The 288,358-nt window shown below is 39.7% G+C and overlaps 1 pseudogene; it reads right to left on the reverse strand.

Annotated features, from left to right (window-relative positions):
• Positions 1 to 33,124: 33,124 nt before the first annotated feature.
• On the reverse strand, positions 33,125 to 211,288 carry LOC149255186 (uncharacterized; annotated as a pseudogene).
• Positions 211,289 to 288,358: the final 77,070 nt, after the last annotated feature.

Here is a 288,358-nt window from a genome sequence, read left to right on the forward strand (position 1 = left end):
AGCCTACGTACTGGTAAAGGACTGCACCAGTACAAAATCATTGTAAAAGGAGTTTCTAATTGAAAGAAGATAGAGACATATTGCAGCAAGTGGTTTTCACCCACATTAGGTTTCCACCTTCTATCTGGTGTTCTTTGGTGTGACTGTCTGTTTTTCTTGTTCATGCTCATTATTTTATGGTACTAACATATAATAATTCAAAGTATAAATATATTGAAAAAGAATTAGATAATACTGATTCACCCCCCCCCTCTCAGTATTATTTCCAACAGGCACCTCGTATGTCTCGGGACATCTTTGTACCTAGAACATCTTGCCATGAGTAGGATGCCCAAGCACATGTTGGCATGCCCTAGAACACCTTGGCAAAATATTGCATTGAGAAACATTAGAACTTGGCACACATTGGCACTTGGCATGTATTGGAACATATTATAAGTGTGCCCAGCATGCTCGTTTTGAAAAAGATAAATTCCTGACTTATTAACCCTCTTATGTGTTCATTTCCTTGCATTTTAGCTTGTTTTTTCCTTTTGTTGCCTTGAAACTCCTTGAAGCAAATTAGCATACTATGGCACCATGCACATCCTAGCATGTCATAGCACCCGGAATGCCTTGGCACTATTTGGCACATTTTAGCACACCCCAAAAATACCTAGCACACTCTAGCACTTCTTGACATTCCCTGATATTACCTGGCATGCCTTACCTGTACTTAGCATACCATGTCACTCCCTCCTTGGCATGATATCTAGCACTCATTAACACTCCTCGATGCACCCTTATATTCATTCACTTCCATGCATTTTCACCTAGTGCTCCCTTGTGTTGTCCTAGTACTCCCTAACACTCCTCAGCATGCATTGGCACTCTCTAGCACACCTTAGCACTCTTCAATATCCTCTTCCACTTCATAGCATGCATCACACTCCCTGATGCACATTGGCACTTGGCACATGTTGGTACTTGGCAAGTATTAGCATGTTTGGTATACGTTGAGATGTTTTGGTATGATTTGGCATGGTTTAATATTAAAGTTATTTGAGATCAATTATTGGAAACTAGATGAGAAGAAATGGAGGAATATTTGGCACTTAAAATGCATTGACACTTGGCACTTAGCACCTAGTGGCACCTAGTGTTGGTTTTCCTAGCATGGACCTCATGGAAAATGTAAATTGATGACTTATTAACGCTATTATGTGCTCATTTACTTGTAGTTTAACTTGTTCCTCCCTTTTGTTCCCTTGACAGTCCCTGGCATGCATTGTCACACCCTTGTACATCTTGGCATGCCTTTGCACTTGGCACGTCTTATCTTGTTTAACATGCCTTCGTATTATCTGGCACATGTTAGCATGCCCTAACATTCCCTAACACATATTGGTAGTCATGACCTTACAACTAGCATTACATTTTTCCATGACTTGGGAACATTACATTCACTACAACACCTTGGCACTCCCTATTTTTCATGCCCTCTTTTATCCTCCATAATGTTCTAGTCTGATGAGGAGATCGATGGAGGTAATCAAAGACCAAGATTTTAGTTTGGTAGCTAGCCCTACCAAACCATAGAGCTCTCTCTCTCTAAGAAATCACAACAAAGAGATGACTGGAATGTAAAGGATTTTAGGCTAGATAGCTACGCTCAAGTGGGTTTTGGAAAATTTAGGGTTTTGTTGCTAGATAAGGGAGAAAAACCAGGGAGCTAGGTCAGAGGATCAAAGGGTTACAACAAAAAATACAAAAAGGAAAAATGTAGCATTACTTTTGTGATGGATCTTAGTGCTTTTTGGTGTAGTGTAGTGTTTAGAAGAAACGAAAGGTATTAATGAGCATGAAACATGAATTCATTAAGCAAGAAATAAAGTAACACATAATGATTTTTCCATCAAAACAGAGCTTTATGCAAAGATTTTTTTTTATAAAATGTAAGGAAAACCATTGAATAGTTAATGAATGGAAATATAAGATTAATATATTTCATATAAAGCTATAATAGAGAAAAAATAACATCACAAACTTACTGCACATGAATTCCTAGATAATAGTTGCAAATTGTGTCCTTTGATTTCCAGAAAATGTCCAAGTACAAGCTACAATAATTCTCTCCTCTGAAATCGAACCCATTCTATCACTGAGAAATTGATACATAAAGACAAAAACAACATCTCCCCACTCTTAGGGGTTGAATCAATGACTCTAGGAATTGTTCCATGAGGTGCTCTAACCAAACCCTAATGTCTAGGGAAGTTAAAAATGACTTCTACAATTAAATTTTACTCCAACCTCTCTCATAAATGAGGTCAAATTTACATCAAAAAAACTTATAAATACTAACCACCCATTATTTACATTTACTTTTACCCCTTACATTCATCTACTTCACCGTTTCGAATTTTACCAGAGTCAAACTAGGAATTACAAAAAGTTCCACAATGAAAATTTTACAAAATCTCAGAAATTTCTAGGTGTACAATGAGCTGTTGGAGGCCATTTTTGAGTGCCTTTCTAAAGTCCAAATCCAGATCAGAATTCTTTTCTGGAAGTCTAGGAGAGTTTGGATGTATTTAGAGTATTGTTCGCTCAAAATGACCAATTTTTACCTGAGATATGGACATTCTCCCAAGGTGTCTCCAGGTGCGCAACGAAATGGAAAGGGAGGGGCAGAAAGGTGATTTTTGGCCTCTTTTTTGAAAATTTCTCAAAACCTGAGCCCCAGACCAAGAAATTCGGAAAATGGGGTTTGAGATGGGGTCATAAGCTTTCAAGAAATTCTGATTTTACATCATTTGGAGCCCTGAGGAAGAAGCAAAGCATGAGCTCATTGTGCTGCTAGACAAAAAATTGCAAGTCTATACCAAAACACAAAATTTTCTCCAAACCCTCCCAAATTTTGTCCAGAGATGCCTCTTTAGCACACTAATAACTTGCTAACACTCCCTATCATACACTATTATTCATTCATTTCCATGCAATTGAAACTAGTCCTTCCTTGTGTTTCCCTGACACTACCTAACATACCTTGTCAATGCCTCCTTATCACATCCAAAACTTAATAACACTCCCTATCACACACTCTTATTCATTCATTTACATGCAATTGAAACTAGTCCTCCCTTGTGTTTCCTTGGCACTCCCTAGCCTGTGTTGGTGCCACACCCTAGCACCTGACACCTCTTGGTATGCCTTAGCACTTGGCATGTCTTGGAATGAGTAACATGCCTTGGAAATTTTTAGCATGTGTGATCACTTCCTGGCATTCCTTGCACACCTTGGCACTCTGTAGTTGTCATGCCCTTCTAGATAGCCTTACTTTTTTTGTGGCTTTGGTACCCAACCAAGTCATTGAAAAAATAGTGTTGTCCCTAGACAAATGTCTCCCTTTGTCTAAAATTTCTTTTTTCATCCCCTTATCGTAATTGTAGGCTTACCAATTATAAGTCCTATTATGAAATTATCATAATACACTTCTTCCTTGGGACACCTGGAAGACACTCGTTTTCATTTGTTTTCGTGCACTTTGACCTAGTTCTCCCTTGTGATGCCCTCACACTCTCCAACACTCCTTGACATGCATTAACATTGTCTGGAATGTGTTATCATGCCTTTCCATTCCTTGGCATGCCCTGACACTCCTTAGCTATCATGCCCTCATAACTACCCTTATTGGTTTTAAGACTTGGGAACCAACCAATTCCTACTTGGACTATAATATCTTGACCAAGTTACAGTTACTACAACTATATTATCCCTTGTTCACCTAAGAATGGCTTGTAACTCATCTTGGGCTACTCATTCCCAATCTTAGCTCATCTCACTTAATAATTTACCAAGTCAAGGCTCACATCTAACCATAGCCATAAAACAACTAAGAAACATAGTTTACATCTTGACATGGCATAGCACCTAGCATGTCTAACAATCCCTTGGCACTATGTGGCACATGGTAGCATTCCTTACATGCCATGGCATGCTTTGGCACTCCCTATCATATTGTACCACTCCTTGACATGTCATGGCACTCTTGCATGGCTTGGAACTACCTAGCATATAACTTTGTCACTCCCCCCTGAGCACACTTGGAATTCACTGACACTCCCTATCATACACTCTTATTCATTCATTTCCATGCATTTTGAATTTTTTTTCCTTTGTGTTTATGTCGCACTCCCTAACACTCCCTGAGATGCATTGGCACACCCTGACACGAATTGACACACCTTGACACGCATTGGCATAGCTTGGCATGTCAGCATAACACTCTAGAATTTCTTGGAACCACATAACATACCTTGTTGTCTCCTCCTTAGCAACCTAGAACTCATTGACACTCCTTGTCACATAGTCTTAGTCATTCATTTCCATGCATTTGAAACTAGTGCTCCCATATGTTTCCCTGGCACTCCATAACACTCCATGGCATGCATTGACACACCCTAGCACCTGACACATCTTGGCATGTTTCCTTGGCTTCTAATATGCGTTAACACTGCCTAGAATACCTTATCACTACCCCCTTAGCACACCTAGAACTCACTAACACTTCCTGTCACAAAATCTTAGTCATTCATTTGCATGCATTATTTTTACCTATTTCTCTCGTGTGTTCCGCTAGACTCCTTAACACTTCCTAGCATGTGTTTTTGATGGAAAAAACACTATATATAGGGCAGTTCATCCTCCATTTGTGGACAAGAAAATTTGGTTAAGTAAGTCTATAATAAGAAGTGCGAAGATAACCAACCAAGAGAAAGAAACAAACAAAGAATATCTTAGTGTACTTTATGGGTCTATTTTAGGGCTAATAGATCCACATGTGCAAAGGAAGGAAGAACTATCTACTACAAAAAAGGTCGAAGATCTTGTTGTTGCCCAAGAAGTCGAATCAAGGAAGAAGATAAGAAATGTTACATGCCGAATTATTAAAATATTTCATACCATCCAAGCGAAGAAGATCAAGGTTCAAAAGGTTGGTAAACCACACATTCCAGGGTTTATGCAAGAGGGCTAAGAACTACAGATCTGATCCATGGAACTGGAATTTGAAGGATAGTCAAGTTATTGAATGAAGAAACCTGATCATCGTTGACTCGAGGAGAAACAAAGAAGTTGAATCAAGGAGGCTTGTGACTTGGTTTTGGAGAGGTCATTGAGTCAAGGGTCTAAGCCATGGTCTTGGTATTTTTCAATTCAAGTCTATATAAGAAGAAGATCTCGTTTTGGTTTTCCACTCATGTTGGAGAGGGTTTGGCCCTATTTGATCACATATTCTATGTGTCTCTTGTCTCCTCATTGTTTATTCATTGGTAGATGTTTGATGAAGAATATTGTTTTGAGTATTGTTTGTTATTGTGGATTAGTCTTGAATGTTTTTATGTATGAAAAATTGGTTGGGTTTGTAAACTATGAGTAGAGTAGTGTTTGATTGATGCATGCTTCCTACAATAAAATGTGTCTCTTACTTAAATAATTAATTTAGTGGAAACATGGGTATTTGGACAATTATTTTGGAATTTATGCACCTTACAAGTACATCAACTCATATAATGCATAAATATAATGGAAAGTTGTAACGTGTTGCATCATAGAAAGGATGTTGATAAAATATGATAGCTTAAATGTACATGATAGTTTGGAAAGGTGGGGAATAACTCTTATTTAGTCATAGGTAGCCTAATAAATTCCTTTTTTAATATTTAAATGTCCATGATGATTTTGAAATTAGGTGGGTAGCAATTCTTATGCATGTCATAGATAGCCTAACGAGTACTTTTCTGTATCTAGAATGATACTAGATACAAAACTATTTTGTATTGTGTGCTTCTTCAAGTTTTTATTATAATATATCACATTATAATAACTTTAAAATAAGCTTCTCACTTTGGTTCTTGCATTTGTGGTAAAATCTGAACCCAACTTCTAAAAGTAGTGTTATTCTAGAGGATAACAACGATATTTTTCACTCCATAAAGGTTTTAACCTATCTTTAGTCTTTGATTAGTTTTTTCGGATGATTGTACTTTAAAAATAAAGATGCATCTGCAGTTTTCTCACTTGCTAATTTAGAATCAATGAAAAGAATCAAAATAATTACTCACATTTATTTGTAAAGTTTACCTGAAATTGATGGAACATGGTGATTACATCAAATGAGTGTGAAATTGAATTTTGAAATTATATTAATGTCCTCAATGCTTGGAAAATCTAATGGGATCAAATGATAATTTAACATGTAAGGTATTTAGTGAGACATTTCTTATCTTCTAAGAAAAGTATATCTAAACCAAGTGCAATACCAGGGAGAGAGGATTCTGTAGTGTGCAAAGCTCAGTTCTGTAGGTTTGGGGCTAAGGCATAGTTGCTCCATTTAACTGAAGTAAAATGAGAGGAAATGAGGCAATGTATACTTTGTAAATCTTAGCTATGAGGATTCAAGGTCAAGGCTTAGCCACTTCACAATTGAAATAAAATGGGATAAAATGAGACAAGGACTTGCAAATTATTAGTTATATGTAAGACATTAAAGTGAGTAAACACCAAGTATCAAAATTCGAAGTAGAATCAACTCTTGTGTATGAAAATTTAGTAAATCATTTTTTTATGGCTGGATTTCCCTTCAAATATATATTTGATTAATGAAAAATCTTAGAAAACAACATCTATGCAATCTTCGTATCCCTCTTAGATGCATAAACCTTTCGCCTTGGCTTCCCATTGAATTTGAGGTTGTGTTCCCCTACACTCCTATATGCTTACTAGGGGTACTACACTCCAACAGGACGGATTCTAAGATATATTGTGATAGGGGGGATGATGGTTTCGGAAATTCTTGCCATGTTTAGTTCAACAATATGGAAGCAAAATGCTCATGTAGAAGGATTTATGGTGCTTTTTCAATTGTGGGAAATATAAATGCCATACCAATGTGTGGGTGGGACCAGGCTCATGAGATTCATTTTTTACTACCATCACAATGAACTACAACCAAATTGACTCATGAGATTCATTTTTTACTGGCATAACAATTAACTACATCCAAATTGGTTATTATATTGCATTGTTAAAAGTTAATTTTTAGCTTTAAAGTTTGACATAATAATTATAAAACCAAATCTCATTTGTTTAAATAACATGGAAACCCATAATATTAGTATTAGATAAGTAAACATTAATAAAAAATATTTATATTTTTTTTGTTTAATTATATAAAATCCAAATTTAAATTTGTTTAAAATTACAACTTACAACATGGTTAATTATTTTGTAATTTTGAAAAATAAAAAATATAATTTTTTAAAATGAGTATACAATATGATAAGAAAATACATATTCCATAAATTTTGATATATTCATAAAATATATCTTTTTAAAATTTATAAAAAAATAAATAATTATAATTAAAAAATTTAACGATCATCCAAATTAAAAATGTAATTTATGTCGCATTTTCTTTCCTGCCTTAGTGTATTCGAATGAATGTTGAGTAGTTGAAAAGAAAGGAAATACCATTTTTCAGTGTTTTCTTCCCCACCTTAGTGTATTTGAATGAATGTTGAATAGTTGAAAAAAGAGGAAAGACCATTATGTCGCGTTTTCTTTCCCACCTTAGTGTATTCAAATGAATATTAAGTAGTTGAAAAAAAAGAAGGAAAGACCAGAACAAGTTTTCTTCCTCGCCTTAGTGTATTCAAATGAATGTTGAGTAGTTGAAATAAAAAAGGAAAGACCATGGGCACAATACAATCTGATTTATGGCTATATGGAAACAAGTATAGGTCCCTGGATCAATCTTTAGGGTTTCTAGATTGATGACTATTCTTAGAATTTATTTGCAATTTTTTTTTTTTTATATTTTCACATGAAATGTATGTTGAGTAGTTGAAAAAAAAAAAGAAATATCATGGGCACAACAATATGATCTGTGGCTATATGGAAACAGGTATAGGTCATTGGATCAATTTTTAGGGTTTCTAGATCGATGGCCATTCTTAGAATTGATTTGCAAATTTGTTTTATATTTTCACATGAAATGTTGTAGTAATTAGCTGGCAGTTATTGTTTCATGGTTGAATTTGGATGGGTTAAGAAATAAGATTGAGGAGGATCTCTTCAATGGATTTGTCACAAAACATGGATCTATTTTAGCTGGGAAAATTTGGAACACGATGGAAGGATCAGAATCCTTGGTCTTCTTTCAAGAGCCCAAGAAAATACTTGCAAAGATACCCTTTCTCTCCTTTAATTCCTTCCTCGATTTCAATTGTTTCAAACAATCTACCAACTTTTTCATCTGAAATTAGGTTATTTGGGTTTTGTTTTTAAAAAATTAGCTTCAAATGTGTTATCACTCAGGTTGTTCCCTGCCTCCAGAAGGGAATACAACCGAGGTAACCACTAACCAATCTTTTAGCTGCAGATTCTAGCCAATCTGCAACTCGAGAGGGCTCTCTCTTTATAATTTAGATTTGTTTTGTTATGTGTTAGGCTAGTTATGAAGCACAAGCTTTGTTTGGTGTTTGGAAGATGACATTCAGTAGAGCAAGGCTGTAATGTGAGAGAAGTTCAGACCATTGGGTTGATGGAGTCTAATGGAAATAAACCTCTGGATATGGTGTATTTGGAAATAGGAGAATTACAGAGCAAGATAATCAATCATAGAAACAATTTTCAAGATGGAATAAGGTGAAGTGGAGTTAGGGAAGAAAGGCGTTTAAGAATCTTTCATTATGCTAACAAAGGGTGTTACACAAAAATATCGTCACCATGACTATTTGCAGTCAGTATGGGTCTATCATCACTTGTACTGTCCTCCTAAGCAAGTCTCAGACCTCAGCTCTTCAAGTCAAGCTTTGAAAATGAGAGAAAGACATTGAAAATCAACAAAGTTCTGGTTCCGCACTTTCTCTCACTGTTGCCTGCAGTCCCACACCCCCTGTTCACATTACCTATGGACCTGCCCGCTCTGTCCCTAAAGGAGTGGGTGTGTACCCCTGTGAAAGTCAAAAATGCGCAAGTTTATTCTAAAAACTCACTTTGGATTAATTCTAGATGATTCTAGAAGGAATTTTGACGTGGATTGTTCGCTCTTAGGTGGTTCATGCATCCCAAAAGAGAAGGAGCTAATCCCTTGATGAGAGGACCTATCGCTTTGAAGGAGGGCTTTATCCCTTTGAAGGAGGACCTAGTAACTTCCCTCCATTGCACTATAAATTAAGGCATTGGGCTGGTTACTAGAGAAGTTAAAAGTTGAACATTTTTTAGGGTAAATGCTGGTGGAATTGAGACTTCCTAGTTAAGCTTGAGAGGAGAGATCACATACCTTTTTGGCTTCATTGGGAAGAGAGTGAAACTTGTCAAAGTAGAGGAGACTTATTGTTGGACCCTGGGATGAGCTTGTACAGCATCAAGGCATAGGTTGTAAAGTTCTTCTTTGATTTGAATTAATACAATCAGATTCATTTTTCTCAACAAATTGTCTTATGTCATTTGTTTCATTAATTCCTTGATCATCATGTTAAGTATGCTTTATGATATTGGCTTTTCAGGTGCTATTTAATTTGTTTTCTTGTTTGTGTTTGTAGATTCACAACAAGGGAGCTCATTTGGATCAAAGGAGCGAGGCTTCCACAAACTTGCATTGGACCCAAGGTAGGCCTAAAGCACTTGTTTGCCTTTGTTTATAATTGCATATTTAGAGAAAGATAGTTTTTGATTGGCTTGATTGTCACTAGATATCGTTAGATTCTAGGAAGGTCTATCTTGTCCGCAAGATCGACTCATTCTGTGTGACAAAATGGTGAGTCCACTAGGGACTTGATTTTTTCCTTGTTTTTACTTTGACCTGAGAAACTGTGTTTTTGTTTCTGTTTTTGGCTTATTGTGTGTGGAATTGGGTAGATTTAGTAGATCTAGGATTATTTTTTGTTTTTCATAACTTTGGGAGAGGACTACATCCTCGGCTTGGAACACAGTGCGGACTTATCTGCACTTTTGCTTTTAGCACAGAGCGGTACCGCACCTATGTGAACGGTGGGCCTGCGGACCCTGCTAAAATTTTGAAAAACTTAAGATTTTCTCTTTCAGTCAGTTTAGTTTTTTTTTAGATGTTATTATACCCTACCTAGACATGCATGTAACCTTTCAAAAGCTTTTCTTAGGTTAATTCCATTGGTTTTAGGGTTTTAGGTGAAATTCCTAGAAGTTTTGGTTGTCGGGCTTGGTTTTCATTTTGGTCTTGTAGTAGCTTTGAGCTTAGAAGCTGTAGAAGCCTCAGATCACCTTGGTTTTCACTGGCCTTCTTATGATTCTGACCATTTTCAAAATCTACCTTTATTGAGGAATCCACTTTGTGTTTTCTCTTTGCGAAACTTCAAAAGGCTTGTGTTAAAAGTTTGGATTTCATTTTTAGAAAAGAAAACAAAAATTGGTTGTTTTTTGACTAATTTGTGATTCTGGACAAATTAGTCCTTAGTTTGTTTATAGCTAAGTAAAACATCCTTGAAGAAGACATCTTGTAAGCTTTGACTTCAAATAGTTCTTTATAGTTTATAGATCTCAAGATTAGTTATTTCCATAGTTTTGAGTGTTTTATAAAAAAATAAAAATATCTTTTGGAAAAAGTTTGTTTTTGTAGTATTTGAGTGTTTTGAAAGAAAAGGGAAATTTTTGTGAAAATAAATAGTTGTCTCATTTTGAGTGCATTGGAAAAGACAAAAATCTCTTCTTTTAATTTGTTTGTTAAGAAATATTTGTGTTTACAAGCATTTTCATTCTCAAACTCTTTCCTAGCTAGAAGTTCATTGAAGGGAAAAGATTGATTAATCATCTTAAGTGCATTTTTTTTAGTGATTTCGAGTCGAGTCTTCACACCACGAGTTTCATCTCCGCACCTCTTGACTTAAACAAAAACCAATAAAAATAACGCTTAAAGTAAAATCTATCTAGTAATATTTTTACTTCTAAGGCTCTATTACACCAACATAGCTTAGGCTAGTGTCTTGAAGTATGGAGTAATTAACTCTCCAAGACAGTAAAATAAACAAGTCGTTGTATCTTGCGGTAGGAGAAAAATCCAATTGTTGCATCTATGCTCTGGGAAAGCTCCTCTTAAAGGAGAAGCACGAGATCATGTTCGAACCAGTGTGGGAATCAATCCTTCCTCATTGGGAACGACGTCAGATATTCACGTATTAAAAATGGTAAACCTCGGATTAACCATTGTCGAGGAGCCTAGGTCACTTGTTGGTAAACCTTGGATTATGTCAAGGAGCCTTCAAGGGGATTGAGCTTGTTACTCTGCCCTTGCGTGCATATCGGATCGTAGACTGTTCCCCCAGGTATATTTGTTTCTGTTGGTAACCATAGTGACCATATTCTATAGGATTCTTCCTAAGGTGACAGTGGTGGGAAGATCCCACTGTACCTGGAGCAGACATCACCTAGAGTCACTTGGATTTTCTGGGGGGTTCTCTTCACTCGAGACGGTTTAGTAGAGGAAATTGTGCCAGTCTATTCATTAAGTAGGTTGCCGGGGTAACTGTTCCAACCGCCATTTCTGTATCGAACTCTGCGACGTTGGGTTTCATCACCAACTAGTGTTTTCAGTACGGAAAGTTATTGTTTGTGTGTGGTTTGATCTCCTAGATTCTTTAGGCATGTGATTCAAATTTTTTTCGTTCTTTAGAGGCTTTAGGTGGTTTTCATTGAGGTTTTACCTTGTTTGCGTGTGAAGTAGTTAAAATTTTTAATCGTGGCTGAATTACCGAGGAAGTCCCGTAGACTTCGGGGCCAACCTCCTAAGTCTTCACCGAGCCAGCCTGAAGGGTTGAGAGCCCTCGTAACTCCTAGAGATAGTAGAGTTGGGTCACCTAAAGAAGGAGAGTCTTCTTTGGTGGTACATCCTGATTTTCAAGCTTTAGTAGCAGATTATAATCCATAGTCTGTGTCTGTGTCCGAAATTACTGGTAGCTTTTCATCTACTAGTGATATAGGTGAGAAACCTGAAATATCTAAACCTGAAAGTGAATTTGCTGCTACTCCAACATCGGGATTTACCTCTCCAACTTCTAGTGGTCCTGGTTCACCCAGGGTAGAAAGAATAATTACCCAAAATCTTCCTTCTGGACTTATAGCTATTGAAGAAATTGCTACTCTGTTAGAAGAAGTAGGCATCCCTATCCCTGAAAATCAACCTGTTATCGAACTTAGCGAGCGTGAATCAATCTTTTACAGTCCACCTAGGAGCAATGCTTGGTATCTTTCATTCACTAACTTTTTGGAAAACACAGGACTAAGTCTTTCACCACCTCGTATTCCTTATCACCCAACACCTAGAGGTTACTATCCTCCGTTAAATATGTCAAGACAGTCCTCCATGTTTTCTCAATCTCCAGAATCCTTTTTGTACGGTAGTCCTTCTGTTCCCTCTGGGTATCAGTCACTTTCTGTTATATACCTAGGGGGGGTAATATGGGGTACCAAGGGAGGTACCCAAGGTAATAATGTAATAATGGTATGGGCCATAGTAATAAATAAGGTGGTTGACCCATGTCATGTAAGGGACCACAAGTAGTTAATAATAATGTAATGGGCCCATGGTATTAGTTGATGGTATGAGGAAACCATGGTAATGATGCATGGTATTGTATGTATGAGGCCTATATAGAGGCTAGAGACTCCACATGGAGAGATATGAAGAGGAAGATGAAGAGAAGTATTATTGTATGAACAAGAACATGGCTTGTGGAGTGTTCTCCTTCCTTAAGGAGTGAATGTATGGTGTTGCCCTACCTTAAGGGTTTGATCAATAAAGAAGCATTCTATCTATTTCTATCTTGTTCTGGGTATATTTGTATTCTCATATATCTTTTGGATTAGATTTAGAACAAGAGGACGGGGTGATGTGGGTGATGATATGTTGAAGTTTTAACCCACGATGGCTTTTGCTTGACTTCACCCTGCTGTGGTGCCTGTTGTGGTGTCTTATTTTTCAATATGACTTCAACCACTGAGCCCTCCTTTGATGTATCATCACCTGTAACCTTTTCTTCTACAGCCTCTGTTTGTGTTTGATTGTCGATCATCAAAGGCTCATCATCTGATATGTCAGTCCCTTGAACATCTTCTGCTTCAGCCTCCATGTGCTCTACCTGTTTATGGATGGAAATATCCTGTAATGTAATTTTTTTATTTTTATACCATAGCTTCAGGAATTTCTTCTGCACATTAATATTGATAGTACCCACGGATTCCATCCAAGGATATCCCAAAACAACATCCATATTATCCATCTCTGAAGCATAAAAATCACCATGCAACACATATTTATCCATAGAAATCTTCAAATCATTGTACACTTGAACATCCTCATTATCAACCTGTGTATGTTCAATTTGTTTTGTTGGGACTTGCAATTTTTTTGCCAAATTAACACTGATAAAATTATGTTTACAACTAGGATTGATAGAAACAATGATCTTCTCTTTCTGAAGCAATCCATGAATCTGCAATAAGGATATACCAGTAGGAATTAACCCCTTATGTGTCTCATTCTCCTTTTTCCTAGCCCGAGACCATTTGTCCAAAAAGACTTTTTCAAATTCGGCATCTGAAATTTTGTTCAACCAGTCGTAGTTAAGTAATAAATTCCATTTTTGAGCCTCACCTCTCATATTAGACAGCATTTGAAACTTCCAAAATGTCCCACATGTTGTCCCATATGTGGACTTGTATCTTTGTATGAATTCTTCAATAGTAGGACCATCATCTTTTCCTGTAAAATATAGAACCTTGCTAGAAGCCATGAATGGTTTGGAAAAAAATTCACTTACTTGGCGAAAATTTGAAAATGTCACAGTTTCGTCAATATTGCTCAAAATCTTTATTATAAGCTGTTTTTGGAAATGGAACAACCATTCTGCATCTGCCCATGTGATAGAAATCCTGATTCAGACACTGGAATTTCAGATCTGTGCTGCTACTCTCCCGCCGTCACCCAAAATTTCTTTAAAAAAGAGCTGATTTTAAATCAGCGATATCTCCCTCATCCGGACACCGATTCAACTGATTTTTTTTTTTTAAATTAGGTGTTTTTTCACAAAGATTCCAGATCTACAATTAGATTTTGCAGATCTGGTGCCAAGAGGTCTAGATCTACGCTGCAATTCGCTGCCCCGAAAAATTGTCTGCAACCCTATTGATTTTTAAATCAGCGATATCTTCTTCATCCAGACTCCGATTCAACCAATTTTTTTTTTGAAATCAGCTATTTTTTCACCAGGAATACAGATCAGCAATTAGATTTTGTAGATCTTGCACCAAAATGTACATATCTGATCTGCAATTTCTCCACCCAAAAATCCCTGCAACAATAAAAAAAAAATCTCCACGGTTTGCCCAAGAAAGTGCTCCGATACCAATTGTTGTAGCTCTGATATCAATTGTTGTAGATCTAACCCAAAGATATTATGATAATAGAAATAACCCAAGAATAACAAGATAGCAATAGATAGAAATGATTCACTTTATTGATCAAACCCTTAAGGTAGGGCAACACCATACATTCACTCCTTAAGGAAGGAGAGCACTCCACAAGCCATATGCCTGTTCATACAATAATACTTCTCTTCATCTTCATCTTCATATCTCTCCATGTGGAGTCTCTAGCCTCTATATAGGCCTCATACATACAATACCATGCATCCTTACCATGGTTTCCTCATACCATCAACTAATACCATGGGCCCATTACATTATTATTAACTACTTGTGGTCCCTTACATGACATGGGTTAACCACCTTATTTATTACTATGGCCCATACCATTATTACATTATTACCTTGGGTACCTCCCTTGGTACCCCATATTACCCCCCCTAGGTATATAACACTTTCTGGTACTTTTGCGAGAGGGTCTCCTCAACCCATTGAACAAGGGTTATTAACTAGAAATAATGGTACTAAGCCGTTGAGTGTAGAAGATATTCTCATGATGTCAGGCACTATTCCTAATCCTCAACATCAAGGTGGCCAGTTACCGCCTGGGGGGCAACCTCAAAATCCTCAAGTATTGCCTAGGGGGCAACCTCAAGGTACCCAATTTGCGCCTGTGGGAAACCTCAAGGACAATACATACCTACGGGACAGTACGTTCCTCAAGGTCAACCCCAGACTCAATATGTACCTCAAGGTCAACCCCAGTATCAATATGTACCTCAAGGTCAACCCCAGTATCAGTACGTGCCTCAGGGTTATCAACCCCAAGGTCAGTACTCGAACCAAGGTTTCCAACCACCCTCCGATCAATCATATGTTCAAGGAACTGGAAATGTACCTCTGAATTATCAACCCTACCTTCAAACTGGTTATGGTCCTTAATATTCTCAACCTGTTATGGGTCCATACCCTGGAATGAACTTAGTGTGGGATCCATCTCAAACTCAACACGTCTTGCAACCAAATGTGCAGTTGTCATCTCAAACTCGACAACCCTTAGTTTCTGGTTCACCCCAGCAACCTATCCAGTCTACTATTCAAACTTTTGTACCTTTGGTAGTTTCTCAGCCTGGGCCTAGTACACCTTCCTACTCCGCCTCAAACGGCTGTTGCAACGTCTGTTCAATCTACCCCACCTACTTCTGGAGTATCGGCAACTCCGGTTTCTACTGTTCCTGTATCTACTCCTCAAACATCTTTACCTCAGTCTGGATCCACAATTCAAACTTCGGTTCAGATGCCTGTAGGACAACCTGGTTCAAGTACGGTTGTCACAAGTCAACCTCAATTTACTTATCAACTGTACCAGGGATAGTACCAATTTGGTCCTGATGTGCAGCAGCCAGTCTATCAGTATCAACCGTACCCTGGGTATACATATCAACAACCTCAACAACCACAGTACGGTCCGGTTAATCCTGGTTTTCCGGGAGGATACAATATCCCAAATGCAATCCCAATTCCTAGTTATCCTAGATATCCTCCTCCTGGGGCTGGTCTCATGACCCATAGTTTTAGGGACCCTAATCGTTAGTTACCATTTATCGCAAATTTGGATTTTCCATACTTGTCGTGCCTAACGAACGATCCCATTAACTATCTTCTGTTTTGGCCGCCAATGCCGAATAAGTTGCCTAGTGATATTCCTAAGTTTGAAGGCAAATCAGGAGAGGACCCGTCAAACCATGTGATGACTTATCACCTCTGGTGTGCATCTAATTCCATTTCAGATGATTTAATCCATTTGAGGCTTTTCCAGCGCACTCTAATTGGTCTTGCAGCCAAGTGGTATATTGAGTTACCGCGAGCCACTTTTTATAACTTTAGTCAGTTAGCTACTTCATTTTTAACTCATTTTTAGTTGCTAGTCAGATATGACAATGGCATGGAATTATTGACTTCATTAAAACAGTCAACGTCCACTTACATTTCAGATCACATTCATGAATGGAGACGTCAACGGCGTTTAGTGAAGGTTTTTATTCCGGATCAGATCTTAACTGAATGGTTTGTAAAATATTTATTGCCAAAGAACACTAAGGATGTAGCTAATACCGGAGTCGTTACTGAGGAGCAAGTGATTGCTCAAGCGCAATACCTTGAATTAGTTTATACTCAGTCAGGTACGTTACATGAGAAAATCCCCGATCTTCCTAAGAAAAATCAAATCGCTGTAGCTCCTTCAGGGTCTCATGCAGCTGACAGTATGATTGGTATGGTTAATACCAAAAGTAAGAAGAAGTCTTCCAAGAATTCTTCTCCTACCATAACCTTTCCAGATTCCCCGACAGGAGATTCTTCCGTGGAGATTTCCACCGATATTCATGTTGTAGAGTCATCTACAGCCAAATCAAAATCCGGTGGTAAGAAGAAAGGGAAGAAGAAAAATAAAACATATAACAATTTGAAAGAGAAACCATAAAAAGTGGAATCAAATGATGAGAAACACAAACCTCGTTATCCTTGTCTCATTTGTGACGAAGACCATTTTACAAGAGACTTCCCTCATCGTGCAGAGGTTGCGAAAATTGTCAAAGGTTCCCAAAAGCCTGTTGTTTTGAAGGATCCTTTTCCAAAGACAATAAGATGATAGGTTCTTCCTCAAATGTTAATGAAGAACCCATAATGATGATGTCCCATGTTAGGATTGCGACTTGATCACATGATTATGGTAGTAAAAGTCCTGTTGATGGCAAAGAAGCAGAATCTTCTCATTCTAACCCATCAACCTCATCTCCTGGTTCCGATCTGCTACAGATCGAGAAACCTAATCCAGACTTAGTAATCAAACCGCCCGCCAAGGGTATATTTCGAAAGTCAGCTTTCAATCCACATGCGAGAGCGACTCAGAACTATAACATTGTTGAAGATTTAGCTGTTTCACCTTCAACAATGTCGGCTTTGGAAGTGCTGCAATCATGTCCAGCACAGCGTAAATTACTTTTGTCGGCTATAGGAGTTGTTGATGTTCAGGACTCGAACCTTATAATTTTCAATCTAGAAAATAGTAAACCACGCTTACCTCATCAAATGGCTTTCCATATCCCAGTGTTAGTAAAAAACAAACCTATTCATAGGACTGTGATTGATGAGGGAGCCTCAACGTGTATTATGTCGATACAGTGTTGGAGGTCGCTTGGTTCTCCTTCGCTAAATCAATCCCCGACGATTCTAAAGGCCTTTGATGGCCGTGTGTTTCATCCTTTTGGCACTCTACAGGATTTACCTATAGGGGTTGAAGGTAAAATTGTTAATCTAGATGTGGAGGTGGTTGATGCCCCTCTAGATTACAACCTTCTCTTGGGTCGTAGTTGGTCTTACGCTATATGACAACGGTTGTTTCATCAGTCTTTCGAGTTGTAAAGTTTCCTCATAATGGAAAGATCGTAACAATAGATCAGCTGGCTTACTTTTCATCTGAACCAGCCTCTTCTGAAAGCATTCAACATGTCGGCAAAATGACTATCCCGTATAAGGATGTTGGAGTAGGACTAGTTAAAGATGCCGGTTTACTGGGAACTTTTCCTTTTCCTCCTATCAACGCATCGTCTTCTTTTGCAACCATGCATATGATTTTGTCAGACACCATTATTTATGATGATCCTTGGATCGTACCTTCTGAATCTGAGATAGACTCATTTGGTGATGTTATGCCTTTGAGTCCATATGAAATTGCGTATCAAGCCGTGCAATTGTTTTCCGACCCATCTTCAACCAGAATTGACTTAATGAATGTGGTCCATGAGGAATCACTTTTCACATCAAACTCAGATTCAACAACATTTTCTAAACTTGTTCACACTGATGAGCAAATTCGTGAAATACTATGTGTCGATGATTTACCATGGGAAGATCTCCATCACAGATCTTCGTTTTTACCCGAGAATGATCATTTTGAAAATGATTTCTCATTAATTTGTATGACTGAATATGTCAAGGAACCTTAGAATCCAATGAAAAATCTTGATTCAGAGTTAAATTTGGGAAACATTTCTCGAACTATTCCTATTGATATTTTGGTTAAGCCTGGAATTGTTGAAAACATTCATATAGGTGCCTCGTGTACGGAAAATGAAATTCAAATATATAAGGCCCTATTTCAAGAATTTTGCGACGTGTTTTCCTGGTCATATGAGGAAATGCCAGGAATTGACCCCGTAATTGTGTTCTTGAAATAAAAACTTACCCGGATGCTAAACCCGTTCGGCAACATTTGCGTCAGAGTCACCCGAGAAAGGCTACTGCTATTAAAGCAGAAGTTGAAAAATTACTCAAAGCAGGTTTCATTTATCCGATTCCGTTAACGGATTGGGTATCGAATATTGTACCTATTAACAAAAAGAAATGGACAATAAGAATATGTATCGATTATAGGGACATTAATCGAACCTGTCCAAAGGACAATTACCCAACTCCCTATATCAATCAAATCATTGATGATTGTACTAGCAGCGAAATATTCTCCTTCATGGATGGCTTTTCTGGATACAATCAAATCAATATTCTACTTGCCGATCAACCAAAAATGGCTTTCATTTGTCCATGGGGGACATTTTCTTATTGCAAATAACCTTTTGGGCTCAAGAATGCCAGGGAATCTTTTCAAAGGGCCATGTCTTATGCATTTCATGACATCAAGCACATTGTGCAGCCCTATCTCGATGATTTTCCTGCTCATTCATTACATCGAGCTGATCATCTCATCCATTTACGAGCAATCTTTATGAGGTGTAGGCATTATCGGATTAGGTTGAATCCACACAAGTGTGTTTTCTATATAGAAATGGGTCAACTGCTGGGGTTTGTTGTTTCGAAAGCCGGCATTTGCGTTGATCCCTCGAAGGTTGAAGCTATTGTCAAATTGCCTCCTCCTTCGAGTCTTCGCCAACTCCAAATTTTGCAAGGGAAAGCAAACTTTTTACGACGATTCATTCCTAACTACACCGAGGTTACAAAGGGTTTTACCCGGTTGTTGAAATAGAATACTCCATTCTATTGGGATGGGATAGCTCAGAAATATTTTGATGCACTAAAACACGTGTTGACCCATGCACCATTATTGCATCCTCCCAACTACAACCAGGACTACTTCTTGTATCTCACCACCTCCCATTCCACCATTGGAATGGTGTTAGTTCAGGAAGATGAATTCGGTACTGAACATGTGATATATTACCTTAGTCAAACTTTAAATCCAACTGAGCTAAAATACTCACATGTGGAGAAATTGGCATTGGCAGCTGTTCAAGCTGTCCAATGTTTTCGTCATTACATTTTACTACGTAAAACTACAGTAATTTCTGCAACCCTATGATCTATATTTTGACCAAGCAATTACTAGGGGGCAAGTACTCTAAATGGATTTTCATCCTACAAGAGTTCGACTTCGAATTTCAAAAGTCTAAGTTGAATAAATCTTTAGTTTTTGCGGAGTTAATGTGTGACTTCCCGCGTACTGACACGGAAACTGTGGTGAAGGAGCCCATTGCGGACGAATCCTTGTTTCTAATCAGCACTTTAGATCCATGGTATGGGGATATCATCGTTTATCTCTAGACCCAATCCTTTCAGCCAGAAATTTCAAGGTCAGAACGTCGAAAAATACGATTCCAGTCCCAACAATTCAGAATTATTGGAGATACTCTTTATTGCCATGGGGTGGACTCTGTTTTTCGACGTTGTTTCAATCACGAGCAAGGGTTCTAAATGACTGTCACTCTGGAGCATGTGGCGGTCATATGTCTGGGTATGCCACAGCCCAAAAGATATTGTGCACTGGCTACTTCTTACTGTCTTTGTTTAAAGATTGTGTTAATGCAGTCTGAAAATGCCACAACTGGCAAATTTTTGATCGAAAGATGCGCGCTCCACCTGCTCCTCTCCACCCTATAATTGTCGTTGCTCCTTTTTCCAAATGGGGTATCAATTTTATTACATGTAACCCTCACTCGGCCGGGGGGCATGCGTATATCATCCTTGCGGTAGATTATTTTACCAAGTGGGCCGAGGCGATGCCTACATTTGAGGCAAATGACAAAACAGCTGCAATTTTCGTGTTCAATCATATAATTGCTAGGTTTGGTGTTCCACAAGCGATTATCACTGATCATGGGCATCATTTTTGAAATGTTATGATGACTGAACTTACAGGCCAGCTTGGCTTGCGTCACGATAGTTCAACTCCTTATTATCCACAAGCTAATGGTCTAGTTGAATCCATCAACAAAGTTTTAGTCATCATGATTCGACGAATCATTGGGATTCATCGGTCAAATTGGCATAACATGCTATTTTCAATGCTTTAGGCGTTTCGAACCTCAATAAAAACATCAATAGGGTTCACTCCTTTCCAACTAGTTTACAGTCTGGAAGCTATGTTACCCATTGAATGTGAAATCCCATCATTGCAAATGGCCATCAAGTTACTTCCAACCACTTCTGAAGAGGAAAAAAGTTTGTTATACTTGGCTCAATTAGATGAGAATTGACGTATTTCTACATTGGCGATTGAAACTCATGCAAAACGTATTAAAGCTCAGTATGATCGAAATGTGACCCCTCGAAATTTTTCGAAAGGAGACCTAGCCTTATTGTACGATCAAGCTAATGATAAATTAGGCGCTAGAAAATTCATTTCTATGTGGCATGGTCCCTATGTTGTCAAGCGAAAGCTAGAAAAAGGGACCTATGAATTGGTAGACTTTGACGGGGACTCTTTAGGTAAACCCAGAAATGGTCTTTCCCTGAAGAGGTATTATGATTAAAGAATGGGTGTCGAGATTTTTAGTTAGGTTAGTTTTCTTTCTAGTTGGTGTGTTTTAGTTTAAAAAGTGTGCTTAGCTTAGAGAGTGTTTTCTGTCATTATTCCTGCTTATCTTGGTTTTACTCTTGATATTGCAGATGTCGATGCCTCTCCATACATACATTGGTTTTCCTGATGGTGCTTGTCGTAATACACGGAACATTTCTTCCATGGCTTGGGTTATCTATTCGCCCTCTGACGAGTTGGTATCTATGCATGGGGTAAGCTTCGGTCAAACAACGAACAACATTGCAGAGTATAGTGAAGTGATTGAGTTATTATCTGAATCTATTTCATTTGGGATTCGGAGTTTGATAATGAGGTTAGATTCTGAACTCATAGTATTATAACTTAATAGAGTATATGCCATTATAAATCCAGTGTTATTGAGATTATTTTTGAGAGTGCGTCTCTTGGAACGTGAACTTGATTATATTGAATATCAGCATATTCCAAGATCTTTAAATACATTAGTAGATGCAATTGATTCACAAATGTTAAGTAGACATTTGCAATAATCATACATGTAAATTTAAAAGCATTCCATAACGTGTTTTACAAGATAAGCCGGTAATAGTGATATAGTATAATATAGGAGTGTGTCAAAATATACATCGTCCACGATCATAGGTTGAAAAATACCTTATGATCGGCAAAAATGATAAGTACAAAAAGCAAAAAATGTCATATGTGTCTACAATAGGTGATCATCCTATCACTGGTGATAATCTCGATAAGAAACCACTGTACGGGCCACCTTACAAAGGAACCTCCTAAAAGGTCTTGGGACCCCAATCACATAATGTTGTAGTCGACAAGGAATGTCATCTATGCCGGTCTCTAGAATGTCTCCTGTCAAATGCTCTAGATGGCTCTCCAATTCGGCCAAGGTCTCTGTTGATTCGTCCTGTGGGGCTGGTGCTGCTGCAGCTAGTTGTTTCCTCTTGTAAGACCAGAGAGCGGCTGGTCGCTATGGACCCACATTTGCATTTGAAACTTTTACTATCAGTTTTGGGACGAGATAAAAACAAAAAAAAATTAAAATAGGAAAATGTTGAAAATGATTTTACCTGAGTCATCCCATTGCTCTCCTGGTGGAAGAGCCATGTCTAGGTCACCGCGAAAATCTACCCCAGCGTAAGGGAAGTCCTGAATAGAAAAAACCTGGTTTTCCAACCAATGGAAATACTCAGGTTTGAATCAAACAACCTCTGTCCCCTCGTCAGAATGACGAGCTAAAACTGCAACCCATCGCATCAGTTGGGGCTCTCGAGGAAGTCCAGCTCCAACAGTGAGGTGTTGCGGGACCAACATTGGGACCCTCTCCATGCTCGCAACTAAAGCACCATATCCAAAGGTCTTCAGTTGTCCATTCTTGGCTCTGGTCAGTTGGCCTTTTACATTAGCCAACACAGCATCGCACCAGTTGAAGATGGTGCCTCGAAAGTAGTCAACTGCCATCCGCATCTGGGATCCGGTGGCTATATGTAGTGCGGCACTCCCACAAAGCCTGGTAACAGTAAACGTGATCACCATGAGTTCAAGACGGGATATGGTTTTGATGTCTATCCCTTTGTCTCTAGTCTAGTTGTTGCAGAACTCTAGCCAGAGGCTATCGATAGACTGGCCACCTGGCCTAGTCCCAAATAGAGTCAAGTCTTCGCCCCTCTTAGGCGAACCAGTAAAAAAGTATATGTCTGCTGGATCCATTTCAAGCTGGTGACCACCAATGAAGAAGCACTGGTCCTGTATGCTCCACCTGTCTACCAGCCACTGCAAGAAGTCCACCTGGGCGCTCATGCCAAGTATGGCCCAAAATTTGTACAAGCCGCATGCCTTCAATGCATCGATCGAAGGTTGGTGATTTAACGTGGCAAGATATATGTCCTCATGCTCCTGTTCTCTCCAATCAAGCATGATGTATACTCTACATCCAACAAAAAGGCAAGTTAGAATGCAAAAAATTGAATTGTTTGGGTAAATTTTGAGAAATTTAGGGTTAAAAACCCTTGGTGTGGGGACTGCACCCTCTTTGTTAGAGATAGTGTGTGGGTCCGCACCTTGCCTTCATGGTAGGTGCGGACCCCTGACTTTTTCCCCACTGAGAGAAAGTCAGGGTCTTCAGGTTACCTGTGTTGTGCCTGCGGGCCCCCGCGCGCGGGTTTCTAGCTTAAAAACCCTCTAAAAAATGAAATAAAACCCTAAAAAAAGATTTGAAATGGATAAAATTGAAGAGTAGGATGATGTGGATTACCTGGAGGAGACAGCACTAGATTCTGATGGATAGATTTTCCGCAATCTTCACGGGAAGTTTCTGACCAAAAGCACTATTTTCTCACCCAAATCTCAAACGGTAAAAATCAATTGACGAAAGCCCTTTTTATAAGTTTTTTGAATAAATGAATTGTAAGTTTGTTTATGTTTCACTTTATAAAGGTAACTTTTGTAGCATTTTTATCTATTTTAAATAGGTATGAGTAATGTTTGTGTTTTTGTTCAGGATAACGGATTTTTTAGGCGAAATCGGTCATTTTCGACGAAAAAACATTAGAGTCACCTTTAAGCTCTTTTTCTGACTCCTAAAACATGAAAAGATCGCCAAGTTTTTCTTTTTAAATTTGTTAAAATGGAACTAAAAATACGGTCCACTTACAGCTCTTTTTCTGACTGTAAAAACATGAAAATATTGCCGGATTTTGTCATTTTAAATTCGATATTGGTTATAAAACGACGTGTCATTGATCATTTTTTACTTTTTGGATCAGAGGCACTAATTATGAAAAGTACTCCTTTGTTGTAAAGATCAAGCGGTTCTCTCAAGTATTATTTTACACTTTTTCGGGCTTGGGAGACACAAATTTACGAAAAATGTCAACCCTGGAGTCTTCTTAAGTTTTTTCAGACTCTCTAAAATTGAAAAACACCGAGTTTCTCCTATATTGGACTTGTTAAAATTTAAACAGTGAAGGACCTGTTCAATTACAAACAGGAACGGACCACTCCTTCTTAGGGTTTGAATTTAAACTAAGTTGGACTCATTTGAAGGATGAGCTTATAATCAAGCAAATGTTATCCTCCTCAAGCTTGTCAAAAATAAAGAGGTGCTTGCCAGAAATGGTGGGGGAAGAGAGAAAAATGAGCCTGTTTGTCATACTTTGTAACCACTCTTGAACATGACACTTTTTCACCTGGGTTGGGAAATCCTTTGCCTAACAGTTGATCAAACCACATTGAAAGTCTTCAGCCGGTTTCTGGGTATTAACTTTGGGTCAATTGTCACCAAACCATCTGTTGTGTTGTTATGTGTTTGATCCAGGTGGATATTGGTGGCCACCTGCCAAGTCCACCTAGAACCCCACCATTGTTTGTCTCAGCATTTTCAGTTTCTTAATTGTAGCACAACTTACTATTTTTAGCATTTTTTCGGGTCCTGAACTTCTGGAGCTGTTTTGAGGCCCTAAACGACGTTTTTTGGGAAATCTGGGGGCAACATGGGTCGATGGACCGATGTTGCCCTTCCCAAAGTGGTAGTGCTCGGACAAATCTTTCTAATGAGCTATTGTACGCGTCAAATGGAGATCATATGCCAAATTTACGACCCCGGGAAGTTGATGTACCAATTTACTCAAACGGGGCCCACAGATTGGCGTTTCATCTCCTAGGGTTAGGTTTTGGAATGTTAAGGATTTTCCATTGTTTCTCAACAATAAATAGGCCTTCAAGCCTCATTGTAACACAGTTCAGAGGCATGTAGCCACCACATCTCTTCTCAGAGATAAGCTACCATCGCCCTAGCTGGTTTATTTCCATTTCTGGTTGTAAGCATATTTCAGTATTTTCCATTAATGAAATGAAGTATTATTTCTGCTGCATCTTTGTGTATATGGTTATCTCTGTAATTTGTTGTGTTCCTATTTAAATATGGATCAGTGGTATCAGAGCGGTCTGCTTTTTCTTTGTTTTTCTTTGCATGTCCCCAACAAGGTCGGCATATAAGGAGTTAGGGCTTGAACTGGTCGAACCTTTGCAAGACTAGGCTCGCAAATCCCGACGGCCTCCCATGGTGGATGAGAAGAAAGATGAGGGGGCAAGAGATCCCATCAAAATCTTGCTCGAAGAAGCCCTCGAGCAACAACGGAACGCGATGATGGACAGCTTTGCCCAGATCCTTCAGCGGCTACCCAGAAGCGACGCATTGGCTTCTAGCAGCTACTCTAGAAACGCCACGCCCTTTAAGGTACAAGTTAATTTTGAAATACCCATATTCGAGGGTCAGATAGATGTAGATTCCGTAGATAAATGGTTAAATCTTCTAGAGGGTTATTTTTCTGTTCATGAATTTTCGAGTCGGGAAAAGACTGTTTTCGCTCTTCTCAAAGAAGCCCCCCACGTCAAGGACTAGTGGGAAACCTACTGCAAGCAGAAGGATGAAAGTACTGGCTCACTATTTTCAGTCGCACCCACCTGGAATTCATTCTGGGATGCCATCAAGGAGCAGTACTACCTTGTCGGAAGCTATGAGGATGAATACATAAAGTGGACCACGCTGCGGCAGGGAAGGGACCAAGACGTGCTGGAGTTCACCAATCTTTTCCATACACTTCGCACAAAGTTGGGTATCAAGGATTCGGAGCAACATTTGATACTCAAATACCGTGGCTGCCTACACAAGTACATCCAGGAAGAAATAAAATTCCTGAACATCTTCTCGCTCAGCGCAACATACCGATATGCCGTCAAGGTCGAGCAGAAGTTTAAACAAAAGAAGCGAGACTTTGGATCTGTGAATCCAAAGCAGGGGAAAGGTGCCCCTAAACCACAGAACAAAGGACAAAGCCAAGGCGGGGCAGCCCAAGACAACCCGCCGAAGCTGCAAGTAAAGAACAGTTCCACGAAGCTGAAAAAGGAAACTGGAAAATGGTGTGAGTTCCATAAGAGCTCAACTCACAACACAAGTGAGTGTCGGGCCAAGCAGTCACTCGTGGCTGAGCTAAAGGTTTCAAAATTAGATGCATGTTCTGACTCTGAGTCAGAACCTGATAAGGGGAATGACAAAGGGAAGCAGATCATTGATGCGGATCCCAACGCCACTGTTGCTACCGCTAAGATCCAGAAAAATGAACCTGAAGATCCAGAGGAGGAGGAGCATCTCTTCCACTCCCAGATGTGGGTAAAGGGCTCCCCGATATAGTTCATTGTTGATAGCGGGAGTCAAAAGAACCTCATTTCGGCAGAGGTCGTGAAGCGGTTGGGCTTACTGACCATAGTACATCCACAACCATACACAATTGGGTGGCTTCACCAAGGACGAGATCTTCGCGTGAGCCAGCAGTGTCGCCTTCCATACAACATCAAGCCCTTCACGGATGAGGTATTGTGTGACATTGCTCCCCTTGAAGTTTTTGATGTATTATTAGGACATCCATACTTGTGGAAGTGACATGCTGTGTATGAATCAAGGCCCCGTGCTATTATTATTACATTGGGAAATAAGTTGTACAGGATACCAGAGGTAGCACCACCTACCGCCATCTCTTTGATTACTGCAAAACAATGCAGTAAGATCATTTCCAAAACTAGGAAATTTGTTTTCCTGATGATATGCCCTCAAGGAAAGAAGAAGATGGTGGCCGCGGCCTCCAGACGGGGTCCCTCTGCACGACAACTACAGATGTACAAGGTTGTGGAGGAGTACGAGGACATATTCACCTCCCCTGCAGGGGTTCCTCTGCACTGTCAGGTCAAGCACTCCATCAATCTGACCCCAGGTGCGCCGCTACCCAATGGACCAATTTATCGGCACTCCGTTCTGGAGAACAATGAAATCAAGACGCAGATTCAGGAGCTCCTGCAGAAAGGTCACATCCGTCCAAGTTCATCGCCTTGTGGGAGCTCAATTGTGTTGGTACAAAACAAGGATGGGACGTGGAGACTCTGTATTGACTATCAGGCGCTGAACAAGATCACTGTCCGTAATAGGTACCCGATCCTGCGGATTGATGACCTCCTGGACCAACTAAAGGGGGCAAAATATTTCAGCAAGATCGATCTGAAGTCAGGATATCACCAGGTACCAATCAAATCCTCTGATGTGTGGAAGACTACCTTAAAATCCAAGGAGGGCCTTTTCGAATGGTTGGTTATGCCTTTCGGATTGACGAATGTTCCTACAACCTTCATGAGGCTAATGGATGACATCTTGTGACCATTCACCAACTCATTTGTAGTAGTATACTTGGATGACATTCTGATCTTTAGCCAGAGCTGGGAAGAGCACCTCCACCACATCTGACAGGTTCTCCAAACACTGCGGCAACACAAGCTATGTGCCAATTTGGAGAAATGCACTTTGTGGCATGACCCACTGACCCCTGCAGTTCATACAGACCTAAGGTAACTTGCAGAATGATCGCCATCAGAAGTGGTCTACATACCTGCAACAGTTCCACTTGAATATCAAGTATAAGAAGGGCAGCACCAATAATGTTGCATATTGCCTCAGTTGACCACCGATCATGGCGTTAACCACCATGCTCAACTCTTGTGGGCACGAGACTTCTGATTGGCCACTTCTCTACAAAAGCAGAATTCGGCCACACATACCAGACACTCTTGGAGGGTCGGCATGTTCCAAATTTCCACCTCCAGGATGCCCTGTTATGCCACCTGGGTCACCTTTTTGTTCCTTCAAGCGAGCGTGCCAAGATGATTTCGGATGCACACTACAGTCGGGTTGTTGGGCATTTCGCGGTCAAGAAAATAGTGGCAGTACTGCAAAATTATTTCTATTGGCTAAATCTTCGATAGGATGTTGGGAAGTACATCAGATCATGTACTGCCTGTGCCATTGCCAAACCGACCATTAAGAAGCACGACCTCTATACCCCGTTTCCTACCCCTAGTCGACCTTGGGAATCCATCTCCATGGATTACATGTCAGGCCTTCCTTCCACTAAGCATGGAAATGACTGTGTTTTTGTGGTCGTCGACAGGTTCTCGAAGATGGCCATTATGGCGGCTTGCAAGAAGAATATCACAGCAGAAGCCACTGCTAAACTCTTCTTTGAACGCGTGTGGATGCACTTTGGGATCCCACAGTCTATCATCTCAGATCGGGACAGTCGGTTTCTCAGCACATTTTGGTCCAGTCTCAGGTCAATGATGGACACCAAACTCATGAAGTCCACAGCATTCCATCCTCAAACTGATGGCCAGACAGAGGTTGTCAATAGGATGATTGTGCACATTCTGCGCATGTATAACTCAAAGAATCCACGCACATGGGACGAGAGCCTCCCCTATGTTCAGCACAGCTACAATCGAGCTCTTCATAGCTCCACTGGCCATAGCCCTTTTCACGTGGGTTTGGGATTCCAGCCACTATGCCCCATTGATGTGGCCATGCCACTTGCAGCTACTCACATGAATTCAGCTCATGTCTAGTCCGAAACAGATAAGGCCACCAGCTTCATTGAGCGCATCCAACATATTTTCCAGCAGGTTCATGACATTCTGGAGAAATCAAATGCCAAGTACAAGCATCGACATGATCAACATCGGGTGCCACACAAGTTTCAAGTGGGTGACAAAGTCTGGTTGCATTTGCAAAAGGAACGCCTTACTGGAGCCTATCGGAAACTGAGACCACTCCGATATGGTCCTTACACCATTACTAAGGCTATGGGAGACAATTCATTTGAGCTCAGCATTCCCCCATTCCTTGGCCTGCACCCAGTGTTCAATGTGGACTGCCTTTGGCCATACTTTCCACCATTGCTAGACACATCCGACATTGCAGAATAACTCACACCCACAGAATTAAATCCAGATTGCATGGAACAAGCTACAATTGATCGGATCATGGACACACAGATCAAGAACACTCACCAACGGAATATCCAACTGTATCGAGTTGTCAAAGCAGGCCAACTCCTTCAGCAGGGCAAGTGGCTCACCAGGGAACAAGTTCAGTAAAAGTTTCCTCATCTCATGGAGGAACTCAACGCAATGGGGACCATTGCTTCCTAAGGGGGGAGGAATAATCCAGGTGGATATTACTGGCCACCTGCCAAGTCCACCTGGACCCCCACTATTGTTTCTCTCAACATTTTCAGTTTCCTTAATTGTAGCACAACTTACTATTTTTAGCAGTTTTTCGGGTCCTGAACTTCTGGAGCCATTTTGAGGCCCTAAATGACATTTTTTGGGAAATCTGGGGGCAATATGGGTCCATGGACCCATGTTGCCCTTCCCAAAGTGGTAGCGCTCGGATAGATATTTCTAATGAGCTATTGTACGCATCAAATGGAGATTGTATGCCAAAGTTACGACCCCGGGAAGTTGATGTACCAATTTACCCAAACGGGGCCCACAGTTTGGCATTTCATCTCCTAAGGTTAGGTTTTGGAATGTTAAGGGGTTTCCATTGTTTCTCAACAATAAATAGGCCTTCGAGCCTCATTGTAACACAGTTCAGAGACATGTAGCCACCACATCTCTTCTCAGTGATAAGCTACCATCGCCCTAGCTGGTTTATTTCCATTTCTGGTTGTAAGCATATTTCAGTATTTTCCATTAATGAAATGAAGTATTATTTCCGGTGCATCTTTGTGTATATGGTTATCTCTGTAATTTGTTGTGTTCCCGTTTAAATCCAGATCAGTGTTCAAGAGGTCAGTGCCAAGAAGCCATTCATTTGCAAAATATCTATCATCCATCTTGACCATCCCTGAGTCAGTCCTTGCAACTAAATTTCTTCAACTTGATCTATGATTTCATGTTATGGGCTTGCCTACGACGGATCGCTTTCTATCGAATTCAGCTCATTACCTAGAAAGATGATCTAGAAATTGTCAGTACCTTGGGATCTGCATGCCTCAATGGCAGGTTTCTCGCCTTCGACGATAGGTTGCTTCATTGGCCTTCGATCAAAGGACTCCGTGACATGTTCGACATCAACACATCTATTCACATTTCATGGATTGTACTGAGTACTTTGAGAGCCATTGACATTACTGGTGGTTTCTCTCACACTTGTTAACAGTTTACATCATTGACTGGTAATCAAGTGGTTTCTACCATGTTCAACTCCAACACATTCATTCGCATGGATAGAATCGTACTGTTTCGGGAAGTAGAAATGAAGACCCTGGATCTAGTTTCTGCAATCCAGGCTACGAGGAATTTTGTATTCATTATATTATGGACTATTCATAAATAGATGGCTGTGTCCATATGTGTCTATACTTGTGATGTATTACAAGATCATTCCTATATCAGAGCAGTAGTTAGTTTTCTAGTCAGTTTTGATCTGAGTATGGGAATGCCTTCCTCAGTGATGATATGATCTCATATATATATATTTTTCATTGAATGTTTTACAGGTTCCGACCACGCTGTCCACAAGATGATCCTCGAAATGATAAAGTAATTCACTCTTCCTAAATGATAAATGAAATCCTCATATACTACAGACTTCGCAATTTAGGGGGCAATCTGTTACACAAAAATATCGTCACCATGACTATTTGCAGTCAGTATGGGTCTATCATCACTTGTACTGTCCTCCTAAGCAAGTCTCAGACCTCAGCTCTTCAAGTCAAGCTTTAAAAATGAGAGAAAGACATTGAAAATCAACAAAGTTCTGGTTTCGCACTTTCTCTCACTGTTGCCTGCAGTCCCGCACCCCCTGTTCACATTACCTGTGGACCTGCCCGCTCTGTCCCTAAAGGAGTGGGTGCGGACCCCTGTGAAAGTCAAAAAGGTGTAAGTTTATTGTAAAAAAACTCACTTTGGGTTAATTCTAGATGATTGTAGAAGGAACTTTGACGTGGATTGTTCGCTCTTAGGTGGTTCATGCATCCCAAAAGAGAAGGAGCTAATCCCTTGATGAGAGGAGCTATCCCTTTGAATGAGGGCTTTATCCCTTTGAAGGAGGACCTAGTAACTTCCCTCCATTACACTATAAGTTAAGGCATTGGGCTGGTTGCTAGAGAAGTTAAAAGCTAAACATTTTTGAGGGTAAATGCTGGTGGAATTGAGACTTCCTAGTTAAGCTTGAGAGGAGAGATCACATACCTTTTTGGCTTCATTGGGAAGAGAGTGAAACTTGTCAAAATAAAGGAGACTTCTTGTTGGACCCTGGGAGGAGCTTGTACATCATCAAGGCACAGGTTGTAAAGTTCTTCTTTGACTTGAATTAATACAATCAGATTCATTTTTCTCAACAAATTGTCTTATGTCATTTGTTTCATGAATTCCTTGATCATCATGTTAAGTGTGCTTTATGATATTTTCTTTTCAGGTGCTATTTAATTTGTTTGCTTGTTTGTGTTTGCATATTCGTACCAAGGGAGCTCATTTGGATCAAAGGAGTGATGCTTCCACAAACTTACATTGGACCCAAGGTAGGCCTAAAACACTTGCTTGCCTTTGTTTATAATTACATATTTAGAGAAAGATAGTTTTTGATTGGCTTGCTTGTCACTAGATATCGTTAGATTCTAGGAAGGTCTATCTTGTCCGCAAGATCGACTCGTTCCATGTGACAATCAATAGAGCAGGGTTGTAATGTGAGAGAAGTTCAGACCATTGGGTTGATGGAGTCTAATGGAAATAAACCTCTGGGTATGGTGTATTTGGCAATAGGAGAATTACAGACCAAGATAATCAATCATAGAAACAATTTTCAAGCTGGAATAAGGTGAAGTGGAGTTAGGGAATGAAAGGCGTTTAAGAATCTTTGATTATGCTAAAAGAGGGAAATTGTATAAACATAATCAGGGAGAAATTAAGAATTCCTTAATTATATTCAAAATGAAAGAACCAGGGAGACAAGGGCAATGAAGAGTTCTTGCCTATGCTAGTCCTGTAGAAAACATAAGAAATTACAGGAATTGAACACGGAGTACAGCAAAGTAAATTCAGTGTTATCCTTCTTTCCTATAACTTAGATCATGATATGTAGATGGAAAATAAAACACAGGCATAGCAACACGAGATTAAATAATACTTATTGATCCATGCATTAACACGAGAGTTCTGCAATATATCCTTCTGCCATTGATTCCATAACCAGCAAATTCACCAGCAAAGCATTCCAACAATCTTTTATTTCAGAAGAGCTCTCAAAATATACAACACAGGTCCAGAATGATATACACCAGCCAACAATAATACATATCTTGGGGAAGTAATTATAAAAGAGTTTACAAAATATCCCTTAGGAACAAATATCAGGTAATAAATTCATGCATCTACTCTGGCAAAGGCAATAACTGATGTGGAAAAAACCACGCAAAAATAAATGAAGGAGTAATTATGCTTGTACATGCCGCTTTAGGTGTTCCACTATTGTTGACTTTTGGCTTAAGTAGTCGGCTGATAGCCATTTCTTTGATTTGTGTCCCTGATGTGCTATCATTTGCCACCTGTGCCTGAGTTTGTCTCAGCGTCTTTAGCACGAATTCCTTACTTTACCAATTTGATTTTCTGGTAGGTGACTTCTGTATTTAAATTTGCTATTATGTAGCAGATCAAAAAGAGTATTTGAATTACCTTGGCAAAACCTCAAGCATGCTCTCCCACCATTGATCTGTAGGAAGCTAGTGTCTCTGTAGCTTAACCAATGTTTCATCAGCTTTAGTGTATGTGTAGTAATTTGGCTGGACCTCAAAAAGATGGTTTATTTCATGTTCAATATAAAACAAATGCTCCAATTTTTCATATAAAACATGTCCTGAGGGAGGTGATGTCTCTTCTGTGTTGCTTGATGATGCTGTGATTTGATTTGTGATATAGGTATTTACCCTTCGAGCATATTGTTCATGTGTTAACAGTCTTCCACTGCTGGTCAGTAAGTTGGGCAACCCCTTTCTCTGCAACACTACAAAATTTTGTCTGAAGATACTTATTTCTGCTTGCATCTCCTAGCACTTTCTCTCCAAAGTCTGCACAAAATTCCTCATGGTTAGCACCTTTTTTACTAACAAAATTGTGTCTATTCTGTTCCTGATGTCCAGAGCTGCTAACTGTTCTCTAGTGTGAGTGTTCAATAAATGGATCATTTTCTTGGCTTCCTCGGGCTTGTTTGCCAATAATGTTCTAGCCTTTTGAGTCTCAAATTGAGCTATCCCAATCAACTCAATCTGATCGTGAATGGTCTAGATTGTTGTCCATTGATCAGTGATGGACTGGCCAATTTTACTCCACAAAATTGTTTTGATTTCTGTTAAAGTCTTGTGAAGAGTAAGCTCTTTCTCCAGCTCCTTTATTCTTTTCTCTAAGGCCTTTACTTCCCTTGTCTTCTTAGCCACAACTATTTTTGATTTGTCATAATTCATCTCAATCTTGGCTAATTTTTCTTTGGCTTCTTTTAATTCTGCCACTTGCAGTTCCAGAGCATTTATTTCTTTCATCATCTCCTCCATACTTAGGCTAGCTTCTTGTTCTGTTGCTGATGTAGTTGTTGTTGTAACTGTTGCTGAAGTTGAGGCTGGAGCTGAGGTACCTGCTGTTGATGTTGAATCAGTAGGAGGGATTGCTGTGGTGACTGTAGGAGGAGCAGTCCCAAGAGTTAGAGCTGTTTGAGTTGGCTGAGAGGCCAACTCTCCCTGTTTTCCTTGCAGTGATGCCTCCAAGGCTTTCTCTGTTTCTATCAGTCTTTCATGCATCCTCATAAGCAAACTTACTACATCCTCCTCTTCTTTCTGTTGTGCTACTTCTGTGGTTTGAGGATGTATTGTAGCTGGCAACCTGAGTTGTTTTCTAAGGGCTGCTATATCTTCTTCTTTCTTCTTAATTAAAGCCTGTACGCCCTTGGGATCATTGGGATCATGTCCCAATTCCATAATGATCTCCTCCAATGATTTGATTCTATTGTCCTTGGCTTGTGATGAAGCTTTCTCCAATTCCAATTGGGCAAAAGTGTTGTGAAGTGAATTTTGTAATCTGTGGGCCAATATTGCTTTATCTGCCAAGGTGGAGTACACCATTTCTCCAGTTTGTTTGTGTAACTCAATCTGGTCCATTGGGTGGATGTCTTTAGCAAGGACTTCCAGATTGGTTTTGATGTAATCAGTAGCTGACTGGGGCTGTTTTACTATAGGTCTGAAATGACTGAGGGTCATTTTGCCTTCATGGATATCATAGGCTGCCATTAGCCTCTGTTGATTGGTGGGAGCCATTCTTAGTAATTGGTTATAGAGCTAGAACCTTACCGACTCATTTTGGGCCTTGATTTCATTGAAGGCCTTCTTGATGTCAGAGTCTTGCTTGCTCTACTGCTTGGTGGATGTAACCTCCACACCTTGTTGTCTATCTTGCTCCTGCTGAAAGGAGCTAGCTGATGTTTCCATCCTTGGAGAAATCCACTGTTCAGTTGTTTCCTCCCCTATTTGATTGCCTGCTGTCTCCTCTGTAAATTCTTCCTTAGAGTAGGGGTTCAAACTTTCCCTTTTCTCTCCTTGTTGTTTTGTGGAGGCCCCTGTGGGTGTCTCTTCTTGCTTGTCCCTTCTCTTAGCTCTTTCCACATTGAGAGGAGTTTGTAAGACAGGGACTCCAGGTGCTTTTTCTTGTGTTGAAGGGGATTTCCCCTGACTTTGTTCTTTTGTTGTATCTGGCTGGTCTGCCATTGTCTCCTACTGCTCTGAATGTTGCACCTCCTTGCCTTCAAATGTCCCTGCAGATGGAGCACTTTCTTGGCCAGGTTGTTGGGAAGTTGTGGCAGATGATGTGCCCACTCCAAGGTGTCAAGGCAATGTGAAAAACACCTGTCCAACAGAGTCTAGGTCAGGTGTCTTTTCAAACTCTTTCATTTCTTTTTCTAATCTCTCTTCTTCAGTAAGTTCTTCAACTAGTGTGCCTTCTATCCACTCCTGTTCATTAGCATATTGTTCAATTTGAAGGATACTATAGTGCACATATCCTGTAAGCTTGTGTTTGAGTCTCCTAAAGCTTATGAAATGTTCAGGGTCATATGGTGACCAAAGAAAACTTTGTTTCAGCTTAAGTTTGTCTCTCAGAATAGTGTCAGCCTCCTTCCATGCTTCTTCCCTTTTATTAAAGATAAAAGGGCCCAACTGGTGCCTTATCTCGAGATGTGCCTTTTTCCTAGCACCATAGAAATGAGTCAAATCTGAACTATTGAATTCTCGGTAGTATTCCAGGGCGAAGAGTCTCATAGGGAGATACCTTGGGAGTTTGTAGGGAGCCAATTGACAACCATAGATCCTGATCACTGTATGGTTTTGGTAAAAATACCAATCACCAATGTTGTATTCCTTTGGGAAGTGTAAGATCTTCTGCATTTCATCAGAGAGCTTGGCAAGAGGAGTTATTGACAACAAGCAGGTGGCTAGATATATGAAAACGTCAATAAACTCACAATATGTATATGGGGAGCTACTAACATGATGGAATACTAAGGGCCAGAATATTACAAACCTTCGCTCCCCCTTAGCATCCAATTTTTTAAGGGGAACTAGGAAACTCTCAGGTTGATAGTACATCATAAAATGGTATATATATGCAGTGTATTTGAACACTCTCTCTCTCTCTCTTTAAGTTCATGAACTGCTCATGAATTTTGTTAGCTATATAGGTGGCATAATCGTACTTGACAGTAGCGGGATGTCCTGGAGCAAACATGGACATCAAAGCAAAGACAGTCTCATCCACAATCTCACTTGTTCTGAATCCCAGGATGTAGGAAATCATGTCTATGAGCATTTTTCTAGCCTCACTAAACCAGGCATGGTGATAGAGAATTTTGTATCTGGAGTAGCAATTTGGTGACATAAACAGCTTGGAAATTCGGTCAACTTTTGCAGAGGACAACTTGGAGGCTTGGTCCAGCAAAATTTTTCATGGTGAGAGGGACCAAAGGCTGAGTTGGCTCGAAGTGCAGCATCTCATTTATAGACTGAGGGGTGATATAAAAGAGGAAATTTCTAGAAGGGTCCATCACTGCCCTTTGAGAAGGCTCATAGTTAGCACAACATTGATGGATGAGGTTAGGGAAGACATTGACTGAAGGTAGGCAGTATATAGGCATATTGGACTCCCAGATTCTAAATATGTCAGTTTTGTTCTTATGACTATTCCTTATTTCACAAAAAGCTTGCAAGTGAGGCTTTTGACCCTCCATGTCATCAATATGAAAATCCCTATAAGCAAGAGGTAACCACTCCAACTGCTTATGAGGTGCATTCAAGGGTGCAATGTTTAGGGCCACTGGAGCCTCCATGATTAACTATGTTTATAATTAGATTTTGAGTCTGTGCCTCAACAGGAAACAGAGTACTAATAGTGGCCTTTTAACAGGAATTCTGCAATTTGAGTTCTATGTGAAAATGGCCTTACTAAGCAAAACTCAAAGGGAGGACTGAGTCTACAGAGTTTTTTATGAGGAGGCTAAAAATAGTGGAAAAGCATGGCTTCTACAGATGTTTTCAATGATTTTGTAGGTGGACATGAGCTTGAGTTTAAGTTCAATGGACAATTTATCAAAGGGCCACAGAATTGGCAGGTTTTGCCCGAAAACATGGTTAAACAGTGAGTTAGAGAGCAGAGGTTTGCAGGCAACAGTGTATTTTAGTCGAATTCAGCTCTCTCAGTGATCTTAACAGAGAAATCACATAAAAAACAGGGTTTATGGGTGACTGACGGGTAAATACCTATTTTACGAGAGTTTGGTGTGAAATGCAGTTGCAGACGAAGCTGAGGAGGTCAGGTTTGCAGCATGAAGACGCCTGGGTGGCGGACTGGGACGTTGATGGTGGATTCAACGTAATTCACATGCACAGTCTCCACGGTTCGACGTATAAAAAATAAACAAAAAACATCACTTTCATGACTTTTTGAACAAATTTGGGATTTTTCGGGATTTTTTGGTGCTTTTTGTGCTGATGTCATCATGATGTAACTTTGTCCTGTAGCAGGGCACGAAAGGCGACATGGTGGATGACATGGATGGGTGACAGGGTAGACACGATGGATGAAATAGTGGCGGGGGTGCTGACGCAGGCGCAGGCGTGGTGGGTGACGTGCCCAGTGGGGACAGAGGTCAGTAAATGGTTTCCATCGGACCGCTTTTGGTACAGAGGAGGTTTATGTCAGAGCGGGCCCAATGCAATGGGAATGAGACACGTGTCCCAAGGTACGGCGGGAAAACTGCTTTCCATCGGGCGCTAACTCTCGTACACCGGGGCGGCTCTGATATCAATGCGGGCCATTGGATCTACAGCACCGGATCGGATGGTTGACAGGAGGGGTAGGTGATGGGGCTTTACGACTGGGGACCCGCGCATTATTTTAATGCTTAATAAAGTTTGGCGGGGTTATAAACTTTGGGTTAAGAGTTTTAATAATTGTGGTTATTTGATTAATCAAATATTAATCAAATTCCAATGTTTGCGCGACGACTATGGTTATTCGTTTGACCGGAGGTCAACAAATCCTAGGGCGATAAGTGGCGGGTTGTTATAGCCATATTAGGTCGAGGCGGGGTATTTACAATATTTTTAGGTTTTTGTGGGTTTTTATATATAATAGGGGAGGGGAAATATAAGGGGGATTTATATAATAAAGTTAGAATATTAATATGAATATGAGGGGAGGCGCTAGGTGCATGAAATTGAATCACCTAGGCTTTAGGGTGTTAGGAGAAATAGAACTTTACACAAGAAATGTGGCTTTTAGCTCTTAAGTAAACCTGAAGTTTTACTTAAGTTTTCTGAAAATGGAGTGAAGTTAAGAGTTTGGGCAGATCCCAATCTCTTTAATGGATGTTAGTGAATATTTGTTGTGAGGGAGGAGAGGGGAAGTTAGACATGCAACGTCTGATCTGTCATCAAACCTTTTCCATGGTACTTGAGACATGCATGAAGTAGATCATATTGAAAAAAATGACACTTTTGATAGACTTGTTTCTGCAACTTCAATCTACTTACCCATTCTATAATTCCTAACATTTTTTCTTCATTTTGATTGAGTGCACTTGAACTTGCAAACTTTGATTTTTCTCTTTTCTTTTGACTGCCCTCCTATCTAGATCTACCCTTATTTCCTCCAAGGGCTCAGATTAAGCAGTTGAGACCCTTTGCTTCTCTACTTAGCTAGTGATCTGCCAAGATTGAATTGTTTGGACAGACCTTCATTCTCTATTCTACAATAGGAAATTTAAATATGGGCTGGCCCAGATTGAACTATTGGGCCATCCATCAAGTGTGTCAGAAAACAGTGTTTGCACTTTGTGAACTTGCTTTACACAAATGAGATAGAAGTGACATTTTGACTGGCCACTTTCCTGGTCTTTCTTTGGGGTTCATTTTCCTTTTCTTTTGTCGACCAATTCGTTCTTCTTGCCCTTTGATTTTTCTTTTAGGGCATACCCTCTTTACATTTTTTAATTCTCTTTATCTATATACAAAATATGGAACCCTTGCAGCATGGAAAGGATGATCATATTTGGCACTTCCGTAGTCAATTATGAGAAATGATACCTATTGGTATAGGAACCTAACAAAATGAACTAGCCCCACAATTTCTATATTGGCAATGAAATTTATATTAAATATACGTTGAACTCTTATAGTAGTTTGGTAGTATACCACACCAGGAATTACAAAAATAGTAGTTTGGTAGTATACAACACTAGGAAAATAGCAGAAAAAACAACAACGTAGACTTCTTAGGGTAACTCCCAGCCCTCCCTCATTTCAATGCAACACGGAAAGATTTTCTTGCTCTCTTTTCATTTCAAGGCTGTAATCTCAATTTCAAGCTCTATGACGAGAAACTGAACGAAAGTATTCGTTTCTGAAAAAAAAACTGTATAAAAAATGGAACGGTATGGAAAATGGTGTTTTATATAGTAGTTTTCGTTTTTTAATGCAAGAAACCGGGTTTTCTAAAAACAGTTCGTTTCTTGAAACTATTTCATGGAAAACATTAATTTGGTTCATTTGCAATGTGGATCTCTTCCTGATTGGACGTCAACATGAATCATAAAAAGCATTGGTTTTGTGGATAGTTTTTGAAGGAATTTTCATAGTCTGTGGTTAGAAGTCAACCATATATAGGTTAGGTGCTAATGGAACGGTTTGTTGCAAATAGGTTGGGTGTTCTCCCTAGTGAAAACACCTTGCAATAGTGCTTAATATATCTTTAACAATGTTGACTATTTAGGGATTTTATTAGTTAAAGTTATGTTATTTTTTTAATTGTAGCCATTGATGTGTAGCAGCCTATGGTCAAGTTTTTACAATTTTTTTTTTGTTATTTTTGTGTTGCTTTTATTTAAAAGTGGATTTAGTGATTGTATCTAATATTTAAAATGTGTATTTTTATATAAAATTATAAATTTAAATGTAAAAGGTTTTTTATATATATTTTTATAAATTAGTAATGTATATAGATATTCTATATATATATTTATAAATTAGTAGTTAAATAATTTAGTTAATTTTTGTAGTTAATTAATTATTTTATATAAAAATTGGAAACAATAATTTTTTTTCCATTGGTCTAGTTTATAACCTCTCAAATGATTGGGAAAGGATTTTTATAAAACCATCCTATAGAAACTTTTATCAACTATTAGACTATCTATAATATTAAATATCATCAACCAAAGACATTAATTTAATATATAATCAATTATTTTATCTATTATCCATCCCATTAATAGTTTATTCCATAAATACTTTTTTCATGGGTGATAAGAGAGATTATGTTAGGTAATTTGCAATAAAAAGCTTAAGAGAAACAAGCTATTGATTAATATGTCTATAATACAGACATAATTTCAACTATGATAAATATGGAAAGTTTCATAATTACATAAAAATAGTGATAGAAATAATTGTAAATTTATAAAAATAAACAAGTCTCAAAAATCAAAATAAAAAATATAACAAATAGGAGTACTACTACAAGAAAATACTCCTCTTCATTTATAAATAACTAGCGTAGATCTATCTCTCTAGAGCATCAAGAGACATCAAATCTCTCTCTCTCTCTCTCTCTCTCTCTCCAAACCTCTTTAAGTGAAGATATTTGATCATCTCAATGCTTGATCCATAGTTAAAATGGATCTAGGTTGCTTTAGTTATTAGCCTTTGAACAGGAAACATCGCAGAAAAAATACCATGGACAAAAACCATGGGTTAGGAGTACCATGGGAAAAAACCATGGGCAAGAAAAAACTATGCACTAGAGAATTTTATGTTTTTTATTTTTTTATTTCATTTGATTTTGTTTTATTTTGACTGAGTTAAAATGCCAAATACTATAACATATTCCCCAGGTGGAAAGGGTCTATTGACACAAAAATCTAACAACCAAAAATATATTAAGAGGGGCCAGAATAAAATACCTAGATTATGACATTTCTTTTCAAGACTTCAAGGTCTCTCTCGCTTGTTTTAATTTATGAAAGAAAATTGATGAGAAAAAACTAATAAATTAAATAAATATTAAATACAGAACCATGGAATCTAACAAAACCATGTGCAAAAACCAGCAAATTAAATGAATATAAAGTACAAAACCATAGAATATAACAAAACTATTGGTCATAACATTTTTTCAAAAGTTATTTTAACATAAACAAATCTAGGGACTAAAAAGAATGGTTTGGTAAGTTCTAGCCATGGCTGATAACATTTTTTTAAAGTTATTTTAACATAATCATATTTAACAACTAAAAATGAATGGTTTGGTATGTTATAACCACAAGTGATATTTATATATAATATTTAACTAAGTAGAAATTAACAAAAAATCACAATTTAATAATTTATTTCACTTATTTATATTGATCAACCCCACTTGTTAATTGGAAACATTGACTCACATAACAAATTTTAATGGATCCAACTAAATAAAATTAAAACTAATAAAAAATAACTAATATCAAGAAATAATATCTAAATTTAACTATTAAAATTTAACATAAAAATAAATTTACTATACAAAACCATATATATGATGCATTAAAATAATTGATATAAAATATGACTACATATAATAATCTTTTAATCAATGCAAATACAAATATGAGATAGTCATTATACATTTTAACAATAATTATGGTAAATAATATATACTAGCCTAGATCCATCTTAATTTTGGATATACCAATGCCCTAAAGGGATCAAATATCTTTTATAAATTAGTAATGTGTATAGATATTTTATATATATTTTTATAAATTAGTAGTTAAATAATTTAGTTATTTTTTTTCTCACAAAATAGCAACTTAATATCTAGTTCAACTATACTTTTAAAATATATTATTTTTATTATTATAAAGATTATTTTTCTATTATAATGGATTAAAGATAAATTTGTGAAAGTTTTCTCTTTAGATTTTGTCTTCAAACACATGTTTTCGTATTTATGGTTCTACAAGTGTCAATAGTTTGAGACAACCCTCTATTTTTGGCTCTATATCCCATGGAGATCAACTCAATCTCCACTATCTTGTTACCCAACCATGAAAACAATAACCCAATAACTGTGTCGAAAATGATACAATAGATCCAAAATTTGAGGTCCACTCATGTCACATCCAAGAATATATACAATGTATGTGGGATCATGTGCTCATCCGGAAAATGCAAAGGCTAAATCAAACTTGAATTTGGTGCCAAGTGTTTCTTCACTATTGTATTTTGTAGCCTAGAGGATCAAACATGGATATTCAAGAATGGCTTATGTGAGAAATGGAAGCTTTGTTGATGACTATAATTATTAAGGAATGGCCAATGTGAGCAGCTAAAGCCTATGAGAAACTACCAATGAACCATAGTATTCGAGAATGTTAATGATGAATGCCTGGTTTTATGTTTCATATGTTTCTTGTTTTTTCTCTCTACTCAAAGGCAAAAACTATTTTTCCTGTACAACCACATTGAGAGTAATTTAAGCAATCTGGTATATAAACAATGCTATCTTGTTCTCATAATTAGTTATAATTAAGTTTACCAGTAGTGAAAACCCTCGGTCATGTAGTACACTCCTTTAGGCATGGTTACAAGGCCTAGGCAAAAGACTAGCATCACCTAAAAGGAAATTGTTAATTTAAGATGTCAAATTTGATCTGTTAAACCATGATTAGTCTCCTTGTGACAGTATGTTGTAATTCTATGTCTGAAAAATATTTTGAGATACCATACAAGAACAAAGTTTCTGATTGTGTAGTTGGTTTAATTTGAGAATACATAGAGATGAGAGTAGGGTAAGGCCAGGTGAAAATAGATGTAAATACAAAGGTTCAAAAAACTAGCTAGCAACACTTACCATACCCAAACCATTTTACTCGTGCTACAGGGATAGAGAGATCCACCCAGAGGCGCAACTAGTAGATGGCAAGATATTGTGAATATATATCTATTAAGTATGTGTATATGAAATTCATTATGTCCCCTTTCAATTTTCAAGATGGGAGGAATGCAATGGAGAAAGGGAGATCATATTTTTCCTCTATATCCCACCTATCGGGACACTAGGATAAGTCCCGATAATAAGAGTTGGGTTCGGTCATAAGTATATGATTGTAAAAGGCCATTATGTCTTATAGATCCTTCTTGTAGTGGCTAGGGCCTCCCTTTGACTACGTCTAGGGCCTCTTCGAGTGCTGATTTAGACCTTCCTTGATTGCGGCTATATGCTTCTTCTTGATGGCCGATAAGGACCTCCATCTTGCTACGGATTAAGGCCTCCTTTGCTGTGGATAATAGCCTTCCTTTTTCTATGTATCTCACCTCTCTTGACTGTGTCTTTATGCCTCTCTTGACTAGATCTTAGGCCTCTCTCTAAACTGTGTCTTGGGCCTCTCTCTCGTTGTGGCTAAGCCTCCTTTTAACTGCGGTTAGGGATACCTTTTATCGTAGCTAGGTCTTCCTTTTCGACTATGGATAGAGCTCCTTCAAGACTACGTCTAGGTCTCCCTTCATGACTACAGCTAGGGCTCCTTTGTGACAACAACAAGGTCTTGCACTATTGCAGCCTGCTAGCCTCGTGCTGCTCGGGAACTCCTACACTATAGCACTCTCTGCTACTTCATCCGCATTCGTCTCTACCCACATCCACCAGTCCTGTTACTCTCTCTTCGGGGTTCCCATAGCAAGGTATAATCCAAGAGTTTGGGTACCTCAAGTATCTGCCCCTCATCTCTTGTAGTCCTCCTAACTATAGCTCGATGTCTCCCCACCTCTTCTCTAGATGTACATGATCACTCCCTGTAGTCCCTAGCATGCCCTGGGACACTACAACATGAGCACTAGTGCATTAACTATGCTAAAAGGTCACTTTATTGTTAATTTGACCATGAATATCTCTTCTACAAAGCAATATTTCTTAGCTTTGTTTATGTTAGTGGTTTGATAAGAACATTTCTACAGTCTCTTCGTTGAATTTCTTAAAGTTTTTACATTTATGCTTTTTGACGAAAAAGGGCTAACATTTTACCCTAGCTAAGCAAGGATTCTTTAAATAACCTTCTAGGTTGGTTCCTTTTTGTTCCATCTAAGCTTGGAAAAGTGTCACAAATTTACATCGAACAATGTAAGAATCTAGTCTTCTCCAGAAACAATCAAGCCAACTCTTTCATTTTGCAAATTACCTACCAATTCTGGACATATTCTTTGAAATTTCTATGCTGAAGGTGTTGGATTTAGGCAAGTGATACAGAATACACACCTACAGTTCTATTTTTCACCTATCAGACCAATGAAAATTATAGGAAAAATTGGAAGGGTTGGACATGAATGTTCCAACCATACTCTTATTGGCCTAAAATACATATATTCATAACACATACCTACAATACTATTGTTCACCTATTCTGCTAGTGCATATTGTAGGCAAAATGTTAATGTTAGACTTTGTTGTCTCAAGTTCACACACCAGTGCTAAAGATGCCACATATTGTGTGCATACTTAGATATGTTTGACATTGCAATCTATATGTTTAAATAAATGAATGTATATAATTTCTATATTAGCAAAAACCATCAATATATTTTTCTAGCATTTTGGGATGAATTCACAATAGTATGCTAAAAAGTGTCATTTCAATGTTTGGAAATTAGGATATATTAATGTGAGATATATACTCTACATATTTTGGTTGTCTCCTTTTCAAATCTGAGTTTTTTTAGGCTACATGTTAATTGTTTTAACTTTGAACTTTGAATAAATTCCTAAATGGAATTCGTAAATACTCGAATGAATGGACTTTGTAAGGTAGTGGTACCATAAATTGTGTTATTTCAAATATTTGACTTCCATATTTTCACAAAATAAAGTGTCCTCAATAAATACTTATATGTATAGATACTTATGTTTAGGATTGTGTATGTGTTGGAGTGATTCCTTTATGTTTTACTATAATCCTGATGCTAAAAAGCTTTAGCTGACTTTTTTCATCAAGTGTTCATAGAATATGCAAAAGATTTCATTGTCAAAATGTGGCAAAAATTACATTTCTCCTGATTTATTTCTGTATTGTTCATGACAAGATAATCATGTTGCAGGAATGAGGTATCCTACAGTCAGTTTCAATTTGTGGATTTTTTTTTCCTCCCATTTTTTTACAAGGATGTAGATTTGATTTTCACGTTGATGGTTTTTGCATGTTTCTTATCTAGCCCCAAATGTTGGTAATGGAGCGGATCTTGAGAAGTAGTCGTGGAAACAAACTATCAGAGGTTAATGTTACAATACCACTTCCACCTAGTATCAAAAAAAGTTTAATGGTAAGTGACAGAAAGAAGAGTTATTTAACGACAGGGTTGAAAGGGCAACCTCATGGCTTAGATCTAAGTCATTTATTTGTGTTTCCTAGCTCTAAGGCATCTATTTTTTAGCTTTACGAGATCAATTATTTCACTAATCCAATATGCATGGATTGTATTTCTCACCCGATGTTAGTTACTTGACATGGTTGATATAACATTCAATTATAGGCCACTTTTATTTTAAGTCAAAGATTTTATTGATTAAAAGGATGTTCATATTTTGATTGGTTTACTTGGAGCTTTATTTATTTATTTTTTATAAATTCCACGTGGATGTTATTTTTTCAGGGTGAGCTCTTTGCACCAATAAGGTCAGATGAGTCCTAGAACATAGGTATACAACAAGAACATCTTTGGCCTTTGTTCTGTATCTATTATTCTTTATATCATTGATGGATGGTTAATGATTATATAAAACAGATGGTTAATGATTATATAAAACAGAGGATGGGAAGGTCCTGCCAATTCTCTTGACAAAATAAAATAAACTGGAGTTGTAGAATTTTGTTTTAAAGGGTGATCCAGAAATCAATACTTGAAAAGTAGAACTTCAGAATGGCAAGCTATATGATCTAGATCTAGAGACACAATAGACCGTGGAAAAAAATGATGGTATTAATGAGTCTTTCCTGAAAATAAGCTCTAATTGTTAGACCACTACCCAAATTTCAATTATCTGCAATGGAAATAGTGACTCTAGCTTTATTTGTATGAATAATGACATTGACCATTGTCCTATTCGTTTCCTATGAATGATTTTGATTTTCAAATTCCAACTAGTTTGTTCTTAAATTAAGTAAAGATTTGATGAAAAACTTATAGTCTTCAAATCTCTTTTCTAAATCTATTTTCTTGAGCAAGTTTGTCTTTTTACTTTAGGTATTGTAGATTGCTACTTTGTGACATATGCTATGATATAATTGCCTGGATGAATAGACAGAAGCATTGTACAACATAGTATTTTTTAAATCTAAAGAAACATTATTTCCAAATACAAAGTTTATTAATTAAGAACATCTTTTAGACTTATTTTCTAAGTTATGCTTATATTTCAGTAGGGGATTTTGTGTACGCTGATATTGTGTTGTCTCTTTGGTTTTTGTCAGGTAACAATGGTTAATAAGGAAGGTGTTCTTAAGTAGCATGCACACATCTTATTCTACTATCAACATAAAACTCCATGGTTTTCAAGCATGGCAACAAAAATGTAGATGTTAGTCGGATATCCAAAGTCCGTGTTGGATGAATTTAATACTAGTGATGATTTTGGTTCCTTCTCAAACAAAGAATTTCATGAGTCAAATTCAAATAAACAGAAGCACCTCAAGAATGAAGGTGAAGCTATTGGTTTCTATCCAAGTCAATTTCTTTTATTTTTTGGTTGGTGTCATGTTTTGAGTGTGGAATTGTGAAATTCCAAATTGCATGTTGGTTTATGTAAAAGGGATATATATATATATATATATATATATATATATATATATATATATATATAGATATATAATTTTTTTTTTACATTATGTCATTCATGGTTTCCAGAGATCCGTGTTACATTTGCACAGAAGTTTAGATATCATTCAGATATCTAAACACCAAACAACAACAACATTGAGATTTTTATTTCACTCAACCTATAACATATTGCATCTGTCTTCATCACTGTTCTTCTTCAAAATGTTATCAACTTATGACATTTGCTTTGCAATATTTGGTGCATTTTCTAGTTATAGGTCATTTCTAGATTGTAAATGTCTTCAGACTTTCACTTCTAATTCAATATTCTAATGAACATATTGATTCTCTTTACATAATTATTTTTCCCTCCACCCACTTTTCATAACTTCCATAACCATGAGGTAGGAACCTACAACTTCGATGTTTCTTTGCTTTTTTAGTAAAATATTGTCGAGAATTTAATTTATTGAAAGTTGTAGAATTTACAATTTATGAAGTTTTAAGGTCTAATTTTAAAAGCCTAATTCTTTAAAGGGTGCTAGCTCAATGGAAGAGCACCTAACTTACAAGCAGGAGTTGGTGGTTCGATTCCATCGTGCCCTAACATGATCCATATGGAATGAGCTTTTGACCATCACCAATGAGCTTTGGTGACATTTTTCAACCATCATCAAAATATGAAATGGTGACAGTCAATGAACACCACCATATATATGCATCAATAGTGATGAACCTCAAAGGTTTGTAATCATAAATCGTTGTTGTTGATATGAAATGGTGACAGTCGATGTCCATCATTATAGTCATTATTTGTGACGGACCTTGAATGTCAGCACAACACCTATACTTATGGCAATTCGGCTTTTGGTCAGGGTCAATGAACGTCACCATATATATGCACCAATATTGACGACCATGAAAGATCCATCACAATAAATCGTTGTTGTTCATATGAAATGGTGACGATCACTATCCGTCATTATAATCAATATTCGTGATGGACCTTTAATGTCACCATAACACCTATATTTTTGGTGATGTTCAGTTTTTTGTGATGTAGGCTATGGTCCATCACCATTGCTCATATGAAATGGTGACAGTCGCTATCTATCATTATAAATAATTACTGGTGACGGACTTTGAATGTCACTACAACACCTATACTTTTGGCAACACCACCTTTAGTGATGTTTAGTTTTTGGTGATGGAGGCTCTGGTCTGTCACCATTGCTCATATGGAATGGTGACGGTCACTATCCGGCATTATAAATCATTATTGGTGACAGACTTTGAATTTCACTACAACACCTATACTTTTGGCGACGCCAATTTTGGTGACGTTCAGTTTTTGGTGACGAAGGCTCTTTTTACCATCACTAATGAGCTTATGGTGAAATTTTTCTCCCCTCACCAATGTCCTTTTTTCTTGTAGTGACATGTGCATATGACTACACTAATCAAGTAGCATCTATCATGTATGTAAGCATAACTTTAATAAACATGTACATAAACCTAATGTATATAAACATAATGCATATAAAATTCCATTACTAACATACTTACATGCCCAACATCCAAACATGTATGACGACATGCTATTGCCTCAAGATCTAATGCTGCAACTTCACTTTAACAATTTGCATCTCCTGCTCTATCTCAACCAACACATCAACATCATAACATACCAATAGCATCATGATGACCTAATTGCATACAATTACCTCATGCACAACAACCCTCACCATGACAAGGCAGGCATAACAACATATAGACACTAACGTGCATAACAAATGCATATACAACCATACCCTCACGATGACACATTCCATAACAACACCATCAACCTTCACTTGGTGACATCTCTACAACCATCATCAACACCATGAAAATGCAACAAGAACATGGACTAAAAGCATAAGGAACACATATGAAACCAATGAAAACACATGACCAACCCACATCCCATCCAATCCGAGGGGTCAACCATGCTATAATACCACTATGTGGTATCAGATATGACCCAAAAAGAATGCAACCCACTCTGATACCACTCTGTAACACCCTCCTCCCATGTCTACCTAAGTAACTAGCTAGTTAGTGTAAACATGTGATGAGAGGTTAGTATGATATGATTCAACCTCCTAGGTGACCTTAGGAAGTGGAATCGATGGAGACACATCAAACATACCTTTGACATCAGCAACAACACTCCTAAGAGCCATCCCAACCACACCGATACCATTCCCATAGGTCCCAATGATTTTTTAAGCTATTAAACCTCTGTATGCTCCCATGTTATGGGCATGCCAGTGTCCAGAGAGCTCTGGATGCTCCAGTATGCCTTCATGCCTACATCCAAGGACTATTTCCAGTGTACCTATGCCAGAGTCCATGGAATTTAAGGCACTTTTCAAGCCCATAATTCCAACCACTTCCCATAACTTGTTGTAGCTTATGAAAACCATTAAACACATGATGACAATAATAATAAACCGAAAACTAACTCTAGTACTACGCCTGACAATCCCCAATCGAGACTGACATTCTATCAAACACTTGGCATCAATGAAATCTACAAGTTTAGGATACAAGACATAGCATGAATGACTGAAAACTCTTATGAGACATGTCAAGAAGGATCACCACCTTCTCCCTTGAACTGTTATGACATCAAGTAGGTCTTCCATCCATTATCCTTTCAGTTACAAGTAAATAGATGAAATAACCATGACAATAACTAGTCATATAACCATGCTTATAACCAGCATTAAACCATGAAAAGAACAATCAGATAACAACCATTAAATCCACATATAAACAATTACAAAATAAAGAGAACTTAGATTTTACTAAACATAGGCAAATCTAACTAGGTTCAGGACTTCTATGTACCACCTGACCATAGACATGGGTGAAACAAATCTTTCTTTCAACTAGTCACCCCTGTGCCATATTACAAGCATGAATGTAGGATCTCTTGGATAACCCAATCCAAAAAAAACCAAGAGAATAGAGAGGTTAAACCACCTTGAACCTCACGAAACTATGATCACACTAAAGCTGGTGCTTCGATCATAAAACCAAAATGAAGTTGAAATTCCATTCAGAATCATTCACTATCCTTGAGGAATTTTTTGTCTCCTTGTCTCTCAGGCTTTACCACAATCCAATCATGGATCACTAAGCCCTAAACCGATACATCAATCTCTTAGGATTCACTGTAATCCACACCAAATAACTAGGCCCTAAAACTATGCTCCTCCCTAAAGATTTATTATGTATCTAGCCAAAATAGGTCAAGTGATTCCTAGGCCTTTGGGAGTGAACCTTGACACCACCTCCACACTAGATTGCAAAATCCATCCAAAAATTACAAAGATCAAAACTGAGGTCAACGACCTAGCACACCATGGAATCTGAAAAAAGGCAACGCTAGGCTAAAAACCACTTTCATAGCCTGACAAAACCATGCCATTGACACCAAGAGAACCATACACTAACATGCAAATCCATTCATGTCAAAACCATCTATGAAATCACACATGCAATATGTTACCTGCATGTATTCCTACTGAAACATCTTTATCTTGATCTTCCTTGTTTGATCCTTGTTTTCCTTCCTTTCCCTTTTCTTTCCTTCCCTTCCTTTCCCTTTTCTTTCCTTTCCTTCCTTTCCTTTTTCTTGCTTTTCCTTCCTTACTCCAAGGCAAAAGTGCTCCAAGAAAATTCTAAATGTGCAAGAGAGAGAGAGAGAGAGATATAACAATGAGAGAGCTCCAAAACTGAACTGACCAAGCTTACACTGATGAGGCCTACACTGACCAAGCTTGAAAAATGATCCTTAGAGGCCATTTTATCAATGAGGCCTCTATTTTCTTAAATTTCCATTATTTTCCTTCATTTTCCTCCTCACGTGCAACCTGTGCCCTTTCATCTTACTTTTATCCTAATTTCCCTTTATTTTCATAAATAAGTGTGCCAAAAATGCCTTTTTTCCTTTTTAATGCCTTTTCCTTTGCCAATTTCCTTTAGCCATAACCACATCCAATGATGCCCACTAGGATATCCTTGCCAACATTCAGCTTGGAATAAGTGTGCCTTGACCATGGTTTTAAATTTTGCCTTTATTAACTTTTGTTACATGGAATTTTCACCAGGTTGTTACAAAATGTTTCTTCAATTCATACTAACTCAACTCCTTTGTCTTTATGTCTCTAAACTACTTCACATATTCCAACTAAATGTTTGATTTCCCTTTCAGGCTAAAGATAGCTATTCTAGCCTTCATGTTCTCTGTGTAATCATGCAACTCAAAGAACTTCTTCATCCCAGGTTACCATGCCTTTGCATCTTCTAAGTTCTTCAAATCCCCACCAAAAGGTATGTGGCTTGGATTTCTTGAACTCATCAAGAAAATATCCCTTCTCACTCCTCCTTAAAGGATGATAATGATGATTACCATGGTACCTATCAGAACTATAACTACAATAGAACTTGTATCCATCACCTCTCCTATCTGGAATATCCAAGAACCTGCCATATTTGATCGTGTCATCCCTATTCTACTTGTTCCTACCATGATATCTACTCCCATATGACACATTAGTCTTATCCTCCTCCCCATGGTTCATCCTAAGAAGTCCCTATTTCTGCAAGTCTCACAAACTCTGAAGGATTACAACATTAACCTTTACATGTTTCGCCTATGCCTGAATGATTCTATCATTATCTCCTTTGTAACCTCTTATTTATTCCTGCAAACTTCTCAATGTGTCTTCTATGCTATGAGAGTTCTCATCACCATGTTGCTTATCTAATCTATAGGGGGGGTCTCATAAAATAAATTCTACCATCTTGCTAGTCGTCTTTGACCTACTTCCTACAAGTATACCATGTTTTCTTAAACCAAAACATAACATATTCAACATACACGAATTCAAGCTTTTGTGATCCATATCATAATGTATAAAGAATTTTTTGGAAGAAATCACATTGAAGATTTTGGATATGAAAGGTGTTTATATCATCCCTTGTTCCTGTGGAACCTCATACATCGGTGAAATTGATCGTTCTATTAACCAGAGGATGAAGGAACATGTTTCTAATATCGAGCACAAGAGGACCAAATCTTTAGCTTTGGTCGAACATGCAGAGAAGACCAAGCATCATATATGCATTTAGGAGGCTAGGGTTATCTCTAAGATTCCTCAAATTTTCCATCATCGTAAGTTTAGGGAAGCCATTGAAATTGAGATGTCTTCCAGTAATATTAATAGGGACGACGGTTGGAAAATTAGTAGTTGTTGGATTCCTGCCCTCTCTTCTTAGTTTTCTCCATCTTTGTCTGGCGCTTTGTTTCCTCTTTTTTTTTTTTTTAAGGATTAATATTATTATTATCAATATTTTTATTATTAATAATATAAATATTAGTATTATTAATATTAATACTAGTTCTCAGTAATATTAGAATCACTTTATTATTAGTTTTTAATCTTTGGTTATATCGAAATATATATAAATAAAATAAAGAGAATCAAATATCATTAAAACCCTTATAAAATATAGTCGTTAATAAGTTGATATATATATATCTATATATATATATATATATATATATATATATATATATATATATATATATATATATATATATATATATATATATATTAATGAAATAGAAATATAATAAACAATTAATAAATTAATAAAATTTATCTAAATATTATTAAACATTTCCCCTTTCCCTTCCCGAGTCAAATATAATTGTTTTCTTCTAGCTGTTAGGTTGACCTGTCTCCCTATTTAACCTTCTTCCTAGATCTGTTTCTTCATCATGTCTTGAAGATGAACCACTCTTTTTGGTTCAAAACTTGTTGACCAAAATCTTCAATGTGATTTCTTCCGAAAAATTATTTATACATTATATTCAACATACCTCAGTGTAGTTAATGGGAGGATATCTTGTCTGCAAGGTCAACCATATTAGCGCAATACATGTGTAAACATAATCACAACATTATATAAACATCATCTCAACCATCAACCAGTTACCATGCATGACTATACCAACCACATACTATGACCTCATGGACAACAACTATAACAATGTCAATGTATAAATAATGATGTATAAACACTAACATGCATAAAAAGTGCATAATCAACATGCACTCATGATAAATACAGCCAAAAAAAACCACCATCTACTTTCACATTGTGACACAATTGCAACCATGCCTACCAAACAAGTACATAGACCACAAGCGTAAAGAACACATATGAAACTAACATGTTTGAATGACCAACACATTCGGCATGTCCAGTCCAAAGGGTGAACCATGCTCAAATACCAGTTTGTAACACCCCCCCCCTACATTTACCAAAGCTAACCTATCCACTAGGGTAAACATGTCACAAAGATTTACTATGATGTGATTCAAATCCCCATGTACATTTACGGAAGTGGAACTGACAAAAAACCAATATGACCTTTCTCAGGAGCTACAGAACCTTCAGGAGACAGCTAACCCTTCCAGGTGCCCAACCCCTGAGACAAATTGTCATTTTGTTGAGCTATACCTCTAGTCGCTCCCATGACAAGCCATGCATGTGACTGAGACCCTCTAGTCACTCCCACAACAATTCATGCATGCGATTATGGCCTTCTTCAGGCAATTTTGAGCTAATGGCCTAATATTTTGTGCCACTTTTTTGGGCTAGGTCTCAAGCCTATGCCCAAAGCTTCATGAAACTTATAGAAATTATAAATAACAATGAATTTAATCTACTAAAGCAAACATTGGTACAAGTAATTGACCTGACCCCTACTAGCCATGATAGGAATTTCATCAAACATATCACAAACATGTAATCTACATGTCATAACAACAAATCTGAGCATAGGGGTCTCATACTTATCAAAGAATCATCAAGAAGAATTGATGCCTTGTCACAATAGTTGTGTTATTATCTATTAGGTCATATATTCATTCACATTATATGCACTAATCAAATCATGATGAGATCCATAACCAAAGTTTGTCATGAACCATGCTTATAACCAACATATAACCATTAAAATAACAAGAGTAGAAAATCCATAAAAACCACATATTAACAAGTACATTTACACATGAAATACCAAAAGAAAATGTTTTCTTATTAATGTATGCATAAGCCAACCATGTTAGGGACTTCCATGAACCACCTGACCATATATTGTGTTGAACCAAGTATTTCTTTTAGCCAACCACCCTCGTGCCATATTCCAAGCATGAATCTGGGAATCACAACAAAACCATCCAGGGCTTCCTCAGGCTTTGTCATATATCCAAACAAGGGATTCCTAGGCCCAAAATGCTCATCAATACAACTAAGATTTATCACAATCCCACCAAATCACTAGGCCCTAAACAAGCATAGATGCCTCCAAATCTCTCCACCTAAACCATGAAGAATTTCTTTGTCTCCACCTTTTGGCTTTATCGTATATCCCACCATTCACCAGTTGAATATTACTAGACCCAACAAGGCTTTGCCCTCCAGAATTTACTGTATATCCCTCCATTCACCAGTAGAGGATTCCTAGGCCTAACGAGGGCATACATAATTAGGCTTTACCTCAATGCCACCTTCACTAGTCAATGGATTCCTAGGCCTTGTGTTTCTCCCCTGATACCACTATACTCAATTTCGAAACCATCTGACAATCTAGATAAACCAAAACAATATAACCCCATCACAACATGGCTATCTAGAAATGGAAAGGAAAGGCAAAAAAAACTATCATACTTGAAAAAACCCATGCCAAACACAACAAGATAACCAAAACACACATGCATGTACCATGCATGCCAAAACTAGCAAGGAAATCGAACATCCAACTCGATACCTACAAGTAATCCCAATGTAGTCACTTGAATCCCACTCTTCCTTGCTTGATCCTTTCTTCCTTTTTTTTCTTTTCCTTCCTTTATCCTCCTTCCCCAATGATAGAATGTTCTAAGAATACTCTAAGTGTCCAAGAGTATGAGAGAAAGAGAGAAATCGAAAGTTGAACTGACAAAAGGTTAAACTGACAAAGGTTGTGAACTAATCCTTAGAAGCCTTTTTATCAATGAGTCCTCTATTTTCTTCATTTTCCATTATTTTGCTTCATTTTACTATTCATGTGCACCCTGTGACCTTTCACTTTCCTTTTCTCCTAATTTCCATTATTGTCATAAATAAAATGCCAATTAATGCCACTTTTCTTTCCCAAAGATTTTTCCATTGCCTTTGACAATTTTCCTTAGCCATAATAAACAAAATGAACATCCACACTAGGATGTTTTTCCCAACATTTATATTGGAATACATGTCCCATGACCTTGGTTATTATTTTTTTTATTAACATTATTACATGGAAGTTTTGATGAGGGTTGTTACAGGGACTTGATCTCTCTGAAGCATAAAAGCAAGGAATGTCACAACTAAATGAATTAGATGAAATTTGATAAGATTCCACACAAAGAATAAGCATAATTAAGTAACAAAGAACCAGGTGGCATGAAAAAATCATCGAAGTCAAGAATTTCAAGCTAAGTGTTTGATATCTTCTCTTTCATTCTAAGTTTAAATATTTTCAAGGAACGTTTCAAACACATTGGGTTGTTTCTTATGAAATTGAAATTATTTTTAATAATTTAGTATTTAGAATCAAGACTAATGATGAACAAATAATCACTTTTGTTGTGAATGGACATAGATTAAAGTGATATCATTGGCCTTTGACAAAGGAAGAGTTTGTTAGACATCTGCAAGAGAATTCTAATTTGAATTTGGTAGAAAAGGAATATCTTTCTCCCCTAGTAATAAAAGAAATGTAATTTATTTCTTTCAATTTAAAAAAGAAAAATAAAAATAAAAATAAAAGCATAGACATGAAAATCATCATTGTTGACATTTCTATGCAAAAAATATTACTTGAAAACCAAGGGATCCTTGGCAGCTTGGATTTTCACATTCCCCTTTCTTTTTGAAATTTTATTTTGTCCCCTTATTTCTTTATGGAATAATATTTTCAAGCTCAAATAACTTCTTTGAAGAATTTGTTTCTCTTTTAAAATAGAAACTCTAACATTCATCAACATCATCAAGAATTATCAACATCTAAGAACAATAAGTTTTGAAACAACAATAAAGTTGAAGACAAAACTGCAGAATTTGCAACATTTTGTAGTTGATTTCACATTTCATAGCTAGTTTCTTCCAAGAATACATTGTGAACATGCAAGTAAAGTAACAAAGTAATGCACCAAGAAGTATTCATTATAAGGTGACTACAAAATGTTGAATCAATTTTCATTGAAGGAAATGGTAGATTAATGAGTTGATAGATTTATTGAATATTATTTATACACATTTTGAAATAATGGCCTATAATTATGACCTTATTCATATTTTTTAACCATATCTTATTGCTCATACTTCATATGCCATTCAATCATATAAAAGATATCCCTCATCACAAGTGAATAAAATGAATCTTGCAAATTACAACGGTCCTATAAGATTGGATCTATAAAATCGTGGGAAATTATAAGTTCAAGGGGGAGAGTTATATTACAATTTTTTCACTATACTAAAACATGCATGTCATTTTAACCTTTCCACATCCGTGTTCTAACCATTTCACCCATTTCATTACGATTTCACTATCAGAACCCTATCCAAAGAGATAATTTAGAGGCAAAACTTATTTGTCATGAGGATGGGTGTGATCCGGATCTTGGTGGGAGGCCCCCAAGATCTAAAAAATTGAAATGAATCTTGGAGGGGAAACCCGCAAGATCTAAAAAAATTGAAATGCCAAAAGAAAAGAGGATAATACACAATAACAAAACTGCAAATATTTTTTTTTATTAAAATAGATAATAATTGTAAAGGCTACATTATGGTGGATAATTTGTCCTTTTACAAAATGTGACTTGTTACTTATAAACATTTTTTGTTACAATACCACAGGTAAAGTCCATGGGTGGGTAAATACCATGGATGACTAAATACCATGGGTTAATTTCACATACAATACTATGTGAAAATACCATGGGTTAATGAATACCATGGGTAAATTCCATTGGTGGATGAATACCATGGGTAGATTCCATTTTCCATTCAGATAATTCCTCCCTCATTAGGAAGAAATGGTCCCCATTGTGTGTAGAGCCTCCCTAAGGTGAGGAAATTTATATTGAACCTCATCCCTGGTGAGCCACTTGCCCTGGTGTAGGATTTGGTCAGCTTTGACAACCCAATATAGTTTAATCTTCTGCTGGCAATTGTTCTTGACCTGTGCGTCCATAATCTGATCAATTGTGGCATGTTACATGTAGTCTAGGTTTAACTCTATTGGTGCGAGTTGTTTTTCAATGTCTGATGTGTCCAGTAATGGTGGGAAGTATGGTTGAAGGTGATCCACAATGAACATTGGGTGCATGCACAGGATTGAGGGAATGCTAAGCTCAAAATAATTATCTCTCATAGCCTTGGTAATGGTGTAAGGACCATATTAGAGTGGTCTAAGCTTTTGATGGGCTCCAGTAAGGAATTATTTCTAAAACTACAACCAAATATTGTTTCCCACCTGAAACTTGTGTGGCAACTAATGTTGATCATGTCGCTACTTGTACTTGGCATTTGACTTCTCCAAGATGTTGTGAACCTGCTGGTAGATGTGTTGGATGCATTCAATAAATTTCGTCGCTTTATTAACCTCAGACAATACATATGTGGATTAAGTCTGTGTAGTCACATGAGGCATGGGAACATCAATCAGACATAATGGTTTAAATCGTAGACCCACTTGAAAGCGATTTCCACTAGTCGAGCTATGGAGATCTATGTTATAATTGTGTTGCACATATAGAAGACTCTCATCCTAGGTTCAAGGATGTTGGATGGAAGGTAGTCAACTTGGTGAACTTGGTGTCCAATAGTGTCTAGAGGCTTGACCAGAATGTAGCTGAGTTCGAACCTTTCATCATAATCTTCCAAAGATTCATCATGTCCCAAGGACATTCTAAATATTTCCTCTTTGGTTTCTTTGGACTTAAAATAATACATGTACTTGTCATTGAAGGCTTGTTGCATTTTATCCTAGGTTGTGATGTTTTCCATAGGGAAACCCATGAAACAACACAAGGCTACATCCTTGAGCGTGTATGGGAACAATTTCAACTTCTGATTGTTAGAGGTATAATCATAAGTTCTGTAGATGACAAAAAACTCAAACAAAAAGGTATTAGGGTCCTCTGAGGTTAACCCATGGAAGTGAGGAAGCGAAGAGGGGCTTATGTTTTTCATCCTAGAATCTCTATTAGTTTCTCTAATGGGAAAATCATCCTCAGTTCTATTTTTAGCTCCATCTTTGTTTTCAATCCCATTTCTATATTCATCCATGGTGTAGGTTGGTTGAATCGTTTCTTCTTATTCCTCCCCAATAGGTTCTTCAAAGATCTCTAGTTTTTCGCCTAACGAGTCCTCTAGGTCACATCCATCGTAGGATAGGGAAGGTTGGATATTTGATGATGTGGGGGTATTTGGAAGAAATTTCCCTAAGTTGTCTCTACTCCTATGATGCATGAAAGAAATTTGATTTTTCCTTTCAGGTTTTTTTTCAGAACTACTTGCAAAATGGAAAGAAAGCAAAAATTCCAATAATTTGTTGACTGGAAATACTTGTAGAATGGAAAGAAAGAAGAAATTACAACTATCTATTGAATGTAAAACAAAAGGAAAAAATGAATTGCATCTATTTACTATATTTCAAATAGAAAGGCAAGCAAAAACTATATCTACCTAGACACCTCCCTAGCAACAGTGCCAAAAAGTGATGAGCCCCAGTATTGCAACAAGGATGTTACAACTCTGAGGGAGACCAAATTTACTTTTTCAACCTGGGGTTCATACAAAATTGGAGGTGACAGTGTTATATTCACAACAGATGCAACATTCTACTCTTGTCACCTCTCAACTGGGGTGATAGACCATTAGGGTTTCTCAACCAGTCTTCTATTGACTAGAAGGAGGCTAGCTATTGACAATGAATGTAAATCTATATTTGAAGCAAAAAGTAAATGCTTGCCTATTTTAAGGAAATGAAAATACAGAAAAGAAAATTTTATGGAATGACATGAAATTACCTAGCTAATACTTAACACACATTACTTTGCAGAAGAGACCTAATTTAACCTTGCATTCTATCATCTAGCAATGTGGAGTAATTAGACATGGAAATTATCATAACATTGCTATGAATGATGTATGCATGCACTAGCTAAATATTGTATACGATATTTTTTTGTTTTTCAATTTAAAAATGTAAATGCTAAGCTAAACAAGTTGATCTTTTGCAAGGGAGAAACGTATGGGAAAACTGGTCCAAAATGGAATTGAGGGTTATGGAGGTCAAGTTGAAGGCCTACCCTAGGCTATGATCATCATTTCTTCCCAAAACCGTCTAAAACAAATTGCCACAGGTTTATTTTAGTTGCTACAGGATTTCCTATGGTTACTACAGGATGTCCTCATTTACTACAGGAAACTTAGTTGAAAGTTGTAGGAAGGTAGGGAAGGTGAAGAAAGTTCTAGGAAGATGTATGATGACGGAATAAGGTATGGGGACAGTGCCCATTACCCAAGGATGAACCCAATTCTTTAGGATAGTTGGATTTTCTCAAGGTGCATGTCCACATTGGCTACAAAATAGAAATATGAATTAGTGGTTGGTAGGATTGGGCGAGAGGTGGAGAAGACTTAGATGAGGATGGTGGAATGAGTTCCTCCCTGCAAATTAACAACTCCTGCAACAACACATATTATTTTCTTAATTCATGCACAACTTTATGTAAATGTGGAAATGATGAGTTGAATTTGTAGAAACTAATTTATTGATGGCTAATGGCTTAAATCTATGGAATGAAATTCTTTCTAATCTACAACAAAATCAAGAAACCAAAATGAAAATTGCAGGTGCTTCTAATAAATCATCAACAATGATCTACTCAACAAGAAATCCTAAGCTATGTAATAATAAAAATATAATTATGTTTTTCTAGCTATGTGAGTGGGGCCCTCAAACCGCGATCCCATGAGGGAGATGAGTAGGGAAAATTTTAGGGACTAATATTTGCAAATGGGCTAATTTTCCATGATTTTTCCTAAAAAATGATTCATTAATTTCCATTTTTTCTAGAATTTATTCACCCAAATCTTATAGTATAAAATTGTTTTACCTTGAAAATCACAAAAGTCTATATAGAGACTATAGAAAATTATTAGAAATTTGAATACTTTTACAAAAAAATTTCCAAACATTTTACAAAGTGCATATTATGTACTACTGAGATTAGATAAGGTTTCTAAACCTTAAAATAAATCCTCATCCTTAAAATTTCCCTGGAGATGAGGATGAGAACACTGTCACAAGTTTTTCTAAAGTATTTTATTTCACTACTGCAACATTGATCTACTACTCCAATTAATGGAAGAAAAACTAACCAACCATTAAAAGACATGTAAATTAAAGAAAGCATAGATACATTCAGGAGATAATTTATGATTCTAATGTAATAATACCTATATAAAAAGAGGAACCTCTATTGCTAGGGTTGGGCCTTCACCCAAGAGCTTAAGCCCTCTGAGTCAACTCAGTGCTCGATCAAAGAAACCCTTTTCATTATCATCAAAATGTCAAAAATAACATGAGAATAATACTCACAATATCTTAGCTCGAAATTGCCTCTTGGCTACCACAATAAGTTGAATCCTAATGAGGCCCTTGGCCTTCTTACTTATACAACTGAAGCTACCAGCAACTTCCTTAAAATTATGGAGGCTTGTCTCCCAAACTCAAGATTGACTTGTCTTTAACTATCATTGGCTTGCCTGCCAATGAACTCAGTGGGCTTGGCTGCTTCTAACTACGAGCTGATGAGATCTAGTGGAGGAATCTTCAAGTGATTGAGGAATTAAGGAGGGAGAACCAATCTCTTAAAATCCCTATTGCTTGTATACCTTGATTTCCTGGACTTAAATTAGCCCATAAATGCTCCAAATCCTCTAGTTAATGCAAATTAGGCCACATGACATAACATATCACCTTTACCCTTCTCACTAAGAAAAATATTATCAAATATGTAAATAAATGTGAGAAAAGTTGATTTTAATAAGCTAGATAGTGGCGCTAAATCCCATAAAATGTACCGATTGATGAGCCTCATCATCACCCCCTACTCAAAGTGTTTCTCATCCTATGAGAAACTTAGTCTATGTCCATATATTTCATAGCTCTTGTGGCCTCTATAACATCCAAGGCCTCGGTTGATGGAGTTTCCTCTAATGGATAAAACCCTACATGTTTCTCTATTTCCTCCCACCGATTTCTTTCCTCTTCCTCCTTTCTACCTTCTAGCATACCCAATAGTAAGGGTGGATTGAGTTTCAAACCAATCCAATTGATTTTGAGTCTTTGCAGTGCATTCTTGTAAGTTGGGGTCCTTTCTAGTGCATCTCTCATCCTCTCTGGGGAATGATGCTCCCTGATCCTTAGGTTGTATGGTAGGGTCCTCCATCTCCTTTGGCATGCTTGATGCCTTTCATTCCCTAGCAATCTCAAGGTGTTCTCAAAATGTGTGACTGCTTGTTCTTCTATAGCTAGGTATCTTGGTGCAAGTTGGGGATCATTGGTGATGATGTTGTGGGTGTTGATGACATCCATTGAATTTACTTGTTATTATTTGATGTAAAGAGGCTCCCTTTCTTCTCTTTCAAACACCCTCTTCACCTCCTTAGCCCTAGCCTCCTCATGACTCATCCATGATGCAAGGGCCATTAGTTGTAAGTCCCTCAAATTTGCTTTGGGGTCCCACACATTCAAGTCTATTAAGGCCGAGTTGTGCAAGTAGAATTCAGATATCTGTTAGATGATCCAAAATAATTTATTATCATAGGTTATAAAATTGAAATAAAATAATTATTAATTTAAGAAATTAAATTAATAATTATTCTAGAATGATTAATTATTTTAGAGACAATTAGAATTAGTATGTTGTTGTAACAATATATGACTCTCCAAATGTGTCGTATCTTAGGCTCTATTATAGGAGATTAGTTAGCTAGTCGGTTTGAATAGAATTTATTGTAAATGGACACTTGTTTTTTAATAAGTGATCCATAATTAGAGGTAGTTAGGACATGGAGCTTATAAATAGCTCATTGCAAGAGTGTTTGGTTGTTCGGGTGTAAACTCTTGCAAAATCAATTATGTAATTATTTTTTTCTGATTAATAAAATTATGTGTCTGAGGACACTTCTGCCATTATTGTGGTATCAGAGCTCCAGTAATGTTGCAGTTGATTTGAGGAAGAGATTCCAGCAGTTGATTTGAGGAGGAGATTCCAGCTCTATCAGATCGTGGAAAAACTCAACTCCGTTGAAGTGATCAGCAAAAGATTGGTATGAAATTTGCAACAAATTTTTTTTATTGATTTTAGATCTGCCAATTCTAAAATCATTTTTAAAAAAAAAGCTGCAAATGCAAATCTGTATGATTTTTTTTAAATTGGTTGAGTGAATAAAACCATAAAAAAAAGGACAGCGCTGTATTATTCCATTCCCCACTAGTATTCCTTTTAAATTAATGAAGGACGCCTGCGACTTCTTTTTCTGGTTTAAAATAGTGGTAGCCAACTCTGGAACGTAATTCCCTGCATAACTTTTGCCTGCTATATAGAAGTCTCGGAATTTGTACTTTGGAAATCTTCTGAACCAATTTACGAGGAATACATACGCATCTACAAGATTGTCTTCCAATTCCTTAATTTTCTTATCTTTCTCCTCAGCGGCATTCTTTAAAGGAGTGAATTATTCGTGTATTGCCGGATCAAGGAGCAACCTCCTTGCCTTAAGTGATGGAGGCTTTAACTGTGACTTCAAATCTCGAACAGCTGTCTTTAATTCTGCAATTTCCTGCTCCTTTTTTGCAAAGTTTACGATAAATGCAGCCTCCCTTTTTTAGCTTTCTTCAACTGTTCTCTCAATGACTCGTCAGAAGATCTTAGGTTCTGAATCGCATTTAAAACAAGACTTGGTTCAGGATTTGTGCCTGCTAAAATAAATGACTCATTCCGAAAAGCTGAATGCCACTTCTCTAGCTCATCTTCAGCATGTTTACATTTATCCTGGTAAGATTTACACTCTTCCTCACATTTTTTAGACTGTCTCTTAGAATCAAAACAATTCCAGTAGCTGCGCCTGGTGCATGGTCTTCCTCTACATGATCCTTGAAATTCTGATCATCATCTTCAAAAATCTGTTAGTTTTCTACATTATCCAGAATGGAAGGCCTGTAAATAATCACTGTTCGCTCACCCTGTTCAAGTTCTAGACAAGGCTGCAGAATAAAAGTTGCGCCTGTTAATGAATCGGTTGTCACATTCATTGACCAGGGCACCGCAGATTAAACATCATGGAAGAGGAACAACTAGCTGAAAGTTCAGGAATATTTTAATTTCGACAGCATCAAGATATAAACAAAGCCTGTAAGCCGCTAGATTGTCAGCTCCAATGCAATTGTAACATACCCAGTGAGCAAGGTGCACTCACAATTGAAGGTTATGGCCTTATTGATTGTCCCAATAAAGATGATTTTATAGATCTGAATTCTGTCGAGAGAGTGGAGAAAATGTCACTGACAGAGTCAAATCAGCTGCTGATTGGATTGGGAATGAAAAGCCGAGACCAACCAGCGTTGCCAGCTTGCCAATTAGTGAAGCCAGCGTGAGCCAACTTGCCAACAAGAAGCCTGTCAGCTTGGATCATAAATATTTTTTTTGTAATCTTAATGCATATTGTATTTTGGAGAGATCTAATGATTTGTAATTTTTGGAATTTATTGTTAGTGGAGAAATAAGGTGATTGTAATTTTTTGGAGCAATAAGGAGTTTTTTTTTTTTTGTTTTTTTAAGGAGATAAATGTAACTCAAAGTAATTTTACTTTGAGGGGGGGTAAATTTTTTTTTTTTTACTAGATTGTGCAAAAGCACCATTGTAAAAGGTCAAATTTTGAAAGTTGCCCTGTAAAAATTTGAGAAATTGACTAGAGCCAAGCGCAAAGCTCAGTCAATATTCTCCTGTTTTGACGACTATTCGAGGGTCAAGGCCAAGCCCCGATAGATCGTGTTTTTTGTGTGGTGTATTGTGCTGACTATCTTGTCCTTTCTGTTCTGCTTCTTGGTGCATCTCTTCAATGCTAAAAATGTCTAAGTTGATTAATTTATTTTCTGACTCAGACAAACTTGAAGGCACCAAATCTTATAAAATGTGGCATCGTCTTATTGAAAGCACACTCATTTACAATGAATTATGGCAAGGAATATGTGATGGAGATGTTAAGCCTAATAAACCCACAGATGCAGATCCACTGGCAAAATGGGAAATCAAGAATGCTAAAGCCTTAGCTCTTATTAAATCGTCTGTGAATGATGAAATGTATGTACATATAGAGAATGCCACAGATGCATGGACTGCCTTGAAAACTTTTAAAGACCTCTTTGATACTCAGCCAGAATCAAAGAAGGTTGATCTACAGTTAAAATTGTTGCAACAAAAATTAACTGAAGATGGTGATATTCTTGAATATCTCTCCAGACTTAAGAATATTAAGCAAGAAATTATTAATGTTGGTTTTCCCGCAATTGATGATAGCTTTATGGTCACAATTGTAATTGCTGGGCTTCCTTCTTCCTATACGCCTTTTTTAGAGACTTTACAAGTAACTGGGAAATTAGAAAAACTAAAGTTTGATGAACTTTGTGAAATGTTAAGTCAACATGATAAAACTTTTGGGAAGAAGAAGAAAGTTGGTGAAGATGTTTTTCTCACAGAAGCCAGCACAAGTAAGTCATCAGTAGATAATTCTCGAGGAAGAGGCAGATGGAATCAGAATCAAGCAACACATAATTGAGGTCGAAGCCAAAGCAGAGGCAACGATTTTAACAGAGGAGGAAGAAATAATTTTCAAGGTAGAGGAAACAACCAAGGAAGAGGCAATTTTCAAGGACAAGGGTATAATAGTCAAGGTAGAGGACAATCTCCAAATATGGGTCAAAGCAGAGGCAGAGGACAATCTTCAGGACGAGGAAGAGACTTAAGTCAAATTGTGTGTTGAAGATGTAACAAAGTTGGCCATTATGCTGAAGATTGTCGAACTTCACTTAATAAAATTCCCAAGTTTCAGCAGCATTCAGCACAATTTGCAAATGATCAAGATGAAGAAAGCTCAGAATACGTTTTTACTTCCTCACCAGCATCACAAATTTCATCTCATCTTAGAAGTGACTATGAAGATGCCTGGATTTTGGATTCCAGGGCAACTCAGCACATGACATGTCGACGTGATTTTTTCTAGAATTTTCAAGAATGCCAACTTAATTCAATTTTTCTTGCTGATGATACAAAACATACTCATGGAAAAGGAGTCGTAAAAGTTTTTCTCCCTGACATTGGAGAAAAATTGATTTCCAATGTATGGTATGTACCTAGTTTCAAGAAAAAATTGCTCTCTTTAGTCACAATTCGACAAGCAGGACATCAGGTGATTATGGAAGAAGTTTTAGTGAAGATTAATTCAGTGAAACAGAACTTGAAAATAGTTATGACAGGTTATGAAGATGGAAAACTGTTACGGATGAAAGGGACAGTTATTCCAAGGCATTCTGATTTTGCAGGGGCAGTGACTACAGGTATTTCACCTATCAGACTATGGCATGTAAGATATGGACATTTGAATTTTGAGAGTCTTGCTCAATTGCAGAAACAAGGAATGGTTAAAGGACTTCCCACATTCAAAACGGAAAATGCAAAATGTGAAGCTTGCATTTATGGGAAAAAAAATCGCGAAAGTTTTCCAACAAGTTCATGGCGTGAAAACAGGCGGCTACAACTAGTTCATAGTGATGTTTTTGGTCCACTACAAACTTCATTTGGTGGTTGCAAATATTTCTTACTATTCATTGATGATTTCAGCAATATGACTTGGGTTTACTTCTTGAAGAACAAGTCAGAAGCATTTGATAAGTTTAAAATTTTTCGCCAACTTGTTGAAAATGAAGTCAAAGAAAAGATAGGTACTCTCAAGACGGATAATGGGGGAGAATTCACTTCAAATGAATTCAAAACTTATTGCAGTGAAAATGGCATAAGATGACATCTCACTAATGTTTACACTCCACAGCAAAATGGAGTAGTCGAAAGAATGAATCACACTTTGTTAGGAATGGCGAGATCCATGTTAACCTTCAAGAGGTTAAGTCCAACATATTGGGCGGAAGCAATTCATACAGCTGTCTACTTAAGAAACAGATCTCCAACTGCTTCTTTAGATGGAATCACACCTTATGAAGCTTGGTTTGGTTTCAAACCTCGAGTTAAACATCTTAGACTTTTTGGGTCAGTGTGTTATGCCCTGGTTCCGAAAGAAAAACGAACTAAGCTTGACTCAAGAAGTTTAAAATGCACAATGATTGGCTATTCTGATGAGAAGAAAGGATATCGTCTTTTGACCAATGGAAAATTCATTGTGAGCAGGGATGTCATTTTTGATGAAACAAAGAGTAAGAGTGCTGAAGAAATTGAAAATCTTCTTCACAAATTAGAAACTAAGGGAAGTAAAAGAAATGGAAAAATGCAAAGTCAACCAACTTCACCAAATTGGTATGAACTTGATTTTCCTTCCTCTGAAGATGAGTCATCCAGTCCATCTACATCAACAACATCATCTGGGTCTTCTAGCAGTTCATCCGCAACTCCAAGCAGTAGCAGTTCTTTAGACAGTGAGTCTCCACATTCTTCACCTGAACGACGAACATCAGTTTATATTAATCCTCTTTACAATGATGGGGACTTTACAGAAGCGCAAACAAGTGAGCACCAACTTTCGAAATGGGCAGTTCAACTTTTAAAATATGTAAAGCCTGATGAACAGAATAAAACTGGCACCAGAAGGGCACATAGAAGTGAAGGCAATTTTGCCTTGATCGCCAATGAATTTACTGAACCTTCCACATACAAAGAGGCAGTAAAACATAAAGAATGGCAACAGGCTATGGTTGAAGAATATAAATCAGTAATTGATAACAACACTTGGAAACTTGTTGATTGTCCAGCAAATGTTAAACCCATAGGATGCAAATGGGTTTACAGAATTAAGTATAATCAGAAGGGTGAACTTGACAAGTATAAAGCACGACTTGTCGCAAAAGGTTTTGCGCAGTAGGAAGGCATTGATTATGAAGAAACCTTTGCTCCAACAGCTAAATGGAACACCATCCGATTACCACTTGCATTGGCCGCTCAAAAAGGATGGAAAGTTCGTCAAATGGATGTGAAAAGTGCTTTTCTCAACGAGGATTTACAGGAGGACGTGTATATGACCCAACCACCAGGTTTTGAAGTGGAAGGACAAGAACATAAAGTCTGCAAATTGATCAAGGCTTATATGGGTTGAAACAAGCTCCCCGAGCCTGGTATGTAAAGATGGATGATTACCTTAAGAAAGTTAGTTTTCAACGAAGTGAATCTAATGATACTTTGTATGTGCAAAAACAAGGCAAATATCTGGTAATTCTTGTTATGTATGTAGATGATTTGATCATCACTGGCAATCATGATGATCATATTGCCCAGGTAAAAAAGGAGTTACATGTAGGTTTTAAGATGACAGATTTGGGATTACTTCACTACTATTTTGGAGTTGAAGTCTTCCAACATCCACATCATATTTTCATTTCTCAGAGTAAGTATGCCGCAAAGGTTCTTCAGCGATTTGGCATGCAAGATTGCAAGCCCGTTCTCACCCCCATGGAGCAAAACTTGAAACTTTCAAAATTTGAAGGGGGGAAAAGGTGGACAGTACAACTTACAGACAGTTGATTGGCAGCTTGATTTATTTGACAAATACTCGTCCTGATCTATCTTATGCAGTCAGTATTCTTTCACGTTTTATGCAGGAACCACGAGACCGCCACTGGAATGCAGCCAAAAGAGTTCTTCGATATATCCAAGGAACAAAAGATTTTGGTCTTCTTTACACAAAGACTAAAAATTTTGTACTTGGTGGATATTCTGATGCCGACTTTGCTGGGAGTATTGATGATCGAGCATCAACATCAGGTTATTTAATGAATATGGGATCAGCAGCAGTATCTTGGAGTTGTAAAAAACAAGCTACAGCGGCCACTTCTTCAGCAGAAGCAGAGTACATTTCAGCATGGGAAGCAGCATGTGAAATTGTTTGGTTGCGCCGAATTTTGCAGGACTTGGGCATTTCTCAGGGAGAAGCTACATCATTGTTCATTGACAGCCAGTTAGCCATCAAACTTGCCAAGAACCCAGTTTTTCATTCAAAGACAAAGCATGTGGACACCAAGTATCATCATATCAGGTCTCTCATTGCCAAAGATGTCCTCAAACCAGTTTATTGTCCTTCCGAAGATCAGATCTCCGACATTTTCACCAAACCGCTTGGCAGAATAAAATTTACTAAGTTCAGGGATGAACTTGGTATTTGTTGTAATGTATCTTTGGATCATAGGGGGGAATGTTAGATGATCCAAAATACTTTATTATCATAGGTTATAAAATTGAAATAAAATAATTATTAATTTAAGAAATTAAATTAATAATTATTCTAGAATGATTAATTATTTTAGAGACAATTAGAATTGGTATATTGTTGTAACAAGATATGACTCTCCAAATGTGTCGTATCTTAGGCTCTATTATAGGAGATTAGTTAGCTAGTTGGTTTGAATAGCATTTATTGTAAATGGACACTTGTTTTTTAATAAGTGATCCATAATTAGAGGTAGTTAGGACATGGAGCTTATAAATAGCTCATTGCAAGAGTGTTTGGTTGTTCGGGTGTAAACTCTTGCAAAATCAATTATGTAATTATTTTTTTCTGATTAATAAAATTATGTGTCTGAGGACACTTCTGCCATTAATATCTTGGCCTTATCCTCTAGGGTGCTCTTGTCACATAGTTCAATGAACTTCCTATAGTCTTGGAAAGGCATATTTTCCTATTGTGCTAGTTTCTTTATCTGAAATTGCAACCATTGATCTTTTAGGTACAAGGCATATGATTATGGTGGCACCATTCACCAGAGATCGTCCATGGAGAGGCTTTCCATGGTGGCCAGTTGGCTCTGTTTTTCTTGTAACTACATCTTTAATCATGTTTTTTATACCTCTAGTTGATATCTCATAATTTATTCCTAGTCCCTCATCTTACTCAATTCTCTGCCCATCTCTAGAAGTTTCTCTTCCAGATGGCCTACATCCTCTACCTTCTTTGATTTGGCAATTTTCATCCAGCAATGTGTCCTTCCTTTCTATTTCTCAAGCTCAAAGAAGAGAGGAATGGAAAATTTCTGTGATATTACTCTACCTCCCTCAATGAATCTGTAATAAGAGCTTAGCCTGGGTTGTGGGCTAGGATCCTATAGCTCTTGGAACTCTCCCTCAGATGTCATTGGAGAGGCTACCCCCTCCTGCACTTGTGTTTCTGCTTCCTTTCATTCCCTATGTGCATGTTGTGCTGCCTATATCTTTTCTATGTTTCATGTATTGCTAATAGAGTTTCCTATAGGACTGTATGAGGGTCCTATAGAAGGATTTTTCCTTTCTGAAATGGGAACAAAAGTTCCTTATCTTGCTTTGTTGATTCTGACCTAGTGACAGGCCTCCTAACATAGGTAATGGAATACTTTGGGGAATCTTGTTTTGATGTGCCCTCTTCACCTTTTCTTTTAAGGGAAACTAACCTTTCTTTCTCGTTTGGTGAGTCCTCAATTATGATTAGAGTCCTGGTGGGTGTTTGTGTGTAATATTCCTAACCTAGAATATTCCTCAAACCCCAGAAAAACTCCAACCAAATATGTGCAAATGATATAATAACCCATAAGTGATAAAGTAACAGTGGAACAACATATAATAATGTAAACTGGAAATATAAGAAGATACACAAGAAATGCAGCGAGAAATGCTAAGCCATTTTATTATACTAAGAAATAAAATGAGTACAGGAGGTGATTAGACAGATGGAACCTCCACTTGCACAAGGAAAGTGAAGAAATACACTTAGAGTGACAAGAATGGCCTCTCTGCATGGATGTTACTACTGCTGCTAGGAAACAAATGATGATTTGAGGCTACTCCCCTCCTCAGAAAAAGCTGAAACTCTCGATTCAGGCTCTACTCAAGAAACCCAGAAAAACCCAGAAATATTTCCTATAATGGCTGACCCCCAATAAACATCCTCTTGGGGTTCTACGAGTTTCCTCAATGCCCTACACTGCCAGTAAAGAAAACCCCTCTAAACTCTGCCTGAAACACTTCCTGAAACCCTGCCAAAAATCCTCCAATGAGACAAGAGCTGGACCCCTGCTCAATCTCCTAGCATAACTCCACATGCAAAACCCCAATCTAGCACTACAACCAGAAAGAACTGCTTCCCTCTCCAAGTGTTGCGTAGTCCTCCAAAATTCTGATGAAACTGTTGCTGAATGTTGATAAAACTACTACTGACATACTGATGGAAATACCTTGTCCAAGCAGGAACTCGAAGTCCCTTGGAAGTCCCTTGGGGCTAAGGGTGAGATCTCCGAACGGAGACACTCAATGCACTAAACAATGCTGCAGACCAGATAAATAGCCAGCGTGCTCAGAAGTCGAAACGACTAGCTCAAAATGCACATAACTGAATGATCCAAAAAGAGGGGGCTCCTCTCTATTTTATAGCCTCTACCTCTCGCAATCCCTAGGCTCACCTCCTCCTACGTGATTCCTCTCTTGCCATGTGTTCTTCCCTCCTACGTAGTCCCTCTATGTATCTGTGTGGGCCCCATTTCTACGCCCTCCTTTGGCCCCCTTGGCTCCTCGTTGTGCTACTAGGAAGTGACTTTTTATTCTTAAAGGGAGTTATGTCCCCCGTCCTCACTTTTTTTATTTATAAATAACTATAAAAGGCAAATATTGGGCAAAATCGAACATTCCAATTAACCATGGCTAATTAGGAATATTACAGTCTCCCCCGGCAAAATGTTGCTTGTCCTCAAGCAACTGAAGTGATGGATGCTGCAAAATATTCTCACTCTCCCAAGTGGCATCCTAATTTGGAAAATTCTTCCACCTCACCAAAAATTCCCAGACCGTCCTACTTCGCAGCTACCTCTCCCTGGTATCAATGATGGCCTCCCGCTGCAATACCAAATTCCCCTTGTCATCCATAGGTGGTAGCTCATCTGTCACTGTCACCTACTTCCCCAATGCCTTTTTCAGGCATGATACATGTAAAACATTATGAATCTTGCTGCCTTGGGGCAGCTCCAACTCATATGCAACTTGTCCAACCTTGCGTATCACCCTGTATGGCCCATAAAAGTGGGGCTTATTCTTCTCATTTCCCTTCTGTTTAGTGACGACTGTCGGTATGGCTGTAACCATAGGTAGACCATGTCCCCTACCTCAAATTATCTCTCCACCTGACCCCTGTTGGCATACATCTTCTGCTGGTTCTGTGTTGTAGCCATGTTATCCTTGAGCACTCAGAGAATATCCTGACTCTCTTAGATCCATATCTTAGGTCTAGGAGCCTTTCTATCACCAAACAACATGTCAGCAAAAGATAAAGGATGATACCCATATAAAGCATAAAATGGTGACATACAATGGACATGTGATGTGAAGTATTATAGCAGTACTCCCCTAGATGCACCCACCTCAACCATGCTCGTTGCTGCCCACTGACATAGTTATGCAGGTAGCCCTCCAGCCACTTGTTAACTATCTCTGTCTACCCATCCGTCTGTGGGTGATCACTGGTACTCGGTGTCAACTCCATCTCCACCAACCAGAAAAGCTCCTGCCAAAACCTGCCCATGAAATGGTTGTCCCTATCACTGACGATGGTCTTAGGAAAACCATGTAGCCTGAAGATATTTCTAAAGAACAGCTCGGCCACCTGCACTGCTGTATAGTGTGCAGATATGGAAAAAACGTGTGCGTACTTTGTCAGTCAATCAACGATGACAAAGATGCAATCCTTTCCCTGTACCATGGGCAACCCTGTGAAGAAGTCCATCAAAATACTCTCCCATTTCCCCTCTAGAATGGGAAGAGGCAGCAATAATCCGCGTGATGGCTCATCTCTCCCTTGTTCCTCTGGCAAACATCGCACTCCCGAATGTGCCGGAGTACATCCTCCTTGAGGCCCTTCCATGAGAACCTCTCCCTAATGGCCCTATAGGTTTTGGTAAACCCCTAATGTCCTGCCAATGGTGAATCATGTGATGCCTGGATTATCTTCTTCTTGAGCTAAGACCCCTCAGTCAAGAAGATCTGGTCCCTGTAATAGATGATCTCATCGACCACCCTATACCTGTCATCTGCCACCTACCCATCCAAAACCTCATATGCAAACATGTCCTTGGAGCACTCTACTAAGAGTCGAGCCCTCCATTCTGTATCCAAGCTCATAAGAGACAACGTGGCTAGTCTACGTGAAAGGGCATATGCTACCACGTCGTTCTTACCCTTAACATACTCAATTTCAAAGTCATATGCTTGGATCTTGCTGATCCACTTCACTGCCTCTCCTGTAGCTACTTCTGCTCCAAAAAGAACTTGAGGCTGTTGTGATCAGTCCTCACCCTAAACCTGTTACCCACCAGATACTTTCGTTACTTAGCCAATGCATGCATGATGGCCAGCATCTCCTTGTTGTATATAGAGTACAACCTCTCATACGGAAGGAGCTTCTAGCTCTCAAAGGCTATAGGGTGACCTCCCTACATCAACACTACACCAATCCCCTCTCCCAATGCATCACACTCCAAAACAAAAGGCTACGTAAAATCTGGCAACACAAGCAGTGGGTAGCAGTTCATAACCTCCTTGAGCCTGTCAAACGCTCGCTGTGTTGTATCTGACCAACTGAAATCCCCCTTCCTCGTCAAATCTATCAGGGGTGTAGCAAGCTATAAGAAACATTTGACGAACTTCTGGTAGTAAGTACAAATGCCAATGAATCCTCAAAGTTCTGTCACATTTCTCGGCTTCGGCCATTCCCTGATGGCCCTGATCTTCTCCCCATGGACTCTCACTCCGTCCAGTCCTATGATGTGTCCTAGATACAACATCTCCGTCAACCCAAATTCACACTTGGAGAGTTTGGCATAGAACTGTTGCTCCTGTAAGATATCCACTACTATCTCAATGTGCTCGAGATGCTCCTCCCAAGTCCTGTTGTAAATAAGAATATCATCGAAGAACACCAACACAAAATTCCTCAAGTGACTATGGAAGATGTGATTCATGCAGGGCTAAAATTTAGCTGGGGCGTTGGTTAGCCCAAAAAACATAACCAAGAACTCAAAGTGCCCATAGTGACACTTGAAGGCGGTCTTGGGAATGTCCTGCTCCCTCACACGAATCTGATGATACCCCAATCTCAAATCAATCTTTGAGAAGAAATGTGCCCCTCTCAACTCGTCCATCAACTCATCGATCCTAGGTATGGGGTACCTGTTCTTCAGGGTCTTCTTGTTCAAGGCCCTGTAGTCAATGCACATCCTCAGTGTACCATCCTTCTTCTTCACCAACACCGCAGAAGAAGCAAAAGGACTCGTGCTCGATTGAATGTGCCCAAGAGCCAGCAACTCCGGGATAGCCCGCTCAATCTCATCCCGATAGGCCTTGGGGTGCCTATAGGGAGTGGTGATCACTACCTGGATGCCCTGCTCAAGCTTGATAGTGTGCTCAAACCCCTGATCTAGTGGCTGTCCAGGTGGAATCTCTCCAAACACTATGGCATACCAATCGAGGATGGACTAGATCTCTGGATGTACCATCTGCCCTGTAGTCCCTGCCTCTAATGCACGCAGCTCCACTACCCACTCTATGTCTCCCTTCCAAAAGACTGCCTCCATCCGATGAGCTGACACAGTCTGAGGTAGATATGTGTGTTATCCCCGTATCTTCTCATGCCTCCCTATCTTCTCATCATCCCACTCCATCTCTAGGATCTTCCAATCCGTCGTGACCTTCCCTAGAGTAATAAGCCACCGAACACCCAGTATCATGTTGGTGTCCAGAATATTGACCAAGAAAAAGTGGTCAGTCAATGTGTAGGTGCCCATCGTCACTGAAAGATCTAGGACATAATGAGCACATGTCATGGTCTGATCTCTTGGGATCAATACTGAAAACCCATCGAAGATCTCTGTCTGAATACCTCTTCGCTCAACCATCTGTGCATCGATGAAGTTGTGGGTTGCCCCACTGTCAACCAAAACTGATACGTGCTGGCCACGTACTGTCCCTTGTATGCGTAGCTTTAGATACTTGGGAACTCCTCACAACGCTACAAGGGCCCGTCCAGAGGGTGAAAAAGATGCACCACCTACTACTGGTGGTGGAGGTGGCAAAGGCCCCTGTATGTCATGGCTATCTCTTACCTCCACATCCTCCTCGTCATGCTCTTCTCCATTACTCTCGAAGAAGACCTCAATAAAATGTGCTTTGCTAGCAGCACATCTATGTCCTTGTGCCCATGGCTCTTGATAGGTGAAGTACAACCGCTTCTTCTTCAGCTCTCTCCTAGCATCATCATCAAGCTGTATTCGTCTTGGGTTCCCCTTTAGAGGAGGAATCCTCACATCCTTCCCCTTAGACTAAAATGTCTACCTCTGGGGGTAAGGTGTCCGGGTCCTGGGTAAGACATCCTGTAAGTCTCGGGTCCTGCTGATAGCATCCTGGAGTGTGGCTGGTTTAGTGGATCGGACTAAACCCTAAAGTGGTTATGCTAACCCCTCAACATATGTATAGACCCTCTGTGCCATGGATAGGTCTGGCACCATCATGGAGCCCCTCAAGAAATCTACAATGTAGGTCTTTGGGCTCCTTGTTTGTTTGAGCCTTGTCAGCTCAACAAAATGCTGCTCTGGATCCCTCTAGTCAAATTTCTCCATCAATCTCCTGGTAAAATCAGCATATGTCATCACTATAGAGTGCCCGAGTGTAACCATCCCATGAAACCACCAATCCCAAGCCTCGCCAAATGTTGCCACCTTGATGGCCTCTGCCTCCAACATCTAGTTAAGCTGGAAATAAATGTCCAACTTCTCCACCCAAGACTTTGCCAAATTGTTTGATGAGCCATCAAATGTAGGTAAGTAGAATCTACTCATTTCACGGTGGGTGTCGCCATCATGGTAATGCCAGTACCCCTTGTGATGGTCGCGAGGTATGCTATCCCGCTGGAGTTGAACAAAATCTCTAAATGAGAGGGCTTCCTTGAACTCCTACCCATAGGCCTAGTACTTTGCAAAATAATCGTCCATATTTCAGGCTCTACACCCTACTGTGTTAGCATTATGACTCAGGTTTGGCACTATGGCATAGGTGTTGTCCTTGATGGCAACTCTCTCAAGTGGAAAATATCTGTTCAAGCTCTCAAAATAATAGAAAATGAGAGATCCGCAGGTTCCTGTACACAAAGATGCAGTCCTCGGCTAGACCGGCAAGTTCCCTGAACAAGAAGTGCGGGCATACCCGCAAGTTCTCCGAACAAAAGGTATGGTCGTCAAATTCACTCACTCCAATGCAAAAAAACGCTCACATGTGGTAATTTCTATGATTGATCCATGGTATTTAGTCCGACATGTCTGATCCTATTGTCATGCAGAAAGAGTCAATTTTTCGGACAAAACCAACCTCCCTAGAAAGCAAGGCTTTTCTAGTGACAAACAAAACAATCAAGCACTATCTTTTCCTAAATATGCATTTAAAATAAAAGCAACCAGGTGTTTAAGGCTTACCTCTAGTCCAACGCTGTTTGTAGCAGCCAAGCCTCTCCGATCCAGATGAGCTCCTTCTCCTTGAAGCCTGCATTCACTAACAAGAAAATGATTACATAGCACCTGAATAACTCATATAATATAACATATTCATCATAAAGACCAAGGAGTTTATGAAACAAATTATATATAACAACTTGTTGAGAAAAATGAACTTAATTGTATTAATTGGAAACAAAAGAAACCATTACAACTAGTGCCTTGGTGTTGTGCAGGTCCCTCCCAGGGTCCAGCAAGAGTTCTCCTTTACTTTGATCAGCTCACCCACTCCCAAATGAAGCTAAGAAAGGATTGGAATCTCTCCTCTCAAGCTCTATAAGGGAGTCCTAATTTCAGCAACATCTACCCTTAGGAATGTTCAGCTTTCAAACTCCCCTCCCTCTGGCCCAATGCCTGTATTTATAATGATTTGGAGGAAGTTAATCAAGTCCACCATCAATGGGATAAGTCCCTCTTTCAAAGGGATAGCTCCCCTCTTCATGGGATAAGTTCCTCTTTCATTGGTATGCATGAACCATCTGGAGGCACTCAATCCACATCAAACCATCTTCTAGAATGCTCTAGAATCGACCACAAGTAAGTTTTTTAAAGTAAAACTTGCGCCTTTTGACCTTTACAGGAGTACGCACCCACCCGTTTATAGACAGAGCGTACAAGTACGTAGGTATTATGAACTTGAGGTGTGTACACGTAGGTAAGAGTAAGAGAAACTGCGTAACCAGAGTTATATTGACTTTTAAAGGCTTTCTCTCTTTTTTGGAGTTTGACATGAGGAGCAGAGGTATAAGACTTGCCAAGGAGGACAGTATGGTTATTGATGGAGCCATACTGACTGCAAATAGTCATGGTGACAAATTTTAGTGTAACAGATTGCCCCCTAAAGTGCGAGGTCTGTAGTAGATTAGGGTTTCATATCATCTAGGAAGGGTGAAGCACTTTATCATTTCAACGATTATCTTGTGGAGAGCCCAGTTGGAACCTGCAAATATTCAACACAAAATACATATATGAGATCATATCATCGCTGAGGTAGGCATTCCCATACTCAGATCAAAAACTTAACTAACAAACTAACTACTGCTCTGATACATGAATGATTTCGCAGTACATCATAATCATAGACTCATGTAGACACATTATGGATGCAACCATCTGTTTATAATTAGTCTACTATATAATGAATACAAAACTCCTTGCAGCTTGGATGATGGAAACTAGATCCAGGGTCTTCATTTCTATTTCCCGAAATAGTACGATTCTATCCATGCGAATAAATGAGTTGATGTCCAACATGGTAGAAACCACTTGATTACCAGTCAATGATGTAAACTGTTAACAAGTGTGAGAGAAACCACCAGTGATGTCAATGGTTCTCAAAGTACCCAATATAATCCATGAGATGTGAATGAATGTGTTGATGTCGAACATGTCACGGAATCCTTCGATCGAAAGTCAATGATGTAAACTGTCGTCAAAGGCGAGAAACCTGCCATTGAGGCATGCAGATTTCAAGGTATTGATGATTCCTAGATCATCTTTCTAGATAATGTGCTGATTTCGATAGAAAGTGATCCGTCGTAGGCAAGCCTACAACACGAAATCATAGATCAAGTTGAAGAAATGTAGCTGTAAGGACTGACTCAGGAATGGTCAAGATGGATGACAGGTATTTTGCAGATGAATGGTTTATTTGCAGTGACCTCTTGAACACATAACGACACAACAGATGGCTTGGTGACAATTGACCCAAAGTTAATACCCAGAAACCGGTTGAAGACTTTCAATGTGGTTTGATCAACTCTTAGGCAAAGGATTTCCCAACCCAGGTGAATAAAAAGTGTCGTGTTCAAGAGTGGTGATAAGGTTTTTCTGAGACAAAGGATAACAAATAGGCTCATTTTTCTCTCTTTTACCCCACCATTTCTGGCAAGTACCTCTTTATTTTTTTACAAGCTTGAGGAGGATAACATTTGCTTGATTATAAGCTCATCCTTCGGATGAGTCCAACTTAGTTTAGATTCAAACCCTAAGAAGGAGTGGTCCATTCCTGTTTGTAATCGAACAGGTCCTTTACTATGGAATTTTAACGAGTCCAATATAGGAGAAACTCGGTGTTCTTCAATTTTAGAGAGTCTGAAAAACTTAAGAAGACTCCAGGGTTGACCTTTTTCGTAAATTTGTGTCTCCCAAGCCCGAAAAAGTATAAAATAATACTTGAGAGAACCACTTGATCTTTACGACCAAGGACTACTTTCATGATTAGTGTCTCTGATCTGAAAAGTAAAAAGCGATCAAAGACACGTCATTTTATTTCCAATATCGAATTTGAAACGACAAAAATCCGGCAATCTTTTCATGTTTTTACGGTCAGAAAAGGGCTGTAAGAGGACCGTCTTTTAATTCCATTTTAACGAGTGTAAAAGGAACGCTCGGCAATCTTTTCATGTTTTAGGAGTCAGAAAAGGGCTTAAAGATGACTTTGATGTTTTTGTTTGTAAAAAATGACAATTTTTTCTGAAAATCCTTTATCCTGCACAAAAACCAACACATTACTCATACCTGTTGAAGATAGATAAAAATACTTTGAAAACTACCTTTTCATGGTGAAAAATAAACAAATTTACCATTCATTTACCCAAAAAAACCTATAAAAAGGGCTTTTACCAATTCATTTTTACCATTTTACTGTTGAGGAGAGAAAAAGGGCTTTTGGCAAGAAACTTCCCGTGGAAATTGCGGAGAATCCAACCGTCGAAACCGAACACCGTCTCTTCCAGGTAATTTTCAACATCCTCCTCTTCAATTTCATCTGTTTAGAATTCTTTTTTATGCCCTAGATTTTATTTTTTGGAGGCTTTGGGGTTTCAAAGACCACCTCTCGGGGTACGCAGGCACCACACTAGGGACCCGCGTACCCCGACATTTTTGCAGTTGGAAAAATGTCGGTAGTATGCACCTTGTCTTCAGGGAACCTGTGTACCCACGCTCTGTTCCTAAAGGCGGGGTGCGTACTCCGCGCAACAAGTTTTTAAACCCCAAATTCTCCAAAATGGACCAAAATGTTTTGATTTCATGGAATCTAATGGATGTTTTTTGGCATGTAGATTGTTCACCATGCTTGATTGGCATGAGAGAGAGCACGAAGATGTTGATTTGGCCGCCATTAATCATCAACCATCAATTTATGCTTTAAAGGCATGCAGCCTTTATAAATACTGGGCCATACCTAGCTTGAGGGCCCAAGTGAGATTTCTAGAGTGGCTGGTAGAAAGATGGAACGTTCAGGACCAGTGTTTTTATATTGGAGGGCACCAGCTCGAGATGGAGCCCGCAGATATCTACTTTCTCACTGGTTTGCCCAAGAGAGGTGAACACTTGACTCTGTTCGGGACTAGGCCGGGTGGCCAGTCCATCGCTAGTCTCCGACTAGAGTGGTGTAAAACTCAGACTCAGGAGAAGGGAATAGAGATCAAAACTATATCCCGTCTTGAACTTATGGTGATTTCCTTTACAGTTACCAGACTTTGCGGGGCTGTCGCTTTACACATTGCCACTGGATCCCAAATGCTGATGTCGATTGATTGCTATCGAGGTACCATTTTCAACTGGTGTGATGCTGTGTTGGCCAATATAAAAGGGCAGCTGACTAGAGCCAAAAATGGACAACTAAAGACTTTTGGTTATGGGCCTTTAGTTGTGAGTTTTGGCTTAGAGAGGGTTCCGATGCTGATCCCACGGCAACTCACCATTGGTGTTGGGCTTCCTCGAGAGCCCAAATTGATGCGATGGGTTGTGGTTATGGCCCGTCATCATGATGAGGGAACAGAGGTTGTCCAATTTACTTCGGAGTACTTTCACTGGTTAGAAGACCAGGTATTTTCTATACAGGATTTTCCTTATGCCGGAGTTGATTTTCGTGGAGATCCGGACATGGTTCTTCCACCGGGAGAACAATAGGATGATACAGGTAACTTCATTTTCCACAAGTTTTTTAAACTATCTATTTTTTTGTTTGTTTTTATATCATCTCAAAACTGATAGTAATAATTTTCAAAATGCAGATGTAGGCCCACGTCGTCCAGCCAATCTCTGGCCTTACGAGAGGAAACTACCAGTTGCAGCGGCACCGGCCCCACAGGACGAGGCCAGAGAGACTTTAGCTGAGTTGGAAAGTGACCTAGAGCATCTTACCGCAGACATACCGGAGACTACCATAGATGATATTCCAATCAGGCTTCAGCGCTATGTAGTTGGGGTCCCAGGACCTTTTAGGAGGTTCTTGTGTAGGGTGGCCCATGCAGTGGTGTCATATAGAGATCATCACCAGTGATTGGATGGTCGTTTTTGTAGACACATGTGACATTTTGGTTTTTTGTACTTATCATTTTTGCCGATCATAAGGTGTTTTTCAACCTATGATCGAAGACGATGTATTTTTTGACACACTCCTATATATATATATCATTATTACCGGCTTACCTTGTAAATCATGTTATGGAATGGTTTTAAATTTACATGTATGATTATTGCAAATGTCTATTTAACATTCGAGAAGCAATTGCGTCTGCTAATGTATTTAAAGACCTTGGAATATGTTGATATTCAATGTAATCAAATTCACGTTCCAAGAGACGCACTCTCAAAAATAACCTTAATAACACTGGATTTCTAATGGCATACACTCTATTAAGTTGTAATACAACGAGTTCAGAATCTAACCTCACTATCAAACTCTGAATCCCAAATGAAATAGATTCAGACAATAACTCAATCACTGCATTGTATTCAGCAATGTTGTTTGTTGTTTGACCGAGGCTCACCCCATGCATAGATACTAACTCGTCAGAGGGCGAATAGATAACCCAATCTGCGGAAGAGATATTCCGTGTACTACGACAAGCACCTTCAGCGAAACCAATGTATGTTTGGAGAGGCATCAACATCTGCATCATCAAAAGTAAAACCAAGATAAGCCAGAATAACGACGAAAACACACTTTCTACAGTGTCTAAACTAACAAACACACCAACTAGAAAGAAAAACTAACCTAACTAAGAATCTCCATACCCATGTTTTAAGCATAATACCTCTTTAGGTAAAGTCCATTTCTGGGTTTACCCAAAGAGTCCCCGTCAAAGTCTACCAGCTCATAGGCCCCTTTTGCTAGCTTTCGCTTGACAATATAGGGCCCATGCCACATAGGAACGAATTTTCCAGCACCTAATTTATCATTATCTTGATCATATAATAACACTAGGTCTCCTTCCGAAAAATTTCGAAGGGTCACATTTCGATCATACTGAGCTTTCATACGTTTTGCGTGAGTCTCGATCACTAATGCAGCATCACGTCGATTCTCATCTAATTGAGCTAAGTATAATAAACGCTTTTCCTCTTCGGAAGTAGTTGGAAGTAACTCGATGGCCATTTGCAGTGACGAGATTTCGCATTCAATGGGTAGCACAGCTTCCAAACCATAAACTAGTTGGAAAGGAGTGAACCCTGTTGATGTTTTCACTGAGGTTCGATACGCCCAAAGTGCTGAAAATAACATGTTGTGCCAATTCGACCGATGAATACCAATGATTCGTCAGATCATGATAACTAAAACTTTGTTGATGGACTCAACCAGACCATTCGCTTGTGGATAATAAGGAGTTGAACTATCGTGACACAAACCAAGCTGGCCTGTAAGTTCTGTCATCATAACGTTTCGAAAATGGCACCCATGGTCAGTGATTATCGCTTGTGGGACACCAAACCTAGCAATTATATGATTGAACACGAAAATTGCAGCTGTCTTGCCGTCTGCCACGAATGTAGGCATCGCCTCGGCCCACTTAGTAAAATAATCTACCGCAAGGATGATATACGCATGCCCCTCGGCCGAGTGAGGGTTACATGTAATAAAATAGATACCCCATTTGGAAAAAGGACCAACGGAAATTATAGGGTGGAGAGGAGCAGGTGGAGCGCGCATCTTTCGATCAAACACTTGACAGTTGTGGCATTTTCGGACCGCAGTAATACAATCTTTAAACAAGGACGGCCAGAAGTAGCCAACGCGCAATATCTTTTGGGCTGTGGAATACCCAGACATATGACCGCCACACGCTCCAGAGTGACAGTCATTTAGAACCCTTTTAGCCTCTTCGTGAGTTAAGCAACGTTGAAAAATAGAGTCCGCCCCACGGCGATAAAGAGTATCTCCAATAATTTTGTATTGTTGGGACTGGAATCGAATTTTCCGACGTTCCGAATTTGAAGCTTCGGGCCGAAAGGATTGGGTCTGGAGATAGATGATGATATCCCCATACCATGGATCTAAAGTGCTGATTAGAAACAAAGATTCGTCCGCAATGGGCTCCTCTGCCACAGTTTCCGTGTCAGCACGCAGGAAGTCACACATTAACTCTGCAAAAACTAAAGATTTCTTAGACTTAGATTTCTCAAACTCCAAGTCGAACTCCTACAGGATAAAAATCCATTTAGAGTACTTTCCCCCTAGCAATTGTTTAGTCAAAATGTAGATCATAGGGTTGCAATCCGAAATGACTGTAGTTTTACGGAGTAAAATGTAGTGACGAAAATGTTGGACAGCTTGAACGGCTATCAATGCCAATTTCTCCACATGTGAGTATTTTAGCTCAGTTGGATTTAACGTCCGACTAAGGTAATATATCACATGTTTCGTTCTGAATTCATCTTCCTGAACTAAGACCATCCCAATGGTGGAATGAGTGGTGGCGAGGTACAAAAAGTAATCCTGGTTGTAGTTGGGAGGATGCAACAACAGTGCATGGGTCAACGCGTGTTTGAGTGCATCAAAAGATTTATGATCTATCTCATCCCAAGAGAATTGAGTGTTCTGTTTCAACAATCATGTAAAACCTTTTGTAACCTCAGCATAGTCAGGAATGAATCGTCGTAAAAAGTTTGCTTTCCCCTACAAACTTTGGAGTTGGCAAAGACTCGAAGGAGGAGGCAATTTGATGATAGCTTCTACCTTCGAGGGATCGACGCAAATGTCGGCTTTCGAAACTACAAATCCTAGAAATCGTCCCACTTCTATATAGAAGACACATTTGTGTGGGTTCAACCGAATACGATAATGCCTACACCTCATGCAGATTGCTCGTAAATGGACAAGGTGGTTAGCTCGATGTAATCAATGAGCAGGCAAATCATCGAGATACGGTTGCACAATGTGTTTGATGTTATGAAACGAATAATACATCGCACTTTGAAAAGTTGCTCCAGCGTTCTTAAGCCCAAAAGGTAATTTGAAATAGGCAAATGTCCCCCATGGACAAATGAAAGCCGTTTTCGGTTGATCGGCAGGTAGAATATTGATTTGATTGTATCCGGAAAAACCGTCCATAAAGGAAAATATTTCGCTGCCAGCACAATCATCAATGATTTGATCGATATAGGGAGTTGGATAGTTGTCCTTTGGACAAGCGCGATTAATGTCCCTATAATCGATGCATATTCTTATTGTTCCCTATTTTTTGTTAACCGGAACAATATTCGATACCCAATCCGTTAATGGGATCGGATAAATGAAACCTACTTTCAACAGTTTTTCAACTTCTGCTTTAATTGCAGCAGCTTTTCGTGGGTGAATCTGACGCAAACGTTGCCGGACGGGTTTAGCATCCAGGTAAGTCTTGATCTCATGAACAACAATCGCGAGATCAATTCCTGGCATTTCCTCATAGGACCAGGCAAACACGTCGCGGAATTCTTGAAATAGGGCCTTGTATGTCTGAATTTCGTCATCTATACATGAGGAACCTATATGAATGTTTTCAACAATTCCGGGCTTAACCGAAATGTCAATGCGAATAGTTCGAGAGATATTTCCCAAATTCAGCTCTAAATCAGGATGTTTCATGGGATTCTGAGCTTCCTTGACATATTCAGCTATAAAAATTGATGAGAAATCATTTTCAAAACGATCATCCTCGGGTAAAAACGAAGATCTATGATGGAGATGGTCCCATGGTAAATCATCTATACACAGGACTTCACGAAGTTGCTCATCAGATGATACAACTTCGGGAAATGCTATTAACTCTGAAGTTGATGTGAAAAGTGATTCCTCACGGACCACATTCATTAGGTCGATTTTGGTTGAACACAGGTCGGTAAAAGATTGCACGGCTTCATAGGCAATTTCATATGGACTCAAAGGCATAAAATTACCAAATGAGTCTATTTCAGATTCAGAAGGAACGATCCAAGGATTGCCATAATAAATAGTGTCTGATGTAATCATATGAATGGTTGCAAATGAAGATGATGCGTTGAGTGGAGGAAAAGGAAAAGTTCCCAGTAAACCGACATCTTTAACTAATCCTACTCCAACATCCTTATATGGGATAGTCGTTTTACCGACATGCTGAATACTCTCTGAAGAGGATGGGTCAGATGAAAAGTAAGTCAGCTGGTCTATTGTTACGATCTTTCCATTATGTGGGAAATTTATTACTCGGAAGACCGATGAAACGACCGCTGTCATAGCGTAAGTCCAACTTTGACCCAAGAGAAGGTTGTAGTCTAGAGGGGCATCAACCACCTCCACATCTAGACTAACAGTTTTTCCTTCAACCTCTATAGGCAAATCCTGTAGAATGCCAAAAGGATGAAACCCACGACCATCAAAGGCCTTAAGAATTGTCGGGGATTGATTAAGTGAAGGAGAACCAAGCGATCTCCAACACTGTATCGACATAATACACGTTGAAGCTCCCTCATCAATTATAGTCCGATGAATAGGCCTGTTTTTTACTATCACTGGGATCTGGAAAGCCATTTGATGAGGCAAACGCGGTGTACTATTTTCTAGATCAAAGATTATTAGGTTCGGGTCTTGAACATCAACAGCTCCTATAGCCGACAAAAGTAATTTACGCTGTGCTGGGCATGATTGCAGCACTTCCAAAGCCGACATTGCTGAGGGTGAAACAGCTAAGTCCTCAACAATGTTATAATTCTGGGCCGCTCTCGCATGTGGATTGAAAGCAGACCTTCAAAGTACACCCTTGGTGGGCGGCTTGATTACTAAGTCTGGGTTAGGCTTCTCGATCTGTAGTGGATCGGAACCGGGAGCTGAGGTTGATGGATTAGAACAAGAAGATTCTGCTTCTTTGCCATCAACGGGACTTTTACTACCATAATCTTGCGATCGAGTCGCAATCCTTACATGGGACATCATCAAAATGGGTTCTTCATTGGCACTCGAGGAAGAACCTATCATTTTGCTATCTTTTGGAAATGGATCTTTCAAGACAGCGGGAATTTGGGAACCTTTGACGATTTTCGCAACCTCTGCTCGATGAGGGCAGTCTCTTGTAAAGTGTTCCTCTTCACAAATGAGACATGGATAACGAGGTTTGCGCTTTCCATCATTGGATTCCACCTTTTGAGTTTTCTCCTTCGGAGTTTTGTCTACTTTATTCTTCTTCTTCCCTTTCTTCTTCCCACCGGATTTTGATTTAGTCGTAGATGACTCTACAGCGTGAATATCGGCGGAGAGTTCAGCGGAAGAATCTCCCGTCGGGGAGTCTAGTAAGGTTATAATAGGAGAAGAATTCTTTGAGGATTTCTTCTTGCTTTTAGTGTTCACCGTACCAATCATGCCATCAGCAGCATGAGACCCTGACGGAGCAGCAGCGATTTGATTTGACTTAGGAAGATCTGGGATCTTCTCGTGTAACGTACCTGACTGAGTATAAACTAAGTCAAGGTATTGTGCTTGAGCAATGACTTGCTCCTCAGTAACTACTAAGGCCTTAGCTACGTCTTTAGTAATCTTCGGTAACAATGATTTAACAAACCATTCAGCTAAGATGTGGTCCGGGATAAAAACTTTCACTAACCGCCTTCGACGTCTCCATTCATGGATATGATCGGAAATATAAGTGGACGTCGATTGCTTTAATGAAGTTAGTAACTCCGTGCCATTATCATATCTGACCAGCAACTGAAAATGAGTTAAAAATGAAGTAGCTAACTGGCTAAAATTATAAAAAGAGGCCCGTGGTAACTCAATGTACCACTTGGCCGCAAGACCAATGAGAGTGCGCTGGAAAAGAAGTAAGCGGATAGAATCATCCAAGATGGAATTAGAGGCACACTAGAGGTGGTAAGTCATCACATGATTCGATGGGTCCTCTCCAGACTTACCCTCGAACTTGGGAATGTCACTGGGCAACTTATTTGGCATTGGTGGCCAAAACGGAAGATAATTAATTGGATCGTTTGTTAGGCGCAACAAGTCTGGTAAATCCAAAGTTGCGATAAACGGTAGCTGCCGATTAGGATCCCTAAAACTTTGGGTCACTATACCAGCCCCAGGAGGAGGATATCCAGGATAACTAGGAATAGGAATCGCGTTCGGGATATTGTATCCTCCTGGAAAACCAGGATTAACCGGACCATACTGGGGTTGTTGTGGTTGTTGATAAGTGTACCCAGGATACGGTTGATACTGGTAAACTGGCTACTGGACAGCAGGACCGAATTGGTACTGTCCTTGGTACGGTTGATAAGTGAATTGTGGTTGACTTGTGACAACCGTACTTAAACCAGGTTGTCCTACAGGCATCTGAACCGTAGTTTGAATCGTGGATCCAGACGATGGTAAAGATGTCTGAGGAGTAGATACAGGGACAGTAGAAACCGGAGCTGTCGATACTCCAGAAGTAAGTGGGGTAGATTGAACAGATGTTGCGGTAGTTGCAGCAGTCGTTTGAGATGGAGTACGAGGCGAAATAGGCCCAGACTGAGAAACTACCAAAGGTACAGAAGTTTGAATATTAGAATGGACTGGTTGCTGGGGTGAACCAGAAACTAAGGGTTGTCCAGTTTGAGATGACAACTGTACATTTGGCTACAACACCTGTTGAACTTGCGATAGATCCCACACTATGTTCATTCTGGGGTATTGACCCATAACAGGTTGAGGATATTGAGATCCATAACCGGGTTGAGGGTAGGATTGATAATTGAAAGGTACATTTCCCTGAACATAAGATTGACCTTGGGGTGGTTGGAAACCTTGGTTCGAGTACTGACCTTGGGGCAGATACCCTTGAGGCATGTATTGATACTGGGGTTGACCTTGAGGTATAAATTGATACTGGGGTTGACCTTGGGGTACATATTGAGTCTGGGGTTAACCTTGAGGAATGTAATGTACCGTAGGCACATACTGTCCTTGAGGTTGCCCCCCAGATGCAAATTGTGTACCTTGAGGTTGCCCCCCAGGCATTAATTGGCCACCTTGAGGTTGAGAATTGGGAATAGAACTTGACATCATAAGAATGTCTTCTACGCTCAGCGGCTTTGCACCATTGCTTCCAGTGAATATCCTTTGTTCAATGGGTTGAGGAGATGCTCCCGAAAAAGTACCAGAAAGTGACTGATACCCAGTGGGAACAGAAGGACCGCCGTACAAAAAAGATTCAGGCGATTGAGTAAACATGGACGACTGACCTGACATATTTACGGGAGTATAAATACCCCTAGGTGGATAAGAAACACGAGGTGGTGAAAAACTCGACACTGAGTTGTCCAAATAATTAGTTAAAGAAAGATACCAAGTAGTACTTCTAGGTGGACTGTAAAAAATGGATTCACGCTCCCTTAGATCAATAGTAGGTTGATTTTCAGGGATAGGGACACCTATTTCTTCTTCCGGAGCAAGTTCTTCAATAGCTATCAAACCAGAAGGAAGATTTTCAGTGATTACTCTTTCTACCCTAGGTGAATTAGGAACACTAGAAGTTGGAGAGACGAACCCCGATGTTGGAGTAACAGGTTTAGATATCTCAGGTTCTTCACCTATATCACTAGTAGATGAAAAGCTACCAGCAAGTTCGGAAACCGAAATAGCTTCAGGATTATAACCTGTTTCTAGAGTTTGGTAATCAGGATGAACAACCAACGAAGACTCTCCTTCTTCAGGTGACCCTACTTTACTGCCACTAGGAGTTACGAGGACTTTCAAACCTTCGTAATGGCCCGGGACTTCTTCAGGAGGTTGGCCCCGAAGTCTATGGGACTTCCTCAACAAATCAACCACGGTTACAACCTCAGGAGACTAGCCCCAATGTCTACGGGACTGTCTTGGTAATTCAGCCATAGCTAAAAACTTTTAACTACTGCACATGCAAACAAAGTAAAATCTCAAAGAAAACTGCCTAAAGTCTCTAAAGAACCAAACAAATTCAAATCACACGCCTAAAGAATCTAGGGCGTCAAACACACACAAACCGTAACTTTCCAGACCGAAAACACTAGTTGGTGATGAAATCCAACATCGCAGAATTTAGTACAGAAATGGCAGGTGGAACAGTTACCTCGGCAACCTGCTTAATGAATAGACTGGACCAAGTTCCTCCACTTTAACTGTCTCGAGTGCAGTGAACCCCCTAGAAAATCCAAGTGAGTCTAGCCGACGTCTGCTCTAGGTACAGTGGGATCTTCCCTCCACCGTCACCTTAGGAAGAGTCCTAAAGATAATAGTCACTAAGGTCACCAACAACAACAAATATACCTGGGGGAACAATCTACGATCTGATACACACGCAAGGGCAGAGTAACAAGCTCAATCCCCTTGCCAGCTCCTTGACAATAATCCAAGGTTTACCGAAAAGTGACCCCAGGCTCCTCGACAATGGTTAATCCGAGGTTTACCGTTTGTAGTACGTGCATATCTGGCGTCATTCCCAATGAAGGAGGATTGATTCCCTCACTGGTTCGGACACGATCTCGTGCTTCTCCTTTAAGAGGAGCTTTCCCAGAGCATAAATGCAACAGTTGGATTTATCCTACCGCAAGATGAGCTACTTGTTTGTTTTTACTGTCTTGGAGAGTTAATTACTCTCCTACTCCAAGACACTAGCCTGATCTATGTGGGTGTATCAGAGCCCTAGTAAATAAAAAGCTACTAAGTTAATTTTACTTTAAGCATTAATTTTTATGGCTTTTCTTTAGGACAAAAGGTAGCGGAGATGAAACTAATGGTGTGTAGACTCGACTCAAATCCACTAAAAAGATGCACCTAGGATGAAACAAAACAATCTTTTCTTTTCAATGAATTCCCTAGCTAAGAGAGTTGGAGAATGCAAAATTTATAAAGACAACTTTCTTGGCAATGAAAATCAAAGAAAAAATATCTTTATCTTTTCCAAAGCACACAACACAAGACCACTAATTATTTCACGAAAACTTCCTTTCTCTTTTCAAAGACTTCAAACGCTACTAAAACAAACTTTCCTCAAAAGAGATTTTGTATTTTTTCCTATTTTAGCGAAGCATGTAAAACTACTTAACAAAAATCAATTTTAAGATCTATGAAAATCTAAGAGAAATTTACCTAAAAGCAAATCTAAGAGAAATTTACCTAAAAGAAAATCTAATGAGGTAAAAACCTACAAAATATAATTCCAGGTTGTTTTACTCAGTTACAATTCAACCAAGGACTAATTCATGCAGAATCATAAATCAGTCAAAAACAAAAATAAAAGCTTTTGTTCTTTTTCTTAAGAATGAAATTCACAGCTTAACAGACAAGCTTTCTCGAAATTTCGCAAAGAGATAACACAACGGTAGGTTTCTCACAAAGGTGGATTTTACGAAAGGTCTGACTCCTAAGAAGACTGAAAAGACCAGGGATATCCAAGGTTTTTACAACTTCTAAAGCCAGAGTTACTACAAGACCAATACAAAAATCAAACCTAGGGCTAGAATTTCTATGAACTTCACTAAAACCCTTGACACTAATGAAACAAGTCTAGATGAAAGCTTCTGACAGGTAACCAGTGGATCTGGGTAGCAAAAAACAAGCTATAAACAAAATCTAATGGGTAAAAAGGAAAAAATGGAAATTTTCTAAACTTTTGACAGGGTACGCAGGTAGCCTGTTTGCATAGGTGCGGCCACGCTCTGTGTACAAAGCAGAAGTGCGTACAGGTACGCACTGTGCTTAACGCAGAGGGTGCGTACCACTCTCAAAAACAAGAAAAATAAAAAACTAACTTAATCCTAAGCTATTCCTCCCAAATTCACAGTCAATCAGTCAAAAACTAGAAAGAAATCAGATTTTCTCAAATCAATGTATCAATCAAAAGAGAAATCAATCAAATCCATGGATTCCCCAGCGGAGTCGCCATTTTGTCATGCGGAAAGAGTCAATTTTGCGGACAAAACCGACCTCCATAGAAAGCAAGGCTTTTTTAGTGACAAACAAAACAATCAAGCACTATCTTTCCCTAAATATGCATTTAAAATAAAAGAAACCAGGTGTTTAAGGCTTACCTCTAGTCCAACGCTGTTTGTAGCAGCCAAGCCTCTCCGATCTAGATGAGCTCCTTCTCCTTGAAGCCTGCATTCACTAACAAGCAAATGATTACATAGCACCTGAATAACTCATATAATAAAACATATTCATCATAAAGACCATGGAGTTTATGAAACAAATTATATATAACAACTTGTTGAGAAAAATGAACTTAATTGTATTAATTGGAAACAAAAGAAACCATTACAACCAGTGCCTTGGTGTTGTGCAGGTCCCTCCCAGGGTCCACCAACAGTTCTCCTTTACTTTGATCAGCTCACCCACTTCCAAATGAAGCTAAGAAAGGATTGGAATCTCTCCTCTCAAGCTCTATAAGGGAGTCCTAATTTCAGCAGCATCTACCCTTAGGAATGTTCAGCTTTCAACCTCCCCTCCCTAATGCCTGTATTTATAATGCTTTGGAGGAAGTTAATCAGGTCCACCATCAATGGGATAAGCCCCTCTTTCAAAGGGATAGCTCCCCTCTTCATGGAGTAAGTTCCTCTTTCATTGGGATGCATGAACCATCTGGAGGCGCTCAATCCACGTCAAACCATCTTCTAGAATGCTCTAGAATCGACCACAAGTAAGTTTTTTAAAGTAAAACTTGTGCCTTTTGACCTTTACAGGAGTACGCACCCACCCCTTTACAGACAGAGTGTACAAGTACACAGGTATTATGAACTTGAGGTGCGTACACGCAGGTAAGAGTAAGAGAAACTGCGTAACCAGAGTTATATTGACTTTTAAAGGCTTTCTCTCTTTTTTGGAGTTTGTCATGAGGAGCAGAGGTATAAGACTTGCCAAGGAGGATAGTATGGTTATTGATGGAGCCATACTAACTGCAAATAGTCATGATGACAAATTTTAGTGTAACACCTATGGTTTTGGTCTGTGGTATAGCATATAAAATATTGAACCCCGGTTTTGGGTCCCTTGTATTGGCTTTCCATGGTTTTCATCCATTGTTTGTGTAAGGGCTTGCCTATAAAAAGGAAAGGAGATCATTTGGCTAGACACTTGTGAATGTTGAATATCTTAAGAGGAAATAGATCTGAAATACTTGTAATTGGGTGATGAAATAAAATTAAACCTGAGCATAAGAAGACTGATCAATTGAGGGGTCATGATCTCTTTGGTGCATGATCAAATTTGTGGATCTGACAGTCTGGGGTACAATTGAGGACTGATAAAGTGTTTATATCTGGAGGTCCGCAGGTGAGATATGGTGCAGGTGCGGAGGTCCACAGCCAGTAGAAGGAGAAGGTGCGGAGGTCCACAGCCCGGTAGAAGGCGCAGGTGTGGAGGTTCGCAGCTCAGTAGAAGGTGCAGGTGCGGAGGTTTGCAATCCAGTAGAAGGCGCAGGTGTGGAGGTCCACAATCCAGTAGAAGACGAAGGTGCAGAGGTGTGCAGTCCAGGAAGCAAATTAGGTGCGGAGGTACGCTGTCGAGAAGACAGATCAGGTGCGGAGCTGCGCAGGCTAGACACAACAGAAGTGCGGATATTCACAGGTTTATATTGGTGAAGTTGCGGACTTTTATTGAAATATTTGTTGGCTGCCTTTTGTCTATTGCTGTAGAATTCTGGGTTTAGATTACTGGTATTTCTTGTCTGGTTACTGCATTCTAAGAGACTATTGGTTGATTCATTAGTTGATTGTAAAAGGAGATTGGTTGATTCACATGTACTTGATGATTATTTGATGTTCATGGATCCAATCTCAAAATTAATGAAACGTGGTCCTTGGAAGAAAAGAAGTAGGTTAGCACCTACATACTAGTAGCTCAACTAGTACAAGAGCTAAGGGGGTTGTTGCTCCCTTCCAAGAGAGACTGAAAAATGAGAGAGGGTTGTAGCTCTCTACAGGTTGCAACCTGCGTACTGGTAAAGGACTACACCAGTACAAAATCATTGTAAAAGAAGTTTCTAATTGAGAGAAGATAGAGACACATTGCAGCAGGTGGTTTTCACCCACATTGGGTTTCCACCTTATATCTGGTGTTCTTTGGTGTGACTGTATGTTTTTCTTATTCCTGTTCATTATTATATGGTACTGACATTCAAATTAATGGTAAACATCTGAAGAATAAATTAAATTATAAATCTAGAGGGAATATTGAAAAGAATTTGATAATACTGATTCACTCCCCCTCTCAGTATTATTTTCAACAATTGGTATCAGAGTAGGTCCTTCAGAAGAAGCTTGATCACTTGAAGGAAGATCTATCATCATGAGCAACTACGAGAGAGAAGCATCGATCAGGCCACCAATTTTTGATGGGAAAAACTTTGTATATTGGAAGGTAAGAGTCACTGCCTATCTTCAATATCTTGGTACAGAAGTCTGGGATATCATAGATACTGGGTACACTTTTCCGTCAGCAACACCTACAAGTCCGGATGGTAAGAAGAAATATGAAAAAAATGCAAAATCTGTCAAGACTTTATTAGAATGTCTATCTCAATCAGAATTCGTCAAGGTTATGCAGTATAAATCTGCAGAGGAAATATGGGACAAGATTGTTCTGAGCTATGAAGGAGATGAACAGGTAAAACGAGCAAAACTTCAAACCCTCAGAATTTAGTATGAAAATCTCAGAATGCACAATGATGAAAGTGTGGCTAACTATTTCCTTCATGTAGATGAGATTGTTAATTGTATGAAAAACTTGGGTGAAGAAGTAAAAGAGGTTGTTGTGGTTGAAAAGGTTCTAAGATCCTTATCCCCTAAACTTGAATCTAAAGTTTCTGCAATAGAAGAAAAAGAGAATCTATGAAACCTCACTATGTCACAGCTACACGGAATTCTGACCGCTTACGAAATGAGGAAAGGAGGACCATCAGATAGAAGAGAAGCTGCATTCAAGGCTTTAGGCAAAGGAGATTACTATGAGTTATGACATCTATCAAAAGAAGATGTAGAATCAAATTTTGTCAAGAACCTTCAACGGGGTGCTAGAAGATTCAAAGGTAAGTTACCTTTCAAATGATTTGCTTGTGGAAGAGTCGGTCACTATGCTACAAAGTGTTCTCATAAAGATAAGCTTCATGAAGGTAAGGAACCTGTCAGATGGAACAAGAAACAGAATGTAAACAAGAAAAGTTATTACAGTCATGAATACAGTGATGGACTTTCAAATAGTGACAAATATGAACAAGGTAACAATTATAGACTCTTAATGGCTTTTCAGGATGATGATTTCATGGATACTATTGATGAAGAAGGTCTGTATGAAGAGATTTCTAAACTAAAAATTTGTTTAGAAGAGAAAAATATGATTATTGGTACTCTGCAATTCCAACTGGCTGAAAAAGAAAAATTTCATGAAAAGTTAGAATGTGAAATTGTTGGTCTTAGAAAAGAGATTGAGAAAACAAAAGCTCTTAACCTTAAATTTGTTAAAGGATCTGAAACTCTGGATGAGATTATCAATGTGCAACATTCTCCACTAATCAAGACAGGTCTGGGATATAATGAAGAAGCATCTCAAGCATCCACCTCCAAAACTTATCTTGATGCAGCAAGGAGGAGCGAGCAAACGCCTAATAGAAATCATCAGGTAAATCAGGGACAGTTTACCTCAAGAATGAGCAAAGACTATTAGGTAAATCGGGGGCAATCTACTTAAGGACAAACAGAAGCTACAACCAACCTCAAGTAAAACCTTCTCAATTTGCCTCAAGAATGGATGTCAATAGAAACTACAATCGTTTGGCTGGTAGATTTGATAATCATAGGAGTTTCTTCAATGGCCAATGTTTCTGTTGTGATAACTTTGGCCACAAAGTAGCTCAATGTGTTGCCTATAAGACAATCATGACTAGAGAAGCTCAAAAACAAAGGAGCATGGTTGGGATCGTGAAAAGAACCTACAATAACTTTTTTGCTCTTGAAAATGAAATAGAATGCTCTATTTGTAACAACTTCGGTCATGAAGATTCTGAATGCAGGAGCAGGTTTCGGCAGACAACTCAGAAGGAGCAAGCCTCAAGTGTCAAAACATGGAGAATGAAGGAACCACAACCAGAGAGATGTGGTATAGCTTTATATGCAGAAGGGTAAGAAAATCAATGGTACATTGATAGTGGCTGTTCTAAACACATGACGGATGATAAGGAAAATCTCCAGTCATATAGTGCCTTAGAGAAGGAGAAGAAGGTCTCTTTTGGAAATGACACCCCTACACTCATAAAAGGTAAAGGTTCTGTTCAGTTGAAAGAAAAGGTCAAAGCTGGAAATTTTATGTATGTTTATGGGTTAAAGCATAATTTATTGAGTGCCAGTCAAATGTGTGGTCAAGGAACGGAGGTAATATTTCGATCAAATGGATGTAGTGTTCGTGATCTTGATATAGGAAAAACAGTGATCAAAGGCATAAGGACTCCAAATAATTTATACATATTCAAAGAAGGACAACATCAATGCTATCTAAGCAAGAACGATGAACACTGGTTATGGCACAAAAGATTGGGGCATCTTAGCTTCTCACAGATAAGGAAAGCATGTAAATACCAGGCAGTTCATGGTCTTCCAGACATCAGAATTCCAAACAATACGATTTGCAAATCATGTCAATTTGGTAAGCAAACCAGAACTAACTTCCCTAAGAAGGAAGGATCAGCTAGCAGGCCACTTGAACTTGTCCATACTGATGTATGTGGCCCATCTAGGAAAAGGTCACCTCGAGGGGAAGAATATTTCATATTATTCATTGAAGAATTTTCCAGGATGTGTTGGATAGGACTTATGAAGCACAAAAACAAAGCCTTTGAAAAGTTCAAATCATTCAAAGCCTTGGTGGAGAATGAATCAGATCACAAAATCAAATGCCTCAGGTCTGATAGAGGTGGGGAGTTTACCTCGAATGAATTTTTTGACTTTTGTGAAGAACATGGAATAAGAAGGGAATTCTCTACAGCTAGGACTCCTCAGCAAAATGGAGTGGTGGAAAGGATGAACAGAATGGTTCAACAAATGGCTTGCGCTATGCTTGATGAGTCTAGAACTCCCACAACCTTCTGGGGTGAAGCCACATTTGCTGCAGTTGTTATTCTCAACAAGACAAATATTCAGGTGAACAACACTCAAACTCATCATGAGCTCTGGTATGGTGAGACTCCTTCGGTAAAACATTTCAAAATTTTTGGAAGAAAATGCTATATTAAAAATAATGATGAAAATCTTGGCAAGTTTGAACCTAGAGCAGATGAAGACATTCTCCTTGGTTATTCTCCTCACAGCAAACCATACAAATGTTACAATAAAAGGCTTGGAAGAATTGTCGACAACATTGATGTAGTGGTGGATGAAAAAGAAAACACTCCTAGGCAGGTAAGATCTGAAGACTTCGAAGATGATGAGGACTATCCATCAACATCAAATCAGATTCATGATGAAGAAGAAACCCATGAGGCACCAGAGGAATAGATAAGGATAGAAGAAAAGACTCCATCTAGGTATGTTCAAAAGAATCATCCAGAATCTCAAATTTTGGGGCAAAAGGAGGCAGGCATACAAACAAGAAGAACAATTGCAGAAGCTTCAAGCTATTTGGCATTACTTTCCTCCACTGAACCACAAAATGTAAGAGAGGCATGCAAAGATGAATGTTGGGTCAAGGAAATGGATGAAGAACTTGAACAGATTGAAAGGAATAACACTTGGGAATTGGTTCCTAGACCAAAAGATAAGAAGGTCATAGGGACAAAGTGGATTTTCAATAATAAACTAAATGAAAATGGAGATGTGGTTAGAAACAAGGCAAGACATGTTTGTAAAGGATATGCGCAATAAGAGGGCATAGACTTTGAAGAAACCTTTGCACCAGTTGCTAGACTTGAGGCTATAAGAATGTTTCTTGCTCTCTCTAGCTTTCAAAAGTTCAAAGTATTTCAGATGGATGTAAAATTTGCCTTTTTGAATGGAGACTTGAATGAAGAAGTGTACATTGAACAACCAGATGGGTTCATCCTTGGAAATGATCCAAATCTTGTATGCAGGCTCAAAAAGGCTCTCTATGGTCTTAAACAGGCACCTAGGGCATTGTATTATTGGTTGGATAAATATCGCCATCAACAAGGTTTTATAAAAGGATCAACTGACATCAATCTATATATAAAGGTTGATAATGAAAAGTTGCTAATACTTGTTGTGTATGTAGATGATATCATCTTTGGTAGCAATGAAGAAGACATGAGTCAAAAGTTTTCCTTGGTGATGCAAACGGAGTTTGAAATGTCCATGCTTGGTGAGCTCACATATTTCCTTGGTTTGCAAGTCCAAGAAAACAAAGACGGTATTTTTCTATCACAAACCAAGTATCTCAAGCAGATCTTGAAGAAATATGGGATGGAGGATTCGAAACCAGTATGTACCCCTATGGTGATAGGATGCAGCCTCAGCGCGAATGATGGGTCGGTAGCAGTACATCAACCAACCTATAGATCCATGATTGGAAGTCTGCTTTATTTGACAGGTACCCGATCAAACATCATGCATGCAGTGGGAATTGTTGGAAGATTTCAGGCAAATCCAAAGGAAACTCATCTTTAGGCAATTAAGAGAATCTTCAAGTACCTTCAAGGAACTCAAAACTATGGCTTATGGTATCCTAGAGATACAGATCTCACACTTCATGCTTATATAGATGTAGATTGGGCTGGAAGCGTGGATGAGAGGAAAAGCACTAGTGGTGGTGCATTCTTCATGGGTCCTAGATTAGTATCTTGGTTCAGCAAGAAACAAAGCTCTATTGCATTATCTACAGCTGAAGCAGAATATGTAGTTGCTGCATCTTTCTGCACACAACTCCTTTGGGTGATGAAAACATTGCAAGACATGCAAATCAATTGTACTCCACCTATCTCCATCTTCTGTGATAATACAAGTGCAATCAATATTTCAAAGAATCCTGTCATGCATTCAAAGACCAGGCACATACCAATCAAGTATCATTTTCTTCGGGAACAAGTGCTTGAACAAAAGGTCAAGTTGGAGTATGTTCCCTCTAAGGAACAAGTTGCTGATATACTCACCAAATCGTTGCTCGGGGAGACCTTTGAATAACTCAGGCAAAAGCTATGGGTAGTTGATGCATCATCTTGCTGTTGAATCTTGTCTGTTTCAGAGATTGTTGGTTGTACACGAGTTTCATATGGGGTATACGCGTACATTCACTGGGTTATGGATTGGTCAAAAACCAAAAGGCACAGGTTCAGGGGGAGCATACATTCTTCTAATAATGCATTGTTGACATTATTGTAGAAGATCTTGGAGGAGCAAGTACAGAAGGAGAATATGGATGCTGATCTGCATATTGCTGCTAATGTTTTGTCTCTATTTCTTTTGTCAAGGTCATGCAATGGGCTATGTCTAGGATGAATGATATATGTACTTGTTTGTCATATGTAAATTTCTCATGTATCCCCACTTCGTTGGGAGGATGATCCCCACTTGGTTGGGTGATGAATGTATGTATCGAGTCTCTTGGTGATAGGAAGGTCATTTATGGTGTATGATGGATTATGGTTCTTCTTGAAGAAAATTTCTTTTGCAGATCTGGCCTATAGTCAGGGGGAGCACGATCAGCACAGCAGAGCATAAACCTTTGTCCTTGATTACAAAGGGGGAGAATGACTTGAGAATCTTGGGGTTGCCATCAAGTCCAAAGGGGGAGATTGTTGGCATTATGACTCAGGTTTGGCGCTATGGCACAAGTGTTGTCCTTGATGGCAACTCTCTCAAGTGGAAAATCTCTGTTCAGGCTGTCAAAATAATAGAAAATCAGAGATCCACAGGTTCTTGTACATAAAGATGCGGTCCTCGGCTGGACCCGTAGGTTCCCTGAACAAGAAGTGCGGGCATACCCGCAGGTTCACCGAACAAAAGGTGCAGTCGTCAAATTCACTCACTCCAATGCAGAAAAGCGCGTACACGTGGGAATTATTATGATTGATCCATGGTATTTAGTCCGACGTGTATGATCCTATGGTTTTGGTCTGTGGTATAGCATCTAAAATATTAAACCCCGGTTTTGGGTCCCTTGTATTGGCTTTTTATGGTTTTGATCCATGGTTTGTGTAAGGGATTGCCTATAAAAAGGAAAGGAGATCATTTGGCTAGACACTTGTGAATGTTGAATATCTTAAGAGGAACTAGATATGAAATACTTGTAATCGGGTGATGAAATAGAATTAAACCTGAGCATAAGAATACTGATCAATTCAGGGGTCGTGATCTCTTTGGCACATGATTAGATCTGTGGATCTAACAGTTTGGGGTACAATTAAGGACTGATAAAGTGTTTATATCTGGAGCTCCGCATGCGAGATATGGCGCAGGTGCAGAGGTCTGCAACCAGTAGAAGGAGAAGGTGCGGAGGTCCGCAGCCCAGTAGAAGGCGCAGGTGCGGAGGTTCGCAGCTCAGTAGAAGGCGCAGGTGTGGAGGTCTGCAGTCCAGTAGAAGGCGCAGGTGCAGAGGTCCGAAGTCCAGTAGAAGATGAAGGTGCAGAGGTGTGCAGTCCAGGAAGCAGATCAGGTGCGTAGGTACGCTGTTGAGACGACAGATCAGGTGTAGAGCTGCGCAGGCTAGACACAACAGAAGTTCAGATATTTGCAGATTTATATTGGTGAAGTTGCAGACTTTTATTGAAATATTTGTTGGCTTCCTTTTGTCTGTTGCTGCAAAATTCTGGGTTTAGATTACTGGTTTTGCTTGTGTGGTTACTGCATTCTAAGAGACTATTGGTTGATTCATTAGTTGATTGTGAAAGGAGATTGGTTGATTCACATGTAGTTGATGATTATTTGATGTTCACGGATCCAGTCTAAAAATTAATGAAACGTGGTCCTTGGAAGAAAAGAAGTAGGTCATCACTTATGTACTAGTAGCTCAGCTAGTACAAGAGCTAAGGGGGTTGTTTCTCCCTTCCAGGAGAGACTGGAAAACGAGAGAGGGTTGTAGCTCTCTGCAGGTTGCAGCCTGTGTACTAGTAAAGGACTCCACCAGTACAGAATCATTGTAAAAGAAGTTTCTAATTGAGAGAAGATAGAGACACATTGCAGCAGGTGTTTTTCACCCACATTGGGTTTCCACCTTATGTCTGGTGTTCTTTGGTGTGACTATCTTTTTTTCTTGTTCCTGTTCCTTATTATATGTTACTGACATTCAAATTAATTGTCAACATCTGAAGAATAAATTAAATTATAAATCTAGATGGAATATTGAAAAAAATTTGATAATACTGATTCACCCCCCCTCTCAGTATTATTGTCAACATGCTGGGCTACGGCCCCCGTGTCTGCTCCTAAGAAAGTGGGCACGGTAGAGCGTGTAGGGGCATGTGAGGCTACCTGCTACTCTTGAAAGTGATGGGATGGACCTGATCCCTCACAAATCTAAAAAATTCATGGGCTATCATGCTGTCTAGCATCTACTTCCATGAATCTCTGCCCCATCACCTCAATCTGCCTCGACAGATCCTGCACTGATTTGAAGAGCATATCTACAAATCTCTTCCCGTCCTCATCAGCCATCTGTTCTATGTCCACGACTGGTTCTCTCTGTTCCGCGCCTACCACAGGATCCACCTATTTTACGTCCACCACAGGAACACAGTCTCCCTCCCCATAGGTATTCTCCAACTTACGTCCAGTGTCTCTGTACCTCCTGCCTCTGTAACAGATGTAGGGTTCTTCCCCTGGTGTCATAGATTGCTAGCTCCACAGGCTAAGCCAGATCTATGCTCTGATACCACTGTAATATTCCTAACCTAGAATATTCTCAAACCCTAGCAAAACTCCAACCAAATATGCGCAAATGATATAATAACCTAGAAGTGATAAAATAACAGTGGAATAGCATATAATAATGCAAATTGGAAATATAAGCAGATACATAAGAAATGCAGCGAGAAATGCTAAGCCATTTTATTATACTGAGCAATAAAATGAGTACAAGAGGTGATTAGATAGATGCCACCTCGACTTGCATAGGGCAAGTGAAGAAATACCCTCAAAATGACAAGAATGGCCTCTTTGCGTGGATGTTGTTGCTGTACTACTATTGCTGCTAGGAAACAAATGATGATTTTGGGCTGCTCCCCTCCTCGGAAAAAGCTGAAACTTTGGATTCAAGCTCTACTCAAGAAACCAAGAAAAACGCAGAATTATTCCCTGGAATGGCCGACCCCAAAACAACACCCTCTTGGGGTTTTGCGCAGTTCCTCAATGCCCTACGCTGCCATTGAAGAAAACCCCTCTAAATTTTGCCTGAAACAATGCTTGAAACCATGCCAAAAATCCTCCAATGAGACAAGAGCCGGACCCCTGCTCAATCTCCCAACATAACTCCACCTGCGAAACCCCAATCCAGCACTACAACCAAAAAGAACTGCGTCCCTCTCCAAGTGCTACGCAGTCCTCCAAAATGCTGATGAAACTGCTATTGAAATGCTGATAAAGCTACTACTGAAATACCTTGCCTGAGTAGGCACTCGAAGTCCTGCGGGGCTAAGGGTGAGATCTCCAAAAGGAGACACTCAATGCACTAAACAGTGTTGCAGAATAGCTAAACAGCCAGCGTGATTAGAAGTTGAAATGACTAGCTCAAAATGCACATAACTGAATGATCCAAAATGAGGGGGCTCCTCTCTATTTTATAGCCTCTGCCTCTCACAATCCCTAGGCTCACCTCCTCCTGCATGATTCCCCTCTTGCCATGTGTTCTTCCCTCCTGCGCAATCCCTCCATGTGTCTGCATGGGCCCCATTTCTGCATCCCCCTTTAGCCCCCTTAGCTCCTCATTGTACTACTAGGAAGTGAATTTTTATTATTAAAGTGAGTTATGTCCCCCGTCCTCACTTTTTCTATTTATAAATAACTATAGAAAGAAAAAATTGGGCAAAATCGAATATTCCAATTAGCCATGGCTAATTAGGAATATTACAATGTGATTTCCCTTGTTTGATCCTGGTGCTCCTCCTTGTTTTGAAATATATGGGAGTCTACCTCTATCTTTTCCCTTTTGACCTCAAAGGTGTTCTTAGGGAAATCAAGGCAGGAGTTTCCTCCCTTTCAGTGGGTTCAGGAGACAACCTTGGAGATTCCTCCCTTTCCCTGGTATGTTCCTCAAGGATTTCTTCTTCCTTCTGTTCTTTCTCTTCACTTGTCTCCTCTTCTCCTTCTTCTTTTCCTTCTTTTTCCTATGTTTTCTCTATTTCTGCCTCCTCTTCTTCCTCTTCAGGTTCTTCTTCATCTTCTTATGCCTCCTCTTCACCACTAAAGGTATTGTTCCTATCATATTCAAGGGCTTGTATTTCAATCACAACCTCTAATCCCATGTCTCTAAATGTGGACCACTGAATAGGGATTCTTAGTTGGCTCAAGGCATCCTCATCCTCTAGTGTTAGCTTAATAAGGCCACAGTGTACCAATTGTCGATGTTTTCCCTCTTGGACCTTTAGGCTCATGAATATTATTGATTGTAGCAATAAGTAGGATATACTGAGTCTTCTCTCAATGGGTGTCTCCTCTCCAAATCTCAACTCATGGAAGAATCTAAATTGGTAGTCATAGATTATACTGAGCCTCCCCTCAGAAGAGAAATATTTGAGAATTTGATAGCTCACCTCATTCCAAGGACAGGGAAGGATTTAACTTCTTATCCCATTTTATCCTCAATTGGCTCTTCATCCCTTAAGAAGAATGTTTTCTTTGCAAAAGTACTTGCAGCCTTATCCTCCTTTCTCCATGGCATCCATTGAGGAAGTGTACTGATTCTGCCAATTACCTCAAGAGTAATTGTAATTGACAGTCCTCTTACCATAGCAGTAGGACTAGTTCTAGTCTAAGGGTTGAGTGCCATGGAAACTTCTTGAGCTACATCATCATCATATCCTCTGATCAGCTTAAATAATCCCAACCAATTATGCCTTCTAAATATTTCCACCACTGGGGGATGGAGGTGTATCTTCCATGTCTCTATGGTTTCCCTTTTGTTAAAACCTCTTGTCATGTCCCATCTCTGGTTGGCTGATTGTAGGGAGTTTGGTAGGCTAGATTTAGTTTTTAGGGTGACTAAGATTTTATAATATTAGTGGATGGATGAAATTTCATTCTATCTCCACACAAATTTTAAACTTCACACAATTCTTTTAAAACCCCTAGGCCCACTCTACTCACTTAGAAAACTCATATTTTTCTTTTCCTAGCTATCAATTCAAAGCATAGGAGATATGGGCCACCTACCTTTCACTGTGATGCTTTGGATGAGGATAATTCTTGAATAATTGGGCTCTAGGCGCCCCCTTGCAAAGTTCTCTGTCAAATTCCAATGCTTCCTATAGCTCCTTGTGTTTCCTGTAGTTGTTCTTGTAGTTATGTTTCTTGTAGGGTGGCTAAAACATGTTTTCTTCCTTGATGAATCTCCAAGGTGGTCTTGGTATTCTCTGATCTCAAAATGAACAAATGGTACATGAGAGTTTGGATTATTTTTTTATTTATGGTCAATTCCTTGGAGCGATGCATTGGTTGGTAGTGTATGGGGTTTCCTCTTTCGGACCATTGGCCCACCATTAGTTATCCTGCAACCTCACCTTGTAATCATCACTCACTCTCACACAACTTAATGTGACCACCTTTTCAACTCATTCAGCTTGATGTGATATTGCAGAGTGTCATGCTAACTACAAGTTCACTTTTTGTTTTCGAGTTGAGGGTGGCCAAGTTAACTAGCCACCTCTAGCTTATAAAATCAAACGTTTTCATATTCCTACACTTTTATCATATCATACTTAGGGAATAATTTGGATGAGGTCCCATACCTGTCCCTTCCTTCACTTGGTGGATGCATCCTAGAGGGTGACTCTCTTATGTTTCTTTTTTTTTACGTAAGTGATTTTCCTTAGTCAATTTTCTGTATATTTCTTCTTGTTGATGTGGTTATGTTCTTTGTTGTTATGTGCAGGTGCTTGGTATCTGCTACTATTGTTGAGCTCTAGATAGGAGTCATGATGTCTGGAGGGGTGTTGGAGCTCTTTAGCTTCATGGATGTTGCAGGATAATTCATGGGGAAACTGTTTCTGTGAGAACATAGGCTACTACAGGGTTTCCTTTAGTTAGTACAAAAAAAAATGAAAGTGCCTTTTTCATCATTTTTTTTCTTTCTTTTTCACTTGGAGGAGGAAGGGGTGGTGATGTAGAAGTGGAAGCATGGAAATGGAGGAGATGGAGTGGTAGGTGAGTGAGTCCAATGATGGCATGTCCCTTTGACTATCTTTTTCTATTTTTTTCTATTTTTTATTTTACTTTTCCGAGTGGTTTTTATGGACACAGAGGTTGGTATGGTCATGAGATAGTGTTGGGTGAGAGGTGATGAGGTGTATGGTCCCCTCCTTCAACCTAGAATAGGCCTACATCAGCATTTTCGAATTAGGACTCCATTTGTGTAGTGTTTCAGGACATGTTGTAGTACTAGAGGAAACTCCTGCAGTAACATATATGAAACCCTATAGAAGTCAGAAAACTGCTTGAAAATAGGTTTTTGATGCCTGGAAGTGAGGATGGACGATGGAGACATAGTAGGCATGGGATATATGAAGTGAATGGAGGAAGAATGGGGTGATTCTTGGCTTGTTTTCCCCTAAACTATGAGTCCTTTGTTTCCTTTAAAAGCCTCCAAAAATCATGAAATTTTACTAGTGGGCAAGTTTCAGGTCCCTGCCATGGCATTTTGTTTTTTCTTTTCTCTTTTTCTTCCCTTTTCTACTTAAAGACACACAGATCACCTCAAAGGAGGTTTTCAACCTATTTTCCTGCCCTAGGTGCCTCAAGGGAGGTTTTCACCTAGGGATCTTTTTATTTTCCTTTTTTCACTCTTGGGCCTCGTCAAGGAGGTTTTCAACCCAAAAGTTGGTCTCAGGTGCCTTATAGAGGTTTTTGCCTAGGTCCCTTTATGTTTTTTCTTTTTTCTTTTTTCATTTTTTTTCAAAACATAAAATTATTCTTCAAGGATTTGATGAGCTGGAAGTTGAGACACTTCCAATCAAATTCACTTCCTTACTGATGGTACTGATCAACTCTTCCCTTGATAGAGGTATTTTAAAGGCTTTCAATCTATATCCATTGACAAGCAAGGGGATACCGTCTTCATCAGTGGTCCTTATTTGTACAGCCCCATTTTCATGCCACTTTTCTATCATATATGGGCCCAACCACCTATCATCAATTTTCCTTTGAATTCCTTGACAGTGGAGTCATATAGAAGTGCCCAATCACCTTCTTGAAAAACTTTGTCTTTGATGTTTTTGTCATGCCAAACCTTTCTTTTTAGTTGAATAACTTATGTGTACGAGGGCCTAAATCCTGAACTCATCTAAACCATTAGGTTGGATTAGCCTCTCTTATTGTGCCTTTGTAACATCCAAATCCAATTTTTTTTCCATTCTTAAAGTGTTGTACTCAAACTCAACGAAGAGCAGATCCTTCTTCCCATAGACTAAGTCATAAGCGAGTGGTTATCTTCTAGGTTCTATTATAGGCCCAAGTGGCCTTGACTAGCCTGTCATCCCAATATTTTATGTTGATTCTCACAACCTTGGCGAGAATGCCTTCCAATGCTCTGTTTGTAACCTCTATGTGTCCATTGGCCTGAGGATGATAAGAAATTTACTTCCTGTGTTTGATCTTATGTTGCTTAAATAAATTTTCAATCAGGTGTCAGGTGAATTGAGCTCCCTAATCAGTGACTAGCTCTCTAGCGTACCTAAACTTGTAAAATAAATTCTCCCCTAAGAACTCAACCACTTTCTCTTCTATGGCTACCTTGATAGCCTTCGTTTCAGACCGCTTTTTGAAATAATTAGTGCATATAATTATGTACCTTTTCTACCCTAATGGTGGATAATTGGGCCCAATGAAATCCATGTCCCACTTGTCAAATGACTCAAGAGTCACTTGAGGGAGTAGTTTTCCCCATTCTTTGGCACTAGTCACATCAACTAGTGTATCGTCTTCCATCTTGGTGGAGAGTGGGCCAATAGTAGCTAGCTTGCAGTACCTTGAAGGTTATCCTCTTGGCTACAAAGTGACCTCCACAAGGCCCATCATAATAGGCCAGAAGGATGTCAAACTCTTCCTCCTCCAAGATACATCTCCTAAAAATCTGATCTGGGCCTAGCTTGAAGAGATTCCCCCCAATCCAATTGATGGGGTGCTCTTTCTTATAATTCTTATTTTTTCCTTAGAGGACAAATTTGGAGGGAACTGTGCAGCTACTAGATAGTTTCCTATGTCAACAAACCATGGAGAGAGAATTAAAATAGAAAATAAATGCTCATATAATAGTTGATAATAAACCATTCCTTCCTCACCTGCACGAAAAGGAAGTCTAGACAAAAAATATGCACCTAAATTTTCTCTACCAAGCTTATTAATGATAGTTAGATCAAACTTTTGTAATAAATGCAACCATTTAATAATTTTGGCACTCACATCAAGCCTTGGACACATTTTTTCTAATGTAATAAATGGCATAAGGAAACTTGTCATATATCTAGCCTAGATCTACTCCTATAGATTTGTGAGAGGCATCATCATGGATGTGGAAAAGAAGAGCCCAATTTGGGCCTCAGAGTATGGGTGCTGTAGTCAACTTGTCTGTTAAGGTTTATAGGGCCTCTTGGAAACTTTCTGACCATAAAAATTCATAATCATTGTCCAATAGTCCAAATAAAGGTGAGGCTACTTTACTGAAGTCCTTTATGAATCCCTTATAGTATCCAGCTAAGCCCAAGAAACTTATGACATCCCTCTGCTTCTCAGGAGTAGGGCCCCTCTTTATGATAACTATTTTATTTGAGTCGACTTGTAGTCCTTCCCGAGATATTCAGTGACCTAGAAAAGTCCTTGCATTCATTAAGAAATCACACTTCTCATGATTAAGGGATATGTTTATTTCAATGCACTTCTTTTATACCTTCCCCAAGTTAGAGAGAGCGTCCAATAAATCACACCCATAGGGAGTGAAATCATCCATATAGATCTCTACAGAGTCATGGACTAGCTCTACAAAGATACTCATAACTGCCCTCTAAAAAGTGCCAGGGTCATTACATAATCAAAAAGGAAGTACCCTATAAGAAAAGGTACCCCATGGACAAGTGAAGGAGGTTTTATCTTGGTCCTTTGGGCTGATCTAGATCTGATTGTAACAACTGAATCCATCCAGGAAAGAGAAGAATTTCTTTCCTACAAGACCATCCAAGACTTGATCAATGAAAGGTAAAGGGAAATGGTCAGTTTTGGTCTCTTTGTTTAACTTTCTGTAGTCGACATGGATCCTCTAGTTTTCATTCTTATTTGGGACTAGAACTAGAGGAGACACCCACTCACTATCTAAGATGGGGTAAATGAACCCTACATCCAAAAACTTTTGTAGTTATTCTTTAATTATGTCTTTGAGGGCTGGGTTCATTCTCCTCTGAGGTTGGTGCATTGTTTTGCAAACTTCTATTGGGTCTCCAAAATGTTCTCCACTTTCACCTTTCTTTCCATTATTTTACCCTCATTCTATAACTCTGTAACTCTATAAAAACTACACTAGTAACCATTTTCAGGACCATATGGGTTTATTATTATTATTTTCCAAAGTCATTAATTTTAAGTATTTTAAGTTAATTTGTGATTAATTATTAGGAAATTAACATATTTTCATATATATATATAAAAGGGTTATAAGTTTTATGATATGGTAGGCCTACTTGAAGATTCTAGAAGGGTCCTACTTGGCCTCCTAACTACAAATTCGAATTTCAAATACCAACTCATGAGGATTTGTAGAATATTTAAGGAAGATATGGATCATTAAGTGAAGAATATTCAAAGGAGAAGAATAATGGAGTTTTTGATATGTGTCCTTACCAAAACTATGAAAAAATTTGGAGAGGATTTGTATCTCGTATTTTTAGGAGATTGATTGAGACAATGTGGATTTAGGAGAGATTTGAGGAATATATATTTATTGATTAGATATCCCCAGTTTTTATATAAATAGGGGTGCATCCTTAAAATTATCCCATGTATCTAATGTATATCCTATCTATGTATTCATCCATCTTGTAATATTTTTGGAGATTTTCTCCATCTTTATGAAATATAAGCTGTTGTTTTGATCTCCAAGATGTGATAGTTGTTTGTTGTGCATACTCAGGCATGGAGGGCCACCATCGACCACAATTTTCATATCTCTGTATATATTGGTAACATATTATATTTTTTTCATTTCATTTCCTTTTAGCAAGTGTGCTTTCAATTATGCAAGTGTAGTGAAATTTTAAATTCTTCAAGCGTGGTATGATTTCCTTTATGAAAGTGTGACTTTCATTTATACCAGCGTGGTGTGATTTCAATTTCTTTGGTTTGGATTTAGTTTTATTTATTTTCTTAGTTTCAATTGCATTAGATTAATCTAATCTGAAGTATAACCACCTAGTACATATAGTACAGGTATACCTCATCAGTTTACGAAACCCCATGTTGACAAATTAAATGCGAGGATTTAACTAACAATATAATCACCCAAAATTTTGGCTTCATTTCTGGGGAGGTATACATAGGTGTTTATTTTGAAATTTTATACAATTCATTATAGGTGCATCCATTTTTAGATGCATTTTTAAAAGCATGTTCAAACCATTTGCATTTTAGATTTTACTAATTTTTCAAAATGTTAGGTCCCTATACTACTAGTGTAACCCCTTATTGTTATTAGTACAACCCCCTTATTATATTGTTGTACCCATGTAGCCCTCATATTGTTATTATTGTGCCCCATAGAAGCCCACTATTGTTATTATTTTTCCCTTACATTATTATTGTTATGTCGGCTCTAATTATATTATGACCCCTTAGACTCTTATATATAGAAAGGAGGTCTTGTCATTTGTGTCATCCAAGAATTTTTCATTTGTGTAATGTAAGGGAGTTTTCCCCCTCAAAAAGGCTTATTTGGAAGGTGTTTATCTATCTTTTCTATCTTTTTGTGAGCTGGTTTCATAAAATTTGGTATCAGAGCTTTGGATTCTAGGGTTTTGTTGCTCCAAATAGGTCATCGTGGAATTTTTGCTATAACATTTTTTCTGTGACATTTCAGAAGCGAAAAAAAAAACCCTTTTGAGAGGAACTCTCACTAAACCTCAGGTGCAAATTTCATTTCTGTTCTTACTATGTTTTCAGCGATATGATCTGAGGAAGTTAGGGTTTTTGAAAGCTCCAAAATTTCATCTAAAACAGGTCATCGTGGAAGTTTCATAATAACTTGTTTGCTACGAAGTGTTAGAAGATAAAAAAAAATCCATTTGAGAAGTGGTCTAAACCTCAGATCCAAATTTTAGATCTTCTCTCACTATATTTTAGGATATATGGTCTGAGGAAGTTAGAGTTTTTGCAGATTCACGAATTACATATTAAACAAGTGACCTTGGGAAAATCGTCATAACGTTCTCTCTGAGCATCAGATTGAAATTTCGTTAGAAGTTACAGAAAGAGGATAGACTTTATTTTATTTGGGTATAATTTTCAAAACCTAAGGTTGAAATAGTGACACATGGCATGTCATACAAGTTCACTCTACTGAACTAGTCTATAATTAGGTCATCGCGGGAGATTGGGAATAGATCTTTCTTAAGGAATCCAATTGTGATCAGACTTGTAGAGTGAGAAAGAGAACTGAGAGGGCTATTACAGACTGAAATTTCATAACGTAAAGATCTGAAAGTACAGAGTTACATTCGTTTCAAGATCGAGCTCCTAAAATTAAGAAAAAGCGATATGAGGAAGTTTGATGGCAAGGATCCGGTAAATTAGGTACTACAAATGGAGAAATATTTTGATCTACATGGTGTACTACTGTTATAAAAGGTACGTATTGCATCTAATTACTTAGAACCAAATCAATTTTTATGGTATAAAGGGCTTTGTTCTCGTCAACCACTTATCACATGGTCAATTCTCGCGAAGGAAATGATAGCACATTATGAGGATACAAAGAGAAACACCTTCTTTAGCCAATTGATAAATCTCAAACAAAAAGGTTCCATGGCAGAGTACATTGAGGACTTCCAAAAATTGAATATAAGGGTAAATGATATTCCATAGAACAAAATGGTTGATGTCTTCATAGGGACTTTAAAGGATAACATTCAACCCAAGGTTTGTCTTTGGGAACCTGATTCAGTGGAGAAGGCATTCAGGTTGGCAAGAAAAATTGAAATCGAATTATGGAAACAAGGAATCCCACCACTCACGACTATAATTATGGAAGTGTTTTTTCTCCTAGCCTTCCACAACCTACAAGGTTTTCTCCACAACAATTAGAAGAAAAAAGAGAAAAAGGGCTTTGTTACAATTGTGATAGAAAATACACTAAAGGTCATAAGTGTGCTGAGAAGAAACTATTTTACATAGATTATGAAGAGGAAGAAGAAAAGGATCAAGAAACATCAAAAGAAGAGGATATACACTAGGAACCCACCTCAGAAAAAGAAGAGATGAATTTGAGCATATCTTGTAAAGCATTGGAAAGAATTACCACTCATCAAACTCTCAAGATAGAAGGACATATCAATAAGAAAAAGGTTCAAGAAGTGAAGTATCACATCGCGAAAGAAGAAATGAATCCAACCATATCTTGTAATGCATTGGCTAGAATTACCACTCCTCAAACTATCAATACAGAAGGACATATCAAGAAGAAAAATGTTCAAGAATTGAAAGATCACATCGAGCATCAAGAAATGAATCCGACCATATCTTGTAATGCATTGGAAGAAATTACCACTCCTCAAACTATTAAGATAGAAGGACATATCAAGAAGAAAAAGGTAATAGTGTTGATTGATTCGGGAAGTACCCATAATTTTATTCATTGTAAGATAGCCAAGGAATTGAATTGCTTCCTATATCCAGCACCAGACTGTAAAGTGATGGTCACAAGTGGAGGAACCATAAATTGCTTTGGAAGTGCCATAATATCAAGCTATCCATGGGAAAATATGTATTGAATAGCCCAATGCTTTCCATTCCAATAGGTGGTGCTAATGTTTTACTAGGAGTCCAATGACTACAATCTTCAGGTATGATAGCTTTTCATTTTCAAGAACTTTTCTTGAAATTATTTTAGGAAGAAAAGGGAGTTGAATTGAAGGGTATCAAAGTGAAACCTAGAAAGATAATCAACTCTAATAGAATGACAAAGCTTCTAAATAAATAAAAATGGGGCATAATGCACAATTATGTTCACTAGAAGATCCCACATTGAAATCATGTATTTCTCCAAATCTCCAAAACGTTTTGGACAATCACTCTAAGGTACTTGAGACTCCCAAAGGCCTCCCACCTATTTGTGATCATGATCATGCTATTCATTTGATTCCAGGAAGTATTCATCCAAACATCAGGCCTTACAGATATCCATATGCCCAAAGGAGTGGGAACTCATTCAAAAGTTGCAGAAGATCCCATTTCAAACAGTATTGCGAGAACTTGACAAGGAAGGAAAAATTATATTGGAACCTGAAGCAGTCATAGAACTGAGAAATCAACAGCTACGAAATAGATCAATTCCAGAGTATCTCATCAAGTGGAATAACTTACCTGCCAAAGATTCCACATGGGAGGACAAGAATTTATACAAAAGCATCAAGAACTACTCAAGCATTGAGCACAACACTTTTTGAAGGAGATAGGCATGTTAGGTCCCTATACTACTAGTGTAACCCATTATTGTTATTAGTGCAACCCCCTTATTATATTGTTGTCCCCATGTAGTCCCCATATTGTTATTATTGTGCCCCATAGAAGCCCACTATTGTTATTATTATGACCTTACATTATTATTGTTATGTCGACTCTGATTATATTATGACCCCTTAGACTCCTATATATAGAAAGGAGGTATTGTCATTTGTATCATCCAAGAATTGCTCATTTTCCCCCTCGAAGAGGCTCATTTTGAAGGCATTTATCTATCTTTTCTATCCTTTTGTGAGCTGGTTTCATAACACAAAAATTTATACTAATCAGTGTGCACGATAGGAATTATCAACTAGTTGGACTAATTCACAGCAAATTAAGGAGTTTGAAGAATGTCATTCTAAGAACTCTATCTAATGCTAGCAACAACTGGGATATCTACTTCTCAGGAAGAGTATATTTTAAAGTTATTCAAAAAATTATCTATCTCCCCAACTCCACAAGAAGATATTCAAGTCTCTTTTGATTCCTCTTGTCAATTTGTTGAAGAGACTGAAGAATCATGTAGTATTGTTGATCAGGAGAAACTACTATAATTTTAGGAATGCATAGTAAAGGAGGATATTCAAAGTGATTTAAACCAAGAAAAGAATCAGGAATGTCATGCCCTTATTGATAGATGGTTCCGATGAAGGACCAAATCACCTTATTTTGTAATTGCATTATCAAAACAATTGGTTTTTCATGCTTTGATGTATTTTAGTGTATATTTTTCAGAACTAAGAATGAATATTGTTTTACTTCTATTACACACATGGTTACACTAGAAATATGCATACACTTAATTAATTATTCTATTTCTAGTAGAGTAGAGTAGGATACAATCAATGAATAAAAACCAAGTTCGGTGATGTGTTTTTTTTTTTAAGTTTTTAAGTTAGATTTAATTTTTTTTCAATTTTATTTATTGGTGGTATAGTAAGATCCACCCATATTAGTAATCATTTGCATGAGGATGAAGAAAGATAAGTAATATTTGACCAAAGAGGAGAACATATAGAGTTTTGAGAGCCACAATATGATTTTAGAGATCAAATCCATTTGTTTTGTCCTTCAATTTCACATTCTGAATGAATAAAGAGCTTAAATATTTACGAGTATGCTCTCTTCTTGTGCTCCATGCTGTCTGGAAGATCAAAAATGGCAATAAAACAAAATTAATTTTAGAATTTTGCAATAAAAATTGGATAAGAAATCTAAATTCACAATAAAAAATATAATTATAGACCTCTGGAAAGCTCAAAAAGAAAAATGGATGTCTCTAATGGATTCAACATTGTAAAAAACCCTTGTTTTGACTCTTTTTGCACCTCATTTGGCCAAAAATTGAGAAAGATATGATTGTTTTAAGATTCTACCCAAATCTGTTGTTAATGAGCCTATAATTCGACCTAAAGCTGGTCGGTCCACCAAGAAATCAAGAATGGTACACGAATCTAGCCTTCTCGACCGGCGGGTGAATTTTTAGATGGTTAAAACCATTCCCAATCCTCTGTGCCATGGTAATATTGTATTTCATGGGACCAGGGGCTAAGTCTTAGCCCCAACCTCCTTCTTCAAACGGGTACATTTTAAACTTTAACACAGTTTTTGGGGTTATATTTAAGAAAGAAAAATATAGCCAAGTTGGTAAAGAGATTTGATGGTGCATGCGAGGTCTCAGGTTCAATTCTTTTTGAGACCATTTTACCTCCAAACATAGTTTTGGCCGCCATGAGGAAGCCATGTGGCAACCAATGGTATGGCACCTCCTCCTTGGCCCACCACTCCAACCCATTGACCAATAAAAATTAAACATGTCAACTAATGAAATAGTGACACATGTTTCAATCACGTATTAGCGGATGAGGCATAGTCAACTTGCATAGTCCACTTGCCACATCAGCATACGGACTACTGACTAGGTGTCCCTCCATACTCAAAATTTCATTTTTTAGTTGTTTCCTAAAATGATGAGAACATAATTATAAGAGCATCCAAAGTCAAATTTTAGTGAAACAAAGTGCATTGGATTCATAATGACAAGATCTACGCTTTGGAATTGGTTTCAAGTTGATCCAAGAATTTTTAATTTTGAGCATTTTCTTGATCGACAGGATCATGGACAAGGGTGGAGTGCTAAATAAAAATGAAAAATGCAGTTACATGCTTCAAATTGCATAAAAATATGAAAATATTAACAAACCCAACTGCGATAATTGAAAAGCCACCATCTGAGTTTAGTTACAGGTTGTAAAGTGACAAGGCAATGCAACATTCGTGTTTTTGGTAGCTGTAGAATCAACACAATTCAATAGCTTATTTCAATTTGGTTTATGGTATATTGGTGAAGCATTAAGTGTGTGGAGCTCAAAATTAGCTAGAAATAGGTAAAAGTGCATTTACTTTCTCTTGAATTTGTTTCTTGAATTTGTTTTATTAGTACTATTTCTAAAGCTTTTTGTGTATATATGAGATGAAGAGGGACTAATCACCTCTCTCTTTTGATAGTCTTACATTTTATTGCAGAAAAAGTGCTAAGTTTTTGTAGGTTCCAAGACGATTAAGGAGATCACTATATGCACAAACCAAGTTTCTTTCAAAAGATCATGATCATTTCATGTCAAATCACACAAATATATTACATCATTTCTACTAAATAAATACCAATTTTACCATTGCTACTCATTCTAAGCCTACAGTCGATCCATAATTGTCCATCTCCCCACTACCAAAGCTCATTTCCCTTTGCAATATTCATATTTTCTTGCCCAATTTTCACTCACCCTTAACCCAAAAATAAAGTCATTCAACTCCCTTACAGAGCTTAATCATCCCATTTTCCATTTCCTTCCTGTCAAATAAACCTTGCTTCAATGCAAATTCTCCATCTATAGTTCTTAAAATTATTATTTCATACTTGTGTTAGATGATGGAGTATTCACTAAGGCCTTCCTTCTAATAATTTTTTACCCATCGACATTGACACATCATCTGGGATCAAAACTAGAGATCTTTCAATTACCTTGAGGCTTGCATGCCTTAATGGCAAGATCTCTCACCAATAAACAATGGGAATACATCAATGTCCCCTATTTTTCAGATATTCTAGGTGACTCAACTTCGACACATCTATTTGTACCTAGTAATATGTACTTAGGCATCTTGACTCTCATTGAAATCAATGGTGAGTAGTCTCGTGTTGGTTAATGGCATTCATTAATGGGAAATAACCCAAGAATGTTTTTTCTATATTCGACATCGACACACCTATTCACATAGATAAGAATTATGCCACCAAGTCGGAATGATTGAAGACTAAATGATTTCAACAATTTTCAGTAGGACAAAATTCAAAATTCAGCGACCATAGCAGTAAAGACGCCAATATCATCTACACATACAATCGAGAGAAGGAAGAAGTAGATCAAATTCTATTACTACATATTCCATAATCCAGTAGAAACAACTTAAATGGATCGAATAATAATAATATAGAAACAAAATCAAAGAGATAATGTAAACTACAAACATATAATAATATTAGTATTACCCGAGTGAGGAGTGGGGCCTAACTTCTGTCGATGGTGGTTAACCTGCCAACTTGTCAAGGGATCTCCTCGGTAAGAAGTCCCAACTAGACCTCAAACTATTTGGTGTAGGAGTCCCAGTAGTGGGTCATACGGTATCACCTTGACTCCGGTTGCACACAAAAGCAAGTAAGATGTCCATGCTGGTAGAAAGGGTGTGACATATGCAGCAAGTGAACGAAGGTGCATGAATGGTTCTAACACATGGAGGGTGAGGTGAGTTCACCCCTTGGAAACCTATCAAAGCACAGGGTTTATAAGGGAACACATGAGCAAAGATTAATCACAAATTGGAAGGAAATTAAGCTAGAAATCCAAAGTGATGGTTAAACCAACAACAGATTTCAGTAAGATTCATACATACATATACAAAAAGAGTCTATACACACATGCATAAGAAAACAGATACATATATCATTTAGAGTAAACAAGATAGCTTAAATACAATATGGCATATGCATAAAACATATTGGCTTTGTTATATTAAGAAGTGAAATTTCCATTCATACAATACAACCATGACCAACCACTAGTTCTGATAGCGAAACGTTAAAATCACTACCACTTGCTCCTCTAAAGAGATATACTAGCTCTGTAAAGTGGAGAATCCAAGGCTCGTTACAATACTCTCCAAGCTTTCTCTAAGATACTCCTATCAGAAGCTTGGCTGACCAAAAACATCTACAATGAGTTTTGAGGGACTATATATAGCAAAGGGTGGGGTGGCCATTGACATTCCCCTTTGTGAATGTTCATCTACCCTCATGACTTTTCATCTAATCTATGACTATTACATCCAACTAGCGACACTTGAACTTCCACTTGACAAGACGTTACATACAATATGCACATGTACTCATGTGATACAAAATAGGCTTAAGCAAGCCATACAAGACATCAATATGACTCAGACAACTATGGGAAGACCAACTCTTTGAAATCCTCACATTGGTCGACAATAGCGAACTGATGCCAAGCTCGATAGTCCGCGATGGTGTCCATGTACTCTATGGTGACATCCTTTTGGAATTGAACTATTTCCTCTATAGCATCTGGGTACACTGCTCTGGATCCTCTATCCAAATCATCTGATAACATGCGCATCATCATCTTGAGTGTGATTGGAGCAACGAAATACTGATGCATAGTGTCTGCACTGATCGCCAGGTCTGTGCTCGTGGCTATGCGCATCAAAGTGTCAAAGTACAAGTCAAGTTCCAGTTATACTTGTGCCTTCATCTTTGCCTCGGTGAGTGTCCCGATTGATGGGATTGCATGTGTGCAAAAAACGACATCCATACTCCTGAATACCCATGCATGGGAAGCCAGAAAACTAGTGATGAGCTGTAGGAGTTCTTCATAGTTCTAGATCTAACTCCAGATGTATGCCTTCATCTCAACCACTTTAGGCTTCATCATCTTGAACTAGTGTAACGAGGCTCCCTTGTATCTCATTTTCCATGTTTGCATGTAATCAACAACAGTATGCAAGTTTGACAAGATACGTGCTCTCCTAGCACATCAATGTTGCCAACTGTTGAGATAGACAACTGCCTTATGCATGGCAGGAAACTTGGAATACAATGCCTACATGACTGTCTCAAGGGACAATACTTCATCTAGTATCACCTTCTTCAACTCTACTCGGGTGGATGCTGTAACTAAGTTCTCCTCCTTGCTTGGCCATCCGTAACTCCTTAGCCATGTGCTCCTTCTCAACTATCAAGAAGTGTACACTCAAGCTAGTGGCTTCGGTATATGCTCTCATAGCATTGGCCAATGCTATTAGATGCTTTCACACGATAGAAACGATTAGTCATTCCTCAAAATGTGCAGCAAATGTGTGATCATCTAGAGTAGACACTCTGCGTAATAACATAACTCTATGCTGAAACTCATTGCATGATATGTTGTGCATCTCTTCTTCTGGATTGTCTCCAAGGATCTCAATGTCTCCTTGGTCGCTTGGGACTTGCTCCACTTCTAGATCTGGTGAAGCTGGTAGGTCAACCTCCTAGTGGTAAGGCATGAGGTCGATGTATTTCTCTAGCTCTTGTTGCTCCATATCTGTATCCATCTACTCAATTGCTTGTTCAATCTCTTGAGTGAAGTCCTACTCCTGCAACTGCTCACCCTGTCTTCTTGGTGCCAGCTGTTCAAATGAGTCTACTACCTGTACGGGAATAGTGACATCTGCTAGTACATGTTGTGCCCTTAATGTACATGTTCTTGCTATGCTTCCTTCTCCTGTCTACATAACTCCTATTCCTTCCAGAGTTGCTCCTTAAACTCATGCAACTCCTTCATTGTTTCCTCCATCGTCTTCTTTTCTCTATGCTTTTGCGCATTCCTCCTGTCGCATTGTTGCCTCTTTGCCTCTATTGCTAACATTTATTTTTGTACAAGCGGGTCTACTCCGAACTTGTAGCTTTTTTCCACCTCTAAGCTATAGATAATCTTTCTCTTGCCTTTTTCACGTGCTAGTATGTTTACATTTGTTGATGTTGCTACTGGTTCTCTCCTGCATGTTGCTTCATGTTGCCTCGCTAACCATTCCACAATGATGTTGACTAGTTCATTGGACCTAGCAAAGATGTAATAATATCTCCATGTGTCCTCCTCCACCCAATGACATGCCTCATGGATCCACTGAAACTATACTCTCGTGTAGTGATCTTTCACATACATTGCGGATCATACGGATTGAAGCTTTGGACATCAAAAGGATATTTATTGATCTCCTCTATTTTGACATTTGCATGCTTGAGGTTCTGTATCTCGTACAACCTGATCTGCAATGGAAGAGTGGGACAAGGTGCCTTATTCTTCTAGTGCAACCTAGCTAACATTCCTGTCGAGATGTTGTATGATACTTCTTGCATGAAGAGCTTGTCCATGGAAAACTTCATCAAAACATGCGAAGGCTTCTTCATGTTGTACATCTGTATGAAGGTGTTGGACGATGAGGAATACCAATCCGCTATATTGATCAGTGCCTCCATTGCTGCCTTCGACATGTAAGGTGGATCCTGCTCAAATATCATCTTTTACATTGGGGTGAAAAAATGATCTGATGGCTATGTGATAACTCCTCTAAAGCTACATTCAAAAAATAGTATACAATAAGTATTGACAGAGGTTTTCACCGATGTCCATGCCCACTTCATGCTCAGGAACTCCTGACGGGCACATGTTCCATCCAAGATGTAGGTAGACATGTAGATTTCTACTTTTTAACCTTTGGGTGGCTTCCAAGCTCCTGTGACCCGTGCCTTCAACCTATGAGCCAACATGTCAGACTAGTTACATGCTTTGCCTTCACTAGATAGTTCATCTAACACGATCACCCAACTCTGCGGGAAGGTCCCCATGCTCTCTTGGCCACACAAGTGACATGAAAAGATGACCAAGTATTGATACACCTTCTACAGTATCTTCATCTTGCAAATTTAGTTGGGTTTCATCCTAAATTTGGGTAGCTCCTTTACCCAGTGTTTCAAGATATCCCTGGAGTTCACAATGCTACTGGGTAGGCTAAAAGGTGTCTCCATGGTGATCACTGAATTCAAAAAATGGTACATCTACTGATAATCATGTGCCCTAAAGGTAGCAATCTCCATCCCACTAACACTGCTCTATGTCATCATCTCAGGATCAATGTGCGCGATGCTCTAATGTATCATTTATGTGCATCAGAATGTGGGATACCTGCATGCAATCTGTTACAAGCCAAACTTATGAATGTTCACATAGACTTGGCAGTCTTCAAGATCTTCCCTAAATGTTCCTGAGAATTCATCATTGACCTCTTGCCATTTCAACTTCGTGTCTTTGTCTACAATCAGTTTGTTGTCTTCATAAATTGAAAAACTTGTAGACACTCTCTCAACTATTGCTCCAGCTCTGCTTTCATTGGTGTCCTTTGACCCTGCTCTGTTAGAGGCCATTGATCCTGAACTGTTGAGAGACGAATGAACACCTACTATATTTGGATACATGGTGACATTCATGAAAAGAAATCTGTCAGTTAAAACCAAAGAAAACTTAAGGGATGACATCTGTTGTTGGGAAAAGTATCCAATACGGAATGCCCCTATCCCACTCTAAGAGGTGATAGTGCCTTAGCAACAAACAACGAAAGCTATCTGAGTATTCTTCTTTATGAGATGCAAATAGAGGAAGAAAGATGTAACTAACCGGTGTCTTCCGCTAGTTTGTTGATCCACTCTCTCTCTCTCTTTCGTTCGCTTCCCGCTGCCTGCTCTTTCACTGGTCCAGCTTCACACGGTTCCTGCGAGATCACAAGAGCAGAAGACTACATGAAAGATATAGATTCACATTCATAACTAGTTTAGGATCAGATATAAACTAAATATGCAAATAAAACAACACATCATTGAAATACAAGCATATAGGAGAAACTCAAGTAGATTTATTGATATGATAAACAAGGTTCAAGAGGAGATACAACCAAATGAGGCCCGATCCAGCATCTACCTCCCAGCAAAAGAATCCCTTCCTCTCCTCCAACAAAGCATAAATCACCCAATGTACTAATCTCAATCTCAAACCAACAACAATTCTCTACAAATACAAAATTCCAGCCTCCTGAACCTCTGGGTGAGAGATCCATATATAGATGTGAGCAGAGAGGATGAGTCAGCTCATGTTTTGACTTGTGGCTTCTCACTGTCAGTTCTTGCTTCCACTTGGAGGTTGTGAACCTCTTACTCATCACTTGGTCGAATTCACTGAGGCAAGTGTCATTGAGGAAGATTCTGGAAGCTTCCAGGGTCTTTACACCTCGTTGAATGAACTTGCCATTTGTCAATTCCCACTCAGCGCACCCTGGTAGTGCTCCTACCTGTGTTGCAGTGTAGGTAGCCAGTGCAGACTTTTCATTTCAGCGCAGACAGCTAGTGGAGCTCCTGAATTGATCCTGATTTGACCATTTATGAGTGGTTTTTGGTGGAGAACTTCTGGGAGAAGCTGTCATTGGTTGACCTTGTTCCTTTAGGGGTAGGAACAACTTATTTAGGGACTTTGGATCCCTTGGATTATTGACATTTCATGCTCAATGCTGTAAGGCACAAAAATGTCTATAACAGTTGCCCCCTAAAGTATGAGGCCGTTTATCGGGTGAAATGCTTTATTAGGAGGATCCGAAGTTCTTCTAATGCTGGGAGGAGACCTGTAATAAGATACAATACAATACATTATTTTTCATACTGCTTTCATAATCTAGCTGAGGCGGGCATTCCCATGCTCAACTTTATAAATTCATTTTTCTGTACATAGAACAGACAATCGTCCGATGGTAGACTGATGATTTTGATGAAATCATCATCCTTTTTGGTAGGATGATTATCTGCTGCAATGATGTACATGTCAATGTCTTTATCTTTCCTGAATATATATCGTAACTCGGATGGATGAAACTAGATCCGGGGTCTTCAATCTCGTTTGATCTTCACTCTAAGTACAAGTCGATCCATGTGAGAAATGTTCTGAAGTCGAACATGGAAAGACATCGCTTGATTACCAGTCAATGATGTAAACTGTTAACAAGCGCGAGAGGAATCACCGATAATGATAATGACCCTCAAGGTACTGCAGTACAATTCACGTGGTGTAAATAAAGGACTTGGCGTCGAACACCACGCAAAATCTTTTGGTCGAAGGTCATTGATGTATACCTATCGCCGGAAGTGAGAAACTTGCCATTGAGGCATGCAAGCTTCAAAGTACTGAAGGGGGTGTTCCTAGATCAACTTCTTGGATAATGAGCTGATGTCGACAAGAAGCGATCCATCAAAGGAGGGCCTTAATGTATCCCACATCAGTGACACAGAACGGAGCAAATGATTTTGATGGAGGTGAAAACGATCTGATGATATATGATTCAGGGTGGCAGTCATGAAAGGATGAAGGACAATGTATGGTAGTGGATGGGACATGGTTGACTTCTCTGGATGACTTCTCTTGAACATATCGGCGACACTTGTGTGATGGATTGGTGGCATTTACCCCAAAGATGGATGGTATGGCGAGACCATGGTGATGTGACTGGTGAATGAAACAACCCAACCTGACTCAGGCACGGAGTGGAAGTGTCATGTTCAAGAGCGACTTGCTACCAATAAAAGTTCTTTGAGTTTCTCCCAATTTTTCCCCAGTCATTTCTGACCAGTACCTCTTTATTTTTGTCAAGCTTGAGGAGGATAACATATGCTTGTTCTATAATTTTCCCTTCGGGCAAACCCATCGCTATGTTTTAACGAGCCTAGCGATAGTGAAACTCGTTCTCGTCTAAAGACAAGTTTGTCGCTATTAATGCTTTTTAACGAGTCTAACGACAAAGATAACTCTGTCCTTTTCAATTTTAGAGAGTCTGAAAAGGTACGTAAAGGTAACTCGAAAGATCCTTTTTCGTCATCTAATCCCTTAAGTCTTAAAAAGTATAAAACAATACAGAAGGGATGAGTTTTCGATAGTTTTAACGAGCCGAACAAAACAAGCGCTCGATCTTTTTGTGCAATAATCCTTCAGGTCCAAAAAGATTAAAATCTAGAGGAGGGATAGCACTTCCGGTTCCTTTAACGAGCTGGAAGGCCAAAACTCGCCAATCTTTTCATGTTTTACGAGTCAGATGAAAAGAGCTTAAAGAAGACTCGTCTTTTGAGGAACGAGTGATAAAACGGGTAGCAGTTGATTCCAGGTAACGGTTTGGAATTTTCCAATCACGGCAGTGTCACAAGGATGGCTTAGCGAAATCACTCTTCGCAGTTGTTCCTCAAAATGGGTAAACAATCAAATGGAGGTGAATGATTGGCCAATGGAAAAGTGGAGGTGACAGTGCAAACACGACCAAGGCTTTAGTGGCTGATAATTTACATTCGCAGTGGTTATTTACCAGGTAGTTCATTTTTTAACGAGCTTAAACACGAGTCGAAACACTTGCTCGATCTTATGTTTATTTTTTAATGAGCATGAACTATGTGCTAAAACTGCTCGATGATAAGCTTGCATGCCCCCAGAATAATAACACAAATCGAGGTGCATGCCCCCCCAAGCTTCATTGCATTCAACTCGGTGGTTGGAATGAAGGTTTACCTTTGAGATTTGAAAAGGGGATTTGTTTCATTTTTTAATGAGGTTGACATAGTAAAAGAACTATCCTCATGACTCCTTATTTCACTTTTTAACGAGGTTGACACGAGATAAGAACCGTCCTCGGAATCCAAATCCATTAGATATAGAAGGTTTCATATTCCACTGTGGCCACTTCCACCAGATTACTCGGAGGCGGTGGGGCAAAAGTACCCATTAAGGCAGGGTCTTTTAGGAGACCTACTTCGATATTTTGGAGTGAATGATTGCTTCCATGGATCATTGGAATGCTTCCCGTAACTTGTGAACTGTTGGGGAGAAATGTTTGTTGCTCGATGATTGTAATTCCTCCTTGGAAGCGAAATGCAATCTTCCTGAAGTAGGTTGACACAACTGCGGCCATGGCATATATCCAGGGTCTTCCCAATAGGATGTTGTAATCAAGGTTTCCGTCGATTACTTCAACATCAATTTCTACTGTTTTCCCTCCTAGTTCAACTTTCAAGTTACTTAGGATACCATATGGGGTATATGTCCTTCCGTCGAATGCTTTTAATGTCGTCGAAGATCGCGACAAGGTTGGAGATCCTAAATTTTTCCAGCAACTCATCGACATAATGCATGTAGATGCCCCCTCATCAATAATTGTTCGATGAACAGTTTTGTTGAAGGCTTTCACTTGAATAAGGAAAGCTAGTTGAGCTGGTAACTGAGGGTCATATCCTTTATGATCAAAGGCCACAAGATTGGAATCCATTGGGTCAATCCCACCTATTTCTGATAATAAAGCTTGCTCTTGGGAGAGGCAATTTTGCGGTACCTCAAGTGTCGACATAGCGGACGACGATTGGGCCAGGTCCTCTATTATATTATAATTCTGTGCTATTTTTGCACGAGGATTAAATGTCGATTTGTGTACTACTCTCTTTGGCGACTTTATCATTGGCACAACTTCGGTCAAAGTTGTCGTCGAACTACTAGGTTGTTCATTAGCCTTGTTATTCAACAGCTGTGGATTCCCGTAATCTTTATTCCTTGTCAAAGCATCATTTTGCTGCTTTGAGATAGACAACATAAGCACTTGGAATCGGGAAGAATTTTGATTAGCAACCAGTTTGGTTCCCGAGCTTGGAAATGGATCAGTCAATACTGCTGAGGTTTTTGAACTCTTAAAGAGTTTCTTAACTTCAGCTATATGTGGACAATCTCTCGTCCAATGATCCTCATCGCATATATGACACCCCGTAGGGGGTTTCCTTTTTCTCCCTTTCTTTTTCTTCTTGCCCCCTGGTTGCTTCAGTTGTTTGCCCTTGTCGGTCGACACGGCATTTACTTCCGAGGCAAGAAGTTCCTCATTTGCATTTTGACTGGAAATCTTACGGGCCTTTTTAGATGTAGCCTTTGTCGATTCCGTGTCTGTCGCACCAATCACGCCATCGATGGCATGAGAGTCATTGTTTGATTTAGGAGGAGGAGGAATTGAGAATTCCGATCTAGGGGCGTCAGGTATTTTTTCGTAGAGCGTGCCAGACTGAGTATAGACCAAGTCCAGATATTGCGCACGAGCGATGACTTGCTCTTCCGTTACGACTCCCCGCTTTGCCACATCTTCCGTGATTGTAGGAAGTAAGGATTTGATAAACCATTCAGCTAATAGCTGATCGGGAACGTACGTTTTTACCATCCTACGACGACGTCACCACTCATGTATATGATCAGATATGTGAGTGGCCGTTGTCTGTTTGAATTTGGTTAGGAGTTTCGTTCCCGTTTCATACCTTATCGGTAATTAAAAATGGGTTAAGAAAGTCGTGGCTAAGGTACTGAAGTTGTCGAACGAAGCTCTAGGCAATTCAATATACCATTTTGCCGCTGGACCAGTTAACGTCCTCTGAAAAAGGCGAAGCCTAATCGAATCATCGTTTAGGGTGTTTGATGAACACCACAGATGAAATGTCATCACATGATTCGACGGATCTTCACCCGGATTTCCATTAAATTTAGGAATATCTGACGGAAGTTTATGCGGAATCGCTGGCCACCAAGGGGCATAAGCAATTGGATCATTCGTCAGCCAGTTTTGATTTGGTAATTCTAGAGTTGCTACAAAGGGCAACTGTTGATTCAGGTTAGGCGAAGCATACCCAGGATAAGATGGAATCGCCTGAGCAGTGGGTCTTTGCATACCAGCATAATGTATTTGATGCTGGCAACTTTGACAAGGTTGATGGGCATAACCATTATAATATGGTTGTTGATAACCGCTTTGGAAATGCGATTTCCCATTACTTACAAAGACTTGTTGCTCAGGTCCTTGATATGATTGCTGGAATGGGGGTTGTTGAGTTTGAACTAGCTCTGGTTGTTGAACCATTTGCTGTTGACCAATACTGGATGATTGACGAAGATGAGGAGTCACAGTACTTGTTTGATCCTGAGTCGCTCCAGATAAGGAGGCACTAACCTGAGGTTGTGATTGAGTCGTTGAGACAAGAGGCTGTTGTATTGCAACCTGAGGCTATTGGGGTTGACATACAACAGGTAGTGCTTGTACTTGCGACACAGTCACCATAGCAGGTATAGTAGGAATATTCGACACAGGGTGGACTGGTTGCATTGAATATACAACCCTTGGTTGCTGAGGCAGTATTGGTACCCAACCACTGGATGTAATTCCAGTTTGACTTGAACTTTTTTGTAAACTCCCATATGGTTGTTCTCCGGGAGGGAACAATGAAAAGGCATACTGCCTTCCATATGGTGGCAATCCAGTACTTAAAGGGTAGATTGGCCTTTGAAGACACATTGGATCAATTTGTTGAGTTTCAACATAAGAAATACCAAATGATAATCCAGATGAAGAAATAGGAACTAACCATGTCGTCGAAACAGTCTCTGATTGGACTCCAGCTTGTTGTTGACAATTTTCCAGGACAGATGGTATACTAGCGAACATCGTTGGAATAGCAGCAGGAGGCTCTGCTGCTGCTGCGTCGGATGACACAGTCCTGGATGTCGACGGTTGTTCAGACATATTTAGTCTATCCAAAAGATTTTCTAGCGATTCTACAAGAACTTGCGATGAAACGAGACTAACTTCGAAGACCAACGAGGGAATGGTGATGATTATTCCATTTAAAATAAATTTTAACGACGCTTAGACACAACTTGCTTTTTCAATTTTAAAGAGTCGAGAAAAAGCTAAAGATGACTCTAGTCTCCTTCGATTTTTAATGAGCCTGAAGTGACAAGTGCTCAGATGGACTTTTTCCATTATAGAGTCTGAAAAAGGCCAAAAGGAACTGCTCTGGATTTCTAGGTAGAGGGTGTGCCAAACTTTTCGCAAAACCGCAGAATACTTTTTAGGGTACGGGCAGTCAATCTTCCTGAATGCTGTGTTCAGTGCATTGCAATCAGTAGGGCGGCCGACACGGCTTCCTATGGATAAAGGTTATATTCCTATAGGGGTCTCCCAATATATACACGATGGTACGTGGGAGCACAATCCGTACTGGCACTTATTGTCTTTCAGGAGGAATCACCCAACCATCAGTGAGGCGACCAGTGACCAGGTTTTACGACGCCGGAACACGTCTCTAGCCTAGACCTCTATGTTGTGCGTTATGTTACAAAGCGTTGTTAAGTTCATTCAATTTATTTTAGGTTGATCTTTCTTAGAAGTTTGCCTTTTTGGATCACCACGAGATGTATGATACAATTCCTAAATGCAGTCTAAAGATGATAAGCAAGCTTTTATATCTTTTCAACAATGAAAATCCTAGCTACAAGGGGAAAAGAAAGACACCATCTTTTCTCAAAGAGCATAGAGCACACAGTAATGCACTTTTCCCTAAATCAACATACAAACTGTCAAAATGCAAATGCACATATGCATGTATTTGTTTTCGCTTTCTTAATATTGATGCCTAAAAAGAAAGCTGTTATATAAATTTGAATTCGATTTCAAGTGAAAACACAAACAAGTTCCTTTTTCGAAATCAAAAAGACGATTACGACACTTTATGATTTACTTGTTTCGACACTTTGAAATGCATAAATTCAAACCAAAAGACAAAAGTAAAAGCTAAATCAACTGTGAACAACAAACAAACTCACTCCTAAGATCAAAACGACACTTACGATAGGTCTAGATCTAAGGGCGACAGTATGACTAGTTTACTTTTGTAATGGGAAACTGCAAATGATGTAACAAATACACAAAGAACAAATATAGTTTCTTTATACAACCGAGGCAGAATTGAGGCAAAGAAAAGGGGTTTCAGATAGGTACACTGACTAATAATAGGCTGCAAAAACAGAGATGAAACTGAGCAAAAGGAAGTAGGGAACCACAGCTGCACAAGGCAAAGACTGATCAGTGCACTCCTAACACAGAGGTTTTGGCATTCAGCGCAGGTAGCCTTCATGGGACCTGCGTTGAAATGCAGAACCTCTTCACAGAGTCTGCACTGAAGCAGAAACGAGAGTTGTTTCTGGGTTCTGGGTTACGGTTTGCAGTTAAATCTACAGTTTTTGGCCGGATAAAAGCTATCAATTAGGTACAATTAGGAGGATGATTTATAGGAGGACTAAGATCTATCACAAAGGGCTGTTAGAGCACTTGTGGATCAGCTTCTCAGATCATAAACAGGCCCAGTGAGAGGGCTAGAGTAGCTGATCTCTACTTTGCATCTGTAAATAGCAAATGCAGTTCGATTCGGCACTCTTGAGTTTATGAAATGAATAGCAATAGAAACACAAATAAACTAATAAGATACTTTCCCCAGCGGAGTCGCCAATTTGTTGTTGGGAAAAGTATCCAATACGAAATGCCCCTATCCCACTCTAAGAGGTGATAGTGCCTTAGCAACAAACAAGGAAAGCTATCTGAGTATTCTTCTTTATGAGATGCAAATAGAGGAAGAAAGATGTAACTAACCGGTGTCTTCCGCTAGTTTGTCGATCCACTCTCTCTCTCTCTTTCATTCGCTTCTTGTTGCCTGCTCTTTCACTGGTCCAGCTTCACACGGTTCCTGCAAGATCACAAGAGCAAAAGACTACACGAAAGATATAGATTCACATTCATAACTAGTTTAGGATCATATATAAACTAAATATGCAAATACAACAACACATCATTGAAATACAAGCATATAGGAGAAACTCAAGTAGCTTTATTGATATGATAAACAAGGTTCAAGAGGAGATACAACCAAATGAGGCCCGATCCAGCATCTACCTCCCAGCAAAAGAATCCCTTCCTCTCCTCCAACAAAGCATAAATCACCCAATGTACTAATCTCAATCTCAAACCAACAACAATTCTCTGCAAATACAAAATTCCAGCCTCCTGAACCTCTGGGTGAGAGATCCATATATAGATGTGAGCAGAGAGGATGAGTCAGCTCATGTTTTGACTTGTGGCTTCTCACTGTTAGTTCTTGCTTCCACTTGGAGGTTGTGAACCTCTTACTCATCACTTGGTCGAATTCACTGAGGCAAGTGTCATTGAGGAAGATTCTGGAAGCTTCCAGGGTCTTTACACCTCGTTGAATGAACTTGCCATTTGTCAATTCCTGCTCAACACACCCTGGTAGTGCTCCTACATGCGTTGCAGTACAGGTAGCCAGTGCAGACTTTGCATTTCAATGCAGACAGCTAGTGGAGCTCTTGAATTGATCCTGATTTGACCATTTCTGAGTGGTTTTTGGTGGAGAATTTCTGGGAGAAGCTGTCATTGGTTGACCTTGTTCCTTTAGGGGTAGGAACAACTTATTTAGGGACTTTGGATCCCTTGGATTATTGACATTTCATGCTCAATTCTGTAAGGCACAAAAATGTCTATAACAACATCCTACATAATTGGGTACTGACTCACAAGGATTGTGCAATTTTCTCTGGGAGATCAGGAGACTTACTGCCAGAACTACGCAAAAGGAAGTCCAAACTATCAGGAGGCTCGTTGGTTGCTCAAATTGTGCAATGCACAATCTAGACTAGCCTACTGGGTGCTAGGATTACGCAATGCACAACTTCAGGTGGCAAGTGCTGTAGGCCCAGGGACTGCATTGCACAATTTTCTAGGCCAGTAGTGACTACCTCATAGAATTGCACAATGCAATACTGGAGGGCAGTCACTGGCTATAATTGTGCATTTCTTTGCCTTCCTTCTCAGAATTGCGTAATGCTATCTTAGTGAGAAAGATTATGGGCCAAGGTTGCCTGGACCCGCCGATGGGAAACTGAAAGCAAATGAAGTTGTGAATGCATGGCAATACTAAGTGTAAGCAGGAGTGAATGATCATGCATGCAAACAATGAATGCAAGATTTAGAAATTGGAACAACATGCATGTGTGTGAAACAAGTCGCTAAATCAACGACCGTTCATGCAACACCATGTCATGCATGCGACAACAGTGAGATGCTAACGAAAACTCAAATGGTGCTTCTGAAAGATAACATGCATGCAAATGACAACAAGAATTCACAGAAATTAAGCAGGCATTCCTCAGACAAGCCAAAACATAAAAAGAAATAGAAATGCTTCAAAAGAAAAGTTAAGTGGACTTACCCGGAAATAGCTGAGGTGGATGTGTCGAAGACTCCTGGAAGTGTTATGGTATGTCATAGCTCCAAGATAGATGTGAAGAATGAGCTCTAAAGAATCAAATAAATAAGTTTGAGGCTCATGATATGCATGCCCCAAATCTAGGAAAAAATGACACTTGGAGGAAAGTTTCTAAAACTATCTTTGCATTTCACCTCCAGCCCCTAAAAATAGATCCCTAGAATCTATGGATGCTTTTTCATGTTGCATTTTTCTATTTCGGGAAAAAGCGGCCCGTGAATGCAAGTAAATTTTTCTTGGTCCCAGGTGGAACTAGTCAACCTGAGGGCACATGCAATAGCCTTCTTGACTAAGGGGAAATTTTACATAGTTTCTGGGAGGAAGTTAGGCTAGCTGTCTAGAGGGATTGCGCAATTTCTACGAGGAACAACTGACTGCTACCTAGAATTGCACAATCTTTGGGCTAAGCTATTTTTCTAGGCTAGAGTGCACAATTTTCACTGGGAAGACTGTCTGAGAAGATTGCGTAGTTTCTGAGCCCAACAAGTGCTATAGGGATTAATGCACAGGTGTTTGGTCATGTAGAAACCCTCAAGGATCTTCCCAGGATCCTTGGCATATAGTCAAATTAGCTGCAATTGTCACAAAGATGCATGCATATCTTTTTTTAACAAATGAATATCAAAGCGGGAAGGAATTATTACCTTGAGTCTTAATGTGGTGTTGTTGGAGAGTGCAATGTAGCTAGGTAGAAGACCCCTGCGCCAACTCCAGATCAAAACTTGCACATAGAAAAGACAAGGGTAATATCACAACATAAACCCTTGATAGACAATATATGAACATATAAAGATATCTAGTTTCATATATCTAAGCAACTCATGTTAACAATGTTGCATAAACATATAAACAAGCTATACTACCAACATCACAGAGTGGACAACATAATTGCAGTTCTATATTTATGTAGAAAGAGTGATTACAACAATTAGTTGTATCAGCCTTCCCTCACCCATCCAAATGCTCTCTCTCTCTCCCTTCTAAACTTCTTCTGATGACTTAGTTTGAGACTCTGCTCGACAGCAAAATAAGAAATCCTTTCAAATGATTCAACCTCTTTCACAATGGCACTAGCCTTGCATATATAGCATGCAAGGATAGGGTTGCCAAGTCCTTCATGAGTTCCATTAGGCAAAAGAAATGATGTTTCCATGCCTTTATGCCCTTTCCCATTTGTATAATCCATTAGGAATTAGGAATTCTTCCAAACAGGTTAAGTTCTGATGTTTCTCTGCTTTTGTGAGTTGACATAAGAGAGAATATTGGGATATTTATCAGTCAACTCATTCCCTTGACCCATAGAAACTCATTAAGGTTCACTAACACTCTTCCTGAGGTAACAGAAAAAGTTACCCTAGGCACTAACACACCCTTAGCCTTGCTAGGAAGCTTTATAAAGCAGGTTTGTAGTGTTTAGACAGTGTTAGCTTGACAACTGGGCCTGTGAACTTGGTCAGTCCTTCAATCATCATGTCTTTCTCCTCTGACATGATGAGGCAGTCATTTTCCTATATAACGGATGCCCCCTAAAGAGTGACATCATAGCCTGCGACGATGACCGAAATACTTTATAATTAACTGTCATTTTCTTTGGAAAGAAGAGAGAGGATCAGAGCTTTGGGCGTTACGAGAAACCTGATACAACACATATATATAAAACAACTAAAATCATGTCCTAAGTCGGTCATTCCCATGCTCAATAGCTATGTCAGGGTGATTTTCTCATTAGATAGATATGATGATGCTAGCCACCAATAAGCATAATGTGGAACCTATGTCATAATAGGATCATTTTGATGAGCTGTCTCAAAGAAACAATAAACAAAACTTGGGGGAGGAAACAAGGTTGCGTAATGCAAGCCTCTACCCAAGGTCTTGATTTCCATTTCATAGTAACAACATAGATCGATATATGTTAATATAGGTGTTGAGGTCAAACATGCATGAAATCATCTGATTACCAGTCAATAATGGAGACCGTTAACAGATGCGAGGATGGCCATCGATAATGGTGATGGTCTCCAAGATGCATAATAAAATCTAGCGAGTGTGAATAATGTTTTTTTCGTCGAAAACTCGTAGAATCATTTAACTAGAATCCAATAATGAAAACCCCTGACCAAACACAAGGTGACCTGCCACTGATGTCTACAAGTACCAAGGCACTGAACTGTTTTTGGGTCTTCTTCCTAAATAGAGTGTTGAATTCGATAGGAAGAGACCTGTCGAAAGGTAGGCAATAAGGTGTCCTAAATCAGTCGACACGAAATGGGACAAGAATGATTGTTATTTGAGGAATAGTTTGAGCATTGGGTCAAAGTGACGGAGGGCATGATGATAGGATATGCTTGATAGTTTGAGGGAGGAAATAGAAGATAAAGGTTTTACCTTGAACAATATAAGGCACGACAACGGTTTTAACCATGTAGCACTAGACTCATGAACACTAAAGAGTGTTAGGATACTGAGATGCAAGAACATCGGGGTATATAGGCTAAACTCATAGGATAGTAAGATTCATCTTGAGAGGCCATCATAAGGAAGTTTTATATGAGGGAGTGCCATGTTCAAGGGAGCGACTACTTCCAAAAAAATCTTTTCGAAATATGGAACACAAAGCAATTGTATTGTCCACTTTCCCCATATGATTAGTTTAGGGAGTCTAGACGGGAAAACTCATCGATCATTTCATGTTTTAAGAGATTGAAAAGGATTGTAAAAAGATTGACTCTATGCCCTATATGATTAGTTTAATGAGTCAAGACAGGCAAACTCATCGATCTTTTCATGTTTTAAGATCTAAAAAGGATCATAAAAAGAGTGACTCTATTCCACATCTATTTAATTTAATCATTCTAGATGGGACAACTCAGTGGTATTTTCATATTTTGAGAGTCTGAAAATATCATAAAGAACGACTCTAGGGTGGTTCCTTTGTCATAGTTGTTAACTGGGTGTGAAAAAAGTTTAATAGTATACTCGAAACAGTTCCTTTTCCGTAAGTTAATCTACTAAGTCTGGATAAAGAGAATCCTATGCTCAATAAATGCTTGCCTCATTTTGTTATGAGTACGAGGAGATGGAGTAAAATCGATATTCGTCATGAAATTTTAATGAGTCACACGACAAAAAACTCAATAGACCTTCATTGAATTTTAACGAGTCAAATGAAGAAAACTCGATGTATCTTTTTCAGTTTAGTGAGCAAGGAAAAAGAGGTAAAATAACTGCTGATTCCTTCTTCATATATTTAATGAGCCCAGAGAAGGGAAAAACTCAGGGATTTTTCGATTAAGAGCAAGAAATAGTCCCAAAAAAAAGCACTCATATCTTCGTCGTAAGTGTTTAACAAGCCCAATGATGAAAACTCAGGGATTTTTCAGTTTAATGAGCAAGAAAAGTTCCTAAAAAGAATGCTCGGAGCTTCTTCATAAGTTTTTAATGAGCCTAAAGAAGGAGCTCAGGGTTTTTTCGATTTTATGAGAGAGAAAAAAGTCCCAAAAAATAATGCTCAGTCGATCCTTTTTAGTTTAGTGAGCGAGAAAAGGAGAGAAAAAGAGTTGTTCAGGCCGTCGTCGTAAGTGTTTAATGAGCCCAATAATGAAAAACTCAGGGATTTTTAAGTTTTAGAGCGATAAAACATCCCATAAAAGAAAGTGCTCATTGAGAATCAAACATGGTCATTTTTGTCGTTCAATCCTGAAAGTTCTTTCATCAAAACATGAGCAATTTCTGCCAATATGGGGTCATGGAGCATGATAAATATCATAGGAAATGGACTAATTCTACTTTAATGACTTCATTTAACATAAATCATGTCTCCAAAGTGACTATAACGGAGTTCTTGAGCCTCCACTTTCACCATTTGCATCATTTGAGAGCTGTGAGAGTGTTTTGGAGCTAAAGAGGAGAAGGTTTTCCACGGACGATTACGGGAGATTTGGGCGACCATTTGATGTGCCGTTAGTCACAGGCAGATGAAAAAACCCTGATATTGTATTATTAAACCTTTTTTAGCTTCTTTTCGAGTGGATTTTTTGAGATCTGGGGAGACCTAGATCATTTATTGCTCCTAACACCCCCTTCCAGGCCTGTAGAGAGCATTAAGCACCCTTTACAACCTAGGGGAGGGTGTTAATCCTCCCTATTTGTCACTAGCAGGAATTTAGTGCATGAGTGTTCACCTAAAAACTCCAGGAATTGATTTCTTGAGCTTTTTTGCCCCATTTGCACTAATTTTTGGGTTGATTTGTGTAGGTTTTGAGCCATTATGACTAGTCTATGGAGAGAACGGGTCCATGACCAACAAGAATTGTGCACTTGGTGGGGTCTAAAAGTCCCCATGTTGTGACAAAGGCCCAACAATTTCTTGCAGCTGACTATGTCCAGCCACAAATATTCAATTGGTGTGAGGCAGTGCTTTGTTAGTTGAAGGTAGAGTTGACTGCATGGAAGATCTAGACCCAACAGAGTTTTGGGTATGGCACTCTCATTGTCTCCTTCATACATGAGAGGCTGCCAGTTATGCGCCCGCGGATGAGCTTAGGTCCCCTCAATCCGAGGGAGCCTAGACAAAGGAAATGGGCATTGCTCGATCCTCGCATAGGAGGACAACACATTCGACATTTTTTGAAGAAGATTTCTTTGAATGGCTCAGTGGCTAGATTGTGATGATAGACGACTATGCCTATGAGGGCATCAACTTCACAGATGACCCCGACATTATTTTTCCGCTTGGTACAAACTGGTGACCTCAAGGTAAGAAGGATTATTTGAGATTACTTAAAGTATTTTTAAGATTTTGAATGTTTTTGTTATGTTTTTGTTTATTTTATGGGTGAATAAGTACTGACATGAAGCTTTTTGCTTGACACAGATGTGGCACTGGTGTGACCTGCAGATGAGCCTCGTCAAGTGAGGTGAGGAGGCCAACTACTCGAAGGCAGGGGTGAAGCTGAGAGTCTTCATGAGGTTCTCAGAAATTTTGAGGGCTTGAGCATGGGTGTGGCCCCCCTTCATATGTGAGAGATCCCCGCTCATATGCAGCAACACACAGTTGGTGTGCCTGAGGAGTGTATGGTTCCTCTTCAGAGGATAGCTAGAGCAGTGTTATATTTTCATGAGCAATAGGCTCTATTAGCAGACGCGTGGTATAGCTAGCAAGTGTTTATAGCTAGGCTTAGTAGCCATTTTGTACTTTAAACACACATGTTTTGGGAAATTTTCTGATGTAAAAGGATGGATTCAACATATATCTATATATATATATATATATATATATATATATATATATATATATATATATATATATATATATATATATATATATATATATATATATATATATATATATATATATACAAATATTGTGGTATTTTATGATGTAAACGTTTTTTAAGTGTTTTTGTAAATTTTTAAATATGTAAATATTTACTTTCATACATGTATTTATAAGGAATGAGATAGATGCCAATCTAACACAGTTTGCCAATGAATCAGCAACTGTATTAAATTATCTAGGAATGTGTTCATATTTGATAAGCTCAAATTGACATTCCAAGAGTCTTACCCTTAAATAATGATGCAACAAGATTGGATTACGAATGTGATAATGACTTTTCAATTGCATAACAACAAGCTGAGAGTCTAACCTGACCACCAGATTGGAGATGTCCCTTGATGACACTTCAGTGAGAAGTGAAATTATAGACATGTACTCAACAATATTCTTGGTCGCAGTACGAAGGAAGACTCCCCCAGAACAAAACAATTCCAACTCAGGTGTGTAAATGTCCTAACCAGTTGATGCAATGTGCTGTGCGTGATGACTGGAACCATCCACGTATCCTATGTATGCTAAAGGTAATGAAGACATCTGTATAACGAGAAATATGTATGAGACAAATACTTCAAGAAATACCAAAAAATCCAGTGACATAAAAAATAAGAAAAACTTATAATTACATAAAATTACAAAGCACATGCCTAGTGCAGTCTTAGGCATAATACCCTTTCAGATAGAACCCATTTTGGGGCTTAGCGAGCAGGACTCCTTCCCAATCCTAAATTTTGTATGTCCCTTTTAAGAGGGCTTTCGTGACGACATATGGACTGAGCCATAAGGGCTGAAGTGTTCCTGCCCCCCAAGAGGTCATGTTTTTTATCATAGAGTAAAATAAATCTTGTTGGAAAATACTTGGGGGGGGGGGGGGGGGGGGCGGTTCATCAATATTCCTTAGAAATTAGCACTTTTAAATATTTTCAAAGCATTAGTTAATCTTCAATTATTATTAATGTTTATGCAGTAATAATAGTAGATAAACGAACCCAAGAGGGACCAAGATTTTAGGTGGAAAACCCCCTCTGGGTCAAAAACCACTGAACGCTTTTCTAATAAATTCTTTAATCTTTAGCCTCAACTGAACTGAAAGCGACAACTTCCTAGAATTCTAGAAAAGCATTCTTCTCCAGCTCCCACTAGATGGATGCTCCAATGCCCAAGACTCTTTAGTAGTCAACTAAACGGATGCCCCAACACCCAATGAGATACAACTCACCCTAGCCCCACCTTACCACCATGAAGTTCTCATCGGCTTGAAATTTTTGGTGACTTCATGCACTAGCCTAGCACCGCCCTACCACCCAATAGAAATAAAAGAAGAATGGACTCCCATGCCGAGGAAAATGGTGCACTTTACAATGACATAGAATGATGTAGAAGAGGATGACACACTAGACCATAACCCCAACTATGACACAACCACCTAATGATAATCCTAGACCTCCCGACACTACCTCTTCAACTCTTTACAGATAGAAACTTGTACAAATTTTACAAAATTCCTTTACAATGACTCTATACAATGATACTTTTACAATGTCTGTATGCAATGTTGCCCACTTGAAGACTTCATGTGGTGAGCTTCTTGTTGTTGTTCTGCACCTTGATTATTGTTCTTGTCATGCTACCCTTTCTCATTCTTTGGAACATTATATTATGCATTGAGTCTTCTCCTGATGAATGTATAATACCTGCAAAAAGTCTTCAAAGAAATACCCATGACATGATAATAGTAAAACTTACCTCATCTTGTAGAGCATATGTCAGCGCTAAACAAAAACAACAAATTAGAATACAAATAACCTAATGAAATTAAGAGATGAACATGCATATATAGAAGATACTTACCTATATATTACCTCTGCTACATCATTTTGCTACATCTTTCTCTGTGCTTCCCTACAAAGTTTGGTCCTTTGCACCCCTTGACAACACTTGATCTAGTTTTTCTTGCCTTCTAGGAAAACGATATTTAATGTAATGGATATCTGTGATTTTAGATCCCCAACATGTGATCTTTGGATCTATAGAAGTCCTCTGAGTGTTCTTTCCAATGCCATAGGTCTGACCCAATTTGGACTCTGCAAGACAAAGTTATGCCCAATCTCTCACAATGACCTAATTATGGACTAGTTTAGTAGAGTGAACTTGTATGATGTTACATGTGTCAGCGTTTCCCCCTTCAGCTTTGAAATTGATACACAGAAAACTAACATCCATGTACTATCTACCACTTTTTACATAATTCCAATCCTCTTATCAGAGAGAGAGTTATGATGATTTTCCCAAGGTCACTTCTTTGAGATGAAATTCGGCAGCATGCAAAAATCCTAACTTCCACAGATCCTATCTCTGAAAATATAGTGAACCAAGATCTGAAATTCAGTCACGATGTTCATCAGGATTGCGAATCAAATGGGTTTTCATTTTAGAATCTAATACTTCACAGAAATGAAGTTATAGCAAAAAGGCCACGATCGCTTCATTTGGAGGATATATGAGATTTTGTTTTATAGAGTTGAGAGGGTCTTCTATAGAGAATGTTGGATGGATTTTAGGAGTTTAAAAAATTATTAATTATTGACTATTCAATGACCAAAACCAATTATGAGTGCCATGCCACAACCCCACAGTGTTTTATCCCACTAACTAGGGTTACTAACTTCAAACATGAATATCTCTCAAACCGTGAAGAATTACTTGGCGTGCCATATATCAATGGAAACATATCGAGGAGCAGAATCCATATAGATGATCCTTGACTCAAAATAGAGTAACTTTACAAGTTGAAATTCCCTTGCAAGAACAGGGCAGCCCCTGGTGCTGCTTGGGTTGACATCAATGACAATCTCATATCACCTTTAGATCAACAATCTCCCCCTTTGGCATTGATGGCAACATAAGTACTCCCCCTATGATCAAGGCACCTCTTCCTACTACCTTCTCTCCCCCTCTGACATCAATGGAAAAGGGTAACTCCCCCTAACACACAACCATCCTACAGACCTATACACACTTCTACTCCCCCTCTATTTTCTAAATAAGGAAAATCTAATGAGAACTTGGGAGAATCCCAACCTTTTGGAAAAGATATTCAAATGCCTCATGACGTAATGTTTTACTGAAGATATTTGTGATTTGTTCTTTTGTACCAACATATTCAAGTTTGATATTCTTTGCAGGGACTTGTTCTCTAACAAAATGATATTTTATCAGAATGTGTTTTGTTTTCGAATGCATGACAGGATTCTTGGAGATGTTGATGGCACTGGTGTTATCGCAGAATATGGGAATAGGCTCACTGAATTATACTAGAAGATCTTGCAAAGTTTGTTTCATCCAAAGGACTTGAGAACAACAAGCTTCTGCTGTAATGTATTCTTCTTCCCCTGTAGATAATGAGATTGAGGTTTTGTTTTTGCTCAACCAAGATATGAGACAACCACCTGTTGGCATTATGATACATATGTTGTACTTGATGACAACCCACTCATCTCAGATAATAAATTATAATGTAGAGAAAAGTTCACGCACTTTTATGCAGAGAAAAGTTTATTTCATGTAGAGAAAAGTTCACTCACTTTTATGTAGAGAAAAGTTTATTTCATGTAGAGAAAAAGTTCACGCACTTTCATGCAAGGAAAAGCGCGTATATGTTGGAGAACTTACCTTTGGTCCATGGTAGTTAGTCCTTGGTATTTGAACCTATGAGGAAAAGCGCGTATATGTTGGAGAACTTACCTTTGGTCCATGGTAGTTAGTCCTTGGTATTTGAACCTATGAGGAAAAGCACGTATATGTTGGAGAACTTACCTTTGGTCCATGGTAGTTAGTCCTTGGTATTTGAACCTATGAGGAAAAGCGCGTATATGTTGGAGAACTTACTTTTGGTCCATGGTAGTTAGTCCTTGGTATTTGAACCTATGGTTTTGGACCATGGTACTTCGTCAAAAGTTTTGATCTCACGTACTTTCATGGTTGGTTCATGGTATTAGTCCAACAGTTTTTTGATCCTATGGTTTTGGCCCGTGGTATTGTGAAAGGCCTAAGCCTATATAAAGCAAAGGAGATCACTTGGCTAATTCATTCTTGCAAATCGAATATCTTAAGATCTGAAATATTGGGTTATTGTTTTAAAAGTTTGATCTATGAAAGGGAAGTTGAAAGCAAATCTGTGAAGGGTGATCTCTCGAGCGCTACAGCTGCGGAAGTGCGGAGGCGCCACAGAAGGCGTAGTGTGGAGGCACCACATAAGTCGCAGTGCGGAGATGCCACAGAGGCACCACAGAAGGAGTAGTGCGGAGACGCCACAGAGGCGCCACAGAAGGCGCAGTGCGGAGGCACCACAGAAGGCGCAGTGCGGAGACGCCACAGAAGGAGCAGTGCGGAGACGCCATAGAGGCACCACAGAAGGCACAGTGCGGAGGCGCCACAGAAGGCGCAGTGCGGAGATGCCACAGAGGCGCCACAGAAGGCGCAGTGCGGAGACGCCACAGAGGCGCCACAGAAGGCGCAGTGCGGAGGCGCCACAGAAGGCGCAGTGCGGAGACGCCACAGAGGCACCATAGAAGGCGCAGTGCGGAGGCGCCACAGAAGGCGCAGTGCAGAGGCGTCACAGAAGGTGCAGTGTGGAGGTGCCACAGAAGGCGCAGTGCGGAGGCGCCACAGAAGGTGCAGGTGCGGTGGTCGCGGCACCATAGAAGGCGCAGGTGCGGAGGTAGTACAGATATCCGCAGATCTATACTAGTGAAGTTGCGATCGCTGCTTAAAATTTGTTTTTAACTGCCTTTGACTATTCTGCAGGGTTTTGGGTGCATAACTGATGTTTGGTTACTGGTATTGAGTTCAGATAACAGCATGATTAATGACTTATCTTTATGTACTAGATCTGGTTGATAACTCTCATAATATCATTGTATATGTATGGATCTGGTGATTGGGTGATTCAGAAGGTTGTTTGATTATGAGCTTCAATGTTGTTGTTGGGTCCAGTATGAAAATTGGATGAAAAGTGGCCTTTCAGATTATGTGTTGTGCTTCAGTGTATCCAGTCTGAAAATTGATGAAACGTGGTACCTGGAGGTGAGAAGATTGTAGGCCAGCGCCTATGTACTAGTATCTAAGCTAGTACAAAAGCTAAGGGAGATCTTTGGAGCATTGTAGCAGGTAGCAACCTACGTACTAGTAAATGGATCGGCTAGTACAAGAGCAAAGGGGGTTGTAGCTCCCGTACTGGTATAAGACTACACTAGTACGAATATTGTAAAAGGATTTTCTTATTAAGAAGAAGATTGAGATGACTTGCAGCAGGTGGTTTTTCTCCCGCATTGGGTTTCCACCTTATATCATGGTGTTCATGTGTGTGCCTTATGTGTGATGATCTATTCTCTATTACGGCATCTGTTATCTGATAATATGGTTGATAATGTTCTAATGCACTCATTGAAGATCAATTAACTTAATCATAAGAAGTTGTGGAAGTAGCATATATGAATCTGATTATGGAAATGAAAAAGTTTTATTAATGTGATAATATTGATTCACCCCCCCCTCTCAGTATTATTTCCAACAATTGGTATCAGAGCAGGTCCTTTGATAGAAGCTTGATCGCTTGAAGGAGATTCGTGGAACAATGGGAAAGAAGCTTAAGAAGAAAGCACCTAAGAAAAAGAAGTCATCTCAGAAGAACTATGACAGTGGGAGAATCGATTGGGGATTAGGTACAAGAAGCTCTTCAGATTCAGAATCAGATTCAGAATCATTATCAGGTATGAATATATTATCCTCTGATGTTCCAGCTATCTTTCCTTTTGGAAGAGATGAAAGTGATAGCGAATCTACTAAATTTTCTCTTATGGGTGAACAAGAAAGATATCAAATAGAGGCAAAATTTAAAAGGCTGACAGACAAAATTAGAGATCAACAAGATCTATTGAACAAAAGGGAATGTGATTTCAAAGAAGAAGCTACCAAACTAAAGGCCCAACTAGAAGAAGGAAACAAGGTAAGAAAGCTACTCAAGGACAAGGAAGACCAATGTCAAAAATTGCAGCATGAAGTGACATCATTAAGAAAAGAAGTCAACGAAAGAAGCACAACCATCAAGAAACTCAAAGATAGATCCAGCTACTATGAAAATCTTGAAGCTACAATCCTCTCACTAAAAGGAGATCTTGAAGAATCAAAGAAGCAGAATACAGATCTACTCCAAGCTATTGCAAAACAAGAAAACGAAGTCACCAACTTAAAATCTCAACTAGAATGTGCCTTCCGAGTTCGTCAAATGCAGCAGGATCTAAATGAAGAACAAGAAAAGGGTATTCTCAAACTAAGGGAACAAATGGAAGAAGGAAGGAAATCTGAAGAAGATTTGAAAAAGCAATCTCTTGAAAAGGAAGAACAACTTTAGGTTGAGGTAAATATCTTGAAAGGTAAACTAGAAGAAAAGGATAAGCTTTTACGATTTCAAGTTAGTTCTAAAGTCTTGGATGATATTCTTAGTAGTCAAAGGTCTCATGCTATAAAGATTGGTCTTGGTTTCCATGAATCCGTTGAAGGTGAATCTAGTTCACAAGGTGAGGCAAGGAACTCTAAAGAGAAATCTAAAGTGATCAACGAAGAAATGAAAGATCAATCTCATCATCAACCAAGAAAAGAGATTCCTCAAAGAAAATCCTTTACTCCTCCTATGAATAATGTTGAATGTTATGTATGTCATAATCTTGGACATGTTGCAGCTAGATGTAGAAGAAGAAGGGTTCAAGACCATTATGCAGAAAGATCATCACATTCAAGGTACTTTTATGGATATTGCTTTGCTTGCAATATGTTTGGTCACAAAGATGCTGATTGTTACAGGAGGAATATGAAACATGTAAGATGTTATGCATGTAACAAGCTTGGACATATAGCTAAGGAATGCAGGAACAAAGTGTGGGCACCATATCAAAAGGATAAAATGTCATCATCACGCTTGAAGATATGGAGGAAAAAGGAAGTACAGTCAGAAAAAGGCAGCACTGCACAACGTACAGACATACCAGAATCAGAGGGAGCTGAAAGTACAAAACTTCAGTGTCCTGAATCCCATATGCAAACTCCATAAAGGAAATTTGTATATATACGCGAGTTAGTTACTGCACAGTCGCGTATATGATTGTTTGAAGAAAGGCAGTAGGGACAGATTCAAGAGAAGGATCAGTTTTGCTCTAGTTAATAATAATGATGTGTGGATATGATGGTTAGAAGTGTTTTGGTTCTAACTTGATATTGATGATGTCTTGATACTTCTTATTGATATGCATGATCAGACAGATGGCACAGGTTTAGAGGGAGCATATGGACTTAATGCATTATTGGCATTATGGTTAATAGTCCTTGGTGATGATACTTATATGGATAAATGATTCATCTTGCTATGGTTATGAGTTGTTCACATGGTCCTTGGATCAGATTTATGGTTGATTCTCTAATGATGCTTGCATGGGAAGCACTTAGCTTGAATTCACATCTTCTTGACGTTGAGTCACTCATATGTTGCTGTCGTCATATGCATAAAGATCATATATTACAGTTATGTTTCCTTTCATTCTTGGCACAAATGGATGAGGATTGTTGGCTGGATACACAAATGATTATTCAAAGTTGCATTGTTGGAGACATGATGATAATGAGCTCTTATCTATATGATGATAAGATTGTTTCATACATATGTTGATTAATTCATATATTCCCAATTGATGATACTTGATTCATGTAGATCTGGATGGCTATGATGTTTCTCACATAGAATGTGAAATTCTGTTGATGCGGACATACCTTGATGATTCATGCACTAATACAAGTTGTTGGTCTAGTTGCTGTTGACAGATACTATGGAGCAGATCATAAAGTGTTGTTGCTGATGTTCATCTTATTTAGGTGATGTCATATCAAGACTCATGATGTAATAGTGTCATCTCTTCAGGTCATGTAATGACCTATGTTGGTTTCCCCACTTTGCCTGGGATGAAGATGTAATGTATTTGGTTTTCATTTTTCTGATATATCCCCACTTGGTTGGGTGATGGATGTATGTATTGAATCTTTTAGGAAGGTCATTTGTGATGTAGAACATCCTTTTGCAGACCTTGCTTACAGTCAGGGGGAGCCTAAGCATGAATAGCACTATATAGCAGAGCAGACATTTCAGCTTGTTCTCAGAAAGAGAATGATCAGATTGGTGCACCATGACATATACAAAGGGGGAGCTCATTCAGAGATTTCAACAGGTACTCAGGGGGAGCTTATAATGCATTGTTGGCATTATGGAGGACGTACAGAAGGAATGCTGGTCTCATTATTGCTGCAATCTATCTCTTTCATGGTCATGGATTATGGTTCTTCTTTGCAGATCTGGTTTATAGTCAGGGGGAGCATGTTCTTAGGGGGAGCATAACCCTTTGCCCTTGATGTCAAAGGGGGAGAGTGATTGGTTGTTGTTGCCATCAAGTCCAAAGGGGGAGATTGTTGGCATTATGATACATATGTTGTACTTGATGGCAACCCACTCATCTCAGATAATAAATTATAATGTAGAGAAAAGTTCATGCACTATTATGCAGAGAAAAGTTTATTTCATGTAGAGAAACGTTCACGCACTTTTATGCAGAGAAAAGTTTATTTCATGTAGAGAAAAATCTCACGCACTTTCATGCAAGGAAAAGCACGTATAGGTTGGAGAACTTACCTTTGGTCCATGGTAGTTAGTCCTTGGTATTTGAACCTATGAGGAAAAGCACGTATATGTTGGAGAACTTACCTTTGGTCCATGGTAGTTAGTCCTTGGTATTTGAACCTATGAGGAAAAGCGTGTATATGTTGGAGAACTTACCTTTGGTCCATGGTAGTTAGTCCTTGGTATTTGAACCTACGAGGAAAGGTGTGTATATGTTGGAGAACTTACCTTTGGTCCATGGTAGTTAGTCCTTGGTATTTGAACCTATGGTTTTGGACCATGGTACTTCGTCAAAAGTGTTGATCTCACGTACTTTCATGGTTGGTTCATGGTATTAGTCCAATAGTTTTTTGATCCTATGGTTTTGGCCCGTGGTATTGTGAAAGGCCTAAGCCTATATAAAGCAAAGGAGATCACTTGGCTAATTCATTCTTGCAAATCGAATATCTTAAGATCTGAAATATTGGGTTATTGTTTTAAAAGTTTGATCTATGAAAGGGAAGTTGAAAGCGAATCTGTGAAGGGTGATCTCTCGAACGCTGCAGCTGCAGAAGTGCCGAGGCGCCACAGAAGGCGCAGTGCAGAGGCGCCACAGAAGGCGCAGTGCGGAGACGCCACAGAGGCGCCACAGAAGGAGCAGTGCGGAGACACCACAGAGGCACCATAGAAGGCGTAGTGCGGAGGCGCCACAGAAGGCGCAGTGCGGAGACGCCACAGGAGGATCAGTGCGGAGACGCCACAGAGGTGCCACAGAAGGCGCAGTGCAGAGGCGCCACAGAAGGCGCAGTGCGGAGACGCCACAGATTTGCCACAGAAGGCGCAGTGCGGAGACACCACAGAGGCGCCACAGAAGGCGCAGTGCGGCGGCGCCACAGAAGGCGCAGTGCAGAGGCGCCACAGAAGGCGCAGTGCGGAGACGCAACAGAGGCACCACAGAAGGCGCAATGCGGAGGCGCCACAGAAGGCGTAGTGCAGAGGCGCCACAGAAGGCGCAGCACGGAGACGCAACAGAAGGCGCAGTGCGGAGGCGCCACAGAAGGCGCAGCACGAAGGCGCCACAAAAGGCGCAGTGCAGAGGCGCCACAGAAGGCGCAGGTGCGGTGGTCGCGGCGCCACAGAAGGCGCAGGTGCGGTGGTCGCGGCGCCACAGAAGGCGCAGGTGCGATGGTCGCGGCGCCACAGAAGGCGCAGGTGCGGAGGTAGTACAGATATTTGCAGATCTATACCAGTGAAGTTGCGATCCCTGCTTAAAATTTGTTTTTAACTGCCTTTGACTATTCTGCAGGGTTTTGGGTGCATAACTGATGTTTGGTTACTGGTATTGAGCTAAGATAACAACATGATTAATGACTTATCTTTATGTACTAGATCTGGTTGATAACTCTCATAATATCATTGTATATGTATGGATCTGGCGATTGGGTGATTTAGAAGGTTGTTTGATTATGAGCTTCAATGTTGTTGTTGGGCCCAGTATGAAAATTGGATGAAAAGTGGCCTTTCAGATTATGTGTTGTGCTTCAGTGTATCCAGTCTGAAAATTGATGAAACGTGGTACCTGGAGCTGAGAAGATTGTAGGCCAGTGCCTATGTACTAGTATCTAAGCTAGTACAAAAGCTAAGGGAGATCTTTGGAGCATTGTAGCAGGTAGCAGCCTGCATACTAGTAAATGGATCGGCTAGTACAAGAGCAAAGGGGGTTGTAGCTCCCGTACTGGTATAAGACTGCACCAGTACAAATATTGTAAAAGGATTTTCTTATTAAGAAGAATATTGAGATGACTTGCAGCAGGTGGTTTTTCTCCCGCATTGGGTTTCCACCTTATATCATGGTGTTCATGTGTGTGCCTTATGTGTGATGATCTATTCTCTATTACGACATCTGTTATCTGATAATATGGTTGATAATGTTCTAATGCACTCATTGAAGATCAATTAACTTAATCATAAGAAGTTGTGGAAGTAGCATATATGAATCTGATTATGGAAATGAAAAAGTTTTATTAATGTGATAATACTGATTCACCCCCCCCTCTCAGTATTATTTCCAACAATTGGTATCAGAGCATGTCCTTTGATAGAAGCTTGATCGCTTGAAGGAGATCCGTGGAACAATGGGAAAGAAGCTTAAGAAGAAATCAGCTAAGAAAAAGAAGTCATCTCAGAAGAACTATGACAGTGGGAGAATCGATTGGGGATTAGGTATAAGAAGCTCTTCAGATTCAGAATCAGATTCAGAATCATTATCAGGTATGAATATATTATCCTCTGATGTTCCAGCTATCTTTCCTTTTGGAAGAGATGAAAGTGATAGTGAAACTACTGAATTTGCTCTTATGGGTGAACAAGAAAGATATCAAATAGAGGCAGAATTTAAAAGGCTGACAGACAAAATTAGAGATCAACAAGATCTATTGAACAAAAGGGAATGTGATTTCAAAGAAGAAGCTACCAAACTAAAGGCCCAACTAGAAGAAGGAAACAAGGTAAGAAAGCTACTCAAGGACAAGGAAGACCAATGTCAAAAATTGCAGCATGAAGTGACATCATTAAGAAAAGAAGTCAACGAAAGAAGCACAACCATCAAGAAACTCAAAGATAGATACATCTACTATGAAAATCTTGAAGCTACAATCGTCTCACTAAAAGGAGATCTTGAAGAATCAAAGAAGAAGAATACAGATCTACTCCAAGCTATTGCAAAACAAGAAAACGAAGTCACCAGCTTAAAATCTCAACTAGAATGTGCCTTCCGAGTTCATCAAATGCAGCAGGATCTGAATGAAGAACAAGAAAAGGAGATTCTCAAACTAAGGGAACAAATGGAAGAAGGAAGGAAAGCTGAAGAAGATTTGAAAAAGCAATCTCTTGAAAAGGAAGAACAGCTTCAGGTTGAGGTAAATATCTTGAAAAGTAAACTAGAAGAAAAGGATAAGCTTTTACGATTTCAAGTTAGTTCTAAAGTCTTGGATGATATTCTTAGTAGTCAATGGTCTCCTGCTATAAAGACTGGTCTTGGTTTCCATGAATCTGTTGAAGGTGAATCTAGTTCACAAGGTGAGGCAAGGAACTCTAAAGAGAAATCTAAAGTGATCAACGAAGAAATGAAAGATCAATCTCATCATCAACCAAGAAAAGAGATTCCTCAAAGAAAATCCTTTACTCCTCCTATGAATAATGTTGAATGTTATGTATGTCATAATCTTGGACATGTTGCAGCTCGATGTAGAAGAAGAAAGGTTCAAGACCATTATGCAGAAAGATCATCACATTCAAGGTACTTTTATGGATATTGCTTTTCTTGCAATATGTTTGGTCACAAAGCTGTTGATTGTTACAGGAGGAATATGAAACATGTAAGATGTTATGCATGTAACAAGCTTGGACATATAGCTAAGGAATGCAGGAACAAAGTGTGGGCACCATATCAAAAGGAGAAAATGTCATCATCACGCTTGAAGATATGGAGGAAAAAGGAAGTACAGTCAGAAAAAGGCGGCACTGCACAACGTACAGACATACCAGAATCAGAGGGAGCTGAAAGTACAAAACTTCAGTGTCCTGAATCTCATATGCAAACTCCATAAAGGAAAGTTGTATATATACGCGAGTTAGTTACTGCACAGTCGCGTATATGATTGTTTGAAGAAAGGCAGTAGGGACAGATTCAAGAGAAGGATCAGTTTTGCTCTAGTTAATAATAATGATGTGTGGATATGATGGTTAGAAGTGTTTTGGTTCTAACTTGATATTGATGATGTCTTGATACTTCTTATTGATATGCATGATCAGACAGATGGCATAGGTTTAGAGGGAGCATATGGACTTAATGCATTATTGGCATTATGGTTAATAGTCCTTGGTGATGATACTTATATGGATAAATGATTCATCTTGCTATGGTTATGAGTTGTTCACATGGTTCTTGGATCAGATTTATGGTTGATTCTCTAATGATGCTTGCATGGGAAGCACTTAGCTTGAATTCACATCTTATTGATGTTGAGTCACTCATATGCTGTTGTCATCATATGCATAAACATCATATATTACAGTTATGTTTCCTTTCATTCTTGGCACAAATGGATGAGGATTGTTGGCTGGATACAGGGATGATTATTCAAAGCTGCATTATTGGAGACAGGATGATAATGAGCTCTTATCTATATGATGATAGGATTGTTTCATACATATGTTGATTAATGCAGATATTCCCAATTGATGATACTTGATTCATGTAGATCTGGATGGCTATGATGTTTCTCACATAGAATGTGAAATTCTGTTGATGCGGACATACCTTGATGATTCATGCACTAATACAAGTTGCTGGTCTAGTTGTTGTTGACAGATACTATGGAGCAGATCATAAAGTGTTGTTGCTGATGTTCATCTTATTTAGGTGATGTCATATCAAGACTCATGATGTAATAGTGTCATCTCTTCAGGTCATGTAACGACCTATGTTGGTTTCCCCACTATGCCTGGGATGAAGATGTAATGTATTTGGTTTTCATTTTTCTGATATATCCCCACTTGGTTGGGTGATGGATGTATGTATTGAATCTTTTAGGAAGGTCATTTGTGATGTAGAACATCCTTTTGCAGACCTTGCTTACAGTCAGGGGAGCCTGAGCATGAACAACACTATATAGCAGAGCAGACATTTCAGCTTGTTCTCAAAAAGAGCATGATCAGATTGGTGCACCATGACATATACAAAGGGGGAGCTCATTCAGAGATTTCAACAGGTACTCAGGGGGAGCTTATAATGCATTTTTGGAATTATGGAGGACGTACAGAAGGAGATCTTGGATGCTGGTCTGATTATTGCTATAATCTATCTCTTTCATGGTCATGGATTATGGTTCTTCTTTGCAGATATGGTTTATAGTTAGGGGGAGCATGTTCTTAGGGGGAGCATAACCCTTTGCCCTTGATGTCAAAGGGGGAGAGTGATTGGTTGTTTTTGCCATCAAGTCCAAAGGGGGAGATTGTTGGCATTATGATACATATGTTGTACTTGATGGCAACCCACTCATCTCGGATAATAAATTATAATGTAGAGAAAAGTTCATGCACTTTTATGCAGAGAAAAGTTTATTTCATGTAGAGAAAAGTTCACGCACTTTTATGCAGAGAAACGTTTATTTCATGTAGAGAAAAAGTTCACGCACTTTCATGCAAGGAAAAGCACGTATATGTTGGAGAACTTACCTTTGGTCCATGGTAGTTAGTCCTTGGTATTTGAACCTATGAGGAAAAGCGCGTATATGTTGGAGAACTTACCTTTGGTCCATGGTAGTTAGTCCTTGGTATTTGAACCTATGAGGAAAAGCGCGTATATGTTGGAGAACTTACCTTTGGTCCATGGTAGTTAGTCCTTGGTATTTGAACCTATGAGGAAAAGCGCGTATATGTTGGAGAACTTACCTTTGGTCCATGGTAGTTAGTCCTTGGTATTTGAACCTATGGTTTTGGACCATGGTACTTCGTCAAAAGTGTTGATCTCACATACTTTCATGGTTGGTTCATGGTATTAGTCCAACAGTTTTTTGATCCTATGGGTTTGGCCCATGGTATTGTGAAAGGCCTAAGCCTATATAAAGCAAAGGAGATCACTTGGCTAATTCATTCTTGCAAATCGAATATCTTAAGATCTGAAATATTGGGTTATTGTTTTAAAAGTTTGATCTATGAAAGGGAAGTTGAAAGCGAATCTATGAAGGGTGATCTCTCGAGCACTGCAGCTGCGGAAGTGCGGAGGCGCCACAGAAGGCGCAGTGCGGAGGCGCCACAGAAGGCGCAGTGCGGAGTCGCCACAGAAGGAGCAGTGCGGAGATGCCACAGAGGCGCCACAGAAGGCGCAGTGCAGAGGCGCCACAGAAGGCGCAGTGCGGAGACGCCACAGAGGCGCCACAGAAGGAGCAGTGCGGAGACGCCACAGAGGCGCCACAGAAGGCGCAGTGCGGAGGCGCCACAGAAGGCGCAGTGCGGAGACACCACAGAGGCACCACAGAAGGCACAGCGCAGAGACGCCACAGAGGCGCCACAGAAGGCGCAGTGCGGAGGCGCCACAGAAGGCGCAGTGCAGAGGCGCCACAGAAGGCGCAGTGCGGAGGCGCCACAGAAGGCGCAGTGCGGAGACGCCACAGAGGCGCCACAGAAGGCGCAGTGCGGAGGCGCCACAGAAGGCGCAGTGCAGAGGCACCATAGAAGGCACAGTGCGGAGGCGCCACAGAAGGCGCAGTGTGGAGGCGCCACAGAAGGCACAGGTGCGGTGGTCGCGGCGCCACAGAAGGCGCAGGTGCGGAGGTAGTACAGATATCCGCAGATCTATACCAGTGAAGTTGCGATCCCTGCTTAAAGTTTGTTTTTAACTGCCTTTGACTATTCTGCAAGGTTTTGGGTGCATAACTGATGTTTGGTTACTGGTATTGAGTTCAGATAACAGCATGATTAATGACGTATCTTTATGTACTAGATCTGGTTGATAACTCTCATAATATCATTGTATATGTATGGATATGGTGATTGGGTGATTCAGAAGGTTGTTTTATTATGAGCTTCAATGTTGTTGTTGGGTCCAGTATGAAAATTGGATGAAAAGTGGCCTTTCAGATTATGTGTTGTGCTTCAGTGTATCCAGTTTGAAAATTGATGAAACGTGGTACCTGGAGGTGAGAAGATTGTAGGCCAGCGCCTATGTACTAGTATATAACCTAGTACAAAAGCTAAGGGAGATCTTTGGAGCATTGTAGCAAGTAGCAGCCTGCGTACTAGTAAATGGATCGGCTAGTACAAGAGCAAAGGGGGTTGTAGTTCCCGTACTGGTATAAGACTGCACCAGTACAAATATTGTAAAAGGATTTTCTTATTAAGAAGAAGATTGAGATGACTTGCAGCAGGTGGTTTTTCTCCCGCATTGGGTTTCCACCTTATATCATGGTGTTCATGTGTGTGCCTTATGTGTGATGATCTATTCTCTATTACGGCATCTGTTATCTGATAATATGGTTGATAATGTTCTAATGCACTCATTGAAGATCAATTAACTTAATCATAAGAAGTTGTGGAAGTAGCATATATGAATCTGATTATGGAAATGAAAAAGTTTTATTAATGTGATAATACTGGTTCACCCCCCCCTCTCAGTATTATTTCCAACACCACCCAGATAGAATGATGCTCCACTAGTACTATTACGATCATCAACACTTCCTACCCAATCTGCATCTATAAAGGCCTAAATAATGAGATTGTTGCCCTTGGTATACCACAAGCCATATTGTGTTTTTCCCTTTAGATATCAAATAATTCTTTTGATGGAAATACTATGTGATTCTTTTGGTGCTGCTTGGAATCTTACTACTTGTCCAATTGCTTGCATAACATCTGGCTGGGAGGCTGTTACATATAGAATACTACCAATCATAGATCTGTACAAACTTTGATCCACATCCTTAGATGCATCATCTATGCTCAATTTGCAACCTATTACCATCGGAGTAAGGACGGGTTTGAAATCTTCCATTTTGATTTTCTTGAGAATCTCCTTGATGTACTTGGCTTGACATATAAATATTCCTTTCTCTTGCTCAGATATTTGAAGCCCTAAGAAGTATGTCAACTCACCAAGTAAAGACATCTTGAACTCACTTTGCATCTTTCCAGAAAAGTTCTTACTTAGTCGATCATCATTGCTACCAAAGATTATATCATCCACATATACCTCAATGATTGTTAAATTATCTTTATCTATTTGTACATAAATATTTCTATTAATTTTACCTTTCTTGAACCCTTGTTGACATAGATATCTGTCAAGACGAGCATACCTTGCTCTAGGAGCCTGCTTGAGACCATACATAGCCTTCTTTAACCTGCAAACATAGTATTCCTTTTCGAATAGTAGAAAACCTTCTGGTAGTTTGACGTAAACTTCTTGTTATAATTCTCCATTCAGAAAAGTTGACTTAACATCCATTTGGTAGGCTTTTATTTTTATTGAACATGCATAGGTGAGAAACATCCAGATGGCTTCCATTCTGGCAACTGGTGAAAATGTTTCATTGAAATCAATTCCTTCCACTTGTGCACATCCTTTGCAGAGTAATCTTGTCTTGTTCCTGGTAACCTGTAATCCTTCAACTATTTTGCTCCCCTGAACCTTCATGAAACTACCATCTTGTTCAAACTACCTTCCTGTCAATCGTAGACTTGTGCCATATACTGCTGCATAAACTCCTCTTGTACAAACATTAAGGATTCAACAAGCCAAATTGTTCAAAATAGTGAGTCACCTAACGGGCCATCTTGACTTGAGTCATTATCTAAAGAAACTGCTAATTCCTCATGACATTTTACTTTTACAAATCCTGAAAGCATAACTCCTAAAACCTTGTTATCTTCTTTGTCTTCCTGTACCTGTTTCCTCTTCCAGACCTTCTTATTCTTGCAATCTCGAGCCATGTGCCCATAGTTATGACAATTGAAGCATTTAATGTTGTCCATAGGCAATTCCGTCTGATATATTCAACCACGAGCGCTATGGCCATAGTTATGGCATTTGAAACATTCAATATTTGGCCCATATATCATGTATTCTCATGAAAAAATCAGCATGGAACCTGTCTCGTGATCCTACAAACTTGCTTCTAGGGTTTTGCATATAATAATTGTACATATCAAAAACTTCACAATCCCTAGCCATATGTCCATAGTTAGCACATAAAAAGGAATAACCATTAAATAAATGAACATATCTAGAATATTTCTCATTCTTATTTGGAGGTGGTGTTGTAGTTTCTTGTGATCCTTTGTTCTTGATTGCTTTGGTCTTGTTCTTTGGAGTTGCAACATTCTTCTTTGGCTTTTCACTTTGATCAAATTCCTTCTCAGAATCATCCTGCGAAGCGGTGCAACTTGTACTTTCATCAATTGGAGCTTTACCATATTTAATTTCCTTCATTTTCACTTCTTCATCTGTCTTATCTTGTAAGTAGTCTTTTTGCGATCCCTTGAGTTTATTGATCTCATCATGAGCTGCATCAACTTCTTCTTGTTTTTTAGCAAGATATTCTTGAAACCATATTTTCAAGATCTTCCTTATTTTTTCTGCATCCTCAACCTATAGCTTGAGAAGAGTGGTCTTCTCTACTTCTTGTTCAGAACTTGTATCTGTTCCTTCTGCTTCTCATTTTAAATCTTGAGCCTTCTTATTTCTATTGAACATGTTTCTAATTCCTTTTACTTTTGGTCAATGGCAAATATGCATCTTTGATTAGATTCCTTCCTTTCAATTTTTGCTTCCCGCATCTATTGTGTAATCTTGCTAATCTCTGCAAATGATGTGTCAAGTTCTTGTCGCTTTTGTTCCACTTCTCTCTAGAGGTCTTGTGTCATTGTATTATTGATTTCTTCCAACTTCTTTTGAAGTCACTCTTTAATACATTTGTGTTCTTCAACTTCAATTTTGAGACCCTCAACTTTTTCTTCAAGAGTATCTTCTCAGCCTTGAGCTCTTTTATAAGTTTGATTTCTTCCTTAGAAAATTCTTCTATGGTCAAACCTTCTTCAGCATACTCGGCAGGATCCAAGTTTTCAATAACATCTTGACCTGATTTCTTTGTTGAATAGAGATTATGAAGCTTTTCCCAAAGAGCTTTAGTTGTTGAACATTTACAAACTTCTTTTTCATAGAATTTGGAAAAACATTCAAAATTACACTCATGGCCTTTGAATTGTACCTTTTAGCTTTGTCGGTAGATGTGTCTCTAGAAACAATTGATTCCCATACTCCATGTGCCTGTAAAGATACTTCTGTAGAGCTGTAACAAGGGTCTTTTTCACCTCTAGTTATCTCACATTACAAGTCAATCCGGAAGCGTTTTGTTATTGTAAAGGGTATCTCAATTTGAGGCTATTTGTCAGAGTAATGCTTAGTAGTATAGGTCTAAGAAATACAAGAGTAAACGGATGCTAAGCTATGGCTAAATTACTTTTGCATAAAGGAATCACACACGGCAATTTTTATCAGTCAAGGGTACGGAAGAAATAACCCATCCCTCTAGAAACTGATGAAGGAAAAGGAATTAGAGTATGGATCATGGATCTGGGAGCATAATAGCGTCTGCTATGTCTCACGACAGCCTTGATCCTCCTCTCACACCAAACCAATGAATGCAAGTAAAAAGGAACAGCAAGAAAGCAGAATGGAACGGCAATTCAGAAATGGAACAGTAGTAAAAGGAACGACAGTAAAGAAACTAAATCTCGCGAGTTCAACACTCTCAATTCTATACAAAGAAAGAGCAACCTTTTGTACAAGTAGACAGCTTAATCAAATGGAACAGAAAATCACCATGAACAGGAAACGTCAATCATATATACACATAATCTGAAATAATCACTAGTAGTCCACACACGACATTAATTCCATCTTCTTATGATCATCACTCCATCCATATGTAGATAAAACGTTCCACTTATAAATTCTGTAACAGAAGTGAACAGCTCAGAACAATGTTATGTGATCAATTCTGGAAATATGATGTAAACTTGTTACAAAGATTTACAAAAGGAAAACTACTGATGAACAAGTATGGAACAGCATGTAAGTATATCAGATTATTAAAAACAATAAACAAACTGCACAAAGCCAAACTGTAAATGATACAATCAGCCAGTGTCCGTTGGAGCCGGGCCCTTAGCTTCCAATGGCACACCGCCGTAACTTACTTCAGATGCAGGGAGAAAGTAACACCAAATATATTATATTAACGCATCAATGATAGTACAGCAAAACTAAGTCTCAAAGAGACTCGATAGTCTGAGTTTAGCCAACTGTGAAGTCTGTAAACGAAAAGTAAAGATACAAGATAATCAAAAGTCCCTTAAGTCTTCGATGCTGTCCCTTTTTATACAAGTAATGGAGGAGTTAACTATACAACAAAATAATTGAAAGTAACGATCCCTCAGGATCAAAGATCCTGAGGGATCTGTTAAACTGTTGACTCCTCTCTTTTCTCTGCCTAGCCTTCCGAACTGACAGTCCTTCATCTCGTCCCGGATTGATCTGCCTTGATTTACTCGCCCTGGTCTGGATTTTATTTGGTTTTGGAGGGACAACCATTATCTCCTCATGGAATTCTCGTTTTGCACCGCGCTTTCCCACCTTTGTCCTTACCTGCATAGAGAAGATAACTATTAGTGATTGGGTCATTCGTGCTCATTCTCGTTACATTCTCCCTATTTTATAACAAAGAAAAGGTTACAACTATTGCTTGAAACACCACTAATTTATTCGTTAAAACATACCTTTCCAATGCTCTACACACCCCCCGGCTTACTCTGTTTCATGGCCTCATGAAAACGTTATAATTAACATGGAGAGCGGTAAGAGAATAGGCGGGGGAGGGCACCTCGTGAGGAGGTCTGCAACCATGCTGAGCAACCAGATTATCAAAGAAGTGATTCAATTGATCTGCAGGCATATTATACAAGGCCTGGTACCCAGGTGCAGGGTGCCAAATAATCGGGCTACGGAACCGGTATCCTAACCAAGACGGCCCAGCTTGCAGAATGCGTTGGCCATAAAGGGTCAACCGTTCAGCAGCCAGCTCAAAATTCTCATATTTGAATGGCTCCCTGAGCTGGATGCTTGGGGTAGAAATCCGATAGCAGAATTTGGCAGCATCCAAGGCAAAATCCTTAATAGCCAGAAAATATTCCAAGCTACTTCGGATCAAATCCTCATGCATGGGTCCTAGCAGTTCTATGACGCCCGGGGTTCTCATAAGGCTTTTGTGTGATTGCCATAGGTGAACTGGGTCTCTAGGCTCGGCCCTGACCCATAGATCTAGGCTGTTCTCCTGCCTCTGAAAGGCATTATAAGCCCTGAGCCACTTTAACTGATTGACCCCAAATGAAACAAAGGCTTGTAGCTGTATATCTCCCATGAAAGGGCCAAGGTTTAAATCAGTTTCCTGTTCAAGCACCATATTGTGCAAATAGAATTCACACAGTAACCATTGGACCTTAACCCCATAATGTTTGCAACAATCAATAAAATCATTAACAGTATTAATCTGAATAGGGGCACCTGCCCTGACATCTTTTATTTTCAATCTTAAGTATCTTTCAAGGAGAAATAAAGCATAATTCTTTGCAGGGGCCCTGCAAGTCAAAACATCATTATACAGCGAACATACAATGTCCAATTGTTTAATAACAGCATCTAGTCGATGCATTACCTTGTCAACCTTTTCCTGTTCCTTCTGCCATCCTTCAAAGGCCTGACTCTCTGATTGACTCATGTTCCGCAGTTGCTGCTGCAGTTCTTCATGTTTTTCCCGAGGGATCATGTGTTCCTTTAACTGCTCAGCTTCCTGCTGCAACTCCTCGTATTTTTCCCAAGGGATCATTTGTTCCCTTAGCTGGTCAGCCTCCTGTCGGGCTTGCTTCATCTCGTGGTGCAAGGCCTTAGTTTTTGGATCCTTTTTCCATGATTTCTTAGAGGCAGGGAGTCTTACCTGGACCTTCACGTTTCGCTGCCTGGAATTCGTATCCCGAATTATCCCTAAAGGTGGTGCCTCAGTTTGGACTGCTTTGTTTTCCCTTTCTTTCTTAACATGAATAAAGGGGTACGATGGCCCCTCTGTAAATGGAATGTCGTCTTGCGGCTCGGTTTTGATTGGAACAGCAGTTGATTCCAATGGGCTATTTGGAATAGCAGTCTGTCCCTCAGCGTCAATAGGAACGGCATTTTGATGTTCCATTTCAGATGGAACGGCATTTTGATGTTCCATATTAGATGGAACGTCATTTTGTCCCTCAGTGCCGGTTGGAACAGTCATAGGTCTATCAGCAGAGTATTGACCTACGAGACGCCTATAAGCCCTTCGCCTTCTCATCTGACAGGACCTTGCTGCGTTTGTCCTTCTTTTTCTCCTTACGGTCCTTCTTATTCTCAGACTGGCTTTCAAACTTCAAATTTTCTGCCGAAGCTGGGCTATAATGTTCAGCAGTCTCTGCTGTTTCTTTCTCAATTTCTTAATTTCTCTTGCCTCGGCAGTGGGCGCATGAGTGGCCCTCAGTTCTGCTCCTCTTTCATCGAGGATTTCTTCTGGCATTCTGGGAGCGAACTGTTCCCGACAAGCATTTTTATTCTCCACGTCATCAGCAGGTGGGTTTTCTTCTGGTGTCTTGGGAACAGATTGTTCCTGGTTGATATTTACATTTTCTTCGTCGCCAACAGGGGGGTTTTCTCCTCCTGCCATTTCTTCATGCAATTCTTCATGCATCTCTTCCCCAGAGGGTCCTTCAGGAGGGTCTGCTGGACTGGAAGGTGAAGCATAATCTCCCAAGCTGGCCAAGATGGTGGCCAGCTCTTCTTCCTCCACGTGGTCCTGTGGCGGGCTGTCCCCCAATTGTTCCATTTCCTCCTCCTGAATTGGCTGCTCAGTGGCTGCCCCCCGGATAGTCAGCCTCAGCCTCAGAGTCAGAATGTTCATTTCCTTCCTCGGCTTCTGCTTCGTTCTCAACTCGTTCCACATTTTCCCTCGAGGGTTCCTGTTCTGGCGCTGGTGGCTCATCTGTTATTTCGATCGGCTGGTCAATGCTTGGCTGGATTTTCTCCAGCCTGCCTTTTATCCTTGCCAACCGAGCTGACTTCCTAGGCCTCTCGGGCTATTCGGGTGTGCTGGCCACCTGCTCTTCCACCACCACCTTTCTGCGTTTTTCAGATTGTTTAGGCGTGCTAGAGGAATGCCTATGTTTCGAGGCAGCGCGCTCTTCTGTGGCCAGTTCCTTATGTTTTTCTGCATGTCCAGATGCTTTAGAGGAACGTTTTCATTTTACTGACTCCGTGCGTTTCTCGGGTTGCTCGGGTGTACTCGAGGGATGCTTGGGTTTTGGTGATTCTCTGGGCTTCTTGGGAGTTTCAGAGGTACCAGCAGGATGCTTAGCCTTTGGGGATGGTGATGCCATTCCCCCTCCAATTGCTGTAATAAGCTCCCCCCAGCTACTCTGTTGCTGAGTGAGACTGTGGCTCACTATCAGGCGGATCAACCCATGGTGGCTAACCACTGCGTCTTCATGGTGTGCCTTTTTTAGGCTCCGAGAGGCGTCATGCAGTAATGAATTTAACAATGCAGGGAGATTCACAAAACATTTTCCTTTTAACACAGCCAGGAGCTTAAGGTGACGCGGTCTTACCACATCTTTTCACCCCTCGCAGGTGATGTAGCTCTGCACTACCTTTGCCAATTCGCTCCAAGGCTCTCCTAGCGTTGCCGGCAACACTCCTTTTCCCTTCACTGTTAGATTTTGTCCTTCGTCTTGGAAAATTTCTATGATCTTTTGCAACCTCTCTTTCTTTGTCGTCCATATTGGTCCTGAGGCTGGTAATCCTGTTACTTCCGCGATTATTTCCTTCGTGACCATTATCTGCTTCCCTCCCACTACGGAGTGTTCTTCCTGCAAATTTTGCAGGAATTCCATGGCCACAGTTTCATTTGATTTACACAGGCGGCTAAAATAAGTTAGCCACCCTGCCCTTTCTAGGATTTCCCGAGCAGCTTCGGAGACTACTAGCTTACTAGGCTCGCTTCTGATAGACTTGCCTCCCATGGTTCTGTTTCGGGATCCTAGATGGAACAGCAATTATCTGTCGCAAAAAACGTAATCGCAGCCGAGAGAAAAAAAACACAGAGCATGCATGCATGAAAATAAATTGTAAATAACAACTTTTTGCAAAAATAGCATTGTCATGCCGTTAACCCATACCGTACCTTCATACCATATCATTTCCGAATGATGTGCTAACACGTGGCCGGCGGAGTAATGAGGTCACCTCCCCCCTCGCAATATGATAGGCTGTCCCAGCTGTCAAATGGAGGAGGAGCCGCCATCCCGTCACCAAGTCATAAAGGAACAACATATAGAATTTTGCCATGTTTTAGATTAGACAAGGAAATACCGAGATCGAGGCAAAAGGTAGATCGCGTTTTGCATAAGCCTTCGTGATGTGATGCAAGACAGGAGGATAGAACGTCTGGCACTCATATAAAGTCTGAGGTAGTCATAGTCAATACCTTTGCCATGATTGGTGGTGATAGATATTCATCCGACGTATCCATCAAAGTGTAAGATATAATTATTACAAGGATAGAAAGAAGTATTTGATATGATCCAAATTGGTGTATATATTATGACTCCGATACCATTAACAGAGCTCTGCTGCCGACAGGTGTTCATAACCTTGGCAGAGTTGTTTATTTCACCCTGGAACCATGGTCCTTTGTGTATTTTTTGAAGAGCAATTCTTGTCAAAATGCAGGCCATCATGCTGGCTTGGTAACCAGATACCCATGATGCCATTCACTAGAGAGGCGTGAAACGTGGGCAGGCCGGCTCGTAATGAGACCCCCTGTTCCAAGGTTTGTTTATGTACTGAACCCGTTGGACCATATCCCTGGTGTGGTGGCCATGATGGGAATGCCACTTCGCTTCCAATCTTATGATCATAGTAGGCTGGTTCTTTAATGAAACCCCCTATCCTGCATTTGACAAATAATTTCTTTTTTTTTTTTTTTTTTTTTTTTTTTTTTTTGCTTTTGCTCTTTTTTTTTCTTTTGAAACAAACTTTTCTCTTGTGTAATTACACATAAGGGTGGTTCAGCCCTCCTTAAGAGTGGGAATGGCGGAAGAAGTCTTGTCATCCCAATAGGAAGATATAAATCTTCTATTCTTATTTCCAAGTAATAATAGAGAAAATTGTAGGAACTTAACATGATGAAATTTTCCAACAAGGCAGAGGAGGTGAGACTATGACAGCAAAAATGACGAGTGTGTAGATCCTTCCTTTGTTGTTGCATCAATGCTAAGGCTTGTTAAAGATAGCGATTTATGATATGCTGATCTCGATATATCCTGACTTTTATATTCAGTGCATAAATGTATAGCTGCTACTTATGGCCTTGGAAAGAGGATGGACAACACATCCTTTATATGAAAGGGACAAGAGCATACTACTCCTTTTTGAAAGGGAGGGTGAGGAGGAGTTCATCTGATGCATTGTCTTAAAAAGGACAGTAAAAGCACACAAATGTTGTTTCCTTTGGAAAAGGAACAGCCAAAAATACTCAAGTGCTGTTCCTTTTGAAAAGGAATAGCAAAAACACTAGTGCTGTTCCTTTTGAAAAGGAACAGCAAAAACACTTAAGTGTTGTTCCTTTTGAAGAGGAACAACAAAAACACTCAAGTGCTGTTCCTTTTGAAAAGGAACAGCAAAAACACACAAGTGCTGTTCCTTTTGAAAAGGAACAGCAAAAACACTCAAGTGCTGTTCCTTTTGGAAAGGAACAGCAAAAACACACAAGTGCTGTTCCTTTTGAAGAGGAACAGCAAAAACACTCAAGTGTTGTTCCTTTTGGAAAGGAACAGCAAAAACACTCAAGTGCTGTTCCTTTTGAAAAGGAACAGCAAAAACACTCAAGTGCTGTTCCTTTTGGAAAGGAACAGCAAAAACACACAAGTGCTGTTCCTTTTGAAAAGGAACAGCAAAAACACTCAAGTGTTGTTCCTTTTGGAAAGGAACAGCCAAAACACACAAGTGCTGTTCCTTTTGAAGAGGAACAGCGCGCACAAATGGTAAAAACATATATACAAAATTTACAATCTTATATACAAGATATGGTAATAAAAGATGAATTTTTTACTGATCTATAGGTGAGGAAGTTTTTGCTTCCTCGCCCATAATCTCAATGTTAGTATCTTGGCGTAGCTGCTGACAAAAAGATTCCCGAGTGAGCGGTTTGCGATACAGACGAACTCGGTGGCCGTTTACCTTAAATGTATGTCCAGATCCGTCGATTGTGATCAGAGTAAGGGTCCCATTGTCATGGACTTTTTGAATCTCGTATGGTCCCAACCAACGAGTCTGAAGCTTCCCCGGGAAATCCTGAAATCTAGAATCATATAACAGAGCCCAGTCTCCTTCATGAAATATCTTGTTTTTGATGAGCACATCATGCCATTTGGCTCGCTGCTGTTGAATCACTGCTGTATTCTGTAATGCAGAGAGCCTTATTTCATCTAATTCATTAATTTGGTGTAATCGACTTTTCTGTGCTTCGCTTAAATCCAATCCGACTTCTTGGGCAGTTCGCAGCGTTTGGATCTCGAATTCTATAGGAAAAATGGGCTGCTTTCCAAACACTAAGTGATATGGTGAATAGCCGGTGGTGCTCCTCCATGTGGTTCGATAAGCCCACAGTGCTTCAGGAAGTCGGGCAGCCCAATCACGCCGATGTGAGGCAATTGTTTTTGTCAAAATAGACTCTATTACCTTATTGCTGCTCTCCACTTGCCCATTTGCCTGCGGATGGTATGGGGTAGTAATTTTATGCTGGACACTATAGTTATTGAGTGTTGCAGCTAATTTATGTCCCAGAAATTGTGGTCCTCCGTCTATAATTACTTCTCTTGGAAGACCATAGCGTACAAACAAATGGAACAAGAATTGTATTACCGAATCTTCTGTAGCTCTAGGCAATGCCTCCTCTTCCACCCATTTGGTAACATATTCAGTTGCCACCAAAATGTAGGTTCTTTGGTTTGATGGCGGGCTGATGGGTCCGATGAAGTCCAGAGCCCAGCGTTCGAAAGGTTCGATCACTAATTGAGGCCGCAAAGGCATTTCGTCGGCTGGACCAGGTCGTCCTGCATGCTGACAGCTATCACAGGCCTGGACAAATTTTTTCGCATCCTTGAAAATTGTAGGCCAGTAATATCCCGTTTGTAATACTTTATGTGCTGTTCTTCGGTCAGCAAAATGTCCTCCACATGGCCTATCATGGCAGGCTTTCAAGATATCAAAGATTTCGTCCTCTCGAATACATCTTCTAATTTCCATATCTGCGCCTGTGTGAAACAAATAGCCCCCAACCCACGAAAATCGAGTGCTTTTCTGAACAATCTGCTTCCGTTCATTGGGGGTTAAATGTTTTGGAAGCTTACCTACTGCAAGATAGTTAGCAACATCAGCATACCAGGAAGTCTGAACAGCGACAGCAAATAAGTGTCCGTCTGGAAATTGGTCCTCGACTGCTGCTGCTTCAACTGATTTTGGTATTCGTGAGAGGAAATCAGCTACAAGGTTTTCTTTCCCCGGTCGATCTCTGATTGTAATATCAAAGTCCTGCAACAGGATCAACCACCTGGTTATTCTTCCATTTGTAACGGGCTTATTTGCTAAATACTTAATAGCAGAATGGTCTGTATACAAAATAATGGGATAGCCTGTAATATAGTGTCTAAATTTATTAACAGCGTGTATCACAGCTAAAAATTCTTTTTCGGTGACAGTATAATTTAATTCAGCTGGAGTCAAATTTTTGCTGATGTAATAGATGGTGTATGGTCTTTTATCCTCTTCTTGGCCCAAAACTGCACCGATTGCTGTGTCTGAGGCATCAGTTGAAATTTGGAATGGTAAATTCCAATCAGGTCCTCGGAGAACTGGAGCTGTAGATACCAGCTTCTTTAATTCTTTGAAAGCTCGATCACATTTCTCTGTCCATAAGAAGTCAACATTTCCAGTTAATGCATGTAAAGGTGCGGCAATATGTGAATAATGTTGTATGAATCATCTATAATACCCAGAAAAACCAAGAAAACTGCGTACCTCTGTTTGATTAGTGGGGGTCGGAATAAGCAAAAGTATTTGAATTTTAGCCGGGTCTACCTGAATACCAGCTGCTGAAATGTAGTGTCCCAGAATGAGTCCTTCGGTCATCATCATGTAACACTTCTCGTGACTCAAACAAAGTCTGGTAGCAATGCAGCGCTGTAGGACTTTTTCGAGAGTATCTAGAGCTGGATCAAAGTCATCTCCATATGGTGTGAAGTCATCCATGTAGACTTCCAATCCATCATTAATTAAATCTGCAAAGATGCTAAGAACAACCCTTTGGAATGTGGCTAGGGCATTACATAAACCAAAAGGTAAGACTCGATAAGCGAACGTTCCCCAGGGACAAGTAAAGGTAGTCTTATCCTGGTCTTCAGGGGCAATCTGAATCTGATTGTATCCGCTGAAGCCATCCAAGAAAGAAAAGAATTTCTTGCCTGCTAAGGTGTCCAGTACCTGATCTATGAATGGGAGAGGGAAGTGATCTTTTTGTGTGGCTTTGTTTAATTCTCTATAATCCACACAGATCCTCCATTTCCCGTTCTTTTTAGGTACTACCACAAGTGGAGAGACCCATTTGCTGTCAGAGATAGGATAAATAAAATTAACATCTAAAAGTTTCTGAAGCTCAGTTTTTACAACATCTTTTAAATGGGGGTTGAGTCTTCTTTGTGGTTGATGAACAGGTCTTGCATCTTTTTCAATATAAATATGATGTGTGCATAGCTGGGGATCAATCCCTTTCATATCGGGATAGTCCCATGCAAATGCCTCCTGATACTTTCGTAACAGCTGGATGAGTTTTGTCTCTTGATCTGGTGTCAGATTAGCGTTAATATTTAAAGTTTTCCCCGGTTCAATTTGCACTACTTTGCTATTAGCGACAGAAGTCACAGGTATAATTTGGTCATGTTCGTCTTTCAGAGGATCCTCCTCTAATTCGTTATCAAATGCCGCTTTTATCATAAAACATTGTGTATACGATGTGGATTCTGTTTGATTAATGAATTTATTGATGGCATCGTCTTCCGTTTGATCTTTGAAATCTAGCGCTTCCTGGACTGTTAATGGGGGTCTAATATTGTCAATGATATATGAGGCAGGGCGCAGATTGGTTCTCATCATCGTGATGCTTGGCTGCGCTGGAGGGTACAAGATTAGATTTTTGATATTCGGCCCTCTGGTTATGGTCATGTTTCCCTGCCGGCAACCAATGTAGGCGTCAGCAGTAGCAAGCCACGGTCTACCTAGAATTAGCGGATGTCCATCTAGTCGGGTTCTTGGATTAATTATCAGGAAGTCGGTCGGGTATTCCCAGGAGTCCACTGAAACCATGACATCATACAAGGTGCCTTCTGGTCTAATTACTGATCGGTCAGCTAGTTCTAACAAAGTGGAAGTAGGTTCTACCGATGTAATTCTGAGCTTCTGGCAAGTTGATGTTGTCAGGATGTTAATTGCAACCCCTAGATCAACTAAGACGTTGGTCAAGGTCTGCCCATAGATTTGAACAGTGACAATTGGGTTTCCAGGGTCCTCGTATTTAACTGGTGTTTCTTTTCCTAATAGGAGGTCGGATAAGGTGCCGACTACCTGGACTCTTGGGTTAGAGGTTACATTTCTTTTTGATTTTCTGCTACACAGGTCTTTTATGGTTTTTGCATATATAGGGATATCCTGTATAGCTTGAAGGAATGGAATTATTATATACAAGTTTTGTAGTTCTCCCAGAATATCAAAATCTGAATATTGCATTGGTCGTGGAATGGCCAATCGTTCTGGGAAAGGTGGAGGAGATGTAATTACTTGTTGATGAGCTTGGTCTTTATTTACATCTTCCTGTTGTGACGACTGTTCTATAAGTAACTGATCTTCAATGTGAGTTGTTCTATGTCCCTCAGTTTCTATTATTCGCCCAGATCTTAACTGAAGATCATTGCACTCCCGCAGATCAGGTTCAATTTCTGAGGATTCTATAATTTGAAGAGATTGAACTGGTCTATTATTCGGATTGGGGTTGGGTTGGGCTGGGAGCTGCGGTCTCAGATTAGGCTGGGGATTTTGTTGTAAGGCTGGCAGAGTTGGTTGAGGGAGTGGAATTGATCCTGCTGGCTGATATGTCAATTTTGGCCAGCTTGTCTGCCAGGGTGAACCTTGCGAAGTAGAAGGGGTCCATTGCGGAGGATATGAATTATTCTGCCAATATGGTGGGGGATAAGGGCAGTTTGGCCAGCCAAATTGGTTCATCCAAGGATTCGGAGTAGGAAACATTTGAGGTGACCAATTCGAAAACGGGGGCTGAGACTGATTTTGCCACATATTCTGTTGCTGAGCATTGAATGGCGGAGGTTGAAAAGAAGAGGAGGGGTCTGAAAACATACCAGATTGCCTTGGCTGCCATTGACGACGCTGGTTAATAAAATATGCTGATTCTGGCTCCTCTTCTGCTTCTTTGTATACTGCCTTCAAACCAGGGAGTGAGGGGCAGCTTTTAGTCAGGTGGTCCTTGGTGCAGATAGCACATGTTTGGACTGTATCCAGCAGGCATTCCTTGTGGCTATGTTTCTTCCTGCATCGAGGGAAGAAGATCGCTAGATTCTGTTCCGCCTCTGCTTGCTTCTGTTTAGCCTACACAATATCAAGCTGTGTAGTTAATGTCCCCAGGATATCAGTTTTAAAATTTTCTAGCAAATTTCCAAGTTCCACACGTGTTACTCCCTCTGTTGATGTTCTGTTATCTCTGGTAAAGCGATCATATTCTGCTGGTTTTATCCTCGTGCTGCCTCTCGAGCTCCTGATACACAGATCAACGATATCAGCAAAATTTTCCTGATAAATGTCTCCTTTCCCCATAATATTCAACGTTTCAATCCATTGTTCTTTCATACCTCTAATTAATGCGGTTTTCAACACGTTATCAGGCAGAGGTAACGATGCATAGGGAGATCTTTGCAAGTTATATTGAAAACGTTCTACATATTCTTCTAGAGTTTCGTTTGGTCTGGCTGACATTTGAAAGATTTCATCTTTTAGTTCTCTTGACCTACAGTAATCCTGATATTTCTTTAAAAAGGCTTCTTTCATTTGATCCCAATTGTTAATAACCCCACCACCTAAGCCCATAAACCATCTTAAAGCAGCCCCTTTCAATGTGGAGGGGAACAATTTTAATTTCTGGGGATCGGTGGTGTAATCGTATCCTCTACATAATACATCAAATTCGAACAAGAATGCATCCGAATCTTCTGATGTAAGGCCATGAAATGTGGGGATATGCTGGAGAGGGATAGCTTTCATGGGCGCATTTGCTGCAGAATCTACTATAGGATATTGCAATGTGGAGGTCTGGGTGTTTGGCTGATTCTGCGCCATGGGATCGAATATATGCCAGTAATCTTCAGGAATTTCCAAGAGAGTGTTCCTTGGTTGAGAAGGGGTATTCTTAACAGGGATTGTTTTGACAACACTCCCTTTATCAGGGATAATTATGGTCCCAACTATCTGAGGTGAATGAATTCCTTCAACGAAGATTTTTGCAGCGCTTCCTTTATCCGGGCTATTTAAAGGCTGGTTTGGTTCAATAGGAGATCTAGGTTCCCCGGTTTCCCCTGTTTCTCCTCCTCCTTCGCAAAGGTTACTAAGATTCCCTTCGTGCAATAGTCCAGGAGTCAAATTCTCAATTTCTTGAAAGTCCTGCTCCTCTGTTTGACTATGCACTTCAGCAAATGCTTCAGATGGTGATCCCGAGGCCTGAAGGGAACTAGTAGGCTATTTAGAATTGATTTTCCTATAACCTACTGATGGCTGAGATTCGACTTTCTTATAGATTTCGTCAATGAAGGTCGTCCGTCCAAGGGTCACCGGCCCCTTGGCTTTGGGTGGAGGCTTTTGATCTTTTTCTGGCTTTTTCTGCTTAGTCATGCACTCCAACTAAGCTGCTAAATCCTATTTAACCAATCAATTCTGCTAGGAAAGTGGACGGTGGAGCAGGGCTTTTACGTGCTCCGTACGCAGGTTCTTACCTTCCGTTTTTAAAATCCAACCCTCCCCTAGTAGATTCGTACACTACCCTGTTTAAAAAGACAAATGGCTATACCGTTTCCCCGGCAACGGCGCCAAAATGTAGAGCTGTAACAAAGGTCTTTTTCACCTCTAGTTATCTCACATTACAAGTCAATCCAGGAGCGTTTTGTTATTGTAAAGGGTATCTCAATTTGAGGCTATTTGTCAGAGTAATGCTTAGTAGTATAGGTCTAAGAAATACAAGAGTAAACGGATGCTAAGATATGGCTAAATTACTTTTGCATAAAGGAACCACACACGGCAATTTTTATCAGTCAAGGGTACGGAAGCAATAACCCATCCCTCTAGAAAATGATGAAGGAAAAGGAATTAGAGTATGGATCATGGATCTGGGAGCATAATAGCGTCTGCTGTGTCTCACGACAGCCTTGATCCTCCTCTCACACCAAACCAATGAATGCAAGTAAAAAGGAACAGCAAGAAAGCAGAATGGAACGACAATTCAGAAATGGAACAGCAGTAAAAGGAACGACAGTAAAGAAACTAAATCTCGTGAGTTCAACACTCTCAATTCTATACAAAGAAAGAGCAACCTTTTGTACAAGTAGACAGCTTAATCAAATGGAACAGAAAATCACCATGAACAGGAAACGTCAATCATATATACACATAATCTGAAATAATCACTAGTATTCCACACACGACATTAATTCCATCTTCTTATGATCATCACTCCATCCATATGTAGCTAAAACGTTCCACTTATAAATTCTGTAACAGAAGTGAACAGCTCAGAACAATGTTATGTGATCAATTCTGGAAATATGATGTAAACTTGTTACAAAGATTTACAAAAGGAAAACTATTGATGAACAAGTATGGAATAGCATGTAAGTATATCAGATTATTAAAAACAATAAACAAACCGCACAAAGCCAAACTGTAAATGATACAATCAGCCAGTGTCCGTTGGAGCCGGGCCCTTAGCTTCCAATGGCACACCGCCGTAACTTACCTCAGATGCAGGGAGAAAGTAACACCAAATATATTATATTAACGCATCAATGATAGTACAGAAAAACTAAGTCTCAAAGAGACTCGATAGTCTGAGTTTAGCCAACTGTGAAGTCTGTAAACGAAAAGTAAAGATACAAGATAATCAAAAGTCCCTTAAGTCTTCGATGCTGCTGTCCCTTTTTATACAAGTAATAGCGGAGTTAACTATACAACAAAATAATTGAAAGTAACGATCCCTCTATTAAACTGTTAACTCCTCTCTTTTCTCTGCCTAGCCTTCCGAACTGACAGTCCTTCATCTCGTCCCGGATTGATCTGCCTTGATTTACTCGCCCTGGTCTGGATATAATCTGGTTTTGGAGGGACAGCCGTTATCTCCTCATGGAATTATCGTTTTGCACCGCGCTTTCCCACTTTTGTCCTTACCTGCATAGAGAAGATAACTATTAGTGATTGGGTCATTCGTGCTCATTCTCGTTACATTCTCCCTATTTTATAACAAAGAAAAGGTTACAACTATTGCTTGAAACACCACTAAGTTATTCGTTAAAACATACCTTTCCAATGCTCTACAACTTCCATCCTAGATTCCCATATCTAGTAATTATCTGCATCAAAATTAGGAGTTGGTACAAAATACTCACTTTCTTGAGATTTTGTTGTACTTGTACCTTGCTTTGAAATCCTTGTAACCTGCTTCTTTGACTTTCCCATCTCTAAGAATCTGAAAACTGACTTCCAACGGTTAAGTTGTTACTGAAGGAACCAAGCTCTAATACCAATTGTTGGAAAATACTGAGAGATGGGGGGGTGAATCAATATTCCTTAGCAATTAGCACTTTTAAATCTTTTTATAGAATTAGTTAATCTTCAATTATTATTAATGTTTATGCAGTAATAAGAGTAAATAAAAGAACCCAAGAAGCGCAAAGATTTTAGGTGGAAAACCTCGTCTAGGTCAAAAACCACCAAACACTTTTCTAATAAATTCTTTAATCTTCAGCCCCAACTGAAATGAAAGCAAAAACTTCCTAGAATTCTAGAAAATCATTCTCCTCCAGCTCCCACTGGATGAACACTCCAACGCCCAAGATTCTTCAGTAGTCAACTGAACGGATGCCCCAACATCTAATGAGCTACAACTAACCCTAGAACCACCCTACCACCCTGAATTTTTCATAGGATTGGACCTCTTGGTGACTTCATGCACCAATGTAGCACCACCCTACCACCCTATAGAATAATAAAAGAATAATGGACTCCCGTACCAGGGAAAATGGTCCAGTTTACAATGATATAGAATGATGTAGAAGAAGACAACACACTAGACCATAACCCCAACTATGACACAACCACCTAGTGATGATCCTAGACCTCCCAACATTGCCTCTTCAACTCTTGGCAGATAAAAACTTGTACAATTTTTACAAAGATTATTTTACAATGACTTTGTACATTGATACTTTTACAATGTCTCTATGCAGTGCTGTCCACTTGAAGACTTCATGTGGTGAACTTCTTGCAATTGTTCTGCACCTTGATTGTTTCTCCTGTCATGCTACGGTTTCTCATTCTTCAGAACATTATATTATGCATTGAGTCTTCTCTTGATGAATATATAATACTTGTGAAAAGTATTCAAGGAAATACCCATGACATGATAATAGAAAAACTTACCTCATCCTGTAGAGCATATGTCAATACTAAACAAAAACAACAAATTAGAATAAAAATAACCTAATCCAATTAAGTGATGAACATGGATATTCAGAATATACTTACCTGTAGCTTACCTCTGCTATATCATTTTGATGCAACTTTCTCTTTGCTGCCCTAGAAAGTATGGTCCTTTGCACCCCTTGACAAAACTTGATTTAGTTTTTCTTTCCTTTTAGGTGCTCAATATTTAATCTGATGTATCTCTGTGATTTATGATCTCCAACATATAATATTCAGTCTTGTAGAAGCCCTCTGAGTCTTCTTTCCAATGCCACAGGTTTTACCCGATCTAGACTCTTCGAGGCAAAGTTATGCCCAATCTCTCACAATGACCTAATTATGGACTAGTTTAGTAGAGAGTATGTGTCACATGTCATTGTTTCCTCCTTCGTCTCTGAAATTGATACACCAAAAAAGACAGTTTGTGCACTATCCATCACTTTTTATAGAATTCCAATCCTCATCTTAGAGAGAAAGTTATGACAACTTTCCCAAGGTCACTTCTTTGATATGAAATTCAGAATCTTGCAAAAACCCTAACTTCCATAGGTCATATCTGTGAAAATATATTGAACCAAGATTTGAACTTCAGTCATGATGTTCATCAGGACTGGGAACCAAATGGGTTTTAATTGGAGAATCTAAGACTTCGCAGAAATGAAGTTATAGCAAAAATTCCACGATCACTTCATTTGGAGGATATATGAGATTTGTTTTTATAGAGTTGAGAGGGGATTCTATAGAGAATGTTGGAGGGATTTTAGGAGCTTAAAAAATTATTATATATTGACTATTCAATGACCAAAACCAATTATGAGTGCCATGCCACAACCCCATAGGGTTTTATCCCACTAACTGGGGTTACTAACTTCAAATATGAATATCTCCCAAACCGTGAAGAATTACGTGGAGTGCCATATATCAACGAAAACATCTCGACAAGTAGAATCCATCTATAAATTCTTGAATCAAAATAGAGTAAGTTGTCAACTCAAAATTCCCTTGCAAGATCAAGGTAGCCCCTGGTGCTACTTGGGTTGACATCAATGACAACCTCAAGTCATCTTTATATTAGGAGATCTCCCTCTCAGTAAGAACGAGGCTTGACCTTTTTGTCATACTAGGCTTTGACCCAGTGCTTGCGGGCTTCGAGTGTGAATTCAACATCTCGATGGGTTTCATCCAGTTGATTTAGGTATAGTAGGCATTTTTCTTTGTCAGTGGTGTCGTGAAAGAGTTCAACAGCAAATTGTAAGGAAGGAATCTAACACTCAATTGGTAAAACTGGTTCTAGGCCATAAGCTATTTGAAAAGGTGTGAAGCCTATAGCAGCTTTTACTGAAGTTTGGTATGCCCACAGCGTAGGATATAACATTCAATACCTATGGGTTTTATGATTCCCTACTAACCTGCATATCATGTTCTCTAACACGCCATTGATGGCCTCTACTTGACCATTAGCTTAGGGGTAGTAGGAGGATGATTAATCCTGGTGAAAACTGAGCAACGATGTTAAGTCAGACATCATGTGATTCTGAAAATGAGACCCATGATCTATAACGATTGTGTGAGGCACACCGAAGTGATAGATAACCTGATTAAATAGGAATAGTGCCATGGTTTCTCCATCATCCCTGAAGGTGGGAAGGGCTTCAGCGCATTTCGTGAAATAATCCACAACTACGATAATATAGTTGTGTCTAGCAGAGGAAGTGGGGTTGCAAGTTTCGAAGTCTATCCCCCATTTGGAAAAGTGGCCAATGGATATAACTAAGTGTAGTAGAGGTGGAGGAGCACTCATTTTCTTTGTAAAAACTTGACAAGGGTGGCACTGCCGGATAGCCTTGATACAATCTTTGAACAAGGTTGGCCAGTAGTAGCCTGTGCGCAAAATTTTTTGAACAGTAGATATGCTAGAAAGATGATTTCCACATGCCCAACATGGCATTCATTTAAAACATGTTCTACCTCCCCATGAGTGAGGCAACGTTGAATATCTGTATCAGCACCATAGTGATATAACATATCGTTAAGCACTAAATAATGTCGCTCTTGGTGGCAGATGCGACGATGCTCACCTGACGATAGTTCAAGGCAGAAACATTGCACTTGGAGGTAGACAAGAATGTCACCATACCAAGGGTCAATAGAGTCGATAAAATAGACAGCTTCATCCGAAAAAGGATCATCGGTTATTGTGTTAGGATCGACAATGGGAAGATTTGACAAAGTTCAATGAATGCTAAAGAATTTTTCGCCTTGGCAGCAAATGGAAACAAAATCAAATTGTTGGAGGATCACTATCCATTTGGAATATTTCCCTCCAATGACCTGACGAGACAAAATGTGTCTCATGGGATTCTCCATGGTGATGACAGTAGTCTATCACAGTAGTATGTAATGTCCGAAGTGGTTGATAGGAAAGACAACTTCCAAGGATAGCTTTTCCATATGTGAATATTTGAGTTTGGGCCCAGCCAGGCCTTTCGATAGATAATATATCACATGTTCACTTAGGTCATCGTGAGTTTGAACCAAGACCATTCCTAGAGAGGATGGCGAGGCTACCAGTTATAGAAGAAATTCATGCCCATAGTTGGGAGCGCTAAGGAGTGGGGATAATATAAGCACCTCTTTCAAGGCATGAAATGATCATTGAGCTTGATCATCCCATAGGTACGACATTCCCTTCTTAAGTAGGTGCATAAAGCCTTTCGTCAACTAATCATAATTTAAGATGAACCGTCGTAAGAAGTTTTCTTTCCCCTGCAAACATTGGAGCCAGCAAATGGATTGTCGTTTGGGTAATTGAGTAATTACCTTTACCATATTAGGATCAACCTTAATCCCATACATGGAGACAATGAAATGAGGTAAGCGTCCATACTTGACAAATAAAACCCATTTATGTGGATTTATAGGTATGTTATAGAACTGGCACATAAGAAAGATAACTCTTAAATGATCTAGGTGCTACACTCGCTTCTTGGAATGGGATGGAAGGTCATCCGTGTAAGCTTGAATGATATGTCTAATATCATGAAATTCATATTCCATGGCCCTTTGAAATGTTGCTCCAACATTCTTTAAACCGAATGGGAGTTTTCGATAGGCAAAGATTCCACATGGGAAAATGAAGGCAGTTTTGTGCCAGTCTATTGGTTTTATGGAAATCTAGTTGTAACTTGAAAAACCATCTATGAATGAGAATGATTCATAACCAGCGCAGTTGTCGATGATTTGGTTGATGAATGGAGTCAGATAATTATCCTTCAGACATGCAGTGTTTAAGTCCCGACAGTCAACACATACATGGATGGTTCCTTGTTTCTTATTGATAGGAACCTGATTGGAAACCCATTCTGTTAAGAGAAAGGGGTAGATGAAACCAGCATGTAACAACATTTCCACCTCAATCTTGATGGATGTTTTTTTGTGGGGTGTACTGGTCAAAGTCTTTGGTGGACAGGTTTGGCATTGTCATATATCTTGATCTCATGCTCGAAAATAAATGGATCTATGTTGGGTATTTCCTCGTAAGACCAAGCAAATACATTGTGGAATTCCTTAGAAAGGTAGGTGAAGCTTGCAATTTCCTCAGGAGTGCAATCAGATCCAACCTGGATATTTTCCACGATGTCTATCTTGATAGAAATATCGATGATCAATGTCTTTAAAATATTGCTCATGTTTCCCTTTGAAGCCAAAGCTTGGATAGTCGTATAAGGTGAGGAAATGATTTTAGGTGGTCAAATAACACAATTTGATGAGCATCATGTCTAAATCAGATAATGAAACACGATGGTGAGAGTCCTCCCAAGGTTTCTCTTCTAAACACATGATCTCTCTAATAGCTTCATCTGAAGGTAGGACTTGATTGACGAGATCGAAAGAAGGAGCAGTTATGGGAGGGGAGGTGGTACTGTTGGCCGTGACCAAAGTGACCGGAGATTCAAATGCAGATTGAATGGCTTGGTAGGAAAATTCAGCTGGTGACATTGGCATTTGTTCTCCATAAGTGTCAATGTCTGAAGGGGTCGGGAGGATCCAAGGATCGGTCGATTTGTGAGGAATGGATGAAACCATAGAGACCGTCTGTGGAACTACGGGTAGCAAAAGAGGGAAACAAACCATGAGGGAAGAGCTCTTCAATAAACCAGTACCGATACTGACATAAGAGTCAGGTACACCACCCACTAAGGCTAGAAAGTTGTTGGGTAACAGGGAATAATCATGGGTGAAAAAGGACAGTTGGTCCACTATGGCTATCTTTCCATCCAATGGAAATAGGATGATGCGAAGGAGAGTAGACACAATGGAAATCGTGGTGTAATTCTAATTGCGACCCAACAATATATTATAGTTGAGCTTTCTATCTACGACTTCCATGTCCACCATTAACGTTTTCCCATTCAAAGTGATGGGGTAGCTAGCTAGGTAACCTTTTGGGATGAAAGTGTGGCCATCAACAGCTTTAAGGGAATTCAACGGGGGGGGGGGGGGGGGGGGGGGATAGGGTTGGAGAACCCAAAGCGAGCCAACATGAAGCTGACATGATGAAGGTTGAAGCACCTTCGTCAATGAGAGTTCTATGTATTCCTCACACTTTCGAAAATATTTTCACCTGAAATGCAAGCTGGTGTGAAAGGGGAGGTTTACATTCATCCATGTCGAAAATTGCAAGCATGGAATCCTGAGCGTCGATACTAGCAATTATCGAAAGTGGAGCTTTCCTTTGTGCTGGATAGGTTTGTAATACTTCAAGCATCGACATAGCTGACAATGCTTGCTCCAAATCTTCTACAATAATGTAGTTCTGGGCAGCACATGCAGATGTATTATGCATTGTGTGACGAAGTGCCCCTTTTGGGGGGTGAATCACAACATCAGTAACTATGAAGATTGTTATGCAATAGTGGGTTTTGACTTGAGGAGGCTTCCTCAGCATTAGCGATTGGAGCTCCATAAGATTTGGCTATGGTTTGTATATCTACCCTTTCAAAGTTGTAAATGGTAGATGGTCCTTCACTAGATGAAGGATGATGTGAGCCATCGTTACCCCCTTGCGGGGGTTGGGGTTGGTTTGCAACTAGGTGTTGTTGCTGCTTAGCATGGAAAGGATTATTTAGGACCGCATCAGTCCTACCAATGTCCCTTTTAGCAATGAAATCTATGCATTCCTGAACACACGGCCAATGATATGTCATGTGGTCTTCTGCACAGATTTTGCAAGGGAACCAGGCGGATTTGTCCTTTCCATAGTCAGAAGATGCAACAACCTTCTTCTTTGGGTTGTATTGCTTTGTTGACTGCTCTTCAGAAGGATCAGTATTTTTCTTATTCTTCTTGTTCTTACCACCAGGTTTTTGTGTATACTACACAAAGTTTATCGTGGTGGTAGGAAGAGTAATTGATTTGGTAGAGGGGTCAATTGACAACTGAGCAATGTGACCACTGAGTTGTTTTATAGCAGCCCCAGAGATAGCGCCGATAATACCATAGGCGTGCGCTCTAGGTTGTTAAGTAGTGGGAGCATTGGAGTTGTGAGGGGCATTGGGAATGACATCATATAAAGTGCCAGACTGTGAATATATCAAATCTAAGTTTTGGGCACGATGAATGGATTGGTATTTCGTGACCGCACCACCTAAGGTGACATCTTTAGTGATTTGGGGGAGTAGAGACTTGCAGAACCAATTCACTAATAGATAGTGTGGGAGGGGAGCTTTGACTAGCCTCCACCTATGTCTCCATTCATGGATATGATCAGAGATGTGGGTGGAGGTGTCCTGACGTAGTGAAGTGACGAGTTTTGCCCCAATTTCATAGCAGATGGGTAGTTGGAAGTGTTATAAGAATTCCATCGCTAAAGTTCCAAAGGTATTGATTGATGCACCTGGTAACTCGATGTACCACTTGGCTATTTGCTAGTATGAGTGTGGGGAAAGAGTTGTAATCATATACTATCATCCACCATGGAGTTAGAAACACACCATAAATGATAGGTGGTGATGTGTGTACCCGGATCCTCCCCTTATTTCCCTTTGAACTTCGGGATGTATGTTTGTATTTAATGCGGGATTAGCGGCCAAGGTAAGTTGTGATAGATGGGGTCATTTTTGAGGTTGTGCAAGTCATGGATATCAAGTGTTGCTAAGAAAGGAAAGGTGTTTGATGCACCCGAATCAGACAAAGGCAATGACATATGACTTGAGGATCCTTGCAATCCTCCCATCGTGTTGTTTCCAATATTATACACAGGTTGCATGGTATAATAATTTCCTTGGGGTATAGTCATGTACTATGGGTTTCCATAGGGGTTGTTAGACTGGGGGTTAGAAGTGCCCCCAAGATAAGGAGTTCCCCCTTGACTCATTTAAGGTTGAGAGTAGGGTGCCCATATGGATTGATTGGGGCCTTGTTAAGGGTTCTCACTCACCATGTAACTAACTATAGGTCCTTGAATGACATAGGGAGGGTTCATGTCAATCAATAATTGTCTTTACAGTCTTGTAAATAGAAGGGGAACTATTACATTCCCATTTGGTATATGCATATTGGGAACTGTGCCCCTGGGCATCTGAACCTGGGGGTTTGAACTAAACAATGGATGCCAACCATAGGGGTGGTTGACAGCATCCATGTTAACTATGCTATATTGAGCATTATAAGGAGTGTTATATGTAGCACTTGTCAAAGGTCCAGGGGCTAACACAAAAGGGGTGGAACCTGGAATGTACTGGGTTCAGCTCGTGGTGGGTGTCACGATAGGGTTTGAACCTGGGATAGATGGAATAGCAAGGTTTTCCATCAAAGGTGTGGTACTGACTGTCGACTGGGGTGGTGGTGGTGGACCAAAAGTGTCCATAGAAGCCCATGACCCATTAGTCATCGATGGGATGTGTGGAAAAATTCCAACCAAAGACAAAGGAGGTAAAAATTCAATGAGAATTAGGAGTGGTCCCAATGGATTCATGATCAGAGGATTGTATGGAGGAAGGAATCATTCAGTCAAAAAATCTTCTGGTAAGCTTGAATCATGGGATGTCCAAACTAATTCTATGTTAGATCACAGAGACTGATTGCCCAAAGACAGGCAATCCAGTTGGGGCTTGGCGTATCCTCCAAAATGAGTCAGGGAAGACCTAACAACCTTCTATATTAACAATGACGATGACCAATAAATTTTATCAATATATTTTACAGTGATATTTGTTAAAGTCTCAATGATAACAATCTAGCACTTTTAAAAATATAAAAAATACACTAAGGAAATCAATCAACAAGCAGAGGGAAATGACCCTATCTGATAAGCACTAATCAATGGAGATGAAACCCAGTATCACAATGAGTAACAAAGAGAGTTAGTCAAATGTACAGTTATGATTACTCTTGAGCTTCACCCGAACCTTAGATTAAGGGGCCAAGTACTCTTGTGAAGAAAATCACCCTCCCAAAAATGGAAGACAGAGTAGGTTTGTCTGTGTTAGGTACCAAGGTAGCCCGCCCTAGTCACCTTGTGTTCATCCCTAAAACTATGGCCACTAAGGATACCTCAAATCATAAACACTGCCACGAGGGACATAGTCACATATAGTATGTTGTGTGGGAAGGATACCTGAGTCCCCAACTCAGCTCCGATATCCCTAAAGGGATCCCCAATACACAAAATACCCAAAGGAGATGTAAGAAAGGGTCGGCTACCATCACTTACAGTCCAATGTTGTCTCGTATTATCTTCTCTTTTACTGGAATGGTCCCAGATAGTATGAGTGTAGAAGGATTTCTTTCTTTAATGACACTGGTTTCAGTGTATGATCTTGGGTAGTTAACTCACACTGCCTATCCCAAGATCCTAGCCTAAACCAATGTGAATTTACTCTAAAAATAGTTGTTGATTGATTTTATTAGGTAGATTTTAAATGTGGTTTGTTAGAGTCTTCGGTAGGGGTGTTGACGTATGAAGTTGTATGGGACTCTGACTCAAATCATGCAAAAACAATGCTTGTAAATTTTCACTTTCGATGAATAAACTGCTTCTACAAAGGGAGAGTCATTCATACATCAATATATATATACCATGCATCCTATTCAATAAAACACTATCATAACCGATAGAACTTCAATGCTCACTAACAACCTTTGAAACCAAATAATGCAGATCTAACCAGCTAAGCAGAAAACAATAAACAATTTTGTATTTTTACTTTAATGAAAACAAAAACTTTAAGAAGTAAAGCTATTTTCTTTTTTAAAAAATTAAAAAAATTGTTCAGGACACATATTAGTCAAACAAGCATAGCTGCAGATCCCTAATCAGTCTACAAGTAGATTTCCCAACCCATGAGGTCACAGAGCAAGCTGTTTATCAAGAAATGGTTGGCTAACGCTCTGTACTAGAGGCTACAGAGAGTTACTTGCAACATTAATGCATTGTTTGTGAGGCCACAATGCTTTATAAAGCACTGTTTACACTAGCAGACATCGTTAGTGAGGAGAAAGGCTCAAAAAATCAGCTGTGGGGATCAGATCTAGGGTTGAGCACTGAGAGAAGGGTGTTGTATAGCCCCAAGTGGTCGGAAAGGGAATGAATAAGTACAGGAAGGCCTGGAAGAAAGAGAGATCTAGGAACTTTCTGGGAAAAACCGGGAACTAAGTGTAGTCCCTAGTGGAGTCGGCAATTCTATTATAGGGATTAATGCACGGGTGTTTGGTGATGTAGAAAACCTCAAGGGTCTTCCCAGGATCCTTGGAAAACAGTCAGATTAGCTGTAGTTGTCACAAAGATTCATGCATATCTATGTTTAACAAATTAATATCAAAGTGAGAAGGAATTATTACCTCGAGTCTTAGTGTGGTGTTGTTGGAGAGTTCAATGTAGCTACACAGAAGACCCCTAAGCTAGCTCTAGATCAAAACCTGCACATAGAAAAGACAAGTGTAATATCATAGCCTAAAACCTTGATAAACAATGCATGAACATATAGAGATATCTAGTTTCATATTGTTATCACTCTAATATTTCTCTAGAGTTGTTGGAGGAAGAAATGATTAGAGGTAACCACAAACCAAATTTAGAGATTAGGATCTAGCCTTCCTAATTCTCAGAGAGGGCTCTCTCTTTTTTATTTAACTTTGTTTATTTATTTGATTTTAGGCTAGTTATGATTGTACTTGGGTTTTGATTTGGATTTGGTGGTGGGATTACTTACTTAGATGAAAAGAGGGGTGTATTTTACCATTGGGCTATGGGGTCAAATGTCAGGTAAACAGGATTGGATCAAGTTCGGAAAACAATGTCTACAGGGCAAGATAGCAGAGTTACTTCAGATCTCAAGGTTGGATGGTGAAGTGGCTTTCAATCAAATCCAAAGAGAAATTAAGGGTTCCTTAGGCCGGATTATGAAGAAAGTGAAAGAGATCAACTAGGATGGGAGAGAAATTAAGGATTCTCAGATCTGGATATCAGAAGAAAACATGTAAATGATCAACTATTCAAAACAGAGTGTACTTAAACAAATTTTGAGATAAAATTCCAGTTAATTCATTCAACTTTAGATAAAATTTAAGTTCGTGAAAAACATAAGAAGATAACAAATTTTACCAGGAAAATACTTTACTATAATAGCTCAACACATGAATCTTGTAATGCAATCTCTTTATTACTTGGTCTAGTCTGTTGAATTGAAAAATTGGTATAATAACCCTTAGGTTTATGATCAAAATAACTTTACAAATGTATAGCAATCCCCACTCAATACTTCGAATTATGAGGTATTTATACAAAAATAATTTACAAAATATCCCAAACTATCTTGGGAACTAATCTAGGAGAAAGAAATATCTTCATGAAAGAAGATAGAGACAACTATTGAATTGTTGTTTGATGTCCTTGTTTATTTGGCTTTGTTGTCTTTAATCTTTGATATTTTGCCTTTTAATCTCTACTTTGTTGTTTGGTCTTCACACTGGGTGTTCTATTCACTTTGACCTTTCAACTAATACACTTTCATCTGGGTGGCCTGTCATTTATCCTTTTACTGTGTTTTTCAATCTTACTGTAGATTTTTACATTTTGAGTGTGTATTTCTACAGTAAATCATTTAATTTCTCCCATGTTTCAGCATTTGGTAATTGGATATTTATCATCTTCCTGTAAATCTCATCTGCCTCCATGTACTTGGTGAAAGTAGGCTTATTCACAAAAAGGTGTTTTACCTGATGCTGGAGGTAAAACAAGTTCTCAAAAGTTTGTTATAGGTTCTTGTCAGTTGGCATTGCTTTCATAGATGAAGTGTTCACTTGATCTCTGGCCACTTCTCTGATTTTTCTGTTGTAGTCCTCCTATGTCATTAACTTGTCATTTATTACCAAGGGATTGGGCAAACCCTTTTGCCTCAAAACTTCAAACTTAACCATGAATCTGTCTATAGCTAGTTGCATGGTTTGGCACCTATCTTCAAGGTTTAACATTAAATTCCTCTTGGTGAGGACCCTTTTCACTTCCAGTATTGTACATTTTCTATCATGTATCTCTAATTATTGGAATTCATACTTTTTTTTGGAATTGAGGAAGTGAATGATGCTTGCAGCTTCCTTTGGCATGTCTCCGAGTTCTGATTTTATTCTTTGTATGGCTTCTATAGCCTATTTTATCAAGTCAATCTGCTCAAAAATTACTTGGATGGATGGCCAAATATCATTGACAGAGTCAATGATATTGGCTCACAATTGTTCCTTAGCCTGTCCAAGGGGTTCCTTCAAAGTTAATTCCTTCTCCAAGTCTTTTATTCCTTCATTCATCCTGGTGGCTTTCTATATTTCTTCCTTGTGCATAATCTGGGCAAGCTTGTAGTCAATCTCTAGATTGGTCACCATTTCCTTGAGCTTTTTCATTTCAGTGGTCTGAATGGACATGCCTTCCGTTGCTTTGACCAACTTTCTTGCCTCATCACCTGTTGACCCTATTGCTAATGTAGACGGCGTAGAAGCTGGCAGTGTTGTAGCCATTGGAGCTATAGGAGCTAAGGATGCTGCCAAAGTGGAATGTACTGCAGTAGTAACTGTTGGGATTACAGTGGCAAGGGCAGTCTCAAGACCATCTTGTTTCAACTGTATCAAGCTATCCAACTCCTTTTCCATTTCCTTTAGCTGATCATTCAATTGAAGCACCAGGTCCATCATTTCCTCGTGTTTTATTTGGCTCTCCAAGACCTCTTTTGTTTGTGGGTGTTATGAATGAGGCAACTTTAGTTGCTTCTTGAGAGCTGCTATATCCTCATTCTTATTCTTGATCAACTTTTCAGCAACTTTGATGTCATTTGGATCATGGCCCATCTCAATTACCAAGTCCTCCAATGACTTGATCCTATTGTCTTTGGCTTATGAGGAGGCCTTTTCCAATTTGTATTCGGTTGTAATGTTGTCCATTGAATTATGCTGCTTGTGTGAAACCATGGCATTTCCTGTCAGGGTGGCATAGATCATCTCTCTAGCCTGTTTATCAAATTCTATCTGGTCAATGCGATGAACATCCCTCGCCAACACTTCAAAATCAGTTTTTTTATAGTCAGCAGATGTTTTTGGCTACTGAATAGTAGGCTGCATAAAGGACACCTACATTTTGCTTGAGTTGATATCAAATGATGACATCAACTTGCTCTAATTAGCTGGTGTGTGCTTGAAGTATTGGGCATATGTTTCAGCCTTTAACTTCTCATTTTTGATCTTGATCTCCTTGTACCTCTCCTTAATATATTTTTCCTTATCTGTTGTCCTGGTGAAAGAAGAAACCTCAACACTGAGTTGTCTTTCAGTCAGCTAAGTGTTAGAGGTTAATGGTTGTTGTGTTTCTCCTGAAGCAGTTGTGCCTTTTCTTCTTTCCACCATTGTTTTAGTGTCAGTGATTTCCACTGATTCAATGGTTTCCTCCTGTTCAGTCACAAGATTCATCTTGGGCCTTTTTCTGAGCTTAAAATGCTCATCTGTGGTCTCCATAGAAGAACTGGAACCCTCCTCCCAATTTCTCTTTAGATTTCTCTCCTCATTTGCTGGGGTCTGTAGGACAGGAGGAATATTCATGGGTTCCCCTAGTTTTGGAACTTGTAGGAAAGAACTTTGATCATTTTGTTTCTAAACATCAACCCGTGTATTTTATACATCCTCTATTGTGCTATCCATGTCAATTCATGTATTTTCCAACCATTCTGATTGGTTGGAAAACCTCTCAATATTGGTTCTAGGATAGTGGATGAAAGGTCCCAATTTGACCTTGATTCTCAACTTTTTTATGACCCCATGAGGGTCATACTGCCACATGAAGTTGTTCTTGAATTTCATTTGTTGCAACATCTTGTCAACCTCTAGTCCAGCCTCTCTGTTATTGCAAATGAAGAGGCCCAATTGGTTTTTCATTTTAAATTGTGTTTTCTTCCTAGCAACTAGGAAGTTGACTTCATCTGAATTGATGGTCTATCTAAAATACTCTAGCGAAAATATCCTCATAGGGAGGTATTTGGGCAGTTTATAAGGGGCAAGTTGGCATCCATAAACTCTAATTTCTGTGTGGTTTTGGTATAGATACCAGTCTCCCACCTTGTTGTTCTTGGCCAACTCTAACACCCTTTTGATTTCTTGGTTGATTCTAAGCTAAGGGCTAGTGGTTAGCATGTTCAAGACTAGATGGACAAATGAATTGATGAAGTCCTTATAGGTGAATGCAGTGGAGTATTTCTGGATCAAGTGTGTCCAATAAACAATTGATCTTTGGTTTCCCTTGGTATCAAACTTCTGGATGTTGATATGGAATTTATCTGATTGATAATACAAAAACATATGAAATAATACTGAAGAGTACTTGAAAACTCTTTCAGTTGGCAGTCTGGTGAACTGTTCATGCATCCTGTCTGCAATGAACTGAGCATAGTTGTACATGAACGCAGGAGGCTTACCTGGGCTAAAGATGGAAAGAAAGGCCAGGATAACCTCATCCACATGCTCATTTGAGGTATATCCTAGGATGCAAGAGAGAATTGTAATTATACGTATACCTCTCTCTGAAAAAATGGTGGCAACATAAGGTGGACTATCTATGGGAGTATGGCGGTCTTCTATGATGAAAGTCTAGAAAATTTGTGCTATTTTAGCTAGGTCTAGTTTGACATATAGGTCTAGCAAGTCACCAATAGACAATGGGGTTTCATTAGGGCTTGGTTGGACCTACAGCATTTGGTTAATAGACTTTGCAGTGATGGTAAATAACAACTATTGGTTAGGGGAAACAATAATTCTTTGGCTAGGAATATAGCAGGCATGACAGAAATGGATGATATCTAGGAAAGGGTGCACTTCTGGAAACAAATATTTGGGTAAATTAGATTCCCAAAGGTGGATGTCATCATTCTGGTTTAGGAATCTGTCCTTACTCCAGCAGTGGAGCTTTAGAAGGTAAGCTGGTGAAGTAGTATCTTTTATTTGAAAATCCCTGTTTGCTATTACCAGGTGGTCGATGTCCAGGTGAGGGGTTAACAGAGGTCTCATATCCAAAGATGTCTGGGAAGCCATAATTAGGAGTAGAGGTATGAATTAGGCTTGTAGTGGTTGTAGAAGTGAGGTTTGGAAGCCCTGGAATAGTGGGTTGGTAGTTACAGTCTGTAAACGAAGGGTTTGGGGTATACAAGTAAATTACTCTTCAATTTAGGCAAATATATTAATTAATTTGAATTAATTAATCTTTCAATTGGACTGTACACTTTCAATTTAAAGGGTCATTCTGGTTTTCCCAAGAATACCTAGAATTTGGTGGTATGGCTTGCAAACTGAGTTCAATGGTGAATGTAGAGGGTACGGTGGCTTCAACTATGAACTGGCTGCTCGAATTGGGTGTTCGTAGCTTCTTCAGGTAGTAGATGGTGGTCAATTTTGGTCGCAGAGGTTTAGGGTGTCGCAAAATGGCTCGAGCAGCAGTTATAGTGAAAATGAGTGAAAAGAGTGAATTGGGTCTTTTCTGGCCTTTTAATGGGTAACAATTACTTTTTGGCGCAAAAACTACAAATGAATAATGGGCAGATTTTGGTCTGGGTGGGGAGGCAGTTTTCTAGGTCATCACATCACTTTTGGAGGTCAGGTGGTATTTTTCACGAGCACGTGATCTAGCCTAGGGCCACCACGTAGCAGAAAAGCGTCCAGGCAAAACCACGAATTTTGCATGCTCTAGAGATGCTATCTGTCCAACAGTGAACCCACACGATATGGATGTGCACAGTTGGATCTGGGGGTAGGTGATTGTACGTCTGTTGCGTGGTCAAGATGCACAGATGGAATCGGTGCCAAGATTTACAGGGCTCAGGATTTAATTACAAATAATTGTAATTAATTAATAAATAAGGTAGGGATTAAAATATAAGCAGGGGGTTTAATGGAATTGTGGCAGGGTTTTTTAACTGCACCAAGGGTTGGTGGGTTAAAAGGGTTTATTAGGGAAATATGAAGCAGGGAGTTACTTAAATCATGTGGGGGGATAAAAGTTAGGATAAGGTGGTTTTTGGGTAGGGAAATGATTTTTGAAGGGTAATTACTAGGGAAATGTGTGAAACCAAGGGGTAAGGGTTAAAATGAGGGGAAAAGGGGATTTATAAATGATAAAGTGATAATGGGGAAATTAGCAAATAAGCATGTGGGAGCATAGTGAAATGATGGGGAATTAGTTAAACCAGATTGTGAACATGATTTTCTTTCTCATGAATGCCCCTGCACATGAAACATAGGATTAAGCATTATAAATGTGCATTTGACTCAGTAGCCTTGTACATTTGCAACCCTTCCTCTACCTACCCTTTATTTATCCTAATATTTTTTATTCATTTTATTGGGTGCATTTGAGCTTGTTGACCCTTTATTTCCTTTTCTTTTGACAAGCAAACTATCCAATTCTAACCTTATAACTTCCAATGGATCAGATTAAACTGATGATATCATTTTTATTCTCTACCTAACTACTGATCTACCAAGGTTAAAAAGTTTGGCTAGATATTTATTCTCTATCTATCAACATAAAATTTAAAACATGAATGAGTCAATATTAAGTTATTTGACCATCATGGATTGTGGCATTTCTAACAAGTTGCACACAACCTTATTTTCCATAGTAAAGTAAATAGTAGTGGCATTTGAATTTTCACACTTTCATGATCTGTTTTGTTTCTTTTGGGGTTCATATTTCTCACCTTTTTTATCTTTTTCTCTTTCTTTTTTCCCTTTGATTATTGTTTTAGGATACACCCTCTTTACACTTTTTTAATTTTTAGTATGGAAAACATTTTGCAGAAAGAAAAAGTATGCCAATTAAAAATTATGCATCCTATTATTATAGGACCACTCATTCTAACAATGTTGCATAAACATATAAACAAGTTATACTACCAACATCACAGAGTGGACAACATAATTGTAGTTCTATATTGATGTAGAAAGAGTGATTACAACCATTGGTTGTATCAGCCTTCCCTTACCCCTCCAACTCCTCTCTCTCTCCCCCTTCTTAACCTCTTATGATGCCTTAGTCTAAGACTCTGCTCGACAGTCAAATAGGCAATCCTTTCAAATGGTTCAACCTCTTTCACAATTGATCCAAGTGGATATTGGTGGCCACCTACCAAGTCCACTTGGACCCCCACCATTTCTTCTTTCAGCTATTTATTTTTCTTAATTGTAGCACAGTTTATTATTTTTAGCAGTTTTTCTGGTCTTGAACTTCTAGAGCCATTTTGAGGCCCCAAACGACATTTTTTGGGAAAATTGGGAGCAATATGGGTCCATGGACCCATGATTCTCTTCCCAAAGTTGTAGTTCTCGAATAGATCTTTCTAACGAGAAATTGTGCGCATCAAACGGAGATCGTAGGCCAAAGTTACGACCCCGGGAAGTTGATGTACCAATTTACCCATATGGGGCCAGAGTTTGGCATTTCATCTACGAGGGTTAGGAATTTGGATGTTTAGGGTTTTCCATTGTTTTTCAACAATAAATAGGCCTTCGAGCCTCCTTGTAACACAGTTGAGAGGCATGTAGACGCCACATCTCTTCTCAGAGATAAGCTACCATCACCCTAGCTAGTTTATTTCCATTATTGTTTGTAAGCATATTTCAGTATTTTACATTAATGAAATGAAGTATTATTTCCACTGCATCTCTATGTTGATGGTCATCTCTGTAATTTGTTGCATTCCTACTTCAATCCAGATCAGTGGTATTAGAGCGGTCTGCTTTTTATCTGTTTTTCTTTGCATGTCCCCAATGAGGTTAGGATATAAGAAGTTAGGGCTTGAACTGGTTGAACCTTTGCTAGACCACCCTTGCAATTCCCAATGGCCTCATGTTAGGTTCCTATACCAATAGGTGTCATTTCTCATGATTGACTATGGAAGTGCCAAATATGATCATCCTTTCCATGCTGCAAAGGTTCCATATTTTCCAAAAAAGAGAAAAATTAAAAAAAAGGGTAAAGAGGGTATGCCCTAAAAGAAAAATAAAAGGGAAAGAAGGATGAATTGGTCAACAAAAGATAAAGAAAATAAACCCCAAAGAAAGACCAGGAAAGTGGCCAGTCAAGATGCCACTACTGTCCTATTTTTGCAAAGAATTGCAAAAATCACGCAATCAGTAATTTGGCCTCACTTGATGGATGGTCCAACAGCTCAATCTGGGCCAGCCCATATTTGAATTTCTTGTTGTAGAATAGAGAATGAAGGTCTGTCCAAACAGTTCAAGCTTGGAGGATCACTAGGTAGAAAGAGAAATAAAGGGCCCAACTGCTTAATCTAAGCCCTTGGAGGATATAAGGATAGATTTAGATAGGAGGGCAGCCAAAAGAAAAGAGGAAAATCAGGGTTTGCTAGTTCAAATGCACCCAATCAAAATAAAGAAAAAATGTTAGGAATTGTAGAATGGGTAAGTAGATTGAAGTTGCAGAAACAGGTCTATCAGCAGTGTCATCTTTTTGAATATGATCTATTTCATGGATATCCTAAATTCCATGGCAAAGCTGTGATGACAGATCAGATGCTACATGTCTAACTCCCCCTCTCTCCCCTCACAATAATCATTCACTAACATCCCTCAAAGAGATTGGGATTTGCTCAAACTCTTAACTTCACTCCATTTCGATAAAAACTTAAGTGAAACTTCAGGTTTACTTAGAAGCTCAAAGCCACATTTCTTGTGTAAAGTTTTATTTCTCCCCACACCCCAAAGTCTAGGTGATTCAAATTCATGCACCTAGCAGTTCCCCTTATATTCATATTAACATGCTAACTCTATTATATAACTACCACTTATATTTCCCCTCCCCTATTATACATAAAAATACATAAAAAACCCAAAACATTATAAATATCCTGCCCCGGCCTAATATGGCTATGATTTTTAGGGAGTCATTGGTCCACCTGGGGCCAATAACAACCCACCACGTGTTCCGCCAGAATTTGTTTGACCTTTGGTTAAACAAATAACCATAGTCACTGCATAATAACATGGGGATTTAATTAACATTCAGTTAATTAAATAACCTTATCCGCATACCCCGATAATCAAGGTTTTTAAACCCCCCGCTATGCATCTAAAACATTAAATAGTTGGTCGGCTCCCGCACCATAACCGCCCACCACCTTGCCTTCCCGTCAGCTGTTGGATCACACCCTCCAGATCCAACGGCTCTCGTTGATATCGGAGCCGCTCTGGTGTACAAGAGTTAGCGCCCGATGGAAAGTAGTTTTCCCGCCATACCCCAGGATGCGTGTCCCTTTTCTATTGTGTCAGGCCCACTCTGACGTAAATCACCCCCGTACTAAAAGTGGTCCGATGGAAACCACAAACCGCCTCCTGTTCCTACTGCTCACGTCATTCACCACATCTGCAGCCACGCTAGCGCCTACATTACTGTTCCATCCGCCGTGTCTGCCATGTCATCTGTCCATGTCAGTGACCACGTCATCTGCCACGTCACCTTCCATACCCCGCTATAGGACAAAGTTACGTCATGATGATGTCATCCAAAAAAAGCGCCAAAAAGCCCGAAAAAACCCAAATTTGTCAGAAAGGCACGAAAGTGATCGTTTTGTCTATTATTCTGTTTATCGTATTGCGGAAACTGTGCATGTGAATTACGTTCAACTCGTTACCAATGCTCCAGTTTGCCACCCAGGCGAGTTCATGCTGCAAACCTGACCCCCTCAGCTCAGTCTGCAACTACCTTTCATGCCAGATGCCTGTAAAACAACTATTTTCCCGATATTTACCCACAAACCCTATTTTTACGAGGTTTCTCTGTTAAAAATCATCTGAAGAGTTAAATTCAAGTCAATTGCACTGCTGTCTGCAAACCTCTGCACTCTAAGTTACTGTTTGACCATTGTTTCCAAAGAAAACCTGCTAATTCTGTGGCCCTCTGTAAATTTCCCATTGAGCTGAAGGTCGCGTTCACTTCTACCTGCAAAACCACCGAAAAACGCCTGCAGAAGAAGCTCCCTTTCCACTATTCTTTTAGCTTCCTAACTAAACTCTGTAGACTCTATGTCTCTGAATTTTACTCAGTGAGGCCATTTCCATATAAAACTCAAATTGCAAAATTCCTGTGAAAGACCTAGTGCCAGTACTCTGTTTCCTGTTGAAACACAGACTCAAAATCCAATTATAAACACAGTGAATCATGGAGGCTCTAGTGGTCCTGAATATTGCACCCTTGATTGCACCACATAGGGAGTTGGAGTGGCTACCTATTACTGATAGAGATTTCTAGATTGATGACATGGAGGGCGAAAAGCCTCACTTGCAAGCTTTTTGTGAAATAAGGAATAGCTACAGGAAAAAAGCTGACATATTTAGAATCTGGGAATCTAATATGCCTATATACTACCTGCCTTCAGTGAATGTCTTCCCTGACCTCATCCATCAAGTTGTGCTAACTATGAGCCTTCTCAAAGGGCAATGATGGACCCTTCTGGCAATGTCCTCTTTCATATCACCCCTCAGTCTATAAATGAGATGCTGCACTTCAAGCCAACTCAGCCTTTGGTCCCTCTCTCCATGAAACATTTGCTAGATCAAGCCTCTAAGTTGTCCTCTGCAGAAGTTAACCAAATTTCCAAGATGTTCATGCCACCAGATTGCTACTCCAGATACACAATTCCCTATCACCATGCCTGGTTTGATGAGCCTAGAAAAAATTCTCATAGACATGATTTCCTACATCCTGGGATTCAAAACAAGTGAAATTGTGGATGAGACTATCTTTGCCTTGATGTCCATGTTTGTTCCAAGACAGCCCCCTGATGTCAAGTATGATTATGCCACCTTCATAGCTAACAAAATTCACGAGAAATTCATGAATTTAGACAGAGGGAGTGTTCAAATACACTTCATATATATATCACTTGCTGTTGTACTATCAACCAGATAGTTTCCCAGTTTCCCTTAAAAAAATGGATGTTAAGGGGGAGCGAAGGCCTGTAATATTTTGGTCCTCAGTATTCCATCATGTTCGTAGCTCCCCATATACATATTGTGAGTTTATTGACCTTTTCATATATCCAGCCACTTGTTTGTTGTCAACAACTCCTCCTGCTAAGCTCTCTGCTGAAATGCAGAAAATCCTACACCTCTCAAAGGAATATAGTATTGGTGACTGGTATTTTTACCAAAACCACACAATGATCAGGATATATGGTTGTTAATTAGCTCCCTACAAGCTGCCAAAGTATGTCCCTATGAGACTCTTTGCCCTGGAATACTACCGGTAACTTAGTAGTTCAGATTTGACTCATTTCTATGGTGCCAGGAAAAAGGCACAGCTCAAGATAAGGCATCAATTGGGCCCTTTTATCTTTAATAAAAGGGAAGAAGCATGGAAGGAAGCTGACAATATTTTGAGAGAGAAACTTAAGCTAAAACAAAGTTTTCTTTGGTCACCATATGACCCTGAACATTTCATAAGCTTCAGAATAGTCAAAAACAAGCTTACAGGATATGTGCACCATAGTATCCCTCAGATTGAACAATATTCCTATCAACAAGAATGGGTAGAAGGCACACTAGTTGAGGAAATCACTGACGAGGAGAGATTAGAAAAAGAAATGAAAGAGTTTGAAAAAACAATTGACTTGGACTCTTTTGGACAGGTATCTTTCACACTGCCTCAACAACTTGGAGCGAGCATATCATCTGCCACAACTGCACAACAACCTACCCAAGGGACTACTCCATCTGCAGGGACATTCAAGGGCAAGGAAGTGTAGTAGTTAGAGAAGGAGGAGATAATGGCAGACCGACCAGATACAGCAAAAGAGTAAAGTCAAGGGAAAGCCCCTTCAACTCAAGCAAAGGTAAGTGAAATCCCTATGTTACAAACCCCTCTCAATGAGGAAAGAGCCAAGAAAAGGGACAAGCAGGAAGAGACACCCACAGGGGCATCCACAGAATAGTAAGGGGAGAAAAGGCAAAGGTTGAACCCCTGCTCTGAAGAAGAATTTACACAGGAGACAACAAGAAACCAAAGGGGTGAGGAAACAACCAAACAACAGATTCCCCCAAGTATGGAAACATCAGCTAGCTCCTTTCAGCAGGAGCAAGAGAGGCAACATGGTTTGGAGGTTACATCCACCAAGCAACCGAGCAAGCAAGGCTCTGAAATCAAGAAGGCATTCACTAAAATCAAGGGCAAAAATGAGCCAGTAAGATTCCAACTCTACAACCAATTTCTAAGAATGGCTCCCACCAATCAACAAAGGCTAATGGCAACCTATGATATCCAAGAAAGGAAAATGACCCTCAGTCACTTCAGGCCTACAGCAGCAGCCCCAGTCAGCTACTGATTATATCAGAACCAATTTGGAAGTGCTTGCTAAAGACATCCACCCAATGGACCAGATTGAACTACATAAGAAAACCGGAGAAATGGTGTACTCCACCCTGGCAGATAAAGAAATATTGGTCCACAGATTGCAAAATTCACTTCATAATACTTCTTCCCAATTAGAATTGGAGAAAGCCTCCTCATTAGCCAAGGACAATAGAATCAAATCTTTGGAGGAGATTATCATGGAGCTGGGACATGATCCCAAGGATCCCAAGGGCATGCAGGCCTTGATAAAAAAGAAAGAAGAAGACATAGCAACCCTCAGGAGGCAGCTTAAGCTGCCAGCTACAATACATCCTCAAACCACAGAAGTTTCACAGCAGAAAGAAGAGGGGTATGTGGTAAGTTTGCTAATGAAGTTGAATGAAAGACTGCTAGAAACATAGAAAGCCTTGGAGGCAGCACTGCAAGGAAAACAGGGAGAGTTTGCCTTGCAGCCAGCTCAAACAGCTTTAACTCTTACAAATTCTCCTCCTACAGACACCACAATAGTCCCTCCTACTGATGTGACATCAAAATCAGGTACCTCAGCTCCAGCCTCAACTTCGGCAACAGTTAAGGAAACAACTACAGCAGCAGCAGGACAAGATGCCAGCCTGAGTATGGAGGAAATGATGAAAGAAATAAAAGCTCTGGAACTCTGAATGGGAGAATTAAAAGAAGCCAAAGAAAATCTAGCCAGATTAAGGTGAATTATGACAAATCAAAAATGGTTGTGGCTGAGAAGACAAGGGAAGTAAAGGCCCTAGAAAATAAGATAAAAGCCTTAGAGAAGGACCTTACTCTTCACAAGACTCTGGCTGAAATCAAAACAATTTTGAGGAGTAAAATAGGCAAGTCCATCACTGATCAATGGATATCAATCCAAACTATTCATGACCAGATTGATTTGATAGGGATAGCTCAATTTGAGACTCAAAATGCCAGAGCATTATTGGCAATCAAGCCCGAAGAGGCCAACAAGATGATCCATTTTTTGAATACTCATACTAGAGAACAGTTAGCAGCTCTGGATATCAGGAACAGAACAGACATAATTTTGTTAGTAAAAAAGGTCTTGACCATGAGGAATTTTGTGCAGAATTTGGAAAGAAAGTGCCAAGAGATGCAAACAGAAATAAATGCCTTTAGACAAAAGTTTGCAGTGTTACAGAGCAAGGGGTTACCCAGCTTACTGGCCAACAGTGGAAGACTGTTAACACATGAACAATATGATCGCAGGGTAAATACCTATGTTACCAATCAAATCACAGCATCGTCAAGCAGCACAGAAGAGACAGTACCTCCCTCTGGACAGAGTTTATATGACAAATTAGAGGATTTGTTTTATATTGAACATGAAATAAATCATCTTTTTGAAGTCCAGCCAAATTACTACACATATACTGAAGCTGATGAAACATTAATTAAACTACAGAGACACCAGCTGCCAACAGATCAATGGTGGGAGGGCATGCTTGCGGTTTTGCCAAGGCAATTTTAATGCTCTTTATGATCTACTGCATAAAATCAAATTCAAATACAATAAACACCTATCAAAAAATCAAATTGATAAGGAGAGAATTCGCGCTAAAAGGCATTAAGGCAAATTCAGGCATATGTGGCAAGTGACATCACATCAGGAACAAAAATCAGAGAAGCAGCGATCGGCCGACTAGTTGAGCCGAAAAGTCAACAATAGCAGAACACCTAAGGCAGCCAGTACATCATAGTTACTCCTTCATTCATTTCTGTGTGGTTTTTCCACATCAGTTATTGCCTTTGCCAAAGTAGATGGATGAATTTATTACTTGATATTTTTTCCTACGGGATATTTTGTAAACTATTTTATAAATACTTCCCCAGGATATGTATTATTTTTGGCTGGTGAATATCATTCTGGACCTGCGCTGTATGCTTTGAGAACTCTTCTGAAATAAAGATTGCTGGAATGTTTTGCTGGTGAATTTGCTAGTTATGGAATCAATGGCAGAAGGATATATTGCAGAATTCTCATGTTAATACATGGATCAATAAGTCTTCTTTACTCTTTTGTTACTGTATCTATGTTTTATTTACCATCTAAATATCATGCTCTAAGTTACAGGAAGGAAGGATAACACAGAATTTACTTTGTTGTACTTTGTGTTCAATTCCTGTAATTTCTTAGGTTTTCTACAGGACTAGCATAGGCAAGAATTCTTCACTGCTCTTGTCTCCCTGGTTCTTTCACTCTAAATATCATCAAGTAATTCTTAACTGCTCCTTGATAATGTTTATACAAGTTCCCTCTGTTAGCATAATGAAAGATTCTTGATTGCCTTTCATTCCCTGACTTCATTTCATCTTATTCCAGCTTGAAAATTGTTCTGTGCTTAATTATCTTGCTGTGTAGTTTTCCTATTGCCAAAGAAACCATACCCAGAGGTTTATTTCCTGACTCCATCAACCCAATGGTCCGAACTTCTCTCACATTACAACCCTGCTCTACTGAATGTCATATTCCAAACACCAAAAAAAACTTGTGCCTTATAACTAGCCTAACATATAACAAAATAAATCTAAATCATAAAGAGAGAGCCCTCTCTGCTTTCAGATTGGCTAGAATTTGCAACTAAAAGACTGGTTAGTGGTTACCTCGGCCATATTCCTTTCTGGAGGCAGGGAACAACCTGAGTGATAACATCATTGGTGACTCCACTGGGGAACTGAATGACTGTTTGTAACTGCTGTCTATTGTCTAAAGCTACAGAAGGAGCCCAAAGTTAGCCAGGTAGCCTTTGCAACTGTTCTTGCTGTGCATTTATAGGAGTAAATAAAAGTTGCTTCAGTCAATCTCCAGTATAGCTTTAGGCTTTAAACAACTGTCCCAAAGATTTGATCAGTCTCCCTGTTTCAACATATTCAAGGAGATCCCAAAGCCTCCTATATTCCAAAAGAGCTTCCTGCAGAATATCGTCAAAAACTGTGATCTTTAAACATTTCCAGAAAATACCAAAAAAAAATTTATAAACTGGCTCCACAGAAGAAATTCCGGTACACTAGGTCAAATCCTGACTTGAATCCTCCAGCTATTTTTGAAAATCCTAACTTGATCTCTAAGAGCCTAAAAAGACAAGAAAATCTAGAAAATTCTGCTGATTTAGATCTTGATATACTTCAGAAAAATCTTACAACATCTGAGCTTACTCCTGGGAGAGCAACAGTCCTTTCTGTCAATACAACAGCCTCTCCTAGTTTGTCATCCACACCTCAAAGCATTCTCTCCACTCCCCCATCCACTGCACATATTTCCACTGTTGTCCCTACTATTCTAGTTGTCTTATTTCTTCCTGTTTTCCCATTTATCCCTATAAATATGGCAAACCGTTATGCTCCTCTGCAGTTACCTGGAAATCCAGGGGCTATGCCTCTGGATTATCAGAGAAAAATTACATATTTGGATGGTACTGGCTCCTATACAGCCTAGAAACACACTAAAAAAATGATGGACTACTTTTAGAACTACAAAATCGATGACAACGATGTCAGAATGAAATTTTTTGTTCAAAGCCTAGTCGGTGAAGTAAGGACCTGGTTTAGAGCACTTGGGGCAAACACAATTGCTGATCCAGATGCCCTATATCAAACCTTTTTGAACAAATGGGAAAGAAGAAGGATCCATTGCATATCCTATTAGAGTATGACAGTTATAAAGAGGCCCACAAGAAACTGTCCAAGATTATTGTGCTATATTTAACAATGTATACAATGCTATCCCTCAAAACCTTAGACCTCCACCTGACTTAGCCTTAATAAAATTCCCTGATGGATTTGACTCCGACATGGCATATCAGCTAAGAGAAAGAACTCCTACCAGCTTGGAAGACATGCAGAGCATAGCTGTTAGTGTAGAGGCAAATATGATCTCTAAAAGAGCTCGATCTAGAGTTGACAGAAGGACAACTTTCAAAGAAGAGCCTTCAGCGTTTGAACAAAAATTGGATGCAATCATAAAATGCATGGATAGGCTAGGTGATATGTTGGCATTATGGCATTATGAACATATGTTGAACTTGATGGCAACCCTCTCTTAGACGGTCATTTCTCTTATATACACCATGATGGGGACAAGAAGAGCCAAGAGGAGAGAAGAAAGGCCATATACTCATGTATTAGAGAAGAAAGGCCATATACGCATGTATTATGGGAGTTGGTTGGGTGTGTAAAACCCATATATATATGCTTTTACAATAATCAAAGGCCTTTCTCCTTTTTGGCAGAAACAACACAAGTTAAATATGTTTCGGCACATATGGACCCGATGGCATATCGCAACGGACCCGATGGTGGCATTAAAAATTGGTTTATATTAATATTGCATCCATGCGCATGGGGGTCCGGCTAAGTGACTTCGTTGAAACCTCCGATTGGGAGCGGACCCGATGAAGGCATCAATCATGGTTTATAACAAGATCGCATCCACAGTATCGCAATACATAAAGGGTCGCCCACCTCAAATTCTCCGATTGCGATAACTCAGCGAACCTGATGGTGGAATTAAACTTGACGTATAATAATATCGCATCCGATGCTTAAAAGCCCTCAATGCCGATTGCGATAAAGAGGTCGTGTACCCGATGGGAGAATTAAAGGCAATATATAATAATATCGCATCCGCAGTTCGGCATATATGCACGTCAGACTTCGTTGAAACCTCTGATTGCGAGCGGACTCGATGAAGGCATCCAACATGGCTTATAATAATATCACATCCAGCTATGTGACTTTGGTGAAATCCTCCAATTGCGATAAGAGGGGTTGGACCCGATGAAGGAATTAAAAGCATTTCATATTAAATCGCATCCACGGTGTTCGCCCATAAGCCTCCCACTTCAAATTGCCGATAGCGATGAAAGGAGCGGACCCGATATATTAATAAAGGCTGGTTAATAGGGCATATCGCATCCGATCCATCGGATCGGACGTTGGGCATGTATTGTTAGCGATAAGAGTGGACTCGATATATTAATAAAGGCTGGTTAATGGGACATATCACATCCGATCCATCGGATCAAACGTCGGGCATGTATTGTTAGCAATGAGAGTGAACTCGATATATTAATAAAGGCTGGTTAATGGGGCATATCACATCCGATCCATCAGATCGGACGTCGGGCATGTATTGTTAGTGATGAGGAGCGGACCCGATATATAAATAAAGGCTGGTTAATGGGGCATGTCGCATCCGATCCATCGGATCGGACGTAAGGAATAAACCATGAGATGGGCAGGCGCCGATAGCAATAAGGATTGGACCCAATATATTATTAGTTTGGATGCATTAAGTTAAAAGCCCGCCTTTTGTGGTTTTGGACCGCTATCATAGTTTTCCTGCTTAAGCCTTCTCTTAAGAGAATTGGTCAAAACAGTTGCGCCTCAGGTTTTCGGATCCTATGGCTTCGATTCATGGTTTTATCAAATGTGTGATTATATAAAGAGAAAGGGGATCCAGTGGCAAGGTATCGATTATGAATTGAAGATCTTAAGGGAGAATAGATCGGCATTCTTATGATCTGTCAAGGAGCAATCTACTGAACCGAATTCAAGAAGAATGCGCGCAGGACGGCAGATCCGCATCGCTTCGGGGGTATTGCAGTTCAGTTGAGAGCAACCAACCACAGGGAAGTAGCAGTCATTCCTTAACTCTGATATAGCGTCTTCTGTTGATTCGCTAAAGGTCTCTGGGTCCGGATATTGGGTTTGTCTTGTGTCTAGCCTCTGGGTGCTCTATAACATGTATGTCCTCTGCATTATGGTATGATTCTGGCATATACAACCTCTGATTAAAAGGTGACCAGATCAGATATTTATTTATAGCTAGTGCTTGGGTTGGCGTGTGGGTGATCTGCTGTATAAAGAAAACATGCATTGATCTGAGGTTTGGGTATTTCTGAAGAATCATTTATACTTTATGATCATTTGATCTTCTTGGATCCAGTTTGAAAATTTATGAAAAGTGGTCCTTTAAAGAAGGGGGTTGTAGCTCCCTTCCAGGAGAGACTGGAAAACGAGAGAGAGTTGTAGCTCTCTACAGGTTGCAGCCTGCGTACTGGTAAAGGACTGCACCAGTACAATCTCATTGTAAAAGAAGTTTCTAATTGAAAGAAGATAGAGACATATTGCAGTAGGTGGTTTTCACCCATATTGGGTTTCCACCTTATATCTGGTGTTCTTTGGTGTGACTATCTATTTATCTTGTTCATGCTCATTATTTTATGGTACTAACATACAAAGTAACGATCAATATCTGAAGAATAATTCAAAGTATAAATAAGGAAGATATATTGAAAAGAACTTAATAATACTGATTCACCCCCCCCCTCTCAGTATTATTTCCAACAATTGGTATCAGAGTAGGTCCTTCAGAGAAGCTTGATCGCTTGAAGGAAGATCATTCATTATGAGCAACTACGAGAGGGAAGCATCAATCAGGCCACTGATTTTTGATGGGACAAACTTCAATTATTGGAAGGTAAGAGTTACTGCCTATCTTCAATCTCTTGGTACGGAAGTTTGGGATATCATAGAGACAGGCTACACTTTTCCTTCAGCTACTCCTACAGATCCGGCCGAGAAAAAGAAATATGAAACAAATGCTAAAGCAGTCAATACTCTGTTGGGATGCTTATCTCAATCAGAATTCGTAAAGGTTATGCAATATAAATCTGCAAAAGAAATATAGGACAAGATTGTCTTGAGCTACGAAGGAGATGAACAGGTAAAGCGTGCTAAACTTCAAACCCTCAGGATTCAGTATGAGAATCTCAAAATGTATAATGATGAAAGTGTGGCTAACTATTCCTTAGGCTAGATGAGATTGTTAACTGCATGAAAAACTTGTGTGAAGAAATAAAAGAGGCTATTGTGGTTGAAAAAGTTCTAAGATCCTTGTCCACCAAGTTTGAATCTAAAGTGTCCGCCATAGAAGAAAAGGAGAATCTACGAACTCTCACCATGTCACAGCTGCATGGAATTGTAACTGCTTATGAAATGAGAAAAGGAGGTCCTTCAGATACGAGAGAAGCTACCTTCAAGGCTTCAGGCAAAGGAGAGTACCTTGAATCAAGTCATGTGTAAGAAGAAGAAGAAGAATCAAATTTTGTCAGAAATCTTCAACGAGGTACTGGCAGATTCAGAGGTAAGTTACCCTTCAAATGTTTTGCTTGTGGAAGAGTAGGTCACTATGCTGCCAAATGTCCTCATAAGGATAATATTGATAAGGGAAAGGAACCTGTTAGATGGAACAAGAAACAGAATGCAAATAAGAAGAGCTATTACACCCATGAAGACAGTGATGGTCTATGAAATAGTGATGAAGATGAACAAGGTAATCCCTATAAACTTTTAATGGCTTTTGAAGATGATGATTACATGGATGCTTTAGATATAGATAACTATTATGAGGAGATGTCTAGACTCAAGACATGCTTAGAAGAAAAGAATGTGATCATTGAGACTCTGCAAATCCAACTTGATGAAAAGGAACAATCTCTTGAAAAGTTAGAATGTGAAATTGTTGGGCTTCGAAAAGAAATTGAGAAAACAAAGGCTCTCAATCTTAAATTTGTTAAAGGATCTGAAACTCTGGATGATATCATCAATGTACAGCGCTCTCCTCTAATTAAGATAGGTCTGGGGTATAATGGAGAAACATCTCAAGCATCCACCTCGAAGAGTTATCTCGATGCTGCAAGAAGATATGAGCAAAATCCAAACAGAGATCACCAGGTAAAACATGGACAAATTTCATCAAGAATAAACAAAGACTACCAGACAAATCAGGGACAATTCACCTTAAGGACGAACAAAAGCTACAATCAGCCAAGATCCTCTCCATTTACCTCAAGGATGGATGAAAATAGAAATCACAATCATATGACTGGTAAATTTGATAATCGCAGAAGTTTCTTCAATGGCCAATGTTTCTCTTTCCATAACTTTTGTCACAAAGCAACTCAATGTGTTGCCTACAAAAAAATCATGACTAGAGAAGCTCAAAAGCAAAGAAGTATGATTGGGATTACAAAAAGGACCTATAACAACTTCTCGGCTCTTGAAAATGAAATTGAATGCTCTATCTGTAATAACTTTGGTCATGAAGACTCTGAATGCAGGAGTAGGTTTCGGCAAACAAAGGAACAAGATTCAAGCACCAGAACATGGAGAATAAAGGAACCTCGACCAGAAAGATCTGGGATAGCATTTTATGCAGAAGGACAGGAAAATCAATGGTACATCGACAACGAATGTTCGAAGCATATGACAGGTGGTAAATAAAAACTTGAATCATACACTGCTTTAGAAAAAGGAAAGAAAGTTTCATTTGGGAATGATACTCCTGCTGCCATAAAAGGAAAAGGTATTGCTCAATTGAAAGAAAAGGTCAAAGCAGGAAATGTTTTGTACATTGATGGATTGAAACATAATCTTCTAAGTGTCAGTCAGTTGTGTGATCAAGGAACCGAGGTAATATTTAGATCAAATGGATGTCGTGTTCGTGATGTTGATACAGGTGAAACAATGATCAAAGGCAAAAGAACTCCAAACAATCTATACATATTTGAAGAAGGACAACAACAATGCTATATGAGCAAGGATGATGAGCACTGGTTATGGCACCGGAGGTCGGGGCATCTAAGTTTTTCACAAATAAGGAAAGCATGCAAGTATCAGGCAGTTCGTGATCTTCCAGATATCAAAATTCCAAGAGAATACAATATGCAAATCATGTCAGTTTGGTAAACAAACTAGGACTAACTTCCCTGAGAAGGAAGGATCAGCTAGCAAACCTCTCGAACTTATTGATACAGATGTATGTGGTCCATTTAGGACAAGGACACCTCGTGGAGAGGCATACCTTATATTATTCATTGACGACTTCTCCAGGTTTGTTTGGTTAGGACTTATGAAACACAAAGATGAAGCATTTGAAAAATTCAAATCCTTCAAAGCCCTGGTCGAAAATGAATCAAATCACAAAATTAAGTGTCTCAGGTCTGACAGAGGTGGGGAATTTACCTCAAATGAATTTTTCGATTTCTGTGAAGAGCATGGAATAAAAAGGGAATTCTCTATAGCAAGGACTCCTCAGCAAAATGGAGTGGTGGAAAGGATGAACAGAACAGTCCAACAAATGGCCTATGCCATGCTTGATGAATCTGGAACTCCTGCAACCTTCTGGGGTGAAGCTGCATATGCCGCGGTTGTTATTCTCAACAAAACAAATGTCTGAGTAAACAACACTCAAACTCCTCATGAGCTCTGGTATGGTAAGACTCCTTCAGTAAAGCATTTTAAAATTTTTGGAAGCAAATGCTATATTAAGAATATTGATGAACAACTTGGCAAACTTGAGCCTAGAGCAGATGAAGGCATTCTCCTTGGTTATTCTCCTTATAGCAAAGCATACAAGTGTTACAATAAAAGACTTGGAAGAATTGTTGACAGTATTGATGTAGTGGTTGATGAAAAAGGATACATTCCTAGGCAAGTAAATCATGAAGATATCAAAGAGGATGAAGACTACCCTTCAAATCAGACTGATAATGAAGAAGAAGAACCTCAAGAGGCTCCAGAGGAACAGATAAAGATAGAAGAAAAGACTCCATCCAGGCATGTTCAAAAGAATCATCCAGAATCTCAGATTTTGGGGCAGAAAGAGGCAGGTGTGCAAACAAGAAGAACAATAGCAGAAGCCTCAAGCTACTTGGCATTGCTCTCCTCCACTGAGCCACAAAATGTAAAAGAAGCATGCAGAGATGAATGTTGGGTCAAGGCTATGGATGAAGAACTTGAGTAGATCGAAAAGAACAACACTTAGGAATTAGTTCCTAGACCAAAAGATAAGAATGTCATAGGGACAAAATGGATCTTCAAAAATAAGTTGAATGAAAATGGGGAAGTAGTTAGAAAGAAGGCAAGACTGGTTTGTAAGGGATATGCTCAGCAAGAAGGAATAGAATTTGAAGAAACTTTTGCTCCTGTCACTAGACTTGAAGCTATCCGAATGTTCCTTGCTCTCTCAAGCTTTCAAAAATTCAAATTATTTCAAATGGATGTGAAATCAGCTTTTGTGAATGGATATTTAGAAGAAGAAGTATACATTGAGCAGCTAGATGGGTTCATTCTTGGGAATGATCCAAACCTTGTATGTAGACTGAAAAAGGCTCTCTATGGTCTTAAACAAGCTCCAAGGGCTTGGTACTACCGTTTGGACAAATATCTTCATCAACAAGGTTTTTCAAAAGGATCAGCAGATAGCAATCTTTATATTAAAATTGAAAATGACAAGTTGCTAATACTTGTTGTGTATGTAGATGATATTATTTTTGGCAGCAATGAAGAAACTATGAGTCAAAAAATTTTGCCTCGGTAATGCAGAAAGAATTCGAAATGTCCCTGCTAGGTGAACTGACATACTTTCTTGGATTGCAAATCCAACAAAATAAAGATGGTATCTTCTTGTCTCAAACCGAGTACCTCAAGCAGATTTTGAAGAAGTATGGCATGGAAGATTCAAAACCAGTATGTACTCCCATGGTTACAGGATGCAGTCTTAGTGTGAATGATGAATCAGCTGCAATTCATCAACCAACATACAGATCTATGATTGGAAGTCTACTTTATTTGACAGGTACCCGACGAGACATCATGCATGCAGTTGTAATAGTTGGAAGATTTCAGGCAAACCCAAAGGAAACTCATCTTCAGGCAGTAAAGAGAATCTTCAAATATCTTCAAGGAACTCAAAACTTTGGCTTATGGTATCCTAGAGATACAGATCTCACACTTCATGCTTACACAGATGCAGATTGGGCTGGAAGTGTGGATGACAGGAAAAGCACAAGTGGTGGTGCTTTCTTTATGGGTTCCAGATTAGTATCTTGGTTCAGCAAGAAACAAAGTTTGATTGCTTTATCTACAGCTGAAGCAGAATATGTGGCTGCTGCATCTTGTTGCACCCAACTTCTTTGGATGATGCAGACTTTACAGGATTTCCAAATCACTTGTACTCCACCTATCCCCATCTTATGTGATAATACAAGTGCAATCAGCATTTCAAAGAACCCAGTCATGCATTCAAAAACCAAGCACATACCGATCAAGTATCATTTTCTCAGAGAACAAGTGCTTGAACAAAAGGTCAAGTTGGAATACATTTCTTCTAAGGAACAAGTGGCTGATATATTTACCAAACCATTGCCCAGGGAGACTTTTGAATACCTCAGGCAGAAGCTGGGGGTTGTCGACGCATCATCCTGCTGTTAATTCTCAGATTGGTGCTTGTACGCGAGGTTCTGATGGGGTATACGCGTACAAGGTTCAGGGGGAGCATAATTCATTGTTGGCATTATCGTATTACAGAAGGAGGAACATGTTGGGTAAATGAACTGTATCTATCCATGGCAATAAAGATGCTGAATTATATTATATGTAGGCAGTATAGCGCGGTTCCTATTTTATATATAGCCAGAATAGCTCGACTTTCTGTCCTAAAGTCAGAGGGGAAAAATCAGGAGGAGCAAGCTCTCAGGGGGAGAAATAGTTAGGAGAAGCAGATATCCGCCCTTTTCCCTTGATGTCAAAGGGGGAGAGTGCTTTTTGGATGGTGTTGTTGCCATCAAGTCCAAAGGGGGAGATTGTTGGCATTATGGCATTATGAACATATGTTGAACTTGATGGAAACCCTCTCTTAGACGGTCATTTCTCTTATATACACCATGATGGGGACAAGAAGAGCCAAGAGGAGAGAAGAAAGGCCATATACTCATGTATTAGAGAAGAAAGGCCATATACGCATGTATTAATATTATCGGGAGTTGGTTGGGTGCGTAAAACCCATATATATATATGCTTTTACAATAATCAAAGGCCTTTTTCCTTTTTGGCGGAAACAACGCAAGTTAAATATGTTTCGGCACATATGGACCCGATGGTGGCATTAAAAATTGGTTTATATTAATATCGCATCCATGTGCGTCGGGGGTCCGGCTAAGTGACTTCGTTGAAACCTCTGATTGGGAGCAGACCCGATGAAGGCATCAATCATGGTTTATAACAAGATCGCATCCGCAGTATCGCAATACATAAAGGGTCGCCCACCTCAAATCCTCCGATTGCGATAACTCAGCGGACCCAATGGTGGAATTAAACTTGACGTATAATAATATCGCGTCCGATCCTTAAAAGAACTGAATGCCGATTGCGATAAAGAGGTCATGGACCCGATGGGAGCATTAAAGGCAATATATAATAATATCACATCCGCAGTTTGGCATATATGTGCGTCGGACTTCGTTGAAACCTCTGATTGTGAGCGGACCCGATGAAGGCATCAAACATGGCTTATAATAATATCGCATCCGGCTATGTTACTTTGGTGAAATCCTCCAATTGCAATAAGAGGGGTCGGACCCGATGAAGGAATTAAAAGCATTTCATATTAAATCGCATCCGCGGTGTTTGCCCATAAGCCTCCCACTTCAAATCGCCGATAGCGATGAAAGGAGCGAACCCGATATATTAATAAAGGCTGATTAATGGGGCATATCGCATCCGATCCATCGGATCGGATGTCGGGCATGTATTGTTAGCGATGAGAGAGGACCCAATATATTAATAAAGGCTGGTTAATGGGGCATATCGCATCCGATCCATCGGATCGGACGTCGGGCATGCATTGTTAGCGATGAGGAGCCGACCCGATATATAAACAAAGGCTGGTTAATGGGGCATGTCGCATCCGATCCATCGGATCAGACGTCAGGAATAAACCATGAGATGGGCAGGCGCCGATATCAATAAGGATTGGACCCAATATATTATTAGTTTGGATGCTTAAGTTAAAAGCCCGCCTTTTGTGGTTTTGGACCGCTATCATAGTTTTCCCGCTTAAGCCTTCTCTTAAGAGAATTGGTCAAAATAGTTGCACCTCAGGTTTTCGGATCCTATGGTTTCGATTCATGTTTTTATCAAATGCGTGATTATATAAAGAGAAAGGGGATCTGATGGCAAGGTATCGATTATGAATTGAAGATCTTAAGGGAGAATAGATCGGCATTCTTATGATCTGTCAAGGAGCAATCTACTGAACCGAATTCAAGAAGAATGTGTGCAGGACGACAGATCCACATCGCTTCGGGGGTATTGCAGTTCAGTTGAGAGCAGCCAACCATAGGGAAGTAGCAGTCATTCCTTAACTCTGATATAGCGTCTTTTTTTGATTCGCTAAAGGTCTCTGGGTCCGGATATTGGGTTTGTCTTGTGTCTAGCCTCTGGGTACTCTATAACATGTATGTCCTCTGCATTATGGTATGATTCTGGCATATACAACCTCTGATTAAAAGGTGACCAGATCAAATATTTATTTATAGCTAGTGCTTGGGTTGGCGCGTGGGTGATCTGATGTATAAAGAAAACATGCATTGATATGAGGTTTGGATATTTCTGAAGAATCATTTATACTTTATGATCATTTGATCTTCTTGGATCCAATTTTAAAATTTATGAAAAGTGGTCCTTGAAAGAAGTAAGGAGGTTGTAGCTCGCTTCCAGGAGAGACTGGAAAACGAGAGAGAGTTGTAGCTCTCTACAGGTTGCAGCCTGCGTACTGGTAAAGGACTGCACCAGTACAATCTCATTGTAAAAGAAGTTTCTAATTGAAAGAAGATAGAGACATATTGCAGCTGGTGGTTTTCACCCACATTGGGTTTCCACCTTATATCTGGTGTTCTTTGGTGTGACTATCTATTTATCTTGTTCATGCTCATTATTTTATGGTACTGACATACAAAGTAACAATCAATATCTGAAGAATAATTCAAAGTATAAATAAGGAAGATATATTGAAAAGAAATTAATAGTATTGATTCACCCCCCCCCCCTCTCAGTATTATTTCCAACATGATAGAGTGGAAATCATTGAAAGAAAATCCTCTTGGGAAGGTCAACCAAGTAACACCACTAGGAATCTGAACTTTAGAAAAAATCAAAATCCTAACATTGGGAAGGTTGGCCCTGATCAGAATATCAAACCTCCATTTCAAGAGAACTATGCAGAAGCTTCAACCTCTAGTGAGCCAACAGAGGACACCCAAATCAACCTAATGGGGTTAAACAGTGAGCAACAAATATTTATAACACAAGATGATCAAGAGGCCCATAATTTCAATCAATTTCAAACCAAGTCTGGAGAGTCATTTGATTTTAGAGAAGGGTATGATGCAGCAGTCTATGAGGTGCATAAACAATACAAATTAAGAAGCAGAACCATAGATGTTCCTGAACCTACCAAGCTGAAAGATACCAACAGCCAAAGAAAATAAAGGATAAAGCTGTCCTGATAGAACCCCCTACTAAAACAGACCCCAATCCAAAGGAACCCATGGTTGAGGACATATCAAATGCACAACCCTCAAAGAATCAACCATCCACATCCTTCCCCTCAAAAGAAAATCTAAACTCCCCTCCTGAAAATAATTTTAGAACAGATTTAGCTCAAAACAACACTCATGATGAAGAGAAGGTTACTGAAAATACAGCAGAAAAGGAAAACCTTGCTGTCCATAATACAAGAATTCAAGCAGAAGAACCTTTTAACCTAGAGATAGAAATAAGTAAGCTAAAAATAGCAATTCCACTGTCTGAATTGGCTAAACATGAAGTTTATAGGGAACAAATCAATAGGTCACTTCAAATATCAGAGAATAGGGATGTATTCAATGTTTTAGATGACCAACTAGAACTGATTTTTGGTCCTGAAGTCAATGGTAAAATAGTAGATGGAGGAGTTCCTCCATTCTATGTGAGCTTGAACATTCATGGCAAAGTGTTGCATAACGCAATGTTTGATTCGGGAGCTTCCCATAACCTAATGCCTAAATTTGTGATGGAAAGACTAGACCTAGATATCACAAGGCCATACAAAGACTTGTTCTCATTTGATTCCAACCAGGTCAGGTGTCTAGGCCTAATTAAAGACCTTTGTGTATCTTTAGTCCAATATCTAGCTAAAACAATCTTGATGGATGTGGCGGTCGCTGATATCCCACCTAAATATGGAATGATTTTGTCCAGATCTTGGGGTGCAAAACTCCAAGGATCTTTGCAACTAGACATGTCCTGTGCCACTATTTCAGTATTTGGACAGCCAAAGAGATTGTACCAGGAAACATTGATGAAATATGTGGTTAACAGTCAAGAGAAACCCAAAAACTTCCCCATCTATTCTATGCATTCCGATATGGATTCATTCATCTTATATAATGCTGAGATGTGTCCCAAAACTAATGTCAAACTCCTGGGAACAACACAAACAAAAAACATAAATGAACAATCTAGTGCTCAAGATCAAAAAATTGTTGAAGTGATTGATGCCACAAATGAACAAAACATACCATACAAGCTACAAAATCCAAATCTGCCCACTGAGCAAGTTTCCAAAACTCCTAAGGCTAGTCACAATCAAGAAATCATATGGTACTTAGAGTTTGATGGGTCAGTGAACAAATTAGGAGCAGGGGCAGGGGTTTGGATACACAACATGCAAAATGACCATGCTCAAGGTCATGCGTATAGGCTAAATTTTAGATGTACAAACAATATGGCTGAGTATGAAGCCCTTTTACTGGGTCTCAAACTGATTAGAAGTCTAGGGGCAACCAAGATTTCAATTCTAGGGGACTCAGATTTGATTATCCAAAAGATGAAGGGAAACATTGTTGCAAATGATATTAGGCTAAGAGCTTACAGAGGTGTAGCCATTGAAATACTCAACACCTTCTTAGAATCTCAGCTCACTAAAATTCCAAGAAAGCACAATCTACATGCACACAGTTTGGCGAATTTTGCCAGCACTTGCAAGCTTCCATTTGAGCCTAATCATCACTTCACTGCTAAAATTAAACATAGGCCTGCTGTCCCAGATAATGTCAAAAATTGGCAGGTGTTTGAAAATGATAAACAAATAAATAATTTCCTAACTTTGAAAGAGGAATTCTCAAGTACAAACATAGACACAAGCACCATTGATGATCAACATAAAATAGACAAAATTGAGCAAAATATATCAGCTGAAACAGCAAATCTGATTTTGCATCCAACAACCTTTGACTATAAAAATTTACAAGACCTGAAACAAATGGACCTTGATGAAATGGCTGAGGGAGAGTCTGAGGTAGTTGAACTAAAGGATAATTTCCTGCTCACAGGCCTAACTCCTTTGGAGGATATATTTGATTCAAATGATATTCCAAGAAGCCAAAAATGCAACCTCTAAATGCAGAAATTGAGGACTGCAACATAGGAACCACACAAAATCCCAAAATGATAAAACTGTCCAAAACATTTCCTCCTGATCAGAAATTGAAATAAATTGAGTTGTTTAAAGAGTTCCAAGATGTCTTTGTGTGAAGCTATGAGGACCTCAAGTCCTATGATACTTCGGTTATCCAACATACAATACCCTTGAAAGAAAATCAAAAACCTTTTAAACAAAAGCTTAGAAGGGTGAATCTTGTCCTCCTTCCCCTTATTGAGAAGGAAGTCAAAATAATGTACGAAGCTAGAACAATTGCACCTATTAGGTTTTCAGAGTGGATCTCAAATCTAGTGCCTACTAGGAAGAAAACAGGAGAGATAAGATTGTGTGTTGACTTAAGAAATCTGAATAAATTCTCTCTCAAAGACCACTACCCCTCACCTAAGATGGATCATATTTTAAAAAGGGTAGTGGGAGCTTCTAGGATCTCACTGTTAGATGAATTCTCAGGATTTAATCAAATTTTAGTCCACCCAGATGATCAAGACAAAAATGCCTTCACAACACCTTGGGGAACCTTTAAATATGTCAAAATGCCTTTTGGACTCAAAAATGTAGGGGCCACATTTCAAAGATCAATGGACATAGCCTTTTCAAAATAGATCCATGATTTCTTAGTCATATACCTTGATGATGCCACTGCTTTTTCAAAATCAGACCAAGAACATTTAGAGCACTTGAGGCAAGTGTTCCTAATTTGCAGAAAGTATGGCATATCATTGAACCCAAAGAAATCACTGTTTGGCCTAGAAGAAGGTAAACTCCTAGGTCATATAATCTCAAAACATGGCATAATAATTGACTCAGAAAGAATACAAGCTATACTCCAAGTCCCTCACCCAAGAAACATCAAGGAACTACAAGCCTTTCTAGGGAAGATCAATTTCCTGAGAAGATTCATTCCCAATTTGGCCGAGCTAATAAGACTGTTGAATAATATGCTGAAGAAAGATTCTAAAGTCAAATGGACCTTAGAAGCTAAACAAGCCTTTGAGGAAATCAAAATAGCTTTGACCAAAATGCCTGTCCTCACAAGCCCCAAATTTGATACAGATTTCATAATATTTTCCTTTGCATCTAAGCATACTATTGCTACTGCCGTATTACAAAAGGATGACCAAGGATGTGAGAAGCCCATTGCTTTCTTCAGAAAAGCACTTAGAGATGCTCCACTCAAATACCAAATCATGGAGAAACAAGCCTATGCCCTTGTAAAGGCCATCAAGGATTTTAGAGTTTATATCTTGTACTCACATGTCATAGCCTATGTCCCAAATGCTGTGGTCAAGGACATTCTGACTCAAGAAGGAATTGAGGGTAGAAGGGGCAAATGGATAGCCAACATTTTAGAGTATGACATTGAAATCAAGCCTACAAAACTCATAAAAGGACAAGGGTTAGCTAAATTGATGATTGAAACCAATTTTCAAGCCCTTGACATAAATGAACTGGATAACGAACAGGAGATGGCGACTCCACAGTTCAATCAAGCCTTTTTACAATCACCTTGTTACGGTGACATATGTTTTATATTGTTAAACCTGCAAGCTCCTCCAGGGTTATCCAGGACTAAGAAGAGATTCTTGAAAATGAAGGCTTCAAAGTTTTGTATTATAGTAAATGTTTTATTTTGGAAAAATCATGAAGGTATTTTGCTAAATTGCCTAATACAGGATGAAACTGACAAAATACTCAAGGAGTTTCATGCAGGGGACTGCCGAGGACACTTGTATTGGAAGTCAACAGCTGATAAAATTCTAAGAGTTGGTTTCTATTGGCCATCCCTGTTTGCTGATGTGAAAAAATTTGTAGTTTCTTGCCATAAATGTAAGATCTTTGAAGGCAAGAGAAAGATGTTACCTTTACCTCTAAAACCCATTTCCACCGAAAGACTGTTTCAACAATGGGGTTTAGATTTTATTGGAGAAATTCATCCTTCCTCTTCCGGCCAACACAAGTGGATTCTGACTGCCACGGGCTACATTACCAAATGGATAGAAGCCATCCCTTGTAGGTAAGCCAATGACTCAATCATCATGCAATTCTTAGAAACCAATATTTTGTCTAGGTTTGGCTGTCCGAAGAAAATTATTACAGACAATGTTGCTGCCTTTAAATCCAAAAGAATGATCAATTTTTGTCATAAGTACCACATTAACTTAGGCCACTCCATAGCCTATTACCCTCAAGGTAATGGCCTGGCTGAATCCTCCAACAAAAGCCTGATCAACATCATCAAAAAATTCTTGGAGGAGAATAAAAAGAATTGGCATAAAAGCTTGTTAATGCACTCTGGGTAGACAGATTAACCACCAAAAGATCTATTGGAACCAGCCCATATGAATTAGTTTATGGCATGGAGGCTATATTCCCCTCATCCTTAGGAATCCCTGTAATCAAATTATTGCAAGAGTTACAAGCAGAACCCAATGACATTCAAAGGAGAATCAATCAAACTATTCACTTGCAACAAACTAGAGAGGAAGTATATCAGAGAACTTAGGTTCTGCAAGATAGACTCAAGAAGTTTTTTGACAAAAGAACAAAAGCTGAAGACTTCTTCATTGGAGACAAAGTGCTGAAGTGAGATTCTAGAAGGGAAGACAAAGGGAAGCATGGAAAATTTGATTTCCTTTGGAAAGGACCTTATGTCATTTGGGCTGTACAAGGTGTTAGGACTCCAAATTAACCACTTTTGACCTTGTATTTTTGCTATAATATTACCCTCTTCAGTCCATAAGTTGAAAGATTTTGATTATATAATGACCTAATCATTCCAAGGTATGAAGAAACTCTCCTCATTACTATATGTTTAATCATTCATTACATATTCATGTTATCTTTATAATTAATCTTTGGAGAAGTTAACCAAGTTGCTAAGTAACTGTTGAACTGTCTAAAGTCTGCAGAAATTATAGTTCGTAGTTGCTGCAACACCAGAAACAGCAACTACGCAGTTGCTGCAACACCAGCAACAACAACGATCTAAAGCAGGGAAAACGTTATTTTGCAACAACTGGAATACTGGAAATGACAAACAAAAACTATCAGAAGATCGGCAGAGTTCCATGCTGATACAGCATGATCAGCAACTGTCCAGAAAGGGTAAAACACAGTCACAGTTGCCGAAACACCAGGAACAACATGAGTTTACTAAATCAACAACAATGGTGAAGCGGCAAAGGATAGTACGAGGATTCCAAGAAGACGGTTGAGGATTGTTTACCAGCTGTGTAACAGTAAGAGACCCAGGAAAGAATACACCGTCACATTGTTGTAACGGCATCCTGTAACAAGGATGGATTTCTTATTTTTGAAAAAAAGGTTAAACTGAATGAACCATGACGGTCTATTGTAATAGATGTCTCCTCTATAAAGAGGAGACATCTACATTAGAAGGGGGGAGAGAAAAACAAGTTGTAAGGGAAATTTTGAAAAACAAAAGCAAGTCTGAATCTTCATTGTAACTGGACATTTTGGCAGATGAATAAAAGGTTGTTCTGAGCATCTAATCTGGCATCTGTGTTTTGGGGAATCTTGTGAGAGGGACAGGGCCCACCTTCTTCACAAGATTCACCCATTTATTCTCTGTTAGTGTGTGAGTGTGTTTGAATCCTGTAGCATTATCTCTGATAATTTCCTTTTGCTGGTGCTCTGTTTGGATTCTGTAGCATTACCTCTGATAATTTCCTTTTGCTGATACTCTGTTTTGTTAATACTTCACCGGTGATTAGAAATTGCAGTGTGTGTTGGAAATTTGGTTACAGGGGCAGGTGTTGAACATCCTTACCCTGAGGATCGGGTCCTGATCCTCTGCTAAGAGAGCAGCCATTATTTTTCTTTGCATATTTGCATTCTTAGTTAACTGCTTTTATTTCATCTCTGCAATATATTTTAACTGCTATAACATAGAGTAAGGAGTTTGACAGAAGATAGAATTGTGTATACTACAGCTCTTAATGCTTTTAGAATTAAGTACATACAGTACAAGGTCACCTTTGAAATAAAATGACTTTCCCGGGTTGACAAATTAGTGTGGTACTCTGACTGTTTAATCAATAAACAATTCAAGTAGCCAACACAAGGAAACAACACCTATTTTTTGAAGAGTTTGGATGGCATAGAAGCTGAGGAAGGGCTAGTCAATGGGCGAATGCTCAAGAATTATTTTGATCCTCTTTGATCAACATATCAGGACTATATATTGTACATAAATAGTGTCTATTTTAGCAGTTCATTACAGCAATTAGATTAGGGATAAGATGCAACAGATTTTGAGGAAAAAAGCAAGGAGTTGTGCCACCTTTTGTACATATTTGAACTGATCAGAAGAAATCAAAAAGAAAGCTTGGGAGCTATGAAGATGACTAAGCATTTAGACCAACTGGTAGAACAGAGTTGTTATTCTGTTCACATTAGCTCATGAGAAGTATATACATGTTACAAAGATTTAGTTGTGTGTCTACAGTAGAAGGAAGTTTCAGATTATAGCAAGAGTTGAAAATAAGGCCATTTGACCTGTTGTTCTTGGCTTTTCACCTGGAAAAGCCATCCCCAAGTGGAGCCGTTGTTAGGTTCCTATACCAATAGGTGTCATTTCTCATGAGTGACTATGAAGTGCCGAATATGATCATCCTTTCCATGCTGCAAAGGTTCCATATTTTCCAAAAAAGAGAAAAATTAAAAAAAGAAAGGGTAAAGAGGGCATGCCCTAAAAGAAAAATCAAAGGGCAAGAAGGATGAATTGGTCAACAAAAGATAAAGAAAATGAACCCCAAAGAAAGACCAGGAAAGTGGCCAGTCAAGATGCCACCACTGTCCTATTTTTGCAAAGAATTGCAAAAATCATGCAATCAGTAATTTGGCCTCGCTTGATGGATGGTCCTGTTAGCCTCCTATTGCAATAGGTTTCATATTTCATGATTGACTGTTTTACATGCCAAATATGTCATCTTGTCATGCTGCAAGGTTCCATATTTCCAAGAAGTTCCATTTTGAAAAATCATACCATTTTTGAAGAGTTTTGTTGGTCTCCTATACCAATAGGGTTTCATTTTTCATGATTGACAGTGGAAGTGCCAAAAATGTTCATCTTTGATGATACAAAGGTTCCATCTTTGGTGAAAGAAACAAACAGTTAAAAAATGTAAAGAGGGTATGCCTTAAAAGAATAATCAAAAGGTAAGAAAATGAATTGGTCAGAAAAAATAATTGAAATGAACCCCAAAGAAAGACCAGGAAAGTGGCTAACCAAAATGCCACTGCTATCTTGATGGATGGCCCAACAGTTCAGGCTGGGCCATACCATGTTTTAAATTGCCTGTTCTACACTAGAGAATGAATACATGTTCAAACAGTTCAAGCTTGACAGATGAGTAGCTGGATAGAGAAAGGAAGGAGCCCAATTGCTTAATCTGGACCCTTGGAAGATATAAGGGTAGATTTAGATAGGAGGGCAGCAAAACGAAAAGAGGATTATTAGGGTTTGCAAGGCTAAGTGCACCCATCCAAAAGATGAAAAAATGTTAGGTCTACTAGGCAGGGTAGGCAGTTGGAGGTTGCAGAAGCAAGGTCTGATCACATGATATGTTGAAAATCTTATCTTGTCTCACCAATAAGAGAAGGGAAAGAACAATGGTCCACATGGCAAACTACCAAACCATCTCTAACTTCCCTCATTCCCTTCAAAAGGTTTCTTATTAACATCCCCTTGAGGACTTTAGGATCTACCTAAAAAGTCCTCCTTGCATTTCTCCCTTGACAAAGTCATGACAAGATGTGACCTTCTTCTTCAAGAAGAAGTCACATTTCTTCTGAAAAGCCCTCACTTCATACTTCATCTATCTCTGCTTTCCCACTTCACCTCACATACCCATATTAACTTCTAACCCTATTATATAGCTCCCTAGTACATCCCCACCCCTATTTCTTACAAAAAACTATAGAAAATTCCCAAAAATATATTAAATATCCCCCCCCCCCCTAGCATTATAGCTAAGTAACATGTTATGGGAGACATTAGTCCATCTTGGACTATAGTCAACCCTTCTGCATCCTTACCCTGGAATTAATCTAACCCCTGGTTAAGATTAATAGCCTATACCTAAAACCCCATTCCCCTAAACCTTTGAAAGTCACCCCGCAGTCTAAGCCCAATCTTAAATGTTTAAATACTTTTTATTAGACGTTGTGGCGCTATGACCTGCGTTAATTTCAACCCCAAAACCCACCCGAACTAAGGTTTTAAACCCGCGCCATAAAATATCATTTAAATAATGGGCGGGTCCCGCTCCAAAACCTGCACGCCGCGTCGGAGGCCCCGCCAGCCGTTGATCTCCCACCGCGCCCGATCCAACGGTGGGCGGGTGATATGAGCCGCCAACATGCCGGGCTTTAACATCTGGGGGATGGGCAGTTTTGCCGCCGTACCCCCGCCACGTGTTGGCAGCCCGGGGTGTTCGGAGGCCTCCCCCCTGAAACCACTTCTCCCTAAAGGCGGTGCGGGGAAACCGGAAACCACCTTCCGCAAACCAGCCACCCCCCATTACGTCAGGGCTCTCGTCACTGTGACGTCACGCCTGGGCCCCCGCCACTGTCCCACATCGCCCGCCACGCTGTCTTTGCGCCCCCCACATTGTGCCACCATGTCCCGCCACGCTATCATCCCAGTCAGCATCCATGTCACCCATCCGTACCTGGGGCCCGCTGATGACGTCATGCTGATGTCATCGCGGGAAAGCGCCAAAAGCGCCTATGCGCCAAATTTATCGTTAAAAAGGCCGAAAGTGACCGTTTTCGGTCATTTTCATTATACAATTGCGGCTGCACTGTTCTGCTGGTCACCTCCAACTGCCTCCAGATTTCAAAATTCACTACTTTGGACGCCGTCACCCGCAAATTCGGTGACAGTCTTCGTCCCCCAATCAACTCAACCACCCTCCGCGTTGGTTAATCTAGGTATTTGCCAAATTCAACCTGTTTTCCCGTGTTCTTCCCATTCTCTGAAAATTTTTCCACTAAAGTGCCTACAAAACTCCTTAATTTAATTGTCGTGTCCTGTAAATGTTGGCCCAAATAATCTAAAAACATTCCTGTTTAAGATAGCCAAGAACTATACATAATTTCACTGTCACAAAATCGTTTTCCAGCTTGAATTTCCGATATACTCTCACACTTGCCCGGCATTGTTGCCTTTTGCCGTGTTTCGATTCAAGCTCTCACTATACTAAGCAACAATCCTTTTCTCCTCTGCATTTACCCTCACTATCTCTAAATTCTGAGAGTTCACCAGAAGAAATCAAAGCTTAAATCAAACTCTTCAAGTTGTCCTTTTCAAAAGGCAACTTTGGCTCTAGCTACACTCATTTTGCCACTCCTCTTCAAATCCTCATAAGCTGGCATCTTCAGCCTGTTATACTCAAAAACTTCATTCTAAAGATAACACCTGAAAGTTCTACAATGGCTACACCATCATCTCTCAGTGTCACTCCTATGAATCCACCAAACAAGGAGCTTGAAGCCATGCCTCTTGCTGATCGAGATTACCTTATCCAAGATCTTGTTGGTGACAGAAACCACTTACAGACCTTCTGCCAGTTGAGAAACAGCTATCGAAGCAACAATGACACATATGGTATGTGGGAGTCCAATCTGCCTTATTATTTCCTCCCATCTGTCAATATCTTTCCAAAGCTCATCCGCTTATGTGCTGAGAACTATCATCCAACTCAGAGAACTATGAAGTCTCCATCTGGGAGCATTCTTTTTCACATTAATCCTAAATCCATCAACCAAATGCTCAATTTCAAGCAGACCCAACTGTTGTTTCCCTTCTCCATGAACTATTTGCTGGATGCAGGTGCCAAACTCTCCACTGCTAACATTGAAAAGATCACCAAGACATTCATGAGGGCAGACCGCCAGCCTACAGGGCCACCTCCTTTCTTATATGTCCATTTCAATGAGGTAGGCAAGCTCCTAGTTGATATGATCTCCTATGTGCTGGGCTTCAAAACCAGTGAGCACATTGATGAGACAGTGTTGGTATTATTAGCTGCATATAGTCCAGGCCAACCCCCTACTTACAAGTATAACTTTGCCAAGTTTATAGCCAATAAAATACATGACCAGCTATTGAAAGTGGATAGGGAGGGAGTATTTAAATATTCATCATATATCTACCACTTATTCATGTATTATTAGTCTGAAATCTTCCAATGCCCCATCAAGAAATTGGATTCTAGGGGTGAAAAGAGGTCTGTCATCTTCTGGTCATCAGTTTTCCACCAAGTTCAAGACTCTCCATATTCTTACTATGAGTTTGTTGACCAATTTGTTTACCCAGTCTCTTGCCTCTTAATGAGATCCCCTCCTCCCAGACTGTCATTTGAGATTCAGAAAACCTTGCAGCTGTCCAAGAGTTATAAAATAGGTGATTGGTACCTATATCAAAACCATACGGTCATCAGAATTTATGGCTGTGAGCTCTGTCCTTACAGGCTCCCAAGGTATGTACCAATGAGATTGTTCGCCTTGGAATACTATAGGCAACTCATTAGTTATCACCTCACCCACTTTCATAGTGCCAAAAAGAAAGCCCACCTCAAATTAAAGACCATCTGGGCCCCTTCATCATGAACAAGAAAGAAGGTTGGCAAGATGCTGATCAAATTCTCAGGGATAAATATAAACTAAAGAGGAGCTTCTGGTGGGTCCCTTATGACCCAAAAGGCTTCATTAGTGCTACAAGAGTTAAATACATGCTGCTAGGTTACGATCACTGTAAATATCCACAAATTGAGCAGTATGCCAATCAAGATGAATGGTTGCAAGGCACATTAGTTGAGGAATTAACTCAAGAGGAAATAATGGAGAAAAATGTCAAGGATTTAGAAAAAACTCTTGACTTGGATTCTATGCAGCAGGTAACTTTCAAACAGCCACATCAAATTGGAGAACATACATCCACTGCTGCAACTGTACCAGCCACCCAGGGGCCATCTACATCAGCAATAGGTACAGAAAAGGGCAAGGGGATAATGGGTGCAGAAAAAGAAGTGGTCACAGAGCAGCCTGCTTCTTCAATTGGGCAGCAGCAAGAACAGACTCCTCCACAACAAACAGAGGCACCAACAGTGCCTGCCTTGCAGACTCCTACACATGAGGAAAGAGGCAAAAAATGAGATCGAGAGGAGTCAACGCTTGCTAGTGGATCCACTCAGCAACCTGAAGCCGAAAGGCAAAAGGTTGATTCTCTAGTTATAGAAGAAATTAGTGAAGAAATCCTTGGAATTCCAAGGAAAGATAAAGAAGATAGCCAACAGATAGCCACAAGCTCTTTTCAACAAGAGCAAGAAAGACAGTATTGCATGGAGGTGTCCTCCTCCACTCAGCAAAGCAAGAAGCCATCTAGAACCAATGCCACCTTCAAAGAAATTAAGGCACAAAATGAGCTGCTAAGAGTGCAGTTATATGACCAATTTCTCAAGGCAACACCGGCCAAACAAGAAAGGCTGATGGCAACATATGATATCAAAGAGGAAAAGATAATCCTCAACCATTTTAAACCCAAAATACAAAAGCCTCACTCAGCTGTAGATTATGTTAGAACAAAGTTGGAGGTCATGGCAAAAGACATTCACCCCATGGATCAGATAGAACTGCATAAGCAAACAAGGGAAATGCTCTATGCCACATTGGTAGACAAGGCCACAATGGCACATGAATTAAAGGAATCTCTGAAGAACACCAACACTCAGCTTGATTTAGAAAGAATTTCCTCCACCGCTAAAGACAACAGAATCAAAACATTGGAGGACATTATTGTGGACTTAGGACATGATCCTAAAGACCCTAAGGGTGTGAGGGCCCTTATGAAAAAGAAGGATGATGACATTGCTGCATTGAAGAAGAGATTGAGATTGCTTCCTACTGAGTACCCTCAAACAGGAGAATTGCAGAAAGAAAAGGAAGCTGAGGATCAATTGGATCTAATGATGAAGTTGAACCAAAGAGTTATTGATCTGGAAGGGGAGTTGGAGAAAGCACTGCAAGACAAATGAGGGAATCAACCTCGCAACCTCCTCAAACTGCCCCAACTACTGCAGCAACTACAGAAGCAACAGGGACCCCTCCAACGGCTACAACAACTACAGATGCTGCAGCGGCAACAACAACAGCTCCTGAGGCTAGCATAAGCATGGATGATTTGACCAAAGCTGTCAAAGAGCTGGAGCTTCAGGCAACAGAGATCAAACAAGCCAAAGAAAAATTGGCTGAGCTGGAAACAAAATATGACAAATCCAAAATGACAGTAGCAGAGCAGACCAGAGAGATTAAGGCCCTAAAGGACAAAATAAAGGCCTTGGAAAAGGAACTAAATTTAGAGAATACTCTGGCAGAGATAAAGAAGATTTTGTGGACCCGGATTGACCACTCTATTACCAAACAATGGAAGTCAATCAAAAGAGTGCATGAGCAGATGGAGTTAATAGGCCAAGCACAAGTTGAAAGCCAGAAGGCTAGAGCAGCACTAGGGAATATGCTTGAGCAGGCCAGCAGGATGATACATTTCCTCAACACTCACACCAAGGAGGATTTGGCAGCCCTAAACATTAGCAACACAATAGATGCTGTTCTAACAGTTAAAAAAGTGCTAACTCTCAGAAATTTTGTGCAAACTTTGGAGAGGAAATCCCATGAAATGCAGGCTTAGGTAGATGACTACAAGCTCAAAATGGGTGCATTTCAAGACAAAGGATTGCCCAGCCTATTGACCGGTGCATGAAGACTGCTCACCCGTGAGCAATATGCCACTAGGATGATCAATTTTATTGCAAATCAGATCACAGCATCCACCATCACTTCTGAAGAAGCATGACCTCCATCAGAGCAGAGCCTCTATAACAAGTTGGAAAATTTATTCTACATTGAGCATGAAATTAATCACCTGTTTGAGGTCCCACCAAATTTTTACAGGTACAAAAAGGTAGATGAAACTTTAATAAAAATACGAAGACACCAACTGCCTAAGGAAGATTGGTGGCAATCCATGTTGCAAATTTTACCCCACTAATCTCAATTTGGTCTCTTCTAATCAGCCTCAGGTCAACAAAAGTTAATGCAACATGAAGATAGCAGGCAGAGTAGGTGAGAATAATGACTCAGCCAAGTACTGAAACAGTAGGCCAAAGAAAGGAAACGCGCAAATTTTGGACAACACGGCTCCAGCCGACTCAATGGGTCACAAAAGTCAATATTTTCTAACAAAGATGGACAGCTAATGCACCAAATAGTTATTTCAGCATTTACTCTCTCAGCTATAATTCCTTAGGGGTTGGCATAGAATTTATGAGCCATTAACTCATCATCTAGATATTTTGTATCTAAATTTTGTATATATACCTCCCCATACAAAGTGTTTGAGGTTGGTGATTTTCTCTCTGAGACACTGTTTTGTATATTTTTAGACTATCTAATACAAATGGCTGGAAAAGTTCATGATCTCTGCATTGTTTGATGTAAAAATGATGATCTGCGTTCTGCTACAAAATTCCTGTGTTGTCTAATGGAACAATAAGTTATCCTAAACTATGTTTTGTCTTTCTATGTTTACTTAACTCAAATATATGCATCATTAGCTTAGCAATAGAGAAAAAGAATAGTACAGGAATTGTTTAAATACAGCCTATGCTCAATCTTTGTTGTTAAAAATGTTTTCTTCAGAACTAATCATAAACATGAATTCTTAACTGCTCATGTTTGTATTTGTTCCATCATTATGAATGTTGTTCAGGAATTCTTAAATGCTCCTAAGTAATGTTCCCACTATTCCCTCTATCAGTTCACTGAAAGATCCTTAGTTGCCTTTCACTCCCTAATTCCATCCCACCATATTACAAAATTGAAAAATTGTTCCATAGATGCTTCTCTGCCTCTATAGCATAACCTTTTCCTCAAAAAACGATATTTCCAGTAGTTCACCACCGTTGACTCCATACCCAATGATCTAGATTATTCTACAAAAACATACCTGTTCTGACTGAAATCATCATCCCAAAAAATCCAAAACAAAATCTTGTGCTCCATAACTAGCCTAAAATTACACCAAACAAAGATAAATCAGAAAGAGAGAGCCTTCTCTGGTTGCAGGTAGGCTAGGACCTGTGGCCAAAAGATTGGTTAGTGGTTACCTCAGCCGTATTCCCTTTGGAGTCAAAGGGAACAACTTGAGTGATAACATCATTGGCGACTCTACTGGGCATAGACCGAATTTTTCAACCACTATCTACTTTTTAAAACTACAGATGAAGCCTGAATGTCAGCCAGGAAGCCTTTGAAACTGTTCTTGCTTTGCTTTTACTGGACTAGATAAAGGCTGCTTCAGTCAAACTTCATGCTAGTTTTAGACTCTAGATAGTTGTTCCAAAATTTGAGCAGTTCCTTGTTAGTTCTAAAAACATTCCCAAAAATACCAAAAACAAATTCAGAAGTTGGCTCCTAAAAAGAAAACTAGGTATACCAGGTCAAATCCTGACCCAAATCCTCCAGCTGTTTTTGACAATCCTAATTTAATTCCTAGGATTCTTAGGGAGCAAGAGGAACAAGAATAGCTTGTTGATTCTAGCCCTGAGGCAGTTCATCAAAGTTACATCCCAACCCCTGCTAAACCATCAGTTCGTCCTCACATAACCCCTTCTTCTCCCTCTTCCTCATCCACTTCTCAAAACACATTCTTCACACCTCCATCCACTACACAAACTGCCATTGTTGTCCCTGTTGCTCCAGTTGTTCCCTTCCTACCTGTTGTCCCATTGATCCCTGTAAATATGGCAAATCATTATGCTCCTCTGCAACTACCTGGTAATCCTGGGGCTATGCCTCAAGACTACCAAAGTAAGATCACTTATTTTGATGGTACTAGCACATATACTACATTACAGCATACCAAGAAAATGCAAGATTACTTTGAAAACTATGAAATAGACGATGATGATGTGAGAATGAAAATTTTTGTCCAAAGTTTAACAGGTGAAGTAAGAACTTGGTTCAGAGCACTTGCTGCAAATTCCATAGCCAATTCGGGTGCTCTTTATCAATCCTTCCTGAACAGATGGGAAAAGAAAAAAGACCCACTACATATTTTATCTGAGTATGACACCATAAGGAGAGGCCCACAAGAAACTGTCCTAGATTATTGTGCCAGATTCAACAATGTTTATGATGCCATCCCTCAAAACCTTAGACCTCCACCTGATTTAGCCTTAATCAAATTCCCTGATGGGTTTGATGCTGATATGGCATATCAACTAAGGGAAAGAGCCCCTGCAACCTTGGCAGACATGCAAAACATAGCTGTCAGTGTAGAGGCAAATCTTATTGCTAAAAGAAATCGGGCAAGAGCTGAAAGAAGAACCACTTTTAAGGAAGAACCCTCAGCATTTGAACAAAAGCTAGATGCAATCATCAAAGGCATGGACAGACTTGGGGACAGGGTAGAAACCATAGAAAGAAAATCATCATGGGAAGGTCAACCAAGTACTGCTAGAAACCCAAATTTTAGAAAGAATCAAAATCCAAATGTTGGAAGGGCTGATCCTGACCAGCACATTAGACCCCCTTTTCAAGAAAATTATGCTGAGGCCTCAACATCTAGTGAACCAACCGAGGATCCTCACATCAACCTAATGGGTCTAGACAGCGAGCATCAGGACTTTTTAACATAAGAAGATCAAGAGGCCTATAATTTCAATCAATTTCAAACTAAGTCTGGAGAATATTTTGACTTTAGGGAAGGCTTTGATGCAGCAGTGTATGAGGTACATGAACAATACAAACTAAGGAGTAGAACCATAGATGTGCCTGAACCTTTCAAACCAAAGGACAGTAAGCAGCCAAAAAAGACCAAGGATAAAACTGTTCTTCCAGAATCCGCTGATAAAACAAACCCCCATCCCACAGAAGTCACTGTGGAGGATATATCAGATCAACAGCCCTCTGGAAACCAGCCATCCCCATTCCATCCTTCAAAAGCAACTCCAAACAGCATCCCGCAAAATAAATCTGGTACCGATTTCATTCAAAATCATACCAATCATGAAGAAAGGATTACTGAAAATCCAGCTGAAAAGGAAAAATCTGTTGCACTTAATGCCAAGACTCAAATGGAAAAGCCCTTTAACTTAGAAACAGAAATAAGTAAGCTAAAGATAGTTGTCCCTCTTTCTGAATTGGCCAAACATCAAGTGTATAGACAGTAGATTAATAGGTCACTCCAAGTATCAGACAATAAGGATGTTGTGAATGTTCTAGATGATCAACCTGAGTTACTGTTTGGTCCTGAGGTTAACGGAAAGACAACAAATGGAGGGGTTCCACCCTTCTATGTCAGTTTAAACATTCATGACAAGGTTTTACACAATGCAATGTTTGATTCCGGGGCCTCACACAACTTAATGCCCAAATCTGTAATGGAAAAACTAGACCTAGATATCACAAGACCTTACAAAGATCTATTCTCATTTGATTCAAGCCAAGTCAGGTGCCTAGGCTTGATTAAAGATCTGTGTGTCTCCCTGGTCCAATACCCAACCAAAACAATTTTGATGGATGTGGTGGTAGCTGACATACCTCCTAAGTACGGTATGCTCTTGTCCAGATCTTGGGGGGCAAACTCCAAGGATCTTTGCAATTAGACATGTCCTACGCCACAATTTCAATCTTTGGCCAGCCAAAAAGATTATACCGTGAAACCTTAATGAAATATGTGGTGAGCAGTCAAGAGAAGCCCCAAAACTTCCCTATCTATTCAATACATTCTGACATGGATTCATTTATTCTGTATAATGCTGACATGTGCAGCAAGGCTTATTCTAAACTATTAGTGGCAGCACAGACAGAGGGATTGAATGAAAAGTTTGCCTCCCAAGACCAAAAGACTTTTGATAAAATTGATATAACAAAAGAGGATGATGCATCAAATGACTTACAAAAAAACAAGCTGCCCATGATCCAACTTTCTAAGAGTCTCAATCCAAACCTTGACCATGAAACCTTATGGTATTTAGAATTTGATGGTTCTGTAAACCAGTTAGGAGCTAGGGCAAGAGTCTGGATTCACAATATGCAGAATGACCAAGCTGACGGTCATGCATATAGGTTAAACTTTCGATGCACAAATAATATGGCTGAGTATGAAGCCCTTTTGTTAGGTCTCAAACTCATAAAAAATTTAGGTGTAACCAAAGTTTCAATCTTAGGTGATTCAGATTTGATCATACAACAAATGAAAGGAAACTTTATCACAAATGACCTAAGGTTAAGAGCTTATAAGGGAGTAGCTATCCAAGTACTTGATACCTTCTCAGAATCTCAGCTAACTAAAATTTCCAGGAAGCTCAATTTACATGCTCATAGCTTGGCAACCTTTGCCAGCACTTGCAAGCTACCTTTCAAACCCAATCACACTTTCACTGTTGAAATCAAACATAGGCCTGCAGTCCCAGATAACATCAAGAATTGGTAAGTCTTTGAAAGTGACACACAGATAAATAACTTCCTTACTCTAAAAGAAGAATTTTCCGGCATTAACATTGATACTAGCACTATGGATGATCAACAGCAGGCATACATAATCAAGCAGAATATATCAGCTGAAACAGCAAATCTGGTTTTGCACCCTACTACCTTTAATAACGAAAATATACAAGAGCTGAGGCAAACAGATTTAGATGAAATAGCTGAGACAGAAGCCGAAGTAATTGATCTAAAAGACAATTTTCTGCCCACAGGTTTAACCCCTTTGGAGGATTTGTTTGATTCAAATGATATCTCAAGAAAACCAAAAATGCAACCACTGAATGTTGAAATTGAAGACTGTAACATTGGAACCACAGAAAATCCCAAAATGATAAAATTATCTAAGGCATTACCAGCTGATCAAAAGTTGAAATACATTGAATTGTTCAAAGAGTTTCAAGATATCTTTGCCTGGAGTTATGAGGACCTAAAGTCCTATGATACCTCAGTCATCCAGCACACCATACCTTTAAAAGAAAACCAAAAACCTTTTAAACAAAAGCTTAGAAGAGTGAACCCTGTGCTCCTTCCCCTCATTGAAAAAGAAGTTAAACGTATGTATGAAGCAGGAATCATTGCTCCAATCAGGTTTTCAAAATGGATTTCAAACCTGGTGCCTACTAGGAAGAAGACGGGAGAGATTAGACTATGTGTTTACCTAAGAAATTTGAATAAGGTCTCTCTCAAAGACTGTTACCCCTTACCAAAAATGGATCATATCCTACAAAGGGTAGTGGGAGCCTCTAGGATGTCATTATTGGATGGATTCTCTGGATTCAATCAGATATTAGTACACCCGGATGATCAAGACAAAACTGCCTTCACAACACCTTGGGGAACTTTCAAATATGTCAAAATGCCTTTTGGACTTAAAAATGCAGGGGCCACATTCCAGAGAGCAATGGATATAGCCTTTGCTAAAGAAATTCATGATTTTCTGGTGGTCTACTTGGATGATCTTACTGCCTTTTCAAAATCAGACCAAGAACACTTAGAATATTTGAGACAGGTTTTCTTAATTTGCAGAAAATATGGCATATCTTTGAATCCAAAGAAATCACTGTTTGGCCTAGAGGAAGGAAAACTCCTAGGGAACATCATCTCAAAAGATGGTATTAGGATTGATCCAGACAGAATTCAAGCTATCCTTCAGGTCCCTCATCCAAGAAACATCAAAGAACTACAAGGTTTTTTAGGTAAGATTAACTTCTTAAGAAGATTCATTCCCAATTTGGCTGAGCTCATAATACTGTTAAATAATATGTTGAAGAAGGATTCCAAGGTCAAATGGACCATGGAAGCTAAACAAGCCTTTGAGGACATCAAAAGGGCATTGACAAACACACCAGTCCTAACAAGTCCTAGGTTTGATAGAGACTTCATCATTTTTTCCTTTGCATCTGAGCATACAATTGCTGCAGTCCTGTTACAAAAAGATGACCAGGGCTGTGAAAAACCCATTGCATTTTTTAGCAGAGCCCTTAGAGATGCTCCCTTAAAATATCAGATTATGGAAAAGCAAGCCTATGCATTGGTAAAGGCCATTAAAGACTTTAGAATCTATATTTTGTACTCTCATGTAATTTCCTATGTCCCAAATGCAGTGGTTAAGGACATTTTAACTCAAGAAGGAATTGAAGGCAAAAGGGGCAAATGGATTGCCAATATCTTAGAATATGACATTGAAATCAAGCCTACCAAACTCATAAAAGGACAAGGTCTAGCCAAGCTAATGACTGAAACCAATTTCCAAGCCCTTGACATTAATGAACTGGACAACGAAGAGGAGCTGGTGACTCCACAGATCAACCAAGCCTTTTTGCAATCTCCCTGGTATGTTGATATATGTTTTGTATTGTTAAACCTGCAAGCTCCTCCAAGGTTGTCGAGAACTAAGAAAAGGTTCTTGAAAATGAAAGCATTAAAATTTTGTATCATAGACAATGTTTTGTTTTGGAGAAATCATGAAGTAATCTTACTTAAATGCTTAACATTCGATGAAACTGGCAATGTCCTCAAGGAATTTCATGTAGGTGACTGTGGAGGACACCTATACTGGAAATACACAGCTGATAAAATCCTAAGGGCTGGGCTTTATTGGCCTTCCTTGTTTGCTAATGTGAGAAAATTTGTAATGTCTTGTCACAAATGCCAGATTTTTGAAGGCAAAAGAAAGCTATTGCCTTTACCACTCAAACCTATCTCAACTGAGAGACCATTCCAGCAATGGGGTTTAGAATTCATTGGTGAAATCCACCCTTCATCCTCTGGTCAGCATAGGTGGATTTTGACTGCTACAGACTATTTTACCAAATGGATTGAAGCCATCCCTTGTAGGCAAGCCAATGACTCCATCATTATACAATTCATGGAAACCAACATCTTGTCCAGGTTTGGCTGTCCAGATAAAATTATTACAGACAATGACGCTACTTTCAAGTCCAAAAAAATGATCAACTTTTGCCATAAATATCACATGACCTTGGGTCATTCCACAACTTATTATCCTCAAGGCAATGGCCTAGATGAGTCTTCCAATAGAAGCCTCATGAACATCATCAAGAAGGTTTTGGAGGAGAACAAAAAGAATTGGCATAAGAAGCTGGTAAATTCACTATGGGCAGACAGGTTGACCACCAAGAGATCCATTGGCACAAGCCCATATTGGCTAGTGTATGGAATGGAAGCAAGATTTCCTTCATCTTTGGGGATCCCTGTAATCAAGTTACTGCAGGAGATACAAGCGGAGCCAAATGACATTCAAAGAAGGATCAACCAGACAATTCACCTACAGCAAACAAGAGAGTAAGTCTATCAGAGAACCCAAGTACTTCAAGATAAGCTCAAGAGAATATTTGACAAAAGAACCAAACCTGAAGACTTCTTCATAGGAAGTAAAGTGTTGAGATGGGATTCCAGGAGAGAATACAAAGGAAAACATGGCAAGTTTGACTTCTTGTGGAAGGGACCCTATGTCATTTATGCTGTACAGGGTAATAACACCTATTTTATGAAAAGTTTGGATGGATCAAACACTGAAGAAGGCCCAATCAATGGGAGGATGCTCAAGCATTATTTTGACCCCCTTTGATGAAACATTGCATAGTTATATATTGTACATAAATATTTGTATTTTCAGTATTTTTCATTTACAGCAGATAGATAAAGGACCAAGTGGACATGATTTTGAGAAAGATCGAGTACTGCACCATTTTTGATACCTGTTTTGATCCAATCATTGGAAAGCAAGAGAAAGCACTTGGGAACTATCAAGGCGATGAGGAACACTCAGAGAAACAAGTAAAAAACAGAGCTGTAATTTCACAGCAAATCAGCTTGCAGGGTATTTCATACAAGTTTCTAAAGATTTAGATGAATGGTCTTTAACAAAAGGAGAATTCAGGCTGCAACAAGATTGAAAAAATAAGGCGATCTGACCTGTTGTTCTTGAATTTTCATCTGGAAAAGTCATCCCCAAGTGGAGCCACTGTTGGTCTCCTATACCAATAGGGTTTCATTTTTCATGATTGACAGTGGAAGTTCCAAAAATGTTCATCTTTGATGATACAAAGGTTCCATCTTTGGTGAAAGAAACAGACATTTAAAAAATGTAAAGAGGGTATGCCTTAAAAGAATAATCAAAAGGCAAGAAAATGAATTGATCAGAAAAAATAATTGAAATAAACCCCAAAGAAAGACCAGGAAAGTGGCTAACCAAAATGCCACTGCTATCTTGATGGATGGGCCAACAGTTCAAGCTGGGCCATACCATGTTTTAAATTTCCTATTCTACACTAGAGAATGAATACCTGTTCAAACAGTTCAAGCTTGACAGATGAGTAGCTGGATAGAGAAAGGAAGGAGCCCAATTGCTTAATCTGGACCCTTGGAAGATATAAGGGTAGATTTAGATAGGAGGGAAGCAAAACGAAAAGAGGATTATCAGGGTTTGCAAGGCTAAGTGCACCCATCCAAAAGAAGACAAAATGTTAGGTCTACTAGGCAAGGTAGGCAGTTGGAGGTTGCAGAAGCAAGGTCTGATCACATGACATGTTGAAAATCTTATCTTGTCTCACCAATAAGAGAAGGGCAAGAACAATGGTCCACATGGAAAACTACCAAACCATCTCTAACTTCCCTCATTCCCTTCAAAAGGTTTCTTATTAACATCCCCTTTAGGACTTTAGGATTTGCCTAAAAAGTCCTCCTTGCATTTCTCCCTTGACAAAGTCATGACAAGATGTGACCTTCTTCTTCAACAAGAAGTCACATTTCTTCTGAAAATCCCTCACTTCATACTTCATCTATCTCTTCTTTCCCACTTCACCTCACATACCCATATTAACTTCTAACCCTAGTATATAGCTCCCTAGTACATCCCCACCCCTATTTCTTACAAAAAACTATAGAAAATTCCAAAAAATATATTAAATATCCCCCCCCTTAGCATTATAGCTAAGTAACATGTTATGGGAGACATTAGTCCATCTGGGACTATAGTCAACCCTTCTGCGTCCTTACCCTAGAATTAATCTAACCCCTAGTTAAGATTAATAGCCTATACCTAAAACCCCATTCCCCTAAACCTTTGAAAGTCACCCCGCAGTCTAAGCCCAATCTTAAATGTTTAAATACCTTTTATTAGACGTTGTGGCGCTATGACCTGCGTTAATTTCAACCCAAAAACCCACCTGAACTAAGGTTTTAAACCCGCGCCATAAAATATCATTTAAATAATGGGCGGGTCCCGCTCCAAAACCTGCGCGCTGCATCGGAGGCCCCACCAGCCGTTGATCTCCCACCGCACCCGATCCAATGGTGGGCGAGTGATGTGAGCCGCCAACATGCTGGGCTTTAACGTCCGGGGGATGGGTGTTTTTGCCGCCGTACCCCCGCCACGTGTCGGCAGCTCGTGGTGTTCGGAGGCCTACACCCCGAAACTGCTTTTCCCCAAAGGCGGTGCGGGGAAACTGGAAACCGCCTTCCGCAAACCAGCCAGCCCCCGTTACGTCAGCGCTCTCGTCACTGTGACGTCATGCCCGGGCCCCCGCCACTATCCCACGTCACCCGCCACGCTGTCTTTGCACCCCCCACATTGTGCCACCGTGTCCTGCCATGCTGTTGTCCCAGTCAGCATCCACGTCACCCGTCCATACCCGGGGCCCGCTGATGACGTCATGCTGACGTCATCACAGGAAAGTGCCAAAAGCGCCTATGCGCCAAATTTATTGTTATAAAGGCCGAAAGTGACTGTTTTCGGTTATTTTCATTGTAAAATTGCAGCTGTACTGTTCTGCTGGTCACCTCCAACTGCCTCCAGATTTAAAAGTTCACTATTTTGGACGTCGTCACCCGCAAATTCGGTGACAGTCTTCGTCCTCCAATCAACTCGACCACCCTCGACGTTGGTTAATCCAGGTATTTGCGAAATTCAACCCGTTTTCCCGTGTTCTTCCCATTCTCTGCAAATTTTTCCACTAAAGTGCCTACAAAACTCCTTAATTTAATGGTGTTGTCCTGTAAATGTTGGCCCAAATAATCTAAAAACATCCCCTGTTTAAGATAGCCAAGCACTATACATAATTTCACTGTCACAGAATCGTTTTCCGGCTTGAATTTCCGATATACTCTCACACCTGCCCGGCATTGTTCCCTTTTGCCGTGTTTCAATTCAAGCTCTCAATATACTAAGCAACAATCCTTTTCTCCTCTACATTTACCCTCACTGTCTCTAAATTATGAGAGTTCACCAGAAGAAATCAAAGCTTAAATCAAACTCTTCAAGTTGTCCTTTTCAAAAGGAAACTTTGGATCTAGCTACACTAATTCTGCCACTCCTCTTCAAATCCTCATTAGCTAGAATCTTCAACCTGTTATACTCAAAAAATTCATTCCAAAGATAACACCTGAAAGTTCTACAATGGCTACACCATCAGCTCTCAGTGTCACTCCTGTGAATCCACCAAACAAGGAGCTTGAAGCCATGCCTCTTGCTGATCGAGATTACCTTATCCAAGATCTTGTTGGTGAGAGAAACCACTTATAGACCTTCTGCTAGTTAAGAAATAGCTATCTAAGCAACAATGACACATATGGTATATGGGAGTCCAATCTCCCTTATTATTTCCTCCCATATTTCAATATATTTCCAGAGCTCATCCGCTTATGTGCAGAGAACTATGATCCAACTTAGGGAACTGTTAAGTCTCCATATTGGAGCATTCATTTTCACATTAATCCTGAATCCATCAACCAAATGCTCAATTTCAAGCAGACCCAACTGTTGTTTCCCTTCTCCATGAACTATTTGCTGGATGCAGGCACCAAACTCTCCACTACCGACATTGAAAAGATCACCAAGACATTCATGAGGGCAGACCGCCAGCCTACAGGGCCACCTCCTTTCTTATATGTCCATTTCAATGAGGTAGGCAAGCTCCTAGTTGATATGATCTCCTATGTGATGGGCTTCAAAACCAGTGAGCACATTGATGAGACAGTGTTGGTATTATTAGCTGCATATAGTCCAGGCCAGCCCCCTGCTTACAAGTATAACTTTGCCAAGATTATAGCCAATAAAATACATGACCAGCTATTGAAAGTGGATAGGGAGGGAGTATTTAAATATTCATCATATATCTACCACTTATTCATGTATTATCAGTCTGAAATCTTCCAATGCCCCATCAAGAAATTGGATTCTAGGGGTGAAAAGAGGTCTGTCATCTTCTGGTCATCAGTTTTCCACCAAGTTCAAGACTCTCCATATTCTTACTGTGAGTTTTTTGACCAATTTGTTTACCCAGTCTCTTGCCTCTTAATGATATCCCCTCCTCCCAGACTGTCATTTGAGATTCAGAAAACCTTGCAGCTGTCCAAGAGTTATAAAATAGGTGATTGGTACCTATATCAAAACCATACGGTCATCAGAATTTATCGCTGTGATCTCTACCGTTACAGGCTCCCAAGGTATGTACCGATGAGATTGTTCGCCTTGGAATACTATAGGCAACTCATTAGTTCTGACCTCACCTACTTTCATAGTGCCAAAAATAAAGCCCACCTCAAATTTAAAGACCATCTGGGCCCCTTCATCATGAACAAGAAAGAAGGTTGGCAAGATGCTGATCAAATTCTCAGGGATAAATATAAACTAAAGAGGAGCTTCTCGTGGGTCCCTTATGACCCAAAAGGCTTCATCAGTGCTAGAAGAGTTAAATACATGCTGCTAGGTTACAATCACTGTAAATATCCACAAATTGAGCAGTATGCCAATCAAGATGAATGGTTGAAAGGCACATTAGTTGAGGAATTAACTCAAGAGGAAATAATGGAGAAAAATGTCAAGGATTTAGAAAAAAATCTTGACTTGGTTTCTGTGCAGCAAGTAACTTTCAAACAACCACATCAAATCGGAGAAGGTACATCCACTGCTGCAACCACACCAGCCACCCAGGGGCCATCTACATCAGCAACAGGTTCAAAAAAGGGCAAGGGGATAATGTGTGCAGAAAAAGAAGTGGTCACAGAGCAGCCTGCTTCTTCAATTGGGCAGTAGCAAGAATAGACTCCTCTACAACAAACAGAGGCACCAACAGTGCCTGCCTTGCAGACTCCTGCACATGAGGAAAGAGGCAAAAAACGAGATCGAGAGGAGTCCACACCTGCTAGTGGATCCACTCAGCAACCCGAAGCCAAAAGGCAAAAGGTTGATTCTCCAGTTATAGAAGAAATCAGTGAAGAAATCCTTGGAAGTCCAAGGAAAGATAAAGAAGATAGCCAGCAAACAGCCACAAGCTCTTTTCAACAAGAGCAAGAAAGACAGCATGGCATGGAGGTGTCCTCCTCCACTCAGCAAAGCAAGAAGCCATCTAGCACCAAGGCCACCTTCAAAGAAATTAAGGCACAAAATGAGCTGCTAAGAGTGCAGTTATATGACCAATTTCTCAAGGCAACACCGACCAAACAAGAAAGGCTGATGGCAGCATATGATATCAAAGAGGAAAAGATAATCCTCAGCCATTTTAAACCCAAAATACAACAGCCTCACTCAGCTGCAGATTATGTTAGAACAAAGTTGGAGGTCATGGCAAAAGACATTCACCCCATGGATCAGATAGAACTGCATAAGCAAACAGGGGAAATGGTCTATGCCACATTGGTAGACAGGGCCACAATGGCACATGAATTAAAGGAATCTTTGAAGAACACCAACACTCAGCTTGATTTAGAAATAATGTCCTCCACCGCTAAAGACAACAGAATCAAAACGTTGGAGGACATTATTGTGGACTTAGGACATTATCCTAAAGACCCTAAGGCTGTGAGGGCCCTTATGAAAAAGAAGGATGATGACATTGCTGCATTGAAGAAGAGATTGAGATTCCTTCCTACTGAGCACCCTCAAACAAAGAATTGCAGAAAGAAAAGGAAGCTGAGGATCAATTGGATCTAATGATGAAGCTAAACCAAAGAGTAATTGATCTGGAAGGGGAGCTGGAGAAAGCACTGCAAGACAAACTGGGAGAATCAACCTCCCAACCTCCTCAAACTGCCCCAACTACTACAACAACTACAGATGCTGCAGCGGCAACAACAACAGCTCCTGAGGCTAGCATAAGCATGGATGATTTGACCAAAGCTATCAAAGAGCTGGAGCTTCAGGCAACAGAGATCAAACAAGCCAAAGAAAAATTGGCTGAGCTGGAAACAAAATATGACAAATCCAAAATGACAGTAGCAGAGCAGACCAGAGAGATTAAGGCCCTAAAGGAAAAAATAAAGGCCTTGGAAAAGGAACTAAATTTAGAGAATACTCTGGCGGAGATAAAGAAGATTTTGTGGACCCGGATTGACCACTCTATTACCAAACAGTGGAAGTCAATCAAAACAGTGCATGAGCAGATGGAGTTAATAGGCCAAGCACAAGTTGAAAGCCAGAAGGCCAGAGCAGCACTAGGGAATATGCCTGAGTAGGCCAGCAGGATGATACATTTCCTCAACGCTCACACTGAGGAGGAGTTGGCAGCCCTAAACATCAGCAGCACAACAGATTTTGTTCTAACAGTTAAAAAAGTGCTAACTCTCAGAAATTTTGTGCAAACTTTGGAGAGGAAATTCCATGAAATGCAGGCTGAGGTAGATGAATACAAGCTCAGAATGGGTGCATTGCAAGACAAAGGATTGCCCAACATATTGACCGGCGCAGGAAGACTGCTCACCCGTGAGCAATATGCCACTAGGATGATCAATTTTATTGCAAATCAGATCACATCATCCACCAACACTTCTTAAGAAGCAGGACCTCCATCAGGGCAAAGCCTCTATAACAAGTTGGAAAATTTATTCTACATTGAGCATGAAATTAATCACCTGTTTGAGGTCCCACCAAATTTTTACAGGTACACAGAGGCAAATGAAACTTTAATAAAAATACGAAGACACCAACTGCCTAAGGAAGATTGATGGCAATCCATGCTGCAAATTTTTCCCCACTAATCTCAATTCGGTCTCTTCTAATCAGCCTCAGGTCAACAAAAGTTAATGCAGCATGAAGACAGCAGGCAGAGCGGGTGAGAATAATGACTCGACCAAGTATTGAAACAACAAGCCAAAGAAAGGAAACACACAAATTTTGGATAGCACGGCTCCAGCCGACTCAATGGGTCACAAAAGTCAATATTTTCTGACAAAGATGGACAGCTAATGCACCAAATAGTTATTTCAGCATTTACTCTCTCAACTGTAATTCCTCAGGGGTTGGCATAGAATTTATGAGCCATTAACTCATCATCTAGATATTTTGTATCTAAATTTTGTATATATACCTCCCCATACAAAGTATTTGGGGTTGGTGATTTTCTCTCTGAGACACTGTTTTGTATATTTTTAGACTATCTAATACAAATGGCTGGAAAAGTTCATGATCTCTGCACTGTTTGATGTCAAAGTGATGATCTGCGTTCTGCTACAGAATTCCTGTGTTGTCTAATGGAACAATAAGTTATCCTAAACTATGTTTTGTCTTTCTATGTTTACTTAACTCAAATATATGCGTCATTAGCTTAGCAATAGAGAAAAATAATAGTACAGGAATTGTTTAAATACACCCTATGCTCAATATCTGTTGTTAAAAATGTTTTCTTCAGAACTAATCATAAACATGAATTCTTAACTGCTCATGTTTGTATTTGTTCCATCATTATGAATGTTGTTTAGGAATTCTTAAATGCTCCTAAGTAATGTTCCCACTATTCCCTCTCTCAGTTCACTGAAAGATCCTTAGTTGCCTTTCACTCCCTGATTCCATCCCACCATATTACAAAATTGAAAAATTGTTCCATAGATGCTTCTCTGGCTCTGTAGCATAACCTTTTCCTCAAAAAAAGATATTTCCAGCAGTTCACCACCATTGACTCCATGCCCAATGATCTAGATTATTCTGCAAAAACATACCTGTTCTGACTGAAATCATCATCCCAACAAATTCAAAACAAAATCATGTGCTCCATAACTAGCCTAAAATTACACCAAACAAAGATAAATCAGAAAGAGAGAGCCCTCTCTGGTTGCAGGTAGGCTAGGACCTGTGGCCAAAAGATTGGTTAGTGGTTACCTCGGCCGTATTCCCTTTGGAGTCAAAGGGAACAACCTGAGTGATAACAAGTTTTACAGATAAGGGAAAGCCAAATAGCTTAATCTTGGCTTCCCTAGGTTTAAATTACTTGTTTTAGAAGATAGAGAATGAATATCTGTCCAAACAGCTTAGGTTTGGCAGATCAATAACTAGGTAGAGAAATGAAGGAGCCCAACTGCTTAATCTGGGCCCTTGGAAGAGATAAGGGTTGATTTTAGATAGGGGGGCAGTTAAAGAAAAGAAGACAATCAGGGTTTGCAAGTCTAAGTGCACCCATGCAAAAAGAAGAAAAAATGCTAGGTAAGTAGGGTGGGTAAGTAGTTTTGTGGTTGTAGAATCAAGCTATGTGATCCATTTCATGTTTTCAAGTGTTATATCTATTCATATCACAATTATGAGGTATTTTTCATTTGGAGGAGCTCAAGCGAGGCATGTCTAACTCCCCCTTCTTCTTATTCCCCAAATCATTCACTAACCTCCCCAAAGAGATCAAGCTCTGCTTGATATCTCTTAAGTTTCACCATTTGTCGTATCATTGGCCTAAGTAAAGGTTTGCTTTGCTTAGGAGTACTCTTATTCACTCTATAAGTAATTTTTCCCTTTTAAGTGGCCTAAGATCTCTAAACTTAGCACTTTCTTGTCATTTTCATATTAACTTCTAACATTAGTATGTAAATCCCTATCTATTTCCCCTTCCCCTTACTAAAAAGCACTAAATAGCTCCCCTATGTACATATTCCCATCCCCTAGAACTATAGCCCTATAACATCAGTTTGGGGGAAATGCTAAGTCCATTTGGGGCTTGGCATTAGCCTTTCCGCGTTCAAAACTGGAATTAATTTAGCATTTGGTTAAATTAATAACCATCCCCTTCCCCTCTCTTACCCATAAACCTTAATGTTTTACCCTGCGTGCTCACATTTTCGGGTTTTGTTTAATTATTTGATTAAACTCTGCCCCCGGCGCAAAAACCAAATAAAACCCACATTACCCACAAACCCAAAGTTTTGACCCTCCCACCACATAAATAAATCAAATATATGGCGGGCCCATGTACACTAACATGCCGCCAGCTCCGCGCTCCGTCGGCCCTCCAATATGCCCTCCCAAATCTGACGTCTCTCAGTGATTTCGGAGTCGCCCCAACGTCCGACAATTAGTGTCCGATGGCACGGCGGTTTTGTCATCGTACAAACGATGCATGTCCACCTTTTATTACATCGGAAGGGCTCTGACACATACCACCCTCGTTGGTGGGCTCCAGTATTGTAGCAATAATGCTACAACTCCTGGAACTCCCTTCTTTAATTTTATCAAACTGGTAGTTCGTAACAAACTTGGAAGCGACAGTGTTGTATGCACAAGTACTAGCTCTTGCCGCAGCTGTCACTTGGTTAGCTGGCACACGTCCACTAGGAGCTTAAGCCAACTTCTATGAGCTCTTAGAAGAAGCTTTTTAATTGATGGATGAAAGCTAACTCGAAGGAAGCTAATCTAATTGCAAAAAGAAACTGAAAGCCAAAAATAAACGCAAACCCTAGCAAACCCTAATTCTACTAGCTAGTCCTACTGACACAAAGGAGAGCATGCAAACTACTGAAAGAAATGCCATTACTTCTATGAAGGTAAAGTACATGTGTCTAGACTACCTCTATCTGAAGAAAACATCTTTTTGTATTTTTGATTAAGTTGTTGGAATTATCATGCATGTGCTTTTAACTATTTTTGACTGTGCAGAGGTGGATCAAGGAGGAGAAATGCTTGGAAGAGGTCGGGAAGGTTCAAAGAGGGTCTAAGGAGTCCCTAACACCCTTCCAGAGAGTTTCACAAAGTTTGGCTGCCAAGAAACCGCGTTTATAAGCTTCTATAGGAAGTCTGCAGGGGTTCTACAAGATGTTTCAGGAATTTCTACAGGATGTTCAGAAATTTCTACAGGATGTTTTAAAATCGGATGTTGGAGGATGGGTGAGCGAGGTAAGGTGCACGAATGGATAGGGAGGTAGGGTAGGGGCCTGAAATGACCTGAGGACTGATGGTTGGAGTGGTGAGAGTGTGTGGAAAGCTGGCTTGGCTTAAAGAAGGCTAAGACAATGGAGGAGCAATAAGGTAGGGTTACGTGGGCAGAAAGACAGTTGTGAGACGAGGAAACTAGCTTGGAGATGGAGCAGTTGGCTTGGACGAAGCTTGGGTGAATGAGAGGGAGATGGATATGCCCTGCACGGTGTACACTTAACCGAATCAACTAAGTCCTGCACACAATTGAAATCTTAGCTAATCTAGTCTAACTGTCAATGAAACAAATGAACAGCAGCTTTATTCATAAAGAGAACCATGTACAACACTTAAGCAAAGAAACATTTCAAATGGCCTGAATGCATGATTAACTCCTACAAATGAAAACATTACACCAAAGATTGCATGGACAAGCAAACTAGTGTTTTTGTTGGGCAGCAAGGTCACCTTTGTCCCAACTCACGATCCCACTGAGGGAGAGGTAATATCAGAGGTGCTTGAGCCCTTTTTCCAAGGATCCTTTATGTTATTAACCTATCAACTCAATCTGAATATGAAAATCTACTTTAATCATCAAAAGCAACCTAAATAACAAAACAAGATTTAGTTCTAAATGGCAGATTTTATTCTAAGAATGCAGCAAAGACACATAAAGGTAAACAAAGGAGGTACTGAGCGCTTGAGATGGGCCCAACCCCAAGAGCTACAGCCTCCTAAGAGAGATTTAGAGCTAGTGCAAAGCTGGATTCATCTTTATTGAGCAAGAAAAGAAGAGTTACATCAAAACTGTCCATAAGGAGAACTTGAAAATGAGCTGAAAGCAAAGCTAATCTATTGGCTAAAATTCGAAATACAAACTAGCTAACTTCTACCTACAAAATGACTAACCATTGGCCAACTACTATCTAACCCAAATGAGGCCCTAAGCCTTCTTATTTATACAAATTGAGGACCCCAATAGTCCTCCTAAACTTTAGGGGCTCGGTTGCCCAAAACTTGTAGTTAACAACAATCCTACTTGACTTGCTTGGTTGCCCTTGTGCTAATTGATTTGGTGGCCCATGAACTCCGAGTTGATGGTGGAGAATTCGAGGTAAGGGCCCATAAATGAAGGGAACACCTTCCTAAAAATACTCTCCATGAATTTGGCTGCCAAGTGCTCATTAAAACCTTCAATTTTGTCTCCAAGTTGACCAAAAAGGCTACACAAAGCACCCATTAGACTTGTTGGCATAATGACTAACCAAATTCACTCTATTAGCATAAATATAATCAAAAACATTCAGTAAACTAATGAGAATGGTGGATTAAGTCGAATTAGGAGGTTGAATGAGCCCAAATAATTATCCATTTTTGGGGCTCATCATCACCCCCCTACTGAAAGTGTTGCTCATCCTCTGAGCAACCAATCTATCTCCTCATCTTTGATGGCCTTGGTGGCCTCCCTGTCATGCCAAGATTCTGAACTGATGTCCTCTTCCCTGTCATGAAACCATGCTTTTCTCTTTGCTTCTTTTCACTGCCTGTGCTTCTTTTCTTAGAGAATTCTCAACTTTGATATGATTGTGCAAGTATATTCAATCTGATGGTGGCAATGGTGGTGAAAGGAGATGAAACCAATGGAGGATGGAAGAAAAGAGTGGTTGCATGCCTCCTCAACAGACTTCAAGCTTCAAATCCCTCTCCATAATTGATTCTGGCCTGCCCAAAGGCTTCTACAGGATGTTTCTGGTAAAAATACAGAACTTCCTGTAGAAAGTCCTGTAGCTTCCTGTAGAAGGTTGAACCATGACTAAATTGTGTCTGAACCCTGAAAAAATGAGTGTTCATGGAGGGGATGGATGTGAGGATGCCTAGGAACTTGGTAGGGACCCTTCTGCTTGTGTTGGGAGGCCCCATTTCCGCATTGTGTACCTGCAACCTGCAACAACTACCAGGGATTAAACTTGTTTTTTTTTCTCTATTTCATCCTTCTTTTTCTTTCTTGCTTTTCCTCTTACTTTCCTTGTGATGGTTTCACTGTTGGTCTACCCTGGGTTTTCTTACCCTTAGCTTTCTTCCCCTTTGTTTTCGTCTCTGCCTCAATTTTCTCCTTTTCCTCACTGCTGGATGAAGTGAGTTCCTCGGCCAGAATTTGGATATAATGCCCTGTTTTGGCTTGTGCTCTGATCAGAAGGAGAATTCTGATATGGCTTTCCTCCTTGACTCTCAGGAAAATATTTCTTCGTTGGTTGTATCTCCCCTTTCACCAATTCCTTGGTTATAATATTGTTGCTACCCCAAAACTTGACTGTCAAAATGAAATTAGGCTCTCACAGACAGAGTGCATAGCTAATTTTCACACTAACCATATAATAGTCACAAAAGAAAAAGGTTTATATGTGCATAGGTGAGCCTTACAGTGGTCTATCATTATAATGGGGAGAGTTTTCTGGCAGGAACCATGGAGGTGAATACGACGCAGCACCATTCAAAAGAAATTCTGTGTATTATATAAGCAAAACACCGTCTGGACCCACAGGCAGATTGGTTCCAATCTTTTTCACTTCAAACGAGATAATTCACCACCTTTCGAAAATTAAGCATGGGGATGGCATGTTCAAGCCTACCTCTCCTTGAGATTTCAAATTTGTCGAAGAAAAATCCAGGCTTTTCTGCTCTGGAAGGCTGTTTTCTGTGTTTCCTGTAGAAGACTTCCTGTAGAAACGCCTGTAGAGCACGACAGGTGGGAGTTTTTTTAAGAAACGGCAGAAATCTCGAGAAACCGGGTAGGAATCTTGCAGAGGACCACTGGTTAACTGATCTGGACGTGGTGGACGTGTGCTCCAGTTGTGACCGCAGTTGAACAAAGAGTGGTGAGAGTTTTAGCCGAGCGTCGTTTAACTACAACGTGATTCACGTGAGAGACTGAAGTGGCCAAGTGTGCGTGGCCACATGAAACTGGAAGTGTTGTTCCTAAACTGTGTGTTTTCCCCCTGTAATCACTACCATGAATTGAACTGAGGTTTAAACGGCCAACACTCCTGGTTGCTTTAATTTTCACGTAAGTCAGCTGTCCACGTGTACTACGTGACTTCCAGCTGAGTGCTAGAGAAGGCAATCGGCTTAACCTTGCTATATTCATGGCTCAATTCCACCATTCCATTCATTCATGCAGTTTTTAAATTAGATTTGTGCAATAGAAGAACAAGGTTCAGTCACGTACCTGAAGTCAAATGGCTGCTGTGAGGTGCTGACGCTAGTCATTGCTGCATGTACTAGTTTCTTTGGTTGCATGAGGGCTTGGTTGATGATTTTTGGTTGCTTTCCTTGTGCAGGTGTCCTCTGGCTGGATGCATGCTGCAGGAGTTCATTTCCACACTCAGATCTGCACCTTCAAGCTGCTGTTGCTGAATTTTCATAGGACCAGAACTTGTTTTCGCCATTGCTCCCAAACAATAAACCGGATCGATCTGAAACTTGTTGAGAACGTTCCTATCATCATGATGCACCTCCCATAGCAAAATCGTGATCAATGGATGCACAAATTTTGAGAAAAATGGAAAATGGCTGAAGATTTCAGAGATCAATTTCTCAGAAACCGTGCATCAGAATTGGCTGAAACTGCTTGAGTAGGTTACTATCACCCATATGCATCTCCCCATGAAACACGTTTTGAAACGGATGCAAGGATATGGAGAAAATTCAAAAATGGTTGATGGTGATGGAGGCGTATTTCTTGGAAACCGTGCATCAGAATGGGCTAAAACTGCTCGGGCATGTTGACATCACCCCTGTACAATTCCCCGTAAAATGGTTTTTCAAATGGATGCATGGCTTTCAAGTTATGGCAAAAACAATTTCTGTTCTAGGTATTTTTGCTTCAAGGCATTTTGCAATTTTGTTGCATGGTAAGAAAAATGAATTGGGCTATGATGCAGGTATGGAGATGATGGAGGAGGAGTTTGAAGATTGCAGGAGGACTTCTGAACCCTTGAGGAAGCTACCATGTTCGCCAAACCACCTTTTTGAAATCCATTTCTAGCTTCCTACAATTTCTACAGGAACTTCCTGTAGAAGCACAATGAGGTGGAAAAATGATGGAGCAAGGCGAGGGATGGACACAAAGGTGCTTGCAGGCCTAACCAACAGATTCCCACCATCAGATTCCCTTTTAAAATTGAATTTGGTTCGTCCAAAGGTTCTACAGGATGTTTCCTGTAGAAATTCAAAACTTCCTGTAGAAAACACAGTTTTCATAAAAGAAGCACAATGAGGTGGAAAAAATGATGAAAAAGGGTGAGGAATGGAAACATGGATGCTTGTAGGCCTCATGGACATATTCCCAGCCTTCGGGTCCTCTTCGGAGATCAATTTGGCTTTTTTGTAAGCTTCCTGTAGAAGACACAAAACTTCCTGTAGAAAGCACAAAATTCCTTTGTCTTTGCTTTGAGTGATCCTCCTGACCTGCAATGTCCTTCTTACAACCTGCAATTATCCAATGGAAATTAGCTTTATTTTTCTTTTCTTTTTCTCTTTTTTTTTTGAAAACAACTAGGGCGCCTCATGGAGGTTTTCACCCTAATTGCCTGCCCTGGGCGCCTCCAAGGGAGGTTTTCACCCAGGGATCTTATTCTTTTTTCTCTTTTTTCCCAACCCATTGACTGCCTCATGGAGGTTTTCAATCAATGAGCCAATCTAAGGCGCCTCCGAGGAGGTTTTCACCTTAGATTTTTATTTTTCTTCTTATTTTCATTTTTTTTCTTTTTTTCCTTTTTTCTACCCTACCCTAATTGAAAAACAAAATCATTTTCAAGTATAAGAATACTTCCAATGGAGCCATGTGCACATCGAGATTAGAGACAAGATGATGTGAAGGCTCGAGATGCATGCTTTGACAGCGATCCAGATTTCAAAGACAAAATGATCTGACTTTGAAGGGATCAAACATAGCTGAGGAAGATAGTACTGTTGCAACTTAGTGACTGTCTGGAACCATATCTCAATATAGCTTTGATATCCTTGGTCCTTTTGCTGATCTGGGTCATGTTTCATGTAACTTTCTACTATGACTTCCTCATCTTCCTCTTTTTGCTGATCTTTCTCTTGAATACATGGAAGATTTGATGGTAACCATGAAGGATCTTTCTTTATCTCTGCTTCTGGTGTCTTCTCTTCATCAATTAAAGCCCATGGTTCTTTGATTTCCTCTTCTGAATCTTCTTTTGCCTGATGTGGTCCTTCAATTCTTTCAATATAGTCTCATTTTTGCAATACTCTTCCTGAGCTATGGTGAAGATCATCGAGCCCAAGAGGAGTCATTTGGACATGTTGTGCCTCAGCTTTGCAATTGGGTTGAGCTACTCCAATGGACAGGTTTGGAAATGGTGGTATGGGTAGCTGAGTGGGGGCGTAGATTTGAGATGGATGTGGATGGGGTTGTGGTTGGGTAGGCATTTGGGGCTGCCTTGGTGGAGGAGGAGGCGATGGTTGTGGATGAGCAGGTGGTGGAGGAAAATGAGCGGGATGAGATTTGTACTGGGGCCTCCACCCCTGATAAGGTGCATTCCACTAAGGTTGTGGCTGGGCATAAGAGTGAAACGAATGAGCAACTAATTGGGAATAATATGGATCTGTGAAGGAAGAAGGAGGAGGTGTGAACCAGGAAGGATGAGTAGGGGGACCCTAAGAAGGCATGAAATTGGCTTGATAGGGGTCATAATAGGTCTCGGATGTCCCTTGCAGTTCCTGCTGATAAGATCTAGGTCCATGTGGCCTCCTTTGGTTCATATAATAGAGTGATTCACTAGCTCCTTTGGCTCTCTGATATGCAGCTTTGATTCTGGGTAAGGAAGGGCATTGATTTGTAGGATGGTATTCTTCACATACAAAACACACTTCTATGGAGTACAATGGACATTCGTTCCTAGGATGCTTTCTAGTGCACCTAGGACAAAAAATGGCCAAAGCCCTCTTGGCTTCTTCTTGCTTCTTTTGGATCCGCAAGGTATCCAGTTGCATGGCAAGAAACTACCTCATATCACTCTTGAAATCTTCGATCTGATTTGCAAATTCATTTTTGGATAAGGTACTGCTCCCAACATTTGTGCTTGTAGCCATTCGCTCCAGAGGAATGTTTTCTTCTTCTTCTCCCCTAGAGGTTCTTTAAAGATGCCTTGATGTCAACCTAAGGCTTCTTCTTAATCACAGCCATCGAAGAAGAGAGAAGGTTGGCTGTGTGAAGCAGTGGGGGGTGTTGTGCAAATAGTTTTCTAAATTATCTCTACTCCTACAAGGCATGAAATGAAATCTTTTTGGTTGATTTTTGGTTTTTTTCTACTTCTACCTGCAAAACTGAAATAGATTGAACCGCAACTAACTATCTTGCTAAAATGAAAATGCGGAATTGAATTGAAAGTAGGAAAGGACTAATCTATTTTGCTCAAATGAAATTGCAGGAATGAAATGCTAGTCTACGCTTATGGAATTGAAATGCTAATCTACGCTTGCAGAAATGAAATTGTGGAATTGAAATGCTAATCTATGAAAGCAGGAAATGCTAATCTACTTTTGCATAAACGAAATTGCATAATGGAAATGAAATAAACTACTTAGCAGAAGGTTGTAGTGGAAAATAGAAGAATAGCAACAATCACCAATACTCTGACGCTTCCCCGGCAAAGGCACCAAAAAGATGGTGGGCTCCAGTATTGTAGCAATAATGCTACAACTCCTGGAACTCCCTTCTTTAATTTTATCAACCCGGTAGTTCGTAACAAACTTGGAAGCGACGGTGCTGTATGCACAAGTAATAGCTCTTGCCACAGCTGTCACTTGGTCAGCTAGCACAAGTCCACTAGGAGCTTAAGCCAACTTCTATGAGCTCTTAGAAGAAGCTTTTTAATTGATGGATGAAAGCTAACTCGAAGGAAGCTAATCTAATTGCAAAAAGAAAATGAAAGCAAAAAAGAAACACAAACCCTAGAAAACCCTAATTCTACCAGCTAGTCCTACTGACGCAAAGGAGAACATGAAAACTACTGAAAGAGATGCCATTACTTCTATGAAGGTAAAGTACATGTGTCTAGACTACCTCTATCTGAAGAAAACATCTTTTTGTATTTTTGATTAAGTTGTTGGAATTATCATGCATGTGCTTTTAACTATTTTTGACTGTGCAAAGGTGGATCAAGGAGGAGAAATGCTTGGAAGAGGTCGGGAAGGTTCAGAGAGGGTCTAAGGAGTCCCTAACACCCTTCCAGAGAGTTTCACAAAGTTTGGCTGCCAAGAAACCGCATTTATGAGCTTCTACAGGAAGTCTGCAGGGGTTCTACAGGATGTTTCAGGAATTTCTACAAGATGTTCAGAAACTTCTATAGGATGTTTTAAAATCAGATTTTGGAGGATGGGTGAGCAAGGTAAGGTGCATGAATGGATAGGGAGGTAGGGTAGGGGCCTGAAATGACCTAAGGACAGATGGTTGGAGTGGTGAGAGGGTGTGGAAAGTTGGCTTGGCTTAAAGAAGGCTAAGACAATGGAGGAGCAATAAGGTAGGGTTACATGGGCAGAAAGACAGTTGTGAGATCAGGAACCTAGCTAGGAGATGGAGTAGCTAGCTTGGACAAAGCTTGGGGGAATGAGAGGGAGATGGAGATGCCCTGCACGGTGTACACTTAACCGAATCAACTAAGTCCTGCACAGAATCGAAATCTTAGCTAATCTAGTCTAACTGTCAATGAAACAAATGAACAGCAGCTTTATTAATAAAGAGAACCATGTACAACACTTAAGAAAAGAAACATTTCAAATGGTCTGAACGCATGATTAACTCCTACAAATGAAAACATTACACCAAAGATTGCATGGACAAGCAAACTAGTGTTTTTGTTGGGCAGCAAGGTCACCTTTGTCCCAACTCACGATCCCACTGAGGGAGAGGTAAGATCAGAGGTGCTTGAGCCCTTTTTCCAAGGATCCTTTATGTTATTAACCTATCAAATCAATCTGAATATGAAAATCTACTTTAATCATCAAAAGCAACCTAAATAACAAAACAAGATTTAGATCTAAATGGCAGATTTTATTCTAAGAATGCAGCAAAGACACATAAAGGTAAACAAAGGAGGTATTGGGCGCTTGAGATGGGCCCAACCCCAAGAGCTACAGCCTCCTAAGAGAGATTTAGAGTTGGTGCATAGCTGGATTCATCTTTATTGAGCAAGAAAAGAAGAGTTACATCAAAACTGTCCACAAGGAGAACTTGAAAATGAGCTGAAAGCAAAGCTAATCTATTGCCTAAAAATCGAAATACAAACTAGATAACTTCTGCCTACAAAATGACTAACCATTGGCCAACTACTAGCTAACCCAAATGAGGCCCTAAGCCTTCTTATTTATACAAATTGAGGACCCCAACAGTCCTCCTAAACTTTAGGGGCTCGGCTGCCCAAAACTTGTATTTAACAGCAGTCCTACTTGACTTGCTTGGCTGCCCTTGTGCTAATTGATTTGGTGGCCCTTGAACTCTGAGCTGATGGTGGAGAATTCGAGGTAAGGGCTCATAAATGAAGGGAACACCTTCCTAAAAATACTCTCCACGAATTTGACTGCCAAGTGCTCATTAAAACCTTCAATTTTGTCTCCAAGTTGACCAAAAAGGCTACACAAAGCACCCATTAGACTTGTTGGCATAATGACTAACCCAATTCACTCTATTAGCATAAATATAATAAAAAACATGCAATAAACTAATGAGAATGGTGGATTAATTCGAATTAGGAGGTTGAATGAGCCCAAATAATTATCCATTTTTGGGGCTCATTACTCGTATAGAAGGCGGTCCGATGAAACCACAAACCGCCTTCTATCTCTCCGCCCCTGACATCAGCACCAGGTCACTGCCACCGCATTTGCATCCATCCCTACCCCGCCACCGTGTCATGTGCCACATCATCAAACCAGTCAGCTGCCATGTCACCCTGCCGTACTGCCATGTCACCCTGTCGTACTGCCACGTCACCCTGTCGTACTGCCACATCACCCTGCCACGTCACCCTATTGTACCGGGACCCACCGTTGACGTCATCACAGAAAAGGCGCAAAGGGAAAAAATCGCGTCAAAGAGTGCCCAAAATGAGAAACAGAGGCAGTAATCGCGCATCGCTAAGAAAAATTGCTCAAAATGGAGAGCAGGCCCAAAAAATGCAAAGTAAAAGCCAGCCTCAGCCCAGCACAGTTATCAGGTTGCATTCCTCCACCATTATTTGACAAGATTTCTTCATGTATGTTCATATTCAATCGGCCAGCGCCGATAGCATTCTAGAGTCCACAAAAACCATTTGCAGTAGTTATTTTTGCCTTGAAAGGGCAGAAAGGGGGCGATTTGACAGTTCAAGCATATCAAGGGAGAGAAAGTGTCCCGATTCAAGTGTTAAAGAGTATCAGAGGAAACATAAAGACCAGATTCAATAAAAGAGTATTAATGAAGCGGCAAAAACTATCAGATCGGCAATATCAAAGCAGGTGAACATTAAAGGCCTCCATCCAAGTCAAAGAAGCAGTAAAGGCCATTCAAAGCTCATCAGATCGAGATTAGTGCACATTAAAGCCACCTAAAAAGTAGCAGAATCGCCTTAGAGGTGCAGATAAGAGATTAAAGGCACAGTTATAGAGAAACACTGCACCGAGCCACCAAGGACACCATATTAACTCATTTTGATGCAGCTGCCTCCAGCGCAGCTCAAATAAACATCTTCTTGCATTAATTTCACGACAAGATCGGATTAAAAAACTCATTTCCCTCAAATCTGTTTAAGATCTGTTGTAATAGATATTTTTGGATATTTTCTCTATATAAACCACCCTAATCCATTGTTTAAAGGGTTGGTTGGTTGATAATCCTCATTCTAGACTTGCGTTGTACTTTGAGAGCTCTATAATCAAAGGCTGCTGGATTGCTTTGGATGAAGAACTGACTGTTGTGTTATTTAATGGCCAAAGAGTGACTGTGGAATTCCTGTGCTACTACATGGCTCAATAAGTGCTTTCCTACCTCTGATTATAGTTTACATATGTTTATTCCACCATTGTGTTACCAGCTAAATAGCAAGAAAGAAGAATAGCTTAGGTTTTTCTTGACTGCAGCCTATGCTCAGTTCTTGTTATTTCTATATGTTTTCTTCAGAAATGGTTATGAATATGCATACTTAAATGATCATGTTTACCCTGTTTCTTTCACATATGACTATTATTTAGGAATTCTTGACTGCTCCTAGACAAACTTTCATTCACCTTCCCTCTCTATTAGCTAATGAAAGATTCTTAGTTGCCTTTCATCTCTGACCTTCATTCCATCTTTATTCCAGCCTGATATTGTTCTATGTGTAGCTATCCTGCTATGTATTCCTCTTGTGACCAAGAAAACGCAACAGCAAGCCCTAATCCATGACTCCATGCCCAATGGTTTGAACTTCTCACTCTATGCATCCCAACTCTGCTTGAAAACATCATCCTTCCCACCAAAATCAAAACGAAACCCATGTACACCATAACTAGCCTAAAATCAACCCAAAACAAAGCTAAATTTTAAAGAGAGAGCCCTCTCTGGCTGTAGGTAGGCTAGGACCTGCAGCCCAAAGATTGGTTTGTGTTTACCTCGGCCGTATCCCTTAAGGAGCCAAGGTACAACCTAAGTGATAACATCATTGGCGACTCCGCTAGGGACTTATTCAGAAAATTCCAAAAAACAAGTTAGAAGCTAGCTCCCAAGAAGAAAAAACATAATACTAGGTCAAATCCAGACCCAAATCCACCAGCTGTTTTTGAAAATCCCAATTTAATCTCTAGAAACGTTAGCAAACAAAAACAAGAAGAGGTTGCTGATTCTAGTCCTGAAACAGTTCAGCCAAGCTATTTTCCAACCCCTGTTAAAGTTTTGTTCTGTTCAACCCCTACTTCCCCTTGTTCGTCATCCACCTCTCCAAGCACCTTTTCCACACCTCCATTCATTGCGCATACTACCACTACCACCACTGTTATTACAGCTCTTCCAACTGTTCCAGTCATTCCACTTATCCCTGTAAATATGGCTAACAGATATGCACCTTTATAGTTACCTACAAATCCAGGGGCTATGCCTCAAGATTATCAAACTAAAATCACATATTTTGAAGGTACTAGTTTTGGCATAGCCCTGCAACATACCAAGAAAATGCAGGACTATTTTGAGAGTTATGAAATAGATGATGATAGTGTAAGAATGAAGATTTTTGTCCAAAGTTTAACAGGAGATGTAAGGCCCTGGTTTAGAGCTCTTCCTGCAAATTCCATAGCTGACCCAGAGGCCCTTTACCAAACATTTCTTAATAGATGGGAGAAGAAGAAGGACCCTCTGCACATATTATCCGAGTATGACACTATCAAAAGAGGCCCTCAAGAAGCTGTCTTAGACTATTGTTCCAGGTTTAACAATGTTTACAACGCTATTCCACAAAACCTTGGACCTCCACCTGATCTTGCTTTATACAAATTCCCTGATGGATTTGATTCAGACATGGCGTATTAGTTAAGGGAAAGAGCCCCTCAAACCTTAGCAGACATGTAGAATGTAGCTGTTAGTGTGGAGGAAAATATGATTGCCAAGCGAAATAGAGCAAGAGCTGAGAGAAGAACCACTTTTGAAGATGAACCTTCAGCCTTTGAGCAAAAATTGGACACAATCATCAAAGGCATGGACAACTTTGAAAATAGAATGGGAACTATTGAAAGAAAAGCCTCATGGGAAGGACAGCAAAACAATCCTATCAGAAATCTAAACTTTAGAAAAAATCAGAACCCAAACGTTGGAAGGGCAAGTCTTGACCATGATATAAGACCTCCTTTTCATGAAAACTATGCTAAATCATCCACATCTAGTGAGCAGATAGAGGACACTCACATAAACTTGATGGGTTTGAAGAGTGAACAACGAGTATTTCTAACCCAAGAAGACCAAGATGACCATGATATAAAGCAATTTCAGACCAAGTCTAGAGAGTCATTTGACTTCAAACAAGGCTAATAATTCAGTTGTCTACGAAGTCCATAAACAATACAAATTAAGAACAAGAACCATTGATGTTTCTGATCCCATCAAGCCAAAGGATGCCAAGCAAGCTAAGAAAGCAAAAGACAAGGCCGCTATCATAGAACCTGCTGATAAAACAGACCCAAAATTAAAAGAAGTGACCATAGAGTATGTATCCGACATGCAGCCCTCTAATAACCAGCGTTTTGTATCCTTTCCCTCAAAAGACAATGTAAATAGCACTCCTCAAAGCCTTCCCAAAATAGAACAATCTCAAGAAATCACTGATAACCAAGAGAATATCACTGAAGATACAATTGAAAAGGGAAAATATGCCAATCACAATACTAAAACACAGTCAGAAAAACCTTTTGATTTAGAAGTAGAAATTGGTAAATTAAAGATATCTATTCCTCTCTTTGAGCTTTCCAAACATGATGTGTACAGACAGCAAATCAAAAGATCACTGCAAATGCCACAGGGATGATTTTAATGTCTTAGATAATCAACCTGAAATAATTTTTGGTCCTGAAGTCAATGGTAAATCAGGACATGGAGCTGTTCTACCCTTTTATGTCAGTTTGCACATTCATGATAAAGTGTTGCACAATGCTATGTTTGATTCAGGTGCTTCACACAATCTAATGCCCAAAGCTGTAATGGAGAAGCTAAACCTTGATGTCACTAGACCCTACAAAGACTTATTCTCATTTGATTCTAGTCAGGTCAAGTGTTTAGGCTTAATCAAAGACCTTTGTGTGTCTTTAGTCCAATTTCCCAACAAAATTATCCTAATGGACGTGGTGGTTACTGACATTCCACCAAAGTATGGCATGCTCTTATCAAGATCTTGGGGAGAAAAACTCCAAGGATCTCTCCAACTAGACCTCTCCTATGCCACTGTTTCAGTCTTTGGGCAACCAAAGAGACTGTATAGAGAAACACTGATGAAGTATGTAGTAAGTAATGAGGAAAAACCCCAAAATTTTCCCATTTACTCAATCCATTCTAATATGGATTCCTTTATATTGTTCAATGATGATAGCTGCCCTCCCACTGATGAGAAGCCTTTTCCTTTAGAAAAAGAAACGTGCATCAATCAAAATTCGGTTGCCCATACCCGTGAAACTGTTAAAATGATTAGTGCAACCAGCATACAAGAAGAACCACATGAAGCACAAAACCTAGGTCCACCCAATCCTAAAATGACTGAAACTCTTAATACTAACCACAAGCAAGAAATCACATGGTATTTAGAGTTTGAGGGTTCTGTTAATAAGCTAGGAGAAGGGGCAGGAATATGCATTCACAATACACATAACAACCATGCAGAGGGTCATGCTTACAGACTAAACTTCAAATGCACCAACAACATGGTAGAGTATGAGGCTCTCCTTTTAGGCCTTAAAATGCTCAAAGCTCTAGGAGCTGCAAAAGTGTCCATTCTAGGTGACTCTGATTTTATCATTCAACAGATGAAAGGTAACTTTGTTGCTAATGACAATAGGCTAAGAGCTTATAGGTCTGCTGCCACAGAAATACTCAATTCCTTCACCGAATCCAAGCTTGCTAATATTTCTAGAAGCCATAACATGCATGCTCATAGTCTAGCTACTTTTGTTAGCACTTGCAAGCTGCCCTTTGAGCCCAATTACCACTTTACTGTTGAGATAAAGCACAGGCTTACTGTCCCTAAGAATATCAAAGATTGGCAAGTGTTTGAGGATGATGCTCAAATCAACAATTTTCTTACCTTACAGCAAGAATTCTCAAGCTCAAACATTGATGAAGATGCCATGGATGACCCACAACAGCAAATGAGCCAAAATGAGCAAAATATAATAGCTGAAGTAGCAAATCAAATGCTGCACCCAACCATTTTTTATGAGAAAAACATGCAAGAGTTGAAGCAAATGCATTTAGATGAAATAGCTGAAGCAGAAGCTGAAGTGATTGATTTAAAAGACAATTTTCTACCTGCTGGCCTCACTCCATTAGAAGACATATTTGATTCAAACGATGTCCCCAAAAAGCCAAAGATGCAGCCCTTAAACGCTGCTGTGGAAGACTGTAATATTGGGACAACAGAGAACCCCAAAATGATTAAACTGTCCAAGTCTTTGCCTCCCGGTCAAAAACCAAAATATGTTGATTTATTTAAAGAGTTTCAAGATGTATTTACCTGGAGTTATGAGGACCTTAAGTCCTATGAAAACTCTGTTATTCAACATACCATTCCCTTAAAGCCAAATCAAAAGCCCTTCAAACAGAAATTAAGGAGAATCAATCCTGTGCTTCTCCCTTTGATTGAGAAAGAAGTGAAAAAAATGTTTGATGCTGGTATCATAGCACCCATTATATTTTCAGAATGGGTATCCAATCTTGTTCCCACAAGGAAGAAAACAGGGGAGATTAGACTATGTGTGGACTTGAGAAATCTGAACCAAGTCTTCCTTAAAGATCACTACCCACTGCCAAAAATGGACCACATTCTACAAAGAGTAGTGGGGCCTTCAAGAATTTCTTTGCTAGATGGATTTTTGGGTTTTAATCAAATACTTGTTCACCCGGATGACCAAGACAAGACATCCTTTACAACACGATGGGGAAACTTTAAATATGTGAAAATTCCTTTTGGACTAAAGAATGCAGGCGCTACCTTTCAAAGGGCCATGGACATTGCAATTGCCAAGGAAACCAATGATTTCCTAGTTGTCTATCTTGATGACCTTACCCCTTTCTCCAAATCTGATCAAGAGCACCTAAAACATTTGAGACAAGTGTTCCTAACATGTAGGAAATATGGCATTTCCTTGAACCCAAAGAAGTCTTTATTTGGCCTTGAAGAAGGCAAATTGCTAGGCGATATCATTTCAAAAGATGGAATTAGAATAGATCCGGAAAGAATCCAAGCCATTTTGCAAATCCCTTATCTGAGAAACATCAAAGAATTGCAAGCATTCCTAGGAAATATCAATTTCCTAAGGAGATTTATCCCAAACTTGGCCGAGCTAATAAGAATGATAAATAAAATGTTAAAGAAGGATTCCAAGGTAAAATGGACTTTAGAGGCCAAGCAAGCCTTAGAGGGCATAAAATCTGCCTTAACCCAAGCCCCAGTCCTCACAAGTCCTCAATTTGATAAAGATTTCATCATTTTTTCATTTGCATCTAAACACACCATTGCTGTTGTCCTTTTGCAGAAAGATGATCAGGGAAATGAAAAGCCAATTGCATTTTTCAGCCAAGCCCTTAGAGATGCACCCCTGAAGTACCAAATCATGGAGAAGCAAGCATATTCCCTTGTTAAAGTAATCAAAGATTTCAGGATTTACATTTTATATTCACATGTGATTGCTTATGTCCCAAATGCTGTGGTTAAAGACATTTTAATCCAAGAAGGAATAGAAGGCAAAAGAGGCAAATGGATTTCCAATATCCTTGAGTATGACATTGAGATAAAACCCACCAAGCTGATAAAGGGACAAGGTTTAGCTAAACTGATGTCCGAAACCAATTTTCAAGCCTTAGACATTAATCAACTGGACAATGAACAGGAGCTGGCGACTCCACAGATCAGTAAAGTTTTTTTGCAATCCCCATGGTATGCTGATATATGTTTTATATTGTTAAACATGTGTGCTCCTCCAGGGTTGTCCAAAACCAAAAAGAGATTTTTAAAGATGAAAGCATCAAACTTTTGTGTCTTAGATAGTGCCCTGTTTTGGAAAAATCACGAAGGAATATTGTTGAATTGTATAACTATGAATGAAACTGACAGTATCATGAAATAATTCCATGCAGGGGACTGTGGAGGGCACTTATATTGGAATTCCACTACTGATAAGATACTAAGGGCTGGTTTCTATTGGCCCTCTTTATTTGCTGATGTGAGAAAGTTTGTTGTTTCATGCCACAAATGCCAAATCTTTGAAGGCAAAAGAAAGCTTCTACCCTTGCCCCTTAAGCCCATTTCAACCGAGAACCCTTTTCAACAATGGGGTCTTGACTTCATTGGAGAAATCCATCCATCCTCTTCTGGCCAGCATAAGTGGATTCTAACAGCCACAAATTACTTTACCAAGTGGATTGAAGCCATCCCATGTAGGCAAGCCAATGACTCCACCATCATCCAATTCCTTGAAACCAACGTTTTGTCCAGATTTGGCTGTCCTGGGAAGATCATTACAGATAATGCTGTTGCCTTCAAATCCAAGAAAATCATTAGTTTTTGCCACAAATTCCACATTACCTTAGGTCACTCCACAACCTATTACCCTCAAGGGAATGGCTTGGCCGAATCATCCAACAAGAGTCTGATTAACATCATTAAGAAAGTCTTGGAGGAGAACAAGAAGAACTGGCACAAAAAGCTGGCAAATGCCATATGGGCAGACAGATTGTCAACCAAGAGATCCATTGGGATGAGCCCATATGAGTTATTCTATGGCATGGAGGCCAAGTTCCCCTCTTCTTTGGGAATCCCTGTTATCAAATTGCTGCAAGAGATTCAGGTAGAGCCAAATGATATCCAAAAAAGAATAAACCAAACCATCCATTTGTAGCAAACAAGAGAGAAAGTGTACGACAAAGCTCAGATTTTACAAGAGAAGCTCAAGAAAATGTTTGACAAAAGAACCAAGGTTGAAGATTTCTACATAGCGAACAAAGTCTTAAGATGGGATTCAAGAAGAGAGGAAAAAGGAAAGCATGGCAAGTTTGATTTTCTGTGGAAAGGCCCCTTTATTATTTCTGTTGTTCAAAGCAACAACACATATTTTCTAAAGAGTTTAGATGGCAGCACAACTGAAGAAGGACCTGTCAATGGCCGAATGTTAAAGCACTATCATGATCCCTTTTGTTGAACGCAACACAACTCTGTATACTATCTGTACACTAATATTCGTATTTTCAACACTTTTTCTTATAGCAGGCCAATAAGAGGGAACAACGTAGCAAGTTTTGAAGGAAAGATCAAAGAAAGCTCTATTTCAGATCTCTGTTTTTGAAATAAATCCAAAGAAGTGCTCAAGCAGATTTCAATATGTTTACAAGCACCCAAAAGGCAAGAAGCAGAGCTGTAATGTTTCTGCAATTCATCTCAAAAGGATACTGCATATCAGCCTATAAGAATTTAGTCAAAGGCATTGACAAGAAGGAGAATTTCAGTTTATGGCAACAAGTGAAGATCAAGGCATTCTGACCTGCTGTTCTTGGCTTTTCATCTCGAAATACCATCGCCAAGTGGAGCCACTATTAGCCTCCTATTGCAATAGGTTTCATATTTCATGATTGACTATTTTACATGCCAAATATGTCATCTTCTCATGCCGCAAGGTTCCATATTTCCAAGAAGTTCCATTTTGAAGAATCATACCATTTTTTGAAGAGTTTTACAGATAAGGGAAAGCCAAACAGCTTAATTTGGGCCCTTGGAAGAGATAAGGGTTGATTTTAGATAGGAGGGCAGTTAAAAGAAAAGAAGACAATCAGGGTTTGCAAGTCTAAGTGCACCCATGCAAAAAGAAGAAAAAATTCTAGGTAAGTAGGCTGGGTAAGTAGTTTTGTGGTTGTAGAATCAAGCTATATGATCCATTTCATGTTTTCAAGTGTTATATCTATTCAAATCACAATTATGAGGCATTTTTTCATTTGGAGGAGCTCAAGCGAGGCATGTCTAACTCCTCCTTCTTCTTATTCCCCAAATCATTCACTAACCTCCCCAAAGAGGTCAAGATCTACTTGATATCTCTTAATTTTCATCATTTGTCGTATAATTGGCCTAAGTAAAGGTTTGCTTTGCTTAGGAGTACTCTTATTCACTCTATAAGTCATTTTTCCCTTTTAAGTGGCCTAAGATCTCTAAACTTAGCGCTTTCTTGTCATTTTCATATTAACTTATAACATTATTATGTAAATCCCTATCTATTTCCCCTTCCCCTTACTAAAAAGCACTAAATAGCTCCCTTGTGTACATATTCCCATCCCCTGGCACTATAGCCCTATAACATCAGTTTGGGGGAAATGCTAAGTCCATTTGGGGCTTGGCATTAGCCTTTCTGCGTTCAAACCTGGAATTAATTTAGCATTTGGTTAAATTAATAACCATCCCCTTCCCCTCTCTTACCCATAAACCTTAATGTTTTACCCTGTGCGCTCACATTTTCGGGTTTTGTTTAATTATTTGATTAAACTCTACCCCCGGCGCACAAACCAAATAAAACCCACATTACCCACAAACCCAAAGTTTTGACTTCCCCGCCACATAAATAAATCAAATATATGGCGGGCCCCCCGTACACTAACCTGCCGCCAGCTCCGCGCTCTGTCGGCCCTCCGATCCGCCCTCCCAGATCCAACGGCTCTCGGCGATTTCGGAGCTGCCCCAACATCCGACAGTTAGCGTCCAATGGCACGACAGTTTTTCCATCGTACAAAGGACGTGTGTCCGCCTTTTATTGCATCAGAAGGGCTCTGACACATAACGCCCTCGTACAGAGGGCGATCCAATGAAACCACAAACCACCTTCTGTCTCTACGCCCCTGATGTCAGCACCACGTCACTGCCACTGCATCTGCATCTGTCCCTACCCTGCCACCGTGTCCTGTGCCACGTCGTCAAACCAGTCAGTTGCCATGTCACCCTGCCATACTGCCACGTCACCCTGCTGTACTGCCATGTCACCCTACCATGTCACCCTGTCGTACCGGGACCCGCCGCTGACGTCATCACAGAAAAGTCGCAAAGGGAAAGAATCGCGTCAAAGAGTGCCCAAAACGAGAAACAGAGGCAGTTTTCAATGCGTGATTAGCGCATCGCTAAGAAAAATTGCTCAAAATGGAGAGCAGACCCAAAAAACACAAATTAAAAGATAGCCTCAGCCCAGCACAGTTATCAGGTTGCATTCCTCCACCATTATTTGACAGGATTTCTTCATGTATGTTCATATTCTATCGGCCAGCGCCGATAGCATTCTAGAGGCCATGAAAAGCATTTGCAACAGTTATTTTTGCCTTGAAAGGGTAGAAAAGGGGCGATTTGACAGTTTCAAGCATATCAAGGGAGAGAAAGTGGACCGATTCAAGTGTTAAAGAGTATCAGAGGAAAGATAAAGCCCAGATTCAATAAAAGAGTATCAGTGAAGCGGAAAAAAGTATCAGATCGACAATATTAAAGTAGGTGAACATTAAAGGCCTCCATCCAAGTCAAAGAAGCAGTAAAGGCCATTCAAAGCTCATCAAATCGAGATTAGTGCACATTAAAGCCACCTAAAAAGCAGCAGAACCACCTTAGAGGTGCAGATAAGAGATTAAAGGCACAGTTATAGAGAAACACTGCACCGAGCCACCAAGGACACCATATTAACTCATTTTGATGCAGCTGCCTCCAGCACAGCTCAAATAAACATCTTCTTGCATTAATTTTAGGACAAGATCAGATTAAAAAACTCATTTCCCTCAGATCTGTTTAAGATCTGCTGTAATAGATATTTTTGGATATTTTCTCTATATAAACCACCCTAATCCATTGTTTAAAGGGTTGGTTGGTTGATAATCCTCATTCTAGACTTGCGTTGTATACTTTGAGAGCTCTATAATCAAAGACTGCTGGATTGATTTTGATGAAAAACTGACTGTTGTGTTATTTAATGGCCAAAGAGTGACTGTGGAATTCCTGTGCTACTACATGGCTCAATAAGTGTTTTCCTACCTCTGTTTACAGTTTACATATGTTTATGCCACCATTGTATTACCAGATAAATAGCAAGAAAGAAGAATAACTTAGGTTTTGCTTGACTGCAACCTATGCTCAGTTCTTGTTTTTTATATATGTTTTCTTCAGAAATGGTTATGAATATGCATACTTAAATGATCATGTTTACCCTGTTTCTTTCACATATGACTGTTATTTAGGAATTCTTGACTGCTCCTAGACAAAATTTCATTCACCTTCCCTCTCTGTTAGCTAATGAAAGATTCTTAGTTGCCTTTCATCTTTGACCTTCATTCTTTATTCCAGCCTGATATTGTTCTATGTGTAGCTATCCTGCTTTGTATTCCTCTCGTGACCAAGAAAATGCAACAAAAAGCCCTAATCCATGACTCCATGCCCAATGGTTTGAACTTATCACTCTATGCATCCCAACTCTACTTGACAACATCGTCCTTCCCACCAAAATCAAAACAAAACCCATGTACACCATAAATAGCCTAAAATCAACCCAAAACAAAGCTAAATTTTAAAGAGAGAGCCCTCTCTGACTGCAGGTAGCCTAGGACTTGCAGCCCAAAGATTGGTTTGTGGTTACCTTGGCCGTATCCCTTAAGGAGCCAAGGGACAACCTGAGTGATAACAGGTCCAACAGCTCAATCTGGGCCAGTCCATATCTGAATTTCCTATTGTAGAATAGAGAATGAAGGTCTGTCCAACTAGTTCAAGCTTGGCAGATCACTAGATAGAAAGAGAAATAAAGGGCCCAACTGCTTAATCTGAGCCCTTGGAGGAGATAAGGATAGATTTAGATAGGAGGGTAACCAAAAGAAAAGGGGAAAATCAGGGTTTTCTAGTTCAAATGCACCCAATCAAAATGAAGAAAAAATGTTAGGAATTGTAGAATGGGTACGTAGATTGAAGTTGCAGAAACAGGTCTATCAGCAGTGTCATCTTTTTGAATATGATCTATTTCATGGATATCTCAAATGCCATGGCAAAGCTGTTATGACAGATCAGATGTTGCATGTCTAACTCCCCCTCTCTCCCCTCACAATAATCATTCACTAACATCCCTCAAAGATATTGGGATCTGCTCAAACTCTTAACTTCACTCCATTTCCATAAAAACTTAAGTGAAACTTCAGGTTTACTTAGAAGCTCAAAGCCACATTTCTTGTGTAAAGTTTTATTTCTCCGCACACCCCAAAGTCTAGGTGATTCAATTTCATGCACCTAGCATTTCCCCTTATATTCATATTAACATGCTAACTCTATTATACAACTCCCACTTATATTTCCCCTCCCCTATTATAGATAAAAATACATAAAAAACCCAAAACATTATAAATATCTTGCCCCGGCCTAATATGGCTATGATTTTACGGGAGTCATTGGTCCACTTGGGGTCAATAATAGCCCACCACGTGTTCCGTCGTGATTTATTTCACCTTTGGTTAAACAAATAACCATAGTCGCCGCGTAATAACATGGGGATTTAATTAACATTCAGTTGATTAAATAACCTTATCCACATACCCCGATAACCAAGGTTTTTAAACCCCCCGCTATGCATATAAAACATTAAATAGTTGGTGGGCTCCTGCACCATAACCGCCTGCCACCTTGCCTTCCCGTCAACCGTTGGATCGTGCCCTCCAGATCCAATGGCTCTCGTTGATATTGGAACCACTCCGGTGTACGAGAGTTAGCACCCGATGGAAAGCGGTTTTCTCGCCGTACCCCGGGACGCGTGTCCCTTTTCTATTGCATCGGGCTCGCTCTGATGTAAACCGCCCCCGTACCAAAAGCGGTCCGATGGAAACTAGAAATCGCCTCCTATTCTTGCTGCTCACGTCATTCACCATGTTTGCACCCATGCCAATGCCTGCGTTACTGTTCCATCCGCCGTGTCTGCCATGTCATCTATCCATGTCAGTGATCACGTCACCTTCCATATCCTGCTACAGGACAAAGTTACGTCATGATGATGTCATCCCAAAAAAGTGCCAAAAATCCTGAAAAATCCCAAATTTGTCAAAAAGGCATGAAAATGATGGTTTTGTCTATTCTTCTGTTTATCGTATTGCGGAAACTATGCATGTGAATTACATTCAACTCGTCACCAACGCTCCAGTCCGCCACCTAGGCAAGTTCATGCTGCAAACCCGACCCCCTCAGCTCAGTCTACAACTACCTTTCGTGCCAGACACCTGTAAAATAGGTATTTTCCCGAAATTTGCCCACAAACCCTGTTTTTATGAAGTTTCTCTGTTAAAAATCACCTAAAGAGCTAAATTCAAGTCAATTGCACTGCTGTCTGCAAACCTCTGCACTCTAAGTCACTGTTTGACCATCGTTTCAAAGAAAACCTGATAATTTTGTGGCCCTCTGTAGATTGCCCATTGAGCTGAAAGTCACGTTCACTTCCGCCTACCAAACCACTAGAAAATGCCTGCAGAAGAAATGCCCTTTCCACTGTTTTTTTAGCTTCCTAACTAAACTCTGCAGACTCCGTCTCTCCTTTGAATTTTACTCAGTGAGGCCATTTCCATATAAAACTCAAATTGCAAAATTCCTGTGAAAGACCCAGTGCCAGTACTTTGTTTCCTGTTGAAACACAGGCTCAAAATCCAATTAAAAACACAGTGAATCATGGAGGCTCCAGTGGCCATAAATATTGCACCCTTGAATGCACCACATAGGGAGTTGGAGTGGCTACCTCTTGCTGATAGAGATTTTCAGATTGATGACATGGAGGGTGAAAAGCCTCACCTGCAAGATTTTTGTGAAATAAGGAATAGCTACATGAACAAAGCTGACATATTTAGAATCAGGGAATCTATTATGCCTATATACTACCTACCTTCAGTGAATGTCTTCCCTGACCTCATCCACCAATGTTGTGCTAGCTATGAGCCTTCTCAAAGGGCAGTGATGGATGCTTCTGGCAATTTCCTCTTTAATATCACCCCTCAGTCTATAAATGAGATGCTACACTTCAAGCCAACTCAGCCTTTCGTCCCTCTCTCCATGAAACATTTGCTGGATCAAGCCTCCAAGTTGTCCTCTACAGAAGTTGACCAAATTGCTAAGATGTTCATGCCACAAGATTGCTACTCCAGATACACAATTCCCTATCACCATGTCTGGTTTGATGAGCCTGGAAAAATGCTCATAGACATGATTTCCTACATCCTGGGATTTAGAACAAGTGAAATTGTGGATGAGACTGTCTTTGCCTTGATGTCCATGTTTGCTCCAGGACAGCCCCCTGCTATCAAGTATGATTATTCCACCTTCATAGCTAACAAAATTCACGAGCAATTCATGAATTTATATAGAGAGAGAGTATTTAAATACACTTCATATATATATCACTTGCTGCTATACTATGAACCTGATAGTTTCCCAATTTCCCTCAAAAAATTGGATGCTAAGGGGGAGCAAAGGTCTGTAATATTTTGGTCCTCAGTATTCCATCATGTTCATAGCTCCCCATATACATATTGTGATTTTATTGACCTTTTCATATATCCAACCACCTATTTGTTGTCAACAACTCCTCCTGCCAGGCTCTCAGCTGAAATGCAGAAAATCCTACACCTCTCAAAGGAATATAGTATTGGTGACTGGTATTTTTACCAAAACCACACAGTGATCAAGATCTATGGCTATCAATTAGCTCCCTACAAGCTGCCAAAGTATGTCCCTATGAGACTCTTTGCCCTAGAATACTACCGGCAATTCAGTAGTTCAGATTTGACACATTTCTATGGTGCTAGGAAAAAGGCACAGTTCAAGATAAGGCATCAATTGGGCCCTTTAATATTTAATAAAAGGGAAGAAGCATGGAAGGAAGCTGACAATATTCTGAGAGAGAAACTTAAGCTGAAACAAAGTTTTCTTTGGTCACCATATGACCCTGAACATTTCATAAGCTTTAGAAGAGTCAAAAACAGGCTTACAGGATATGTGCACCATAGTATCCCTCAGATTGAACAATATGTTAATCAACAAGAATGGGTAGAAGGCACACTAGTTGAGGGAATCACTAAAGAGGAGAGATTAGAAAAAGAAATGAAAGAGTTTGAAAAAATACTTGACCTGGACTCTTTTCGACAGGTGTCTTTCACACTGCCTCAACAACTTGGAGCGGGCATATCATCTGCCACAACTGCACAACAGCCTGCCCAAGAGACTACTCCATCCGCAGGGACATCCAAGGGCAAGGAAGTGCAACATTTAGAGTAGCAGGAGATAATGGCAGACTGGCCAGATACAGCAAAAGAGCAAAGTCAAGGGCAAGCCCCTTCAACTCAAGCAAAGTTAAGTGAAATCCCTGTGTTACAAACTCCTCTCAATGAGGAAAGTGCCAAGAAAAGGGACAGGTAGGAAGAGACACCCATAGGGGCATCCATAGAACAACTAGGGGAGAAAATGCAAAGGTTGAACCTCTACTCTGAAGAAGAATTTACAGAGGAGACAGCAGGCAACCAAAGGGTTGAGGAAACAACCGAACAGTTGATTCCCCCAAGTATGGAAACATTGGCTAGCTCCTTTCAGCAGGAGCAAGAGAGGCAACATGGTGTGGAGGTTACATCCACCAAGAAACAGAGCAAGCAAGGCTCTAACATCAAGAAGGCACTCACTAAAATCAAGGCCAGAAATGAGCCAGTAATATTCCAGCTCTACAACCAATTGCTAAGAATGGCTCCCACCAATCAACAAATGCTAATGGGAGCCTATGATATCCAAGAAGGGAAAATAACCATCAGTCACTTCAGGCCTACAGTACAGCAGCCCCAGTCAGCTACTGATTATATCAGAACCAATCTGGAAGTTCTTTCTAAAGACATCCACCCAATGGACCAGATTGAACTACATAAGAAAACCGGAGAAATGGTGTACTCCACCTTGGCAGATGAAGCAATATTGGCCCACAGATTGCAAAATTCACTTCATAATACTTCTGCCCAATTAGAATTGGAGAAATCCTCCTCATTAGCCAAGGACAATAGAATCAAATCTTTGGAGGAGATTATCATGGAGCTGGGACATGATCCCAAGGATCCCAAGGGCATACAGGCCTTGATAAAAAAGAAAGAAGAAGACATAGTAGCTCTCAGGAGGCAGCTTAAGTTGCCAGCTACAATACATCCTCAAACCACAGAAGTTGCACAGTAGAAAGAAGAGGAGGATGTGGTAAGTTCGCTAATGAGGATGAATGAAAGACTTCTAGAAACAGAGAAAGCCTTGGAGGCAGCACTACAAGGAAAACCGGGAGAGTTGGCCTCGCAACCAGCTCAAACAACTTTAACTCTTACAACTGCTCCTCCTACAAACACCACAGCAATCCCTCCTACTGGTCCGACATCAACAATAGGTACCTCAGCTCCAGCCTCAACTTCAGCAACAATTACAGCAACAACTACAGCAGTAGCAGGATAAGATGCCAGCCTGAGTATGGAGGAAATGATGAAAGAAATAAAAGCTTTGGAACTCCAAATGGTAAAATTAAAAGAAGGCAAAGAAAAGCTGGCCAATATTGAGGTGAATTATGACAAATCAAAAATGGCTGTGGCTGAGAAGACAAGGGAAGTAAATGCCCTGGAAAATAAGATAAAAGCCTTAGAGAAGGACCTTACTCTTCACAAGACTCTGGCTGAAATCAAAACAATTTTGTGGAGTAAAATCGACCAGTCCATCACTGATCAATGGACATAAATCCAAACTATTCATGACTAGATTGAGTTGATAGGGATATCTCAATTTGAGACTCAAAAGGCTAGAGCATTATTGGCAAGCAAGCCGAAGAGGCCAACAAGATGATCCATTTTTTGAATACTCATACTAGAGAATAGTTAGCAGCTCTGGATATCAGGAACATAACAGACACAATTTTGTTAGTAAAAAAGGTGTTGACCATGAGAAATTTTTTGCAGACTTTGGAAACAAAGTTCCAAGAGATGCAAACATAAATAAATGCCTTTAGACAAAAGTTTGCAATGTTACAGAGCAAGGGGTTACCGAGCTTACTGACCAGCAGTGGAAGACTGTTAACACATGAACAGTATGCTCGCAGGGTAAATACCTATGTTACCAATCAAATCACAGCATCATCAAGCAGCACAGAAGAGACAGTACCTCCCTCTGGACAGAGTTTATATGACAAATTAGAGGATTTGTTTTATATTGAACATGAAATATATATCATCTTTTTGAAGTCCAGCCAAATTACTACACATAAGCTGATGAAACATTAATTAAACTACAGAGACACTAGCTGCCAACAGATCAATGGTGGGAGGGCATGCTTGAGGTTTTTCCAAGGTAATTTTAATGCTCTTTATGATCTACTGCATAAAATCAAATTCAAATACAATAACCACCTATCAGAAAATCAAATTGACAAGGAGAAAATTCATGCTAAAAGGCGTTAAGGCAAATTCAGGCATAGGTGGCAAGTGACAGCACATCAGGAACGCAAATCAGAGAAGCAACCATCGGCCAACTAGTTGAGCCAAAAAGTCAACAATAGCAAAACACCTAAGGTGGCTAGTACAACATAGTTAATCCTTCATTCATTTCTGCGTGGTTTTTCCACATCAGTTATTGCCTTTGCCAAAGTAGATGGATGAATTTATTACTTGATATTTTTTCCTACAGGATATTTTGTAAACTCTTTTATAAATACTTCCCCAAGATATGTATTATTGTTGGCTGGTGAATATCATTCTGGACCTGCGCTGTATGCTTTGAGAACTCTTCTGAAATAAAGATTGCTGGAATGTTTTGCTGGTGAATTTGCTGGTTATGGAATCAATGGCAGAAGGATATATTGCAAAATTCTTGTGTTAATACATGGATCAATAAGCCTTCTTTACTCTTGTGTTACTGTATCTGTGTTTTATTTACCATCTAAATATCATGCTCTAAGTTACAGGAAAGAAGGATAACACAGAATTTACTTTGTTGTACTCTATGTTCAATTCCTGTAATTTCTTATGTTTTCTGCAGGACTAGCATAGGCAAGAATTCTTGACCGCTCTTATCTCCCTGGTTATTTCACTCTAAATATCATCAAGGAATTCTTAACTTCTCCCTGATAATGTTTATACATGTTCCCTCTATTAGCATAATGAAATATTCTTGATTGCCTTTCATTCCCTGACTTCATTTCATCTTATTCCAGCTTGAAAATTGTTTTGTGCTTAATTATCTTGCTTTGTAGTTTTCCTATTGCCAAAGAAACCATACCCAGAGGTTTATTTCCTGACTCCATCAACCCAATGGTCTGAACTTCTCTCACATTACAACCCTGCTCTACTGAATGTCATATTCCAAACACCAAACAAAACTTGTGCCTTATAACTAGCCTAACATATAACAAAACAAATCTAAATCATAAAGAGAGAGCCCTCTCTGGTTGCAGATTGGCTAGAATTTGTAGCTAAAATACTTGTTAGTGGTTATCTCGGTTGTATTCCCTTCCAGAGGCAGGGAACAACCTAAGTGATAACACCTCCCATGGTGGATATAAAGAAAGATGAGGGGGTAGGAGATCCTATCAAAATCTTGCTCAAAGAAGCCCTCGAGCGACAAAGGAATGCGATGATGGACAAATTTTCCCAGATCCTTCAATGGCTACCTAGGGGTGACGCATCAACTTCCAACAACTACTATGGAAATGCCACACCATTTAAGGTAAATGTTAATTTTGAAATCCCCATATTCAAGGGTCAGATAGATGGAGATGTTGTCGATAAATCGTTAAATCTGCTAGAGGGTTATTTTTCTGTTCATGATCTTTTCAGTCAGGAAAATATTATTTTCACTCTTCTCAAAGCATCCCCCCATGTCAAGGACTAGTAGGAAACCTACTGCAAGCAAAAGCATGAAAGTACAGGCTCACTATTTTCAGCCACACCCACTTCGGATTCATTCCAGGATGCCATCAAGGAGCAATACTACCCTATTGAAAGCTATGAGGATAAATACATAAAGTGGACCATGTTGTGGCAGGGAAGGGACCAAGACGTGCTAGAGTTTACCAATATTTTCCATACCCTTCACACAAAATTGGGTATCAAGGATTCAAAGCAACATTGGGTACTCAAATATCATGGCTTCCTAGACAACTACATGCAGGAAGAAATAGAATTCCTGAACATCCCCTCGCTCGACACAGCATACCGATATGCCGTCAAGGTCGACCAAAAGTTTAAACAAAAGAAGCGAGACTTTGGATCTATGAATCCAAAGCAAGAGAAAGGTGCCCCCAAACCATAGAACAAAGGATAAAGCCAAGGCGAGGTTGTCCAAGACAACCTACCAAAGCTGTAAGAAAAGAACGTCAGCATGAAGCTAAAAAAGGACATGGGAAAGTGGTGTGAGTTCCATAAGAGATCCAGTCACAACACAAGTGAGTGTCGGGCCAAGTAGTCACTACTGGTTGAGCTAAGGGTTTCAGAATCAGATGCATGATCCAACTATGAGTCAGAACCTGACAAGGGGAATGACAAAGGGAAGCAGATTATCAATGCAGAGCCCAATGCTGTCGTTGCAGCCACGAAGATCCAAAAGAAGGAACCCGAAGATCGAGACGAGGAGAAGCGTCTCTTCCACTCCCAGATGTGGGTAAAGGTCTCCCCACTATAGTTCATTGGCAATAGTGGGAACCAAAAGAACCTCATTTCAGTAGATGTTTTGAAGTGGATGGTCTTACCTACCATAGCACATCCACAACCGTACACCATCAGGTGGCTTCACCAAGGACGGGATCTTCGTGTGAGCCAGCAGTGTCACCTTACATACAAAATCAAGCCCTTCACGGATGAGGTATTGTGCAACATTGCTCCCCTTGAAGTTTATGATGTATTACTAAGACAACCATACTTGTCAAAGAGACATGTTGTGTATGAATTAAGGCCCCGTGCTGTTATGGTTACTTTTGGAAATAAGTTGTACAGAATACCCAAGGTAGCACCACCTATTGTCATCTCGTTGGTTATTGAAAAACAATGCAGTAAGCTCATTTCCAAAATAGGGAATTTTTTTTTCCTGATGATACACCCTCAAGGAAAGAAGAAGATGGTGGCCATGACCTCCACACAAGGCCCCTCTGCACGACAGGTACAGATGGATAAGGTTATGGAGGAGTATGAGGACATCTTCACCTCCCCCGCAGGGGTTCCTCTGCACTATCAGGTCAAGCACTCCATCGATCTAACCCCAAGTTCCTCATCTCAGGTCGGGACAGCATGCTCCTCATTACATTTTGGTCCAATCTCTAGTCGATGCTAGACACAAAAATCACTAAGTCCACAACTTTCCATCCTCAAATAGATGGCTAGACAGACATTATCAATATGATGATCGTACACATTCTGTGCATGTACAAATCAAAGCATCCACACACATGGGATGAGATCCTCCCCTATGTTCAGCACATCTACAACCAGGCTCTCCATAGCTTGACTGGCCACAACCCTTTTCAGGTGGGCTTGGGATTCTAGCCACTATGTCCCATTGATGTGGCCATGCCATTTGCAGCTACTCACGCAAATTCGGCTCATGTCCAGTCCAAAATAGATAAGGCAAACAACTTCATTGAGAACATCCAACATATTCTCCAGTAGGTCCATGACATTCTGGAGAAATCAAATGCCAAGTACAAGTAGCGACATGATCAACGTCGGGTGCCACACAAGTTTAAGGTGGGCGACAAAGTTTGGTTGCATTTGCAAAAGGAACGCCTTATAGGATCCTATCGAAAACTCAGACCACTCTAATATGGTCCTTACATCATTACCAAGGCTATGGGAGATAGTGCATTTGAGCTCAGCATTCCCCCATTCCTTCGCTTGCACCCAGTGTTCAATGTGGATTGCCTTCGACCATACTTTCCACCATTACTAGACACATCCGACATTGCAGAAAAACTCACACCGATAGAGTTAAATCCAGATTGCATGGAACAGGCTATAACTGATCAGATCATGGACACATAGATCAAGCACACTCTCCAACATAATATCCAACTGTATCGAGTTGTCAAAGTAGGCCAACTCCTTCACCATGGCAAGTGGCTCACCAGGGTCCAAGTTCAGTAGAAGTTTCCTCATCTCATGGAGGAACTCAATGCAATGGGGACCATTGCTTCCTAACGGGGGAGGAATTATCCAGGTGGACATTGGTGGCCACCTACCAAGTCCACTTGGACCTCCACCATTGCTTCTTTCAACTTTTCATTTTCCTTAATTATATCACAGTTTACTATTTTTAGCAGTTTTTCGGGTCCTGAACTTCCAGAGCCATTTTGAGGTCCCAAATGATTTTTCTTGGGAACAATAGGAGCAACATGGGTCCATGGATGTTTGTTTCTCTTCCAAAAGTTGTAGTTCTTGGATAGATCTTTCTAACGAGATATTGTGCGCCTCAAACAAATATCGTATGCCAAAGTTACGACCCAACGAAGTTGATGTACCAATTTACCCAAACGGGGCCCATAGTTTGGCGTTTCATCTTCTAGGGTTAGGTTTTTGGATGTTTAGGGTTTTCCATTGTTTCTCAACAATAAATAGGCCTTCAAGCCTCATTGTAACACAATTGAGAGTCATGTAGCCGCCACATCTCCTCTAAGAGATAAGCTACCATCACCCTAGCTGGTTTATTTCCATCTCTGTGTTTATGGTTATTTATGTAATTTGTTGCGTTCCTATTTAAATTCGGATCAACAATGGCCCTAGCCTTGCATATATAGCACATGAGGGTAGGGTTGCCAGGTGCTTCATGAGTTCCTTTAGGAAAAAGTAGTGATGTATCCATGCCTTTGTGCTCTTTCCCATTTGCATATTCCATTAGGAATTAGTAATTCCTCTAAAGCGGTCGAGTTCTGATGTTAACCTGCTTTTACGAGCTGAAATAGGAGAGAATCTTAGGATATTTCTCGGTCAACTCATTCCCTTGACCCATAGAAACTCATTAAGGTTCACTAATGCTCTTCCCGACGTAATAGACAGAGTTACCCTGGGCACTAACACACCCTTAGCCTTGCTAGGAATATTTATTAAGTAGGTTTCTAGTGTTTAGACAGCACTGGCTTGACAACTGGGTTGGGGAACTTGGTTAGTCCTTCAATCATCATGTCCTTCTCCTCTGAGCTGATGGGAGGTCATTTTCTTGTATAACAATAGGCTGCCAGTCCGATTTTCACAATTTCTGGAGGGACGGTTGGTTCCCCTCCAAAATTGCGCAATGTTTTGAGGAAGTTGCTCAACCAACAACTGAATCAAGGCTGGAGTGGAAACCTATGAGGGGAGTGAAGCAAGCTATCATGCACAGGCTGGAAATATGCTAGAAAAGTAATGAAGCTCATGTACTTGATAGTGCAAGACATGTTGTTGAGGATGGTTGGTAGGGAGGCTCCAAAGCAAAGCTAAAGCAAAATTTTGGAGGGTGGTTGTAGCTACTAGAACACTTGGTGACACACTTGTAGAAATCCAGCTCTTTGAATGGACCTTGTTTGTGAAAAGAAAGTCTAATACCTCCAAAAGTATTGTTCAGTTCTCTATTCATCTTGGTTTTTGCACTTTCTTGATTGTAAGATGTAGCATCTGCTAAGCTCTTCATCCTTCGACACACATTCCAAGCCAAGCCAACACATTTTTTTCGAATTGGGATGAGGGGTATATTTGTGCACAAGTAGTATAGTCGTCAGAGTTTCAGTTTCATATCTGGTGTTGCTCTGCTATCAACAGGCCTCGACAGTATCTCGGTGGAGTCACACAAGAAAAAAAGCATCACTCCGCTTCTAGTGAGACTGGTCAGTACCCCAATGGAGTTACTTGCATCACCTTTCTATGTAGGAAGCCTTTCCCTTATTTTGCCTTATTCATTTTTCATTTTCTTTGAAATTTTTCACTTTTTCATTTTTTCATTTTTCATTTTCATAACTGTGCATAACAGTTACTCATTTTAGAGGCGGAAGAGGGATCCTGACTTATTGGGAGAAGAAGAGGTTGTTCCTTTAGAGAAGTAGTTTATGTATACCTCTAATGTGCTTGTTAAGGTTTTCCCCCTCACCTTAATCTACTTGATTGAGCTGACAAGGATTAACCCAAAACAATCGCCTAGAGTAGGTAACACTAGTTAGTGTGCAAGCATTGTGTTTTCACCAAGGTTTGCTTCAAACAATACATATTTTCCATCAGCGTATCATGGACTGAATATAACAAGTTCTTCATACATAGGAAAGATGACAGATAACCAAGTATTGATAACTACACAAGTCCTCTTGTACTTTACCCAGCATGTTTCAAGAGTCACGCATGGTCTCATGCGAACCTAACCTACGAACATAAACAAGCAAAGAATAAAAAAAAAAGTGGAAGGAGAAGTAAATGTGAAAGCAAAGCAAGTAAGCAAAAATGCAGGCAAGAAAACAAACATGCAAGGTAAGAAGCAAACACACATGCAAGATAAGAAGCAAGCATACATGCAAGTAAACAAACCAAAAGAAAACACTACTTCTACTCCTAAGCTAATAGTGCATGGACCTAGTCATGTGAAGTGATACTTACAATGCAGCCACCAGCGCATTAGTCGACCCATGTTGGTGAAGGCATGGTTCACAAACAACACAATTGTGTGAACCGGTAAACATGAAAGATATGACAATGAAGACAAACACACTCCAAGTTTAAATGTGTCCATTGAACATACATGAGTGTATGTGCATGACATGCACTCCATGGACTTATCATGATGTTGTGCGACACTATGTGCATCTTTAAATCATATGCATACTCTTGATTGTGACATGCAAGAAAACAAAAGAAATAAATACACGTGTGTTGCTATGTATGATTCCTCCAATGCATGAACAATGGGATCCTATTCAAGTGAAGGAAGAATAATCTATGTGTGAGATTGATCTTCAATGCATACAGATAAGTGATGAGGAGCCTTGGGTATTTCAACAATTTCCTAATCAGAATTGAAACCAACCTGAGGATAGCAAGGGCCTGATAGAACTATCAGCTCAGGCTGAAGTGCCTCGACAATCTATGGGGTTTTGACTTTGTCTATAGATAGATCATCATAAACAGGTGGCTTCGAAAAATCAACTATGATAGACTCATCATTGTGATCGAATACGAGATTAAATAGATCATGACAGTTACAATCAAAGAAATCAATGATTTCATTAGCATCCTCATGATCTGATGAATCAAATAGAGTGGTAGATGAGAAGCAGAAAAAGTCACTCTCTACGTTTCCAGAAAAGGTAGATGAAAAATCAAGTGGATTTTCAATGAATAATTTATCCTCTCTGTTGTTGGATGATGAAGTGACATCTGGTGTGTTCTTCGAATGATAAAAAATGGGTGCATCCATATAGGGAGATACACATGCGAAATCATGGATGGCAGAATCAAAAAAGATGTCAGGAAAGAACAGAGGAGGCTCGGATGGAAAGGAGTCATCCTTCGCCGAGCATTGATGCTCAAGCACCCAATCATACTCTTCATGAATAATAGCGTAGGTTGGTTGTGCAACACGAACTCTGTTGATAGCTTGATCCTCATTCACAACAAGTGTAGAGTCCAGAATGGAAGAACAGAAGACAATGAAATCCAGAGGATTAGCAGAACACGAGGACGGAGGTTGAAGTGAAAAAGTCATGTGACAACCAATGGGCTTCACAACCAAATCGACGTGAAAATTGAGAGAAGTGATGTTGGGAGGATGTGACAGTTGAAAAGATGTGTGTGCCTATTCTCCCACATCACTCTATAGTGGTGATACTATTTGATTAGGGGACGATAGACAGTCACTTGTGATGGTGACCATGTCCATCAATGATTGCATAGCTCCATCACCGAAGTATGCTGAGCGGGGCTTGGACTTAAACTTCTTCTTGGGATTAACTAATTTGTTAAGACATTATTTGAATCTATCCCAAATATATGAACATTTCATCTGACTTTTCGGAGCTTGAAACTACAACACACGAAAGTGTTCCCAAAATCCCATAGGCTATTCATGCAGGGCCTTCCATTGTTGTAACAATTTTTGGTGAAGAGGTTCTCAATCAAAATGATGGAAAGTAGGTTTAATGAGATCACATAAATACTCAAGTGAGTGCATGCTGCCAGGAGGTAGACGACAGCACCACCATTGTGGGGATTCGTGAAGTGTGTATGATATTGACCTCTTCTACATAGAACTCATATGCATTATCAAGGAATGAATAGACTTCTTCTAAGTACTCAAGCTAGGATACTTTTCCTTCACCATCATACATGAATTCAGAGAAGAGATCAAAAAACTCTCTCACGATGTTGAGAGGTTCAACATGCAAAAGACATCTTGGAGGGATGAGTTTAATAAAATCAATGATGGATGTGCAAAAGTTCAAAAAAGGATGAGAGGACACAACTTGTCATCTAGCCCTCCTTCCAGCGCCAATTGTTTTTACAGTGCTAGACATGCCAACATGTCAGGGTATATCCCTGGTAAGAAGTCCCAACTAGACCTCAGATCGTTTGGTGTAGGAGTCCCAACAGTGGGTCATACAGCATTTCGTTGACCGCAGTTGCACACAGAGGTAAGCAATATGTTCTTGTTGGTAGCAAGGGTGTGACATATGCAACAAGTCAAGGAAGGTGCATGAACGATTCTAACACACAAAGGGTGAGGTGAGTGCGCCCCTTGGAAAGCTTTTAAAGCATGTGGTTAAGATGGGAACACACGAGAAAAGATGCATCACAAAATGGAAGGCACGTAAGCTAGCAATCCAAAGTGACGGTTAAACAAACAACACATTTTAGTAAGATTCATATATACATATACAAAAAGAGTCTATACAAACATGCGTAAGTAAACAGATACATATATCATTTAGAGTAAAAAAGTTACTTGAAATACAATATGAAATATGCATGAAATGTGTTGGCTCTGTTATATTAAGAAGTGAAAGTTACAGTCATACAGTACAACCATGACCAACCACTAGTTCCTACAGTGGAATGTTACAGTCACCACTACCTACTCCAAAGAGATATACTAGCTCTGCATAGTGGAGAACCCAAGGTTCATTACAATACTCTCCAAGCTTTCTCTAAGATACTCCTAGTGAAAGCTTGGCTGACCAAAAGCCTCTACAATGAGTTATGAGGGACTATATATAGCAAAGGTTGGGGTGGCCCTTCACATTTCCCTTTGTGACTGTTGATCTACCCTCATGAGTCTTCATCTACTCTATGACTATTACATCCAACTATCAGCACTTGAACTTCCACTTGACAAGGTGTTACATACAATCTTCACATGTACCCATGTGAGTCAAAATAGGCTTGAGAAATCCATGCAAGACATCACTATGAATCAGACAAGTGTGGGAAGAAGACCTCTTCGACATCCTCATGGTGGCCAATAATAGCGAATTGATGCCAAGCTCGGTATTCTATGATGGTGTCTGTGTACTCTATGGTGGCATCCTTCTAGAAATGAACTCTTGCCTCTGTAGCATCTAGGTATATTGCTTTGGCTTCTCTGTCCAACTCGTCTGATAACATGCATATCATTTTCTTAAGTGTGGCTGGACCAGCGACATAATGATGCATGGTGTCTACATTGATTTCCAAGAATGGACTGGTGGCTATGCACATCAAGTCATCAAAGTAGGAGTCAAGCTCTAGTCAAACTTGTGCCTTCATCTTTGCCTTGATGAGTGTCCCGATAGATGGGATTGCATGTGTGTACACAACAATATCCATACTCCTTAATACCCATGCATGGGAAGTCTGTAAACTAGTGATGAGCTTCAGGAGTTCTTCATAGTTCCAGATCTGACCTTGGATGTGTGCCTTCATCTCGACCACTCTAGGCTTCACCATCTTGGGCAAGTGTAACGGGGCTCCTTTGTATCTCATTTTCCATGTTTGCATGTAATCAACAACAGTATGCAAGTTTGACAATATGCATGCTCTACTAGCACATCACTACAACCAACCATTGAAATGGACAACTACCTTATGTATAGTACCAAACTTGGAATACAACGCCCACCTATTTGTCTCAAGGGGCAATACTTCATCTAGTATCCCCTTCTTCAACTCTACTCTAGTGGATGTTGTAACCAATTCTCCTCCTTGCTTGGCCATCTCTAACTCCTTAGCCATTCGCTTGTTCTCAACTATCAAGAAGCGAACACTTGAGTTAGTGGCTTTGGCATATGCTCTGGTAGAATCGGTCAATGTTGTTGGACGCTTGCACATGTAAGACATGATCACTCGTTCCTCAAACTTTGTAGGAGATGTGTGATCATTGTGAGTAGAGAATATGCATGATTTCACAACTCTATGTTGCAACTTGTCTAATGATATGTTGTGCATCTCTTATTTTGGATTGTCTCCAAGGATCTCAGTGTCTCCTTGGTTTCTTGGGACTTTCTCCGCTTCTAGATCTAGTGAAGCTGGTAGGTTGAACTCTTGGTGGTAAGGAATGAGGTCGAGGTCTTTCTCTAGCTCTCGTTGCTTCATATCCGTATCCATCTACTCAAGTGCTTTTTCAACATATTCAGCGAAGTTCTGATAAGTCCACTACCTGTACAGGTGCAGTTTCATATGTTTGTACATTTTGTGCCACCTATTTTACCTGTTCTTGTTGTTCTTCCTTCTCTTGTCTGTGAAGTTCTTGTTCCTTCCCGAGTTGCTCCTTCAACTCATGCAACTCCTTCACTATTTCCTCCATCCTTTGTTTTTCTCTCTCCCTTTACGCATTCCTCTTGTTGCATTGTTGCCTCTTCACCTCAATTGCTAAAGATTATTTCTATACAAGTGGGTCTACTCTGAACCTGCATCTTTGTTCCATCTCTGCATTATCGACAATCTTTCTCTTTCCTTTGTCATGCACCGGTATGTTTACCTCTATTTTTGTTGCTGCTAGTGCTCTTGGATGTTGCTTCACACTACCTCACTAACCATTCCACAGCGATGTCGACCAGTTGATTGGGCCTGGAGAAGTTGTATCAATATCTCCATGGGTCCTCCTCCACCCAACTCAGTGGATCTAGTGAAACTGTACTCGTGTACCGATCTTTCACAATACAATGCGGGTCATGTAGATTAAAGCTACAGACATCGAAAGGATATTTCATGATCTGCTCTATTTTGACATCCACATGCTTGAGGTTTCATATCTCCTACAACCTGATCCAAAACAAAAGAGTGCGCCAAGGTGCCTTTTTCTTCCAGTGCAACCTAGCTAATAGTCCTGCCGAGATGTGGTATGATACTTCTTGCATGATGAGCTTCTCCATGTCAAACTTCGACAAAACATGTGGATGCTTCTTCCCATTGCACATCCGTATGAAGGTGTCGAATGGTGAGGCATAACAATCTGCTATATCAATCAGTGCCTCCATTGCTACCTTTAACATGGAAGGTGGATCTCGCTCAAATATCATCTTGTACACCATGGTGACAAAATGATCTGACAACTGTGTGATAACTCCTTTGAAGCTGCATTTCGAAAAAAAATTACAATAAGTATTGACGGAGGTTTTTGATGATGTCCATGCTCAATGCATGTCTAGGAACTCCTGACAGGCACAAATTGCATCCAAAATGTAGAAAGACATGTAGATTTCTTCTTGTTTACCTTTGGGCAGTTGTCGAGCTCCTGTGACCTATTCCTTCGGCCTGTGAGCCAACATGTCGGACTAGTTGCATGCTTTGCCTTCACTGGCTAGTTGGTCCAATGTGATCACCCAATTCTGCAGGAAGGTCTCCATGCTCTCTTGGCCATACCAACAACATGCAAATATGACTAGGTATCCATACACCTTCCGTAGCATCTTTTCCTTGTATATCTTATTGGGTGTCATCCTAAATTTGGCTACCTTCTTTACCCAGTTTTTCAAGATATCCCTGGAGTTGGCATTGCTGCTCGGTAGGCTGAAAGGTGTCTCCATGGTGATCACTAGCTTCAAAAATTGATACATCTCCTGATAATCCTATGCCCTGAAGGTAGAAATCTTCATCCCACTGACACTGCTCAATGTCATTGTCTGGGGATCAGTGTGCAAGACGATCAAATGTATCATGTCCGTGCATGGGAATGTAGTACACCTGTATGCAATCTAGTACAAGCTGAAGCTATGAATGTTCATATAAACTTGGCAGTCTTCGAGATCTTCCCCAAATTCACCCCAAAATGCATCATTGACCTCTTGCCATTTCAGCTTGATGTCTTTGTCTACAATTAGCTTCGTGTCTTCATAAATTGACAAACTTGTAGATACTCACTGAACTTCTGCTCCAGTTGCGCTTCTGTTGGTTTCCTTTGACCTTGATCTCTTGGTGGCTGTTAAGGGAAAAGGTCCCCTAGGGCTTTGGGTCAAAACCCTAGCAGAGTAGGAGTAATCTACAACAAGAAATAAGCATTTGACTCAGGAAACATCCTTAAACAAACTAACTATGCGAGGATGAACATACCCGGATGTCCTTCATTTGGGTAGTTCCAGCCAAGGTTCAAACCCTCTGCAACCCCTGATGATCTTCGAGCCTGCAAATTAGCCAATTCAAACACACATAGTATCATATAGATAAAGAATTTTAGTGAAATCAACTTTATATCATATAAATAGGTGGTTAGTTATACATTGAAATAGTCATTCATAAATAAACCATAACAATAACATCAAATGCATAAAAAAAGTCGATATCAGGAACAAGACAACGTTTCTTTTATTGTAGAAAACTATAATAAAACATGGAAAGAGTTCACCTGAGTCTTCCTCTTCTGGCTCCAAGTGGATCCGTCCTCCAGGTCTATCCAGTCCCAGTCTTCAATAGCCTCCTTCCATAACCAATACCATGATACCTCCAAGCATGTGAGAGAATATCAAAAATCAAGGAAACAAGGGTTTCCTGAACTTGGGGAAGTGCTTGAAGCATAGGGATCCTTCAAACATGATCAGGGGATAATCTCAGTATAGTAATTCTATCCTTTATCTCCTCCTTAAGGCCTTCCCATTGAAGTCTTTTTATACTTCTCCCAAATTATTTTTTTAGTTGGGAAATAGTTGGGAACAGTTGGGCCACTAGCACTAAAAGGTAATCAGTAGGTAAAACTCATGATCTCCACCCATAGTTAAGGAAATTTAATTTTTTGAAGTGTTACACATATATGCGGGTTGGGTATAGAGTGACTCGTGTGTACACACTTTTAACACAAGGAAAAGTAGCGTACAAGGAGTAAAACACTGTTTTTAAAATATTTGGACCAAGTTTGGAAGGAGGGGTTGCCCTAGGCCATAAACCAAGCTTCACAAATACAAAGGGTGATATTTGGAGCTATAACAGATGCCCCCTAATATATGAGGGCAGAAGGGGTACATGATGGCTGAAATGTATTAAGTATATGGAAAGGAATCTTGTCAAAAACTGAGAAGGACTTCAGTAGATTTCAGCTTGCCAAGCTAGCAAAAGAAGATCAGAAAGAAACAACTGTCTGAGGTAGGCATACCCATATAGGATGTCACTGTGAAGGACTGCGACATATAATCTGGAATGGTGTCAACTAGTAGCAACAGTAGCAACTGACAAGTGAACCAAAGAATGTTGATGCAACCCGAGGTCTTCACTGACCACCATGGTACATTTCTACACAATGGGAATAAATGATTTGAAGTTAACCATGTGAGAAATCGTTTGATTATCGGTCATTGATATATACCATTAACAAATGTGAGACTACTCACCGATAATGATAATGAGAGTCAAGGTACCTAGTACAATCTAACAAGTGTGAATAGATGAGCTGAAGTCGAACACCTGGAAGAATCTATCAATTAGGAGACAATGATGGTTTCCCACTGTCGATAGTGAAGGATCTACCACCGATGACTGCAAACCCCAAGGTACTGCCAAATGGACTCTACACCTTTTTCCCAGAGCAATGAGTCGTAGTCGATAGGGAAAGATCTGCTAGAAGGAAGGCATGAAGGCATCCTTCATCAATCTAGTGTGAGCGTAACCTGTAGGCTAATAATTTGGAAGGAATCAGATGAAAAAAGATGTAGTAACCTAACAGAAGCACATTTCCGGATTACACAAGATGTAGCTAGCACACGATAGAAACCCTCTAAACTAGCCAATAATGGAAGTTGACATAGAGGTGAGGAATCCACCAATAGGGTCAAATGGAAACCAAGGCACTGCATGAATCCCAATGTGTGATAATGAAATCTGATGTTGAACACAAGGGAAGCCACTCAGTCAAAGACCCATGATATTGATCGATGCTGAGCACAAGGTGACCTATCAATAATGAAAATAGGGCCATGGTGCAGCTCTAGGCCTGCCATCAGAGAAATATGTTGTCATCGATAAGGACAAGACCCCCTAGCAAGAAGTCAATGGAGACCTTCTCAAACCGACGTGAGTAAAGGATCAATATAACTGATGTGATGATAAACAAGACACTGATAACCAGGGATGGCCCACTGAAAAATAGGTCAAGAGACACTGTAGAGAGGTTGACTCAGGCTTACTTCCCTTGAACAAAAGCACGACTCAATGATGACCATGTGGCAGCATATGATAGCTCTGTATAAGTTCGTCATGCAGGAGGCACAAACGAACTCTCCATATGATTGGAAGAGATAACCAATCGAAGGAGAACTGACTCAATAGCAAGGTTATGGTGTACCTAAGTCAAACTAAATCCCACCCAAATGGAGGAGAGACTTTCTTTTGAGTGCTTTGTTCAAGGGCGACACAACTGACTCTCGCTGCCGACAATATATGGAAATGTTGTCCCGTTCCCACTCTTTTTGGAAAATGTAATTTTTTTTGTCTTTTTTCTTTAAGCTCGAAAACAAATAAAAGAATGCTATAGTATAGTGGAAAGAACGAGTGTCAGTGAAACAAATGATCTAGTTCCTGGGATGGGAACATTCCTATTCTCAATACAAGGAGGCAAAGCTAGTCAAGGACACTCAAAGGGATGTTCCTTCCACAGGTCTGAGGGTGTGTCAAGCTACAGAATCTAAGGGATTGCAAGTTTGATTTTGCAGAAAACATGGTCAAAAAGTGGCTTAAACACGAGTCCAAGTGAAGCTGGCTCAAGGCCAAAAGGTGAAAATGGTAAAAATGCAATGCAATAGTACAACTCAACATAAAGGAGCCTCTAGGGTATAAGGCCAGAACAAAGAGAAGAAGCAAAGAGGAATGAGTCTTCAACGCACAAGTCATGGCGGGACTAGAGAGGAATCCTAAGCCTACTCAATAAAACAACATGGGAAACCAATGTCAGTGAGGTGCTAACTACGATGCCCATGTAAAGGATGGCTCTACCATTGTGTCATAATTTAAAAATTGGTGAGTGAACATGGTTTACTAACCATAACATGATGGGATTGACCCTATGGCAAGTGTATCGACAAATGGAGGCTAGTATGCACAATGCAATGGAAAAATGGTTTTCCTAACCTTGTTATAGACATTTTTGTGCCTTACAGCATTGAGCATGAAATTTCCATAATCTAAGGGATCCAAAGTCCCTAAACATGTTGTTCCTACCCCTAGAGGAACAAGGCTAACAAACCACAGCAATTCACAGAAGTTCTCCACCAGAAACTACTCAAAAACAAGTCAATTCAGGATCAATTCAAGAGCTCCACTAGCTGTTTACGCTGAAATGCAAACCCTGAACTGGCTACCTACACTGCAACGAAGGTAGAAGCACTACCAGGGTGCGCTGAGCGAGAGTTGACAAATGGCAAGTTCATTCAACAAGGTGTCAAGACCCAGGAAGCTTCCAGAATCTTCCTCAATGACACTTGCCTCAGTGAATTTGACTAGTGGTGAGTAAGAGGTTCTCAATCTCCAAGTGGAAGCAAGAACCTCCAAGTGGAAACAAGAACTGACAGAGGGAGAGGACACTAGTCAGATCTCAAGCTGACTCATCCTCTCTCCAAACATCTATATATGGATCTCTCCTCCATGAGATCTAGAGGCTGGAATTTTGTTATTGCAAAGAATTGCTGTTGGTTTGAGATTGGGATCATTGGGTGCTTAATGCTTTGAAGGGAGGTGAAGATAGGAATTCAATTTGCTGGGAAGGAGATGCTGGATTGGAGCCTTCTTGGTTGTATCTCTTCCTGAACCTTGTTATTCATCAATAAAGCTATCTTGCTTTCTCCTATATACTGATGTATCTTTGATGTATGATTGCATTAGTATGTTTAGTTCATTTCTAATCCTGAACTAGTTATGAATATGAATCTATGTCTTTGTGTAGTGTTCTCTTCTTGTGATCTTGCAGGGACCTGTTGAAGCTGGGCGAGCGAGAAGGCAAGTAGCTGGGAACTCTCAAAGAGAAGAGACACCGGATCGAGGGACAAACGGAAGACACCGGTGAGTCCATCCATCTCTCTTCATTCTTAATTTATGAAGGAAGAATACTAGAATAGCTGTCTCTGTTTGTTGCTAAGGCACTGTCACACCTTAGGTGGATAGGATCGTCCTACATAGGCATTTTTCCCCACAACAAATTGGCAAATCCACTAGGGAGATCTGTTTAGTCATTTTATTTGTGTCTCTATCATTGTTTGTTTCATAGACTCAACAGCAACAATCGAACTGCATCTGCTATTCTCAGATGCAAAGTAGACAGCTGCTGCTTTGATCCAATCACTGGATTTGTCTATGATCTGAACAATGGGTTCACAAATGATTTGATGATCCTTTGTGATAGATCTTAGTACTCCCTCAAAGCATCCCTTTGATTGTACCTTGCTTGTTGCTTTTATTTGGCCTGAAACCGTAGATTAATCAGCAAACTGTGACCCAGAACCCAGTGAGAAACTCTCGTTTCTCCTTCAGCGCAGACCCTGTGAAGAGATTCTGCATTTCAACGCAGGTCCCGTGAAGGCCACCTGTGCTAAATGTCAAAACCCCTATGTTGAGGTTGCACTGATCCAGTTAGGCCTTGTGCAGCTGGGGTTCTTTGCTCTGTTTTGCCTTGTTTTGATCTCTGTTTTTTGCAGCCTGTAACCAGCATAGGTACCAGTCTAATAACTCCTTTTCCCTGTTGGAAATAATACTGAGAGGGGGGGGGGGGGGGGTGAATCAGTATTATCAGATCATTAAAACTTTTTCAATGCTCAAAAACATATACGCTACTTCAGTTAAGTGAACCCGCGTGTACACGCTGTTGTGTCTAAAGCAACTAGCGTATATCCAGAAATCTTATGATTCAGTTAGCTTATCTTCAGTAAATACATCAGAACATTATTAACCATATTAAAAATAAACAGGTGCAGTATAACAGAACAGATCATCACACAAAAGCCACACACATGAACACAAAGATATAAGGTGGAAACCCAATGTGGGTGAAAACCACCTGCTGCAAGTCATCTCAATCTTCTTCTTAATAAGAAAATCCTTTTACAATATTTGTACTGGTGCAGTCTTATACCAGTACGGGAGCTACAACCCCCTTTGCTCTTGTACTAGCCGATCCATTTACTAGTACACAGGCTGCTACCTGCTACAATGCTCCAAAGATCTCCCTTAGCTTTTGTACTAGCTTAGATACTAGTACGTAGGTGCTTGCCTACAATCTTCTCTCCTCCAGGTACCACGTTTCATCAATTTTCAGACTGGATACACTGAAGCACAACATATAATCTGAAAGGCCACTTTTCATCCAATTTTCATACTGGACCCATAACTATCATTGAAGCTCAAAACAATCATCAAACTCTGAATCACTGAAACCCTGTTAACCACACCGTCACCAGAACACAGAGCAGACACAGAACTCTGTAATAACCATCAGACCCATCTGCAACTTCAAATATCAAGCTTTACAATGTATACGCTACTTTGATGAATCAAACCCACGTGTATATGCGCTTTTGCCAAAGACAACCCGCGTACAGATCTAAAAATAATTTCTCATAACTTGCAGCTGTACCAGACATCAGTCATACTCATAACACTTATAGAACAATACATGCGTCAGTATGTAGATCTAGAATAAGCATCATAAAGATAGTTCATTTCAAACCATTTGATCCCCATCTCTCCTTAGATCTTGTTCTCCATCAACCGGTGAGATCTCTCCTTAGCTCAGATCAAGCAATGCATCGTCAACCCATAACCTGCATACTGGATCTAATACTTCATCAGATATTCAAGACATTTCAGATGCTCTTGCCTAATGATTTCCTTCTCCTTATATATCCTTAGGCCTTGTTTAATACGAAGGGCCAAAACCATAGAAATCCAATACCATCATCTTCAAAAACTAGGGATCAACACGTCCGTCGAGACACCAAGGTCCAAAACCATAGGCACAACTTCCAAGGAATAACCGCCATGGACCAAAGATAAGTTTTCCACATACACGCGCTTTTACTGAGCCAACCTGCATGTACACACGACTTGGTATATAGCGAACCGGCGTATACGCGACTTGGTATATGGTTAACCTGCTTGTATACGCGACTTGGGCTTAATGAACCTGCGTGTATGAACTTTCTCTTCTTCTTATAGTCTGATCATCAATTCCTTGCTGCTGACCTTCTGCACTATGATTTTTCATCAATGTGGTTTGCCATCAAGGACAACACTTATCTCATAATGCCAACAATCTCCCCCTTTGGACTTGATGGCAAAGCTAACTTGTCACACTTAGAACTATCATTTGATTCCTTTGAGCTGTCCTCCATCAGTCACATCTGATATCTCTTCTGAAGATTCATCCAGTTATACATAAGTGAGATATTCTTCTATGAGAGGGTTGCCATCAAGTACAACACATGCATCATAATGCCAACAATCTCCCCCTTTGGACTTGATGGCAATAAACAACACCAAATCACTCTCCCCCTTTGACATCAAGGGCAAAGGGTGGACCAAGACGTTCTCTTCTTTTGCTGAACATTTCGCTGTCCATACTCCCCCTGAGTATCTGTTAAAATCTCTGAATGATCTCCCCCTTTGTATATGCCAAAGTGTACCAATCTGTCAATGCTCCCCCTGAGTACATGCCTAGTCTCTGTACTGCTGAAGTGTGCTGTTCATGCTCTTCTTGATTGTAGGCAAGATCTGCAAAAGATGTTCTTCAAGAAGAACATGACTCTATACATCATAAAAGACCTTCCTATCACCAAAGACTCATACATACATCCATCCCTCAACTAAGTGAGGATATACAAAAATTGACTCATCCGCCCAACCAAGTGGGGATAGATCAAAAGTTTACATATGACAACCAATCATATTGCATCAATCATCCCAGGCATAGTGGGGAAACCAAAATAGGCCGTTACATGACCTTGACACCATGAAAGAGATACCACAAAAGAGATATATGACATATAGACGAAAGAACTAGACCAAGACTTATGAAAGTCACCAACAGCATCTGATGATCACCATTCAGATCAGCAACCAAGAGATCCTTCTGTTCTCCTTTCGCCTTTGTTCCATCTGAAACCAACAAAAAATGTGGACTAGAACCAAAAGCTTTAAGATAATGCCAACAATGCATCATTGCAAGATTATCTACTCCCCTGAGCCTGTGCCAGATGATCTCTGTCAGACCCATATCATACTTTCTGCAACCAACATCTGTCCCTGCTGATTTCCTACAAAACTCCATATACGCGTCTGCATTCACATAAACAAGCGTATATACGTGGATAGGCCTTATGAAACTCGCGTACAACCATTTTCATATCAGCAACCTGTAAATGTCCTGCAGCAAGGTATGTCTGAACATAGATGTCAACTCCTCCTTTTAAACATCATCATGAAATCATTCACATTACATGTGAAACCACCATAGCCATTACATCAACGTCAAGATCTACATGATCCAAGTATCATTACTTGGGAACATCTGCATCAATCAACATGTGTAAGTATCAACCTATCATCATATAGATAAGAACTCATCACTATGTCTCCAACAAAGCAACTTTGAGTAGTCATCCATGTATCAGCACTATGTATCTTGAGCTCAAGCTCATTTGACAAAACTTCTTGATAGCAACAATCCTTATCCACAAGAGTGCCTGCATCATAACTATATGATCTTTATGCATATGACAACAGCAGTATATGAGTGACTCATCATCAAGTGAGGAAGATGTGTATTCAAGCTTTGTACTTCTCCTTATCCTTATGAAGATCACTATGTAAGCATCATCAAAGGAACAACTAAACATCTACTATGTAACTTCAAGAATCATATGAGAGTTTATCATAGACAACTCACAACATCATATCATAGCAAGATATATCATTTAGCCATATAAGAATCATCACCAAGGATTGTTAACCATAATGCCAACAATGAATTACTAAAGGCATATGCTCCCCCTCAACCAGTGCCATCTGTTAGATCTGATCATGCATATATCAGCAATAAGCATCAAAACATCATCATCCTCAAGTTAGGATCAAAACCCTTCTAGACATCATACAAGTAACAAAACATTTCCACACATCCTCAGCAGACTGTAACCAATGGAGCAAATAACAGACTGAATCATATCAGATCCTTTTTCTGATCCTGTCCCCACTGCTTTTCCTCAGACTGACATATACGCGACTTTTCAGTGTATAACTCGCATATGTACGCGACTTCCCTTTAAGGAACTTGCGTATGAGATTCAGAACGCTGAAGTTTTACACTTTCAGCTCCCCCTGAGTCTGATATGTCTGTGCTGTGCTGTGTCTCAGTACATTGTGTTGACTGTACTTCCTTCTTCCTCCATATCTTCAAATGTGATGAGGTTTTCTCCTTTTGGTGTGATGTCCATCCTTTGTTCCTGCATTCCTTTGCTATATGTCCAAGCTTGTTACATGCATAACATCTTACATGTTTCATATTCCTCCTGTAGCAATCAGCAGCTTTGTGACCAAACATATTGCAAGCAAAGCAATATCCATTAAAGTACCTTGAGTGTGATGATCTTTCTGCATGATGGTCTTGAACCCTTCTTCTTCTACATTTAGCTGCAACATTTCCAAGATTATGACATACATAACATTCAACATTATTCATAGGAGGAGTAAAAGATTTTCTTTGAGGAGTCTCTTTCCTTGATCGTTGATGGGGTTGACCTTTCATCTCCTTGTTGATCATTTTAGATTTCTCTTTAGAGTTCCTTGCCTCACCTTGTGAACTAGATTCACCTTCAACAGATTCATGAAAACCAAGACCAGTCTTGATAGCAGGAGACCTTTGACTACTAAGAATATCATCCAAGACTTTAGAACTATCTTGAAATCGTAAAAGCTTATCCTTTTCTTCTAGTTTACCTTTCAAGATATTTACCTCAACCTGAAGCTGTTCTTCCTTTTCAAGAGATTGCTTTTTCAAATCTTCTTCATCTTTCCTTCCTTCTTCCATTTGTTCCCTTAGTTTGAGAATCTCCTTTTCTTGTTCTTCATTCAGATCCTGCTGCATTTGACGAACTCGGAAGGCACATTCTAGTTGAGATTTTAAGCTAGTGGCTTCGTTTTCTTGTATTGCGATAGCTTGGAGTAGATCTGTATTCTTCTTCTTTGATTCTTCAAGATCTCCTTTTAGTGCGAGGATTGTAGCTTCAATATTTTCATAGTAGTTGGATCTATCTTTGAGTTTCTTGATGGTTGTGCTTCTTTCGTTGACTTCTTTTCTTAATGATGTCACTTCATGCTGCAGTTTTTGACATTGGTCTTCCTTGTCCTTGAGAAGCTTTCTTACCTTGTCTCCTTCTTCTAGTTGGGCCTTTAGTTTGGTAACTTCTTCTTCGAAAGCACATTCCCTTTTGTTCAATAGATCTTGTTGATCTTTAACTTTTTCTGCAAGCCTTCTAAATACTTCCTCTATTTGATACTTTTCTTGCTCACTCATAAAAGCATGTTCAGTAGTTTCACTATCACTTCCATCACTTTCACAAGGAAATATAGCAGGAACATCAGAGGATAACACATTCATACCTGATAATGATTCTGAATCTGAAGAACTTCTTATACCTAATCCCCAATCGACTCTCCCACTGTCATAGATCTTCTGAGATGTCTTCTTCTTCTTATGAGCTTTCTTCTTAAGCTTCTTTCCCATTGTTCCACGGATCTCCTTCAAGCGATCAAGCTTCTACCAAAGGACCTGCTCTGATACCAATTGTTGGAAATAATACTGAGAGGGGGGGGGGGTGAATCAGTATTATCAGATCATTAAAACTTTTTCAATGCTCAAAAACATATACGCTACTTCAGTTAAGTGAACCCGCGTGTACACGCTGCTGTGTCTAAAGCAACTAGCGTATATCCAGAAATCTTATGATTCAGTTAGCTTATCTTCAGTAAATACATCAGAACATTATTAACCATATTAACAATAAACAGGTGCAGTATAACAGAACAGATCATCACACAAAAGCCACACACATGAACACAAAGATATAAGGTGGAAACCCAATGTGGGTGAAAACCACCTACTGCAAGTCATCTCAATCTTCTTCTTAATAAGAAAATCCTTTTACAATATTTGTACTGGTGCAGTCTTATACCAGTACGGGAGCTACAACCCCCTTTGCTCTTGTACTAGCCGATCCATTTACTAGTACACAGGCTGCTACCTGCTACAATGCTCCAAAGATCTCCCTTAGCTTTTGTACTAGCTTAGATACTAATACGTAGGTGCTTGCCTACAATCTTCTCTCCTCCAGGTACCACGTTTCATCAATTTTCAGACTGGATACACTAAAGCACAACATATAATCTGAAAGGCCACTTTTCATCCAATTTTCATACTGGACCCATAACTATCATTGAAGTTCAAAACAATCATCAAACTCTGAATCACTGAAACCCTGTTAACCACACCGTCACCAAAACACAGAGCAGACACAGAACTCTGTAATAACCATCAGACCCATCTGCAACTTCAAATATCAAGCTTTACAATGTATACGCTACTTTGATGAATCAAACCCGCGTGTATACGCGCTTTTGCCAAAGACAACCCGCGTACAGATCTAAAAATAATTTCTCATAACTTGCAGCTGTACCAGACATCAGTCATACTCATAACACGTATAGAACAATACATGCGTCAGTATGTAGATCTAGAATAAGCATCATAAAGATAGTTCATTTCAAACCATTTGATCCCCATCTCTCCTTAGATCTTGTTCTCCATCAACCAGTGAGATCTCTCCTTAGCTCAGATCAAGCAATGCATCATCAACCCATAACCTGCATACTGGATCTAATACTTCATCAGATATTCAAGACATTTCAGATGCTCTTGCCTAATGATTTCCTTCTCCTTATATATCCTTAGGCCTTGTTCAATACCAAGGGCCAAAACCATAGAAATCCAATACCATCATCTTCAAAAACTAGGGATCAACACGTCCATCGAGACACCAAGGTCCAAAACCATAGGCACAACTTCCAAGGAATAACCGCCGTGGACCAAAGATAAGTTTTCCACATACACGCGCTTTTACTGAGCCAACCTGCGTGTACACGCGACTTGGTATATAGCGAACCGGCGTATACGCGACTTGGTATATGGTTAACCTGCTTGTATACGCGACTTGGGCTTAATGAACCTGCGTGTATGAACTTTCTCTTCTTCTTATAGTCTGATCATCAATTCCTTGCTGCTGACCTTCTGCACTATGATTTGTCATCAATGTGGTTTGCCATCAAGGACAACACTTATCTCATAATGCCAACAATCTCCCCCTTTGGACTTGATGGCAAAGCTAACTTGTCACACTTAGAACTATCATTTGATTCCTTTGAGCTGTCCTCCATCAGTCACATCTGATATCTCTTCTGAAGATTCATCCAGTTATACATAAGTGAGATATTCTTCTATGAGAGGGTTGCCATCAAGTACAACACATGCATCATAATGCCAACATTCCCTGCTTAAATTCCGCCTCCTTTTGTACAAAAAGACTGTGAGTGTTTTTATGTGTTTGTGGCGTCATTTACAGTTTTCCTTTGCAAGAGTGAAATAATCATCATGTAGCCCTTGATTCAGATCTATTGATTGTGATCTTAGGAGAGAGTTCATTGGCTGTTTGCAGTTGATTATACATTTACTTTTTCTTTTGGTTTGAGTTTGTCTCTTTTAAGTGTCGAAACAAGTGTTCATTTCGAAAGTTGTAAAGTGTTGTATTCTCTTCTACCCTTTCTGATTTCAAAAAAGTAAACTTGTTTATATTTGTCATTTAAAAGCGAATTCAAAGTTGTACAAAAAGCTTTCTTTTTAGGCATCAATATTAAGAAGGCGGAAAACAAACACCTGCATTGTGCATTTGCATCTTGATAGTTTGCATGTTTGATTTAGGAAAAGTGCATTAGAGTGTGCTGATTGCTCTTTGAGAAAAGATGGTGTCTTTCTTTTCCCTTTGTAGCTAGGATTTTCATAGTTGAAAAGATATAAAGCTTGCTTATCATCTTTAGACTGCATTTAGGAATTGTATCATACATCTCGTGGTGATCCAGAAAGGCAAACTTCTAAAAAAAGATCAACGTAAAATAAATCGAATGAACTTAACAACGCTTTGCAACATAACGCACAACATAGAGGTCTAGGCTAGAGACGTGTTCCGGCGTCGTAAAGCCTGGTGACTGTCGATCTCGTTGATGGTGGGTGATTCCTCCTGAGGGATGATAGCGCCAGTACGGATTGTGCTCCCACGTACCGTCGCGTATATATTGGGAGACCCCTATAGGAATATAACCTTTATCCATAGGAAGCCGTGTCGGCCGCCCTACTGATCGCAATGCACTGAACACAGCATTCAGGAAGATCGACCGCCCGTACCCTAAAAAGTATTATGCGGTTTTGCGAAAAGTTTGGCACACCCTCTGCCTAGAACTCCAGAGCAGTCTTTTGGCCTTTTTTAGACTCTATAACAGAAAAACTCCATCCGAGCATTTGTCACTTCGGGCTCATTAAAACATCGAAGGAGACTAGAGTCATCTTTAGCTTTTTCTCGACTCTTTAAAGGTGAAAAAGCAAGTTGTGTCTAAAGCGTCTAAAAATTCATTCGATTCGGAAACACACTTTCCCCTTTTGTATTTTGGTTGATCAAGTAATCCGCAATCGTGGAAGAAAGTCAATTGAAACCCCGTCGTTCGCGGAGGCTTACGAGTCAACCGTCTTTGTCTCCGGAATTGAAAACAGTACGGACAAAGCGAACTCGTTTAACCGGTTCGAAATCTCCTATCAAAGTTAGAACAAGTGTTCCAACAACATCTGAGATTCCGGTTACTCCAAACATTTCTGGAAACCCTGCCTCTATAGAAGAAGTTCGACAGCCACAGAGGGACAGTGACACTGATCCTAGTCTGAGAGCAAATACTTGTGTTACTGAACCAGTTTCATCTGCGACCGGTTCAGAGAGTCTTGCTCCTCAAACAACTGTCGCTGTCGAATCAATCCCTTCTTCGGCACCAGAAATATTTTACGGACCTGACGGTCTTCCTCTTCCACCTAGTTTGATTGCGATAGAGGAAATTGTAGAAGATCCGCAAGCAAGTACTCCAACACATTTTCGAGTCGGGGTCACTCTATTTCCTTCTACATCAGAAGTTAGTCTATCACCAGTGGAAGTTCCTGTAGAATCGCTAGGCAATCTATTGGATAGACTCAAAATGTCTGAACAACCGTCAACATCTAGGACTGTGTCGAATGACACAGCGACAGTAGAGCTCCCTGCCGTCACTCCGACAATGTTTGCCAGCATACCATCTGTCCCGACTAGCTCACAACAGCTAGAAGGAGTCCACCCAGGGACTATTTCGACAGTGTGGTCTGTTCCAGTTTGTTCCTCCGGGATAATATCCGGCAACTCTTATGTTGAGACTCGACAGATTGATCCATTTGGAGGTCAATTTGGGCCATCCAGTCCCCAAGGGCAATCAATCCCCTTGAGCTCCGGATTACCACCGTATGGGGGGCAGTATGCCCTTTCATTACCTCCTCTGGGAGGATATCCATACGGAAGTTCTCAACAGTATTCAGGTTATACTGGAGTTACGACAAGTGGTTGGGTACCTATGCTACCCCAACAACCAAGAGTTGTGTATTCTATGCAACAATGTGTACCTATGTCGAACATCCCGACAACACCAGCTATTGTAACTATGTCACAAGTTCAAGCGATGCCTGTTGTATGTCAACCTCAGATTTCTCAGGTTGTAATGCAACAGCCCCTTGACCCTGTGACTCAACCACAATCGCCAACTGGTGGGGCGACACAGGTCCAAACGGGTACAATTACCCCACATCTTGGTCCGGCGGTTAGTATAGCACAACAGAGCATGGCTTCACAACCGTGGCTGGTGCAATACCAACAACCACAATTCCAACAAGTGTACCAAGGTTCTGAGCAGCAGATCTTTGCGAACAGTGGACAACCGTATATTCAAAACGGTCAAAATCAACCACTTTACAGTGGTCAGGTCCACCAACCGTATCAGTCATACCAGCATCAATTACATTATGCTGGTATGCAAAGGCCAACTGCTCAGGTGATTCCATCGTATCCTGGGTATGCTTCACCTAACCTGAATCAACAGTTACCATTCGTGGAAACTTTAGAGTTACCCGATTTACACCGGTTAACGAACGATCCAATTGCTTACACCCCTTGGTGGCCAGCAATTCCTCACAAACTCCCATCGGACATTCCTAAATTTAATGGAAATCCAGGCGAAGACCCATCGAATCACGGGATGACTTTTCATCTGTGGTGTTCATCAAACACCCTAAATGATGATTCGATAAGGCTTCGCCTTTTTCAGAGGACGTTAACGGGTCCAGCGGCAAAATGGTATATTGAATTACCTTGGGCTTCGTTCGACAATTTCAGCTCCCTAGGCACGACTTTCTTAACCCATTTTCAATTACCGATAAGGTATGAAACGGGAACAGAAATCTTAACCAACTTCAAACAGACGACAGCTACTCATATATCCGATCATATACATGAGTGGCGTCGTCGTTGTAGGATGGTGAAAACGTACGTTCCCGATCAGCTATTAGCTGAATGGTTCATCAAGTCGTTACTTCCTGCCATAACGAAAGATGTGGCTAAGGGGGGAGTCGTAACGGGGGAGCAAGTTATTGCTCGTGCACAATATCTAGACTTAGTCTACACTCAGTCTGGCACGCTCTACAACAAAATACCTGATGCCCCTATACCGGAATTTTCAATTCCTCCTCCTCCTAAATCAAATAGTGACTCTCATGCCGGCGATGGTGTGATTGGCACGACAAACGCGAAATCGACAAAGGCTTCGTCCAATAAAGCCCGTAAGATTTCAGATCAAAATGCAAAAGACGAAATTCTTGCTTCGGAAGTAAATGTCGTATCAGCAGATAAAGGCAAAGAAACCAATCAACCAGGAAGCAAGAAGAAGCAAAACAAAGGGAAGAAGAAGAAACAGGGTGAGTCATCCCCTCAAAAAACTTCTTCAAACCCTCCTGGGAAAGGGAAACCAAAAATCCATGCCAACATATGGATACTCGGAATAGACCATCTCCTGACGCTCGAACCACCTGAAGAAGGTATCAGTGAAAGAAATCTGAGATTGACCAGCGTGCCTAGACATGTGATCGACCCATCTCTGCATGCGTGGCTCGGTAGGAGAAGGCAAGTCGAGTGCAATATACTGAGGCTGCATCAGTGGTATCTTCTCCAAAGCAAAGGCGGTCAAAATAGAACCAAACCCAAAGTTCTTCAGCTTTTCGTCCTTTACCTTGGTTAACTGACTTTTCATCTGAAGAAGTACTCCATCACACCAGTTGAATATTTTCGGTTGGAGGCACTCCAAGGCGTGCTACACATAGGATCTATTGGCAACGTAAAGAGATGCACTACCGGCCATCCTACCAATAGTATACAGAATGGACCTGAGAGACCTGTCAGCAATCTCACGGATAACGATCTTGCCGTCTCTGCTCGGCTGAGATCCTTCCCTGCAATACTGGCAAACATAATCTCTCACGAAGTCATTCCCTCGGGCTGAAGCTGACAAAGAAATGGGGGCACCCCGCCTTGACAACCCAGTCAAGAAATAAATGCCTACTATGGTCAAGGGGATGGATTTGCCCCTAATCTAGAATACTTGGTTGATAGGATCCCAAGCATCAAGCAAATACTGCAGTAGGGAGATCTGTTCTCTCATACTAGAGATACGGAAGAACTTCAGCAGACCACAGTTCCGCAGTACGTTCACCGTGATAGGATCATGTAAGGCAATCATGTCCTCTTCTTCATGTTCTCGTTCTCGCCATGTAAGGGTCATTTTGCTCCAATATCTCTGAAAAAAAAACATGAGATGAGTTAGATCCTGGATTTGATGAGAAACTGGCAAAATTTTCATCAAAAACTGTGCAACAAAACTATTTTTCTAAGCCCAGCGCAACTAGCCAGTGTTCCACCTGCGTTGAAGGTCAAACTGCCTTCATGCAGCTTGACATTCAGCGCAGGTTTCGAGTGAACCAGCTGCGCTGATGGTAGAGCGACCCAACAAAACCCCAGGGGCTCAGGAGAACAGGAAAACAAGCACAGAATGCAGAAAAGAAACCATGAAATGAAAGAGCTCAAGTTTAGCTCCTACCTGGTCCAGACGGCGCCGAAAATCGTCCGTAGAATCTCCCGGAATCAGCTGATGAAAATCAAGGGGGAAGAGGCACCTCCAAAGCTCCAACAAACCAAGTTCAAATGAAATGGTAAAATGAGAGGTAAAAACACTTTTTAATTGCTTTTTACGTAGTTCAAAGCGAAATATTAGGGTTTTAATCTCATTTTCAAGAAAATGTTACTCATTTCTAACTAGTTTGATGCAGCAATTGAGGATACAGTACTTTCTTTGAAAAGGGAAAAGCTAGTCATGGTAAAATATCAAAATTTGACCATATAATCGAGCAGTTTTAGCACACAGTTCATGCTCGTTAAAAAATGAACTACCCGGTAAATAACCACTGTGAATGTAACATTATCAGCCATTAAAGCCTTGGTCATGTTTGCACCGTCACCTCCACTTTTCCATTGGCCGATCGTTCACCTCCATTTGATTGTTTACCCATTTTGAGGAACAGCTGCGAAGAGTGATTTCACTAGCCATCCTTGTGACACTTCCGTGATTGGAAAATTCCAACCTGTACCTGGAATCAGCTGCTAACCCATTTTATCACTCGTTCCTCAAAAGACGAGTCTTCTTTAAGCTCTTTTCATCTGACTCGTAAAATATGAAAAGATTGCCAAGTTTTGGCCTTCCAGCTCGTTAAAGCGACCGGAAGTGCTATCCCTCCTCTAGATTTTAATATTTTTGGACCTGAGGGATTATTGCACAAAAAGATCGAGTTCTTGTTTTGTTCGGCTCGTTAAAACTATCGAAAATCCATCCCTTCTGTATTGTTTTATACTTTTTCGGACTTAAGGGATTAGATGACGAAAAAGGAACTTTGGAGTTATCTTTACGTACCTTTTCAGACTCTCTAAAAATGAAAAGGGACCGAGTTATCTTTGTCGTTAAACTCGTTAAAAAGCATAAATAGCGACAAACTTGTCTTTA

Source organism: Pinus tabuliformis, chromosome 7 (assembly GCF_031772625.1).
Source record: "Pinus tabuliformis cultivar Carrire ecotype Pingquan chromosome 7, CPIR1, whole genome shotgun sequence".
Taxonomy (NCBI): domain Eukaryota; kingdom Viridiplantae; phylum Streptophyta; class Pinopsida; order Pinales; family Pinaceae; genus Pinus; species Pinus tabuliformis.